Genomic DNA, 288358 nt, shown 5'->3' on the forward strand with positions numbered 1-288358 from the left:
GGAATTGAACCCGGGTCTCCGACGCTGTGAGGCAGCAGTGCTAACCACTGTGCCACCGTGCCGTCCACATTTCTGGTCGCCCTATTATAGGAAAGATGTGGATGCTTTGGAGAGGGTTCAGAGGCGGTTTACCAGGATGCTGCCTGAACTGGAGGGCTTATCTTATGAAGAGAGGTTGACTGAGCTCGGACTTTTTTCATTGAGAAAAGGAGGAGGAGAGGGGACCTAATTGAGGTATACAAGATAATGAGAGGCATAGATAGAGTCGATAGCCAGAGACTATTTCCCAGGGCAGAAATGACTAACACGAGGGATCATAGTTTTAAGCTGGTTGGAGGAAAGTATAGAGGGGATGTCAGAGGCGGGTTCTTTACACAGAGAGTTGTGAGAGCATGGAATGCGTTGCCAGCAGCAGTTGTGGAAGCAAGGTCATTGGGGACATTTAAGAGACTGCTGGACATGCATATGGTCACAGAAATTTGAGGGTGCATACATGAGGATCAATGGTCGGCACAACATCGTGGGCTGAAGGGCCTGTTCTGTGCTGTACTGTTCTATGTTCTATGTTCTGACCCACAATGTTGTGCTGAACATGATGTCAAATTAAACTAATCCCTTCTGCCTGCCCTTGATATATATCCCTCTATTCCTTGCATATTCATGTGCTTATCTAAAAGCCCCTTAAACACTCCCTCCTGTATCTGCCTCCACCATTACCCTTGACAATGCGTTTCAGATTTTTACCACTCTCTGTGTAAAAACTTGCCCCTCACATCTCCTTTGAACTTGCCCCTAAGTTAACCTAAATTATATTTTGGGGTATGTATTCATTTTGAATCCACGTATTCAACAATGTATTCAATTTGAAGCAAATGAGGACAGTTTTGTACAATTAAATAGGAATAGATGTGACTTGTCTTCCAGAACAAAGCAGCCTGCTCAACTGGGACCGTATCTAACACCTTCCGCGTTCACTCGCTCCACTAACACAGTCGCAGAGGGCTAAACCACCTACTAGAGGCACTACAGCAACTCTCTGAGGCTCCTTCCAAACCCATGATCACTGCAATCTTGAAGGACAAGAGCAGCAGATACGTGGGAGGACCACCACCTCCAAACCACTCACCATCCTGACTTGAAAATATATCACTGTTCCAGGAATTCCCTCCCCAACAGCTCTGTGGGTATCCTTATCCCACAAGGACTGTTATGATTCAAAAATGCTGCTCATCACCAGCTTCTCCTGGGCAATCAGCGATGAGCAATAAATGTTAGCCCAACTAGCAACATGAACAACCCATGAAGAAATAAAACAAACACTTCCTTATTTACTGTCTCTGTCTTTTCCAAGTTTGTTAAACCTGCAATGTTTAATTTCCAGCCCTGACATTATGTGTTGCCTTGTTAAAGGGATTTTCAGAACAGCTTCAAAGCTATGTAGCATGGTGGCTCAGTGGTTAGCACTACTGCCTCACAGCACCAGGGACCCAGGTTCATATTCCAGCCTTGGGTGACTGTATGGAGTACATTCTCCTCATGTCTGTGTGGGTTTTCTTCCACAGTCCAAAGGTTTGCAGGTTAGATAGACTGGCCATGGGAAATTGCCCCATGATGTCCAGGGGAATGGGGTGGGTCTGGGTTGGATACTTCTTGGAGGGTCAGCGTGGACATGATGGGTCAAAAGGCTGCTTCCACATGTAAGGGATTCTATCTCCACTAAATCTCTTGCCCCTTACCTTAAATCAATGCGCTCCCCAGTCATCAATCCTTCCATCTGAATGGCCTGTTTCCACACTGTGGGGAATTTATGATCAAGGGGAAACATTTCTTCCTATCAATGCCCCCACTACGTTTATACATCTCAATCTCCAATGCTATAAGGAAAACAGTCCCATCCTGCTCAGTCTCTCTTCATCATGAAACTCTCCAGCCCAGGCAACATCCTGGGAAATCTTCTCTACACCCTCTCCAATATAATTACATCCCTCCAGGTAAACACATTCCAGATCCTTGGCTGTGTGTTTGTCAGACAACTTTATTTGTTGCAATGACATCTATCTGATCAATTACGAGAATAAGTGTGTGTGAGAATGAATACGATACTACAGGCTGTAAGGACATGGGACTGCTTGTGTGCGGGAGACCAGCATTGCTGAAGTACATGACCTCCTGGAATAAAAATGATCAGCCTTCATTCCCAGCTGAGTCGTCCAAGGTTGCAAGTTGGGAAGGGGAGCTGACAAGCTGCAGGAAGATAACTCAGCAACTGACAGTAAGGAGGTACCCGGTGTGTTGAAAACTGCGTTTGTGTAAAGGGGAGGGATGTAATGATGTAAAGATAAGAATTGAGGGTGTGGTTAAGGAAGAAGCAGGAGAGAAATGGAAAAATAGTGAATTAAATTGAGAATTCTGAGGACAGATGTGTAGTGACTGAATGAATCACAGCCGATGCTGGAGCTGAGGAAATTTTTTTTTTATATTTCAAAAATATACTGTATTCATAAAATAATTTGATGGTCTGTACAGTTGGTCATGCCATACATATGAAAACATGTACATACAGAGATCAGAATTTATCATTTTTATACAGGTCAGTACATTTTTCAATCATATGCCCATATAATTAGCTGAGGCGTCAGCAGAGCCCAAATGATTGCATGGGCCCCCTGTTCTTCATTAGGCAGGCAGACTTTACACAGTGGTCTTTCCCCACCGCGCCTTGGCGGCAGCTGCCCCAAGCTTCAGCGCATTCCGCAACACGTAGTCCTGGACCTTGGAATGTGCCAGTCTGCAGCACTCAGTCGGGGTCAACTCTTTTAGCTGGAAGATCAACAGGTTTCGGACCACCCAGAGAGCGTCCTTCACCGAGTTGATGATCCTCCAGACACAGTTGATGTTTGTCTCGGTGTGCGTCCCGGAGTCTCGCGACACGGCGCTGCTTGGGACGAACCTCGACAAACACCACTGCATTCCTCTCCAGACTTCTTCTGCGTAGGCACATTCCAGAAGGAGGTGTGTGACAGTCTCGTCCCCCCCGCAGCCACTTCGAGGGCAGCGTGCGGTGCGGCAGAGAGTCCGGGCATGCATAAAGGATCTCACAGGCAGAGCCCTTCTCACCACCAGCCAAGCCATGTCTTGGTGCTTGTTGGAAAGTTCTGGCGATGAGGCATTCTGCCAAATGGCTTTGACAGTCTGCTCAGGGAACCGCTCGATAGGATCTCCGTCCTCTCCTTTTCCCGAAGGGTCTCAAGGACACTACGTGCTGACCACTTCCTGATGGACTTGTGGTCAAAGGTGTTTTTCTTCATAAACTTCTCCACGAAGGACAGGTGATACAGAACGGTCCAACTACTCGGAGCGTTCCGCGGCAGCGAGGCCAGGCCCATCCTTCACAACACCGGGGACAGGTAGAACCTCAGTACGTAGTGACACTTGGTGTTTGCGTACCGGGGATCCACGCACAGCTTGATGCAGCTACACACAAAGGTGGCCATCAGGGTGAGGGTGGCATTGGGTGTATTTTTTCCCCGGTTGCCCAGATCTTTGTACAGCGAGTCCCTTCGGACCCGGTCCATCTTTGACCTCCATATAAACTGGAAGATGGCCCGGGTGACTGCAGCGGCACAGATTCTGGGAAATTAGGACAAAAGATTACATGCAGGTTTGAGGACAGAAGATTAGCTGCAGTTATATAATGCAGGAGACAATCAGTAGGCTGAGGTACAATCAGGTCAGCATGAGATTTGTAAAAAAGGGACACTGAGAAACAGCTAGTGTATCAATATCTACACTGATACTGCTGAGTATTCAACTTCAGAAATAGTTGTTCTTCCCAGCTGTTGTTTGCAGAGTAAGGAAGCCAGCAGACAGCCCTGTTTAATTCAGTGTTATGCTAATAAGCTTAAAATGTAATGTGTTTCATCAATAGAAATCTGAGCTCTATAGGCCATTACCAGGGATTCTTCAATATTTGTTATACAGTTCAATTTGGGAAATTTGTTTCCCAAATTTGTAAAACTCGCCTTTTTGTTCTGAAGATGTTGGAGTCTATTGTCATGATCCCACAACATTATAAATGAGACCCTTAGATTGTGCAGCACTAACCAGGTTCTTATAACTGCACACTATCTTTGATTTATATTGAGAAAAAAAACAGTATGACCTTTCAAGTAGTTTGTCAAGGAGTTAATTAAATCTTCAATGCGTATGGATTCAGTTTAACTCATGAGAGCCAAGTGACATAATGGCATTAATTCTACAACACTAGATTTTACAAATATAAACCAAAGGAATTCTAATTCAATCAATTACAAAACATAAAGCAAAGGAATTAGTATAGAATTGGAGAGTTTCTGAACATTGAAGCAAAATTATTTGAACATGATTTATATGAAAGATTAACCTGGATTATTAGTTTGTTGTTATGGAATATGGGCAATTAAAATCAAAGTTGATTTTGTCTCTTCATAGCACAATGACAGATAGTGTCCAAGATGGAATTAGCATCCACTCAGTGTCATGGGTACAAACCTGGATGAACCATGAAAGAAGAGCTCTGTCTGTACAGAAATTAATATCCTTACAATCCCTGCTAAAGTCACTCAAAGCCACAACATACCATTTGGAACCATATTTGATTGGTTAGCCTGCTATTCTAGATAGTGGGCAAACTACACTAGAAACCCACCTCAGATGAGTCTCCGAGCAATGTATATCATCTGATCAGCTCACAGTACTTTTTAAACTGTCCAGAACTGACATCTTAAATTCATTCAGTCCTGCGACTGCTTCATGATGACAAGATTTCCACTGTTTTGAATGGGAGACTTTAAACAAAAGCCTTCAAGATCCAGACTAGTATTAAGCAAGGCTGTGTGCTAACCCCCATATTACACCCAAACTCATTGACAGTGTCAATTCATCTCATTAATGAATTCAGTATTAGACAGCAACTAGATGGAGTATTCTTTCACCTTGGTTGTCACTGTACCATAATTAAATTAGTCCCCGTTGACACACAAGTTTGACATTTTGCTGATGATTGGAATGTTGTTGAATACTCTGCACCAGATTTTCACACCTTTCTTGATCTCTTCAATTTTCCATATAAGAGAATTGCCCGGTTTTCAAATGTTGCCAAAACGAAGCCGATATATAAACCTGTACCTGCTCAGTCAAATATTCTACCTCTGGTGTGTAGTGAGAAAGGAACTCTGGAATATTTTGAGCACTTCCCATACCTTGGCAATGAAGGGCTTTTGCCTGAAACGTCGATTTAGAAGCTCCTTGGATGCTGCCTGAACTGCTGTGCTCTTCCAGCACCACTAATCCAGAATCTGGTTTCCAGCATCTGCAGTCATTGTTTTTAACTCTCTCAAAAGACAATCATGGATGGGGAAGGCCAACACCAGATCAGCTGGGTCAGCTTCACTTTCCATAAACCACAGAGGTGATTGCTCAACAACAAAAAACCGACTACCTCTGCTAGTCAACAACATTCCTGGTTGTGATTATCACACTCCTGTACTGCACTGAGGCTGCAGAAGGATTCCTGAAGAAGGGCTTATGCCCGAAACGTCGATTCTCCTGTTCCTTGGATGTGGCCTGACCTGCTGCGCTTTTCCAGCAACACATTTTCAGCTCTGATCTCCAGCATCTGCAGTCCTCACTTTCTTCTCGAAGGATTTGGACAGGCCAGGAGAGCGGGCAGAGAAGTGTCAGGTGGAATACAACATGGGAAAGTGTGAAGTTATACAGTTTGGTCAGAATCTTCTAGATGGGGATAAGCTTTGGGAATCTGAATCACAAAGGGAATTGGGAGTCCTGGTTCAGGATTCTCTTCAGGTTAACATGCAGGCTTAGTAGGCAGTTAGGAAGACAAATGCAATGTTTGCATTCATTTCCAGAGGGTTACAGTACAAGAGCGGAGATGTACTACTGAGGTTGTATAAATGTCTAGTCAGATCATATTTGGAATATTGTGAGCAGTTTTAGGCTCCATGTCAATGAAATGATGTGCTGGCATTGGAGGGGTTCCAGAGGATGTTTACAGGAATGATCCCAGGGATGAAATCCCAGGGATTGTCATAGAATAGTGATTGAGCACTCCGGGTCTGTACTCGATGGAATTAATAAGGATTAGGGGGATTTGATTGAAAGTTACAGAATACTAAGAAGCCTGGAGAGAGTGGATGAGGAGAATATGTTTCCACCAGTACGAGAGACTAGGACCAGAGGGCAGAGCCTCAGGGTGAAGGGATGACCCTTTAGAACTGAGATGAGGAGGAATTTCTTCAGCCAGAGGGTGGTTAATCTGTGGAACTCAGAGGGGTTCGGAGGCCAAGTCATTGAGTGTTTTTAAGATAGAAATAGATAGGTTCTTGATTAGTAAGAGGATCAAGGATTACAGAAAAAAGGTAGGAGAATGGGGCCAAGAAACATATCAACCATGATAGAATGGTGGAGTAGAGTTGGTGGGCTAAATGGCCTAATGCTGCTCCTGTATCTTTTGGACAGAGTTAATGTTTTGCAGGTGTGGGCTGGTTATGTAGAGTCTGTACTTGTCCTGTTGTTAATAATTGAACGAACATGCTATTTGATTTGATCAGCCAATCACAAGGATATACAGCATATATACCAGGCAGCTCACTGAAGTTCATCCACAACATTGCTCTAAAGGGTAGAATGTCTCTTTGGATTTAAGAACAAAAAGATCATCACATAAGATGGGGTTTGAAACAGTGATCCTAGAGTTAAACGTCTACCAACATAGCTATGGATCACAGCCTGAAGTCCCCGCTCTAGCCAATATGTTCATGTCCTAAATGGCCCTGCTTAAATGTTGCTGTGGAGTGGGAGTGATAGTGAGGTTTGTATGGATTGCCGGATAGGCAAGCCTCAATGGTAATCGGTGCAACTCCTCAAGCTAACCAGACACACATCAGGAACAGTTGTGTTTGCAGACACCAGCAGCCACAGTAGAATATCCTCCTTACTTAGCTGTTGCATAGTGAAAAATCACACAACACCAGGTTATAGTCCAACAAGTTTATCTGGACGTACTAGCGTTTGGAGCGCTGCTCCTTCATCAGGTGATTGCATAGTAGCAGAGTGAAATGACTTGCTAAACCTGTTGAAATACTTTGCCGGTCCAGGGTAATTTGTGTCATTTTGGGAAATTTTCATGCATAAAAGTGGGGAACTTTGGCCTTCAGCAAAAAGCCCTTTGGTAACATGTCAGAGTTTGGAAAGGGCAGTCCTTTAAACATCGTTCTAAGCTTTCCCACACTTAGGGCAGGGCAATCCCATTTGACAATCTCATTTGTCTCTGCTTGGCAAATATGTATTGTTAGTGTCTCCTGTAAAATAATTTAACATGACAGGCTTGTTGTTGCACAATGGTGGTGTCCCTCATTCCGAGACAGAAGGCCTGGATGAAAGGTTCCACCTGCTTGAGAGATGTGTCATAACTGAAAATGTGTTGCTGGAAAAGCACAGCAGGTCAGGCAGCATCCAAGGAACAGGAGAATCGACATTTCGGGCATGAGCCCTTCTTCAGGAATGAGGAAAGTGTGTCCAGCAGGCATAACATCTAGGAACAGGTCAATTAAAAATATCTAGGAACATGAAGATGAATGTTTTCTTCATAATGTGTTCCAAGATGTACACTTCATAAAACTGACTTTGCCAGTTTTTTTATTTCTTAGTCACTGAACTCGATATAAATTATTTTGAAGTTCAACGTTGCTTCTTTTACATATGACATCATTCAACCAGCCAATGATAAATTACTTTTCTCCCTCTGTATGTAAGAACAAATTTGCTGAAATGTTTTTTGGCCTGAAGCAGTGCCCTATAAAGAGGGAAGGTCTAATAGCCCTTCACCCTGTGGCTGCACTTACGCAGTCATTTCTAGACTCTACAAGCCAGATTGTTATTGGATTCAAATTCCACCATTTGTCACAGCAGGATTTGAACCCAGAAGATTACCAGGGATCTCTGGATTAGTAGTCTAGTAACAATACCACTAGGCCATCACCCCTACTTCATCCAACACTGCTTGTGCAGTCCCACCAATCACACCAACCCGTGTGACTGGAGTAGAACCACTCTGAGTCACAGAGATGAATAGCCCAGAAACAGACCCTTCAATCCGACTCCTCTATGCCAATCAGATATCCTAAACTAATCTACCCAAAGTGTGGTATCTAGTCCTATTTGACAGCATTTGGCGCATATCCCTCCAAACCCTTCCTATACATTATCCATCCAGATGCCTTTTAAACGTTGTAATTGTACCAGCCTCCACCACTTCCTCTGGCAGTTCATTCCATACACACATCACCCTCTGCATGAAGACATTGCCCCTCAGGTCCCTTTTAAATCTTTCCCCTCTCACCTTAACCTATGGCCTCTAGTTCTGAACTCCACAACCCCAGAGAAAAGACCTTGTCTATTTACCCTATCCATGCCCCTCATGATTTTATAAAACTCTATAAGGTCACCCATAGCCTCCAACGCTCCAGGAAAATAGCACCAGCCTATTCAACCTCTCCCTACAGCTCAAACCCTCCAATCCTGGCAACATACTTGTGAATATTTTCTGAAACCTATCAAGTTTAACAACATTTTCCTGCAGCAGGGAGTCCAGAACTGAACACAGTGTTCTAAGTGTGGCCTAACCAGTGTCTAGTACAACCGCCACATGACCTCCCAACTCCCATACTCAATGCACTGGCCAATGAAGGCAAGCATACCAAATGCCTTCTTCACTACCCTGTCTCCCTGTATCTCCACTTTCAAGAAACTATGAATCTGCACTCCAAGGACTCTTTGTTCAGCAACACTCCCCAGGACCTTACCATTAACTGTATAAGGCGAAAGTGAGGACTGCAGATGCTGGAGATTAGAGTCAAGGTTAGAGTGGTGCTGGAAATGCACAGCAGGTCAGGCAGCATCTGAGGAACAGGAAAATCGACATTTCACGTATTCCTGATGAAGGGCTCCTGCCTGAAATGTCAATTTTCCTGCTCCTCGGATGCTGCCTGACCTGCTGTGCACAACTCTAATCTTGACACTATTAACTATATAAGTCCCTTGATTTACCTTACCAAAATGGAACACTTCACATTTATCTAAATTAGATTCTATCTTCCACTCCTCAGCCCATTGGCCCATCTGATCAATGTACTCTGAGATGACCTTTTTGCTTTCCACCATCCCACAAATTTTGGTGTCATCTATAAACTTACTAACCATCTCTCCTACATTCACATCTTCGTTAACTTTATTGCCTGCTTCTTATAGGGAATTGCTTCACTATTTTACTGTACGCCTGCTTCATTCTGATGCTTTACACTGAAACAAGTTGAGGTATTAGAGGTATTAGAGATCCTTCTAAAGCCTTGGCAATTTGGGTTCAAACCCTGCCTTGGTAGATGGTGGAATTTGAATTCAATGAAAAATAATTGGAAATTAAGATTCCAAGAGGTGACCATGAAACAATTGTCAGGGAAACCCATCTGGGTCACTCATGTCCTTTTGGGAAGGAAACTGCCTCCCTTACCTGTTCTGGACAACATGTGACTCCAGACCCATAGCAACGTTGTTGACACCTGAATGTCCTCTGAGCAATTAGGGATGGGTAGCAAATGTTGGCCGAGCCAGTGACACCCACATGCTGTGCATTAATGAAAATAAACAAGTTTCTGTTGTAATGAGATTAAGTGAATCTTGGCAGCGTTGGAGAGTTGTCTGTCACCTGGTATCAGAAGTTGCTCATTAACACCCTGTCAAAAAGAGGAAAAAGTTCCAATCTATTATATGGCAGTGATTCCGATTCGGGGAATTTGTAAGGTCACAGAGCTTGGGAAAGCTAACCTATGTGGCTATTGATTTTCACAGGAAACAGTGGCTCAAGAGGCAGATGAACAGCCAGGGCATCCCCAACCTATACCCGAGGAAGGACATTCCTGCTGCACAGGGAGTACAGCAAAGGGAAGGAAAGAACAAACACAATATTTACATTTTTATAGCACCTGTCATGGCCACCAGACATTTTAAAGCACCTTACGGCCAGTGAAATACTCTTTAGTCACCGTTGTAAGCTGAAATCACAGCAGCAGATCTGCATATAGCAAACCTCCACAATCGGCAACAAGATAGTGATGAGATAACGTAGTTTATTTCTCGTGTTTTAATTGAGAGGTGCATATTTGCCAGGAGGAACACCAGGAAGAACTCCTCTGCTTTTCCTTGAGATAATGCCATGGGATCATTGAGCTGGGCGGGCAGACACATCCTATGATGAGCAGAATCTCTGATGGTGCAATGCTTTTCCTGTATGACACCGGATTGTCAGGTGTGGCTACTTGTTGGTAATTGAACTTATTTTTTCTGTTATTTCTGTGCAGTTTGTGGACTGAAATGATGATACTCAGAGCTACCGTGACCCCCCTCCACAGGAACAGCAAGATTTTCTTTCTCAGTTTCCCTCCAAAGGCACCGAGTCATCTCACCCTCAGCTTTGCTCCATTTTCACCAGGAGTGTCTATAGATTGGAACCTAGCAAAAATGTGGACACTTCTGCCTCCTTTCAATGCCCCTCAGCGAAGGTATTCTTTGTAAGTAGCGATTATTTTCCTCAGCCTTAGCTGTCAATTCTAGTTATGTAAGAATGAGCTGAATCTGGCCAAGGTTAGAATCGATGAAGGGCATTAAATAGACCGAAACTAAGATTGATCAGCTTTCCATGCTGATAAATCTCAAAATGACCCTCTCCCTATATCCATCAATACCCTAAACCTGCCCTCTCTCCATATCCATCAATACCTTATATCCACCCTCTCCCCATATCCATCAATAACCTATACGCACCCTCTCCCCATATCCATCAATACCCTAAACCCACCCTCTCCCCATACCCATCAATACCCTATACCCACCCTCTCCCTATATCCATCAATACCGTAAACCTGCCCTCTCTCCATATCCATCAATACCTTATACACACCCTCTCCCCATATCCACCAATACCCTAAACCCACCCTCTCCCCATATCCATCAATACCCTACACCCACCTTCTCCCCACATTCATCAATACCCTAAACCCACCCTCTCTCCCTATATCCATCAATACCCTAAACCTGCCCTCTCTCCATATCCATCAATACCTTATACCCACTCTCTCCACATATCCAGCAATAACCTATACGCACCCTCTTCCCATATCCATCAATACCCTAAACCCACCATCTCCCCATATCCACCAATACCCTGAATCCACACTCTCCCCATACCCATCAATACCCTATACCCACCCTCTCCCTATATCCATCAATACCATAAACCTGCCCTCTCTCCATATCCATCAATACCTTATACCCACCCTCTCCCCATATCCATCAATAACCTATACGCACCCTCTCCCCATATCCATCAATACCCTATACCCACCCTCTCCCCATATCCACCAATACCCTAAACCCGCCCTCTCCCCATATCCATCAATATCCTATACCCACCCTCTCCCCATATCCACCAATACCTTAAACCCGCCCTCTCCCCATATCCATCAATACCCTATGCCCGCCCTCTCCCCATATCCATCAATACCCTACACCCACCCTCTCCCCATATCCATCAATAACCTATACGCATCTTCTCTCCACATCCATCAATACCCTAAAACCACCCTCTCCCCATATCCATCAATACCCTATACCCACCCTTTCCCCATATCCACCAATACCCTAAACCCACACTCTCCCCATACCCATCAATACCCTATACCCACCCTCTCCCTGTATCCATCAATACCGTAAACCCGCCCTCTCTCCATATCCATCAATACCTTATACCCACCCTCTCCCCATATCCATCAATAACCTATACGCAACCTCTCCCCATATCCACCAATACCCTAAACCCGCCCTCTCCCCATATCCATCAATATCCTATACCCACCCTCTCCCCATATCCACCAATACCTTATACCCACCGTCTCCCCATATCCATCAATAACCTATACGCACCCTCTCCCCATATCCATCAATACCCTATACCCACCCTCTCCCCATATCCACCAATACCCTAAACCCACCCTCTCCCCATACCCATCAATACCCTATACCCACCCTCTCCCTATATCCATCAATACCGTAAACCTGCCCTCTCTCCATATCCATCAATATCTTATACCCACCCTCTCCCCATATCCATCAATAACCTATACGCATCTTCTCTCCACATCCATCAATACCCTAAAACCACCCTCTCCCCATATCCATCAATACCCTATACCCACCCTTTCCCTATATCCATCAATACCCTAAACCCACCCTCTCCCCATATCAATCAATACCCTACACCCACCCTCTCCCCATATCCATCAATACCCTAAACCCACCTTCTCCCCATATCCATCAATACCCTATACCCACCCTCTCCCCATATCCATCAATAACCTATACGCACCCTCTCCCCATATCCATCAATACCCTATACCCACCATCTCCCCATATCCACCAATACCCTAAACCCACCCTCTCCCCATACCCATCAATACCCTATACCCACCCTCTCCCTATATCCATCAATACCGTAAACCCGCCCTCTCTCCATATCCATCAATACCTTATACCCACCCTCTCCCCATATCCATCAATAACCTATACGCACCCTCTCCCTATATCTATCAATACCCTACACCCACCCTCTCCCCATATCCATCAATACCCTATACCCACCCTCTCCCCATATCCATCAATACCCTTTACCCACCCACTCCCCATATCCATCAATACCCTATACCCACCATCTCCCCATATCCACCAATACCCTAAACCCACCCTCTCTCCATACCCATCAATACCCTATACCCACCCTCTCCCTATATCCATCAATACCCTACACCCACCCTCTCCCCATATCCATCAATACCCTAAACCCAACCTCTCCCCATATCCATCAATACCCTATACCCACCCTCTCCCCATATCCATCAATAACCTATACGCACCCTCTCCCCATATCCATCAATATCCTAAACTCTCCCTCTCCCCATATCCATCAATATCCTATACCCACCCTCTCCCCATATCCATCAATTCCCTAAACCCGCCCTCTCCCCATATCCATCAATACCTTATACCCACCCTCTCCCCATATCCATCAATAACCTATACGCACCCTCTCCCTATATCTATCAATACCCTACACCCACCCTCTCCCCATATCCATCAATACCCTAAACCCACCCTCTCTCCATACCCATCAATACCCTATACCTGCCCCTCCCCATATCCATTGCTCCTTTGAGCCACAAGAGTGGTATCAACCACCATCTTAAAAATGCTGATTGATTTTTTTTGCCTCAGCCATTTTCTGTGGTGGTGAAATTTACAGGCTCAACATTCCCTGGGTGAAGAAACTTCTCCTCATCTTAGTCCTATAAGGTTTACCCTTTATTCTTAAACTACAACCCCGGTTCAGGGCTCCCTCACCACTTTCCCCCATCTAACCTGTCTAGTACTGTTAGAATTTTATAGGTTTCTATGAAATTTCATCACCTTCTTCTGAACTTCAGTGAACACAAGCCTAATTGACTCAATCTCTCCTGCCACGTCAGTCCTGCCATCCCAAGTATCAATCTGGTGAACCTTCGCTGCACTTCCTCTGTAGAAGACATCTCCACACGACCATCATATGCATGTGCCACCTCCTCCAGCCAGATCAGCAGCTGTTCACCTTGGGAGGCAGCACTACACCACTGACGCTGAAAGCCTTGGGACTGGCTCCTTTCAAACCTCAAGTGTGCCATTTACCAGTTGCTGACTCATCAGTGCATTTTCCTGATACATTGGATAGGGTGAATGCATTCAGTCTTGGGGAATCAAGGACAAGAGGGCATTTGTTTAAAGTTAGAGGGAAAAGAATAAAAGGAAACCTGAGGGGCAATGTTTTTACACAGAGGGTGTTATGCATATGGAATGAGCTACCAGTGGAAGTGGTTGAGGTGGGTACATTAACAATATTTAAAAGGCATTTGGACAAATACATGGATAGGAAATGATTAGAAGGATATGGGCCAAGTGCAGGGAAATAGGGTTAGCATGGATGGACACTTTGGTCGGCATGGACCAGTTTGGGCCAAAGGGCCTGTCTCTGTGCTGAGAACGTTATGACTCTATTTTATAGGAAATAATAATTTGTCCAGTTCACCTTGGGCCAGAGAACAAAGATGCCCTGGCTGTCAAATTTACAGCCATCACTGATTCCCTTAGCAACAAGGAACCATTGACTGTGCACATTGTGGCCCTGAGTACTCCCAGGCATCATCCAGCCAGGTTCCTGATCAACAAGGGATTTCACTCCTTCACTGTCCAGCTCCTTTGTAACCATGGGCAACAATTCCATCACCTGTGTGCCCATAGCCCAGGGAACTGTCATGATGCTTACATTCTGCAGCATTCTCAGGTTACTTAAATATTTGTCCAACAGCATCATCTCCACGGCTAGTGTGATGGAAACCCCATAAGACATAGCTAATGACCCCAGTCAAAACTGATGGCGAATAGTGCTACAAAGTTGCCCAGGCATCCACCCAGGCCTCCATTAATTATAAAGTTAGAGGATCCCTTCAGTGTGAAAAGGGGCCATTTTGGCTCATCCAGTCTGCACTGACCCTCTGTGCTGATGGACAGTGAACAGACAGACCTTGACTGTGCGTTCTGTGAGGCTCATACCTGCTCATGACGAGGGCCTGATAAAGATGAGCCTGGGTGGGGTTTAGAGCTCTTGATATTTCTGTCATGTCCAGAGACAGGAATGTGAATGCTGCTTCATGAACAAACAGAAAGACCTGTCAGTGTCAGGAGCTGATACCCTTACCCAGGGTTTGATTGAGAAGCTGGTACTTGAAGAGTAGCTGTGATTGGACTCTCTCTCAGTTGGTGACTGTGGGTATCCAATCTCCCCTCCAGCACATTCCCTTCCCTGTCTAGACACCTTGGAAGTCTGCTCCTCAAAGACTGTCAGGAACTTTATGTCGAGCATTCTCCCTGCCGATCCCTGTCCCTCCACCTATGTGAATTCTTGCTTATTGTTCTCACACTTGTCCTGATGGATTGTCACTTTTTAACGTTAGGACTGAGCTCTGTATTTCTCACTGACTCTTCAATTCCTGGCTCATGAAACATACATGAATCTAACAGTGCAGGAGAATTGGGGAAAGTCAAACCATGCCTCCCTTTCTTTTTGGCAGGGGATCCCTTCCCCTACAACCGCAGGAGGTGCAAGACTTGCGCCCACACCTCCCCCCTCACCTCCCTCCAAGGCCCCAAAGGAAACTTCCACATCCGCCACAGATTCACCTGCACCTCCACACACATCATCTATTGCATTCTCTGCACCCGATGTGGCCTCCTTTATATTGGGGAGACAGGCCGCCTACTTGTGGAGCGTTTCAGAGAACACCTCTGGGACACCCGGACCAACCAACCCAACCACCCTGTGGCTCAACACTTCAACTCCCCCTTCCACTCCACCAATGATATGCAGGTCTTTGGACTCCTCCATCGCCAGACCACAACAACACGACGGTTGGACGAAGAGCGCCTCATCTTCCGCCTAGGAACCCTCCAACCACAAGGGATGAACTGGGATTTCATCAGTTTCCTCATTTCCCCTCCCCCCACCTTGTCTCAGTCAAATCCATCGAACTCAGCACCACCTTCCTAACCTGCAATCTTCTTCCTGACCTCTCTGCCCCCACCCCAGTCTGACCTATCACCCTCACCTTGACCTCTTTCCACCTATCGCATTTCCGACGTCCCGCCCCCAAGTCCCTCCTCCCTACCTTTTATCTTAGCCTGCTGGACACACTTTCCTCATTCCTGAAGAAGGGCTTATGCCCGAAACGTCGATTCTCCTGTTCCCTGGATGCTGCCTGACCTGCTGCGCTTTTCCAGCAACACATTTTCAGCTCTGATCTCCAGCATCTGCAGACCTCACTTTCTCCTCAAAGATGTCATATTCTGCAAAGTTTAAAAATGCCAAGGCTGCCAACTGGCAATTATTCAATCGCTCACATTTCTTAGCTTAGTATAACCAACCTCCTCAACCCCTGTGGTCACTCATCCCTTTGATCCCTGACTGTGATCACTCACCTCTCTGATCCCTCAATGGTCACTCAACCCTCTGACTGTGAACAAATTCCCACATCATACCCCATCCTATCAGTGATTACTTACCTTTAGGTTACCTTCTTCAGTCTTAGCTTCTGGCTGCATTGTGACATAAAAAAGGAACATCTCCCTGAACCTCGACATTCTATCAGAGACTTGGCTTTCATATACATGATGTAGGTGAATCCTAGTGTAGATTTCTGAGCCCCACTATTTTAATATACTTTGCTTAACTTTCTCATGGACTGTCTGTAGTTACGAACTATTTAATTTGGAACAGAAACAAGGTCCAGATATTTTGGTTTGGTTGAGTGATCAATATTAACATCCATTTCTCTCCTTCGAAATAATGCCATGGGATTTGTGTTTGTGTACCCGAGAGGGACGACAGGGCCTTGGTTTTGATGTCACATCCAGATGACAGCACAGCATCTTTGATAGTGAATTGGTCTCGCAATGCTGCACCAGAGGGTAAATTTGGTTCTCACGTTGCTGGAGTGGGAGATGAACCCACCAACTCCTGATATTTAATACAAGTGTCAATAATTATGAAGGATGAGACATAGTAGATAAGAACAGAGAAGCAGGGAGGCTCGTTTAGTGGAACAGAATCTAACACTTGCAGAGGCAGAAGTCAATGCATATGGCAACCCTAGGAGTAAGTGTTCAGTATGAACTGCAGCAGAATCGACTCTGTTGGGTACTCTCCGAAACCCACTTGCAGTGTCCCTTAAAATAGAATTTATTGCCAGGTCCCAATTAGATTATTAATGTGCTGCGGAAATTGACTGAAAAATGGTGGTGGAGCCGCTTAGAGCCAGAAGGTGGTGCCCTGTGAAAACAAATACTGCTCTTAATCTTTGAATCTTCCCGTTCCCTTTCGTGTCCAACTTATTTTGATGCCATTTGTTTGATTTCAGTTGCCTGTGTTTTTCTTTACTGAGTTAGTGATCACCTGTTTCTCTCTCCTCCGATTGTCCCATTGTTTCGAAAGTCTCTACCTCACGGTTCCAGAGGAATTGGCAGCTTGTACCCAGGAGCTATTCTTTCAGCATGAGTCCTAGGCAGTGAGTTGCAGCAATCTATTAACTGCAGGGTATCACAGCCAAGCCTAATCCTGTTTTCAGGTCATGTTCATGAAGCAGTATCCAGCAGGGGTCACTAGACAGCAGCCTGAAGTGGGACTCATCATTGTTAAAATGTTTTGCAGCTGAAGCACACACAGGACAGGTATTACCCATTATGAAGTTAGCGAGTGAAAACAGACCAAGGATCAAACTTAATGCTGTTTGAAATGAAACTTCTTTGCCAGTGGCACCAACGTAGTTAGAGTGTTGGTGAGAGAGGTACCTCAGCACCTGCGCTGTCCACAGCAAAGCCCAAGGTTTCCCAGAGACCGGGCCAAAGCGGAGGAGACTGAGTCCCCGCACACCTAGGAAAGACAGCTGAACTTTATTTTTCCATTTAATACTAGGAAGCACTGAAATGTTAACATCTAACATTATTTCTTTATTTTTCAACTTATACTAAGAGCAATGGTAATGCTTTACTTTTGACTTTGTCTCTCTATGTTAATGTGGTGCTGGAAAAGCACAGCAGGTCAGGCAGCATCCGAGGAGCAGGAGAATCAACATTTCGGGCATAAGACCTTCATCAGGAATCCTAATGAAGGGCTTATGCCAGAAACGTCAATTCTCCTGCTCCTCGGATAACGCCTGACCTGCTGTGCTTTTCCAGCAACACACTCCTGACTTTGAGCTCTAGCATCTGCAGTCTTCATTTACTTCTCTATATTACGACTTGTACCAGAGTTTTGGACCCAGGTACCTTCATACATAGGATGGCACTGTGTATGGCGACATTAGCCAATTTTCACTGTACTCCTGCACTTGAGTACAGGTTACAATAAAACTCAATTAAATCAAGTACTTAAAATGTCAAATTTGTCTGTATACCTGTACTCTTAGAAAGTGATATATGCAGAATGCCATTTTCCCTCAAATGAATTGACTGGAGCACTATTTAAAAATAATTTGATAGTCTTACATTTAATATATTTTAACATTAATCCAGATCTAGAAGCGAGTAAAGTTCTGTTATGAAATTCAATCATGAAGTTCTGAAGAAGTGTCACTGGACCCAAAATGTTCTCTCTGCTTTCCCTGCATAAATGCTGCCAGACCTGTTGTGTTTTTCCAGCAATTTCTATTTTTGGTTCTGATTTCCAGCATCCGCAGTTCTTTGGTTTTTATGAGGTCACATAATATTATTAAAGAAGGTCAATTGGCTGGATTGTTGATGCAGAGTGATGCTTACAGTGTGGGTTCATTTCCTGCAGAAGCTGAGGTTATCATTGAAGGACTCTCCCTCTCAACCTTCACCTGATATGTAGTGATTCTCGGGTTAAACACCATCTCTATAATGAGAGAGCGGCCCAGTGCTGGGGTGCCCTCTCAACACAGAAAATAGATGCAGGGGTAGGTCGTGCAGCCCTATGAGTCTACACCACCATTTCATATGATCATAGCTCATCATGCAATTTCAAGATCCCACTCCTGCTTTCTCTCCATACCCCTTGATCTGTTTAGCTGCAACCTTTCCTGAAAAGCTGGTCTGTCCCTTTTTCAATTATGGAATATCTTCAGCTTTAGAAGCCTACCTGCCAACTTCAACTGATTTGATTTATTATTGTCACATGTGAGCTGAAAAATGTGTTGCTAGAAAAGCACAGCAGGTCAGGCAGCATCCAAGGAGCAGGAGAATCGACGTTTCGGGCATAAGCCCTTCTTCACATGTACCAAGGTACAGTGAAAATGATTGTTTTGCAAGCTAGAGTTTAAAAATGTGTTGCTGTAAAAGCGCAGCAGGTCAGGCAGCATCGAAGGAGCAGAAGAATCAACATTTCGGGCATAAGCCCTTCTTCAGGAATAAAGGGCTTATGCCCAAAACGTCGATTCTCCTGCTCCTTTGATGCTGCCTGACCTGCTGTGCTTTTCCAGCAACACATTTTTAAACTCTGATCTCCAGCATCTGCAGTCCTCACTTTCTCCCTGTTTTGCAAGCTATCCTGACAAATCATACCTTACATAATACATCAGAGTGATTGAATGCAGAATATAGTGTCAGAGCTACAGAGGAGGTGCAGGGAAAGATCAACTCTAATATATGAGAGGTCTAATCAAAAGTCTGATAACAGCTAGGAAGACACTGTTCTAAAATTTGCTGGTATGTGTTTTCAAGTTTTTGTATCTTCTGCCCAATGGAAGAGGATGTAAGAGGGTATACTGGGATGTGAGGTGTCTTTGCTTATGTTGGCTGCTTTCCTGAGGCAATGGGAAGTATACATTTAGATTTTATTGCCACATGTACTCAAGGACAGAGTACAGTAGTACAATGAAAGGTGTATAATGTCACCTCACAAGGCACCATCATAGGTACCACGGTATCTAGGTACAAAAAATGGAGTCAATGGAAGGAAGGCTGGTTTGTGTGATGGGCTGGGCTGCGTTCACAACTCTGTAATTTGTTGTGGCCTTGGGCAGAATAGTTGCGGGATCAAGCTGTGATACATCCAGGTAGGATGTTTTCTATGGTACATCGATAAAAATAGGTAGGTCACGTGGGCATGTTGAATTTCCTTAGACTCCAGCAGAAGTCGAGGCGTTGATGTGGGATAGTGAGTCTACCCTCATACCATAGGAGAAAGTGAGGACTGCAGATGCTGGAGATCAGAGCTGAAAATGTGTTGCTGGAAAAGCGCAGCAGGTCCGGCAGCATCCAAGGGACAGGTGAATCGATGTTTCAGGCATAAGCCCTTCTTCAGGATTCCTGAAGAAGGGCTTATGCCCAAAACGTAGATTCTCCTGTTCCTTGGATGCTGCCGGACCTGCTACCCTCATACCATTAACTGGCTAACTCAGAAGAGGTAACTGTCATGTGACTATGTGAATTTTTGACCTCTGTCTAACTCTGAACTTCAGGGTCCTCATATATAGAGAAATATCCTGCCGCTGGTTTCTGGTTGAGAAGAGAATTCTACCTAGAATACTAGATTAACAGGATGGCGATGATTGTACATTTAAGCTGTGTGTATGCCATGTAAAGGTCACTGAGATAACCATCATTAGACATCATAATCAATTAGAATAAGGAGTCTATCGATTTACACTAAATGCAGTTTTCCAGCATTTACAAAAAACTGTTCACATTCTGCATGTGATCTTGATGAGTCCAATAAATGTGCTGCTATTTCTCTCAGGGAGAAAAATCACTAAGGATTTAGATCAAGATAGTTCACACAAATTCAATTTGAATCCCATTACTTTGTGGTTGCTATCAACTCAGTCTTAAATGTGGGCCTTATTATTCGCTTATGTTGCTAACTTATTGTTTTGCACTATTGTCTGAAACAATCTTGGTGGAAGTCTATCAAAAACACCGCAGCGTGGACAGATAAACCTAGATCTGGTCCTGCTCTTTCCATTGAGGGAGAAATCACATCAGGAGACATAGTTGTACAGCAGTAAATAGGCACCATATTAATGTTCAATAACATATTTAGAATTGATAATGAAATCAATACAAGAATCACACTCTACCACCAACACTTTGCTCAGAAGATGGCGAACATTTGAGGAAAGACATTCTGGCTATTGAGGGAGTGCAGCGTAGGTTCACGAGGTCAATTCCTGGAATGGCGGGATTACCTTACACTGAAAGACTGAAGCGACTGGGCTTATATACCCTTGAGTTTAGAAGACTGAGAGGGGATCTGATTGAGACATATAAGATTACGAAAGGATTGGACACTCTGACAGCAGGAAACATGTTTCCGCTGATGGGTGAGTCCTGAACCAGAGGACACAGCTTAAAAATACGGGGTAGACCATTTAGGACAGAGATGAGGAGAAACTTCTTCACCCAGAGAGTGGTGGCTGTGTGGAATGCTCTGCCCCAGAGGGCAGTGGAGGCCCAGTCTCTGGATTCATTTAAGAAAGAGTTGGATAGAGCTCTCAAAGATAGTGGAATCAAGGGTTATGGAGATAAGGCAGGAAGAGGATACTGATTAGGAATGATTAGCCATGATCATATTGAATGGCGGTGCAGGCTCGAAGGGCTGAATGGCCTACTCCTGCACCTGTTGTCTATATGTTGTTTAACCCCTGACTAAATGATGAGACAATTTGAAGCTGGCAATCTGTCTGCAGCTTCAATGGACTTTGCCAAGCCATGTCATTAGCATCCTCCCTCCGGTTTCCCCTACCAATCAGAGTTGGGCCAATGGGCTGAAGATTGCCAGGTGGAGTATAATTTGGAGAAATGCGAGGTATTGTATCTTGGTAAAACTAACAAAGGCAGGACTTATACAGTTAATGGTAAGGCCCTGCGTAGTGTTGTTGAACAGAGAGACCTCGGCGTTCAGGTACATAGTTCTTTGAAAGTGGCATCGCAGATAAACAGAACATAGAACAATACAGCACAATACAGGCCCTCAATGTTGCATTGACCTATGAAACCGATCTGAAGCCAATCTAACCTATACTACGGAACAAAGAACAAGGTGGTATTTCTTTGAGGAGGACGTTTTCGCACAGACATTGGGAGATTCAACTTGTGTTTGCCTTAACGGGGGTCCTTAGCTTCAATGTGCTGGCTATTCCTCATAATTTCCCAGTAGTGGCCCTTGAGCCACTACCAGCAGCATGGCTGAGTGGTCTAAGGTGCCAGATTAAGGCTCTAGTTTCTTTGAGGGTGTGGGTTCAAATCTCATGGCTGCCAAACTTCAATCTTAGGGTGGCACAGCAGTTGGCAATGCCACCTCAGCGCCAGGAACCCAGGTTTGATTCTGGCCTCGGGCAACTGTCTGTGTGGAGGTTGCACATTCTCTGTGGGTTTCCTCCTACAATCCAAAGATGTGGATTGGCCACGGGAAATGGAGGGTTATGGGACAGGATGGGGTTGGGTGTGGACTCGATGGGTTGAATGGCCTGCTTCCACACCGTAGGGATTCTATGAAGCTATTCTATTCTACTGTGCTGCTCTTTGGCCAGAGAACAAGAAGCAGTGTGAGGTTATTGGCTCTGCTGCCCAGAGTCATACCTACCAGGTTTTGTATGGAACTAACTCTCTTCTTCAACTTGGCTTTGCCTTGGCATCTTTTAACTTTATTTCTTTTTTACACTATACTAAGAGTGACTGTAATATTTAATTTTTAACTTTGTTCTTTATTTCAAAGTCTGCAGTTGTTAGGGTCAGTTCCCAGTCAGGGTGATACCAAGGTTATTTTGGCATTAGACTATGGATGAGCGATCTGGAAGTTCTTCCCTGGCTGTTGAGCTGTTCAGATGGAAGGCTGAAATATCTTGGTTGAAGTCTTTGCTTTCTGAAGTAGTCTCCCAGAGAATGTTTTCTCAATGCCTGGGAAGTTCAGGAAATCCAGGGACAAGTCATCAGCTTATGTATCCTAGGAGCACAGACACTGGGAATATGTCAAAGAAATCCTGTATGAAGACTGATCCCAGGATGACTTATTGTTGGTTTTGGAAGGGAGGTTGATTTGATTTAGAGAGTGCACCTGGAAGGCTGGTTGCTGATCTTGGAGCCGATTCCTTGTCGGGTTTTGTTATTGATAATGATTTTGTAAAGTCTCAGGAGCATGCACGTGAGCCACACCCATGGTATCAGCACAGGATACGTCAAAAAAGGCAGTTTGTGTCTTCAGGCATTTCTGTGAACCAGATGTGAGGTTCGTGTATGGGGCTTGGAGAAGTTGTAGTTTGTGTATAAACTACCTGCTGAGGACTGGGGGAGCTGGGGACTGGAGGAAGACATCACTTCATCCAGATGGACTCAGTTTGTTTAGCAGAAGGCTTTCCAAGACCTTACGCATTATTGAGGGCAGGCTGATGGCCTTGGGTTATTGAGTGGCTCACCTGGTTTGCCAATGCCCATGATCTTAGACTGGCACCAGATGATTGGAATGGGACTTGTACTGTGGATGTTGCAGTTTTTTTGTAGCCACTTCCTTTCCCGGAATCCAGGGTTCTTCAGGAATGCTAAGTAAATCTCACTGCTGCTTTTTCTGACCTGGTGGCCATCAGGGTTTGTCCATTGCGTCTAAGCGCTCGGTCTGTCTGCTCTGAGACAGTGTTGAGAGACTGCATCAGGGCTATTTTTTTTTATATCCACTTATTGTTGCTGCTGGCCAGCATCTTTGAGTATCTTAGTAGCTGTAAAGCAACAGCATCTTTTAACTTTATTTCTTTTTACACCATACTAAGAGTGACTAATATTTAATTTTTAACTTTGTTCTTCATTTCTTTCTACTTTGTTCTTAAGTTTTTGTACCTAGGTACCTGTATCTAAGGTGGTCCTGTGTTTGGTGATATTTATTCACTCTACTACTGTACTTTTGTACTTGACAATAATGTGGCAATAAAGTCTAAATCTAAAAATAATCAGAAAATAGCTTCCAATGGACCAGATCAAAAGCTTTCCAGTTTGTACGTTTTATTGAAGAAACTCTTCACACTTTGGACTTGTCTTAGTGACTCTGGTGAGTTCGGAAATATTCTCCCTATGGTGTTAAAAGCAGAGTTAATGTTTAAAGACCTATCTGAATATATTAATTACTTCTGCAGCATAGGAACATAGCCACATAGAGAGGGTTCCTCATTTGCCAGCTTTTAGTCATGTCTGGGCAGGGTAATGTTAGATAATAACCTAGTTTTGGGAATTTAACATCCCATGCACCATACAACACTCAACTCACCTTATCTGTAAAAGTGTCTTGAAGAGTTCTGAACCACACAAAGTTGTTGCCTGTGCCTAAACAATTGCTGCAGGTATATGTATTAGTGCTTACTGAAATGTCCATGTTAGAATGTCAGTTTGATGTTGGCAAATCTCTGGAAATTTTCAGTTGATCAAATTAATCAGTGGCATAGTTTATACAGTGTTTATGTCCTTAAGGGAGCCAGGATTAAATCCAATCCAGGCATGGGTGACAAAGCAGATCTTTCTCTGTAAGTCATGTTTGAAAATAAATTATGACAAGCTCGCTCTAATCCCCAGTGGTCATGTGTTTGAGGAATAAAACTTATGTCAAATTGACGTCTTGGCTGAGGGCCTTCATTGAAAGTGTTGAATGTGAAATATCACAGCAGGTGGAAGAATGATCGAGGCAGCCCACATACACACACACAAACAGGCACACACACACAGGCGGAATGACCTGAAAGACCTATCTGAATATATTAATTACTTCTGCAGGTCTTTAAGGAGATTCACTTTACAAACTAATTGAGAGACTATGTACACTGCCTGACATTATTGATATTTTGAAAGGTAGTCCTTTTTGTCACTACATTCAAGCAAGTGTGGCTTTCCAACTTTTAATACATAGAAAACAAAAGAGATCCCTGTTTTGTAATCTATTTGAACTGTTTGTCGTCAGTAGAATTTGGAATCACTATCCTTTGTACCTAGTGAAAAGGATATTTCTACCTAGTTTCAATAACACATCAAGGTATTTCACAAAGTGTCATCGGAAATAAACAGCTGCTAAGCCAGTAAACGGGCATCAAAACCTTGGGCAGAGGTAGTTTTAAGGAAGGACTCAAGGCAGAAGAGGAAAGTGGAGAGACAGGTGGACTCAGGCAGTGAATTGCAGAGTGCGAGGTGGTACTGGCCGAAGGCACTGCTACCAATGGAGGGTTGAAGGAACAGACAATTCCAGGAATTGGAAGGGTTTTGGCCGACATGTTGACTTTTCTGCTCCTTGAATGCTGTTTGACCTGCTGTGGATTTCCAAACTGCACATCCATTGACTTTGGCTTCCAGCATTTGCAGTTCTTACTGTCTCCTGGTAAACCTTTGTTGCATTCCCTCCATAGTCAGGACATCTTTTCTCAGATAAGGAAATGAAAACTGCACACTGTATTCCATGTCTGGTCTCACCAAGGCCCTGTATAATTGCAGCAAGACGTCCTTGCTCTTGTACTAGAATCCTCTCGCTATGAAGTCCAACATACCATTTGTCTTTTTACCAACTGCTGCATCAGCATAATTACCTTCAACAAGTGGTGCTAAAGATGCCCAGGTCATGGTGCATTTTCCCCTCTTTCAATCTATCATCATCCATTTAATAAGCTGCCTCCTGTTTCTGCTACCAAACTGAGTAATCTCACACTATATTTCATCTGCCATGCATTTACCCACTCACTCAGCCTATTCAAACCACATGAAACATCTCTGCTTCCTCCTCACAGCTCACCCTCCTACCCAGCTCTGTGTCATCTGCAAATTCAGAAATATTACATTCAGTTCCCTCATCTAAAATACTATAAGTATTTTAATAGTTGGCATCCAACCACTGATCCCCACAGTACTGCACTAGTTACTGTCCATTTTGGAAAAGACTCATTTATTCCTTCGCTTTGTTTCATTCTGCCAACCAGTTCTCTATCCATGACAGTATAATACCCTCAATCCCACATAAACTAATATTACCTGCTAATGTCTTTTGCGGGATTTTGTTAAAAACTTCCTTTTGAAAGTCGAAATAAACTACACCTACTGCTCCCTGCTCGTCAACTCTACTTTTGACATTCTCAAAGAATTCCTGTAGATTTGTCAGGTACGATTTCCTTTTATAAATCCATGCTGCCCAATCCTGCTGCTGTTTTCCAAGTGGTCATCTTTTATAACAGACTCTAGCATCTTCCCTACTACCGACATCAGGCTAACAGGCCTATAATGGTTTTTTAATAGGTTTGCTGTCTGCCTCCTTTCTTCAATAGAGGGGGTTACATTAGCTACCCTTCAATCTGTAGGAACTGTTTCAGAGTCTAAAAAACTTTGGAAATTGACCACCAATGCATCCAGAATTTCTGTGGCCAGATCCTTAAATACTCGACGATATCGATTATTAGGGCCTGGGGATTTATCAGCCTTTAATCCCATTAATTTGTCCCATACCATTTCTCTATTATTGATTTCCTTCAGTTCCTCCCTCACTCCCATGTTCCCCAACATTTCTGGTATGTCATTTGCATCCTCCTTTGTGAACACAGAAGCTACGCATTAATTAGATGGTCAGCCATTCCTATGTTCCACATTGTAAATCCACCCGTTTTCCACTGTAACTTCAATCTTTATCTCTTCACTTTAGAAACTTTTACGGTCAGTTTTACTGTTCCCATAAGCTTGCTCCAATACTTTATTTTCACTTTCTTAATCAATTCATTTGTTCTCCTTTGCTGAATTCTAAACTGCTCCCACTCCTCAGGTCTGTTTTTTTTCAGGCCACTTTGTATGCCGCTTCCTTGGATCTAATACTATTATGACTTTCCCTTGTAAGCCATGGTTTGGCCACCTTTCCCGTTTTTATTTTTTCACTAGACTGGAATAAACAATTGTTGCAGTTCACCCATGCACTCTTTGGATTTCTGCCATTGTCTACCCACTGCCCTCCTTTCACCCAACCATTCACAGCCAACTTACACCTAAACAATTTGATGTGTGAATGACAATGGAAGTTTATATTCTTGCAGGAGAGAGAAAAACCCCATAACGCAAGAAAAGGATTGAGAATTAAATGCACTCCCATCATTAATGCAGAAAAACTCTTGAAGTACTAAGCTTCTTGCTCACTGTGAAAGTAGCAATGATAGAGGCATAATTTTAAATGCTACACAAAGCCCCCAATTTCACAAACAATACTTGAGTCAGAAATGGTAATCTAAACTAATTTGATATACCTGACTCCAGCTTTTTGGCTGATGATAACCCAGAAGATGAGGCTTGACTAAGAAACCTGACTTTGTGCAGTGCAAGGGACTTTCAAGGTAAGCATGAATGGGCTGAAGGATTGGCTAGTTACAGAAAGAATATTTTTGGCATTTCATTACTACTATTGGTTACATGTGGACCATCAGTGAACTATCATATCATTGCTGGTTACCAGGGCAACTCGGGTGTCAATGTGGATCCAAGGCAAATGGTGAGACAGAAAACAAGAATGCGGCTATTATATCTAAAGGACTAGAATATTAGGTTGCACAAGATATGCTGCAGTTATACAAAACCCTGGTTAGACCCCACTTGGAGTACTGCGAGCAAATCTGGGAACCACACCTTCGGAAGGATAAAATGGCTCCAGAGGCAGTACAATGTAGATTTATAAGAATGATACCTGGACTTCAGGGATTGTGAAGAGAGATTACACAAAGGGCCTGTTTTGTCTAGAATTTAAAAGGTTAAGGGGTGATCTGATCGAAGTCTTCAAAATATTAACAGGAAAAGGCAGAGTAGATAAAGATAAACTATTTCCAGTCATTGGGGATTCTAGAACTAGGGGCGTTGTCTGTGAATCAGAGCCAGACAATTCAGGAGAGATGTTAGAAAGCACTTCTACACACAAAGGGTGGTAGATTCGGAACTCTCCTCCACAAATGACAGTGGATGTTAGAATAGTTGTTAATGTTAAAACGGGGATAGATATGTTTTTGTGAAGAAAGGTATTAAGGGATATGGACCAGAGGCAGGAATATGGAATTCAGATCAACTACGATCTCATTGAATGGTGGAACAGACTTGAGAGGCTGAATGGCCTACTCCTGTCCCTATGTTCCTATGTCACATTTCCTTGTGAACAGAGGTTATTAACTGCTCATTCTTACAGCTCCGTCCATTGCCAGCCTTTCTGTTACCTTCTAGAATGTGCCAATTAATTAATCAATCAATCATCTCCAATGGCATTCTTAACTACTTACCATGTTAATGCCTAATGTTATCAGTGTTGTTGAATTATTACAGTAGGGTGGCGGAATCAAAATTCCTTTCACCTCAGGTTTCCCACTGTGAACCCTGCTCCTTCCTTTGATTTCCCTGCTTGCTTGGCTTCAATAATCCTTCTTTATCTTCTCACAGAAGAGCTGCTAGAACAAAACTAGATAAGAGTCTATGTCACACAGGAAAATAAGAATACAGAACAATGATGTTGAATCCACAGTTTCATCCCTTTGGTGTTCATGAAAATGTGCTGAAGTCAGCAATTTGGTGCAAGTGGAAATTCAGTGCAAAGAGGGAAAGAGAAGTTGATTTTGTAGTTGGTGAATGTTTCACTTTTGTCTTTAAACTAGAAGATTGTAACTGGCTATTGCTTTATTACAATGATGGGGATGTCATAGAAACCTATAAAATTCTAACAGGACTACACAGGACAAACTCAAGAAGGATGTTTCTGATGACCAGGGAGTCCAGGATCAGGGGTCACAGTCTAAGGTTATGGGGTGGGCTATTCAGGACTGAGATAAGAGAAATTTCTTCACCCAGAGAGCGATGAGCTTGTGGATTTGTCTGCCACAGAAAGTGGTTGAGGCCAAAACATTGAATGTTTTCAAAAAGATGATAGATATACAGTACTTATTAGAGTTTAAAGATCAAAGGTATGGGGAAAAAGTGGGAACAGGGATGATCGGCTATGGTCATATTGAATGGTGAGCAGGCTTGAAGGGCTGAATGGCCTCTCCTGATCCTATTTCCTATGTTTCTATGTTAATCTTCACAGGAGATTGAATTTAAGTTATCCCAAATTCAAATAATCTTAGTGGGTCATGATGTCTGCTAGCTGGAGCAAGATACAATCCCAGAAAGAAGGTACAGTGTGCAGAATCCTTATTGAGCTGCAGCATCACAGATGAGATAATTGTTTCACCGTCACATCAATTCTTTCATTCACCTTGATGTAAAGGGTTGGGTGCTGAATATTTAACAGTAAAATTATCAAAAACCATGCTGCCAGCATGGCCCGCTTTCTATTTATGGTTTAGGTTTCACATTTAGGTGACGAAACATCTGGAAATGAACCTTCCAGCTCAGTGAGCAAACCTAAATCCAGAACCTCAACCTGAACTACAAATCTTCTCAAAACCCAGTAGGTAATATTACTGTGAGTAAATTACAGAGGAATCTCGATTATCCGAATTACACAGGCGGGGAGTATTTGAATGTTTGGATAATCGAATGCCAGATAACACAGTTTAACCAAGCATCAGGACCTTGCAATCTTGTTCGGATAATCCGAAATTCGGATAATTGGATGCCGGGATAACCAAGGTTCCTCTGTATACTAAATCCGATAAGTTTGGTTAGTCAATCACTGGATGTATTCACGAGGCTGCCAATCTAACAAAAGAACATGAAAGAATTTTTAAAAAGCTATCGGTAGAATAATTTTGGAAAATCTTATCATGAAAAGTAAAAAGATTCAAATTTTTTTTCCCAGCAATATCCTTTCAATCCCAGTGAAGTATAACTCCTAGTTTAAACTCTTTAATTTCTTACTGTACTGACGAGGTTGCAACCTTTTCCTTTTGGACTTTCTGTGCATTTCCCAGATGCAATTCTTTTGGTCTCTCCCAAAGACACAAAAAAATGCACATTAACATATTCATGTTTTTCACTGATCCTTAAGAGAAACTGGGGGTCTTTGCCAGCCCTTCTCCTTGGATTGTTGAAAAAAGGTTACTTCCAGGCAATAGACTTCCACAATCTCCCCACTTTTCTGTTGATGTCAACTTTTTTTCCTTCTAAACTAAACCTGCTATTGACCAGCTATTCTTCTGCTAAACGCAATTTAGCAAACATTTACAGAGGACCCTCGATTATCCGAAAATCAATTATCCGAATTTCAGATTATCTGAAGAAGACCTCTACATTCCGCAAAAATGTTACATCAAAGCAGTAAGTGTATTCAGATTACCTGAACTGAAGAAGATGTGAAAACGCTGGCAAAAACAAAGAAACACAAGCACCTCAAGCATCAGCGACTGGATATTTTTTAACTAACGGTTAGTTACACAGTCTTTTTGCAAAAGTAAGTGTTTTACAGTATTCCCGATACTTTACTGGGCCGTTCATGAAAAGAATGGCTGAGAACGTAAGCGCATGCATGAGGCAACACTTCTGCCTTTCTATTGTGACACTGAGCTCCCGGAAACGGACAAATGCTCTTGCAATTGTAGAAGCTGTTCAGGACCTTGCTTAATGCTGGAATTTCATATACAGCATTTATGTGATGGTAAGGGTTTAGTCCTTCTAAGTTTAACCTGTCATTTGCAGAATGCAAAGATTAGTTTGTTTAAATAACAGACTCAAAATTATAGATTTAAACAAATTCTTTGGTAGAGCACAGCATTAGATCAGTATGGTTTCCCTTGTTTAAGCGAATAATCAATTATCTGAACGAAATAGTACCCGCCCATCTCGTTCGGATAATCAAGGTTCCTCTGTAGTCAGTTAACTTATCAAGTAACTTGCTAGTCATTTTGAAAATGCTTTCTTGAAAATGATGTTTGAGCTCACTGTTTAAAAAATGATTTTCTGCCCTCTTAAACAAAAATGAAACCCCTTCACAGAACTAACATCAAAAACCCATTTACCTCTATTTCAGAATCCAAATCTCCACATTACAATAACACATTATAAACCTTTAACACACTGCACAGGGACTGATCTATCAAACCATGGAATGAAAATGTCATATCTTGTTGCCTTATGAAATAATTGCTAGCAGTTTAAGATACGCCCCTTTAAAGGTTCAAGCACTTCAGACCACAACAATCTGAAGCAAAACATTTGAGAGACGTGTTATTAGGGATGTGGTAACAGGGTACTTAGCATATCATAACGGTCCAGAGAGTTACTGAAGCAATGTATCACAACCATGTGGAATCCCTGACGCAACTGACTCCATGAGAATTGCGTGGGATATTGAATTTTATGTTGGATAATTCCACTCCACTGTGTCTGCTTTTCCCTGAAAAAGTCCTTTAAATTTGGAGAATACAGAGAGTTCCGAATCACTCAAGCTTAATATTTACCTAGAAAATTTTAGATGATTAGAAATCTATCCTGTAGTATAGTAATTTACTGTTACATGCAGTTATGAAAATATTGTAAATTGTGTATAGCTCACCGTAATTAACCTGGCACCATATTAATTACGTAAATTATTTTAAAATGTGTACAAAGTTATACAAATTTCATTTGTTGTTCCAACCATGACTTCTTGATTCCACAAGTGCCTTACTCCACCAAAGCTAATTCCAGGGCAAATTATTTAATTAAATCCCGACTCACTACTGATAAACCCTCCCAAAAAAAAATTATACTTGCCCAATCAGTGACACCTCCTGGATCAGATAGTCAAAGACCTGACCCTGATACCATATTCCCCCACCCAACTCTGCCAGACCCAACACCTACCCATGGTTGACCAGACACAACCCGTGGGAATTAACACACTTCACCAGAGACAGTTTCCTGAACCAACATCCTCCCCTGGCCTAATCGAACAAACCCACCTTCTGAACCAAACTAACATACCTCCCTGCTGGCCTGAACTTCACCCCCCACCTCCACAGGCAAGCTCTCCCCACTCCCACTAGTTTGTTGGACCATGAACACAACAATTCCCATCACCCTCTTCTGTTTACATCTGACACCCTTGACTAAAGCTCAACTTTATATACTTACCTTTTCACAGGAGCTCTCAAAGCGGCTGCCAGAGACGCATCAATTCTCTTCACTCCGGGACTTGTGGATTCCTGGACAGGTTGCTAACAGGATACACCTTCCAGGCATCTCAGCCGATATCACGTTGAGGTAAATGATTAATTTTTAATTAATCAAGGTTGAAAATGGGGTCTCCAACCTGACTGGAATATTTGGGCCAATATGATTTGTTGAGTCGACATAGAATTAAGGAAATTATGTTTGACAAATTTATTGTTTTTTTCATTTGTTCATAAGACATGGGCATAGTTGGCAAGGCCATCATTTATTACTCATCCTTAATTATTCTTGAGGAGATGATGCTTACTTACCTTCCTAATCCACTTCAGGTACACCCATAATGCTGTTCAGGATAGAGTGTGAGGACTTTAATCCAGCAACAATGAAGGAGCAGTGATATAGTTCCAACACAAGATGTTGTGTGATTTGCAGTGGAACCTGCAAGAGATGGTGTTCACATGTATCTGCCATTGTCCTTCTGGATGGTACAGCTCACTGGTTTAAAAGGGCCTTGTTGAGTTCCTTGCAAATTGTAAGGATGGCATTTTGAGGGCATAACAAGTGTTATAAAGATGTTTAACACATTAATATCAAATGGAATTTGAATTTAAAATAGATGTAGTTTCAGTTCTGTGAGGTGTTTCAAAAGAAGGTCAGAAATCATTTTGAACAATGAACTAAAAATGTAACTTTCTAGAAGACATATGACTTATATAACTAACACAATGCTGTGGAGTTAATTGATGAAGTGTTTATGAAGGTGAATTTTTATGACACAGAGAAAACAGCTCAGTAGTTTACTTCAGTTCAGAATCAGGTTTTAGTTCTGGTCCAAAAACAGAAATTGCTGGAGAAATGCAGCAGGTCTGGTAGTGTCTGTGGAGAGAGTAACAGAGTTAACATCAAGTCCAGTGTTCCTTCTTCAGAACAGCTATTTCACCCAAGCAAAAGTTAAGTTTAATTTTGTGAAGACTTCAGGCTGTAAGAATTTGTGTAGAAATTTTCAAGCCTTCAGAACTGAAAAACATGTTTAGGCCAATGGAACTAGAAAAAGTTTTCTGGGCCATCATAATTGAAAAGAAATCCAGACCCTCAAAACTGGAAAGAAATCTCTAGACCATCAAAACTGAGAAGAGTATGTTAAGGAAGAAATCAAAGAGTTAAGACAGAAGTATCTATATACAATATTTATAGGAAACAAGTTGAAACTTTATTTTGCCTTTATGTAAATATTTTTGTAAATGATCTTAACTATCTTATATTCTATTATACCTTCTGCATAAAATGTTTTGTAAGAGTTAATTTCCACAAATGTGACAATACTAAAATGGCACCAATACTGAGGGCAGATAGAGTACAACAGCATTTTATTTGAACCAGCTGTTCAGAAGGATGTTACACAAGGCACATGCAACAGCCCCTAATTCCATAAGCTTTTGTTATTGAAAAATAGGAAGAGGAGTAGCCCATTCAGCCAGTCAAGTTTGCTGTGCCATTCATCTGGATCATGGCTGATTATCTACTGTAACACTGCTTTCCCATGCCATCTCCCATGCCTCTTGACATCATTTATCTCCAGAAATCTATTGATTTCTGACTTGAACATGCGTAAGACTGAGCTTCTTCTGGTGCACAGAATTCCAAACATTCACCACTCTGGGTGAAGAAATTCCATGTCAGTCCTAAATGGCCAACTTCTTATTCTGACCGGTGTCCTCTGGTGATAGGCTCATCAGCTCGGGGAAACATCCCTTATAATCCATCTGATTTATCCTGTAATTGTAAGTTTCAATGAGACTGCCTGTCCTTCTTTTAAACACGAGAGAATACAAACCCTGTTTCTTTAAACTTCCTCATAACAAAATCCCACCATCCAATGCATTAGCCTGTTGAATCTGTGTTCTACCATCCCACAGGAAGTATATTCTTCAATAAGGAGACTGAAATTAAATACAATGCTCTAGATGTGGTCTCGCCATGACTCAACTCAAGACAATTTATTCCTCTAATCAAATCCCCTTGTGATGAGACAACTTGCCTTTCTGATTGTTTGCTGCACTCATATAGTGACTCATGATCAAAGACACTCAGATTCCTTTGTATCCCCTCATTTCCAAACCTCTCATTGTTTAGGAAGTTTTTAGTCTTCCGGAGATCTTTTTTGACCGAAGTGGATAACTTCATACTTATTCAAATTATATTCCATCTGCCACCTTCTTGCCCATTTGCAATGCTTGTCCAAACCTTCTTGTGCCTCCTCACAACTTACATTGCCACCTGGTTTGGCATTAGCAGCAAATTTGGAAAGATTACATTTTGTCCCTAAAACCAAATCACTCAGAGATTGTGATCAGCCATGCCTCTAGCACTATTGTCCACAATTGATTTGTGATGGTATCTACCCATGAAAATGACATTGTTCCTGAGCCATTTGTTACAATTAGACTGAAAGAGAGCCTATATATTGTTACTATGTTAGAAAAAAGGCTAATTTTGTCTTACCTTGATGACTTTGATGACTTAAGAAAGGTTCTGGTGCCATAAATATCCTTTATCTGAATATTTTTTCTTGATTTCATTTCACCATGAGGTTAACTTCCATAGTCAGGATAATCTTTCATCAGAAACTTTACACTTTCACACAACTGTTTCTCTGAGGAATATAAATCAGCCAAAAATGGAAAATTTGTTGCAATATTTTCATGTCAAATGCATTTTCAGCGAATCATCATAGCAAAAAAGGATTTCATTCAAAACCTGGGGGAAGAAAACGCTTCCTCAGTATTACATGCAACATCAAAACTGACCTTTCTTTTCTCTTTTACTCTTTCTTTTATTTTTACTCAGTCTACATCACTATAATAAAACAAACAACTGTGGATGCTGGAGATCTAAAACAAACAAAAACAGAAATTGCTGGAGAAACTCAGCAGGTCTGGCAGCATCTGTGGAGAGAGAAACAGAGTTAACACTTCAAGTCTAATCCAGTGACCCCTGTAGTCTACACCTGGACTACACCTCCTCCCACCCTGCCTCCTGTAAAAACACCACCATTATTCCCAATTCCTCCGCCTCTGCCACATCTGTTTCCATGACGACCAATTCCATCATAGAAAATCCCAGATGGCCTCCTTCTTCAAAGACCGCAATTTCCCCTCCCATGTGGTCGACAATGCTTACCAGCATATTTCCTCCACTTCCTGCACTTCCTCCCTTGAATTCCAGCCCCCCCAGCGCAACAAGAACAAATACCCCGGTCCTCATCTTCCACTCTGCCAACCTTCGTATACATTCCATCCTCCTCCGCCACTTCCACCACCTACAAACAGACCCCACCACCAGAGATATATTTTTCCCTCCCCACCCCTATCAGTGTTCCGAGAGACCATTTCCCCCCACGACTCCCTTGTCAGATCCACACTCTCTACCTGCCGCCGCCCCACTCCAGACACTTTCCCCAGCCAATGCAGGAAGTGCAAAACCTGCGCCCACACCTCCCCCGTCACCTCCATCCAAGGCCCCAAAGGATCCTTTCGCATCTGACAGAAATTTACCTGTACTTTACAAATGTCATCTACTGTATCTGTTGCACCCGATGTGATCTCCTGTACATTGGGGAGACAGGACGCCAACTTGCAGATCGTTTTAGAGAACATCACTTGGACACTCACACCAACCAACCCCACCACCCCATGGCTGAACACTTCAACTCCTCCTCCCACTCTACCAAGGACATGCAGGTCCTGGGCCTCATCCATCGCCAAACCCTAACCACCCTATGTCTGGAGAAAGAATGTCTCATCTTCCACCTTGGACCCCTACAACCACATGGGATTAATGTGGATTTCACCAGTTTCCCCATTCCCCTTCCCCCCATTATATTCCAGTCCCAAGCCTCCAACTCGGCACCACTCTCTTGACCTGTCCATCACACTTCCCCTATATCCACTCCACCCTCCTCTCCAACCTATCATCTTCTCTCCCACCTTAGTCGTCCTACTGCATTCTCAGCTCCCTTCACTCCCCCCCCCAGCCCCTCCCCTCTCCCATTTATCTCTCAGTCCCCCGGCCCACAAGCCTCATTCCTGATGAAAAGCTTATGACTGAAACATCATAGCAGGTCAGGCAGCATCTGAAGAGCAGGAGAATAGGCGTTTCATGCATAAGCCCTTCATCAGGAATGTGTGCTCGAAATGTTGACTCTTCTGCTCCTCGGATGCTGTCTGACTGGCTGTGCTTTTCCAGCACCACACTCTTGACTCTGATCTCCAGCAACTGTGGTCCTCCTTTACAGTTACTGCCTGGATAATCCAGTACCATGACAACCACACTTTCACTGCCATGCTTTTTGAATTCATGGAAAGTTAGAAAGTGTCATACAGGAAAGCCATCATTGGGTGACATGCATCCTTGAATATCAATTAGTTGGTCAATGTGTGAAAGACCTGTTGTTGAGTCAACAGGCAAGCTAAAATGTCCTGCCCTTTTCAAAATCGATCCTCTTACTTTTTCAATCATAAACCGGATGAGCACATTTTTTTAAACATCTTGTGTCAGGCTTTCCAGATCCACTGCTTCCATCATGTTTCACACAGCTGGCTTCATTAGCTACATGTCTGCATGAAAATAGTCAGAAGTCACACAACACCAGGCTATAGTTCAACAGGTTTATTTGATGTAACTACAAAAAAATCAAAAATAAAATGACGTTAGAAACAAACCAAATGGCTGGAATAACATGATAGGTATCAGAGTCGAATGATGAAGGTCTAACCAACGTAACAAGTAACTTACTTGATTATTTATAACTATCTCTATGCCTTAATTAATGGGTTCATGGGTCATCCCTTCACTTGCTATTCAGCTGTTGACACTTTACTCAGACCGTTTGACACTTCTGATCACCTGTCAACACTCCACTTACTGTATTTGTACTTATCTATTGACACTCCTAATTACCTGGAATTATCTTGCTATTATCTCTCTTGCTATTATTCTGTGTCTGTGCGTTTCCTTCCATTTCACTTGATGATGAAGGAGCAGTGCTCCAAAAACTTGTGATTTCAAATAAACCTATTGGTGTCATGTGACTTCTGTCTTGGATATAGATGATTTGGAGTTGGGGACCACGTGTAGTATGACAAAGTTTGCAGGTGATACAAAATCAAAGTGTGCAGAGGACTGTGAAACTTTGCAGGGGAACATAGATACTTTAAATGAGTGGACAAAGGTCTGGGCAATAGAATACAATGTTAATAAATGTGAAGTCATCCAATTTGGTAGGGGTAACAGTAAAAAGGACTATTAATTGAATGGTAAAAGGTTGCAGCATGCTGCTATGTAGAGACATCTGGGTGTCCTTGTGCATGAAACACAGAAGGTTGGTCTGCAGGTACAACAGGTAATTAGGAAGGCAAATGGAATTTTGTCCTTCATTGCTAAAGGGATTGAGTTTAAAAACAGGGAGGTTATGTTGCAGCGTACAGGGTGCTGGTGAAGCAGCACCTGGAGTACCACATTCAGTTTTGGTCTTCCTACTTAAGAAAGGATATCCTGGCACTGGAGGGGATGCAGAGGAGGCTGAGGGGTTTGGTTTATGAGGAGAAACTGAGTAGGTTAGGATTATATCCATTGGAATTTAGAAGAATGAGAGTGGATCTTATAAAAACACATCAAATCATGAAGGGAATAAATAAGATAGAAGCAGGGAGGATGTTTCCATTGGCAGATGAAACTAGGACAAGAGGGAAGAGCATCAAAATTAGAGGGAGTAGATTTAGGACTGAACTGAGAGGAACTTCTTCACTCAGAGGGTTATAAATCTATAGAATTCCCTGGTCAGTGAAGCAGTTGATGCTACTTCAGTTAACGTTTTCAAAGCTAAGATTGATTTTTTTTGAATAATGAAGCAATTAAGGGTGACGGTGAGAAAGTGGGTAATTGGAGCAGGGTCCACCAAAAGATCAGCCATGATCTTATTGAATGGTGGAGCAGGCTCGAAGGGCCAGATGGCCTACTCCTGCTCCTAGTTCTTATGTTCTTACGTTCTAATGACTTTGTCCACCCAGTCCAACACTGGCACCTCCACAACCTGCATGAAAATAGAGATAGGTCTTAAAGATTAGTTAGCAATTCCATTCCATAAACAATTTTGGTCCCATCCCTGTTTTTTAAAAACTGGGGCAGTAAGTACACAAAAATTGCCACCAACATGTCAAAATAAACCTGCAAAGCATGTGCCAAAAGTACATTTAAGGATAACAGGTTGACTTAATCATGAGAAGAGAAAACTAAGGCTCGTGACTCAAACTAGGTGCAGGCCTGTGATCCTATGCTGACTTTCTGACCATTCGAAACTAAAAAAGCAAAATAAACTACGTTGTCAGTCTGGGTTTCAGGGAAGAGGGACAGTGAATCTACTATATTCAGCATTAAAAATTGAAAATGTTAACTTTCAAATTTTATCTTTTAAATTTAGAATTATGTACAGATTTTGTTAACTCCACTTTAATAGCTCTAAAATCATACAATAGTCTTAATTTTAGTCACAGATGTAATATGTCACAGCATTTTGTTCAATTAAAGAATATGAATGCAAAATGTATTTTATCAAATTCACTTTGTTTTAAACCTAAAGGAAATCCAGATAGTTATTACTTTAAGGGAACTTTTATTCTTGGCTGCTTCAAACTGATCCAGATTCATGTTATGTACTTTCCCTTGTACTAAAAACAATAGGAAAACCAATGTTAGAATCCTTTTTTTTAAAAAAAATGACCATTTGAACAAATGTACAGGAAAATGTTACATGACCAAATATGTTATCCAGATGGGCTGGAGGAGTAAGAATGTCTACTAGCTATCAGTGGTTGAAATATTATACGACTTCTCAGTCTCATTGGTTTCCAGGTAGACTGGTGACAAATGTTTTATTAATTCTCTCCTAGGTTTTATGATTGGAAGGCCAATCAAATACTCGCTTGAACAAAATAGGGAATACAATCCCACTGACCTGTTTACCTGTGCACCGAGGTCTGAGAGCAGCTGCAGTATCTTCACCACAGGTAGACTCTATACTGACAATGTAGCTTAACTCATTAATTTGGTATTCTATAGCCCTTGTTATAACCGAGGTCTGAGAGCAGCTGCTGTATCTTCACCACAGGTAGACTCTATACTGACAATGTAGCTTAACTCATTAATTTGGTATTCTATAGCCCTTGTTCACAGATCGATGTATGACAGTATTACAAATATAATGTCTGTGTGTAGCTGGAAGATGACACATCATTTAACTAGCTGTTAGTTACAGCTGACTGTGTGGGAGAGTTTGGTTACATCAGCTGGACTGAAGGATGTTTTTAATGTGTAAAGTTCAATTTGGCAACTCAAGTTTACAGATCTAGTGAGCTTTCCCTTGAAATGAAATGTGTGAGAACTTATTTTGTGACTATTGCATGTAGTAATGTTTTCAAACAGATATGATGCTAAAATGGAACAAATTTCAAATACTTTCCTACATCTTTACCTAATCATTGCACCATCTTTGACACAGAATTGCAATGACGAAGTGAATATGCTTTTCATGAGTTGGTTCTTTGATTGAACATTTCCACGTTTTTAAGGATTACATTAGTTCCTTTAATAGCCACAGGTAATTGCATAAGCTCCTATTTGTAAAGACAATTTTATTTCCACCTGCTGACAGAGTAAACAGTAGAAATACAAACACGTAATGTAATACTACAGATCTGTTCCAAGGTGAACTGCTGTTTCATGTGACAAAGTCGTAGGTCACTTACCTCCAACTTTTTTTAATGGACTCCACCTTCTATTTATGATCATGGTACTTTAATTTTAGTTTGTTGAAAGCCCTAATTTAAATTTATGTCTTTTGGGGTTTGTTCTTCCTGCTTAATTTCCCTACATTTAGAACCCTTAGGGTTTCACAAGATCAATTTGATGTGTTATTCAAGTTTCTTTTTTTTTGAGTAAATACCTTTCATTATTTGATAGCTGCTTATTTGCTGAAATAAGGTGCTTTGGTAATCAGTTCAGTCCGTCTTCTGGGTGGAGTTTTGAGGAAGGGTCACTCGACCTGAAAAGTTAACTCTGCATTCTCTGCACAGATGCTGTCAGACCTGCTGAGCTTTTCCAGCAATTTCTGTTGTGCGTTTTTTGGGTGGACTGCATGAATTACATCAACCAGCATTGTTGGATGAAATCACATGAGATTTTTGAATGTGAGCTATACATTTTGTCATGATTTCAAAATATAAATTCTGATGAGAAAAAAGGAAGGGTTTTTAAAATAGACGCATCATTCTGATAAATAAACAGGGGTCCCCAGTTTATGGACGTCTGACCTACAAATGTAGGAATACAGTCCCATACATGATTTCAATTTTTAAAAGACCTGACATATGAACATTTCCTGTACTTACAAATGGCTGCTTTCCATTATCTGCATTCTGTTCCAACTTGCGTACAAATTAACTTGCAGAGTCCAGAACAGAACTTGTTTGCAACCCTGTAGTTAATGGAAGTATTAAATAGAAAGAATCACTGTATAAATCTGCAAAGATCAGAGAAATGGACAGACTTTAAGAACCTGGATAATTGAGAGCCGGAAAGCAGAACACGAGAGAAAGCTAGCTAGTGATAAAGAAACAGATAGGAAGAATTGCTATAAGTATTTGAATAGAAAAGATGTGACTAAAGGTAGTATTGGTCCTCTAGGGTGAATCTGGGGATCTAAAAATGGGAAACAGTGACATGATGAAAGCTTTGATCACATACTTTGTGGCGAAACTTCCCAAAGATAATTGAAGATCAAGAGTGATGGGAAGAGTTGAGCAAACACTATCACCAATGTAAAGGAGCTAGGAAAACCATTAGACCTAAAGGGTGACAGGTCGCCAGGACCAGATGACTTGCATTCTCGGGTCTTAAAAGTTGGAGATGGATTGGTTGCAATATTCCAAAAATCCTATGATTCTGTGAGGGCTGCAGAATATTGGAAATTATCAAATGGAATACATTTATTCAAGAAGGGAGGGATTCAGAAAGCAAGAAACTACAGGTCAATTAGTCTAACATCTGTCACAGGGAATGTGCTGGAATCGATTTTTAAGGAAGTTGTGGCAGGATATCTAGAAGATCATGATATATGCTACATGGTCACCTGCGCAGTCATTAATGGATTGATTTTCATCCTTGAGGTAGTAGTAGGAGTTGGGAAATTTCTTAGCTTGGTGTGCCCATCTTAGAAGAAAGTACCCACCAAGACGGAAGTTTCATTGTAAGGAATAAGGTTTGTGGAGGGGAGACACTGGCTTTTGGTCTTCCCAATGTTTAGTTGGAGGCACTCTCTTGTCATCCAGGATTGGATATTAGAAAGTAGTATGTAAAGTCAGGTACAATGAAGAACAAGAGACCTGGTGGTTCAATGTAACAGTGTGTCATCAGTGTTCATATGGAAACTATGAGAGTCAGAGGACCCAAGCCATTCAGAAAGTAACTGTAGAAAAACACACCCATGTCACAATATGCTTTCTGTAAACTCAATCTCAATCAAAACCCTGCTGCCTGTATCTCCATACATACCATTCCCTGCATTACAAGTACTTGCTGACCTACGCTGGTTCCAGCTTATGAAAAATCTCACCTTTACAATTCTCATTCTTGTTTCCAAATGCTTCCAGGACCTCATCCTCCTGTTTTTACAAACTCTTCCAGTCAGCAATCCCCCATACTCCTCTAATTCATCTCTTCAGAATCTCCCCATTTTATCATTCCACCACTGGGGGCTATGCCATCAGCTGCCAAAACCTTAAGATTTGGAATTTCCTCTCTTTACTTCTTTTTCTTCTTTCAAGAAGCTCTCTAAAACCTTTCTTTGACCAAGATTTGGGTCATCTGCCCTAATGACCTAGCTGAGTGTCAAACTTGTTTAAGATTACTCTTGTGAAATGCCTTGGGATATCTTATTGTGCTAAAGGTGCTATATACATACACAATTTGTTGGTGTAGTAAAAGAAGCCATTTATATAACTTTTTAAAATTTAACCACAAGGATTGGTGCTAGGTCCTCTACTTTTCATCATTTATATTATTGATTTGGATGTGAGCATAAGAGGTATAGTTAGTAAGTTTGAAGATAACACCAAAATTGGAGGTGTAGTGGACAGCGAAGACGGTTACCTCAGATTACAACAGGATCTTGATCAGATGGGCCAATGGGCTAAGCAGTGGCAGATGGAGTTTAATTCAGATAAATGAGAGGTGCTGCATTTTGGGGAAGCAAATCTTAGCAGGACTTATACATATAATGGTAAGGTCCTAGGGAGTGTTGCTCAACAAAGAAACCTTGGAGTGCAGGTTCATAGCTCCTTGAAAGTGGAGTCGCAGGTAGATAGGATAGTGAAGAAGGCGTTTGGTATGCTTTTCTTTATCAGTCAGAGTATTGAGTACAGGAGTTGGGAGGTCATGTTGCGGCTGTACAGGACATTGGTTAGGCCACTGTTGGAATATTGCGTGCAATTCTGGTCTCCTTCCTATCGGAAAGATGTTGTGAAACTTGAAAGGGTTCAGAAAAGATTTACAAGGATGTTGCCAGGGTTGGAGGATTTGAGCTACAGGGAGAGGCTGAACAGGTTGGGGCTGTTTTCCCTAGAGTCAGAGGCTGAGGCGTGACCTTATAGAGGTTTACAAAATTATGAGGGGCATGGATAGGGTAAATAGAGTCTTTTCCCTGGGTTGTGAACACAGCCCAGTCCATCACTTATGTCAACCTTCTATCCATTGATTCCATCTTCCATGCCTTATTAAATGTTGCAATTGTACCAGCCTCCACCACTTCCTCTGGCAGCTCATTCCATACATGTACCACCCACTATGTGAAAAAGTTGCCCGTTATGTCTCTTTTATATCTCTCCCCTCTCACCCGAAATCTATGCCTTCTAGTTCTGGACTCCAATGAAAGACGCAAAACAACATGTGGAAAACAAATCATGTAGTGAGTGGTCATGGGCTGGAATACAATGCCTGAGAGTATCATGGAGACAGATACAATTGAAAAATAAAGTGGATTGTTATTTGAAGAGGAATATTGTGCAGGGTTACAAAGAATGAGTGAGAAAATTGCATTAGAACATAGAACATTAAAGCGCAGTACACGCCCTTTGGCCCTCGATGTTGCGCCGTCCTGTCATACCAATCTGAAGCCCATCTAACCTACACTATTCAATGTACGTCCACATGCTTGTCCAATGATGACTTAAATGTACTTAAAGTTGGCGAATCTACTACTGTTGCAGGCAAAGCATCCCATATCCTTACTACCCTCTGAATAAAGAAACTACCTCTGACATCTGTCCTATATCTATTACCCCTCAATTTAAAGCTATGCCCCCTCGTGCTCACCGTCACCATACTTGGAAAAAGGCTCTCCCTGTCCACCCTATCTAACCCTCTGATTATCTTATATGTCTCTATTAAGTCACCTCTCAACCTTCTTCTCTCTAACGAAAACAGCCTCAAGTCCCTCAGCCTTTCCTCGAAGACCTTCCCTCCATTCCAGGCAACATCTTAGTAAATCTCCTCTGCACCCTTTCCAAAGCTTCCACATCCTTCTTATAATGCAGTGACCAGAACTGTACACAATACTCCAAGTGCGGCCGCACCATTAATTAGTCATAACTAAAACCAGTCCAGATATGGTGGCTGAATTGCCTCCTTCTATGCTGTAAAAATTCATAGATTCTATGAATGAAAATATCTTATCAATGAGACTAGCATCTTGAAATTCAGTTCAATATTTCTGTCACTATCACTGCTTACTACTTTCTTCAGCTGGTTCCAGACAAAAATCCATCTTCCTGAAATACAAGCTGATTTATGTACTTCTATAAAAGCAAAATACTGCGGATGCCGGAAATCTGAAACAAATACAAAGAATGCTGGAGAGACTCACAAGATGTTTTCTGAGTCATACCAGATTCGAAATATTAACCTTTCTCTCTACAGATGGTGCCAGACCTGAGTTTCTCCAGCATTCTCTGTGCTTGTTATGTATTTCTGTGAGTGAGTTTACTGTTTTCTAGTTTGATAACTGGAAATGATGGCTTTTATCTCCAATATATGAAATTTATCAAACGTGTGTAAATCAAAGTAGGAGACAAGGAATTCTTTATAAAAACCAAAGGACTGCAGATGCAGAGACAAAAATAGAAATTACCAGAAAAGCTCAGCAGGTCTGGCAACATCCATGGACAGAAATCAGAGTTAACATTTTGGGCCACGTTACCCTTCTTCAGAACTGACCTACAACATTAAATCTAATTTCTCTCTTCAGATGCTGCCAGCCCGGCTAAGTTTTTCCAGCAATTTCTCTTTTTGTCAAGGATTTCTTTATACCTGAGAAGGTTGACTGGTTTCAGTGCCTTTTGTCAATTTCAGGCTGCCTTCCTTTCTCATGTTGGTTTCACAGCTTGCTAACCTGTGACTGTTGTGACTATTTAAGTCAGTTTTTGTTTACTTTTTTTCAAACATTTTCATCTATGGACGTTCCAGCTATTTGACGCCATACGATATAGGAGCAGAATTAGGCCAGTCAAATCACACAGCCATACTCCTCAACCCCATTTTCCTGGCCTCTTCCCATAACGCTCAATCCCCTTCATGATCATTAAGCTATCTCTCACTGTCTTAAATATGCGCAATGATTTGGTTTCAAAAAAGTCCTGTGGCAATGGGTTCCAAAGATTCAACACCCTTGGGTGACCATATGGTGGTTTATAAAATCATGAGGGGCATGGAAAGGATGAATACCTAAGGAGTTTTTCCAGAGTAGGGGAGTCCAAAATGAGAGGGCATTGGTTTAAGGTGAGAGAGAAAAGATATAAAAAGTGGCCTAACAGGCAACCTTTTCACACAGACAGTAGTGCATGTATGGAATAAGCTACCAATGGAAGTGGTGGAGGCTGGCACAATTACAACATTTAAAAGGCATCTGGATGAGTATATGAATAGGAAGGAGTTAGAGGAAAATGGGCTAAATGCTGGCAAATGGGACTAGATTAATTGAAGATATCTGGTCGACATGGACGAGTTGGACCGAAGGGTCTGTTTCCATGCTGTACAACTCTTATGACTCTGGCTGAAGAAATTCCTCCTCATCTCAGTTATGAAGGGTCATCCCTTCCCTTGAGTCTGTGCTGTCAGGTCCTAGTCTCTCCTCCTAGTGGAAATACCTTCTCCATGTCCACCATATCCAAGTCTCTCAGTATTCTGCAAATTTCAATGAAATTCCACCCCTCCCTCCCATTCTTACCAATTCCAAGTACAGACCCAGGGTCCTTAACTGGTCCTTATAATGATAGCTGGGCAAAAAACCCAAAGAACTGTGGATGCTGGAAATCTGAAACAAAAACAGAAATTGCTGGAAAATCTCAGCAGGTCTGGCAGCATCTGAAGAGAGAAATCAGTTATTTTTTTCAGGTCTAGTGACCCTTCTCTTATTTTATTTCTGTTATTTTATTGGTGGGATGATCAAGATGCCACAGTTAAATGAGCATGGATTTCCTCGATTCTTCATTCATGGAAGATGGTTGTCACTGGCAAGTGTAGCATTTATTGCCCATCCCTATGCCTTTGAACTGTGTGGCTTGTTCAGAGGGTGTGAACAGGCCCTGAAGTCACATGTAGGCCAGACCAGGTAAGCATAGATTTGATTTGTTGAAAAGGCATCCAGTGAACCAGATAGGTTTTTACAACAATCAAGAAAAGTTTTTGCAATTTCCATTTTATTCCAGCATTAATCAAGCATTGTATTCCAGATTTAAATCAAATTTAAATTCCACCACGTGTTGCAGGGTTTAAAACCCATGTCCCTAGAACACTAGCTTGCACTCCTGAATTACTAGTCCAATGGCATGACTGTCTCTCCTCCTTGGAGGTTTGTGGAACTGGAGCAGATTAAAGAGAGAAGGAGGAATAAGGCTGCACATGGATTTGAATTCAACGATAAGAACTTTATTAATGAAAACTGTTGCTTGGCCTAGAGCCAAAAAGCACAAAGTCATAAGTGACAGGAGTTTCCAATAACCTCATGTTTAGAGGGTGGAATGTGGTTAGAAAAAGGAGGTAACAATGGATTTCAGCACAGATTGGAAGAGACGCAGAGAGGTAATATTACAGCAATCAAAATAAGTGATCTCAGTGATGCCTTAGTGATCAATAGATAGCAATGATTTGAACCACTCAGACAAAATAAGATATGCACTTTTTCATGCGTCAAAGAGATTTGAAGTGTCAGCCAACAGATTGAAAGTGTGACACACACAGAATTTCTAAGATCTTTCGTGACAAAGATTGATGCGTTCTTTCTGTTACAAAATGATGGTTGACCCAGATAAATAAATTAATGCACAAGACTGAATTTAATGAAAAAAATCTCGATCTTTCCAGTATATTGTTTGATTTCACAGATAAAACACAGGATTGTATTATTTTCATGTTTAAAAATACAATACCTAATTCATGATGGTTGTATGTCAAGTAATACATACATTTATTGTTTGAGCAATCTTGGCTCATAATTGAAATTGAGTTGAGACCTCTTGTGGCGCAATAATATCTCTGAACAGGTTGATTAGAAAATGAACTAATGGTTCTTGTGGCACAACAGCACAACCTTTGAGCCAGGAATCCTGGGTTCGATTTCCACCCTGCTCCAGAGTGGAACAACATTTCTGAACACATTCATTTGAAAATATTTACCCAGAGGAACTAAAGGCACTTTTGGCACATTGACTGTGTCTGTAGTTCCAGGTTCAAGTTCCTCGCTGGACTGATACGAAAGTATCTTAAAATTCAGTTGAGTTGGGGGGTGGGGGTGAGTTGAGGGGAGTGAGCGGAGGCGCAAATAGGGGTCAGTTAAATTGTTAGTGTGATGAATTGATGGGGGGAGTAGGAAGAGTTGAGAGTTATGGAGGTGGGGAGATGAGTTAAATTGTTAGTGGGGTGAGTTGGGGTGATGAGGCAACGGAGTAGGGAGATTTGGGGTTCAGGAGATGGATTTGTGGGGTCTTAGCGGGGGAGAAGAGTTTTCGGGGTGAGTGGGGGTTGTGGAAGGTGAGTCAATTGGGGGGGGGGGGTGGGGAGAGTTCAGGTTTGGAGGTTGGGGGTGAGTTATGGGGTGTGGGAGGAGAGTCAAGTTGTGGGGTTGTGGGGAGTGAGTTGTGGCTGTGAGTTGGGAGTGGGGAGGGAACCGAGATGGCGGGAGAAAGCAAAAGGATTTTGGTGGTGCTTGGACAGCAAATTGCGACGGAAAGAATGAGTTGGGGTGGGGAGAGTGAGTTAGGGGTGGGGGGGATGGAGCAGTGAGTTGGGATGGGGGAAATGGGGCAGTGAGGTGGGGGTTGGGTAATGGGGAGTGTGTGTTATAGAACATAGAACATAGAAGAATACAGCGCAGTACAGGCCCTTCGGCCCTCGATGTTGCACCGATCCAAGCCCATCTAACCTACACTAGCCCACTATCCTCCATATGCCTATCCAATGCCCGCTTAAATGCCCATAATGAGGGAGAGTCCACCACTGCTACTGGCAGGGCATTCCACAAACTCACGACTCGCTGAGTAAAGAACCTACCCCTAACATCTGTCCTATACCTACCCCCCCTTAATTTAAAGCTATGCCCCCTTGTAATAGCTGACTCCATACGTGGCAAAAGATTCTCACTGTCGACCCTATCTAAACCCCTAATCATCTTGTATACCTCTATCAAGTCACCCCTAAACCTTCTTTTCTCCAATGAAAACAACCCCAAGTGCCTCAGCCTTTCCTCATACAATCTTTCTACCATACCAGGCAACATCCTGGTAAACCGCCTCTGCACCCGTTCCAGTGCCTCCACATCCTTCCTATAGTATGGCGACCAAAACTGCACACAATACTCCAGATGCGGCCGCACCAGAGTCTTATACAACTGCAACATGACCTCAGGACTCCGGAACTCAATTCCTCTACCAATAAAAGCCAGTACGCCATATGCCTTCTTCACCGCACTATTTACCTGGGTGGCAACTTTCAAAGATCTGTGTACATGGACACCAAGATCCCTCTGCTCATCCACACTACCAAGTATCCGACCATTAGCCCAGTACCCCATCTTTTTGTTACTCTTACCAAAGTGAATCACCTCACACTTAGCTACATTGAACTCCATTTGCCACCTTTCTGCCCAGTTCTGCAGCTTATCTATATCCCGCTGTAACCTGCCACGTCCTTCCTCACTGTCTACAACTCCTCCGACTTTCGTATCATCTGCAAACTTGCTCGCCCAACCTTCTAACCCCTCCTCCAGGTCATTTATAAAAATGACAAACAGCAATGGTCCCAAAACAGATCCTTGCGGAACACCGCTAGTGACGGCACTCCAAGATGAACCTTTGCCATCAACTACTACCCTCTGTCTTCTTCCAGCCAGCCAACTCCTAATCCAAACCTCCAACTCACCCTCAATGCCATACCTCCGTATTTTTTGAAGTAGCCTACCATGGGGAACCTTATCAAACGCCTTACTAAAATCCATATACACCACATCTACCGCTTTCCCCTCGTCCACCTCCTTAGTCACCTTCTCAAAGAATTCAATAAGGTTTGTGAGGCACGACCTGCCCTTCACAAAACCATGCTGACTATCCTTGATCACATTATTCCTATCCAGATGTTCATAAATCCTATCCCTTACAATTCTCTCTAAGACTTTGCCCACAACAGAAGTGAGACTCACCGGCCTATAGTTACTAGGGTTATCCCTACTCCCCTTTTTGAACAAGGGAACCACATTTGCTAGCCTCCAATCTTCCGGCACTACTCCTGTAGACAACGAGGACATAAAAATCAAGGCCAATGGCTCTGCAATCTCCTCCCTTGCTTCCCAGAAAATCCTAGGATAAATGCCATCAGGCCCAGGTGACTTATCTATTTTCACCCTTTCCAGAATTTCCAACACCTCTTCTCTACATACCTCAAAGCCATCCATTCTACTTAATTGTGACTCAGTATTCACATTGACAATAATGTCCTGTTCCTGAGTGAATACTGACGAAAAGTATTCATTCAGTGTCTCCCCAATCTCTTCAGCCTCCACACACAACTTCCCACTACTATCCTTGACTGGACCTATTCCTACCCTAGTCATTCTTTTATTCCTGGCATACCTATAGAAAGCCTTAGGATTTTCCCTAATCCTACCAACTAAGGACCTTTCATGTCCCCTCCTTGCTGCTCTTAGCTCTCTCTTCAGGTCCTTCCTGGCTTCCTTATAACTCTCAATAGCCCCAATTGAACCTTCACGCCTCATCTTTACATAGGCCGCCCTCTTCCATTTAACAAGGGATTCCAATTCCTTATTAAACCACGGCTCCCTCACACGACCCTTTCCTCCCTGCCTGACGGGTACATACTTATCAAGGACACTCAATAGTTGCTCCTTGAACAAGGTCCACATATCAATTACGCCCTTGCCTTGAAGCTTACTTTTCCAAGCCACACATCCTAAGTCATGCCTCACTGCATCATAATTTCCCTGCCCCCAGCTATAACTCTTGCCCTGTAGTGCACACTTATCCCTCTCCATCACTAGAGTAAAAGTCACCGAATTGTGGTCACTGTCCCCAAAATGCTCACCTACCTCTAATTCTAGCACCTGGCCTGGTTCATTACCCAGAACCAAATCCAGTATGGCCTCACCTCTTGTTGGCCTATCTACATATTGTGTCAGGAAACCCTCCTGCACACATTGGACAAACACTGACCCATCTAACGAACTTGAGCTATAGCTTTCCCAATCAATATCAGGAAAGTTAAAGTCCCCCATAACAACCACCCTATTACTTTCACTCTTCTCTTGAATCATCCTCGCAATCCTTTCTTCTACGTTTCTAGGACTATTAGGAGGCCTGTAAAAAACTCCTAACAGGGTGAGCTCACCTTTCCTATTCCTAACCTCAGCCCAAACTACCTCAGATGGCGAGTCTTCATCCATCGTCCTTTCCACAGCTGTAATACTATCTTTGACAAGCAATGCCACTCCTCCCCCTCTTTTACCCCCACCTCTGACCCTACTAAAACATTTAAACCCTGGGACCTGCAACAGCCAATCCTGTCCCTGTTCTACCCATGTCTCCATAATAGCCACAACATCGAAGTCCCAGGTACCAACCCACGCTGCAAGTTCACCTACCTTATTTTGTATACTTCTTGCATTGAAGTATACACACTTCAAGCCACTTTCCTGTTTATAGGCATCCTCCTTTGAAATTGATGCCATGTTCCTAACCTCCCTACACTCCAGGTCCTGCACCCTAAAGCTACAGTCTGGGTTCCCATGCCCCTGCAGAGTTAGTTTAAACCCCCCCCAAGAGCACTAGCAAACCTCCCACCAAGGATACTGGTGCCCCTCAGGTTCAGGTGCAGACCATCCTGTTTATAGAGGTCCCACCTTCCCCAGAAAGAACCCCAGTTATCCAAATACTGGAATCCCTCCCTCCTGCACCATCCCTGTAGCCACGCATTTAACTGTTCTCTCTCCCTATTCCTCGACTCTCTATCACGTGGCACGGGTAACAAACCAGAGACAACAACTCTGTTCGTTCTAACTTTGAGCTTCCAACCTAGCTCCCTGAAAGCCTGCCTAACATCCTCAGCGCTCCTCCTACCTATGTCATTGGTGCCAATGTGGACCACGACTTCGGGCTGCTCCCCCTCCCCCTTAAGGACCCGGAAAACACGATCAGAGACATCACGTACCCTTGCACCTGGGAGGCAACATACCAAACGTGAGTCTCTCTCGTTCCCACAAAACCGCCTGGGGGTGGGGGCATGGGTAGAGTGAATTGGGAGTGGGGGGAATGGGGAGAGTGAGTCGGGGTGAGGGGAATGGGGAGAGTGAGTAGGGGTGGGTGGGGGAAATGGGGCAGTGAGTCGGGGTGGGTGGGGGGAATGGGGCAGTGAGTCGGGGTGGGTGGGGGGGAATGGGGCAGTGAGTCGGGGTGGGTGGGGGGGAATGGGGCAGTGAGTCGGGGTGGGTGGGGGGGGAATGGGGCAGTGAGTCGGGGTGGGTGGGGGGGGAATGGGGCAGTGAGTCGGGGTGGGTGGGGGGGGAATGGGGCAGTGAGTCGCAGTGAGTCGGGGTGGGTAGGGGGGAATGGGGCAGAGAGTCGGGGTGGGTGGGGGGGAATGGGGCAGAGAGTCGGGGTGGGTGGGGGGGAATGGGGCAGAGAGTCGGGGTGGGTGGGGGGGAATGGGGCAGAGAGTCGGGGTGGGTGGGGGGGAATGGGGCAGAGAGTCGGGGTGGGTGGGGGGGAATGGGGCAGTGAGTCAGGGTTTGTGGAGGGGAATGGGGCAGTGAGTTGGGGGTGGGGGTGTTGTTGGGTTGGGGGATTGGGGCAGTGAGTTGGGGGTGGGGGGAATGGGGCAGTGAATTGGGGGTGGGGGTTGGGGCAGTGAGTCAGGGTGGGGGGAATGGGGCAGAGTCTGGGTGGGGGGAATGGGGCAGTGAGTTGTGGGCGGGGGAATGAGGCAGTGAGTCGGGGGTGGGGGGGAATGAGGCAATGAGTCGGGGGTGGGGGGGAATGGGGCAGTGAGTTGTGGGTGGGGGAATGGGGCAGTGAGTTGTGGGTGGGGGGAATGGGGCAGTGAGTTGTGGGTGGGGGGAATGGGGCAGTGAGTTGTGGGTGGGGGGAATGGGGCAGTGTCGGGCTGGGGGGAATGGGGCAGTGAGTTGTGGGTGGGGGGAATGGGGCAGTGAGTTGTGGGTGGGGGGAATGGGGCAGTGAGTTGTGGGTGGGGGGAATGGGGCAGTGAGTTGTTGGTGGGGGGAATGGGGCAGTGAGTTGTGGGTGGGGGGAATGGGGCAGTGTCGGGCTGGGGGGAATGGGGCAGTGAGTTGTGGGTGGGGGGAATGGGGCAGTGAGTTGTGGGTGGGGGGAATGGGGCAGTGTCGGGCTGGGGGGAATGGGGCAGTGAGTTGTGGGTGGGCGGAATGGGGCAGTGAGTTGTTGGTGGGGGGAATGGGGCAGTGAGTTGTGGGTGGGGGGAATGGGGCAGTGTCGGGCTGGGGGGAATGGGGCAGTGAGTTGTGGGTGGGGGTGTTGTTGGGGTGGGGGGTTTGGGGGTGAGAAGTGTTGGGGTGGGGGGTGAGTTATGGAGTCGGGATCACGGGTGAATTGAGTTTTGGGGGTGGGCACTTCCACCTTCTTCCTCGCCCCGGGCCCTGCAGCGGGTCTCACCCTCCGTCCCCTCACCGCAGGCTCAGGGGGTTTGGGGCCTACATTTTCTGGAGCCCTCGCTCCCCCTCCCCCCGGGGAGCCTGGGGCCGGGCCGGCGGGAAGTCCCAGGGGCCGGAGCCTCCTCCCGCCCACACACACAGGGTCTCTCCCGGCTCCTGTCAATGACAGTAATGAAAACATTTGTCTTTTTAACGATTTATTTACCTCAGGGTGTTGAGGAATTCCAGGCGGACACTGTCTTTCTCTGTCTCTGGGCCGTTTGAAGGGGATGTCCACCGCGCGCTCTGGTTAAAGGGGACAGTTTCCATCCAGAACATTCCTACCCCCCAGGGCCTAGTAACTACTGCTTCATCCTTCACAAACATTAAAAAAAACAAACATATTAACTTTAACAAGCTCTGTACTTATGGGTGTTCATATTTTGTGGGAACCAATCTGCTAATTGAGGTCATGTTTACAATTCACAGTGACATAATTCTGTTAAACTGATATGTGAAAACTTCCCACTTGTCATTATTGCAGCCAGACAAGTATTGGATCTGTTGGTATCTTTGTTTAAACTGTTAAATACATCGTTCTGTTTTATTTCTGTCAGATCACAGTTCCATGGAATTGGCCTCACGAATTTAATTATTGTTTTTCAGAATTCTGGTAAAGGCAGACTTAAATTAAAATGGCTGAACAAAGACAACGTGCACTTTCTACATCTGGGGAAGCACTTTATCAAATTCTAGGCCTCGAGAAAGGAGCTTCGCATGAAGAGATAAAAAAATCTTATAGGTATGTAGAGCGGTTCACCAAATTCCTCATCCAAGTCTTGTATACAGGGAACTAAGGTTTGGGTCAATGGTATCTTTCATCAGATATAATATAAATAGATTAAAATAAAACCTCTTTTATAGGTGTACAAGATGTATCAGATCAGATGGATGAAAAAACAATAAATAGTGGTTATGTGTTCAATTGCATGATCAGAAAACTACTTGGAGCAGTAGCATATTGCATATAAAGTTTATGATGTGGAGGTGCAAGAGTTGAACTGGGGTTGACAAGATCAGACTTCACATGATACCTGGTTATGGTCCAACATTCATTTGAAAGCTTGTGATTTCATATAACCTATTGGACCATAACCTGGTGTCATGTGACTTCTGACTTTGCAGTTTGGAGTTTTGGTTAGGGTCAGTATATGCTGGCAAAAATCAACATAAACATCACTTTCCTGCTTCTCAATGCTATGCTCTTGTCCAGTGATGCTTGTATCTAGGTCTAGCTGAAACACCGACCACTCACTGTTGCTAGTATTTGTCTCTAGGGAACTATAGCGTACAAAGACAACTCCTCATCTTTGGTGCTAACAGCAATTTGGACGGGGACTCTGGTCTGATGTGTTAATAGTCAGATTCAGTTACAAGAGCATAAGAACTAGGAGCAGGAGTTGATGACGAATCTGGGTGGAAGGGTGACCTGTGAGGAGGATGCAGAGATGTTGCAGGCTGATTTGGATAGGAGTGGGCAAATGCATGGCAGCTACAGTGTAATATGGATAAATGTAAGATTGTCCACTTTGGCAGCAAAAATAGGAAGACAGATTATTATCTAACCAGATGTAAGTTGAGAGAGAAGAATGTTCAACGAAACCTGGGCATGTTCATGCACCTGTCGCTGAAAGTAAGTATGCAGGTGCAGCAAGCTGTGAAGAAGGTGAACTCTATGTTGGCTTTCGTAGCAAGAGAATTCAAGTACAGGAATAAGAATGGTTATACAGGGCATTGGTGAGATTGCACCTGGAGTATTGTGTGCAGTTTTGTGTGAAAAATAGTCTTGCTGTAGAGGGAGTGCACCAAAGGTTTACCAAATCGATTCTTGGGATGGCAGCATTGACATATGAAGAGAGATTGAGTCAGTTAGGATTACATTCACTGGAGTTTAAAAGAATGAGAGGATCTCATAGAAATGTATGAAATTCTAACAGGACTAGATAAGTTAGAGGCAGGATGGATGCTTCCAATGGTGGGGAGTCCAAAACGAGGGGTCATAGTTTAACAATGAGGGGTAAATCGTTTGGATCTGAGATGAGGAAAAATCTCTTCACCTAGAGACACCATAAACTCAATTTCCTACCCACACTGCCCTATCAATTTCCTCATTCTCACCTACTACTAAGTTAATAACAACATTTCTTCCTCTCTCCGTCAATTCAACTAGACATCTTCCCCTCCAAATCAGCTAAGCACTTCATACATTCGTCCAATTCAATTCGACATTACCTCTTCACATCAGAGTTCATGCTAACACTGCCACCTTCCTCAGTTCATTCTTAAACTTGCCCACTTTGAGGATCTGAAATCTGAATACAGACTGAAGTAACTAGTTGTGGTCAGAAACAACCATCTAATACATGCTCTTGCTAACATAGGCAGCAATAAAATGGCTTTTTGATGCAAATAACATAACAAAGTGGCTTCTTGGCTGCGAATTGACAATTCTGCTTAAAGCTGTTTTCCTGAACTAACCATAGTGTGCCTCAATAAAGATTAGCGGACAATGCTTCCCTTATAGTATAGAACTAACTAGACTAGATAAGATTCGGAGATGCCAGTGTTGGACTGGGGTGTTACAAAGTTAAAAATCACACAACACCAGGTTATAGTCCAACAGGTTTAATTGGAAGCACACTAGCTTTCGGAGCAACGCTCCTTCATCAGGTGACTCAATCACCTGATGAAGGAGCGTCGCTCCGAAAGCTAGTGTGCTTCCAATTAAACCTGTTGGACTATAACCTGGTGTTGTGTGATTTTAGACTAGATAAGACATTACTAGCCATTCTAACTGACCTTGCAAGAGCAGGTGCAAAGAATAGTTTCACAGATAGGGGTATTTCAATGTGGAAAGTAAGGTTGGATCCCAGGAAATAACTTTGGGCTGTCAATAAAGTCATTTTAGTAAAATTGATTGGTAATTGTCTAAATGTGCTCTGGAATGATGCCCTTTACTTCCCTCAAAAGGTGTATAAAAATGTCTTTGTCTTAAGCCATTTGTCTTAAGCAGTTTCTCCTAGGACACAGAAGTGATTCACCTCTGTGTTATTGGACAACCTGTGCCCAGCTGAGATTGAATGAAGTGTGAAATCTTCTAGAACCAGACCGAATTGCTAGTGTTTATGACCCATTGCAGGAAAGAGAGAGACCATTCCCCCCCCACCGGGGGTCCAGATCGTCAACTTCATTCTGTTAATGTTGACATTTCCCTTTCTCCCTTTGCCAAAATGCTACTCCAAGTTTCTCTCACCTGTGCATCTTTCCTGTTCTCTTCATTACCATTAATGTTTTTTCTTTATTTGATTTTTTTACATCCAGCAGTGCTCTTACACACAACTGAACATTATTCCCCCATCACCAATTCACCCATAGCATTTTTTTCATCTATTACCCATCACCAGTAAATCACCCGTGCTTCACAACTGATTAATTCACATGCACAGCCCATTAAAGGCAATGCCTTATGACCGTTAATTTATCTCATCTTCACTTCCGTGTCATTGCCCTCTACTTTTCCATTTTAATAACCAGTTAAGATCCTCAATGAGTGGCAAGTTGAGAAGGCAGTCCATTGTCTTTAGATTTTAGATTACATGTGTGGAAACAGGCCCTTCGGCCCAACAAGTCCACACCGACCCGCCGAAGCGCAACCCACCCATACCCCTACATTTACCCCTTACCTAACACTGCAGGCAATTTAGCATGGCCAGTTCACCTGACCTGCACATCTTTGTGACTGTGGGAGGAAACTGGAGCACCCGGAGGAAACCCACACAGACACGGGGAGAATGTGCAAACTCCACACAGTCAGTCGCCTGAAGCGGGAATTGACCCCGGGTCTCTGGCGCTGTGAGGCAGCAGTGCTAACCACTGTGCCACTGTGCCGCCCTTTACGGGAGTCCTCCTACTTTCCATCGGGGACTTGGGGTAGAGGATGCTGTACGCAAGAGAATCATGTAACTGCAGATTGCGGCATTTCACGGGCTCCCAAGCCAACTGTTTACTTTAGGGTGCCGTGGAGTCCGTGGGTCATGTTTATGTTGGTTGTGAGCATTTGCCCAACCTTTTTGGTTCTTTGAGAAACCTTTTGTTGTCTTTCTGATTGCACTTCCGTCCTGTCCTCCTGACCTTCCGGCATGTGGTACAGGGGGGTGTGGGCAAATCGAAGGACCTCCTTATGGGTCTGCTCCTGGGTTTGGCCAGCTGGCTATAACCAGGTCCAGGTAGCGGGCTGTGGAGGGGGGTCATAACTTGCTGACTGCCTGCACATTTTCCGCAGTCATGTTTGAGCTTGGGTATCATTGGAGAGGGAACACAGGATGTCCATCAATGTTCTTGATGCCTTTAAAGAGTGATCACCACAGGGGATACTGCTTTATTTCCTCCTCCAAGTCCATTTTTATTTAGCCCCTTCCTGCACTCCCTACCCCTCCCTCATGTCTGATGCTTCATATTGTCTTTAGTGCGTTTCACGTCTCAAATCCAACATCAGACTGAAGCTCTTTATCGCCAGAACTATACTTCTGCACCCTCTCTAATGCCTTCACAACCTTCCTAAAAGTGTGTATCCAGAACTGGATGGAGTATTCTGGTCGAACTGGTATTTTATGTAACTTCATAAACATCTTGCTCTTGAACTCGATGCCTGTACCCTTTATTTTGTATTGTGTCTCTCATGGTGTTACTCCTTCTCTGCTTTGAACTTCCTTTGTCACCTATCCAGCAATTAGTCTATTCCTGATAAAGTTCACCACTTAGTTTATAATGCTTACAAATTTTAAATCATCCACAAATCAATGTTCTCTGTTAGATCAACAAAAATTCAAGTAAGATTATTAAGATTCTCAAGGATTAGAGGACATCAGTTTAAGATTAGCTGAGAAAGAATCAAAGGGAACCTGAGGGACAATGTTTTTACACAGAGGGTGGTACGCATGTGGAATGAGCTGCCAACGGAAGTGGTTGAGGCGGGTACATTAACAACATTTAAAAGGCATTTGGACAAATACATGGATAGGAACGGTTTAGAAGGATATGGACCAAGTGCAAGGAAATGGGGTTGGTGTTGATGGACATTTTTGTTGGTATGGACCAGTTTGGGCCAAAGGGCCTGTCTCCGTGCTATAGGACTCTATGACTCTCTGACTTTCCTTTGCAAAATCCATGCTGGCTTTCCACAATAAATCCACTTTTGCTGATGTGACTATTAGCTTTGTCTCGAATTACTAATTTTCTTGAAGTTGCCCAATTAACAATGTTAACTGCTGAAAATGTGTTGCTGGAAAAGCGCAGCAGGTCAGGCAGCATCCAAGGAACAGGAGAATCGACGTTTCGGGCATAAGCCCTTCTTCAGGGCGATTCTCCTGTTCCTTGGATGCTTCCTGACCTGCTGCGCTTTTCCAGCAACACATTTTCAGCTCTGATCTCCAGCATCTGCAGTCCTCACTTTCTCCTCCAATTAACAATGTTAAGCTGACTGGTACATAATTGCTTGGCCTAACCTTATATACTGTTTTCTGATCAAAGGTTTCAAAGTTTACATTTCTCCAATCCTCTCAACTTGGAGTGGAAAATTAATGCCAGTGTCTCTGCAATTTTCTTCCTTTTTGTTTTACAAGACCTGTGAATGCATCACATCCAGCCCTGTACATTATCAACTTTAAGTACAGACAACCATCCAGTTTAAACCCTTCCAGTGACAGCATTTCCTTCTCTTTTACCATGGCCTTCTTGATAAAGACAGATGCAAAGTATTTAATTAATACTTCAGTCATGGCTTCAGGTTTCAGGTGTAAATCTCCTTTTTGGTCCCTATTCAGTCCCACTCCTCCTTTAACTATTCTTGTATTATTTAAATGCCTATGGAAGACTTTATAATTATCTTTTATGTTCAATGCCATATGTTCACTTCTCTTTTCATATTCACTGGTAGAATATTACAAAAGGGTATAGGGACCGGCAGACACTATGATATCCTATAAGTCCATTGAACACTGAATTGATAAAGTCCCACCTTCTCAATACCTCTATTAGAGAGAAGTCCTCGGAGAATATGGTGACTTTACCTCTAAGGATCACCACACTTTAGGTAAGGGGAGAGGTTAAGAAGGAGAATCCTTCATGGTAATCTCAGTCAGTGTAGGAATTGAACCCATACTGTTGATGTTACCCTACATTGCGAAGCAGCCATTCAGTCAAAAGAGCTAACCAAACCCCCAGCATCAGTTTACACTTGCATAGCTAGTAATGCTGTTAAAACAGGTTTGGTTCGCTAATGCCTCTTAGAGAAGGAAATCTGCTATCCTTACCTGGTCTGGTCTACGTGTGACTCCAGACCCACTGTGTGGTTGATTCCTAGCAATTTAGGATGGGCAATAAAGGTTGGCCTAGACAGCGATGCCCACATCGCATGGACAAACTTTTAATAATGACCTTGTCTAAACGCTGCAATGAAAGCTTTTGGGTGATTGATGATTGTGTTGAAATCAACGCTTCAATATCACCCATTATGGTTGGGTCTACAGGTGAAGCAAATGAGTTGCCTAAGCTATAAGCCAAGTTCTATGCAAAGCTCGTGCCAGATTGGTACTGAACCTGTTCATGCTCCTGGACATTAACTACTGTTTTCTGGCAGGCTTCCCAATGTACAGCTTCTCATTGTACAGGCACATGAGCCCTCCCATGAATGCTTCCTATTCACCATCTCATGTGACTCCTCTGCAGTGGGCCATCTGGCAAGGTGACACTTGGACTATCCCTGTCCTCTGCCTTGTTATACCCCTCATGCCCTAAGTCCCACCACACAGAAATCCCCAGCTTAATCTATCCCCTAAGATTAGTGTCAGTGTCATTTGGTGGCTGTGAATGTGAAATCACGTGATTGTGGTGTCTACATCATCACTGGCTTCCATGTGTTCCCCCAATGCCTGGCCAGAATGAATCGTTCAGATAGCAGACACAATGGCAGCGTTCAAGAAGCACCTGGGAATAGAGGGATAGGGATCCTGTAAGTGACAACAGTTTTAATTTGGAAGGGCAAAATATATTGGTACAGGCTTGGAGGGCTAAAGGGCCTGTTCCTGTGCTGTTTTGTTATTTGTTTTTGCTCTTTGTTCTTGATCTGAAAGTGCAAAGACACAAGGGTGATAATTATATATTAAATGGGTGTTTGTGTATTTAGGTCACAGGTCATCATTGGTGGATTTCGTCGTTCTCATATACAAGTGCAGGTTGTAAGAGGGGTTGGAGGAGAAGGGGAAGGTTTGATAGTTGAATGACCACAAAACACACATGTCCCTTTAAATAAGTGAATAAAGACTAGACTCCAGCATTCTGCCTTTCCAAGTTCTAAAAATTGGCAAAGTTGTGGTGTGGGAAGAAGTGTATACATTCCTGCTTATACCATCTTCATCTTGCGAATCAGAAGGGGCTGGGCTGGGAGGATAATTAGGTTTGGAGTTTCCATCATTTTCAATGGTTTCAGTCCTGCCTGTGCCCAAGGCCTCAGCAATGACTTCCCCAATATTATCCAGCAGCTTGTCCTCCATCCTGACATTAGCTTAAAAATGTGTTGCTGGAAAAGCGCAGCAAGTCAGGCAGCATCCAAGGAGCAGGAGAATCGACGTTTTGGGTATAAGCCCTTCTTCAGGAATGAGGAGGGTGTGCCAACCAGGCTAAGATAAAAGGTAGGGAGGAGGGATTTGGGGGAGGGGCGTTGGGAATACGATAGGTGGAAGGAGGTTAAGATGAGGTGACAGGCCAGAGAGGGGGTGGGGGCAAAGAGGTCAGGAAGAAGATTGCAAGTCAAGAAGGCAGTGCTGAATCTGAGGATTGGGACTGAGAAAAGGTGAATTGCTCCAGCTTTCTCATTTCCCCTCCCCCCATCTTTTCTCAGTCCTAACCCTCAGACTCAGCACCGCCTTCTTGACTTGCAATCTTCTTCCCGACCTCTCCGCCCCCTCCCCCTCTTCGGCCTGTCACCTCACCTTAACCTCCTTCCACCTATCGTATTCCCAACGCCCCTCCCCCAAGTCCCTCCTCCCTACCTTTTATCTTAGCCTGCTTGGCACACCCTCCTCATTCCTGAAGAAGGGCTTATGCCCGAAACGTCGATTCTCCTGTTCCTTTGATGCTGCCTGACCTGCTGCGCTTTTCCAGCAACACATTTTTAATTTCTGATCTCCAGCATCTGCAGTCCTCACTTTCTCCATCCTGACATGCCTGCCCCACTTTGGCTAGCTCCTTGTATGTTATCTTGTCCTGCAATCCACTGGAGTACAAGGATTATAAGGAATACAAATCAGAAAGCAAAATAAACCAATTAAGTGTACTGTGCAAATACTGTGCAAAGATTACCCTGACAATTATTGCAATTGACACAGTAACTAAGAGGCAGAAAGGCAAAAGAAATCGCAGAGATGCCAAGGATCAGGCAAGAGAAGACATCAGAATAAATGCAAATTACTGCGGATGCTGGATTCTGAAACCAAAAGAGAAAATGCTGGAAAATCTCAGCAGGTCTGGCAGCATCTGTAAGGAGAGAAAAGAGCTGACGTTTCGAGTCTAACTGACCCTTTGTCAAAGCTTTGTCAAAGACATCAGAATTGTCAATCTTCTAAGTTAAACATCACACAACACCAGGTTATAGTCCAACAAGTTTATTTGGAAGCACTATCTTCTGGAGCACTGCTCCTTCATCAGGTAACTGTGGAGCAGGATCATAAGACAGAATTTAGAGCAAAAGATCAAAGTGTCATGCATGCAACCGATATAATATATTGAACAAACCTAGAGCGCTGTTAAGTCTTTCATCTTTTAGAATGGGTAGCAGGTTTCGGTTCATTAATACATAAATCCCAGGACTTCTTTCAAGTCACATTTTCAAGATAACTTAAAGTTTCATTAAAAAAGGTGACATCTCAGCTCAGACAATGCATTAAAGGTTTGGGGTTAGAGTCTGTCTGTATTCCAATCTTGAGTCAGACTAGTTCCATTTCCAAAACAGGAATTTATAAAAATGTTACATGGATTGACTGCCTGTGGATTGTGTGCTTTTTGAGCAAAATAGAATGTATCTGCAAATACAATTCTACAAATGCAAATTCACCTTATAGATTTATATGTGTGTGTGGGTGCATGTGAGGGAGGGGGAGAGAGAGAGTGTGTGTGTGCGCACCTTTCAGGGGTGTATGTGTGTGTGTCTGAGAGAGAGCGTCTTTATGAAAGAGGGTCTGCATGAGTGTGTGAGTATGTAAGTGTGTGTGTGTGTGTAGTGTAGTGGGGTCATCTGTAGTGTGACATGAACTACTCAACTCCTGGTTGAGGCCGTTCTCATGGATACCAAACTTGGCTATCAGCCTCTGCTTGGTCACTTTGCATCCTGAAGAAGGGCCTATGCCCGAAACGTTGATTCTCCTGTTCCCTGGATGCTGCCTGACCTGCTGCGCTTTTCCAGCAACACATTTCCAGCTCTGATCTCCAGCATCTGCAGACCTCACTTTCTCCACTTTGCATTGTTGCCTGTCCTGAAATCCGTGGTGGAGGATGGTCACCCGAAAATCCGAGGCTGATTGTCCCTGACTGCTGAAGTGCTCCCCGACTGGGAGGGAACATCCCTGTCTGGCAATTGTTGCGCAGTGTCCATTCATCCGTTGTCGTAGCATGGTCTCGCCAATATACTTTGCCTACAGCATATGAGTTAGACAATGTTGGGCAATTCCACAATCTTCTTAGTGGCAAGGTATGAAATGAAATAGCCTCCTGGACATAGAAATTTGACAGATGCAGTAGCAACAATGTAGTAGCAAACGACTGCTATTTAATGAAAGACATGCTGCAAATCAGTGAAAATATCCCGCAAAAACAATCCACGGAAATAGTTTTCATGGAGAAAGGCATGCTTTCTAAAACTTAATGTGCTTAGAATCTCCTGTAGTTCTTAATACTGTTAAAACCTAGCAACAACATAGTTCCATAAATATTAAGATGTTAAATGTAAATAAAACTTAACAGTGTTAATAAATCTTATTATCTTTCAGATGCTTCTAATCAACATCCTGCATCAAATCCCTTAAAAGTGTCTGAGTTATCAAGTGAGATTAACTGATTTCAGAGTTTTTTGTCGAAACATGGGAAATATGCCTCGAATTGTAAAATGGCATTTGCTTAACTAATTAATGCAATGAATTACTAATATGACACAGCTTTCAAGTGACATGGGGATTGGTACAAGCAGTGGAATGCATGATTATCCACGCATGTGAAATTGATCATACTGGGTGCATCAGAAACAAGATCTATTATAGATAATAATTTTCTTTTCTCTTTTATTGAGTTTTTTGTCACTGCCAGTTGCTTTCAACTTGATCATGATTTAGTTCAATTATATTTATCTTTATACTTTAGTTTTCCATTTTTCCAGACACATTCCGTCACACACTGCATTAACTTCTCCTCATTCTTCAACATTCCTATTAGTCCTGAATTGGAGGAAAGATACACTGGCACTGGAGGCAATCTAAAGAAGGTTGTCTAGGCTGAATCTCACAACTATGTCACCTCTCACTCTTTTATATTCCACAAATACAAGCCCAATCTAGTTGACCTATCTTTATAAGACAGTCCGTCGATACCTTCAAAACACATTAAGGTCACTCAGTTAAGACTTCTCCCTTACAAATTTATGTTGTCTCTGTTTGATTTGTTCATGCTTATTCAAATGCTCAGTGATGATAGATTCCTTCTGCACAAACTGCATCAAACAACAGAAACCATAGTTTCACGATTCTCCCTTTCTTCTTTGTTAAATAATGGTGTGGCTTTTCCAATTTGCCAATCCAAAGGCAAACTTGCTGAACTTTAGAAATTAGGAGGTTGCCCATCGAAGAAAAAATTGAGGAGAAGATTGTTTTCCTCATGGAAGCTTGTGAGCCTTTGGAACTCAAGCAAAATCTGTGAATATTTTTCAGATTGGGGTAGGTAGATCCTTATCCAGTAAGGGCATGAAGACTTATTGTGGGTTGGTAGGAATGTGGTGTAAGCAGATTAGTCAAGGTCTAATTGAACGATGGAGCAAGCTGAATGACTGAATGGCCTACTTCCACCATGAAGCATAATTTCCTCAATTTAGAATTTCAGCTCCCTAAGCCATTAATATTACGTTCGCCTTTTTGAATTTTTTATGTACCTAAACACTAGCTTTTACATATTTTTGACACCAATAATTTTTCTTCTTCATATCTCCCAGTATTTCACCATTTAAAGCGATTTGATCTGGCCATCTTGGATCCAAAATGGATTACCTCACACTTCCCAACATTGAATTCCATTTGCCAAAGAACTTACTCTCTTACTTTGCCACTTAATCTTTCAATATGTTCCTTGTAACTTCATGCTCCCATCTCAATAGCTGAGTGTTCCTAAGTGTCTTATGCAGAGTTTGATAGATAGCTCTTTCTTCTAATTCATAAATTATAAAATCATGGATTTAGTGATGCTAGTCAACAGAATCCCCAAGGGAATTCTTGGCAATGGATTCACAGTTATGATTTTGTCTAATGTTGAGTCATAGAGATCTACACCACAGAAAAAAGTCCTTTGACCTATTGAATCTGTGCTGGTCAAAATCAACCACCCAACTGTTCTATTCCCACTTTCCAGCATTTAGCCTAAAATGTTGCATGTCTTGGTATCACAGGTCCATATTGTACCTAAGATGGCACCGTAAGAGGCGACTTGTAAACCTTTCACGGTACTCATGTGAGTACGTGATAATAAAGCTAATTCTAATTATAAATACTTCTTAAATGTTATAAGGATTTCTGCCTTTACCACCCTTACAGCCAGTGAGTTCCATATTCCCACCGTCCTCTAGGTGAAAAGGTTTTTCCTCAGATCTCCTCTAAACCTTCTGCCCCTTACCTTAAATTTATGCCCCTATCAACGATCCCTCCAGTAAAAGGAAATGTTTCTTCCTGTCTACCCTAACTATGCCCCTTACAATTTTGTGCATCTCCATCATGTCTCCTGTCAATCTTCTCTGCTGTAAGGAAATCTTTCTTCATAACTGAAACTGTCCAGCCCAGGCAATATCCTGGTAAATCTCCTCTGCACCCTCTCCAGTGCTATCACATAACTTTTATAATGTACATTCTAAAATTGCATATAAGACTGTAACTGTGGCCTAACTAATGTTTTATGCAGTTCACGCATAACCTCCCTCCTCTTCGACTCAATGCCTCAGCTAATAAATACCATATGTCTTCTTAACAGCTTTATCCACCTGTGCTGATACTTTAAGCAACCAGTGGACATGTATACCAAGGTCCCGCTTATCCTCGATGCTTCCCAAGGCCCTACTGTTTCATCATATATTTTATTGCCTTGTTTGTCCTGCCCAAGAGCATCACCCTCACATTTATCTGGATTGAATTCCATTTGCCACTGATCAGCCCATCAGACTAACCCGTCTATACCCTCCTGTAATCTAAAGCTTTTCTCCTCACTTGGTCTTCTAGTCCTTCATTCCTATGAAGGGATCACCTGGAATTTCTCCAGAAACAGCAAAGGAAATATTACCTTTAAGTTCTTTTCAATTTGGATCTGCCCTAAGAATGGCCAACTTGACAGAAATCTTTGAACAGGTTGTAATCCTCTTATAGCATGCTGCATTGGGAAAATGTGAAAAGTTGCAATAAAAATTTTTAGTATGCTTGAATAGTTTACACTATTAAGATATGCACTGTTCAGCAGTCTTGAGACAAATTCAAATCTCTTTGTTATCACATTCCACAGAAAACTTGCTTTGAAACACCATCCAGACAAAAATCTTGATAATCCAGATGCGAGTGATAAATTCAAAGAGATCAACAATGCTCATTCAATACTGTCAGATATAACCAAACGAAACATTTATGATAAATACGGTTCACTGGGACTGTACATCGCTGAACAATTTGGTGAAGAGAATGTGAACACATACTTCATGTTGTCTAGCTGGTGGGCAAAGGTAAATTTGATTTCTGTTTTATTCATTTTCACGTGCAGTAACATTTTGTGGTGCTGTAAGTTGCAGTTTGAAAAAGTGAGAATCCAGAAAATTGAAAACTGAAATTTTCATAGTAAAAATGTAAGCAATGTGTTAGAAAGGTTCATTATTCTGCATATGTGTTATAAAAGTCTCTTGCCTATTCTGAATGTATCACTTGACTCAATCCTTTTTTTCATGTAAAACAATACAATTTTACATTAAAGATTTAAAAGACTCTAGGTGATTTTCTAATGCATGTATCACAGGATCTCTCCTAATCTCTTGCCACAATTCTAACAGGAGACCAATGGAACCTTTGGAGAAAGTGAGTTGGGGGGGGGGGGGGAGGTTCCATTATGAACTGGTACCTGGCGGTTAGTGAGCTAATTGATCAAGTGGCAGGGTTGGGTAACCTCAGCAGAGGCCTCAGCCATTTTCAAAGTCAGTCTCTTCCGCATTTGAATTGGAAAGAGCAAATCCAAACAAACACTGCAAGGTTGGCTCACAATCCGGGTTTGGGAGGTGCAGGAATTTCACCAGATCTCCCGTGAACCAGAGTCAGACATTATCTCACTTCCCAAACTCTAATCATGGAAGGTAGATGGGAAGATATTTTAGGGGCCAAGAAGATTATTCATGCTGCTCCTGACAAAATGCCTGCCTTAAACCAGTGTGATCTGTATGCCTGTTCGCATGACCAATTGGTAGTGGTGACCAATTTGTGAAGTGGGTGGAGCTTCAGGTTCGTTTAATATCTCAGTAAGTTGGGTAGTAACGACATATAATGAATGTAGGCCTTTTGCTACTGTGCAGCAGATTTGACTGTCCATTAAGCTCTTAAGAAATGAGTGACACATGCCATCGAATTTCTTGGATCTAATCTTTCTACTTGCATTAGCTCGTGCTCACTAAGGAGACCATATTATCCTTCCTACAAAAAAAAGTGTATGTTTTGAAAAGTGTACTTTTTGATTGTGAAACCATTGAAGAGTTATTTCATTCTGTCAAAAGTGATAGAAGAGCATTGTACTATTGTGTCATTGTCCAGTCTTCTTGGTAAAGGGACTACAACTTGACCAGTACAATGACAACCACTCACTGTTTTCACTATAAAACTGTCAACACTTTTTTAGTACAATGTCACTAACAAAATTGCAAAGAGAAATGGTCTTTGAATGTGGACCTCTGCAATCCATCTATTATACCATCTCAAACCTCTCTTTTCTCTTGATGTATCAGTTCTGTGCCCATCTCTCCAATTCAATTTCACTGTATATACCAGCAGCAGCACTAAGACTGCTTTGGCCAAAGTTGCAACCTACACCCTTTGTGAATGTGGTTTTGAGTCATTATCTTCCTTGATCTCACACAGCATATGATTTGTTTACTGGATGATTCTTCAATGACTGCCAACTCTCTCTGCTTTGTTGCACAGTTGTGCTAAACTGATCTTGTATGTTTCCACTTCTACTCATCCAAATCATTCAGCATATCATCTGCAATAGTTATTCTCACTTTTCTTCACCTCTGGGCACCATCTTTTAGGTCCCACATACTTCTTCATCTGTGTGCTACCCTTCTCTGCTATTATCCACAAGCATGTATTTGACTTTCATGTATATGCTGTTAACATTCTGCCCAATTTTCCACCACATCTTTCAACCAAACGGCTACCTCATTGCTTTCTATCTGATACCTATCTGAGCTCAAGTCATGGATGATTCATAATTTCCTTTGGTTATTCATCAGAAGAACTGGAGGCATCATTCTCTGTGCTCATTACAAAACCTTACTACAGTGTGCAAGATTGAGACTAATCTGAGGGATCTAAACAGTAACAGATAGTAGTTTTATAATTTTTATCATAACAGCTGACCTGGGAATTTTAATATTTGTAAATAGTGTAATAGTATATTAGCATTTTCTACATTTTTATGAGCTGATTGCATGCAAATCTTGTCCACTTTGTACAAAGATCAAACTTTTTGATTGTGACCATTGAAGAGTTATTTCATTCTGTCAAAAGTGATAGAAGAGCATTGTACTATTGTGTCATTGTCCAGTCTTCTTGGTAAAGGGACTACAACTTGACCAGTACAATGACAACCACTCACCGTTTTCACTATAAAACTGTCAACACTTTTTTAGTAAAAGACAGAAATTAATTCTCTCAAGGTTATTGATTGTCAGTAATGCAGTAAATTATTACATTATTTTAATTCTGTCTGAGTGCACAGTGACGTATATTTAGTAGCAGGCTGGCTTCCATTAAAAGGAACAGGAAATTTTGAGAAACTGAAGGAAAAGAGGGGTCCAATTTTTCATATTGACAACCCGCCCTCCACCCTGGGTCAATTTAAGCTACAGCCTTGAGCCTGAAAAACTTGCGTAAACAAAATATACTCTTTTAAAGAGACTTAAATAACCTGTGAAATAGTAAACTAGACATTTGCACAGGAAGAGCAATATGCAGGACAGATCATCACAAAGTCTGCTGTGGACCCTTCCAATTGCTAGAGTTCAACCAATGGAAAGTCCATAACTCTCAAAATCAACAGCCTAGAAGGACCATGCAAATTCTACCTTCACTTCTAGGTAATTGTTTTTGTCTGTTCTCTGTATTTTACTCAGGGCCTTTTTGTGTTCTGTGGGTTGATCACTGGCTGCTACTTCTGCTGCTGCCTCTGTTGCTGCTGTAACTGTTGCTTTGGTAAATGCAAGCCCAAGTCCCCAGAGGGTGAAGAATATGAGTACTATGTCTCACCAGAGGACCTGGAGGAACAAATCCGCACAGACATGGAGAATGGTAAGTGCTAAATTCAAGGTTGAGCTTTTCACAAAGAAAAGGCTTTTGGGTTGTTCCCACGTCCGTGGTTGGCGTGCAAATGCATATAATTTTGGCCCTGCTATTTGTCATCTTAGTGCCCGGGGAATGCAACTGGAGAAGTCATTGATTTCAGTTGCAAAATACAACACTCATCACATCCTGCCAGACAAAGTCCCATTTATGCATACTCTCTGTTTGCTGCGTGCCAGCCAATCTTCTATCTATGCTAATATGTTATCCTATACACCATGAGCTTTTATTTTCAAAATAACCTTTGATACATAGAAACACAGAAGATAGGAGCAGGAGGAGGCCATTTGGCCCTTCGAGCCTACTCTGCTATTCATCATGGTCATGGCTGATCATCCAACTCAATAGCCAAATCCTGCTTTCTCCCCATAACCTATGGGGCACATGTCCCAAGTGCTATATCTAGCCATTCCTTGAATACATTCAATGCTTTGGCATCAATTACTTCCTATGGTAATGAATTCCACAGGCTCACCCCTCTTTGGGTGAAGCAATGTCTCCTTATCTCCATCCTAAATGGTCTACCCCGAATCCTCAGACAGTGACCCCGGTTCTGGACACACCCACCATCGGGAACATCGTCCCTGCATCTACCCTGTCTAGTCCTGTTAGGATTTTATAAGTCTCTATGAGATCCTCCCTCATTTTTCTGAACTCCAGTTAAAACAATCCTAACCTAGTCAATCTCTTCTCATATGTCAGTCCTGCCATCTGGCACCTCATCAAATGTCTTCTGAAAATCCGAGTTTTCTGTATCTACGGCTGACCTTTATCCACCTTGCATGGAAAGAACTCCAGTAAATTGTTTAAATATGATTGTCCTTTGATAAAACCATTCCAACTCTTCCAATTATCTCAAGTTTTTTTAAGTCTGCAGCTATAATCTCTTTAATGATAATTCTACATCTTTCTCCACAATAGATGTCCAATTAACTGGCCAGCCTGTAGTTTCCACTTTTCTGCCTCCCTTCTTGAATAAAGAGGTTGAATTTGCTACGTTCCTATCCAATGGAATCTAAGGAATTTTGGAAAATTAATACCAATACATCTAGTACCTCGTGAGCAACCTCTTTTAACACTTTAGAATGAAATCTGTCTGGGCTCAGAGACTTGGTACTCCACAGTACCATCATCAATTTGCTTTGTACCTGTTTCTTTGTGGTTGTAGTTTTGTTAAGTACCACTAGCCTTTACACTTCCCAATTTACTGCTATTACTGGAATGTTTTTTGCATCCTTAGTAGTAAAGACATAAGCAAAATATTTTATTTTATCCACCATTTCCTTACTATCTACTACCAATTCCTCATTCTCATTCTCCAGAGGACCAATACTTGCTTTACTTATTCTTTTCCTTTGTAAATACCTGTAGGAACTCTTGCTATCCATTTTTACATTGCTAGCTAGCTTCTTGTCACATTCTAAATTTTTCCACCTGATGAGTCATTCTCAGCTGTTCTTTACATTCTGACCAGTCATCTGACCTGCCACACATCTTTGTGCAGTTATATGGTTTTTCCCTAAAGTATGGTACTTTCCCTAACTTTTTTTTTAATTAACCAAGGATGGTAGGTCCTCCCTGTAGAATCTTTCTTTACTGCAAGCATCAACTTATTCTGAGTATTCTGAAATATCCCCTTTAATGTCTGCCATTGCTTCTCTATTGATCTATCTCTGAGCATAATATATCTGTTCATTTAAGCTAGTTCAGCTTTCATGCCTACACAGTTGTCTTTAGTTAGGTTTAAAGTGTTAGGGCTTAGAACCAAACCTCTCGCTTTCAAAGTGGAAGTCAAATTCAATGATATTGTGGCCACTTCATCAATTAATCCTGTCACATTGCACAATACCAAGTCGAACATAACCTGCCTTCTTGCCAAGTTTGCGAACAATATAGCCTAGAAATGTGGAGAGAATGGAATGAATTTTGTGTCTAAAAGAATGGGCCCAAGCCCATTTTGATCCCAATTTTGACCCCAAGCCTCATCATCGTTGAGCTTGTGTACAATGAATCTCAAGCTGCTTGCCAAGAAGTAGCCTTGCAAAGTTGGCAATAGCCTTTGAGTGAGTTTTTAAAGAGGAGAGATCATAAAGGGTAAGAAGGTGAATAACAGTGACCACAATTTTAAAGTTAAAAAATCACACAACACCAGGTTATAGTCCAACAGGTTTAATTGGAAGCAATTCCAATTAAACCTGTTGGACTATAACCTAGTGTTGTGTGATTTTTAACTTTGTACACCCCAGTCCAACACCAGCATCTCCAAAGCACAATTTTAAAGGATGGGTGATAGTATTGTGGGTCTTTAGCATTGGGAAAGGCAGTGACAGGAATGGGGAATGCACAAAGCAATCAGATTTAGGGGGGAGCGATGGATAGGTGATGTAGTGATTAGTGGTGGCCTTTTTTGGCAATGATGTAGAAATTGTGTTAAAGGCTATACAAAGGTTGAATGAGTTACCTTCATTTTGAAGCAGACAGGAAAACCCATCCAGGATCCATAGCAGAAACACGACTTACTTGAATATGGAAAAACCTGATGCTGTTTCAAATGAGATAACTATTGATTTTTTTTTGTCTAGTTATGATGTCAGATGTCCAACATCTATCTCCCTCTGATCTCTTTCTCTCTCTCTCTACCTTTATGCTGTTAGATTGTTTGTCCAACACCAAGGCATGGATAATCTGTAATTTCTACCAGGTGAACATCAGAAGATGAGGGGTTATAAACTGGATAAGACACTGAAACCCACGGCACTAACAAGCCATCCCTTTATTCATGAGGTGTTACCTTCAGGTCCCACCATAAAACCTGTACCTGAGCTACCAGTTACATCAAACTCCAGTATCATAGTCTGGTTCAGCCTGAAACAGTTCATATTTTCTGTATCGTATTCATTTCTGAGCAGAGTTTCGGGGCCCATATCTGCTCCACCAAACAGACTGTCTCTTTTTTTTTTTGCCTCTGTGCTCATCTCCACCTTACCACAGACAATCGACTGATAGAGGCTTTACTTATGTTTTGTCACCTCTGGGCTCAACTATTCCACCCTGTCATTTAGCCTTTGTAAACAGCAAACCAGGGAGTCTGTATGCTATCCTGCACTAAGTCCCCTTCATCCTTGTCCTTGTTGACTTACATTGACTCCAAATCCATCGATCTGAAATATCATTCTCACATTTAAATGATCATCCTCATATTTAAATGTCTTTAATGGTGTACTTTCCCGGATCTCTGAAACTACATTCCCATCTTCAAAAGACTGCCTTCCTCTCACTCCGGCTTATTCTGTATTCACCCTCACTTTACTGAGACATTGGTGGACATAAAAGGTCTCACATTCTCTAAACTAGCCCCCGTCCCGACATCCTTCTTCACCTTTAAAACTATCTTTTTGACCAAGTTTTTAGTTGGTCCTCCTATTGTCTATTTTGTCTCGGTGCCAATTCTTGTTAGATTTTGCTTCTGTGAAATGCCATGAGAAGTTTTTGACAATAAAGGTGCTAACTTCAGGTTGTTGTTAAAGATAATGGAATGCTGCAGTGAATATGATGAGCTAGATTTTGAAGTCTCACCCATCAATCAGAGAACACCCCCATTGGTTATAAGGGAGACTAGCAGATGCCATTAACGTTGCCACTTTTCAGCCTCATTGTAGTTGAGATTGTTGGCAGCGGAAGTCCTGCCCACTGAGTTGCTAGCCAGTCAGAGGTCAGCAATTGCTTGTTGCCACTAGTGAGAATAGTGGCTGCGGGTACCACTAACCCACCAGAGACCAGGGACGATGAGGGAGTCCAAACCACAGGTTGGTGAGTGCAAAACGAGGCTCACTGGGAAAGGGGCTCAAAGGCGAGTACATGGGTGGCTTTCAGCACAACCCAGTCATGACTGTCTGATAATAATGGAGTTTTCACCATCCCCCCAGACCTCCCCCTCACCGAGGACGAACGATCAGTCCTCCACTCCCTCTGCTCCAATCCCGACCTCACCATCAAACCAGCAGATAAAGGGGGTGCAGTGGTAGTTTGGCACACTGACCTCTACACTGCTGAAGCCAGACGCCAATTCAAAGACACCTCCTCCTACTGCCCCCTCGACCATGACCCCACCCCACATCACCAAACCATCATCTCCCAGACCATACAGAACCTCATCACCTCAGGAGATCTCCCACCCACAGCTTCCAACCTCATAGTCCGGGAACCCCGCACCGCCCAATTCTACCTCCTTCCCAAGATCCACAAGCCTGACCACCCTGGCCGACCCATAGTCTCAACATGCTCCTGCCCCACCAAACTCATCTCCACCTACCTCGACACTGTCCTATTCCCCCCTAGTCCAGGAACTCCCCACATACATTCGAGACACCACCTACGTCCTCCACCTCTTCCGAGACTTCTGTTTCCCCGGCCCCCAATGCCTCATCTTCACCATGGATATCCAATCCCTCTACACCTCCATCTGCCATGACCAGTGCCTCCAAGCCCTCCGTTTCTTCCTCTCCCGACGTCCCCAACAGTACCCTTCCACTGACACTCTTGTTCGTTTGGATGAACTGGCCCTCACCCTTAACAATTTATCCTTCGAATCCTCCCACTTCCTCCAGATGAAAGGGGTAGCCATGGGCACCCGTATGGGCCCCAGCTATGCCTGTCTCTGTTGGCTACGTAGAACAGTCCATCTTCCATAGTTACACCGGCACCAGTCCCCACCTCTTCCTCCGCGACATTGATGACTGCATCGGCGCCACCTCGTGCTCCCGCGAGGAGGTTGAGCAGTTCATCAACTTCACCAACACATTCCACCCCGACCTTAAGTTCACCTGGACCATCTCTGACACCTCCCTCCCCTTCCTGGACCTCTCCATCTCCATCAATGACAACCGACTTGACACTGACATTTTTTACAAGCCCATCAACTCCCACAACTACCTGGATTACACCTCTTACCACCCTATCTCCTGCAAAAATGCTATCCTGTATTCCCAATACCTCCGCTTCCGGTGTATCTGCTCCCAGGAGGACCCATTCCATCACAGAACACACCAGATGGCCTCCTTTAAAGACCACAATTTCCCTTCCCACGTGGTTGAATATGCCCTCCAACGCATCTCATCCACGTCCCGCACCTCCACCCTCAAGCCCCACCCCTCCAACCGCAACAAGGACAGAACCCCCCCCAGCCCCCCGGTCCTCACCTTCCACCCTACCAACCTCCGCATAAACTGCATCATCCGCCGACATTTCCGCCACCTCAAAATGGACCCACCACCAGGGATATATTTCCCTCCCCATTCCTTTCCGCTTTATGCAAAAACCGTTCCCTCCTTGACTACCTGCTCAGGTCCACGCCCAACAACCCACCCTCCCATCCTGGCACCCTCCCCTGCCACCTCAGGAATTGCAAAACCTGAGCCCACACCTCCTCCCTCACCTCCATCCAAGGCCCCAAAGGAGCCTTCCACATCCATCAAAGTTTCACCTGCACATCTATCAATATCATTTATTGTATCCGTTGCTCCCAATGCGATCTTCTTTACACTGGGGAGACTGGACGCCTCCTAGCAGAGCGCTTTAGGGAACATCTCCGGGACACCCGCACCAATCAATCCCACTGCCCATGGCCCAACATTTCAACTCCCCCTCCCACTCTGCCAAGGACATGCAGGCCCTGGGCCTCCTTCACCGCCACTCCCTCATCACCTGATGCCTGGAGGAAGAACGCCTCATCTTCCGCCTTGGAACACTTCAACCCCAGGGCATCAATGTGGACTTCACCAGTTTCCTCATTTCCCCTCCCCCACCTTACCCCAGTTCCAACCTTCCAGCTCAGCACTGTCCCCATGACCTGTCCTACCTGCCAATCACCCTTCCCACCTATCCGCTCCACCCTCCTCTCTGACCTATCACCTTCATCCCCACCCCCATCCACCTATTGTACTTCTCCCTAGCCCCACCCCCCTCCCAGTTATCTCTCCACCCTGGAGGCTCCCTGCCTTCATTCCTGATGAAGGGCTTTTGCCCGAAACATCGATTTTCCTGCTCTGCAGATGCTGCCTGACCTGCTGTGCTTTTCCAGCACCATTCTAATCTAGACTCTGATCTCCAGCATCTGGCTGTCCTCACTTTTGCCTAGTTGATAATAATGGAGCCCCAGCCCATCCCTGGACTCACCAAATTGTAATGGGATCAGGGATAATGGGTGCCAGTGTGCTGATTTAGTGAGGCCCATTGACATACCAGCTGGGAGACCTCTGACAGTCCCATACCCGGGGGGACGGGGGGGGTTCTCCCTTTACTGGCAGACTAAAGGAGGGCCTCTCTCATGACAAGTGGCTCCAGTCATCGTGGTTCTTGTTGCAATGAGTAGCATTGTATGTGAGAATTCAAAACATTTGGAACCTTTTCACTAGTGAGAGCCTCATGATAAACCTACTCTCCTGTTTCCAATCAGTCATACCTATGAAGCAATTACATTTGATTCAGATTCCATTTATAATCGCTTTCTTTGAATTCTCTTTCTGTTCTGAAATCCAAGTCACACCCTGAACTGTAAATGAAAAGGTCTGACTTCATGGCATGTATAAAAGACTGGTCGGATTTTTGAAATTTTTGAAAAAAACTCCTAGCAGTAATCAACCAACATAAATTAAACACACTGGGAAGAGTTAGTTCACTGAAACACACTCAACCCCACTAACTGAAAGGGAACAAAGTTCTCACAGTGGTTTGGATAGAAAAGTACATCACCCAGTATCGACTCCTGCGATAAATGTACTGTCACAATGTCTATGAACCCAAGACATCTGTACAGTTCGGGATGTGCTGCTGCTTTGCTGAAAGATTTGAAATATCTTCGGCAGCTTGCCACAGTGCCTTTCTATTTTTAAATGTTGGAAGGTTAACTATCGCAGCACTGACATCTTAAAATCATCCTGGATTTCAAAGGCATTCAGAGGTCAGTGGGCAGAGCTCCATCTACAAGCTTGAGTAAGCATGCACAGATATCCATTGACTGAATAGGATGAGAAACTGTGGTGTGACTATACCCGTATAAACTCGTGCTGCTTCTATGGATGTCTGATTTTGCTATCTAAAATGCATAAATTTTATGATGAATGTGGCTAATGAGAGTATCTTTTGATCACTCTTTCAGAATGACATTTGTGCCAATTGCTTACCATTTTTGAGAGTAATTTTTTTTCTACACCCCCAACCCCCAGTACTATTTCACACTGAGTCTGGGAAAATGTCTTCACTGAATTCCAATTTCACAGCAGCTGGCAATTCCCTGCCCCCAGTATTTGTTCAGCACACGTGAACCTAGACAGTGTATATCAGCAAACCCTTCTAATATGAGGACATCCCTGGAAAACTTAATCCTGTCCTGATCAAACATACATTCAGAGTTTCCAACAGGGATAATGAAATGGGGGTTTCTTCCAAGAACAGACTAAACTTTGAACTTGGGAATTTGGTGGCTGGAATTTAATCAAATGGTGAATACACTTGACAAATCACATAAAGAAGCAAAGTAATGTATTTTTAAAGAGGCACCATCTAAAGATAGCAACCATGGAGTGCAGCTTATCATATTCCTTCCACTGGAGACCTATATCATCATGTTTAGCTGATCACATTTCAGTATTCCGAAAATCCATTTGAATTTAAATTCTGTTTTCCTAATACACTTATTGTTGAAACACTTTAACAACTGCACATTTGTTGATGCTGATCCAGCATAGTCCTACTAGTAATTTTCATATATTTCAAATTATGTGAGCATTTCCAAAATAGGAAATAATATTCCATTCTATAATATGCATTTCACTCAGCAGCTGATACTAGAGAATGTTTCTCCAGCTGCCTCCCTCTGCCAAAATAAATTCTATCAATGGTTCAGCAGTGGATGACCACTTGAAAACTTGGAGAACTGTTTGCACTGTGTATTGTTTATTTGCACAGTGAAAGCATAATGTTTTTCTGACAAATTAAATGCACATTTATCACATACATAATTATTGCTAGTTTCTGGTTTCCAGGAGGTGAACTGAATTAATTATAGATCAAATAATGCCCATTTTTGGGGAACAAAAGGACATACATGCCATCAAACAGAGCAACAGTAACCAACTTGCTAATTGATCAGAAGGACTGAAATTTTCAGAAATATATGTTCAGTGCATAGTTCATTAAAAATGGTGCCAAATGCTCTTCTGTAAAGTTTTGGTTTGTGTTTTCATTGAGTTGGGTTAAATCAGGATGGTTTTAAAAATAAAAAAAAAATAACTGTGGATGCTGGAAATCAGAAACAATATCAGAAATTGCTGGAAAAGTTCAGCAGGTTTGGCTGTATCTGTGGAGAGAAAAGTCAAGATTAGAGTGTTGCTGGAAAAGCACAGCAGGTCAGGCAGCATCCAAGGAGCAGGAAAATCTACGTTTCAGGCAAAAGCCCTTCATCAGGAATCCCGCACCGTCCACACATCAATTAATTCAATATGCGCCGTGACGTAAATTCCTTCTCTTTGGATGCTGCCTGAACTGCTGTGCTTTTCCAGCACCACTCTAATCTTGACTCTAATCTCCAGCATCTGCAGTACCCACTTCTGACCTCTGTAGAGAGAAATGAGAGTTAGCATTTTGGATCCAGGGACCCTTCCTCAGAATAGCCTTCAGAAATGCTGGGCAGGTCCTAATTCTCACCACTATTCCACTTCCCTGGAATTTTCTTTCTGGGATGAGATAAAGGTGTGGTATTGAGCATGTACATAGCCCTCCTGCTGTTGCATACTCCATTGTGAGTGTGGGCATTGTAGAACCCCAGCATGTTTGATGGAGTTGGGCCTGTTTTGTTTATAGATGTGGTAAATGCAAACTCAAAGGAGTCATTAAGCATGAGGAAACCCTACTTCTGAATTGGGAATAATGAAAAGAAACTGCCATTCACTATTTTCTCAAATTATATTGTTGCTCTTACCTTCCCAAAAAGCTGTCAATTCTGCACACCCCCACCCCACCCCAACCCAGGCACTGCCCAGGATGAAAATATGGCAGGCAAGGACCTTTTCGATGGAAATGTGTCGGCAAAATTGGGAACTCACCCACTTGCTCTTCTCCCACCTCCTTCGCCTTACAGTCATGGAATCATACAGTTTAGAGGAGGCCCTTCAGCCCATCAAGTCTGTGCCACCAAAAATATAATACTATCTACACTAGTCCCACATTCGCTCACTAGGCTCATGGCCTTGAATGTTATGATATTTCAAGTGCTAGTCCTCATACTTTTTAAAGGTTGTGAGGTTTACCACCTCCAATGCATTCCCTCTGGGTGAAAATATATTTTCCTCAAATCTCCTCTAAACCTCCTTTCCTTCACTTTAAAATTATGTCCCCATGCTATTGACCCTTCAAGAAAGGGGAACGGCTACTTTGTATTCCCCCTATCCATGGCCTTCATAATCTCATACATCTCAATCAGGAGTCCCCTCCACCTATACTGTTGTAAACAACCTGAGCTTATCCAGCCTCTTTTCGAACCAGATAATGTATTTTTGCTTCAGAACTTCAGGCCAAGACAAATCGAGACAGTATTTTAATGCATTGATTCAGACTTTGATTCAGACTTCCTGTTGCTTTGTTGTTGCAGATGGGGAGATTCCAGTTGTGCTGCAGCCTACAAATGCAAATGAGAAAACTCAGCTCATTGGCGATGGCCGACGTAGCTACAACACAGATGGGTAGAATTTAAGAGAACAAGTTGTGCTGAAATTCTCAGCAACTGTTACGATGTGGACATGCCATGGAACGTGGTTGTATTTTCTGTTTGGTAAATAACATTATCAGCTATGGTCTTGATATTACACAAACAACCACCATCACTAGTTACCACAGTGGTAAAAAGCAATTTGAAAACCCTATCTTCAAGCAAAGCCCAGTATTGTTGTAAAAGCTTTAAATTATATTCATTTTTTTTTCTCAGTTTACTTTATAACATCATCTGGAATCAAACACTTCATTATTTGAAAAACTGCTGATTCTCTTTAATATGTTTTCTCCGTCAAATATGTCATATTTTGTATACCATGTAACCAGATTTCACCTTGGATAAGCAGATGTATTTTATTCAATAAACTCCATCTAAGATACGAGGGTGGAGATGAAAATTAACTCTCATTTCCACTTTACTAGCAATTCATTGCCTCAACAATAAAAAAATTAGAAATAATATTTTACTACAAAATTTTGCAGTAATTCTGATACTTGCTCCTGAATTGTTTGTGGTTGGAATATTTTCATGGCACCTCTGAAAGTAATAGACTCACTGATCTCGTAACCACTGTGACAAAGTCTGGGTGACAGCAAGGAGTAAGGCAAGGACTTTTATCAGTTATAGCTTAGAAACTCTTTGTGGAGTACAAGTGAACTGTGCTAGAGATTTTAGCAAAGTGTCTTAGGTCAAAAAAATCATTAAAAGTACTTGAATAGATACTGTATGAGAATTAGACAATAGACAATAGGTGCAGGAGTAGGCCATTCTGCCCTTCGAGCCTGCACCACCATTCAATATGATCATGGCTGATCATCCTTAATCAGTATCCTGTTCCTGCCTTATCTCCATAACCCTTGATTCCACAATCCTTGAGAGCTCTATCCAACTCTTTCTTAAATGAATCCAGAGACTGGGCCTCCACTGCCCTCTGGGGCAGAGCATTCCACACAGCCACCACTCTCTGGGTGAAGAGGTTTCTCCTCATCTCTGTCCTAAATGGTCTACCCCGTATTTTTAAGCTGTGTCCTCTGGTTCGGCACTCACCCATCAGCGGAAACATGTTTCCTGCCTCCAGAGTGTCCAATCCTTTCATAATCTTGTATATCTCAATCAGATCCCCTCTCAGTCTTCTAAACTCAAGGGTATACAAACCCAGAAGCTCCAGTCTTTCAGTGTAAGGTAATCCCGCCATTCCAGGAATTGACCTTGTGAACCCTCCAATCCGCAGGAACTGATTCCGAATCTATCGAACTCTGGAAAATAATCACCAACGCATCCACGATTTCTCGAGCCACCTCCTTCAGTACCCTGGGATGTAGACCATCAGGCCCCGGGAACTTATCAACCTTCAGACCTAACAGTCTCTCCAACACCAATTCCTGGCAAATATAAATTCCCTTCAGTTCAGGTCCTTCAGCCACTGTTACCTCAGGGAGATTGCTTGTGTCTTCCCCAGTGAACACAGATCTGAAGTACCAATTCAATTCTTCTGCCATTTCTTTGTTCCCCGTAATATATTCCCCTGTTTCTGTCTTCAAGGGCCCAATTATAGTCTTAACCATTTTTTTTGCCTTTCACATACCTAAAAAAACTTTTACCATCCTCCTTTATATTATTGGCCAGTTTACCTTCGTACCTCATTTTTTCTCTGCGTATTTCCTTCTTAGTAATCCTCTGCTGTTCTTTAAAAGCTTCCCAGTCCTCCGTTTTCCCACTTATCTTTGCTATGTTATACTTTTTCTCTTTTAACTTTATATGTTTCTTAACTTCCCTCGTCAGCCATGGCCGCCCATGCCTCCTCCTAGGATCTTTCTTCCTTTTTGGAATGAACTGATCCTGCAACTTCTGCATTAGACATAGAAATATCCGCCATTGTTCCTCCATTGTCATCCTTGCTAAAGTATTGCACCATTGAACTTTAGCCAGCTCCTCCCTCATAGCTCCATAGTTCCCTTTATTCAACAGAAATATTGTCACTTCCGATTGTACCCTCTCCCTCTCAAATTGCAGAGTGAAGCTTATTGTATTATGGTCACTTCTTCCCAATGGCTTGTTCACTTCGAGGTCCCTGACCAATTCTGGTTCGTTGCACAATACCTGGTTGGCTCCAGCACCAGCTGTTCTAAGAATCCATCTCTGAGGCACTCCACAAAGTCTCTTTCTTGAGGTCCAATACCATCCTGATTCTCCCAGTCTTCCTGAAGGGCTCATGCCCGAAACGTCGATTCTCCTGCTCCTTGGATGCTGCCTGACCTGCTGCGCTTTTCCAGCAACACATTTTCAACTCTGATCTCCAGCATCTGCAGTCCTCACTTTCTCCTCTCCCAGTCTACCTGCATGTTGAAATCCCCCATAACAACTGTAGTAACATCTTTGCGACAGGCCAATTTCAGCTCCTGATTTAACTTGCATCCGACATCCAGACTACTGTTTGGGGACCTGTAGATAACTCCCAAGAGGGTCTTTTTACCCTTAGAATTTCTCAGCTCTATCCACACTGACTCTACATCCCTTGATTCTAAGTCCCCCTGCGTAAGGGACTGAATATCATCCCTTACCAACAAGGCCACCCCACCCCCTCTGCCCGTCAGTCTGTCCTTACGATAGCACGTATAGCCTTGAATATTCATTTCCCAGGCCCTGTCCACTTGAAGCCACGTCTCCGTTATCCCCACAATATCGTAACTGCCAATTTCTAAAAGAGCCTCAAGCTCATCCATCTTATTTCTAATGCTTCATGTATAGTACTTTTAATTTGTTACTGCCCTCACCCTTCCCATCAACTCCTTTTTCACTCAACCTTACAGCATGATCCCTTTCTGAGTTTTCTGCTTCATTGATACAGTTGTCTTTCTTGACTTCCCTTGTTCTAACTTTCCCTCCAATTTCCTTCTTAAACATCCAGTTTGTCCCCTCCCCCCCCGCTACTTCGTTTAAACGTAGCTGTGTTGCAGTAGCAAACCTGCCTGCCAGAATGCTGGTCCCTAACCTATTAAGGTGCAGACCGTCTCTCTTGTAGAATTTATGCTGACCACAAAACATACCCGAGTGATCCAAGAATTTAAATCCTTGCTTCCTACACCAGTTCCCCAGCCACGCGTTCAAGTCCATTATCTCCCTGTTTCTGGCCTCACCAGCCCGAGGTGGGAAGCAAACCAGAAATAACCACCTTGGACGTCCTGCTTTTCAGCCTTCTTCCTAGTTCTCCGAAGTCCCATTGTAGTATGTTCCTCCTCTTCTTCCCGACATCATTTGTGCCGACATGTACCACCACCTCTGGCTCTTCACCCTCGTCCTTGAGGATTTCCTGCACTCTGTCTGTGATGTCTTTAACACTGGCACCAGGAAGGCAACACACCATCCTTAAGTCCCGCCTGCTGCCACAAAAACCCCGGTCAGTTCCTCTCACTATGGAGTCCCCTATTACCACGGCTCTGTGCGATGTCCGACTCTTCCGCTCTGTCTCCATGCCAACGTTTGATTGACCGACCTGGCCGCCTTGTGGACTAGCAGTGTCATCTGTCTCTACTGTTTCCAAAAGATTCAACTTGTTCCTGACAGGTACTTCCCCCAGGGTCTCTTGCACCTGTCTCCTCTCTGCCTTCCTCATCGTCTGCTCTCTTCTGCTCTCTTCTGGTACGATTGGTGTAATAACCTCGCTGAAGGTCTTGTCCAGAAAGATCTCGTTCTCTCAGATGAGCCTAAGGTCCTCGAGTTCTTTCATCAGTGCTGCAATATGCTCTGTCAGTAGCTGAACATGCACACACTTTCCATACTTATACGAGCTAGACACACCAGAGTTGTTGACCTCCCACATCAAGCACATAGTGCACTGAACCAGCTTGGCAGTCATGTCTTCACCCTCTTCAACTGTGGCGTAATCACTTCACTCAACCCCCTTGTCAAAGACTCCTGAGCTAAAGCCTCACTCTTCAATCCACAGGAAATTCCTTGGACCCTCTTTTTGGGGCAAGTCTGTGAACTTTTAATTTAGGTTAGAGGAGGCCCTACTTTGTAGGACCTGGGGTCTAGAACACACCCACTCAAATAACAATCACTTACCTTCCCGACTGGCTTTGCACTCTGCCTTCACTTCCGCCCAGCTCCCGCCGCTAAATATTTAATATTTAACAATATTAAATTGTTTAATATTGAATAGAGAGTGTAATATATTTCCAATTTATCTGAATCATAACTTCAGATTAGTCATCTCCATTTTAGCTTTCTGATTACTGGGTGTGCTTTCATAACTTGAATAAGATATGTATTTCTCAAATAAACACCACCTCATTAACCAAATGTCTATTTTAGTAAGCAACAGAATTACAGAAATCTATAAAACTATAGCACTCTTGGAAGTAAAAATATAGTTTTGTTAGTTTATAGTGGTACTGCTTTCCACTTGCTAATGGACCAGATGTAGATATATAATAAAACTGTACTGAATTGTCATACAATCCTCAATTTCTTTCCTCACACCCACTGACATCAAAAGCACTGATAACTAGATTGCACTGTAGGATATTTTACAACCCACTTCGAGCACAAACTTGTAAAAAAATCCCTTTTGTACAAGTTTCCCAGCCTTTGAATTTTTTCAGTTTGTACCCTACATGAAAACTGTAATTCTAAATGTAATTCATCATTCATGATGTTGCTGGTACAGAAATTATGTCACAATGAAAGTTTACAATTTTAATGTGCCCCAATCAGCAGAAAATCTTGATGTCCATGAACACATATTAGACTTATACTGGGGGTAAGATTCCCCACTTCAAGCATTCAGATAATCTAGCTACTTTTGTCTCCTCACACGAAACAGAGTAACCATGTTTGTGTATATCTCACATGTATATAACATTTTGGATTCATGGACAATTTAATTACTTCCTACTTAAGAAAAGACAAACAAATATTATAAATTAGATCTTCAACCCTTGAGTGGTAAAGGTTACTAAATAGCAACATGACGTTTTTAGGAAATAAATTACAGGAAGTTTTTCTCAAGACAAATAAGCAATCTTAATGTATATTTCAGTTTAGAAGATGATCTGTTTAAAAATAAATGGTTTAGAAATGAGCAATTGATCTATTTAGTTTTCACTTGCAAGTTGTAGTTAATGCATTAAGATATAATAGCTGTCTGTGTGTTATGCTACTTAAATTTTGCACAAACATTTTATTTGGTAAAGACAAAAGCCTTGCATGGTTAACCATTTTCCTTTGTTAAGTCCTCTGTGACAATATTGTTTGCACGCTGCATTTAAATCAATTGTGAAGAAAGTGTAATTTTAAGGTTTGTTTGTTTTGATATCAGCCTGGTTCATATTTCAGATAGTTTCAGGTGTTCTTTGTTCTAAGTTACTACCTTTGGCAACTGTACTTGCGTGGAACAAATATATATGGCATTCAGGTTATCTAATTTCTTCTTACTTACCTAAATGTACTGAAGTGAAACTCTTGAATGTATATGCAAACTCACAGCCTGCACTATTCTTGACCATTTCCTTGGCATAATTTCAAGGTTCCAATAATCAGGAACTGTTGTATTTGGTACAGGTTAACATCACCTTCATTTTTGCAGGCCCCCTAAGATTCCCCTACTTGTTTGTAACCAGATACAAAGTGCCCTACCAATATCTGTCACTGTTAAGGGAATGTTAGCTGACTACTTGATTTCGTTATTGTTTGCCCATCACAGTAGGATACAATGTGTAGGTGGTGCGAATGAGAAATGCATGGGAATATAAGAAAACATTATTGTGAACTATAATGTTACCATTTTCTCCACCTCTTGCTGTGAAACCACAATATTAACAATGTTCTTTAAGAACAACCTAAACTCTGTTCATTACTCAGAATGATAAAAGGAAAATCAACAGTCCTTTTACCTTTTGTATTTTATGATTTCCTCATTTTTCTTTGTTATTTTTGACAATGTATATGAGCCCAAATATGCTTAAAGAAAAAATACAATAATTGATTGAGAAAACCTCTGAAAACTGTATCTTTGCACTGTAGCTAAACAAAATGAAAACAAGCAAAAGTGTTAGCAGAATGTCTGCAATCAGAAAAGCATTTAATATTTGTTTTGTGTATACACTTGTTGATGTAAAAGAAACAGTATGTTATTAAAAAAATGTACTGTTCTAAAAAAATGTACTGTTCTAAAAAAATGCTTGCAATTGATGAATGGTGGCTTGATGTCTGATTTTCCAACATCTATATCTCTGTTTTGGGGTTATAGAGTCATAGAGATGTACAGGACCGAAACCCTTCAGTCCAACTCATCCATGCCGACCAAATATCCTAAATAAATCTAGTCCTATTTGCCAGCATTTGACACATACCCTTCCTATACCCTTCCTATTCATATGCCCATCCAGATGCCTTTTAAATGTTGTAATTGTACCAGCCTCCACCACTTTGTTTTGATTATGGTATAGAGTAAATTTTATGAATTTGCTTTCTCAAGTCTCAGCTCCAAGTAGAAATACGTATTGGGATTTAGAACTGAAGATTTGTTTTCTCATCCACTTGTGGGACTGACTGGGCCAGCATTGTTGCCCATCCCTAGTTGCCCTTGAGAAGGTGGTAGTGAGCTGCCTTCATGAACTGCTGAAATTCACATTGATATAGGAGTAGGAGTAAGCCACCTGGTCAGCGTTTAATAAGGGGAAAGTGAGGACTGCAGATGTTATTTAAGGGGGGAGGTTAGACGCAAGTTTTGCATTTCTTGCGGTTGCAGGGGAAGGTGCCGGGAGTGGAGGTTGGGTTGGTGGGGGGTTTCCTGAAGAAGGGCTCATGCCCGAACGTCAATTCTCCTGCTCCTTGGATACTGCCTGACCTGCTGCGCTTTTCCAGCAACACATTTTCAGCCTTTAATAAGGTCAAGATTGCTCCACCTTCCCATCTACCCCATATAACCTTTCATGCCTTAACAAGAATCTATGCGTCTCTGGCTTAAACATAGTCAAGGTCTTTTATTCCATCTCCATTTGAGGAAGCAGTTCAAATGACTCACATTCCTCAGTGGGAAATAAAACTCTCCTTATTCTTTTAAATGAACGACTCCTCATTTGTTGACTGTGACCCCTAGCTCTAGATTCTCCCACAGAGGAGATATGCATTTCACATGCACCCTGTCAAGACTCCTCAGGATTTTAAATGGTTCAATCTAATTACCTCTTACAAAGCCCAAGGATAACTTGTCTTTTGCTGACCCTAAACATGAGTAGATGGAAAAATTGTATGAATCCTCCGACTTTAGCCTGCATTCCTAATGCCTAGTGCAAATTTCTGAAACTTGTTTTCATGTCTTTTTTTTGTTATTTTTCACCAAAAAAACTGAGAAAATGTTCCAGACAAAAACAGAAGTTGCTGGAAGAGCTCAGCAGGTCTAGCAGCATCTGTGGAGAGAAATCAGAGCTAACGTTTCAGGTGAAGTGACCTTTCCTCAGAACGAGAAAATGTTCCATTCAGCGTGAGCACTGTACCATTGTGAAATGGATGAATGTGGCTAAGCATTTGATTAGAGGTTCATTTTGCAGGACCATCCCTTGTATTTGTTTTTCTGAACAAAATGTAGAAGCTTGCACAATTTGCAGAAGCACAATCCCAATTTTCTTCCAGGAAATTCCGAGCTCAGATCATCCGTATGAAATTTGTTAGCCTGATTCAGCACTGGTGGGAAGCAGCTTTCTCCAGGAGCACCAGTTATATTCTTCCCAGGATTACATCCTCAAAGCAGATGTTAAAGAGCAGGCTTGGCAATGAATATACGAAAGTGACAGGCAGGAAAAGACTTGCTGGTCAATCACGACCAATATGCACATTGAGCCTGCCATTGACGAGAATACAAATATTTTTACAGGCTATATTTGGCTGTTTTACCATTTGTTGTGGGCCAGTTTCCAACATTTTATTCTACAAATTAGTACTGTATCTATGAATTCCTAAGGTGGAATTCATTTTGTTATTTAGAAGGTACAAAGAGGTGAGAGGACCGATGGGAGGTGGACTGTTCACAAGTATTAGTAAACTCAGACGTCCTTATCTGAAAATATCTGAGGAACACTGACTCATTTCTATTTCATCATCGAGAGAGTGGTGTCATCAATTAGAATCCACAGATAACCATCAGAGAATAGCATTGTCAGTGAAATTCAAGGAAATCACAGCTCTGAACCTGTACAGTGTAAACTCACTAAAAGTTACAAAAACAAATGTCAATGAACACACCAATGCAACAAACAGTTCACTGAAGCATTGTTCTTTCATCAGTTCCCCAGAGCTTATCACGATATATCCTGAGCATTTAATTCCACAGGGAGTCAGCTAAAAATGACCATATCTGTGATTCTTCTTTTTTGATATATAGAATTTATGAAGATAGCTGGAGGTTTCTTGCACTCAGCTCCAGGTGATATTTTTGACTCGAGTCTCAGGGTCTATGGAGATTAACAGGCTGCTGTGAAAGAAGATTCTTGCAGGCATTTCTAACTTTAACGAGTTTGCGTGTACACTTGGTGAATCATTTCCTGAAAGATTTTGCTTTCTCTGTGTTAGGTTACACTATTTTACTGAAGATGTGGAGATACCAGTGTTGGACTGGGGTGGACAAAGTTAAAAATCACACAACACTAGGTTATAGTCCAACAGGTTTATTTGGAAGCACAGGTAAGCTACCTGACGAAGGAGCAGCGCTCTGAAAGCTCATATTTCCAAATAAACCTGTTGGACTATAACCTGGTGTTGTGTGATTTTTAACTTTATCTTACTGAATGCATTCCTCTCTGATGAATGAAGAAAAATTGCACTGAAAATGGTAACTAATTTATTTGAACAATTTGATTTGTTGGCTTTCTGAGACTTAATGGTCATTTAATATTTGCTTTGAACAACATCTAAAGGATTTTATTGTTTTGATTTCGGCTAATTATTGTTCCTCATTAATATATTCGGTTTACTCTCATTCATTTTCAGATAATTAATATATAATTTAACTCATGGAAACCAATCACTCAATTTCTGCTTCATAGATTGCACAGAATTGCACAGAAACAGGTCTTCTGGTGTAAACATTTAGATTTGGTGCCATACAAATAAGTATTTTTTACATCTTCTCCAATTTCTCTACATACTTTTAGTAATATAGACACAAAGAAGGTAAACACTGGACAAGACCCATTTAGCAAACATGAAGCTTAGAATGCATGATTACCTCATGTTGCTAATCCTCCTGTACAGCAGCATCATGTTGCAGGAGAAAAACACTCAGGAGCACTCCATCCAAAGCAATGATAGTCTGGATGCCTCCTTCAGCCTGCTACTCCTCCGCTACTACAGTGGTCACTGAAGGCCGTGTGGTATGGGCCAAGGCTTTAGGATTAAAAGAAAAATACTGCGATTGCCGTAAATCTGAAACAAACACAGAGAATGCTGGTCTAGCAGCATCCAAAGAGAGAGTTTGAGTTAACATTTTGAGTCTGGTACGAGTCTTCTGCTGGATTGTGTACAGCCCACATCACAAGACTTGTTCCAGTGGGTGTTGAGGCTCGGTAAGCCTTTGGAAACGTCCTTTTGAGGACACTAATAGTTTGCAACAGAATTCTCCTATCTGCAGCAAGGGGGACATTATAGTGGTGTTAGACACTTGTTGGAGTCAATGTAACCTCGTGCATGTGAGCATGTATTCCTTGTTAGCAATCTTCTGATTCAACATTAAAATGGTCAACAAAAAACAGAGGGTAGTGGAAATCTGAACTAAAATCAGAAATTGCGAAGAAAATCAGCAGGTGAAGAGAAAGAAACAGAGTCAACATTTGGAATCCAGTGACATTAACAGAAATTGTTGAAAAAGCTCAGCATGTCTGTGGAGAGATCCACCTGATTCCCTATCCCTGCATCCCAAGCTATCTTCTGAGTAATCATGTTTTGGAGATGCTGGTGTTGGACTGGGGTGGTCAAAATTAAAGATCACACAACACCAGGTTATAGTCCAATAGGTTTAATTGGAAGCACTAGCTTTCGAAGTCCTGCTCCTTCATCAGGTGGTTGTGGAGTATAAGATTGCAAGACACAGAATTTATAGCAAAATTTATAGCTTTTTTTGTTAATTGCTATTTATAACTATATATTCTGTGTGCTTCCAATTAGACCTGTTGGACTTTAACCTGGTGTTGTGTGATTTTTAACTTTGTACACCCCAGTCTGACACCGGCATCTCCAAATCATAACATTTCCCTAGCTACTGTCAGTTCTGAGGAAGGGTCACTGGACCCAAAAATTAACTCTGATTTCTCTGCACAGATGACCTGCTGCGTTTTTCCAGCAATTTCTGTTTTTGTTTCAGATTTCCTGCATTTCTTATCGTTTTTATTCGGAGTTCAGTGACCCTTTTTTCTGATTCAACATGGTGGCTCAAGAATGGGGTTGATAAATGTAATTTATTCCCGGGGAGTTAAAAAAAAAAGAGATAAGAAGAAAATAAAACAGGAGCTGAAGACCTGAAACAAAAGCAGACGTTGCTAGAGAAACTCAGCAGGTCTGCCAGAAAAATTAAACAAAAGCACGAGTCAGGCAGGAGTCGAACCTACAATCTTCTGATCCGTAGTCAGACGCGTTATCCATTGCGCCACTGACCCATGTATCAAATATATTATTGTAACAGAAGATTGCAACAAATTGAGCTACTTTGACGTTGCATTTCCTACAAGTTGTTGCATTTCTTACCCTTTTACTATATCCTCAGAAGTCCCACCGCTGGAAGGCTGCTTAATCTGGAAATGCAAGTTCACGGACCAGAATCCGCAATTAACGCACAAAAAGCCCAACAAAAGAGCTGCGGATGCTGAAAACCTGATATACAAATAAAAAGAAACCACAGAAATTGTTGGGAGAATTGCAGATATAAATTCAAACAGAGTCTGGCAGCATCCGAGGAGTGAGAAAACACGGTAGATCCTGAAGAAGGGCCACTGGACTAGAATTATTTTCTCAAACGCAGACCTGCCGAGTCTCTGCAGTAATTTGTGCTTGCAATTTAAAAAAAATATAGCTAGTGAGCGCCTGGACACCAACTTATTGGCAGCTTAGCCCGGACAGAGAGTCTGCCGTGAGTCACAGACTGTACTTTGTTGTTTTTTTTTTGGCAAATTAATGCCGGATGACTGATAAGTGCAATTCTTTTGACATGATTATTTGGAGACAGAGGAATAGTCTGGCTTTGCAGGAACACTTTCTGTTTGACTTGGGTAGGGATCTGAATCTAAAGTGAGGGAGTCCGCTGGAGTGTTCAGTGTAGGATCCAGCAAGAAAACAAAACCGAAAACAAAACACCGGCATCTCCAAATCATGAAAACGAAACAAACATTCTAACTCACCCTCCCACAGCCTTCTCATTTGTTACTGGGTCCAGTAGGATCGAGTTTCCAACGCCTTCGATAGCTCAGCTGGTAGAGCGGAGGACTGTAGAGGCTACAACTGCAGGATATCCTTAGGTCGCTGGTTCGATTCCGGCTCGAAGGACAGTTCGTTTTACTTTCGGTTTCTCGATATTTTCTGCTAAAAATAAAGCCAGTCTTTTTTTAAAAAAAATTTGCAGGCGATAATTTACACTTTTGCAACAGCAGCTGTCTTTACAAGATCTTTACACAGGGGAGGGATATGGACAAATAGATTTAACCCAGAAGGGATCTCTTGTATAACACAGGGACTCGGCACACACTCTCATCATGGTGGTAAAAACAATGACTGCAGATGCTGGAAACCATATTCTGGATTAGTGGTGCTAAGTTCAGGCAGCATTCAAGGAGCTTCAAAATCGACCTTTCGGGCAAAAGCCACTCTCATCATGTTTACATGCCCAAACATCAAAACCCTGTTCTCTGTCTGGCCGCTGGGTCTGTGACATGGAAAGGCCAAGTCCAGATCAAGTCGGAGGCTCAAAGCTCAAGAATTGCCAGCTCCAGCTGGGATCTAAGCCTGAACAAGAATCATGAGGCTCAGAGGAGGCTATTCAGCCCATCTCTCTCTTTGACCAATTTAATTGCAAACCCAACTTCTTTGCTCATAGCCTTGAAAATTATACCCATATATGTACATGAAAAACTGACCACCAGATTTTAAGGCATATTCCAGATCTTAAGAACCCAGCTGCACGTAAATTTATTTCCCTTCAGTTCCTTTAACTCTGATCACTGACTCACAAGCCAGAAGAAATAGATGTCCCTTTACTTATTTGATCAAACTCCTCAGAATTTTAAATATTTGCATCAGATCTCTTAAGGTTCCTTGGTCTAAGGAAATCAATCTCAGTTTCTCTAACACAAAAACATGAAGTGCTGGAGAAACTCAAGAAGTCCAGCAGCATTTGTGCAGAGAGATACAGAGTTAACTATTGAGTCCAGTGATGAAGGACTTTGCTTTATCTCTATAGATGCTGCCAGACCTGTCGAGTTTCTCCAGCACTTTATGTTTTTGTTTCTGATTTCCAGCATCTGCAGTTCTTGTTATTATCCCTCATTTCTCAAATCTCTCCACACAACTGAACTGTCTTCTCCCTGGCATAATTCTGGTAAATCTCCCTGTCTGTTCACCAAGGTGTTAATATTCTTTCAATGCGGTGATGCCCAGAATTGAACACAATGCTCCACCTGAAGCCTAATTGGAAACTTTATAAAGTTTTGTGATTGGCTTTTATATTAAGTAATACTACTTACAAAGTCAAATATCCAGTGCGCTTAATCTCAATTAGCATTGTCACCTTCAAAGATTTGGGGTTGAAGTTTCCCTTTTCTCAACCCTTCCTTACTAGTACCAATTAGATTATACCACTCTGACTGACCATGTTATTTTACTCAAAAATGTGTCACTTTACACTTACATGTATATATATATATATATATAGTTCTATGTCACTTGCCTGCCAATTCCATCAGTCTGTAAGGACCTCTCCCGAAGTCTGCTACTATCATAATCTTGATTTTGTATCATCTGCCTGTTGTATTTCCTATACTCAAGTTCAGGTCACTCAGAAGGAGAGCAATGGTCCTAGTACATTGTTCTTTACAGTCAGTAAAACATGTAATGGCAATTCCAGATCTCACATGATTAAGAATCACATGACCCCACATGATCAAGCTTCCAGGGATGCATCCAACACCACTGGGAAATACTAATCATTACATAGAAATATAGAAGCTAACAGCAGAAGTAGGCCACTCACTCCCTCAAACCTGCTCTTCTACTCAATGTGATCGTGGCTGATCATTGAACTCAATACCCTAATCCCACCCTCCCCTCATATCCTGACCCCTCATATCCTGCCTCCTTCTCAAAAGCATATGATGTTTTGATTTCAACCACTTTCTGTGCTGGAGAATTCCACAGGCTCACCACTCTCTGGGTGAAGAAATCTCTCATCTCAGTGATAGAGTCATAGAGTCACAGAGATAGATGTACAGCATGGAAACAGACCCTTTGGTCCAACTCATCAATGCTGACCAGATATCCTAAATTAATCTAGTCCCATTTGCCAGCACTTGGCCCATATCCCTCTAACCCCTCCCTATTCATATACCCATCCAAATACTTTTTAAATGCTGTAATTGTACCAGCCTCCCCACTCCATCTGGCAGCTCATTCCATGCACACACCATGCATGAAAACGTTGTCTCTTAAGTGCCTTTCAAATCTTTCCCCTCTCACCCTCAATCTCTGCCCTCTAGTTCTGGACTTCCCCAGTTCAGGGAAATTTACCCTATCCATGACCCTCTGGTTTACCCCTTATCCTTAAACTATGACCCCTGGTTCTGGACTCCTGCACCACTGGGAATGTCCTTCCCCCATCTATCCTGTCTAGTTCCGTTAGAATTTAATAGGCTTCTATGACATACCCCTTCATTCTGAACATCAGTGAACACAATCCTAATTGAGTCAATCTCTCCTCATATGTCAGTCCTGCCAAACCAGAAATCAATTGGGTGAATCTTCGCTGCACCCCCTTCAGGTTTTCATAGACCTTGTCAACATAATTGTCTTGCTTTAGTAATAATACTATCCAGATCATACAGTCATAGAGTCATATAGCACGGAAACAGACCCTTTGGTCCAAACAGTCCGTGCCAAACATAATCCCAAACTAAACTAGTCCCACCTGCCTGCTCCTGGCCCATGTCCCTCCAAACCTTTTCTATTCATGTACTTATCCAAATGTCTTTTCAATATTGTAATTGTACCCATATCCACGACTTGATGCTGCTCCACTGTGATGCTCCTGAACTAAACCGATTTTAATTCTGTTATCTTACCTACAACATCATTCCAAACATTGCTTATTGTATGTATAGGTGCTTCCTGACATTCACGCTGAGTTAATATTTTATTAATATATTAACAGATTAGACTCTGTTACTAGTGTATCCCTATGAGAGGCTTATCAGTTTTCAAATAATTTTTACTTTTGATCCAATAGCTGTGAGCAATGGTAAGGCACTTCAGTGATAATGAAACTTGGAAAATTATCCACACAGTTTTTTCAAAATCACCCGCTACTCCAATCAAGTCCAATGAGAGGTCACTGTTCGCGATACTGTGCAGTGCACTGCTAGCATTCTGCCAAAACTCTTCAGGATACATTGCAGAGCACACATTAACCTGATAATGTTTTTGCCAATTTACTATTGTCATACTCCTAATGTCTACTGAAATGCATTGCATATTATTTTGTCTCTCAAAATGTCTTCCTGAATGTGTCACATTGCACTGATTATCTGCATGGTAATAACAATTCTGCCGATCCATGATTGGATCTGCAATAGGACCACATTCTCCTCATTGAGAATGTTATGATGTGTAATTCAGAATGAACTGCAGTGACGCAAGAAATTTGTGTTTCAGACAGGTTTGAGGGCCACAACAAATCTAATTTAAAATTCACTAATGAGCTGCTAAATGAACAACACTAATTAGCTACCAATGCCAAATGAACACAAAACTAGAGGGCATTGGTTTAGGGTGAGAGGGGAAAGATTTAAGAAGGACCTAAGGGGCAACTTTTTCACGCAGAGGATGGTGCGTGTATGGAATGAGGAAGTGGAGGAAGCTGGTACAATTACAACATTTAAAAGGCATCTGGATGGGTATATGAATGAGAATGATTTAGAGGAATATGGGCAAAGTGCTGGCAAATGGGATTAGATTAATTTCGAAGATCTGGTTGGCTGGCCCGAAACATCGATTTTCCTGCTTCTCGGATGCTCCCTGACCTGCTGTGCTTTTCCAGCACCACTCTAATCTAGAGTCGACTGAAGGTCTGTTTCTGTGTTGGAAGGCTCTGTGACTATGACCACTGCAATAGTTTGCTGGTTAGGAGATTGGAAACATGACCAGATCCTATGCTGACTAAGATGTGGAGGTGCCAGTGTAGACTGGGGTAGACAAAGTTGAAAATCACACAATGCTAGTTTATAGTCCAACAGACTTATTTGAATGCTGCTCCTCTGTTAAGTAGCTAGTGGGGCAGGATCATATTTGGAAGCTACTGCTTCCAAATAAACCTGTTGGATCATAACCTGGTGTGTGTGATCTGTGCTGACTAAGCCAGTCAAGGAGACTTGTCGATGTGGGTTTCTAATAGAAACTTTATTGCTGGAACAGCACAGCAGGTCAGGCAGCATCCAGGGAACAGGAGATTCGACGTTTCGGGCACAGGCCCTTCTTCAGGAATGAGCAGAGAGTGTTCAGCAGGAGAAGATAAAAGGTAGGGAGGAGGGACTTGGAGGAGGGGAGTTGGAAATGTGATAGGTGGAAAGAGGTCAAGGTGAGGGTGATAGGTCGGAGTAGGATGGAGGCGGAGAGGTAAAGAAGAAGACTGCAGGTCAGGAAGGCGGTGCCGGGCTGGAGGGATCCGGCTGAGACAAGGTGGGGGGAGGGGGGATGAAGAAACTGGTGAAGTCCAAGTTCATCCCCTGCGGTTGGAGGGTTCCCAGTCGGAAGATAAGACGCTCCTCCTCCGACCGTCGGGTTGTTGTGGTTTGGCGGTGGATGAGTCCAATGACCTGCATATCCTCGGTGGAGTGGGAGGGGGAGTTGAAATGCTGTGCCACAGGTTGGTTGGGTTGGTTCGTCCGGGTGGCCCAGAGGTGCTCTCTGAATCGCTCCGCAAGTAGGCGGCCTGTCTCCCCAATATAGAGGAGGCCACACCGGCTGCAGCGGATGCAGTAGATGATGTGGGTGGAGGTGCAGGTGAATCTGTGGCGGATATGGAAGTTTCCCTTGGGGCCTTGGAGAGAAGTGAGGGGGGAGGTGTGGGCGCAAGTGTTGCACCTCCTGCGGTTGCAAGGGAAGGTGCCGGGAGTGGAGGTTGGGTCGGTGGGGGGTGTGGATCTGACAAGGGAGTCGCGGAGGGAGTGGTCTCTACGGAAAGCTGATAGGGGAGGGGAGGGAAATATATCCTTGGTGCTGGGGTCTGTTTGGAGGTGGCGGAAGTGACGGCGGATGATGCGCTGTACATGGAGATTGGTGGGGTGGTAGGTGAGGACCAGTGGGGTTCTGTCCTGGTGGCGGTTGGAGGGGCAGGGCTCAAGGGCGGAGGAGCGGGAAGTGGAGGAGATGCGGTGGAGGGCACCGTCGACCACGTCGGGGGGGAAATTGCGGTCCTTGAAGAAGGAGGCCATCTGTGTTGTACGTATTTTGAACTGGTCCTCCTGGGAGCAGATGCGGCGGAGACGAAGGAATTGGGAGAATGGGATGGCGTTTTTACAGGGGGCAGGATGGGAGGAGGTGTAGTCCAGGTAGCTGTGGGAGTCGGTTGGTTTGTAGTAGATGTCCGTGTTGATTCGGTCGCCTGAGATAGAAACAGAAAGGTCTAGGAAGGGGAGGGAGGAGTCCGAGACTGTCCAGGTGAATTTGAGGTCGGGGTGGAAGGTGTTAGTGTAGTGGATGAACTGTTCAACCTCCTCGTGGGAGCACGAGGTAGCGCCGATACAGTCATCAATGTAGCGAAGAAAAAGATGGGGGGTGGGGCCAGTGTAGTTGCGGAAGATGGATTGTTCCACATACCCTACGAAGAGGCAGGCATTAGTCCAAGAACTCCCCACCTACGTTCGTGACACCACCCACGCCCTCCACCTCCTCCAGGATTTCCGCTTCCCCGGTCCCCAACGCCTCATCTTCACCATGGACATCCAGTCCCTGTACACCTCCATCCCCCATCACGAAGGACTCAAAGCACTCCGCTTCTTCCTTTCCCGCCGTACCACCCAGTACCCTTCCACCGACACCCTCCTTCGACTGACCGAACTGGTCCTCACCCTGAACAACTTTTCTTTCCAATCCTCCCACTTTCTCCAAACAAAAGGAGTAGCCATGGGCACCCGCATGGGCCCCAGCTATGCCTGCCTCTTCGTAGGGTATGTGGAACAATCCATCTTCCGCAACTACACTGGCCCCACCCCCCATCTTTTTCTTCGCTACATTGATGACTGTATCGGCGCTACCTCGTGCTCCCACGAGGAGGTTGAACAGTTCATCCACTACACTAACACCTTCCACCCCGACCTCAAATTCACCTGGACAGTCTCGGACTCCTCCCTCCCCTTCCTAGACCTTTCTGTTTCTATCTCAGGCGACCGAATCAACACGGACATCTACTACAAACCAACCGACTCCCACAGCTACCTGGACTACACCTCCTCCCATCCTGCCCCCTGTAAAAACGCCATCCCATTCTCCCAATTCCTTCGTCTCCGCCGCATCTGCTCCCAGGAGGACCAGTTCAAAATACGTACAACACAGATGGCCTCCTTCTTCAAGGACCGCAATTTCCCCCCCGACGTGGTCGACGGTGCCCTCCACCGCATCTCCTCCACTTCCCGCTCCTCCGCCCTTGAGCCCCGCCCCTCCAACCGCCACCAGGACAGAACCCCACTGGTCCTCACCTACCACCCCACCAATCTCCATGTACAGCGCATCATCCGCCGTCACTTCCGCCACCTCCAAACAGACCCCAGCACCAAGGATATATTTCCCTCCCCTCCCCTATCAGCTTTCCGTAGAGACCACTCCCTCCGCGACTCCCTTGTCAGATCCACACCCCCCACCGACCCAACCTCCACTCCCGGCACCTTCCCTTGCAACCGCAGGAGGTGCAACACTTGCGCCCACACCTCCCCCCTCACTTCTCTCCAAGGCCCCAAGGGAAACTTCCATATCCGCCACAGATTCACCTGCACCTCCACCCACATCATCTACTGCATCCGCTGCAGCCGGTGTGGCCTCCTCTATATTGGGGAGACAGGCCGCCTACTTGCGGAGCGATTCAGAGAGCACCTCTGGGCCACCCGGACGAACCAACCCAACCAACCTGTGGCACAGCATTTCAACTCCCCCTCCCACTCCACCGAGGATATGCAGGTCATTGGACTCATCCACCGCCAAACCACAACAACCCGACGGTCGGAGGAGGAGCGTCTTATCTTCCGACTGGGAACCCTCCAACCGCAGGGGATGAACTTGGACTTCACCAGTTTCTTCATCCCCCCTCCCCCCACCTTGTCTCAGCCGGATCCCTCCAGCCCGGCACCGCCTTCCTGACCTGCAGTCTTCTTCTTTACCTCTCCGCCTCCATCCTACTCCGACCTATCACCCTCACCTTGACCTCTTTCCACCTATCACATTTCCAACTCCCCTCCTCCAAGTCCCTCCTCCCTACCTTTTATCTTCTCCTGCTGAACACTCTCTGCTCATTCCTGAAGAAGGGCCTGTGCCCGAAACGTCGAATCTCCTGTTCCCTGGATGCTGCCTGACCTGCTATGCTGTTCCAGCAATAAAGTTTCAACTTTGATCTCCAGCATCTGCAGACCTCACTTTCTCCTCGTGGGTTTCTAATACCACTGGAAATGGAATTGTTCCCTCTATTAATGCTCAACTATTCCAATTTCTTTCTGCCCAACATCCACCCCACATCAACCTCTGCAAAGATCAGTTCATCCACACCTGGACTGCTTATACCCTATCCTACTGCAAATCCTACTCAATCAACACTTCTTGTTGGATTACATTTAGCTGTCAGTTTCTCAGATCTTGCAATTCTGATGTTTCCTGTTTAAATTCCCTAAAGGTCTTGGCCCTCCCTGTGTTGACAACTCGATGTTTTCTGTGTTACGTCTCCCTGCAACCCACTAATCGCTGCTGTGTTTTCAAGCTCAATGCTCCAGAATGCTTTCTCACTCGGTGAGTTGATGGGGAATGGAATGCACTGCTTGGGAAGATGGTTGCAATCAGTCCAATTACTGCATTCAATGGGGCATTGGATGTTTTTAATTGGATAGTAATGGTATGTAGGGACATGGAGAAAAGGCAGCAGATTGACACTTGGCAATGGAGTCGGACTAAATCTTAGAAGTGGGGCAGGGACAGTGGACTGAATGACCTCCCTCTGCGCCATAATGATTCTGTGAATTCTATTCCTAACCCTGACCACCTCCTTCATCAGCCTGCAATGTACACCTTACTGCTTTCATTTTACCATATTCTAGTCACTCTTTCTAATATCTCTGGCTCAGAGTCAGGATAGCACATTTCCTAACATATTTTTAGGCAAAGATAGATTTATACAGTAAATGAATTAAGGGTAATGGTGGGAGGGCGGGTACGGGGAGCTGGATCCACAAGAAAGATCAGCCATGATCTTACTGAATGGTGGATCAGGCTGGGAGGGTCAGATTACCTATTCCTGCTCCTATTTCTTATAGCGTCGTAGAGATGTACAGCACGGAAACAGACCCTTCGGTCCAACCTGTCCATGCCGACCAGATATCCTAACCCAATCTAGTCCCACCTGCCAGCACCCGGCCCATATGTTCTTATATTTCTTAAATACAAGTTGCTGTAACATTTCTCAGGTCATGAATAGGCATTTTCAGAACCTGAGCACTGAGGGAGTAGAATGCTTTTACAAGCAAGGAAATCCATGAGTTTGGTACAAAAACTTCATCAGTAGCACTTGTACTTTGGGGAATCTAGTTTCGGAGAGAGTCAGGACTACAGATGCTGGAGAGTCAGAGTCGAAGAGTGTGGCACTACAAAATCAGAGCAGGTCAGGCAGCATCCGAGGAGCAGGAGAATCAATGTTTCGAGCATAAGCTCTTCATCAGGAATGTCTGATGAAGACAGAAGAATACCCCCTATGTCTCATTAAAATTGAAATACTTATTCATTTTATCTCAAACCAACAAGTAAGTTATACCAGATCATGGATGCCCAGTTTGTGGTTTAACCTGAGACCCACCGTGTCTCCAGGTGATGGGAGAGTTTGAGAAAAAGAGTCCTTCACAGTTACCTCAGCCAACGCAGGAATTGAACCCACACTGCTGGTATCACTCTGCAATGCAAGCCAACTAACTCATCCCTACCACTCCCACATGCACAGAGTATGGAAAAGGAACAAAAACAGCAATTGCTAAAGAAACTCAGCATGTCTGACAAACTCAGTGGACAGAAAGCAAAGTTTACGTTTCAGAAAACTGCAGATGCTGTAAATCAGAAACAAAAACCAAAATTGCTCCAAAATTGCTTGCAAGGGTCACTCGACCCGAAACGTTAACTCTGCTTTCTCTCCACAGATGCTGCCAGACCTGCAGAGCTTTTCCAGCAATTTCGTTTTTTTGTTTGTGAGCCTTCTTCAGAACTGTTCTGGAATGCTGAAGCGTTAACTCTGATTTCTCTCCACAAATACTGCCAGACATGCTGAGTTTCTCCAGCAATTTCTTCTTTAGTTTCAGATATTCAGCATCCACAGTCCTTTGTTTTATTCAAATGACATTATGAGCCATTTCCTCTCTTTATCTGTAAAATAAAAAGTGTGTTCTGTTTCATCGTGGAGATAAGTACAAGCTACATCCAGCATTTCTTTTCTATTTTAAACTTTGGCTGGGGTTGTAGTTTGAGTGAGTTTGGACAGAGCTGTCAATGTTGTCAGCAGTCATTGTCATGATCCTGAGCTATTTTAATAAAACACCATTTACATATTACGGCATTACTACTTTGGGAGCTGTGAATTTGGCAAAAGACATTCTATTTGATGTTGTTTGTTTCAGCGTGGTTAAGGAACATTTCTTGCTGAATGCCAGTGTCCAGAGAAGCAGCTGTTTTGAGCGTGAGTGCTGACAGGTGTTAAGTTTGGAGATAAAGAGAGAGACAGGCAGCGGCTTTGGCAGTCAGTGTCATTTAGTGTCAGTTTCATATAAGGCCATAGCTGTGCACAGCAAACATAGCAACAGCTGACATACTGCTGCTAAAAGCAACATTGAACCCACCAATCCAATCCCAGACAATGTCAGCCACGCAGAAACAGTAGGATGTGTTCCAATCAATCGGGTCAAAATCTCAGACCAAGCTCGGCAAAAAAAACGAGAGAAGAAGCTGGGAGGTAGCTTCATTTCTGAACGTAACTTTAATAGTTAGGCCTGATCTTGTAAGCTTTCTGTCATGACCACTTCCATGGACTACAACCTTTTGGCCAAAGATCGGCAAACCATGGACAACTTGGAAAAGCAACTGATTTGCCCGATCTGTTTAGAAATGTTTTCCAAACCCGTTGTTATTCTCCCATGCCAGCATAACTTGTGCCGGAAGTGTGCGAGTGACATGTTTCAGGTAAGTTAAGAGCCATGTACGGGTCATGTATGAGAGTGAGAAAGCACGAAGTGAACTGATTTGTTGAGCTGTGACCAGAAAGTGAGTTTTGTACTCCTGACCCAAAGGAGAGAATGGCCTCCCCCATCAGAAAACAACTCATGAGCATTTACCCCAGCAATGGGCTGGAATGGTATATGGTTTTAACTGACGTGCTGTGTAACATTCTTCTCATTATACAACATTTTTGCAGGAATTTCATGGGAAAATGCCTTTCTTGGTAACGTGGTTTAAGGAGGTTTGTTCAGGGGAATAGATTGATAAGCATCACACTTGAGCAACTTAGGCCTTTGGAGAGACATAGCTACAGGAGAAGGCCATTCAGCCCATCGAGCCTCAATGAGGTCATAACTGATTTATTGTCTAACTCCATATCCCTGCCTTTGGTCCCTATCCTTAAATTCCTCTGCTTAACAAAAATTTATTTATGGATTCTGGATCAGCCAGTGTTCCTGATGAAGGGCTTTTGCCCGAAACATCGATTTTACTGCTCCTCGGATGCTGCCTGAACTGCTGTGCACTTCCAGCACCAATAATCCAGAATCTGGTTTCCAGCATCTGCAGTCATTGTTTTTACCTAAAAATTTATTTATGTCAGATTTAAATTAACAACTGATCCATCATCCACTGCCACTTGCGGAAGAGAGTTCCAAACACTTACCACCCTTTGTGTGTAATAATGCTTCCTAATATCTCTCCTGAATGATTTGACCCTAATTCTCAGACAATGCCCCCAAGTGCTAGATTCCCCTGTCAATGGAAATGGTCTATCCTGTCATTTCCTGTTAATATCTAAAGACTTCAATTAGATCATCCCTTAATCTACTAAATTCTCGAGAAAGCAGGTATAATTCATACACTCTTTCCTGAAGTCCAGCTTTCATTCTTATAAACTTACGTTGCACTCTCTCCAAGGTTCAATGTATCTTTCCTGAGGAATGACGCCCAGATCTGTTCATTGTACGACAAGTGAGCTCTTGGGGATCAGTGCTTCAGTCACCCCAAGGTTTGATTACTCAGTATTCCTGGATAGTGTCACATCTTCTACCTTTCATAAATTTCAGGTCATCCAAATCTCCACTGTCCATATTCTAAAACAGACTGCTCACCCATTATCCCGTATATGCTGGGGACTCTCAGTTAAGATTTAAAATTTCTCAGCTTCCTATACAAATCACTCCACTCCTTAACTCTCGCTCGCTCCACAATCTGGGAAAACAACCATCTGATTCACTAATTTCTGGTTCAGGGAAGGAAGCTGCCATCCTTACCTGGTCTGGCCTATATGTGAATTCACACTTACCATAACGTGATTGAGTCTGAAACGCCCTCTGGGCAATTAGAGATTGACAATAAATATGGTGGCCTATCCAGTGACACCCAATTTCAGTGAATGAATGCAAAGTTGCCCAGGCTACAAATTCTGGCATTCTTGCCCTATGTATCTCTAGCCCACTCCTGTCCATTGAAGATGCTTTGTAAAACCCATGTCACCTGCTCTGATGTTCCTTTATGTGGTTCAGTGGCAAGTTTTGTTTCATAATGCACCTTTGAAGGGTCTTAGAATATTTAGCATGAACACACCAGGGACCTGGGATCGATTCCAGCCTCGGGTCACTGTCTGTGTGGAATTTGCACATTCTCCCCACATTCTGTCTCCGCGGGGGTTTCCTCTGAGTGCTCCGGTTTTCTCCAAGTGCTCCGGTTTTCTCCGAGTGCTCCAGTTTCCTCCCACAATCCAAACATGTGCATGTTGGTGTGGATTGCCCATACTAAATTGCCAATAAGTGTCCAGGAATTTGTAGGTTAGATGCATTAATCAGGGGACATGGAGAGTAATAGGCCAAGGGAATGAGTCTAGGTGGGATGCTCTTCGGAAGGTCAGTGTGGAATTGTTGGGCCAAGTGGCCTGTTTCCACACTGTAGGGGATTGTATGATTCTATGAAATATGACACAGTATTAATGCAAGCTGTTTATGGTTTTGAAAATGTTTGTCCTTTTTCTTGTGGCTTGATACCATGTACTGTATTTTATATTACTGGACACGGCATTCCAAATGCTGATCCAAACACTCCTCAGGACATGACCCGAACATTTTGACTGTGATTGAATTTCCTGCCAGAATTCCAGGCTCAGTAGAAAGACAGACTTCATTACTCATTAACCCCTGATACTGTCGACCCCCAGCCAGTGGGTCAGCAGACTGATGACCACTCTAGATCAGCCTCATGTGTGACAGCACATGGTCACTTCTCCTGGTGCGGGAGAAGTGGGGTCAGATCTTTGTCTTGGAGGCCACCCACTGGAAGCCATTTCCAATCCGGTGGAGACTAATAAAATTTGACTCTCTGCAGTTACTAACTGCCAAGATGTCTGAATTCCAAAAGAGCTGATGGGAAGAGTACTCTTGGTGTGGGATTTCTCTGCCTTGCCTCTTTAGCTCAATACCATTTGTTGTAAAAGCAATTTCATCTGTCGTGAAATCCATTGAAAGGGGCTGGTCCAATTGGCTCTTCACCATTTCATGTTCTAGACTGTAACGCTGGAAACGCACAGCAGGTCAGGCAGCATCCGAGGAGCAGGAGAATCGGCGTTTCGGGCATAAGCTCTTCATCAGGGATCCAGATTCACTCATGCCTGAAACATCGATTCTCCTGCTCCTCGGATGTTGCCTGACCTGCAGTGCTTTTCCAGCACCACATTCCAGCATCTGCAGTCCTTACTTTCTCCCATTTCATGTACGTCAATTGCCATAACCATGATCAGAAAACAATGAAGCCTCTGAGAAATTTTGTTACTGCCGGATCTTAAGGAGTTTCTCACATGCAGCCCATGGCACATTTCACTTTTCCCCTGAGTTTACTGTGAAACCTATTTCCATCATTAAACCATGCACTGACCCTTTCACTTAACCCCATGCACACCATCGCCATAAAACTCACTTATCCCCAACAATGGAATAAGCTGCCAGAGGAAGTGGTGGAGGCTGGTACAACTGCAACATTTATGAGGCATCTGGATGGGTATATGAATAGGAAGGGTTTGGAGGGATATGGGCAGGGTGCTGGCAGGTGGGACTAGATTGGGTTGGGATATCTGGTCGGCATGGACGGGTTGGACTGAAGGGTCTGTTTTCATGCTGTGCATCTCTATAACTCTATGACCCTAATACAATCACCCATACAACTCACTTACCCCCATGCACACCATCGCCCATGCAATTCACTCATCCCCAACAATACCATCCTTGTTACAGTTCCCACTCCCCCAGACATACATCATTGTTACAGCTTACAATCCTGCCATTAAACAAACACAAATATTACATGAAGAATGCAGAGCAGATGTTTAAATCAACATTATTCCTATAATTCTCAATATAATTAATATATACATGTTTTTGTATCAAGTTTGCTCTGTATCTATTTGTATTTCGTTTTACTGTTATGTACTAATGTATCATATTACAACTATTCTAAATAACATGCTTTTCTCTTCTGCCTCCTGCTCCAGCTAACCATTTTTGAAGTGAATATAACTTTTCAAAATTATACTAATTGTTTGTCCACAATCTGCCTCCAAAACCTATTTCCTCAGCCAGTTAAAAAGTAAACAAGTTGACAGAGTCATAACATAAATATTATCCCAAGTCATCTTGCTAATCCTAGAAATGGACAAACGCCAGACCTTGTCTATGAACCTTGCAGGAATAATAAATGGTGCCTTATTATATCAATAATGTTGTTGGCAGTGTTACTAACATGAATGCTGAAGTGCTTGTATCAGATTTATAGAATCATAGAATCCCTACAGTACAGAATCAAGTCTTTCAGCCCAACGATTCTTGCACCCACTCCCCAAAGAGCATCCCATCCACACCCATCCCTGTACCCTATCCTTGTAACCCTGCATTTCCTATGACCAATCCACCTAACCTGCACATCATTGGAGTGTGAGAGGAAACCGGAGCACTGGGAGGAAACCCACACAGACACGGGGAGAAAGTGCAAATTTTTTCTCTCCATTTTTTTACTAGAGGTATTAAACAGTTAAAATAAATGGCTTGAAGCATTGTTACATGATTAAACAAATGACTTTAAGTAAGCATAGCAAGTGCTTGTATACTTACCTTACCAACAGCTCCATAATGCCTTTATATTAAATGTGCAAAATAGCCTTTAATTTCTTCTATATAAGAATCATATAAACTAATCTAACAAAGGAGAAATTATTCACAGTAGTAACCGAAATGTTATTCATTCTCCTGCTGTTCATGTGTACAGTATCATGATTATTTATTTTCTTTCTGTGCAAGATGTTTTAAATTGAAGGAGGATTCTGATATGGATTCATTTTAAAGATGGTGTTAGAACTTTAAAATGAGCCAATTCACATAGCTACAGTCGGACATTTCTACTCCCTGATCTGAAGTGCTCCAATACTCGATTTGATTGATTTGATTTCATTTGATTTATTATTGTCACATGTACTGAGATACAGTGAAGAGTATTGTTTTGCTTGCTATCCAGATAAATCACACCTTAGATAAGGACATCAGGGTAATAGAAGAGAATGCAGAATATAGTGTTACAGCTACAGAGAAGGTGCAGAGAAAGATTAACTCTAATACATGAGAGGTCTGTTCAAAAGTTGGATAACATAGAGTCATAGTCATAGAGATGTACAGCATGGAAATGAACACTTTGGTCCAACTCGTCCATGCCAATCAGATATCCCAACCCAATCTAATCCCACTGGCCCATATTCTATCCCATCCCTTCCTATTCATATACCCATCCAGATGCCTTTTAAATGTTGCAATTATACCAGCTTCCACCATGTCCTCTGGCAGCTCATTCCATACCTGTACCACCCTCTGTGTGAAAAGGTTGCTCCACAGGCCTCTTTTATATCTTTCCCCTCTCACCCTAAACCTATGCCCTCTAGGTCTGGACTCCCCGACCCCAGGGAAAAGACTTTGTCTATTTATCCTATCCATGCCCCTCATGATTTTATAAACTTCTATAAGGTAACCTCTCAGCCTCCAACGCACCAGGGAAAACAGCCCCAGCCTATTCAACCTCTCCCTATAGCTCAAATCTTCCAACCCTGGCAACGTCCTTGTAAATCTTTTCTGAATCGTTTCAAGTTTCACAACATCTTTCCGATAGGAAGGAGAACAGAATTGCACACAATATTCCAACAGTGGCCTAACCAATGTCCTGTACAGCCGCAACATGACCTCCCAATTCCTGTACTCAATACTCTGACCGATAAAGGAAAGCATACCAAACGCTGCCTTCACTATCCTATCTACCTGCGACTCCACTAGTGGGGAAGAAGCTATTCTTGAATCTGTTAGTATATATTTTCAAACTTTTATATCTTTTGCCTGATGGGAGAGGGTGGGAGGGGTCTTTGATGATGTTGGTTGTTTTCCTGAGCAACGGGAAGTGTAGATGGAGTCAATGGATGGAAGGTTGGTTTTGGTGGTGGACTGAGTTGTGTTAACAACTCTCTGTAATTTCGTGCAGTCCTGGGCAGAGCAGTTGCCATACCAAGCTGTGATGCATCTGGATAGGATGCTTTCTATGATGCATCTATAAAAATTAGTGAGAGCCACTGTGGACATGCTGAATTTCCTTAGCCTCCTGAGGAAGTAGAGGTGTTGCTGTGGTTTCATGACAGTAGCATCTATGTGGATGGACAGGGACAGATTTTTGCTGAGATTTATTCCTTGGAACGTGATGCTCTCAACTACCTCCACCTCAGCACCACTGATACAGACAGGGGAGTGTCCTCCACTCCTCTTCCTGAAGTCGATGACCAGCTCCTTCGCTTTGCCAACATTGGGTGAGAGATTGTTGTCTTTACACAATGTCTATCTTCTTCTTGTGCTCTGTCTCATCATTGTTTAAGATCCGACCCATATCAGTGGTATTGTAAATGGAGTTAGAGCTGAATGTGACCACGCAGTCGTGAGTGTATAAGGAGTACAGGAAGGGTGTGAGTACGCAGCCCAGTGAAGCCCTGGTGTTGAGTATTATTGTGGAGAACGTGTTGTTGCTTACCCTCACTAATTGTGGTCTGAGGTCTCATAATTTAGAGATACTTTTGGTTGGAATTATGATGTTGAAGGTGAAAGTAAAGTCAATAAGTTGTTATCCAGATGTTCCAGGGATGACCATAGGGCTAGGGGTTTTGGCACCTGCCGTGGACCTGTTGCGACAGTAGGTGTTTATGGTGGATCTAGTCAATCTGGGAGTTGATGTGTGCCATGATTAACCTCTTGCTTCATAATGATGGATGTCAGAGCCACTGGGCAATAATCATTAAGGCATGTGGCCTGGTTTTACTTTGGCACTGAGGTGATGGTGGTCTTCTTGAAGTAGATGGGAACCTCAAATGGGGGTAAGGAGAGGTTTAAGAAGTCAGTGAATACTCCCGCTGGCCAGTCTGTGCAGGATCTGAGTGCATGGCCAGGAACTCCATCCAGGCCTGTCACTTTCCGTGGGTTCACCCTCGAGAAGGTTGACCTGGCCCCTATGGCAGCGACTGTGGGTACCCTAACTTTGTTATGAGAGGAATTTACCCGCGATGTTATGTTCAGTTATACAGTGCACTGGAGAGACTACATCTCAAGTACTGTGTGCAATTCTGGTCACGTTATTGTAGACAGGATGTAAATGCATTGGAAATGGTGCACAGGAGGTCTACTAGATTGATCCATGGAATGAATGGGTTGATTTCTGAGGATGGGTTGCTCAGAGGCTGAGCTTGGAGTTTGGAAGAGTGAGGGGTGACTTTATTGAGGTGTCTAAGACCCTGAGTGATCTTGACAAGGTGAATGTAGGAAGGCTGTTTCCTCTTATGGGTCATTCCAGAACAAAGGGGCACTATTTTAAAATTGGGGGTAGCCCTTTCAGGACCGAGATGAGAGGATTTTTTTTCTCTTTCAGACATCTGTGCAACTTTGGAACCATCTCAGAATGCAGTGTCGATAGGGTCAGTGAATGCTTTCAAGAGAGAGATGAACCTATTCTTGTTACCCAGCGGGACCAAGGGTTATTGAAGATAGACGGGAATGTGCAATTCAAATCAGAAACAGATCAGCCATGATCTTATTGAAAGGTGAAGCAGGATGGAGAGGCTTCATTGTCTACTGCTGTTCATATTTCATATGCTTGTGTGCACACCCTCTTCATAAACCTGTCAAAAAAATGACATTCAAAAGGTCACATAGAGCAGCTCTTAAGTGAACGGAAGACAATTTAGTTTATTTTGGTGTTTATTGTCCCATTTATCTGTTTAATTTGGAGCTGGAAGATGGTGAGTTGAAGTCTCATTCAGTGGAGTATAGCTGAAACAGAATTCACATTGGCAGAACGCTGCATTATCAGTTCGTTAATCATCAGCACAGCCAGCTACTCCCTTCCTGTTCAGTTGTCGGGAAAAGATTTGGATGCTGTGATTTTCAGGGCAGAGAGTTTTATTCTGTTCGCTTGATCAATGTTCCTCCCTCAGCCACTAAAATTGATTAACTGCTCATTCATCTACTTTGTGGGATTTTGCTGTGTGCTACTGAGGGTTTCCTGAACGTGTTAACATACTGAAGGTGATAGTTGGGATTTGTTGCACTTTGGAATGAGATGACACAACATCTAAACTTAAAGCCTTTCTTTACACCTTTTTAAGTCAAAACTAGGTTTATCAATTTTCTTGCACCTATTTAAATGTGGGACAGAGAATTGCTCTTGGCATTTAGTCTCCTGTTCAGAGATCAGAATACAATGATTTCATGGCCTTCAGCATTTACATGGCCCAGGGGTGTTCAGGAGCAGGTACAACTCTTGCCTGGGTCAGGATTAAATGAAACTGTAAGTGCAGTTTTGGGCCTGCAGCTGTAAATCGAGCCTCCAAGATCAAAGTCTCCTGGCTCCTGCCTTCTGTGGTGTCTCATACAGCAAACAAAACCTTACTGGAAACAACCACAGGAAGCCCTGGAGAAACTCAGCAGATCTGACAATGTCTGTGGAGAGAGAAACAGACTCAATGTTTATGAGTCAATCAATGATAGGACCAGGAGAAAGTGAGGACTGCAGATGCTGGAGACCAGAGTTGAGAGCGTGGTGCTGGACAAGCACAGCAGGTCAGGCAGCATCCAAGAAGCATTTTGCTTATGCCCGAAACGTCGACTCTCCTGCTCCTTGGATGCTGCCTGATCTGCTGTGCTTGTCCAGCACCACACTTTCGAATCATTAAGAGTGTTGGCAAAGACAGGTTAAGGAGGGCAGCTGGGATTTACTGCTTTCATTGGCAGTTAGCTGATGTTGAGGGGGCGGATCAGGGACAGGCGCTGACTGAAGGATCTGGGTGCCAACATTTTTTAATACTCATTCATGAAATGTGGGCATCCCTGGCTAAGCCAGCAATTAATGCCCAGACAGCAGTAAGAGTCAGCAACATTTCTTACATGTAGGCCAGACCAGGTAAGGATGGCAGTTTCCTTCCCTAAAGGATGTTAGTGAACCAGGTGGAGTTTCCTGACAATCAACAATGGATTTATGGTCATCATTAGACTCTTAATTCCAGTTTTTATTGAATTTAAATTCCACCATCTGCCATGGCAGGATTTGAACCAGGATTCCCAGTACATTACCTGGGTCTCTGGATTCAAGGTCCGGTGATAATACCACAAGGTCACCATCTTCTCTTCTGCTCTGGGCAGTCCCTGATGTTGGCAATATTTGCCTGGGTGGAGATACAACTAAAGCTGAAAATGTGTTGCTGGAAAAGCACAGCAGATCAGGCAGCATCCAGGGAACAGGAGAATCGACGTTTCGGGCATAAGCCCTTCTTCAGGAATGAGGAAAGTTTGTCCAGCAGGCTAAGATAAAAGGTAGGGAGGAGGGACTAGGGGGAGGGGCGTCGGAAATGTGATAGGTGGAAAGAGGTCAAGGTGAAGGTGATAGGTCAGACTGGGGTGGGGGCGGAGAGGTCAGGAAGAAGATTGCAGGTTAGGAAGGCGGTGCTGAATTCGATGGATTTGACTGAGACAAGGTGGGGGGAGGGGAAATGAGGAAACTGGTGAAATCCGAGTTCATCCCTTGTGGTTGGAGGGTTCCTAGGCGGAACCCATAACCTTAGTGGGCGGCACGGTGGCACAGTGGTTAGCACTGCTGCCTCGCAGCGCCAGAGACCCGGGTTCAATTCCCGACTCAGGCGACTGACTGTGTGGAGTTTGCACGTTCTCCCCGTGTCTGCGTGGGTTTCCTCCGGGTGCTCCGGTTTCCTCCCACAGTCCAAAGATGTGCAGGTTAGGTGAATTGGCCATGCTAAATTGCCCGTAGTGTTAGGTAAGGGGTAATTGTAGGGGTATGGGTGGGTTTCGCTTCGGCGGGTCGGTGTGGACTTGTTGGGCCGAAGGGCCTGTTTCCACACTGTAATCTAATCTAATCTAATCTAAGATGAGGCGCTCTTCCTCCAACCGTCGTTTTGTTGTGGTCTGGCGATGGAGGAGTCCAAAGACCTGCATATCCTTGGTGGAGTGGGAGGGGGAGTTGAAATGTTGAGCCACAGGGTGGTTGGGTTGGTTGGTCCGGGTGTCCCAGAGGTGTTCTCTGAAAAGACAACCCTGCAGAAGGTGTTCACTCTCTCTTTGCATCCACAGGGGCTGATCACTCTTCTTTCATTGAGATTTTTAAAAAGCTGGATGGGATGGACCCAGCTGGTTGACCCTGCTTGGTTACATATCTTAAGACCTAGCAACAGGAATAGGCCATTCGGCCACTTGAGCCTATCCCACCATTCAAAAGGATCATGGCTGACCTCATCTCAGCTTCAATTCCACTTTCCTGCTCTCCATAACCTTTCAACCTGTTACTAATTAAAAATCTGTGTATCCCCTCCATAAATTTACTGAATGTTCTAGTATCCACCGCACTCTGGGGGAATGAATTCCACAGATTCATGACCCTCTGAGTGGAGTAATTTCTCCTCATCTCTGTTTTAAATCTGCTGTTTATCCTAAAACTGTAACCTCCCATTCTAGATTGTCCGACATGAGGAAACATCCTCCCTGCACTACTTTCCGATTACTTTTAGTAGCTTGTACGTCTCAATGAGCTTTCCTCTCATTCTGCTTAACTCCAGAGAGCACAGGCCTAAACTGTTCAACCTCTCTTCATAAGACAAACCCCTCATCTCTAGAATCGAACCAGCGAACCTCCTCTGAACTGTTTCCAGTACAACTACATTCCTCCCCAAGTAAGGGGACCGAAACTGTAGGCAGTACTCCGGGTGTGGTCTCACTAATGCCTTGTACAGTTGCAGCAACCCTTCCCTACTTTTAGACTCTGTTCCTTTAGCAATAAAGGACACAATTCCATTCACCTTCCTTATTACCTGCTGTTCCTGCCTACTTCATGCTCCAGGTGGCTGATCCTCTGAAACTCAATGGTCTCTGCTTGGTTCACCAGCTTTGAGAACCCACCCCCCTCCCTTACTTGTCTCGATGTCAATTAAGGGGCACACTTGGTCAAAACTCTGAATGACTGGGCATGGGTCTGAGACCTAGGTACGTAGTTCTGACTCCTATTTCCCACCCCCAGTGTGGCAAATCAGCCCAGTGGCTCTGATATTTTATTATAGACACCCTGTTATAGACAAATTGTTGATGCTTGGAATTTCTCTAAGATGCAAAACAAGGACTGAAACACGAGTTAGTGCACGCTGATTAGCAGAAAGACAAACTCACGTTGATATGTAGCACCTCCAACATCCCATTGTGCTTTACAAACAGTGAATTACGTTGGAGATGATATCAGTGTGAATCTGTCAACAGATATAGTCACCAAATTTGCTATATATATACACTTGGATGTTTTGCGTAACCTGTAACTTACCCTGATGAGGGGGAGGTGATGGCTTGGTGGTATGATTGCTGGGAAGTTAATCCAGAGACCCCGGAATGTCCTTTGTTCAAATCCTGCCACAGCAGACGGCACAATCTGAATTCAATAAATATCTGGAATCAGACTCTAATATGACCACATGTTAATTGTTGGGAAAAGCCCATCTGGTTCACTAACGTCCTTTAGGGAAGGAAACTGCCATCCTTACCTAGTCTGGCCTACATGTGGCTCCAGACCCACAGCGATTGTGGTTGACTCTTCACTGCCCTCTGGGCAATTAGGGATGGGCAATAAATACTGGTCTGGCCAGCCTCATCCTGTGAATGAATTTTTTGGAAATGCTTCCACCAGCAGCAAAAATCGACTAATAATCTGTTTTGAATGCTACAGCTGAAATATTCAAGTGTGGCCTTCCAGCTAATGCTTTCCTGACCTTCAATTTCTGGGAATGTGTCTGATTTACCAGGAATGCTGAATTGTAGAATCAGTCCATTATATAAACAGTGGCCTTGAATTTCCTTGAGTCTTTTGCAGCTGTAACTTTGCAGAAAATTGAGCAAGAATCATGCTTCACCAAAATTTCCAATGGCCTTCAAAACAATTCTATGCCAAAAATTCCAAGGAAATTCAGAACCTTTGAAGTTATTCTGCTTTTACCCATCCATCTTGAAGGTTACTGTTGCTTCATGAGACTTTTTAAAAAGCCTACATTAACATTCAGAAAACATAAACGCCACAAGTTTAAATAATAATTTGATACATATTTATTTTAAACGAAGTAGCCTGGAGTATCCTTGGACGAATGCTGTTGTGCTGTGCATGAAGCGGAGACACTGCTGAGGGACTGTAGGAAATCCTAACAAATCCAAGGCCAATTCCTTCAGTAGTAAATGTGACAGCTGGCATGTTCATTCACAAATATATTTCTTTTGCGTCTTCTGCCACATTTTCACACTTTGATGAGTCAGGATTTGTTATAGATGATACAATACTTGCAAAATTCCAAATCGCACACCATTGGGCAATATTTGAGAAGTTTTATATACGCATGAGCGCAGTTGGATTTGTTCCTTGGATAGAGGCTTACCTCATGCAGGGCTGAATAAGCAACCCCATAATTTTCTGTGTCTACTGCACATTGTATATTCATAGAATTCCTACAGTGTGGAAGCAGGCCATTCACCACATCGATTCCATTCCAACCCTCCAAAGAGCCATCCCATCCAATCCCTGGGCCCCTTGCATTTCCCATGGCTAATCCACCCTAACCTGCACATCTTTGGACTATGGGAGGAAATCAGATCATCCCGCTCCGACACAGGGAGTATGTCTGCATAGACAGTCATCCGGGGATGGAATTGAACCCAAGACCCTGGTACTGTGAAGTAGCAGTGCTAGCCACTGAGCCATCCCATATTGAACATGTGCAGAGCTGACTCAGACAGAGTTTTGCTGGACAAGGGAGACAACGATTAAGGAAAATGATTCTAGGCCATTGGAGCTGGGAGAGGATGGTGTCTTCCATTCCATCTCACAGAACATTCCGGATCCAGCACTTCCTCACCAAGAAGATGAAGCAGAACTGGCTGATCCCACAGTGGATCTGCATGAAAACTGGGATCAGGTACAACTCTAAGAGGAGATCCTGGAGAAAAGCCAAGCTGACCCTGTAGAAAGATTCACCATTTCCAGTCACCTTCCCTGGTCCGTCTCTCCTGCAGGAAGGAGTCATGGAAATGTAGAAGGTTGACTTTTATACAGTTGCATTTTTTTAATTGTGGAAAATAAATATCGAGATTGATTTTTTAAAAAAAGTGATATTAAGGCCACAATCAGATCGGCTGCTTACCAAATGGCAGAATAGGTTCAATGGGCCAAATGGCCAAAACCTGCTCCCATTCCTAATGTTCTTTATAAAAGCAGATAGGAAGAGGTTATGATTTTTAACTTTATTAGCTGCCTCTCCTCTGATTGAAAACTCCCTGTGTCCCCTCTAGTGTCCAATTAGATACATTACACCCTTCCCTTCCCTCCACCAAGGACAAATTCATTTTTAATAAAGCAGACTTTCCAAAACATAAGATACAAACATTTAGACAATATAGTCATAGAGATCTACAGCACAGAAAAAGGCCCTTTAGCCCATAGTGTCCACACCCAGTCAAAAACAACCCTCTAACTATTCTAATCCCATTCCTCAGCACTTGGCCCATAGTCTTGTATACCTTGGTATCACAAGTGCACATATGAACACTTCTTCAGCGTTCTGAGGGTTTCTGCCTCTGTGACCTTGACAGGCAATGAGTTCCGGGTTCCCACCATCACTGAGTGAAAACATTTTTCCTCGTATCCCCGCTAAACCTCCTGTCCCTTACATTAAACATAATTGTTCAGGTACAATGAGGGTCTTCAAAAGGAGTGTCATACAGTCACACAGCACGGAAACAGACCCTTCGGCCCAACTCATCCATGCTGTCCAGGCTTCCTAAAATGAACTAGCCCCATTTGCCATATCCCTCTAGATCTTTCCCATCCATGCATCTGTCCAATTGTCCTTTGGCAGCTCATTCCATATGCGCACTCCCTCCCCTCAGGTCCCTTCTAAATCTTTTCCCTCTCACCTTAAATCTATGCCCTCCAGTTTTGGACCTCCCGACCCTGGGGAAAAGACCTTGGTTATTTACCTTATCGCTGTTCCTCATGATTTTATAAACCTCCATAAGGTCATCTCTAAGTCTCTGACGCTGCAGGGAAAGAAGTCCCAGACTATCCAGCCTCTCCTTATAACTCAAACCTCCCAGTCTTGGTAACATGCTTCTAAATCTTTTTTTGCACCTTTTCCAGTTTAATAACATCCTTCTTACAACAGGGTAACCAGAATTGTATGTATTACTCCAAAAGTGTTATCACCGTGTGAATAGGAGCCAGTTAATTTCTCATTATCACCACCTGGTATGGCAACTGTACTATTCAAGATCGGAGATGGTTACAGAGAGTGGTGAACTCGGCCCAGACAATCACAAAGGCCAACCTCCCATCTATAGAATCCATCTACCAGGCCCGCTGTCAAGGAAAGGCTGCCAGCATTCTCAAAGATCCATCCTACCCTGGCAATGTTTTTCTACAACCTCTACCATCGGGGAGAAGGTACAGAAGCCTGAACACATGCACCAGCCGGTTTCGAAACAGTTTCTATCCTACTGTTGTTAGAATACTGAATGTACTCACAAACTCTTAACATTCCCCTGTACCTGTGTTTTTGTTTTTGCCGCTCTTTACCTATTATTTACTATCTGTGTTACTTAACTCTGTGATCTGCCTGTATTGCTCACAAGACAGAGCTCTTCACTGTGCCTTGGTACACATGACAATAAATTCAATTCAATTCAATTTAATTCAATTCAATTCATTAAGCATAGCATCACTGACTCAGAGGCAGTAAAATCAATGTTGTATTTAAACAATGTGGTACATTAGGATCTTAGTATTGCTAATATTTCAATAAGAAAAGATGCAATGCTGGTCATTTAATGGTCACCCTTTTTGGGTAGTTCTGTCATAACTACAAGCCTTTCTTACATCCTTATAAATTGCAAACCATTGGCCTGAACTTCTGTCTCAATCTAATCGTTGGTTATTTAAGAATCTGGAAATTTTCATTTGTAAGTGAAGGGATTCGTTGGTTGTTCTTTGAATTTCCCCCCTGTACCAAACCTCCCTGTATTTGGTGGCTTCCTTTATTTGCCAAAGTTGCTGCTGCTGCACACCTGGAGATCGCCTTGACCAGGCTGCTGTTTGCTGTTGTCACATGTCATTGGTAGGTTAAGTAGAAGAGGCTGACATTGTGACTGCAGCAACTGATGGTAGCCCCACGGTAAATGAACCTGAGAAGAGAAACATTGAAGAGTGATACAATGGAAGACAGACTGAGCTCCAAGGTCTTCAGGTGACCAGTGGAGGTGGTGCAGATGTCCTGTTACTGGACTGGGCTTGGGCATCCTCTAGACATATGCTCAGGTGCTAGCCCAAGCAGTTAGCAAGGAAGGTTACTGCCAAAACTTCTCACAAGAAATTAATTACCTTAAATGACCTGCAATGGCATTATGAACCCAATTTGCCCTTTGCCCTCACCTTGAAGGTACTGATGTAAGCCCATGGCCGGAGTGAATGGACACTAAATTAGGTAATCACTGGACCACATTGCTTGTGGAACAGTCTTGATGCTCAGGTGGTTACAGATACATTGAATTTATTATTCATTGACTCACTCTGTAACACACATAGGGCTGAACAATGTCTGTGGAAAGTGTAGGAGAAAAATTAAGCTATTAATATGCCCTGGATTTAGCCTAACCTTTCTTCAAATTATTTTAAAGTTCTTTCCAACTCACTTGAACACGTTCTAACAATGCCAGCACCATTTTTGTTTCAATATAAAACTTTCAGGTCAAAATGTGTTTCTCTGTTAAAATGAATACACTATCATGTTCATAGCTATAACCATCATAAAAAAATTCACAGGGTAAAAAATGTTGTAGGCCTGTTTTTGAAAAATGCCTGAGGTCCATATTACAAACAAAATGGCAAATTGTAGTCACAAAAACCTTCTGCAAGCATTAAGTATATCATATCAATAGAAATTGTATTTGAATATGTGTTTTCAATTATTATCAGGCATCCAATCCATACCGGTCAACTCGTGGGTGTTCCACAGTTGGATCAGGAGGTCGTTTCCACTGTCCTTCTTGTCGACATGAGGTGATTCTGGACAGACATGGTGTTTATGGGTTACAAAGAAATCTTCTCGTTGAAAACATCATTGATTTGTACAAGCAGGAGTCAATCAGGTAAGCCTCCCGTTTGGATGTCAGCTTGTCCTGTCAATCATCATTAAAACCTGATACTTGGAGTTGAATATAATGTAATTATAAACTTGAGTTACCATTTCTATTTGGGTGTTTTAGATTAACAAAACTTTCAGTGAAATGCACAAGAGCTTTGTTCAATGGTATCTCCAACTATCTTTTGTGCATATGACTTGGAGGTGCCAGTGTTGGACTGGGGTGGACAAAATTAAAAATCACACAACACCAGGTTATAGTCCAACAGGTTTATTTGGAAGCTCTAACCTTTGGAGCGCTGCTCCTTCATCAGGTGGTTGATAAAGGAGCAGCGCTTCAAAAGCTAGTGCTTCCAAATAAACTGTTGGACTATAATCTGGTGTTGTGTGATTTTTAACTTCGTGCATCTAGTGTGACTCCACATAAAGCAACTTAATTAATAATCATAGATTGAATAAGACAGATGACAGGAATTCTCAGGTTAATGACAAAGTCTAGGAGAAAGTGAGGACTGCAGATGCTGGAGATTGGAGCTTAAAAATGTGTTGCTGGAAAAGCGCAGCAGGTCAGGCAGCATCAAAGGAACAGGAGAATCGACGTTTCGGGCATAAGCCCTTCTTCAGGAATGAGGAAAGTGTGACGAGCAGGCTAAGATAAAAGGTAGGGAGGAGGGATTTGGGGGAAGGGCATTGGGAATACGATAGGTGGAAGGAGGGTTAAGGTGAGGGTGATAGGCCGGAGAGGGGGTGGGGGTGGAGAGGTCGGGAAGAAGATTGCAGGTCAAGAAGGCGGTGCTGAGTCTGAGGGTTGGGACTGAGAAAAGGTGGAGGAAGAGGAAATGAGAAAGCTGGAGAAATCTGCATTCATCCCTTGTGGTTCGAGGGTTTCTAGGTGGAAGATGAGGCGCTCTTCCTCCAGGCGTCGTGTTGCCATGGTCTGGCGATGGAGGAGGCTAAGGACCTGCATGTCCTTGGCGGAGTGGGAGGGGGAGTTAAAGTGTTCAGCCACGGTGCGGTTGGATTGGTTGGTGCGGGTGTCCCAGAGGTGTTCTCTGAAACGTTCCGCAAGTCGGCGGCCTGTCTCCCCAACATAGAGGAGGCCACATCGGGTGCAGAGGATGCAGTAAATGATGTGACAAGCAACAATATTTTTAAAATCGAGAAAAGCCAAAATGTTAATAGTAGTCATATCTTTCCCAACATTTTCTTTTGTATTCAAGGACCCCTACAGTGTGGAAGCAGGCTATTCGACCACATCGAGTCCACACTGACCCTCCAAAGAGCATCCCATCCAGAATAAACCCCTACCCTATTTTTCCCATGTCTAACCCACCTAGCCTGCACATCCCTGAACACTATGGGCAATTTAGCTTGGCCAATCCACCCTAACCTGCACATCTTTGGACTGTGGGAGGAACCAGAGCAAACCCAAGCACAGTTGGGGAGAATGTGCAACCTCCACACAGACAGTCACCTGAGGGTGGAATCAAACCCAGATCCCTGGTGCAATGAGGCAGCAGTGCCAACCACTGAGCCACCATGCCAACCCAAATGTATGGAGTATGACAGTGAGATGCTTGATCTTTAGAGAATATGAGATTTCTGATATAATCATAGCAAAGCTGTTGTGCCGAGTTCGGTAAACCAACATAAGAAGTATCTGAGCCAGTCAGAGCTGATGTATGGTGTGTGCTGATTACTAATCCCAACTGAAGTGTGACAATGGTGTTTACTTAAGTGTAAATGAAGGAAAAATAGTTGAAGGTTCTGACCCCTGATATCTGCTGGAAAATACAGGAACCTCAGGAATTACAAACTAGATTTGGCTGTGATGTCTTCCATGGTAGAAAGCCTGTTAAAATTTACCATCAAGGCTTATAAATGAATAATGGTGGCTTAGCCAAAGACTAATTGGGACTGGATCTTGTTGCCTAAGGTTAATGTTTATGATACAAGTGGCTCCACCTATTCTGTTGATGTGACACTCAATCTGTCGTTGGAGACAAGGTGTTCTATTTTAGCTTTTGAAAGTAGCATCTGTACCAACTCTGTCAGGTCATTGTAGCTATGTCTGACCAACTATATGTATTGCAATAATGCAATAAACCTTCTTGTTATCTAAGAACAGTATCTCTTCTGTAGATACTTTACAATGGTATATCCTTTACCACTAATCAGTAGATACGACTGAGACAAAAAGACAGTGAACAGCCTCAAAATCTCTTACTCAGTGCACCATCTGGTCAGCTGGAAAAATGTCACAGATCCCAATTAAAAGACAAGGGAGGAAGGAAGCGTAGACAAATGATAGAAAATCAATACTTGTAGTGTACAATATAATATCCAGTGATTAAAATGATCCTGTCGATTGAGGATGATATGTTACAACCATAAAGGATAAACTGACGAAATATAACTGGTTTTTCTTTAAAGTATTAAACTTATTGTAATGCATTATTGTTCTTTTACCAGCTAACATGTCTCTCATTCCCATCCCTCTCCATCCCTGTCAAAATTTATTGACATTTGATACCCCAGTAATACTTATTTCCTCCCTGGGTCTTACACATCCCATGTAGAAAACTATTTACAGTTTAAGTTCCAGCTTGCAAGTTTCCTTTTCCTCCATTACACCACTGAAACCCAATATTCCATCAACAATGCCAAGCTTCCAAAATCATTTTGCCTCATTTTTTCTTTCTCTGCTTTCAGAAACTGTTTAGAAATCTGTGTCTTTGATGTGTTTATAGCTCTACGGAACAAAATCTCTTCATTTTCTGACATAGTGCCCAATTGAAACAGTTAAGAGACCGTTAGATGATGATTTGAAGAGAGATAACGTGCAAGGATATGGGGACAAAGGAAGCAATTAGCACTAGGTCGTGGTGCCCATTTGAAGAGCTGGTGCAGTCATGATGGGCCAAATGGCCTCCTTCTGCTCTGTGACATTTCAGTAATTCTGTATCGGGATAATAGAGAAGATCCATCTTCCTCCCTGCACGAGTGTGATGATGCTACTCCTTTAGCAAGGTTATGTTGTCCTTGGGTATTTTTTCACAGACTCTGAAAAGTCCAAGTTGAAAGGGCCAATTTGATTATGGATACTGCCTCAGGCTTTCAAGATTTTGAAAATAAAACTTATAAAATGAAAGGGGAGTGGTCAGTTCTCCCAGCTGAGTTCTTCTCTGGTTTGGTTTGTTTAGCAAGCAGTAGTGTTTTAAAGCTGCTGGACCCAAAGAAGCAGGTCCATGCTGGTACTCTTTCTCTCTCTCTCTGACATCTCTCCTGTAAGACCCTGTGTTTGATTTTACCTTTTGTGCCAAGGGGCATTTATGGGGATTGTTGCAAGTGTTTGGAACAGCATCATTAAGTTAGAGCTTGGAGGTCTCACAACCTTCTGCTAGGTGACTTGTTCCCCTGAACTGTAAACATGAACTGCCAGGAGGAGGCTGGTCTCCCTTGTCAGAGGACCAAAAGAAATAGGAACAGGAGTAGGCCATTCAGCCTCTCAAGCCTGTTCTATCATCCAATAGGATCATGACTGATCTGAACTGAGCGTTACAAAGTCTGACACTTCTTTGGCTCAATCAGTCAATAGAACTTGCCAATATTATTTTAGTAAGTCAATTTTTGTGTCAAACAGTGCTTGTTCGATCACCTCACTGCAACCCTCCAATCGTGGAATAGATATGAACCTGCTTTTGTTCCTGCGTGGACTTTGTAAGAATCATTGCAGAGTCTTTCTATTTTCAGTACCATTATTGCAGTTGAACTCCAACTGCTATAACACAGTTGTATCATTGTCCAACATGACCTTCATCTTTTCCCTCACTTGAGCTAATTTCTCTGGATTGAATCTGCAATGATGTTGCTTTTTGGATGACACATCCCATTCATTAACATAGAAGCAAATAAAATCAGAGCATGCTGGAGAATCTCACCTGATCTAGCAGCATCTGTGGAGAGAGAATAAAATAAATATTTTGTGGTTGATTTGACTCTTCAAGTTCATTAAGATCATTTATAGCTTAAAGATGTTTTCTGGTCTAATCATTCAAATTAATTCACGAGTCTATGATAACCTTTATCTCTTCAATAGTTTTCTGGAAAATAGCATAACTTTTGAAGCAACTCTGCAATATCCAATCTGATTGTGGGAGGGTCAACTTTTAGAAATTGAAATTTCTGTTAATTTCCAATTGTTCAGATATTTTTGTTTTACTCCCTATTCCTTTCACTACCATGAGTACAAGGACGAAATGCTGACAAACGGGACTAGATTAATTTAGGATATTTGGTCGGCATGGACAAGTTGTGCTGAAGGGTTCTGTTTCTGGGCTGTACATCTCTACGACTCTATGTTTATTTTGATTTCTCAGTAATCGATTGTTTTCCAAATGGGCACGCAGAATGCTGGGGGAACTCTGCAGCATCCGAAAATTTCTGAAGAAGGGTCACACCAGAGTTGAAACATAAACTTTGTCTTTGTGTCTCTCTCTGTCTATCCACAGATCCTGTAAGACCTGCTGATTTTCTCCAGCACTTTCTGTGTCTGTTTCAGATTTCCAGCCTCCGTGGTTTATCACCTTTATCCAAGTGGTTTCTCAATGTTGTGGTTCAACTGGGTACTGACTTTTGTGGTTGGAGGAGAGATGGGCAGGGAGAGTATCTTTCAGTTTTTAGTCGCAGAAACATTTTTCTCCTTGTCTCTGTTCTGCTGCTCAGATGTTGTTGATAAATGTCCATTTATTTGTTCCTGTGTCTGCTCATTGTTTTCCCCAGCTGAATGCTTTGCAAACCACCTTTTATCTTACTGTGCAACTTCCAGAACATAGAACATTACAGCACAGTACAGACCCTTCGCACCTCGCTGTTGCGCCGACCTGTGGAACCAATCTGAAGCCCATCTATCCTACACTATTCCATTTTTAGTCACTGAATGTAATTAAGACAGAGATAGTTAGGTTCTTGATTAGTAAAGGGATCAAGGGTCACAGGATGATGGAGGGAGAATGGAGTTGAGAAACATATCAGCCATGATTGAATGGCGGGGTAAACTCAATTGGCCAAATAGCCTATTTCTGCACCTTTATCTTATGATCTATACAGCAAGAAATGTTTTAACGATAATCATCTAATTTAGGTCAATAGGCACAATAGAATAGTGATGATTGATTTTTTAAAAAATAAAATTACAACAAACTTTACAAGCTATGAATCAACTGGGGGATACAGATCTGAGTTGTGCTCTCTCTTCATAATGATATTAATTTCAGCTTAGACTCAGAATGACAATCTAATCAGCAGTTATTTTAGGTCAGAATTTGACCATGTTAAAATCAGTTTTACACCATGGAAGATTTCAGGTGTTAAAAGTAAATAAAATAAGTTGAATATCAATGCTTGGTGTCTATGACCAATGTAATACTTTCTCACCATGAAGAACACACATGCATGAGAGTCCTCCCCATTATTAATGGTGATTGTTCCATTACAAGGTCCATGTGAAGGTCCAATACAAAACTTGGCATAAGCCACACAGTCATTTCTCAATCACATGCTTTGTCCTAACCTGGGCTTGAAATCAGCTTAGAACTATCAGTGGAACTTGTTTGCTCAGCTGTGTCACATTCGCCTCATGGCATTATCGCTGGATTGTTAATCCAGAGACAAAGGAATGTTCTGGGAACCCAGATTCAAATGCTGTCATGGCAGATGGAATTTGAACTCAAGGAAAAGTCTGGAATTAAGAGTCTAATGATGACCATGTCTCAATTGTCAGGACAAAATGCATCTGGGTCACTAATGCCCTTTAGGAAAGGAAACTTCCATCCTTACCTGGTCTGCCCTACATGTGACTCCAGACCCACAGCGATGTGTTTGACTTTTATTCAGGATGGGCAATAAATGCTGGCCTGGCCAGTGATGTCCTTATCCAGTGAATGAATGAAACAAAAGTCTTAACTTTTCACAGTTCAGTTCTTTTACCCATATCCTGGGTTCTGGTTTTTCCCAGTTTGACCTCTAGAAGGCTGTTGGGTGGCATTCTGAGGTATGTCTTGTCAGGTGTCTGGACTTGAATCCACTCCCAGTTAACTTTACATCAACCTGATTTGACTGGTTGAGTTCTGGGACTTGATTCTGTTCCTTAGATCTCCCAGTATTTAGCCCATGCTCATTCTCTTTGTTGGTCATGGATATAGAGTAACATCTAACTGCAAATGTCACTATACACATTTTTTTTAGCAAGAGGGTATTGTTTGGAGAAATGCATTTGTACATTGTACACTCAAGGTTTACCATAGTCATGTGACCTCTGATGTAACTTGTTTTCATGTTAGAAGTGGTGGCCATTAAAACACATTTCATGGAACAGAGGGTTTCTATGCACAGCAGTACAGTACCAGCACAGTAGGATATGCACATCCATCGGGGTTATTTGGAGATGCAGGTAGAAGGACCTTGTACCACATGTACCTTGGCATTGAGCTTTTTAGTCATTTGCCAGCCAATCAATTTTAAAAGTGCCGCGTTAGCTCCTATGAATAGCAATGTGGTAATGACAGGATATTCTGGTTTTGATGTTAATTCAGGATTAAATATTGGGCAGGATGCCAGGAAATGGGAGGTAATGCCCCAGTGGTATTGTCACTGGGTTATTACTCCTGGAAGACCCAGGTCATGTTCTGGAGATCTGAGTTCACATCCTTCCATGGTGGACTTTGAATCCAACAAAAATATCTGGAATTAAGACCCTGTTAATGATTGTGAAACGATTGTCATAAAAACCCATCTGGTTCACTAATGTCCTTTAGGGAAGGAAATCTGCCCATCTGACATATGTGTGACTTCAGACCCACAGCAATGTGGTTGACTCTTAACTACTGTCTGGGCAATTAATGCTGGTCAAGCCACTGATGTTAGACAAATAAAAAAAACTCCCATGTTCTTCCCTCCACTGAATGTCAGCCTTTTGTGTTCATGACTCCAATGTGAGCATAAAGTCATAAAGTTCTGACTCAGTGGCAAGAATGTTACCAACTGAGCAATAGCATTATCACTGCACAGATTGCACTGGCATTAAAGTTGGTGGGGTGTTAACACTCAGACACAGCCCCTCTGGTGAGTTACAAGCACTTTCTGTTTGTTCATTGCGATGGACGGACACTGTAACAGTTATGAGTTGAGTCCCTTTGAAGCCTCCTCCTCATTTTAATCCTCCGTTTGGTTTGCTCTGTTCTGTTCATAAAGTGTCCATAATGGGCATCAGGCTCTCTCTTCCAACAATGGACTGAATTTTACTAGCACCTCAGGAACAGTGAGTGTGGAGTTCCTGTTGTGTTCCTGACATCATTCTATTTTACCTAGGTCCAACAGAGCTGAAGTAGCCTCTTAAGGACCTCTTCCAGCTGCCACGTATGTTTTCCCACCAGCTTTTCACATGTTCTTTGCCACACAAGGGGGTCTCCTGTAGCAATATGCTCCATGGCAACCCGCCCTCATCAGCCCCAATTGTACACCACTCTGGCACCACCAGAACCCAGCGACCTGGTTGGGGTGATGCTGTCCTTGCTTTGTGTTCAGTTTGCCCATTGATAGCAGTTTTCTGTACCCTGAGTGAAGGTGAACAGGCTGCTGAAGCTCTGACCACTGGTTTACCTTCGGATCAGTCAGTATCTTTAATCAGGACATCTGCTCTGTCCCGCACACCACTGAATTGGAGTTCTCTCAGCCAGCAAGCTTTTCCCACTGGGGAAGGAAAACACATTTGGCCGAACGTCCTGATTTCACATCACAATCTTTGATTCCTCAATGGTTGAACTTTGCGTTGACCCACTCAGTTTGTCGAGGCGCTGTGTTACCAGAAAGTGTGAAGCTATTTGTTTTGTCAGGAGTTTGACTCTGTTTGCAGCACTGTTTTAGTTTTTACTGCCTTGGTTGAGTAGGAGAAAGTGAGGACTGCAGATGCTGGAGATCAGAGTCGAAAAGTGTGGCGCTGGAAAAACACAGCAGGTCAGGCAGCATCCGAGGAGCAGGAGAGTCGATGTTTCGAGGACTGCCTCACAGTGCCAGGGACCCAGGTTCAATTCCACTCTTGGACAACTGTCTGTGTGGAGTTTGTACATTCTCCCTGTGTCTGCATGAGTTCCCTCCAGGTACTCCAGTTTTGACCCACACTCCAAAGGTGTGCAGGTTAGGTGGATTGGCCATGGGAAATGCAAGGTTACAGGGATAGAGTAGGGGGCATGATCTGGGTGGGATGTTCTTTGGAGAGCCAGTGTGGAAATGATGGACTTGCTTCGCATTGTAGGGATTCTGAGCACAGATCTTTATTTATTATTAATATTATGTTGCAGTAAAGGTGCAAGTGTACACTCCAACATTTCTCAACAAATTATTTTGTACTGTAGAGTTATGTAGATTCAGACCACAATGTTATGGGGTAAATAAAAGTCTTTTTCATAAATTTGAATATCATTTTGTAGGAGATAACTCCAAAGGTACCTTCATGTAGATGGTCCATATGTTTAAAGTTGATGTGCTGGACTGCTTGAGGAACAGTGGAAACAGCAACGTGGTTCGCTTCTCACTCCCACCAACCAAGTGCAGCTCAGCCAGAATGAGTTCTATGTTGTAATGGTATCAGAGCATGAATTAGGGACAGTTTATTTAAGACCAACTTACCTCAGAAACGTTTGCTACAGGTTGGAATGAGCTCAGTTTATGCTACTGACATTTTAATGTGTGACAAATTTACTAAAAATAATCAGTTTGCTTCCAGTTTTATTAAGGATCTATTTTTACATGTTGCTGTTAGCATCTCCCGTCAGCACGTACATGTGTATGACGTACTGAAGTAAACCAGACAAGGTGTTAATTTGGGCATCTGTCATACTGTTTAAGCTCTCTTGCATTTCCATTTTTGAACCTCATTGCTTCTGAATTGCTAGTCTCTCAAAAAATAATTTGTTGAAGTCAGTCTATTAAATCTTCAAAATAACGATGGCTTCTCACTCATTCATAGCCAGGTTCCTTAGCTGCCAAGATGCCGAAATATTCAGAGTACCCTGCTGCACTTGTGATTAAAATGCACTAACTGCAGTGGATGCTCTTACCACAATACCTGCAGCATGTTTTTGAGTGAAAACAATGAAATCTTAAACTAGTTATGGTATATTTTCAAGCTTTAGTAAATATAAGTTTGAAACCTTAGATTACTTACAGTGTGGAAACAGGTCCTTCGGGCCAACAAGTCCACACCGAGCCACCGAAGACCCATTCCCCTACATTTACCCCTTCACCTGACACTACGTGCAATTTAGCATGGCCAATTCACCTAACCTGCACATTTTTGGATTGTGGGAAGAAACCGGAGCAAACCCACGCATACACGGGGAGAATGTGCAAACTCCACACAGTCAGTTGCCTGAGGTGAGAATTGAACCCGGGTCTCTGGCGCTGTGAGGCAGCAGTGCTAACCACCGTGCCGCCCACAAAATAGAAAGCAGGAATCATGCACACTTCTTCACCTGGAGGCCCACTGAAGATAATATAACCTCTGGAGATAATATAAGGTTGACTTATCATTAGCAGGGTGCGAAGACACCCTTTAGCTGGAATGGCTGAGCAGTGAGCTGTTTGATAGAATGAGGTAAAATCTCACAATATTTTCGGAGGACTTGTATACTGTGTGCTGGTGATACATAATTCACTGTTCTAACCTTTTGAGAATTTGCATCTCAAATAAATGTTTCCACTGTCTGGGTGGTACTGATTCTTAATGCAATGAGATTTGAACACACAAACAGTGCAAATATCATGAAGCAGTGATTCTTTATTCAACTGGCATCAGGTACTTACAAACATGAAAGGAGGTTTGAAAGAGAATATGCAATAATTAGAAGGAATCAAACTTGTGGTTTACTTCTGCTTGAGGAAGTCCATTCTCTGTCTGATCCTCCTCCCAATGAGCTGTCCTCTCCTCTCCTCAAGTAACCCTTTCTGTCAGAGATTGCCCCTACTGCAGTTCCTGGGACCTCCTCTCATCATCTAGTACACTGGAGGTGCTAGCACAATTGCTCAAGTTGCCCCTGTGACGATATTATGGCTTTAAGAGGTCTCTTTAGTTTTGGTTGTTTTTGAGGAGAGATTTTGAGATGGGGTATTGAGTTGTCTACCAAGCTAATACAGTAAACAGCTTGTGAGGCCCTGGATTCTTTTAAAAGTTAAAACAATAGAAACAGCGGGAACAGGTGGACTCAGGCTCTACAGAATCAGGGTTTTACTTTAACTCTTTGTAGTTGTTGGGGTTTTGAGGTTGGCTGTGGAAGATGGTATACATCTCTCTCAGCCACAGCAAAAAGTTGGAGTACTCTCCCTCTGCTGGAATTTTCTCGTGGTGTTCTTTTCTCCTCGACTGGAGAAACATTGCATGTGAGACAATCTATTTTACTGAATTTGCCTTTGTCAAGGGTGTGTTTATGGGACATTGTTTTTTGGAACAGTTGCTATTTAATAGTTAAATAATCTATTATTATGTTAAGTGTTCCAATAGAGTTATACCAATTCCTCTTTCTCTTGTTTGTATTTAACTGAGTGTAAAAATAAAGTGTGTTTTACTTAAAGCTATACGTGTGACCAATCAAATTACATCAGGATCTCAGCAGCTTACACTTGCCTTTAAATAAGATAAAAGTTAGGGTCTAGGCTCTCTCTTTGATATATTTGCAGGGATTTGGTTTGATCCATAACACCCTGTTAGATGCACTCACTCACTATTGCCACCTGCTGCTGGAGTTTCTGTTATAACAATTTTTCGCAATAACTTTCTGCCTGATCCTTAACTAAATTACTTCCTGCTATTTTAGCAACGGGGTTAATTGGAAATTACTGTTCTCCAATTCTATTCCCACAGCAATGCTGATAGCTGCTGTTGTGCAAAGGAAACAAATTGCTCAGCATGGGTTTCATTTTGATAAGCCTCTGGGACTGATGGACTTGAAGCAGGAAAGGATATTAATGTTTCTTTACTGGACCACAGTACAATTTTTATCAAATTAATCAAGTTCCAGTTCTAGAAGCCTTTTTACCAGGTGTGGGTAGATCCACAATGCCCTTAGGGAAGGAATTCCAGAATTTTGACCCAGCAACAGTGAAGAAACAGTGATATATTTCCAAGTCAGGATGGTGAGTGGCTCAAAGGGGAACTTGAAGGTAGTGGTGTTCCCATTTATCCGCTGCCCTTGTCCTTCTAGATGGAAGTGGTCCTGGATTTGGAAGGTACTGTCCGGTGATCTTTGCTGAACTTCTGCAGTGCATCTTGTAGGTAGTACACACTGCTGCTACAGAGCGTGGTGGTGGAGGGGGTGGGTGCTTATGGATTTGGTGCCAATCAAGTGGACTGCTTTGTCCTGGATGGTGTCAAGCTTCTTGAGTGTTGTTGGACCTACACCCATCCAGGGCAAGTGGGGAGTATTCCATCACATTCCTGACTTGTGCCTTGTAGATGGTAGATAGGTTTTGGGGAGTCAGGAGGTGAGTTACTTGCTGCAGTATTCCTACCCTCGGATTTGCTCTTATAGTCATTGTGTTGGTCTGGTGCATCAAGTTGAGTTCCTGGTCAATGATAAGTCCCAGGATGTTGATAGTGGGGGATTCAATGATGGTGACACCACTGACTGTCAAGGGGCAGTGGTTACATTGTCTCTTATTGGTGTTGGTCATAGTCTGGTATTAGTGTAGCATGAATGTTACTTGCCACCTGTCAGCCCAGCCTGGATGTTGTCCCCTGCAAAGAGGCAGCAGCAGGAAAAGGCAGACCCTTGTCTCCAGGTGGAAGGTTTTCAAAGACCCTGGAGCCAGAATGTTGTTACCAGCCAGACATCTCATTTACTCATTCACAGGATGTGGGTGCTGTGCACTCATTGCCCAGAGGGCAGTTAGGAGTCAGCCACATTACTCTGAGGGTCTAGGGTCACAGTTAGGTCAGGCCAGGACAATGCATTCCTTCCCTTTAGTGAACATGATAGGCTTCTCCATGACATTCATCAATGGTTTCATTCCAGATCTTCGTGGCTTTCAGCATAGCAGGATTCAAACCCAGGTCTCTGGATCATTATTTGGGTCTCTGGATTAAAAATGGGTGACACAGTGTCTCAGTGGTTCGCACTGCTGTGTCATAGCGCCAGGGACCCAAGTTCAATTCCAGCCTCGGGCATAGATTTAAAATAGTGATGGAAAAAGATAGACCAGATCTAAAAGTTGAATCTAAATTGGAGAAAGGCCAAGGACTTTTGAAAGCTGACTCGGGGGCAGATGTTCACAGGTAAAGGGACGGCTGGAAAATGGGAAACCTTCAAAAATGAGATAACAAGAATCCAGAGAAAGTATATTCCTGTCAGGGTGAAAGAAAAGACTGGTAGGGGCAGGGAATGCTGGATTACTAAACAAATTGAGGGTTTGGTTAAGAAAAAGAAGGAAGCATATGTCAGGCATAGACAGGATAGATCGAGTGAATCCTTAGAAGTGTATAAAAGCAGTAGGAGTATACTTAATAGGGAAATCAGGAGGGGACATAAGATAGCTTTGGAAAATAAAATTAAGGAGAATCCAAAGGGTTTTTACAAATACATTAAGGACAAAAGAGTAACTAGGGACCCCTCAAAGATCAGCAAGGCAACCTATGTGTGGAGCTGCTGGAGATGGGGGAGGTACTAAACAAGTATTTTTCATCAGTGTTTACTGTGGAAAAGGATATGGAAGATATAGACTGTAGGGAAATAGATGGTGATATCTTGAAAAATGTCCATATTACAGAGGAGGAAGTGCTGAATGCCTTGAAATGCATAAAAGTCGATAAATCCCCAGGACCTGATCAGGTGTGCCCTAGAATTCTGTGGGAAGCTAGAGAAGTGATTGCTGGGCCTCTTTCTGAGATATTTGTATCATCGATAGTCACAGGTGAGGTGCCGGAAGACTGGAGGTTGGCTAATGTGGTGCCACTGTTTAAGAAGGGCGGTAAGGACAAGCTAGGGAGCTATAGACCAGTGAGCCTGACCTCGGTGGTGGGCAAGTTGTTGGAGGGAATCCTGAGGGACAGGATGTACATGTATTTGGAAAGGCAAGGACTGATTAGGGATAGTCAACATAGCTTTGTGTGTGGAAAATCATGTCTCACAAGCTTGATTGAGTTTTTTGAATAAGTAACAAAGAGGATTGATGAGGGCAGGGTGGTAGATGTGATCTATATGGATTTCAGTAAGGCATTCAACAAGGTTGCCCATGGGAGACTGGTGAGCAAGGTTAGGTCTCACGGAATATAGGGAGAACTAGCCATTTGGATACAGAACTGGCTCAAAGGTAGAAGACAGAGAGTGGTGGTGGAGGGTTGTTTTTCAGACTGGAGGCCTGTGACCAGTGGAGTGCCGCAAGGATCAGTGCTGGGTCTTCTACTTTTCATCATTTATATAAATGATTTGGATGTGAACATAGGAGGTATAGAGAATAAGTTTGCAGATGTCACCAAAATTGGAGGTGTAGTTGACATCCAAGAAGGTTACCTCAGATTATAACAGGATCTTGATCAGATGGGCCAATGGGCTGAGAAGTGGTAGATGGAGTTTAATACAGATAAATGCAAGGTGCTGCATTTTGGGAAAGCAAATCTTAGCAGGACTTATACACTTAATGGTAAGGTCCTGGGCAGTCTTGCTAAACAAAGAAACCTTGGAGTGCAGGTTCATAGCTCCTTAAAAGTGGAGTCACAGGTAGTTAGGATAGTGAAGAAGGCGTTTGGTATGCTTTCCTTTATTGGTCAGAGTATTGAGTACAGGGGTTGGGAGGTCATGTTGCAGCTGTACAGGACATTGGCTAGGCCACTGTTGGAATATTGCATGCAATTCTGGTCTCCTTCCTATCGGAAAGATGTCGTGAAACTTGAAAGGGTTCAGAAAACATTTACAAGAGATGTTGCCTGGGTTGGAGGATTTGAGCTATAGGGAGAGGCTGAATAGGCTGGCACTGTTTTCTCTGGAGCTTTAGAGGCTGAGGTGTGACCTTATAGAGGTTTACAAAATCAAATCATGAGGGGCATGGATAGGGTAAATAGACAAAGTCTTTTCCCTGGGGTTGGGGAGTCAAGAACCAGAGGGCATAAATTTAGGGTGAGAGGTGAAAGATATAAAAGAGACCTAAGGGGCAACTTTTTCACGCAGAGGGTGGTAAATGTATGGAATGAGCTGCCAGAGGATGTGATGGAGGCTGGTACAATTGCAACATTTAAAAGGTATTTAGATGGTTATGTGAATAGGAAGGGTTTGGAGGGATATGGGCCAGGTGCTGGCAATTGGGACTAGATTTTGTTGGAATATCTGGTTGGCATGGACAGGTTGGACTGAAGGGTCTGTTTCAGTGCTGTACATCTCAATGATTCTATGACTCTAGAAGTCTCTGTTGCACATTCTCCCTGTGTCTGTGTGGGTTTCCTGTGGGTGCTCCAGTTTCCTCCCATTGTCCAAAGATGTGAAGGTTAGGGTGGATTGGCTGTCATAAATTGCCCTTAGTGTTCAGGGATGTGTAGGTTAGGTGGGAAATGCAGTGTTACTGGGAGGATGGGTGGATTTGGGTGCGATGTCCTCAGAGGGTCACTGTGGACTCAGTGGGCTGAATATCCTGCTCCCACACTGTAGGGATTCTATGATAAGCCATCAGCTCTCCCAATGTCCTAATAGGAAGTGAATGTCACTTCTGCTTTCTGTCTTCTTGCCTGTTCCCACTCAATTGTAATTAAAATTCTAAAAAAAATGTGTCGGGGCATATGTATGAACCATGTGATTCAGCAATGAGGTGGTTTCTTGTTGTTCAGCTGGTAATGCATTGTCTAGAAGGCAATCTGTTCAAAAGCATTAGGTAAAGGTGATGTAATTGATAGTTACTCTGACATCAACAGAAAGGGCAGAAGAAGTGAATTGAATTGATTGGAAAGAGCTTTATTGTTACATGTACTCACATGAGTCGAGTGAAAAGCTTATAAGTTGTCACTTACAGTGCCATCATAAATACAAGTTATCTTGGTACAGATTCTTCAGTACAGGTTCTTCACGAACAAAATGTGGGAAAATAAAGAAATAAACAGTTCAGCCTTGCAGATCATGGCAATAAATTACAAAATAAAGAAATTTAAAAGGTTGAGAACAAAGGCCTTACTAACTCAGTCCATACAGGCACCTCGACTCCAGTCCATGCTAGTCCTTGACTCTAGACTGTGTCAGGCTTCACCTTGAGGATCTCAAGCCTGGAGACTGCTCCAGGATCACCTTGAGGCCAGAAGTCCATGCCGAGGCCACGCCAGGCTGAAAGACAGCACCAGCTGCCAAACGTCCACCACACTGCACCAGGAGACCATCACACCAGGCTAGCAGACCACCACGCTGGGCCAGATCACAACACTGGGCCAGGAGACCACCGCAATGGGCCAGGAGACCACCGCACCGAGCCAGGAGACCATCACACTGGGCTAGCAGACTATCACACCGGGCCAGGAGACCACCGCACTGGGCTAGCAGACTATCACACCGGGCCAGGAGACCACCGCACTGGGCCAGGAGACCACCGCACCGGGCTAGGAGACCACCGCACCGGGCTAGGAGACCACCGCACCGGGCTAGGAGACCACCACACTGGGCTAGCAGACTATCACACCGGGCCAGGAGACCACCGCACTGGGCCAGGAGACCACCGCACTGGGACAGGAGACCACCACACTGGGCCAGGAGACCACCACACCGGGCCAGGAGGCCACCGCACTGGGCTAGCAGACCACCGCATCGGGCCAGGAGACCACCGCACCGGGCCAGGAGACCACCGCATCGGGCCAGGAGACCACCGCACCGGGCCAGGAGATCATCACACTGGGCCAGGAGACCACCGCACCGGGCCAGGAGACCACCGCACCGGGCCAGGAGATCATCACACTGGGCCAGGAGACCACCGCACCGGGCCAGGAGACCACCGCACTGGGCTAGCAGACCACCGCACCGGGCCAGGAGACCACCGCACTGGGCTAGCAGACCACCACACTGGGCCAGGAGACCACCACACTGGGCCAGGAGACCACCGCACCGGGCCAGGAGACCACCGCACTGGGCCAGGAGACCACCGCACCGGGCCAGGAGACCACCACACTGGGCCAGGAGACCACCGCACCGGGCCAGGAGACCACCGCACTGGGCCAGGACACCACCGCACTGGGCCAGGAGACCACCGCACTGGGCCAGGAGACCACCACACCAGGCCAGGAGACCACCGCACTGGGCCAGGAGACCACCACACTGGGCCAGGAGACCACCGCACCGGGCCAGGAGACCATCACACTGGGCCAGGAGACCACCGCACTGGGCCAGGAGACCACCACACTGGGCCAGGAGACCACCGCACTGGGCCAGGAGACCACCGCACCGGGCCAGGAGACCATCACACTGGGCCAGGAGACCACCACACCAGGCCAGGAGACCACCATACTGGGCCAGGAGACCACCGCACTGGGCCAGGAGACCACCACACCGGGCCAGGAGACCATCACACCGGGCCAGGAGACCACCGCACCGGGCCAGGAGACCACCATACTGGGCCAGGAGACCACCGCACTGGGCCAGGAGACCACCACACCAGGCCAGGAGACCACCATACTGGGCCAGGAGACCACCGCACTGGGCCAGGAGACCACCGCACTGGGCCAGGAGACCACCGCACTGGGCCAGGAGACCACCGCACCAGGCCAGGAGACCACCGCACTGGGCCAGGAGACCACCGCACCGGGCCAGGAGACCACCACACCGGGCCAGGAGACTATCACACCGGGCCAGGAGACCACCGCACTGGGCCAGGAGACCACCACCCCAGGCCAGGAGACCACCACACTTGGCCAGGAGACCACCACACCGGGCTAGCAGACCACCACCCCAGGCCAGGAGACCACCGCACCGGGCCAGGAGACCACCATACTTGGCCAGGAGACCACCACACCGGGCTAGCAGACCACCACACTTGGCCAGGAGACCACCACACCAGGCTAGCAGACCACCGCACCGGGCCAGGAGACCACCATACTTGGCCAGGAGACCACCACACCAGGCTAGCAGACCACCGCACTGGGCCAGGAGACCACCACACCAGGCTAGCAGACCACCGCACTGGGCAGTCAAGAGATTTCGAAGCCAGGATGCAAGATTGCCAAGCAGGGCTGGCAATCCAAGTCCGAGAAGAAAGAAGAAAAGAAACACAAAAGAGGGAAAAAAAGTCAGAAAAAGAAATGGATGGAGCGGCCAGGCTCTGGCTGAAGTGTCCTGCTCTGCTGCCATCCTTGAAGCGAGTGGAAGTGATTGGAATAGAGAGAGGTGAGAAAAAAACACAAGAGGAGGGAGGTCTTTGACATGACACTAGGGAGCTCTATTCAGTCACCCGCAATGTTGTGAAGAGAGGTTGGACAGACTGGGGCTGTTTTCGTACAAAAGTTCCAGGGACCTATGATCTATCAACATGAGCAGGGTGGTTTGAGAGAGAACATGAGTGACATGTTCAAATTATGAGCAGTCCTGACAGAATGGACAGGGAGAAAACGCTCGCCCTGCTGGAGGGAGCAATGGCAGAGATCGATGGTAAAGGGCGGAAGGTTGAGAGGAGATGTGAGGAAAATCCTTTTCACCCAGAATGCAGTGGGAATCCAGAATTCAATGCCTGTAATGGTAGAACTTTGGTAACATTTAAGAATTGTTCAGTGTTGAGATGGCAAGACATACAAGGCTAAAGAGCAAGTGCTGGAAAATGGGTTCAAATAGTTCGATGATTATTTTTGACCGGTGCGGACTCAATGGGATGAAGGGCCATAGACCTCTCTGACTCTAATGTATAAATGTAAATAAAGAGTGTTATAGTACTGAAGACAAGAGAGCAATACTCTGGGATAAGGGAGGTCAAATGGAAGCAAATGGTAGGACCCAAAGGATCATTCATATACCGAGGGATCTTGGAGTGCAGGTGCATAGTTCCCTGAAGTGGTAACTTTAGAAATAAAGTTAGAAGTTATAGTGGGCATCGAACTAGTGAGCTCCCCTGTTCCAAGGTTAATTTCAAGTGCTCATCCAATTACTTTTTAACGTTTGTGTGAAGTTTCCCGTCTTAGCTATCTTCCAAGAGCTCCAACACCCTCTGGGTGAAAACGGTTCCCCCCTAAACCTCCTGCTTTTCACTTTAAAATGATGCTCGCTTTCACCCTCACAGCTGGGAGATGGTGTGATAGTTGATGGGAGGAGTGCTGGCGATCAGGCCTTTGCTAAACCCCATGCTACTGGTCAATGTGATGGGAAACCTGCTGGACATTCTGCAGAGGCAATGTGGAAATATGGGGAGCATGCTGCGGGCTATATGCGCAGCTTTCCGTGGGCTATGGAGGAGTCTATCCGCACTATGAGGTCTGCTGTACGTAACAAAACCAAACACAGGACCTCCTCCATGTATAGCCAGATACAGCAATCTGCATTTTCTTGCTCCCCAGCCATGGGTTCCAGTGGCTAGTCAAGAGGATTTGAGGCATCTAGAACCCTTCCAGAGCTCGACCTGGCGCAGGAAGACAACACAATGCATTGGCACAGCCTGAGGAAGAGCATGTGCTAACTTTCCTTTCAGCACCCCTCCTCCCCACCCCACAGGGTAGTGATGGCTCCTTTTCCCCTCCGCTGTAGACCTGTCGAGCTCCAGTAGGTGAGAGAGGGGAATCACGGAGCCAGTGCAGGAGACAGTGAGCTGGAGCTCTCGAGATGATTATCCAGCACCTACCACAGACATCAAAGGCATTGGAGTGTGACACTGAACAGACGGGCACTACCTCAGCTGCTGGTGACAGGATTACACTGAGACACAGTGGACCAAAGAGGAAACTTCCAAGAGGAAACAAAGAGCACAAGTTCATGCAGCTGATTTTTCCTTAGGGCTTTCCCTTGTAAATATATGCCCAATGTAAATATATCTCTGCAATTGTTTGTGGTCATTGAGATTTGTTGATTGCATTATGAGGACTCTGTGCAGCTTGGGCCTCCTAGTCTGAGGAAGGGCATTCTTGTTATTGAGCAAGTCCAGTGAAGGTTCACCAGACTGATTCCCGGGATGGCAGGATTGATATATGAGGAAAGACTGGATCGACTGGGCTTGTACTCACTGGAAAGTAGAAGAATGAGAGGGAGAATCTCATGGAAACATATAAAATCCTGATGGGACTCGACAGGTTCTGAATGTTTCCCGATGTTGGGGAAGTCCAGAACTCGGGATCACAGTCTAAGAATAAGGGGTAAGGCACTCAGGACTGAGATGAGGAAGAGTTTCTTCCCTCAGAGAGTTGTGAACCTGTGGAATTCTCTCCCACAGGAAGCTGTTGGGGCCAGTCCATTAGATAGATTCAGAAGGGAGCTGGACATGGCCATTGCAGCTAAAAGGATCAAGGGGGTTGGAGAGAGAGAGAGGGAATGGGATACTGAGATTGCATGATCAGCCATGATCATATTGAATGATGGTGCAGACTCGAAGGGCTGAATGGCCTACTCCTGCTCCTATTTTCTATGTTTCTATGTTTCTATTACATAAGGATGCATATACAATGTTTGGGACAGGGACTGAACAGTCACATTCGTGTTGTATTTAGCGTAAAACATCCAAGAACTGAAATTCAATCTGTGTTGTTTGCAGACCAGAAAAGAAGAGGGAGCAACCCATGTGTGAGGAACACAATGATGAACGTATCAACATTTACTGCCTGACGTGTGAAGTGCCGACATGCTCCTTGTGTAAAGTATTTGGAGCTCACAAAGACTGTGAAGTAGCTCCACTCAACAATATTTATAAAAGGCAAAAGGTAGGTCTTAGTTTCTTTTTGCCACAGTTTCATCTTGTTTTGAGAAAAGCTCCGTCTGTCGTTCTCATTTAAGGGATAGAAGAATAATCCATTTCCGGGCCTATTCTCCTAACCCCCAATGGAGCAGCCTAGACTTACTTTCATCAGTTTTCAATTTAAGACTTCATAAGACGATAATCCTATCACACATTTGTTGGTTTTTTTTAAAGGGAACAAGCAACAGGATTAAGAATGTTAGAAATGCTTCAATTTGGGCTGCAGCTTAAAACGTTTTAGTTTTAAGTCTGAGATTAATAAAGTCTTGTTAAGCAAAGATATTAAAGGGTATAGGCCAAAGGCAGCTATATGGAGTTAGGCCACAGAGCAGCCATAATCTCATTTAATGGTGGAACAAGAACAAAGGCTAAATGGCCGAAACCTGTTCCAATATTCTTCGATATGGTAATACATTGCTCCCTGTTATCTACATCAATTACAATAGCGACTTTTGAGAAGATTTGTAGCTCAAGTTGAGGTTCTGGTGGTAGGTTTGCTTGCTGAGCTGGAAGGTTCATTTTCAGACATTTCATCATCATGCTGGGTAACATCTTCAACGAGCCTTCAGATGAAGCACTGGTTGTGTAGCCCACTTTCAATTTATGTGTTTGGGTTTCCTTGGGTTGGTGATGTCATTTCGTCTGGTGAGATCATTTTATTTTCTTTTTCTCAGGGAGTGGTAAATGAGATCCAAGTCAATGTGTTTTTTGATAGAGTTCTGGTTGGAATGCCATGCTTTTAGGAATTCTCATGCGAGTCTCTGTTTGGCTTGACTGAGGATGGATGTATTGTCCCAGTCAAAGTGGTGTCCTTCCTCATCTGTATGTAAGGGTACTAGCAAGGGTGGGTCTTTTTCTTTTGTGGCTAGTTGATGTTCATGTATCCTGGTGGCTATTTTCTGCCTGTTTGTCCAATGTAGTGTTTGTTACAGTCCTTGCAAGGTATTTTGTAAATGACATCAGTTTTGCTTGTTGTCTGTATCGGGTCTTTCAAGTTCATTAGCTGCTGTTTTAGTGTGTTGGTGGGTTTGTGGGCTACCATGATGCCAAGGGGTCTGAGTAGTCTGGCAGTCATTTCCAAGATGTCTTTGATGTAGGGGAGAGCGGCTAGGGTTTCTGGACATGTTTTGTCTGCTTGTTTGGGTTTGTTTCTACAGGAAAACAACACATATGGACCAAATGTTGAACTACAGAAGCAATCCCACAAACAAAGCTGCATCAGAACATTATTTCAACAAGCCACCACACACTGCAGCCCAGGGGAACTGTGAAGAGCAGAGGAAAATCACCTATACCGTGTATTCAAAAAGATTGGGTACCCAATGAGAACAGTCCGCCGATTTCTCAGCAACAAACCCCAACAAGCAGACAAAAAATGTCCAGAAACCCTAGCCACTCTCCCCTACGTCAAAGACATCTCGGAAATGACTGCCAGACTACTCAGACCCCTTGGCACCATGGTAGCCCATGCACGAGAGTTCCTAGAAGCTTGGCATTCCAACCAGAACTCTATCAACAAACACATTGACTTAGATCTCATTTACCACCCCCTGAGAAAAAGAACAGGAAATGACACCATCATAGGGAATGACATCACCAGAGGAAATAACATCAGGAAACCCAAGCATATAAATAGAAAGCGGGCTACACCACCGATACTTCATCCAGAGGCTCACTGAAGATGGTACCTAGTATGGTGACAAAACATCTGAGAACGAACCTTCCAGCTCCGCGAGCAAACCAACATCCTATAATACAATTATTGCTTTATGTTACTTCCTAAAAATAAATAATTACTTTTGCTGCCATAATACACAAAATATAAATTACAAATGCATGAATAATTTTATCAAAACTATCAGTGCTCACTGTTGTTACAATTGTGTCCATTTGTGTAATTAAATATAGATCCAAACGTTACTGTCAGTGATTCCCTACCTATCCAGAGGACGTTCCTCAGGATAGGTGAAGTTCTCAGAGATAGAAATCTTGAAAATCTTGACAAATTTCCATTTTGCATGTTAATAATTTCATTTTTGAAATCTTGTAAAAGCTACATCTTGTTGAAGAAACTATAAAGAGGGCTGCAACAATGTACTGAGTTACAATTATTGACCAATTCATTGGCTCTAAAAAATCTAGCTACGTACCTGTGAGATGTCAATTTTTTTCAGATTTTAAAAATGTTTAAAGCTTATTTCATTTATTTTTAGAGTTTCTCTAAGACATTTCATCTTCTACCTTAATCTCATTTTACTATCATAAGCTTGATGCTCCTTTAAAATGTTAATAAGTGAAAGACAATTAAGTCCTTTTTACTTCTGGTGTGCTGTTCGTAAGAATTCTTCATACAAATATCTGCTTTAGACTACTCAATGTCAGTATCTGCTTTAGACTGCTCAATGTCAGTATCTGCTTTAGACTGCTCAATGTCAGTATCTGCTTTAGACTGCTCAATGTCAGTATCCGATATTGCAGGCACCAGAATGTAATTAATATCAGGAAAGTGAAATCTACACCATGGCCTTTGCTAGATCATTATGTACAACTTCCTTTGAGCTTTGCAGGGTTCAATTGGCAGTTAGGAAAGCAATGTTAGCATTCATTTCAAGAGGGTTAGAAGACAAGAGCAAAGATGCATCACTGAGGCTGTATAAGGCGCTGAGCAAGCCACACTTGGAATATTGTGAGCGGTTTTGGGCCCCATATCTAACAAAGGATGTGTTGGCAGCGGAGAGGGTCCAGAGAAGGTTTTCAAGAATTATCCCAGGAATGAAGGGCTTGTCATGTGAGGAGCTGTTGAGGACTCTGCATCTGCATTGTTTCATATAACTTAAATATCTTCTGTTTAACATCATGTAGTTTTTAGTCAGGAACTCTCAAATTTAATATCACTGTGGATACATGTTTATTGGCAGTCTGTAGTTATTTATCTGTCTGTTTCAAATCATTACATGTACAAACGACTGAATGAAACTGTGAATCAAAAACAGAAATTGCTGGAAAAACTCAGCAGGTTGGGGAGCACCTGTGGAGAGTTACCATTTCAGGTCCAGTGACCCTTCTTAAGATTTCCAGCATCTGCAGTTCTTTTACTGTTTTTAAGTTAAAACAGTGTGTCATTTTAATCCTGGCTTTGCTGTTACGCAGTATGAGAGAAACCTTATTTGCGATCCTGATATCTGATTCTGTGATTCAGGCTATTTCTGCCAATTCTAGCTGGGCCCTGAAATCTTGTCCCTTACAACATCATTCAAAATAGCATTAAAATCGGACACTGATGGATCCTCTCATTCTCATTTAACTAATTTAAAGTTATGTGTTTTGTTTTGTGCGCAGTCCGAGTTCGGTGATGGAATCACAATGCTAGTAGCAAGCAATGACCGTGTTCAAACAATAATCACTCAGATGGAAGAGACATGCAAAAGTATTGAGGTATTTCCAATATTTGTGAATGCAAACAATTAGCATGCAAGTATTCCAGATATAATTTGATGTGACATTATTCCATTTTTAACAAACATATTTGTATCTTAGGAGCTGTACTTTTATATCTTATTCTGTTCTCTTAGGCCACAGTTCAGTTGTTCTGCTTACTAGCCCTCCAAAAATGCTGCTCTGAACTATTGGGACATCCAAAAGTTATGCAAATATGGAAAGTTCATAAATAGTTTTTCAATCGTTAAGAAGGCAGAAAAACAACATCATTGCTCAGTATCAGTGTGGAGGCAGATACAATAGGGGTGTTTAAGAGACTTTTAGATAAGCTCATGAATATGCACAGAATGGAGGGACACAGACCTAGAGCAGGCAGAGATGGATAGAGCTCTTAAAGATAGTGGAATCAAGGGCTATGGGGATAAGGCAGGAACAGGATACTGATTTTGGATGATCAACTATGATCATAATGAATGGTGGTGCTGTCTCAAAGGACTGAATGGCCTATTCCTGCACCTATTGTCTATTGTCAGAAGGGATTAGTTTCATTGGTGTCATGTTCATCACAACATTGAGGGCCGAAGGGCCCGTTCCTGTGTTATACTGTTCTATGTTCTATGTCCTACGTTTTATCTCCCTACAACATCAGAAGTCACATGATGACAGTTTATAGTCCAACAGGTTTATTTGAAATCACAAGCTTTTGGAGCACTACTCTTTCATCAGGTGAAGTCCCTACAACATAGAACATAGAAAAATACAGCGCAGTACAGGCCCTTTGGCCCTCGATGTAACTGATTAAAACTCAGTTTGTGGCCAGTCAAACCTGCACCCATCACATCACAGCATGCCTGAGGATGCAGGTTTCAAATAAACCTGTTGGGCTATAAGCTGGCATTGTGTGACCTCTGATGTTGTAGGGAGATAAAACATAGAACATAGGACATAGAACAGTACAGCACAGGAACGGGCCCTTCGGCCCTCAATGAGATGCCAAGAAAAGTAACTCTTTATCCCTTTCTTTATCATGGTGACCGATGTAGTGCATTGATACACAGCAGAAACAAAGATTCAGTGCTTGAAGTCATCCCTTACAAATTTTTTTCTTAATCCATCATGGGACGTGGGTGTCATTAGCTGGATCAATATTTATTGCCCCAACTCCATTGTTCTTGTGAAGGTGGGGGGGAGCTGCCTTCTTAAACCGCTGCAGTCCATGTGCTGTAGGTTGACCCACAATGCCCTTAGGGAGGGAATTCCAGGATTTTGACCCAGTGACACTGAAGGAACGGCAATATATTTGCAAACCAGGATGATGAGTTGTTTGGAGGGGAAGTTGTAGTAGTGATGTTCCCATGCATCTGCTGCGTTTGTCCTTCTAGATGAAAGTGATTGTGGGTTTAGAAGGTGCTGTCTGAGGATCTTTGGTGAAATTCTGCAGTGCATCTTGTAAATAGTACACACTGCTGCTACTGAGCATCGGTGGTGGATGGAGTGGATGGTTGTGGATGTAGTGCCAATCAAATGCTTTGTCCTGGATGGTGTCAAGCTTCTTGAGTGTTGGTGGGACAAATATTAGCTAGCACTCTCTTAAGCTTTTGTTTGAATGAAATTTGTTTGCCCACTTAATATTTTCGATAGAAAACATTATAATATTCCTGTTAACATTGTAGATGAAGGGTTAATATTCACGGGACCCGGTGCTAAAAGCCAGAAATCCTTTGTCGACGCTTTGTTTGTTTGTGGATGAAGGTGGATGGGATTTGAAAACTTCAACCAAAGTAATGAACGCTTCAATGTTGCAGGAGAACAGTCGCAGGCAGAAGGAACACATGTGTGAGAAGTTTGATGGTCTATACGCACTGTTGGAGGAAAAGAAAAAGGAAATGATGCAATATATCACAATGGAGCAAGAGGAAAAGATGCATCATATTCGCTCATTGATTCGGAAATACGCTGAACATCTTGAGGAGATATCCAAGGTCATTCAGTCCGGATTGCAGTGTATGGAGGAGCCTGAAATAGCAGTCTTCTTACAGGTACTGAGTTAAACAATGTGACTTCAACAAAAGTGCATAAGGATTTGCACATATCACCACATTGATACCACCCCCCTACTTTATCTTGGCAAAAAGTAATAAGGACTGACCTTCCATTTATTATTTGTCATAATAGTTAAACCTGTGGTAGAATATTTTGTCACATTTGGGATTGCTACCAAAAACAGTAATGTGGGTATTTTAACTGTTTATCTTCTTGACCCAGTGATGACTTTGGATCTCCACAATGTTGTAAATAAAGTAAAAGGAAGGTTCTGCTTTAAACCGTTAAGAAAGAGCAGCTCTGAGGAGATATTATTCATGTATCGTCAAGTAAGAGTTTATATGTAACTGAACATAACTGTAGATAATAACAGTTTGGTTTCTGTGGGATTGGATTCATTTAATAATAGAATGGCTGCAATACAGAAGTCAATCAGTCCATTTTTCCACATCACCTGTCTGCAAGTGCAACTCAACCACTGCTCGATTTGTGCCCTTTCCCCGTGGCCGTGGAAAGTTTCCTCTTGAGAGATTTCTCCAATTTTGGTTAGCACTGCCGCCTCACAGTGCCGGGGTCCCAGGTTCAACTCCAGCATCAGGTGACTGTCTGTGTGGAGTTTGCACATTCTCCCTGTGTCTGCATGGGTTTCCTCCAACGACCCAAAGATGTGCAAGTTAGGTGAACTGGCCATGCTAAATTGCCCATAGTGGATAGGGATGTGTAGGTTAAGTGCATTAGTCAGGGGAAAACGTCGAGTAATAGGGGAATGGGGCAGGTGGGTTGCTCTTCGGAGGGTCAGTCTGGACTTGCTGGGCCGAAAGGCTGATTTCCACACTGTAGGGATTCTAATTCTAATTCCTTTTGAAATCCATAATCGAATTTGTCTCAATTAAATTTTTAGGCAACATATTCCAAGTCCTGGCCACTTACTCATGTTTCTCCTCATGTCACTGTCATTTCAATCACATGAAATAGTCATCCTCTGGTTTTCAAACCCGATAGGAACAGATTCTCTCTGTCCAGACCAATGGTGATGTTGAGCATCACTATAGCATTTTCTCAAAACCTCCAGTCTATGGCCTTTTAGAATCAATCCCTATCCTTCTCACAGATTATTTGCAAAGTTTAATCTCGTGCCCTGTACAATCAAATCCACATCTTTAATATATGTCATGAAAAGCAGTGGACCCAATACCAACCCATGGAAATCGTACTATGCCCCTACTTCAAGTCTAAGAAATACCATCAACTGTTTTTGTTCTTTCATGTCATTCTGATAGCCTTGTATCTATGACATCTCTTGTCCTTTCATTTAGCAGGTTTCAAATCTCATGTCACCATTCTTATGTAGCTTTCTATCAAGTGTCCATTGGAAGTCCCTTTATAGCAAATCAACCTCATTAAACTCACCAGTACTCCCTCCTCAATCAATTTAGTTAAACACGTTTTGCCTTTAGTAAATCTGCCTTTCCTTAATTAATTTATAATTACCTAAGTTGCAGTTTTTTCTTGATTATCAATTGTAAAACCTTTCCCACCACTGAGGTTACACAGATTGGAATGTTTTTGATGGATTTACTTTTGAAAAAGTTTCAAATAAGGGTAACATCTGTAATTATCTACTCCTCCACATCAATCCCGTATCTAAGGCCAAGTAGAAGATTATAACAAGTACCTCTGCAACTTCTTCCCTTACTTCGCAGAGTTTAATTGCGTGCATTTCATCCAGTTCTGCTAACTTATCAATTTTGAGCTTACTTAAATTTTTTTGTTGAGAAGTTTTTAGCCTATTCAATTTCTTAACTATCTCTATTAGACATTAACAATATCCTCATTCTTGGTAAAGAGAAATGCAAATATTTAACAACTGAGCCGTGGATTTGTCTCCATGATCAATGAGGGAACTGTTTTTGTTCCCTAAGTGGCCACGCTCCTTGCACATTGTTACTAACATTTTACTGTTTATTTGTTTATCGAAACTTTGGGATTTCCTTTTGTGTTAGCTGCCAGTCTCTTCTCATACTTTCCTTTTGCCTTTCTTGTTTTTTTTTACACTTCCCTTCTGGACTTTTTATAGTCAGCGTGATTTTCAATTCGATTGTCATCTGCACCTGTTTTCTGCTGTTTTCTGCTTCATCTTACTGTCTATATCAATCACACTTTATCTCCTTTTTAAAGGCAACCCATTGTTCTGTTACAGTTCTATTTACCAAACTTTGCATCCAATTTAAATGGGTCACATCCATTCTTACCCCACTAAAATCAGCACTCTTCCAGTTAAATACTTTTGCTACGTACTGCTTTTTCTCTTTTCCCATAGACAAGCTAAACTCATGACACGATAATCACTATTCTGCAAATATCCCACCATTAACACTTCAATTAATTCACCTCATTCTTTCCCTTTGAGTCAGAGACACTCAGATAAAAAGGTCATAGGGTCATATAGATGTACAGCACAAAAACAGACCCTTCAGTCTAACTCGTTCATGCCGACCAGATACCCCAACCTAATCTAATCCCATTTGCCAGCACCCGGCCCATATTCCTCCAAATCCTTCTTATTCATGTTCCTATCTAGATGCCTTTTAAATGTTGCGATTGTACCAGCTTCCACCACTTCCTCTGGCAGCTCATCCCATGCATATAACACCCTCTGCGTGAAAAAATTATCCCTTAGGTCTCTTTTATAATATTCCCCTCTCAACCTAAACCTATGCTGTCCAGTTCTGGACTCCCCAACTCCAGGGAAAAGACTTTGTCTATTTATCCTATCCATGCCCCTCATAGTTTTGTAAACCTCTATAAGGTCACCTCTCAGACTCTGATGCTCCAGGGAAAACAGCCCCAGCCTATTCAGCCTCTCCTTATAGCCTAAACCCTCCAACCCTGGCAACATCCTTGTAAGTCTTTGCTGAACCCTTTCAAGTTTCACAACATCCTTCCGACTCCTGTACTCAATACTCTGACCAATAAAGGAAAGAAGACCAAACACCGCCTTCACTATCCTTTCTACCTGTGACTCTACTTTCAAGGAGCTATGAACCTGCACTCCAAGGTCTCTGTTCAGCAACACTCCCTAGGATCTTACCATTAAGTGTATAAGCCCTGCTAAGATTTGCTTTCCCAAAATGCAGCACCTTGCATTTATCTGAATTAAACTCCATCTGCCACTCCTCAGCCCATTGGCCCATCTGGTCCAGATCCTGTTGTAATCTGAAATAACCTTCTTCACTGTCTACTACACCTCCAATTTTGGTGTCATCTGCAAACTTACTAACTGTACCTCTTATGTTCATATCCAAAGGTCACCTGAACAGACTTCAAAAACTCTTCGTACTCTCCATCTTGTAAACTATTACTGTCCCATAATTTTTAAAGAACACTCTGATCACTACTGTATTGTTTTTGAATTTTTCTGTGATTTACCTGTAAATCTGTTCCACTAGATCTTTGTGACTGTTTGTTGGCTATAATACAGGGTAAATCTAGAATACATTGCAATTATAAATATGAGCTATAAGCCTAATTTAGGTCATGTTGCATTCCCTCTTATTCTGACCCATCTAACACCCATCCTGATACTTGCTCATGAGTGCTGTTTGTCTCTCTCAAACCTTCATGCACCCAGCTACCGCTGCATCCTGGTTTCCAAGGCCTGCCAAGTTAGCTTCAACATACCCCAGCAGGAGGAGTAAGTCACCTTGTGAAGACATTGCTCTTGGCTCTGTTGAGGTGCGAGTGCGTATACAGGGCTCACTTCCCCAAAAACAGGTGTCCCCCGTATCCTGGCAATCTCAAGCACCATTCCACCATCTCTGCGTCCATCTGCTCTATCCTCCAGTCTCTATACTCAACAGCCCAAGAATTTAGAGAAAATTTAGTAAAATAGAGAAAAGAAACAAACTTCAGGAGTAATTTTATCGTTTTAAGGGCCTCGTGTCATCTCCACCATACCGGAGGAGCCTTCAATCAATTGGACTGCAGTATTAATTAACTCTGTTCCTGTCAATTAATCACATTCCAAAACGTCAACCGTTATGGTTAATGAGACCAGCGTCAACAATTATCTCTGTGAGCTCATTCTGCAAAGAGATGGCTACAGTAGTTACATTTTACAAAAACAGAGGACAGTATTTTCCCAGATCCTGAATGACACAGGCTCTTAGGAAAATTGGGTGAGAAGCCCAGTCAGGATATCCTTGACATTGGGACAAAAAAGGTTGCATTTTCCAAACTGGATATTGATCGTCGAGAATTGCAGAACTGTGTGATATCCAGCTCACCCTGAGGGAGCTCCCGGGGTAGGGGGGGGGGGGGGGGGGGTACAGGACTGTGTGGATATCCAGCTCACCCTGAGGGAGTTCCCGGGGGGTACAGGACTGTGTGGATATCCAGCTCACCCTGAGGGAGTTCCCGGGGGGTACAGGACTGTGTGGATATCCAGCTCACCCTGAGGGAGCTCCCAGGAGGGTACTGGACTGTGTGGATATCCAGCTCACCCTGAGGGAGCTCCCGGGGGGGGGGGGGTACAGGACTGTGTGGATATCCAGCTCACCCTGAGGGAGCTCCCGGGGGGGGGGGGTACAGGACTGTGTGGATATCCAGCTCACCCTGAGGGAGCTCCCAGGAGGGTACAGGACTGTGTGGTTATCCAGTTCACCCTGCGGGAGCTCCCGGGGGGGGGGGGGTACAGGACTGTGTGGTTATCCAGCTCACCCTGAGGGAGCTCCCATGGGAGTACAGGACTGTGTGGTTATCCAGCTCACCCTGAGGGAGCTCCCAAGGGGGGGTACAGGACTGTGTGGATATCCAGCTCACCCTGAGGGAGCTCCCATGGGAGTACAGGACTGTGTGGTTATCCAGCTCACCCTGAGGGAGCTCCCAAGGGGGGGTACAGGACTGTGTGGATATCCAGCTCACCCTGAGGGAGCTCCCAGGAGGGTACAGGACTGTGTGGATATCCAGCTCATCCTGAGGGAGCTCCCGGGGGGGTGGGGGGGGGTGTACAGGACTGTGTGGATATCCAGCTCACCCTGAGGGAGCTCCCAGGGGGGTACAGGACTGTGTGGTTATCCAGCTCACCCTGAGGGAGCTCCCAGGGGTGGGGAGTACAGGACTGTGTGGTTTTCCAGCTCACCCTGAGGGCCCTGCAGCTGCCCCTCCAAAGGCAGTCACCAACCTGTCCATGGAGACAGCCCGATGGTCACATGCCAGAGGGAGCCAGGTTCCCACAACATCGCTCCAGTCCCTGCAACGTTTTTGTTTGGTTCCATCATGGCCCTGACAAACCCACCTGCTGCTCTGGGAACTTCCTGTGCGTGGCAATGGAGTCAGGAATCGCCAACAGCACGGCCCCCTCTCCTGCCTGAGGTTAATCAGGTGCCCCATCTCCATCAACCCTCCGAGTGCCAGCGACCTGGGGCGTGACTTCCTCAACCAGCTGCAGAGACGTGTCAGTGAGGTCCACCCCCCTGACTGTACCCATCGAGGTGTCAGTGTCTGAGATGGGAGCAGGAGCTAGTCTTGCTGCTCCCTCCCTCCGAGGTAGAGGAGGGGATGTTTAGTGAGGCAGGCCTTTTCACTGAAGACACCATGAACATCCTACTTGTACCTGCAGGAGACAGAGAAGGTGTTATTAACCAAGAACTGATAATAATATCAGATTGATTGTGGGCTAGCCGGGAGAGTAGCAGAACAAAGCACAATGCTTCTTTATTGCTTGCTGGGACTTGGAGATTTTAGTGTCTCTCAATGAACTGTCCCGGGCTTTGCTGGCAAGGTCAAACTCCGTCCCCTGGTCAAGAGTGAGGAGCTGAATTTCAGACTGTCCCTTTGTCCCTGTTACATTATGTCCCAGTCTTCTGGAATGAGTCAAAGGGAAAGTTTGAGTGAGGTGAAACCAGCTGGCACAGTCTTTGGCACTGGCACAAGTGAGGGAAAGGTGCTGAGGCGTCTTGAGTGAGTGACTAGGCAATGCCGAGGACAGGTAGGGTTCAAAAAGGTAAAGGGGAGGGGTTATTTAAAGGGGTGAGAACGAGTGAGGGAAGCTGCTGCATGCAATAGTGAGAGTGGTAGAGCATGGGGCTCAGTGGAAGGTAGGTGTTGTAGCAGAGAAAGAGTGAGTGTGACATAACAGAGAGAAGGTAGTGGTACCTACCACAGTGGGGTGGAGCAGGTGATTGACCTTCTTTGGCACCCATGGGCATTTCACCAAACTGGACTGACCCAGATGACCACCTCAGACTGGACTTGCAGGGTCTGGTGGGTTGCCTCCTTCTCTGCCAGTCACAGAGTCATAGAGATGTACAGCACAGAAACAGACCCTTCGGTCCAACTCATCCATGCTGACCAGATATCCCAACCTAATCTGGTCCCATTTGCCAGCACTTGGCCCATATCGCTCTAATCTCGACCTATTCATACCCCCATCCCTCTCACCCTAAACCTATGCCCTGGACCTTATCTATTTACCCTAACCATGTCCCTCATGATTTTATAAATCTCTATAAGTCTACTCCTCAGCTTGGAGTCTAGAAGACGAGGGCATCCATCTGTGTGTCACCCCATCCCTAACCCTCCGGTCCCTGTCCACAACATGTGGTGCCAACTTCCCCTTATGTGCCGTGCCCATGTTTAATATCTCCACCCTGCAGAGCAGCTCTGGAGTGTCCGCACTTGACAGAGTGCACTCCAGCTTTTTAAAGATGGTTTAAGGATATTGGAATCAGTTCATTTCCTCTTGCGTTGTTTTAACTGAGCTTAAACAACCACGAAGGAGAGAGGAAGTAACATTTGATAAATGTTAGTCAGTCATCCTGTAGTATTCCACAGTGGCATTGCAAAATCAAACTTCAAAATTATGAACTTAATCTTTGTTTTGAAGAGTACTTTGAGTATTTAATAAAGTTGCATTTTCTTTTTACAGAATACAAAACCACTGATTAAAAAGTAAGTACCCCATCTACACAAGCTTGATAGTTAACGACGTTCTTCTGAAAATATGGACTGTTGTCTCACAACCAATTCTCAATGAATTTTTTCTAGGATTTCCGAAATATCTGAAATATCACAGATGGAAAAAATAGAACGTGGCTTTGAGAATATGGATCACTTTTCAGTCGAATTTAAGGAAGAAGAAAAGCTTCTCAGGGAGATTGACTTCCAAAAATGTGAGGACATGTTCCAGAACAAAGTTAGATTCTTTACTTTTCATCATAAACAATAGGTGAAAGCTTGGGCAGCGTAAGCGTATTTTATGGCTCAGTAAGATATTGGTAACAGGGAGTGCTGTTAATCAATACCATTCTAATTTAGGACATGATAGGAAGTAAAACTAGAAAAAAGCTTTTTGATCAGATCGTAACAAGCTCATCCGTATCTAACTCCCCAACTAACCACTGCCTGGATAGGATTTCACCACGACAGCGGTAACCTGGCAGAGAAAATCCTCAACCTGGTATTGAATTCTCACCCACCTCCTTCTTCCAGTTCATTCCATTGGAACGATATCAGGTGAATTCTGTAAAGTGTGTGTAATTTGCTCCAACAGATTATTGATCAGGAAAATTAAGATATTCCCTTCTTTTAAATGTTCGCTGACTTGGTGGGGGTCAGTTTTGTTCAGTTGGATGAAAGGCTCTTTGCAGCAGCTTGGGTTCAATTCTGCAGTGGCTGGAGGAGGAGGAGTTTCCTTCTCACCCCTTGCCTGAGATCTGGTGACCCTCAGGTTAAGCTCCGAGCAGTTGTCTCTGTTTAATGGGAAGGCAGCGCCATGGTCTGGGAAAACTATGGTACGTTTATCATGATTGACTTGTACATTTTATGTTTCTGTCACCGATTTTCAATACAGGGGGAATGCATTGACATGTTCACTTCACGGTGAACCAAGTATAAGGGGAAAGTGAATTGGCAACAGTTCTACAATCTTCCAAACCTGGTCCTCCAACATTCATTCTCTTCATGGCCAGTTCTCTGTTTGGAGTAATTGAAGTGCAAGATTCATATTGTGTGCATTTATAGAGTCATACAGCACAGAAACAGGCCCTTTGGCCCATCGTCCATGCTGACCAAGTTTCCTAAACTGAACAAGTCCCATGGATCTGCATTTGACCCATATTCCTCTAAACCCTTCCTATCCATGTGCCTGTCGAAATGCCTTTTAAATGTTGGAATTGTACCAGCCTCGACCACCTCCTCTGGCATCACATTCCATACACACACCACCCTCTGCATGAAAAAGTTGTCCTTCATGTCCCTTTTAAATATTTCCCCACACAACTTAATTCTATGGCTTGTGGTTTTGTACTCCCTATGCTGAGGAAAAGACCTTGGCTATTCACCCTATCCATGACCCTCATGATTTTTAAGCCTCTGGAAGGTTACCCCTCAGCGTCCTGCACTTCAGGGAAAGAAATCCCAGCCTAACCAGTCTCTCCTTATAACTGAAATATTCCAGTCTTGGTAACATCTGTATGAATATTGTTTGCACCTTTTCCAGTTTAATAACATCCTTCCTATAACAGAGACCAGAATAGTATGCAGTACTCCAAATGTAGCCTTACTGATGTCTAGTATACACATGACATGACCTCCCAACTCCTGTACTCAATGCTCTGATCAATGAAGTTCCAAATGCCTTCTTCACCACCCTGTCTAACTGTGCCACCACATTCAAGAACCAATGTACCTGCATCCCTAGATCTCTCTGATCGATAACACTACCATCAATTGTAAGTCCTGACTTGGTTTTTCTTGCCAAAATGCAACACCTCACATTTATCTAAATCTGACATTCCTCAGCCCACTGGTTCAGTTGATCAAGATCCCATTGTACTCTTACATAACTTTCTTCACTGCCTGTTATATCACCAAATTTGGTGTCATCCACAAACTTACTAACTATACCTCCTCTATTCTCATCCAAATCAATTACATAAATGATGAATAACAGTGGACCCAGCACTGATCCTTGTGTCACAGGCCTGAACAACAACCCTCCACCACCACCCTCTGCCTCCTACTGTCAAGCCAATTTTGTATCCAGTTGACTAGCTCTCCTTGCTAACCTTGCTAAGCAGTTGACCATGTGAAACTTTGTCGCAGGCCTAGCAAATGCCCATGTCTTCATCAACCTCTAAGTTACCCCTTCCAAAAACTCACTCAGATTTGTGAACCATGATTTCCCATGCACAAAGCCATGCTGACCAGCCTGAACCGGTACTTGTCTTTCCAAATATATGAGTGTCCCTTCCAACAACTTACCCACCATTGACATTAAGCTCACTGGACTCGAGTTCCCTGACTTCTTTCTTCTTTTTATGGCAAAGGTCTTTTCATTGTTTTATTTTTGGTTATGATAAATTTGTAGAAGGTATCAATGTTAGCGAAAGAGTGTAGGTAATGATAACACTAATTGTTTAAATTTACACACAATATGGATGAATATAACTTTCATGTTTGATTAGAGTGGTGCTGAAAAAGCACCACTGATGAAGGGCTTTTGACCGAACTGTCGATTTTCCTGCTCCTCGGATGCTGCTTGACCTGCTGTGCTTTTCCAGCACCACTCTGATCTAAACTCTGGTTTCCAGCATCTGCAGTCCTCACTTTCACCTATAACTTTCATGTTAGTCCAATGAGACATCTTAATTCCATCTCATTACAGGGCATTGATGAGGAATACTGCGTGTAGTTTGGTCTTCTTATCTGTCTGTAGTGAGAGTGTGGCAAAGTTTTACCAAACTGATTCTTGGGATGGCAGATCTAACCTATGAGGAAAGATTGAGTTGGTTAGGATTGTATTCTCTGGAGTTTAGAAGAATGAGGAGGGATCTCATAGAAGTTTATAAAATTTTAACAGGACTAGGCAGGTTAGATACAGGAAGGGTGTTCCTGATGGTGGGGGAGCCCTGAACCAGGGGTCATAGTTCAAGCATAAGAGATAAACCTTTTGGGACTGAGAAGAATTTTGTTCACCTGGAGATGGTGAGCTTATGGAATTCAGCACCACAGGAAGTGGCTGAGGTCAAAACGTTATGTTTTCAAAATGGAGGTCATTTTGGTCTTGTGGCTAAAGGGATCAAGGGATATTGGTGGGATGGATAGGATTAGAGTATCGAGCTAAATGATAAGTCATGATCAAAATGAATGGGAGGGCAGGCTCAGGGGGCCGAATGGACTTCTCCTGCTCCTATTTTCTATGTTGCTGTTTAATTCTCCATTTCCCAGACACTTCATTTTTGTAGACTTTTAAGGTGAAGTTGCAAATTTAGTGCAAAATTAATGCTAGGTATTGTTGTCCTCTGGAAATAACTCAGAAAAAAACAATTGCTAAAATCATTTCATGGTAGGCTCCTATAGCTTTAAGGTCTTGTCAGATAGTGCTGACTTGAAGCCCAGGTCGTAGTGTTGAATGGACAATGGATGAAAAATTATATTACTTAGATTGCAATTAGTGAAGCTGGAATAAAGTTAGGTGGTGTTGTAGACAGTGTATATGACGGCGTAAATTTACAATATTGAATAACTAGGTGAATGGGAAAAACTGTGGCAGATAGAGGTCAATGTAAGCAAGTTATCCATTTTGGACTGAGAAAGGATAGATCAGGGTACTTTCTAGATGGCATAAAGTTAAATAAGGGGATGTCCAAAAAGACTTGGGGTTCAGGTGTATAGATCCTTAAAATGCCACAAACAGGTACAGAAAATAACCAAGAAGACTAATGGAAGACTGGCCTTTATACCTAGTAGACTGGAGTTATGTTGCAATCATTCAATCCCATGGTTCAATTCCACTCAGAGTACAGTGAGCAAATCTAGACACCACACCTTAGGGAAGATACATTGGCCTTGGAGGGAGTACAGCATAGGTTCATAAGAATGATACCTGGATTTCAGGGATTAAGTTTTAAGGAGAAGTTGTTTAAGTTATCTCTGCTTTCTCCAGAATTTAGAAGTTTAAGGGATCCTCAAGATATTAACTGAGAGACAGAATAGATAAGGATAAGCTATTTCCACTGGTTGGTGATTCTAAGTCTAAAGGGGTATTAGGACTGGACCATCAGGAGATTTGTCAGGAAGCACTTTTACACACAACAATACAAGACAGTACAATGGGCCTGACCTCTCAATGATTCTTACTGTCAGCAGGTATGGATCTTATTAGGGTTTGAACACTCCAGAACTTGGCAGAATTCCCAGGACATGAGATATTTCCCAAAACATCTCCACTTGTTAAATGGAATAAACCCTAAGAAGTGGGGGAAATGCAGGGGATGGAACCCAATAGATCTAGATTTGAATTGTTGGCATTCTAGAATTGTTCTGATTAAATACTCTCGCTGTCATTTAGAATGTTGGGCCCAAAGATTTGAAGGGAAAGTGAGGTCTGCAGATGCTGGAGATCAGAGCTGAAAATGTGTTGCTGGAAAAGCGCAGCAGGTCAGGCAGCATCCAGGGAACAGGAGAATCGACGTTTCGGGCATAAGCCCTTCTTCAGGAAGGGCCTGAAGAAGGGCTTATGCCCGAAACGTTGATTCTCCTGTTCCCTGGATGCTGCCTGACTTGCTGCGCTTTTCCAGCAACACATTTTCAGCCCAAAGATTTGAAGGTTAGGCTCCTTGAAAGTGGAGTCACAGGTAGATAGGATAGTGAAGGCAGCGTTTGGTATGCTTTCCTTTACTGGTCAGAGCATTGAGTACGGGAGTTGGGAGGTCATGTTGCAGCTGTACAGGACATTGGTTAGGCCACTGTTGGAATATTGCGTGCAATTCTGGTCTCCTTCCTATCGGAAAGATGTTGTGAAACTTGAAAGGGTTCAGAAAAGATTTACAAGGATGTTGCCAGGATTGGAGGATCTGAGCTACAGGGAGTGGCTGAACAGGCTGGGGCTGTTTTCCCTGGAGCATCAGAGGCTGAGGGGTGACCTTATAGAAGTTTACAAAATCATGAGGGGCATGGATAGGATAAATAGACAAAGTCTTTTCCCTGGGGTCAGGGAGTCCAGAACTAGGGGGCATAGGTTTAGGGTGAGAGGGGAAAGATATAAAAGAGATCTAAGGGGCAACTTTTTCATGCAGAAGGTGGTATGTGTATGGAATGAGCTGCCAGAGGATGTGGTGGGGGCTGGTACAATTGCAACATTTAAGAGGCATTTGGATGGGTATATGAATAGGAAGGGTTTGGAGGGATATGGGCCGGGTGCTGGCAGGTGGGACTAGCTTGGGTTGGGATATCTGGTCGGCATGGACAGGTTGGACTGAAGGGTCTGTTTCCATGCTGTACATCTCTATGACTCTAAAGGGCTGAATGGCCTATTCCTGTTACGATGTTCCAATTAGGCAAAGTCCCTCTTTTTTAATGTGGGAAACAAAATGATAAATCCCTTGTAAGAAACATGCCTATGATCCTTGCTGAGCATAGCAAACTTTTGGAGGCTGAGGGGTGCCTTTGTAGTGGTTTATAAAATTATGAGGGACATGGATAGAACAAATATCAAGGTCTTTTCCCTGGGGTGGGGGGATTCCAAAACTAGAGGGTCAGAGATTTAAGGTGAGAGGGGAAAGATTTAAAAGGGACCTAAGGGGCAACTTTTTCATGCAGAGGATGGTACGTGTGACAAGCTACCAGACAAAGTGGTGGAGGCTGTTACAATTACAACATTTAAAAGACATCTGGATTGGTACATGGATAAGGAGGGTTTGGAGAGAGAGATATGGGCCAAATGCTGGCAAATGGGACTAGATTAATTTAGGATATCTGGTTGGCATGGATGGGTTGGACCGAAGGGTCTGTTTCTGTGCTGTACAACTCTATAACAATCTACCAATGATTTTTGCTGAGCATAGCATACTGTGATGATTACTCTGTTGCAATCTGATTTTATTTGACATTGGGTGCTATGTTAGTGCCACCTGCTCCTGGCATGTGAGTCTGGTAACAACATAATTCTAGGATGTGGCCAGTGCCAGGAAGACTTTTGCCCTGGTTTTGCTGCCAGCTGATTAATATTCATGTATCAGAAGATGACAGCACTTGTGCAGGATTAACATAGACTAAAATATCTCCAGCATGAGAACGTGTACTCTTTAAACCCACAGTTGAAGAGGAGACAACTGAACTGGAAGAAGGGGAAGAAGTGGAAGAAGAGCAAACTGAGGAGATTCACGCTGAGGTGGAGCAGTCCCAGCAGGAGGGTGCTTCTACTGGAGCTATTTCACCAGCTATCCATCCAACAGAGCCAACACCCATAAACACAACTGCTTTAGCATCAGAAGAGGGAAGCGTCTGTTTGCAAACAGCTATTGGACAGCAGGTACCACCATTCTTCAAGTATTAATGTTAATAACTAGTGACAAGCACCATAAATCAGAAACTAGTGCATTTTTATTTTTCTTAAAGCTGAGTTGATTGCTTTCTTTAACTGACAAATATTTGATAGCTTTTGGTGAAATCAATCGTCTTTCTTGCCAAAAGTAAAAGGATAAGCTGTTACCAAAGACAACATTCAGCCTTGCATTCTAAGCCAAGTTAATCTCTAATCCTTGCAATATTGTCCTAGGCACTTCAGAGCAATAATATGCTCCTAAAGATGGATGATGTCTGTATTTCAATTAACTGCAGTTCAATAGAATTGGTATGCAAGTAATTGTTTAATTTGGTTAAACAAATATGAAAATGAGATTTAGTCTCACTTTCACAAAATAATAGTAAATAATTCAGAATTAGGGACTATTAGTTCTAGCTACAATTTTCATCACTTTTGTTTTACCACAGTAGGAAACCTCACAATCACAGTGATTCAGTCATTTAATGACCATCCAAACCAGAAGGATCCTCGGGCACTCCTATATCCTGTATCTCAGTGCAGTTAGCTGATCTCAAATGGGATAGCCATCAGAGAATCAGTGTCACTCAGTTAGGTGGTGGAAACAGCGATAGAGTCTGCCTTCCTAATGGCAGTGATCATGCTCAATTATTTGACATTGCATGAGTGTTGGATGGATTTTAACATTGGTTGTTATACCTCCTGCTGCAGAATGAAATGGCTTCTGACACCATAGCCCATCAGAGCAGAAGTGGGCTATTCAGCCCATCGAGTCTGCTTGATGGCGTGATCTAATCATTCTCAATTCCACATGCCTGACTTATCATCATAACTCTTCCTTCAATGATTGAGTAAAAAATCTGTCTCTCACAGTCTTGAATATACTTAATCACCCAGCCTTGACAGCATTTGGTAAATAACTCAACATATGCACTCCATTCTGAGAGAAAAGAGTCCTCCTCGTCTCTGTCTTATGTGAGTGACGCCTTACTCTGGAATGATGCCCTTTGGTCCCAGACTCTCCCACAGGAGATATAACTTGTCTGTCAAGCCTCCTAAGGATGTTGTTTCAGTAAGCTCTCCAAGGAGTATAAGCCAAATCTACTCAACCTCTCCTCAAATGTAAGTCCCTCCATTTCCAGTATCAAACTAGTGAACCTCTTCTGGATTGTGTTCAATGCCTGTTTACCCTTCTTCAGATAAGGAGCCGAAAACTGTTCACAGTATTCCAGCTGTAGTCTGATTAGGGTCTGTTTCCATGCTGTACAACTCTATGACTAGTGTCTTGTATAGTTTTAGCAAGGTTTCCTATTTTTACACAATATTCCCTTTGGAATGAATGCTAACATTCTATTTGCCTTCCCTATTACCTGCTAAACTTGGATTCTAGTTTTTGTATGATTCATAGTCAAGGATTCCCAAACCCTCTGTTTTGTGCAGTCTATGCCCATTTAAATAATATTCAGCTCCTCCATTCTTCCTACCAAAGTACATAACTCCATATTTTCCCACATTGTATGCCACCTGCCAAGTTTCTGTTCTATCGCTTAACATGACCATACCCCTCTGTACACCTCTTCAGGCTGAATCATTTGGTGTATTTGGCTAGGTTCATTGGAGGGATTCTCTCTGAGAAGCCAAATGAGTTTTCTCACTGAATCTTACCAAACTCACCACAATAATTACTGTTCCCGCCCCTATGGCATGTATCAGGTTCGATTCCTGTCCTATCTTAGAACAGCATTCCCAGAGCAACTTACCACTGTTTAGTTAGTCCAGAATTGACCAGCAACCTAGAGCTGGCATCATATTTAAAAGGTGATGGTGCATAGACAAACACTGTCAATCCACAGTTCCTGAGATTTGCCCCAGGTGTGGCAGACGGGAGGGAAATTGGCGCCGTGCGGGGAACTGGAGGTTGGGAGGGTGAGATGGGATTTCCTCCCCCACCCCCCCACCACAGAGTAGCAGATGAGGCCATGCCCCCAGACCATGCCTAGCCCACTCTGAGGTTTCCACCCAGGATAACGTGGTCTCAGCTGCCCAGAGCACTGTGGGAAAATGGCCATTGATTTACTCCACTCTATCTTCTCTCTGACACCTCACACTTGTTCTATCTCTGCTACTGTACCCAACTCCCACTAAGGATCATGCTCCACCACTCTCACTGATGCCTGCAACTTCTTCCACACTCGCTCTGACTCACTCCAACTCCCAACACCATTAACCAGCTGTGCTGCCTGTTCACTCACTCGGGACACACCCCATCACCTATACCAATAGTAACAGCTGTGACACCCAACCCCCTCTCTCTCATCCCTGGAGGAAAACCACCCCATAAGAGGGTAGAAAGAGTCAGCCGGGTGGTGGGCTTCCTGACGTCTGACTCCCTGGTCACTACCTTATCCTGACCCTGTTAGCTGTGAACAGGGTCTGGACTGATATCAGAAGATGAGGAGAAAGTGAGGTCTGCAGATGCTGGAGATCAGAGATGGAAATGTGTTGCTGGAAAAGCGCAGCAGGTCAGGCAGCATCTAGGGAACAGGAGAATCAACGTTTCGGGCATTAGCCCTTCTTCAGGAAGAAGGGCTAATGCCCGAAACGTCGATTCTCCTGTTCCCTAGATGCTGCCTGACCTGCTGCGCTTTTCCAGCAACACATTTCCATCTCTGATATCAGAAGATGCCCTTGCCCCCTTTGTCTGAGCCATGAGCAGATTATCATAGGTTAAGCAGCACAAGAATGCTAAATATCTAAGAGACTCAAATGAGAGAAATGAGTTTTATTTTATAGGACACAGACACCAAGAGTCGGGTAAGAGAGAGATGTACTGCTGCAAAACCTGAGCCACCCTGGGGCAGGTGACTTGGCAAAATGTATAATCAGGGTCATGTAGAGGGCTTTAAACTAAATAGAAAGATAGAAAATAGGAGCTGGTCAGCCATTCAGCCCTTCAACCCTGCTGCACCATTCATCTTGTTAATGGCTAACCATCCACTCTATTGCACTGTTGCTGCTTTCTCCCCATTCCTTTTGATCCTTTTAGCCCAAAGATCTACATCTATCGTCTTCTTGAAATCATTCAATGTTTTGGACTCAACCACTTCCTGTGATGGAAAATTCCACAGGTCCCCCACTCTCTGGATGAAGAAATCTCTTATCTCAGTACGAAATGGGCCTACTCCATATACTTAGAGCACGAGCCCTGGGTCTGAACTCTCCAATCATCAGGAAGATCCTTCTTGAAATTACCCTGTCCAGTCCTGTCAGAATTTGACATCTTTCTGTGAGATTACCTCTCCCCCCTCAATCTTGTTAACCCCAGTGAATATACTCCTAATCAGGTTAAAGACAAATAAAACTGCATGTGTCAGAATCAAAAGTAGGCAGCAGGAGGCTTGCTGTGTCTCCCATCGACCAACTAGGTCGTACCCACTACCTGCATTCACCTACCACTACCTCACCATTCCGCCCCTCTCCCCCCCACCTTTATCTGCAGTTCCTCCTATCCATAGCTTCAATGTCTCCACCTCCTGATGCTGCCTGGGCTTGCTGTGTTCTTCCAGCCTCCTGCTTGTCTACTTTATGGTCCTAACTAAAGCAGTCCCGTCTTCATACACCTGTCCCGTCTTTCCAGGAATCAGTCTGGTAAACCTTTGTTGCACGCTCTCCATAATCAGATTATCCAACCTCAAATAAGGAGACCAAAACTGCACACAATACTTGTGTGGCATTGCCAAAGCCCTGTACAATTGCAACAAGATATCCTGGCTCCTGTACTCAGATCCTCTCGATATGGAGGCCAGCATGCCACACGCTTTCCTCACCACCTGCTGCACGGCATGCTGATTTTTGGTACTTCATTCTTCCTTGTAAAGGCATTAGCAGGCAGGCACCGCGTGTAATTAGGAAGGCAAATAAAATGTTGGACTTATTTGTAAGGAGTGGGGATGTAGGGAGTATGAAAATCAGGACACCTTGCTAAGGCTGTACAGGGCAATCTGATTAGTCATAGAATTACATTGCCATACAATCCCTACAGTGTGGAAACAGGCCCTTCGGCCCAACAAGTTCACACCAACCCTCCAAAGAGTTATCCACCCAGACCCATTTCCCTCTGTCTAATGCACCGACCACTATCAGCAATTTAGTCTGACAAATTCACCTGAACTGCATATCTTCAGATTATGGGAGAAAACTGGAGCACCCAGAGGAAACCCAGGCAGTTACGGGCAGAATGTGCAAACTCCAGTCAGCTTTCTGTGAGATTACCCATCCCTCCCCTCACCCCTCAATCTTGTTAACCCCAGTGACTATGCTCCTAATCAGATTAAAGACAAATAAAACTGCATGTGCTAGGATCAAAGCTAGACAAGCAGGAGGCTTGCTGTGTCCCCTGAGGCTGGAATTGAACCCAGGTCCCTGGCGCTGTGAGGCAGCGAGCTAACCACTGAGCCACCATGTCACCTGTCAAAGCCTTGTTGAATGATGGAACAGGCCTGAAGGCACGAATGGCCTACTCCAGTTCATGTTTCCCATGATCTCGTCATCCATTTATACTTTAGGTCTTGATGGACCAAGTGGACTGAGAATGATCAGACGCCTTAAAATTAAATTGTGTCAGCTTCGAGGAGATTGAACATTCCCTTTTATGACTTGGTACTGCTGGTTACAATTGGGAAGGTGTCAAAAGTGAGAGAGTCTTTTTCTCCTGGGTTGGGCGATAGACCCGTTGAAGAAATCACACACAATCTTTGGAGGAAAATAAAACATGCCAGAAATACTCAGTATGTCTGCCACGATCTGTGGAAAGAGAAAAACAGAGGGCTACATTTTTAATCCAGGTCAGGGGCCAGACAGAAGCAAGGGAGGGGCATACAATTTGTCAGGCTCAGCGTTTCTGCTGGGTACTCGGGCAACATGGTGGCTCAGTGGTTAGCACTGCTGCCTCATAGCACCATAGTCTCAGGTTTGATTCCAGCCTTGGGGCGGGCCCAGAGGTACTGCAGGGTACTGTCATAACCCTGACTCGGAAAAGGGTCAGGTTGGGGCAGGATAAGCTGACTGACAGCAAATGGTGGGTAGATGATGGAAGCTAATTATGATGAATCAAGAAGCTATTGAGGCCATGTAAATTCCAGTCAGCAACATCAAGGCTAAGGTAGTGGGTTCAGACTGGATAAGTGTGGGGTGGAGTGGAATGATGGGTCAACTGAAACTCTCGTGACCTACAAGATCACAGCAGTAGCCATTGGCTGCCCTCTAGAGGGATGGCTGCTCCAGGATTGTGACCAGTCAGCTGTAACTAAATTAACTTCTCAGTTCCCTTGCTGTTTGCATCCTCACCCCAGTACCTCCATCCTCAATCAATTGGGGGGTTCCTAATTCCTGAATGCTAGAGGGCTTCCCATTGGCCTTCCAGAATTAGCAGCTCACTAGCTGTTTCTGATTGGACGAGCAAGCCTGCTCTCTGGTCCTTAATTGACCAGAGCTTTGGAAATTGAGATGTGGGTGTCAGAAGTTGGAACCTGGAGCTGAGCCCTGATTAAATGTTCATCTGAATGTTAATGATCTGTGATCTTCCATCAGACACGTTGGAACAGCAAAACATTCTGCCACGCAATGACCTACAGTCAGAACCTAATTCCTTTTAAATTCACCCACCCACACACTGTCAATGTTCAGCTGGCTGTCTCAAGTTGTCGATGGAAAATATAGCAAATTGGCAAGCAATGCATCAGTCACCTGCTTTTTTGCATCTGCATAGAATGGATTGGATAATGGAACAGATGCTTTGGTACCACCTGATGAGTAAGTTCATAGATAGTGTGAAAATTGGCGGGGTGGCAAATAGTCAGGAGGAAAGCCTTAGATTACAGGATGACATAGACAGGCTAGTCAGATGGGCTGCTAGTGGCAAGTGGAATTCAGTTGGGATAAGGGGATGTCATAAGATGTACTTGGCCAGACAAATATAGCAGGGGAATGCATGTGGGACCCTAGGAAGTACAGAGGATCGGGGGACCTTGGTGTGCATGTACATTGGTCCCTGAAGGTAGCAGGACTGGTGGATAAAATGTTAAAAAGGCATATGGTTTACTTACTTTTATTGATCAAAGCATAGAGTTTAGGAGCAGGGACATCATGCTGGAATTGTATAAAAAGTTGGTTTGACCACAGCTAGAGTATTGTATGCAGTTCTGGAATCCATCTTACAGGAAGGATGTGATAACACTGGAGAGGCTGCAGAGGAGATTTACAAGGATATTGCCTGGGCTCGAGGGTTATGTCAGTTATGAAGAAAGATTGGACTCAGGTTATTTTCCTTAGAGCAGAGGAGATTGAAATGCATAAAATTATAAGGAGCATAGATATGGGAGACAGGAAGGAAATCTTCCCTTTGGGGGGCATGTATTGAAGGGGCAGGAGGTTTAATGGAGATGTGAGGAAAAGTAACCAAGGTTTTGTCCAGTTCCAGCATAACCTCCTTGTTCACAGATGCCTAATCTGGAGTTGCTAAACGTTGCTGAAAATCTATCCCATTCAGCATGGTGTTAGTGTTAGTGAACATAGTCCTTTCAAAGACCAAGTCCCATGAGGGGGTTACTCTCTCTCTAATCCTGTCAAACTGATGCGTTTACCAGAGGTACATTGGATGAGGTGAAGTAAGTTTTGCCTTCTTGTTGGTTTCCTCATAATCTGCCAGAGGCCACTCAAACAGCTATGACCGTTAGGACTCAGTTACCATGATCAGTAGCAGTGTATTGAACAATAGGATCCAGAGTCAATGATGAGGGAAACTCCCTCCTGACTGTGTAACCTCTGTGCTGCCTCTCTGCCTCCGTCCTGCCAGCAGAGCAGAACACATGCAGTAATGGCAACGTTGGCGTCCGGGGTCATATCTGCTAGAGTGTGGTGAGTATGACTATATCAAGATACTATTGGATGAGCCTGTTTTCCCCATCTTGGTTCAAGGCCCAGTTGTCAGCAGGGAGTGTTTTACATGGTTGGCAGAGCTGGGTGCATACTGCTCCTGTTGCCGGTTCCTTACTCAATGCTAAGTGGGTTTGCCCAACTGCAATCCATTTTTTACATTTTTAGCCATTTAATAAAGCTGAGTGGCCTGTTAGGCAGGTTAAACCATCAAGGGTAAATGTAAAAAGCAGCAACAAGACTGGACCATGTGATCCCTGAAGTGTGCTGCCACAAACAACACGACCATGACTGACCTGTCTCAGCCTTTTGCATTAGTTCATCATAGTCCTCAACTCCCCAACATTTCAGAAACCTATTTAACTCCTCTTTAAATGTTATCTATCCCCCACAAGCCTCTGGGATGGATACTTCCAAATATTCACTATCCTCAAGGAGAAGAAATTCCTTCACATTTCTGTTTTAAATGAGTGTCCTCTCGTTCTGTTACCATGTCCCCATTTCAAGATTCCGTCATTATCAATATTTATCTACTCAGCATCTCCCATGTCAAGCCCCTCAGAATCTTGTATGTTGTGATAAGGTCACCCCTCATTCTTCTAAACCCCAATGAATTCAGGTCTAACCTGTTTAGCAGTTCTTGATAAGTCAACGTCTTTATCTCAGGAATTGGCCAAATGAATCCCTTTCAAACTGCCTCTAATACCAATAGATCCTTTCTTAAAAATGGACACCAAAGTAGTTTGTAGTATTCACTAGCTACCTGTACAGTTGTGATAAGATGTCTCTACTTTTAAACTCCAAACCCCTAGCAATAAATGCCAAAATTCTATTTACCTTCTCAATAACTTACTGCATCTGCATACTAACCTATCGTGCTTTATGCACAGAAAACCCAGATCCCTTTGTGTTGCACTTTTTTGGAGTCTCTCTCCATTTAAATAACTGTATGCCTTTTGATTTTTCCAACCAAAGTGTATGTCCTCACAATTTCCTACATTAAGCTTCATCTGCCAAGTGTTTGTTCACTCACTCAACCCGTTTCCATCCATTTACACATTCCTTATGTCATCATCACAGCATTCCCACTCACCTGTTTTTATCATCACAAAATTTGGATATGTTACAATCCAGCCCATCCATTAAGTCATTATTGGAGAGATTTCACCGATGGTAATGTCACTGAAGACAAATGATAATTCTCTCTTTGTTAGAAATGGTGATTGCTTACCAGTTGTGTGGTGTGAATGTGTCTTTCCACTTGTCATGGAGAGAGTGAGGATGACAGGTGCTGGAGAGTCAAAGTCAAAACGTGTGGCGCTGGAAAAGCACAGCAGGTCCGGCAGCATCCGAGGAGCAGGAGAGTCGACGTTTCAGGCATAAGCCCTTCATCAGGAGTGTGGAGGGGGAAAGGAGGCTGAGAGATAAATGGGAGGGGTGGGGATAGGGCTGGGGGGGATCATAGCTGGGAAGGCGATAGGTGGATAGTGGGGGGTAATTGGGATAGGTCGGTGGGGAGGGTGGAGTGGATAGATGGGAAGGAAGACGGACAGGTGGGACAGGTCATGAGGGCGGTGCCGAGTTGGAGGGTTGGATCTGGGATAGTGTGGGGGGATGGGAGATTTGGAAACTGGTGAAGTCGATGTTGATGCTGTGTGGTTGGAAGGTCTCAAGGCAGAAGGTGAGATGTTTTTCCTCCAGGCGTTGGGTGGCTTTGACTCCGCTGTGGAGGAGGCCCAGGGCTTGCATGTCCTTGGCAGAGTGGGAGGGGGAGTTGAAGTGTTCGGCCACAGGGCAGTGGGGTCGTTTGGTATGAGTGACCTAGAAATGTCCCTGAACCTCCACAAGTTGGCATCCTGTCTCCCCAGTGTAGAGGAGTCCACATCGAGAGCAATGGACACATAGATGAAGCATTTGGATGTGCAGGAAAATCTCTGCCGGATGCGGAAAGATCCTTTGGGGTCTTGGACAGAGGTGAGGGGGAGTATGGGTGCAGGGTTTATACCTCATGCATGATCAACAATGCCCTCCAGCACATCAGCTCCACTTCTCACTCTCAAACCCCACCCCTCCAACTGCACCAAGGACAGAACTCCCCTGGCCCTCACCTTCCACCCCACCAACCATTGCATTATCTTCCGCCATTTCCGCTACCTACAAATGGACCCCACAACCAGAGGTATATTTCTTCCCCACCCCTTTTTGCATTCTGCAGAGACCATCCCCTATGTGACTCCCCTGTCAGGTCCATGCCTGCCCACCCTCCCCTCCCGGCATCTTCCCTTGCCACTGCAGGAGTGTAAAACTTCACCCACACCTCCCTGCTCACCTCCATCTAAGACGACAAAGGATCCTTCCACACCGGCAGAGATTTTCCTGCACATCCAAATATCTCATCAACATTGTCATTTGCTCTCAATGTGGTTGCCTCTACATTGGGGAGACAGGACGCCAACCCACGAGTGTTTCAGGGAACATCTCTGGGACAACGCACCAAACAACCCCACTGCCCTGTGGCAGAACACTTGAACTCCCCTCCCACTCCCCTAAGGATATGCAAGTCCTGGGCCTCCTTCACCACCAAATCAAAGCCACCCAATGCCTGGAGAAAGAAAGCCTCATCTTCTGCCATGGGACCCTCCAACCACACAGCATCAACATTGACTTCACCAATTTCCAAAACTCCCCTGCTCCCAACTCATCCCAGATCCAATCCTCCACTTAGCACCACTCTCTTGAACTGTCCTACCTGTCCATCTTCCTTCCCAACTTCCCGCTCTACCCTCTGCTATGACCTATCACCATCACCCCACCACGTGCATCTACCTATCACCTTCCTACCTGACTACCTTCCCCCCAGCCCCACTGCCACCCTCTATTTTTCTCTCAGCTCTCTTCCTCCTCCACATTCCTGATAAAGGGCTTATGCCTGCGATGTCGACTCTCCTGCTCCTCGGATGCTGCCTGACCTGCTATGCTTTCCAGCGCCACACTTTTCGATGCTGCGTTTGGACACGGAGTGCTTCAGTTCCCTACCATCAACTATCCTGGGGGTTACCATTGACCACAAAACTGAACTGAACTCTCTATGTAAATACTACGGCTATCAGAGCGGGTCAGAGGCTAGGAATATAGCACCATAACTCACTGCCTCACTCCCAAAGCATGATCTACAAAACACATCAGAACTCCCCACTTATTTGGACAAGTGGAGCAGCAACAACATTGAAAACACCATCCAGGGCAAAGCAACCCACCTCACTAGCATCATATTCACAAACATCCACTCCTTCCACCACTGACACTTAGTAGCAGCAGTGTGTACCATCTTCAAGATGCACTACAGAGATCCATCAAGTTTCCTGAGATAGCACTTTCCAAACCCATAGCCATTTCCATCTCGAAGGACAAGGGCAGCAGATAAATGGGAACACCACCTCCTAGTTCCCCTTCAAGCCACTCACCATCCTGACTTGGAAATATATCTCCGTTCCTTCAATGCCGCTGGGTCAAAATCCTGGAATTCCCTCCATAACAATAATGTGGGCCAAACTACAGCACATGGACTGCAGGGCTCAAGAAGGCAGCTCCCAAATTCCTCCCAATGGCAACTAGGGATGGGCAGTCAATGGCCAGTCCAGTGACATACACATTACATGAAAGAAAAGGAATACTAAATGAACTGTTTGAAATGATACTTTTTAAGGAATGATGCCCTGAAACCCAGTTAATTAGTGAATGACCGCATCAGCCAAAGCACTTCTCCTCCTGGGAAAATCATTGTTGTTACTTTGATCCAATTTACAGGAATTAACAATGGACCCACATTTCAAATGACTACTAAACCTTACATCAAAATGTTGTAAAATACCTCAAATGAACTATTTTAAGGAAATGTTTCTGGTTAAAAATTCCCCAAGTTCCAAAGTGTATAATGTATCAATTTCTGAAATCGGAAGTGAGACAATACCTATGTAATTATCTTTAAGGAGAGAAGAGGGAAAACAATGTGGAAACAATCTATCATTTCTAAAAGTAAAGGTAATAATGGAGGATGGTGCGGTGGCTCAGTGTTTACCACTGCTGCCTCACAGCACCACGACCCGAGTTCAATTCCAGCCTCAGGCAACTGTCTGTGTCCAACGGTGAGCAGGTTAGGTGGATTGGCCATGCTTATTTGCGCACAGTGTCCAGGATATGCAGGCTAGCTGCATTAGCCATGGAAAATGCAGGGTGGTGAGGTAGACAGGTGTATCTGGGTGGGCTGCCCTTTAGAGGGTCAGTGTGGACTTAGTGGGCCAAATGGCTACTTGCACACTGTGATTCTCTTCTATAAGGCAGGAGTCATAAATTCTGAGCATCTCATGGTAAAGAACTGATTGCACCATACGTTTGTTTTGTTTGAATTGAAGAGTCACAAGTATGTTATAACCATTCACAAGAACTAATAATCGATTTATAAAGTAAATTTCTAGAACCTTGCATGAGTTCTATATTAGCAGTGAGACAGTGGTACAGTTAGAATAGAATCTCTACAGTGTGGAAACAGGCCCTTCAGCCCAACAAGTCCAGACCGACCCTCTGAAGAGTATCCCACCCAGACCAATTCTCCTACATTTATCTCTGACTAATGCACCTAACCTACACATCCTTGAACACTATGGACAATTTAGCATGGCCACTTCACCTAACCTGCACATCTTTGGGACTGTGGGAGGAAACTAGAGCACCCAGAAGAAACCCATGCAGATACAGGAGAATGTGCAAATGCCACACAGGCAGTCACCCAAGGCTGGAATCGAGCCCAGGTCCTTAGCGCTGTGAGACAGCTGTGCTAACCACTGAGCCACCATGCCACCCTGTCAGCTGTGACCTCGACAATGATATATTCACTTCAGATCATGGATGTTATTTTGTCGATCACAAGCATTTTTATTCACTGAGGATTTAGATGATACTTCAACTGAGACTGGTGCAGAAACATAAGTATTTTCCAAAAGGGTCCTTTTGGTAGGACAGAACTCAATAAGGAAAAGGTATTTGCCAATATGTTCCCTTCAAAATAACACATTTATTATTAATTAAGTATGAACGATGAACCACAATTCACATGGCTAAAAGGATACTGAAAATTCTGTTTTGCTCTATCTATCCTTATCAAGCCTAGGGTTAATTTTAATGAGGCCTCTGAGCTCCTGGACTCTGAACCTCAGTTGCTGTCATCAGCAACAACTGCAGATCCTGCCTTTTACCCAGATCGGCACAAAGCTCACACCTTGGACGAGATCAGCCCCAGTTTGAACCTATTAAGCAACAGTTCGGACGATAGGAACAGTCAGATTGGATCAGCAGTTTCCATTGCGAAAGATGCAAAGAAAACAGCAGCAGACCGGAGTTCAGCTAAATTGGAAGTGGATGGTAATGAAGATAGTTCAGCTACAGGTTTGTCACAGGTCAGTGAAGATTTAAATGTTTGCAAAAGAATTCTGTGGTAGACCAGCTGAACAACAGTATTCCTGCACCACATGGCCTTGCTCAGCCCTGCAGCCAAATCAGTTTTGTGCATGGAGGCAGCAGCCTGCAATATTTTTTGCTTATTACTAATTAAAAATGTCTTAATGAGGCTGTTGGAAAAGTGTTTCCTGATAGATCATAATAAATCGTCATTGCAGGAGAAAGTGATGCAAGCAAATTAAGGAGAGCATAAATATATTCCCTAGTTTGTTCAACCAGCTGATTTCAACCCAGGGCAGTAATGGTGAGAGTATTAAAAGTCACTGCTTCTTTCCCTTTATATAATTATGTATGGTTCCATTTGAAAGGTATACATAGATAGTTCTGATGTGTGGATGAGGTTTAGTTTAGTTTATAATGACCTGCATAGTTAAACAGTCTGATCATGATTCAGTCTTGGTTTTTTGGTTATCAAGCAGATGTAAATGAGTTGACACTATTTTTTAAATAATTGTGGCCACAAAGTCTAGACTTTGCTATCTAGGCTTGCAAAAAAAGGAAAACAATACGCTGGGCATGAACGTAACTATTGAGCTTCATGAATCACTGTCCATAGGGAATGCTGAGCAGCAGGGGCTCTGAAAAACATACCGTTACTGTTCCTTTGATATCACTCTGAAGGATAGTAATTTAAATAGATCAGTAAACAGAAAGACTGTTTTACCTCTGAATGAACAATTGCTGCCTGCTACTGTGTGCTGTCTTCACGTACTCGTGCTGAATGCTTCACTTTTCATTATTTAATGTCATTCCCTTCTCACCCCCACTCTGCGTTAACTAAAGAATTTAAACGATCAGTTGTGGACAAAAGTGCAGACCCGGTGTATCTTATTTTCTGACAGGGTCTAGCGTTCTTCATTTCAGTTTTGGTTTTGATGATCATGCTTCGCCAGCTTTGGAATCAGATTCAATCCATGATCTTTTCTTTTCTGGGTAGGAAGAATATTTTTCAATACGGTATCTTAAAGACATAAAGTAGTTTCTCTTACTCTCAGCTAAAACTGTAACCTGTAGATTATTTTTCAACTAAAACTTGGAGTAAATGAAGTTCCTTCACCTATTTACCTCTGGAACACATCAAGAATCGGACTCCCACTCTATTCCCCTGTACGTTTACCGCTTTCATTGCTCCCCTTCATTTGACTAACAGAAAATCAACATCACAGATTCTGATTGGTGATGTCAGTTTTTCCTTTATATCCTTGAAGTTATGAAATAATGAGAGGAAATGTGAATGAAATTACAGATTGGGAATCTATTTTGTCATTACTCAGGCCATCTAGTCATTGCACAGTCTGGTGCAGAATATTATTTAATTACAAAGATTCAGGGTTTAAGTTTTCTCAAGCTGACCTTTTAAATTCTCGCTAAATACCCTTTTCCTTCCATATTTGCCAAGCCATTGCAAAGAGACTTGGGAAATCTTTGCATGCTGATTGATAATCTCACTGCTGGTTTCATTAACTTGAGCCGCTTGGATTCTGTTGCTGAGCTTAAACCCTGTTGATCAATCCTCATTCAAAGTTGTTTTTGTGAGAGTGAGAGACTACTTTAATGTGGCATATAAAGCAATCCCAAATTTAATGAGTGAGTGGTGGATTAAAGTCCTAAAGATCTCCTCTGGATGAATAAAGTGTTTTCCTTTCTGAAAATGATGCATTTTATAATCAGTGTTGCTCATGAGATTCACATGCATTTGGAACTTGACTCATATGAGTATGAGTCACTGATTTGTCCATTAATTTTGATAAATATAGAGCATATCAAAAATTATATTTATAAATCGTATAAACATTGGTTACCAAAAAAAACCACACTGATAGCACAGCTGGATGAAGGCAAACTCACTGCCTCCTTCTTGGAGTTAAGTAGGGATGGCCAATAAATGTTGCCCCAGTCAGTAATGCTCATGTCCCACGAGTGAATAACAGAAAAGGAACTGCAACTTTTATTGCTATGCCTCATGCCTGAAAACTTATAAAGGTAGACCCCTTTTCTGAACATTTTTTTTCTTTCTATCTTTCTTCTTACCTTCTGCTGTTCATGCAGCTGATGTGTCAACGTGGACAGGGACTCAAGTTCCTGCCCATCAGTGCTGCTTCAAACTTATTCCAAGAACAGGTAGAACTCTGCAAGAGCAGACAACGAAAGGTACTCCCAGGTTACATTTATATCACAAGATTAGTACAGATATGATCCATTTACGTCTCTGCATTTGTTTAAAAACTGGGGATCTCGTGGCTCTGTGGTAGTGTCCCTATCTCTGAGCTAGGAGACCTGGGTTCAAGTCCCACCTGCTTCAGAGGTATATAATAATATCTCTGAAAAGATTAATAAGAATATGTGTGTGTATATATATATATATATATATATAAAATAGGGGGAGGGTTAATAGCAGCACCATTTCATGCTTGTATGAACTAAGTAAAACAGGGAATAGTGCCAGAGGACTAATGGAGAGTCAATGTTGTTCCTAATTTTAGGAAGGAGGGTGGTATAATTTCAGGCAACAATAGACTAGTTAGCATTGCATCAAGGAGAGGAAAGATTCTATTTCATTTAGTGAATGAAAATTTCCATAGCCAAGCAATAGCCTCACTTATAGAGTCATAGAGTCTTAGAGATGTACAGCACAGACACAGACCCTTCGGTCAACCCGTCCATGCTGACCAGATATCGCAACCCAATCTAGTCCCACCTCTGTGCACCTGGTCCATATCCTTCCAAACCCTTCCTATTCATATGCCCATCCAAATGCCTTTTAAATGTTGTATTTGTACCAGCCTCCACCACTTCCTCTGGCAGCTCATTCCATACACACACCAACCTCTGCGTGAAAAGGTTGCCCCTTAGGTCCCTTTTATATCTTTCCCCTCTCACCCTAAACCTATGCCCTCTAGATCTGGACTCCCCCAACCCAGGGAAAAGACTTTGTCTCTTTATCCTATCCATGCCTGTCATGATTTTCTAAACCTCGATAAGGTCACCCCTCAGTCTCCGACACTCCAGAGAAAACAGCCCCAGCCTGTTCAGCCTCTTCCTACAGCTCAAACCCTCCAACCCTGGCAACATTCTTGTCAATCTTTTCTGAACCCTTTCAAGTTTCACAACATCTTTCCAATAGGAAAGAGACCAGAATTGCACGCAATATTCCAACAGTGGCCTAACCAATATCCTGTACAGCCATAACATGACCTCCCAATTCCTGTAGGAGAAAGTGAGGACTGCAGATGCTGGAGATCAGAGCCGAAAAATGTGTAGCTGGAAAAGCGCAGCAGGTCAGGCAGCATCAAAGGAGCGGGAGAATCGACATTTCGGGCATAAGCCCTTCTTCAGGAATCAGCCTTCTCCCAATTCCTGTACTCAATACTCTGACCGATAAAGGAAAGCATACCAAATGCCTTCTTCACTATCCTATCTACCTGTGACTCCACTTTCAAGGAGCTATGAACCTGCCCTCCAAGGTCTCTTTGTTCAGCAGCACTGCCCAGAACCTTACCATTAAGTGTATAAGTCTTGCTAAGATTTGCTTTCCCAAAATGCAGCAACTGAATTAAACTCCATCTGCCACTTCTCAGCCCATTGGCCCATCTGCTCAAGACCCTGTTGTAATCTGCAGTAACCTTCTTAGCTGTCCACTGCATCTCCAATTTTGGTGACATCTGCAAACATACTAACTGTACCTCTTATGCTTGCATCCAAATCATTTATGTAATGACAAAAAGTAGAGGACCCAGCACCGATCCTTGTGGCACTCCACTGGTCACAGGCCTCCAGTCTGAAAAACAACCCTCCACCACCACCCTCTGTCTTCTACCTTTGAACCAGTTCTGTATCCAGTTGGCTAGTTCTCCCTGTATTCCGTGAGATCTAACCTTGCTAACCAATCTCCCATGGGGAACCTTGTCGAACACCTTACTGAAGTCCATATAGATCACATCTACCACCCTGCACTCATCAATTCTCTTTGTTACTTCTTCAAAAAACTCAATCAAGTTTGTGAGACATGATTTCCCACGCACAAAGCCATGTTAACTATCCCTAATCAATCCTTGCCTTTCCAAATACATGTACATCCTGTCCCTCAGGATTCCCTCCAACAACTTGCCCACCACCAACGTCAGGCTCACCGGTCTATAGTTCCCTGGTTTGTCTTTACCGCCCTTCTTAAACAGTGGCTCCACGTTAGCCAACCTCCAGTCTTCCTGCACCTCACCTGTGACTATCAATGATGCAAATATCTCAGCAAGAGGCTCAGCAATCACTTCTCTAGCTTCCCACAGAGTTCTCGGGTACACCTGATTAGGTCCTGGGGATTATCCACCTTTAACCGTTTCAAGACATCCAGCACTTCCTCCTCTGTCATATGGACGTTTTTCAAAGTGTCACCATCTATTTCCCTACAGTCTATATCTTCCATATCCTTTTCCACAGTAAATACTGATGCAAAATACTCATTTAGTATCTCCCCCATTTTCTGCGGCTCCACACAAAGGTCGCCTTGCTGATCTTTGAGAGGCCCTAGTCTCTCCCTAGTTACCCTTTTGTCCTTAATATATTTGTAAAAGCCCTTTGGATTCTCCTTAATTCTATTTGCCAAAGATATCTCATGTCCCCTTTTTGACCTCCTGATTTTCCTCTTTAGTATACTCCTACTTCCTTTATACTCTTCTAAGGAATTCACTCGATCTATTCTGTCTATACTTGACATATGCTTCCTTTTTTTTCTTAACCACACCCTCAATTTCCTTAGTCATCCAGCATTTCCTATACCTACCAGCCTTCCCTTTCACCCTGACAGGAATATACTTTCTCTGGATTCTTGTTATCTCATTTCTGAAGGCTTCCCATTTTCCAGCTGTCCCTTTACCTGCGAACACCTGCCTCCAATCAGCTTTCAAAAGTTCTTGCCTAATACCGTCAAAATTGGCCTTTCTCCAATTTAGAACTTCAACTTTTAGATCTGGTCTATCCTTTTCCATCACTATTTTAAAACAAATAGAATTATGGTCTCTGGCCCCAAGTGCTCCCCCACTGACGCCTCAGTCACCTGCCCTGCCTTATTTCCCAACAGTAGGTCAAGTTTTGCACCTTCTCTAGTAGGTACATCCACATACTGAATCAGAAAATTGTCTTGTACACACTTAACAAATTCCTCTCCATCTAAACCCTTAACACTATGGCAGTTCCAGTCTATGTTTGGAAAATTAAAATCCCCTCCCATAACCACCCTATTATTCTTACAAATAGCTGAGATCTCCTTACAAATTTGTTTCTCAATTTTCCTCTGACTATTGGAGGGTCTATAATACAATCCCAATAACGTGATCATCCCTTTCTTATTTCTCAGTTCCACCCAAATAACTTCTCTGGATGTATTTCCAGGAATATCCTCCCTCAGCACAGCTATAATGCTATCCCTTATCAAAAATGCCACTCCCCCTCCTCTCTTGCCTCCCTTTCTATCCTTCCTGTAGCATTTGTATCCTGGAACATTAAGCTGCCAGTCCTGTCCATCCCTGAGCCATGTTTCTGTAATTGCTATGATATCCCAGTCCCATGTTCCTAACCATGCCCTGAGTTCATCTGCCTTTCTGTTAGCCCCCTTGCATTGAAATAAATGCAGTTTAATTTATCAGTCCTACCTTGTTCTCTGATTTGTCCCTGCCTGCCCTTGACTCGCTTCTGTTGTCAACTGTACCAGTCTCAGATTGATCTCTTTCCTCACTATCTCCCTGAGTCCCACCCCCCCACCTTACTAGTTTAAATCCTCCCAAACAGTTCTAGCAAATTTCTCTTCCAATTTAAGTGCAATCCGTCCTTTTTGTACAGGTCACTTCAACCCCAAAAGAGATTTCAATGATCCAAAAATGTGAATCCTTCTCCCATACACCAGCACCTCAGCCATGCATTCATCTGCTCTATCCTCCTAATCCTGCTCTCACTAGCTCGTAGCACCGGGAGTAATCCAGATATTACTACTTTCAAGGACTTCTTTTTTAAATTCCTGCCTAACTCTCTGTAATCTTCCTTCAGAATCTCAACTTTTTCCCTTCCTATGTCTTTGGTTCCAATGTGGACAATGACCTCTTGCTGACCCCTCTCCCTCTTGAGAACATTCTGCACCCTCTCCGAGACATCCTTGATCCTGGCACCAGGGAAACAACACACCATTCCGAGTTTTCACTTCTGGCCACAGAAATGTCTGTCTATACCTTGGACTAGAGAGTCCTCTAACACAATTGATCTCTTGGAACCTGACGTACCCCACATTGCATTAGAGCCAGTCTCAATACCAGAAACTTGGCTATTCGTGCTATGTTCCCCTGAGAATCCATCACCCCATACATTTTCCAAAACTGCATACTTGGTTGAAATGGGAATAGCCACAGAAGACTCTTGCACTAACTGCCTACCTCTCTTACCTTTCCTGGAGTTAACCCATCTATGTGACAGTATCTGCAACTTTTCTCCCTTCCTATAACTGCCATCCACCACACACCATTGCTGTTGCAAGTTCCTCATTGCTTCTAACTGTCTCTCCAACCGATCCATTTAATCTGATAGGATTCGCAACCAACAGCATTTATTGCAGATATAATCCTCAGTAACCCTAAACTCTCCTTAAACTCTCACATCTGACAAGAAGTGCATATCACTGCAAAGGCCATTTTTGCTCCTTCACAATGTACAGACCCAGAAAATAACACCTTCTTATTCCTCTACAAAATACTGCTCCAGGTTAAATTAATAGTTATGGCTTATATTTTAAGTTTAATCAAGAGACATATCTCAAAAAATATATAATCAAGAAAGGACGCACACTACTCACTACTGCAGACTTTCTTTAGGCTACACTTAAACGGTTCACTTTTCTGATTCTGTGCTGTGACTTCACCCAGTTCCTCCAAAATCAGTTGTGAATTTCTCTGTTTGTTAATTTTCCCAGACGCTCTCCAATGTTCAGCAATACATGAATTCAAACAGCGTCCTCTGAACTGTCCAAATACTTTCCAATCTTTGGATTTTTCTGTGTTCAATTCAATCCTTCATTATTTTCAACCTAGAAACAAGCTCACATCTTTCAGTGTTTTCTGTCTCCTGTCATAAAACCCACAATTTAACCAAGTTTCCATGAGCACTCCAGATGGTCTTGTAACCCTGTCTTCTGACAGGTATTAATGTGAAATCACAGTTTCAGAAAGACTAACCCAATTATTTTTAAACCCCCTTTGTAGAAATTAACCAACATCCATATGCCACTCGTTTAAAATCTAAAATTTACAAAATTTATTCATAAACATTTATCACACTTCTCATCACAAAGCTTACCAATTCAGTTCAGACTTACTTCAAGATCCAAAGCAAGCAGAAATGTTTTACAAAAGTTAGAGTTCTGGCAGTAGGCCTAAATAATAATAAATTTAATAAAACCCAAAAGAACTGTGGATGCTGTAAATCAGAAACGAAAACAGAAGTTGCTGGAAAAGCTCAGCAGGTCTGGTAGCATCTGTGGAGAGAAATCAGAGTTAACGTTTCGGGTCCAGTGACTCTTTCTCAGAACACTGAGGAGCAGCCACTGGGCACGAAACATTAACTCTGATTTCTCTCCACAGATGCTGCCAGCCCTGCTGAGCTTTTCCAGCAATTTCTGTTTTTGTTTTTGACATTAATAATCTTGTTGGCTGATAATGTAATTGGCAAATGTATTTTGGGTGTAGATATGTGTGATTTGACACAATTTATTGGAAGAATGTGGAGGCAATTAATTATTTGGATAATAAGAGACTAAATAGGGAAGAAGAAAGAGGAATCTAGAGTATAGACAGACAAAGTTCTGAATGTAGCAAAGCAAGTTAATTCAGTCATAAAATAAAACAAGCATCACCATTCATTTGTAGACAAGTGATGTTCAACTTGTACAGAAAATTGTTAGACCACACCTTATTGTGCACTGCTCTAGTCTCCATATTATTTAAATAATATAATGACACTGAAAAATTTGCAAAAGGATAATACCAGTATTGAGATGACGCACTTAACAAGAAAGACTGACTAACTGAGATTCTTTTCAGTGGGACATAGGCTATTGAGGAATGACCAGTTGGATGTATTTTAGATTATGTTAAGATTTGATAGACACAGAGAAAATCTGTACAGTTGTGGTAATTCCAAAGTTGAAGTTTTGGAAAGATAATCACTGGCAAACCAGTAGAGTATTAAAGATATTTCTTTACCCAAAATATGTTATAATTGTGGAGCTCTGGCTGTAAGCAGCTGTTGAGGTCAATGGAAGGTACATTTAAGGGGAAATTAGGTAAGCATATGAGGAACAAAAGAAATAGAAGATTCTGATAAGGTGAGATCAAGAGTGCAAGGAGGCTCTTGTGAAATGTAAGCACTCTGTGGACCAGTTGGGCTATGAAACCGCTTTCTATGCAATAAGCACAATGATATAACTCTAATAGAATGGTAAATAGTGCAGTGTGCATTACGTATTAATATCCAAACTGACTCCAGAGCAAAATGAAGTGAGATTCATTTTCCATGGAGTCTAGCTAGACATTATTCACCTGATTTCACTGCCAAAGGAGCAGCGCTCTGAAAGCTTGTGATTTCAACTAAACCTGTTGGACTATAACCAGGTGTCGTGTGACTTCTGACTTTGTCCACCTTAATCCATCATCGGCACTTCCACATCATGTGCTTGTTTCACCTCTGAGTTTGAGTTCTGACTGTTGATGCAGCTTGCATTTACACTGTAAGTGTAGGTTCATTGCAAAGTGAAACAATTTGAAACCAAAGTGCTGTTCTCGTGTAAACATATCCTTAGATTGGTTCTCATGGAAGCATACCCTGAGATTGTTTCTTCACTTTCTGCTGGATAGTGCTTGTCCTCAACTTTATTTTTTTCATGGGAATCACCTCTCTTCATTGGTAGATTAGTATTCCAAAATGTTCCTCCAGTATGTTATCTTCCATCCTGGGAATAATGCATTGGAAAAACTTTATTTGAAGATATGAGGTAGTGCAAGAAATTAAACAATGCTTTGCTCATCTCCAGTCACAACTTTCAGTAAAGAACACTACCACTGAAGAAAACCCTTTTCTCGATCCATAACATCTTTAGGACTTTGCTTTACTTTTTTCCTGCTCTGATACAATAGCCGTTATGTGTTTCTGAGATTGGTTGCTCAGTTCAAAAGCTGTTGTGCTTTTTCTTTTTCTAAAGTATAACTTTATCTGAATATAAATATGTCAAGATAATTACTAGAAATTGCATTTTATTCTTGTTTCATATGACAAAGTTTTCTATCAAAGTATGCTGACAAACATTAACTTATTCTTTCTTGTAAAGTCTCTAACACATGGGACTTAAAAAAACCAGCAGTATGTTGATGCTGAGTAAATGAATTCATGACAAAACAATGAAACAGCTAAAATGCTGCTCTGTTTAGTCTATTGAAGGAGAATGCCATAACAGTCAATTATCCAACAATTATATAACAATGTTTGTCTTAAATTATACTTTGACAGAGGCAGTGTTTATAGAAACAGAATTGACTGGTTCAGCATGTTTGCTTCACTGAAATATTGCAGGAGAATTCTAAATTGAGAATATTTCAATTAACAGAAATATCTATGATTATATGACGTCATGATAAATTTGCTTTTTTCCATTATACCTTAATCAATATCTTTAATTTCATATATCAATCCATCTTCATGACCTGAGCTTTAAACTTTGGAATCCAGTACGAATGATTCCATTTTTTGTTCCATTATTATACCCCCTGCAATGACTTTTGTTGTTCCCAAAATACTTGTTACACTGAAAACAGCAGAAATATTCAGAGACTCAAGTCAGGCTGAGAACTAAATTTCATTGTTCCACAGATAGATGTCCATTGCCAAGGCTGCATCATGAGGATGTGTTACAGGAAAAGCAATAGGATGTGCTAATGTGACACAGATGGGGAATTGACACAGAAAAAATATACCTCAGAAAATCCAGTATCAATCAAAGAAAACATAACCACTTGATTTGAGAAGTACAAACTGCCCGGTTAAGGTGCAACTAAATTTCAGCAGTGCTATAATTTCTTTTGTTACATCTTTTCAATACAGTATCTGAAATTGAAGTTACAACAGACCTGTTATCTCCCAGTGGAAAGATCAAAGTCCACAAGTTGGACATAGCTGAGTTTATATTTCATGTTGTTCATTGGATTATCTGACGGGCAGGCATGTTTCACCATTGATTCAGCAAGAGATTTTCTGTCCTTGGCATCAGTACAGGTTGACACTTCTCCTGTTTAATGTTTGCTGTAATGTTCTCGGACTGTTTTGTTTCCATCCTTTCCTGTCCCAAAGATGGTGATTTGTTCTCTATTACCTTGGAAATTAATGATACTCCTCAGCAACTCACTCTAAAAAAATTCTCCATAATTTAAATCCTTTATTAGCTATTGCTGCATCAATGGGAGTAATCCCAGCATTTCATGTTAGCCCATAAAATATGGAGGCAGAAGTAGTCCATTCAGCCCATTGTGTCTCCTCTGCCATCCAATGAGACCATGGTAAATCTTCATCTCCATGAAGATTAGTGAATCTCTTCATTTTCTGCCTTTTCCCCAGAAGCATGGGTACCCTTACGGATCAAAAATCTGTCCATTTCAGCACTGAATATACTTCATGACACGGCCTCTACTGTCCTCTGCGCTACAGAATTCTTTAGATTCATTACCCTCTGTTGAAAAAGAAAGCCTCCTTGTCTCTGTCTTAAATGGGTGACACCTTACTCTGAGATTATACCCTCTGGTCCTAGACTCTCTCACAAGGGGAAACAATCACTCCATATCTACTTTATCAAGACCCTGCTCTCATTTTTCTAAATTCCAAAGTCCATAATCTCACATCTTCCCATATTATATTCCATCTGCTAAGATTTTTTTCCCACTCACTTAACCTGTCTGTATCCCAATGTAGACTCTTTTAGTGCCATTCTCCCCACTTACCTTTCCCATGTTTTTGTGTCATCTGCAAACCTGGTAATAATATGTTTACTTCTGTAATCAAATTGTTTATATGTGTATTGTAAAAGTATTGTGGCCCGAGCACTAATTCAACACTCCACTAATGACAGACTGCCATTCTGGTAATACCTCCTTTCCCTCAATTCTCTGTCTTCTATCATCTTTGTCTTCTATAACCAATCCTCAATCCATGTTCTAACCAATACTGTGGGCTCTTCTCTTATTAAGTAGCCTATGTGTGATACTTTATCAAAAGCCATGTTTTGCTCCTAACTTTATTCATCTATCCAAGGCATCATTCTTTTTAATCAATGGTATAAATTTATGTCACTTTCATGTCCTTGATTATTTATCCACTAACGATCTGCTCCCATCCCTGTGCTTTTCTTTCTGAATATATTACCTCGCACTTACTCATATTAAGTTATATCTGCTGCCTCCTGCCCTTTCCGCTAACATCTCTGCATCATCCTTAACGTGTGTCAACGTTTCTATATTCAGCAGAATTTCAGATTGTGTTTACTGTGCTCAAATCCAAATAATCTATATTAACCAAGAACAAAGATGAACCCAAAGCTGAGCCCTGGAGTAGATCATCTGCAACCCCCCTTTCCATTCGGAGTGACCAACACTAATTTACATTCATCCTGACATTCATCAATTACTTACAGATTAGTTGCTGGTCCTTTCTTTTTTTTTCTTGCAGTTGCTTTGATTGGCTGAGTGTTTGTTGCTGTCTATAGTTGTTTAATGTCTACACAGCAGTGTGCCTGGTGGTGAAGGTGGTTTTGTTAACTTCAGGACTTCTGTACAAGCAACTGTTTGGGTCATGTGGGTGCACTTCGATTCCTCCAGTTTACACAACCTCACCTCATGAGAGGAAGGGATGAAGAGGGTCAGTCAGTACAATCTGGCTGATGTAATGGCTGAATGGTTGGCAGTGTGAACAAGCTGTGAGCTGTTGTTGTCAGACTTGACAAGCTGAAGGTGCAGTGGAAAGTTTGAGTCTCAGCTTTGTGTCCTGACTGACAGGGAACGTTGATAGGTGAGTGGTGGGGGTGTAGCACTTGGCAGGGTATGACATTTAAGGATGAATTCAATTATCCTGGCCACTCACATAAGCTTGTTGAAATTCACAGTGCAGCATGTTTGTCTTTGAACTTATCCTCTGGAATAACCCTCCACAGGTGTGAGCCTTCTCAGTAAGTGGGTGCTGGTTGTTCAGTTCACTTGAGGAATATAAGACATGCTGGTTCCTTTCTGCCTTTCACGAACAGGTCCCCATTGCAGCTTCCAACAACGTTTGGAGCTCACTTTCTGCCCTGCTGTGCCATTCTGCAGTATTTCCATAGTGACTGCCACAAACAGATGAGGCACTAAGTGTGTGTACACACCAGGAGGAGAGTGTCACAACGAGCTGCTGTTACTGGTCAAGTCCGGGTACACTGGAGGTGAATCTGGGCAAGGGTGGAGTTGTGGGTGGGGGTATGGGGGGGGCAGAGAAAGAAACAGCAGCAGCAACTGCCCCAGCCCCCGCCCCTAACTCTGGGAAGGACCATCCCCATGCAGCACAATGACTGGAGAGGGATAGGCAGGGAGTGAGTTTGGCAAAGCAGATTGTCAGCAGGTCTGTCAGCATCTGTGGGGAGTGAAGGCTGAGGAAGGGTCACTGGGCTCGAAAAGTTAACTCTGAGTTTCTCCAACAATTTCTGTTTTTCTTTCACCCCCTTCCCAGGGCAGCTTTTTTTAAACAGTCAGTCCTTAAACTGAGGAGAATCTAAATCTCCTGGTTATATTTTTTCTTTTTTCCCCACTGTTAGGCGGTAGTGCTTATATTTTTCCCAGCACTCATTCTGTGCGTACGGGTGTGAGACACAGTGAAAGACAACAGGTGTATAAATCTTTATTAATTTCACCACCAGCAGGAAGAAAGGAAACACCCAAGTGGCCAGTGACTAGCAGTGCCCTTCACATCAAAGGGCAATGCTGTGTGATCAAACAGTGAAGGGGAGGGCACCTAGGGCAGCTTTACTCCCTGCCTGACTGTCAGACCCACTTCAACCACTACACACCTCCCCTCTAAGAGGTATACGGTACCTTTCATCAGCGCTGAGTAAGCAACACGTTGCTAATGAATCAATAGCATTATTAGCCCAAGGTGCATGTTAAACAGGATGAGCTGGATGTTAAATGGTTGGGACTGCATGATGTGCAATCCCTGCAGTGCTCTGGATACTTGTGCATCACTTGTTTTTAGGCACTATTAACCCCATTGAGTACAAAAGACAGGAAGTTAGATAAATTATTTCCATTGGTTGGGGATTCTAGAACTAGAGGTCATTGTCTGAGAATTAGGGCCAGACCTATCAGGAGAGATGTCAGGAAGCACATCTACACACAAAGGGTGGCAGAGCTTTGGAACTCTCTACAACAGCATTTGATGCATGATCAGATGATAATTTTAAATCTGAGATAGATATTCTTTAAGAAATGTATTAAGTGATACGGTCAAAGGCGGGCATATGAGATTGAACCATAGATCAACCACATTTCATTGAATGGTGAAACAGGCTTGAGGGGCTGAATGGCCTCCTCCTGTTCCCGCGGTGCCATCTTATATGAACTAGCTCAGTCCCAGCTGGAGTACGGTGTCCGATTGGGGATCCCACATTGTGGAAAGGATGGGAAAACTTTGGCTAAGGTTTAGCGTAGAGGAAAATCATTGCATTCATTCTGGGAATGCGGGATAGATTGGAGAAAGTGGGCCTGCCTCCCAAGACCAGGAAAAAGAGATTGGATGGAAGTGATTTGGTACGGTGAAGGCTTCGGGAAGGTTCAAAGGAGATAATGGACCGTTTCAATGATGGAGCCAAGCTTAAGGCGTTTAGTGTTTCCACGTGGACTGTACTGGCTGAGTAAGTCATAGCCCTGAGAAAGGGGGAATGGAATACAGGGACATGAGATAAGCGGAGGAATGAGATTGATTGAATGAAGAGAGATGAAGGACACCATGTGGCCGAGTGGCCTCTTCCTGTGCTGCACTATTTCCTAATTCTATGACGAGCTGAACATTCTAGCAAATAATACTCCAGCTGGTCTCTGTAATTCCAGTCTTCAAGGTCATCGCCCACTTTGTTGTTACATTTAGCTTCGCTCAGTCAGAACGTTCCGCGGGAAAACAAAACTACCCGGGCGCTTTAGAAATGCAACTTTATTCCACGGGCGGGTCCTACAGACTGGGCGCAGACGCTCCCTGTAACGGGAAGGGGTGGACAGCTGGAGAAATGGGAGGAGGAATGTCTTAAGTCTGGTGTTTCGAAGGAAGTCGAGGCGGGGAATGAGCTGTCGGATTATTGGAGTGAATGTTGCGGCCTCCCACCCACGCGAGGGGGTTTTGTCCACTTTAGGACAGACACAGAGAAATGTCGGAAACAAACACAGAAAGTGCTGGAGAAACTCAGCGGGTCTGGCAACCTCTGTACAGAGAGAGAGGAGAGTTAATTCTGCTTCCTCTCCAGACCTGTTGAGTTTCTCCAGCAATTTCTGCGCCTGTTTGCGATTTCCAGCATCCGCAGTTTGTCAAATTGTTGTTTTAACGTTGTTACAAAGGCACAGGAGCTGTGAGATAAACGAGACGGCATTGTTTCAGCTCCAGAGCAGGTACATGGATACAGCAGCCCCCAAACCCCTCTGTTAGCCCGATCCTCCGGTGGGTCTGGCCCCGAGGGATAGGGCACTGCCCGCTCAGATGCCAAGGCGCTGGGGATGGTGTGGCTGGGGGGATTGGGGGGGGGGGGGGGGCGGAATGGCAGATCAAACTGTCAGGCTCCAGGGGAGCTGTTAATGGCCACTGAAGTAACCGAATGTCTTTGTGTCTCCCTGTTGCAGACTGGTTCTGATGACTGTGCCACAGGCCAAAGCGAAGATACAAGCGGCGGGGGGCAGAAAGTAGGAGAAGGAAGTCGCCACGTGTTCTCCTTTTCCTGGTTAAACTCGCTGGCTAAATAGACAGAGAGGGAGAGAGAGAGAGAAAACACCACATCCAGGCAAACAGCCGAACCCTCCCAAAACAACAGCGGGAACTCATTGCGAAGCTGACCCCTGGGTCTCCTGCTCCAAGTTGGATAACTGTTGGGTCTTTGTGCTTTGGTGACCGAGGGCTTGTTTAATTCTGATGGGGAGTACCTGCCCAAACTCTCTGGTGGGACAGTCTCCGATATCATTCCCCCTCGGGCTCGGCAAATACTAACCCTTTCAATCGTCCCCTTGAGCCGGAGCTAGAGAGCGCCAGAAGTGAGGCAGAGGGGTTGGGAGTGGGGGGGCTGGGGGAGGGAAGGGGAGGTGGGAGAGTGGGGGTGGGGAGATGGGGGGTGGAAGAGTGGGGGTGGGGCAAGAGGGTTGGGAAAGGGGGCTGGGGGGAAAGGAGAGGTGGGAGAGTGGGGGTAGGGGCAAGGGGGGTGGGAGAGTGGGGGTTGGGAGAGTGGGGGTGGGGAGCTGGGGGAGATGGGAGGGGTGGTCGCCTTCGGACAAAACGTGGGACGTGCGATTGGCTGGATCGCCTTCCCAGGGGTTGCCTGAGGGTTGCCTGAGGGTTGAGTGCACTGAGTAAATGCTTCCTTGTGGCTACAAGCCTCGGAAAATGCAAGAAAGAACCAAAGGGCGATCTTTATTCAGGGTTTCCGCGCCCGGTGATCCGCGGGCACCTCCCTCTGCTATGTCAGGCTGAATTGAACAGGACATTGGCTCCACAATAAAGCATAAAGCAGCTTTTATTAAAAAATATAAATATCAGACATTCTCTTACACATTGATTGAGCACCGATACGTTTATTCACTACAATTCTACACTGGACTGTCAGCTACAGGATTGGGTTGGTTGAACTGCACACTGTAACAGTTTAGCGCTATAAAAATAAACACTAGTGTCAGAGCAGCGCTATGATTGATGTTCTTGTGGTGGGGCCACCTCCCTCCCTCTCTCTCAGCCGATGAGCTCCATTATTTTGCGGTTGGTGTGAGCCTGTTGTTCCATTTGCTCAGCCCTGGCCATTTCCAGCACTTCCCGGAGAAGGTGGAATGTTAGATCCAAGGAAATCGGAGGGTCGTCTAACCTCTTCCCTCTGTCTAACATCCCACCCCTCTCGGCCTGGTATCTGCTGCTAACTTGCTCCAAGTCTCCAACTGGGTCTCGCAGAATGTGCTTCGGGAAAGTTGGATCAGAAAGGACCATCTGCCAGCGGGCGGGAGAGACCCCAGCGCTGTCCTTGGAATCTTTGGCCGGGAGCATGAGGTATTCCTCCCCATCGCGGATCCAGAATGGACCAAGGGACTGTTGGAGTGCTGCCTGGGGATCCGGGCGGGTCCTGCTGGGCGTGGAGCTATCCAGGGCTCGGCAATGCCCACTGCGGAAGAAGAGAACAAGCAGGATAACCGTGTAGGACAGCAGCGGAGTCTTCATGACAGGGGCTGCCAATCTGCAAGACAGAACCAGATATAAACTGTCACCAAATCCTAAACTGACACCAAATCCTAAACTGGCACCAAATCCTAAACTGCCAACAAATCCTAAATTGTCACCAAATCCTAAACTGACACCAAATCCTAAATTGTCACCAAATCCTAAACTGACACCAAATCCTAAACTTGGCACCAAATCCTGAACGGCACCAAATCCTCAGCTCCTGTCACATTCATCCAACCACGGGCCAGAATTAGGCAGCATTTCGTTTGTCTTTTAGTGAGTGGGTAACGGATCATTGAGGGGATCACTTCACTTACTGGAACTTAACGTGAGCTCAAAGCCCTGCCACAGGAACTGCACCCGGCGCCTCTCAGAACCTTTGCCTCCTTGCTTTCCAGTTGACTTTGACCCATCATTTCAGGTGAAATCATTGACAGCAAATTAAACAGGGTAAATTGGCGAGCCATTTCCGCGTGATAAATGCGGAAATGTAAACGTTGCCATGAGCAAGAAATTACACATAAACGCGCACACACACATCCTGCATGGCCAAGTCTTTACATCTTAAAATAAAAGCTCCATGTTTCAAATTAATTATCTGAACCAGTTTGTAAACTTTTTTTTTGTTTTATTTTCCTTCTCAAAAGCCCAGCCGCCTCTGTAACCCAGTGTTAACGAGAATAAATCACACAGAGCAGTCTCAATCATGTTGACACGACACGAATCGAGTTAACAGACACCAAAATAATCCGGAAATCTTGGAGTTTATATTGGAGACATGCTGTGTTTCGAATAGAAAATGCCAGTCAAAAATTCTGTCGAGATTTTCCTCGCGTTCTTTTCTTTTGAAAAGCAAGTCCCTAATCGACTCCAGTAACCGCCTCATTTTGAGGCAGGATAAGAATCAACTTCAGATTGCATTTTGTTTTTAAGTAACAAATGGATGGAGAATGATTAAGAAATACATACCGTGTAACTTCTTAACGGCAGAGGATGGTCTGGCCAGTGCTGCAGTTCGCTCCCTGCAGATGAGATTGCAAGCTGGTAGGAAGTTATTTGGGGGGACAGACTGATTCCTGGACTTTTATACTTGCTTCTCAGCTTTGGGTATCACGTCTGTAGCCTGCTTAATGACGCAGAACATGGGAGCATGGTGCCGGCACATTTATGAATGAAAAGGGAGGGGGAGGAGACCACTCTCTGTCTCTCTCTCTCTTTCTCTAATATACACATATATACACACTTTCACACAGGCACACACACACTCTCTCACACACATACACACTCTCTCACACACACACACTTTCACACAGGCACACATATACACTCTCTCACACACATACACACACACATTCACACAGGCACACACACACTCTCTCACACACACATACACACACACTCATTTTCTCACAGGCACACATACACACTATCACTTTCACACACACACACTTACACACAGACACACACACTCTCTCATACACTCTCATACACACACTCTCTCACACACGCTCTCACACACTCTCACAGTCTCTCTCACACTCTCTCTCACACTCATACACACATTCTCTCTCACACACACTCTCTCACACAGACACACTCTCTCACACACTGTCTCTCTCTCTCACACACACACTCTTTCTCATACACACACTCTCTCTCACACACACCCACTCTCTTTCTCTCTCTCTAACCGCGGGAGGACTCCACTCCCCAGCAATCGGTAATTTGTGAAACCCACAGGTTCATATAGAGAACCAGCCCCCTCCCCACCCCACCCCGATTGAAACCAGGTTAACAGCAGACTGACGGCGAGAATGAAGCCCAGATTATCCAGTTCTGAGGAAGGGTCACCGAACCCGATACGTTAACTCTGATTTCTCTGCATAGCTGCAGCCAGACCTGCTGAGCTTCTCCAGTAATTTCTGTTGGTGTTTCTGCCCAGATTATCGTCCATTTCAAAACCTTCGGGGTTCGTTTTGAGGAGTGTTACAGGGAGCCCGAGCCACTGAAATTGGAGATTCAGAGGGGAAATTTCGAGTTGTAAGGGAATTGGAGCTTGCTCGAGGCTATTAGTGCTAAGGGTGGGTTTGGGCATTTCCCGTATTCACAGTTGGGGGGCTCTGACTGGGGCTGAGTGAGTTTGGCAGAGAGACAGAGCGGTTTGAAGTAGAGAGAACTGTCCGAGGTGCTGAAATCTCCAGCCCGGCCAATTCTCCCTGAGCCAACTGGGTTTCTCTCGTTTCCGCTGCTGCCGAGGCTGCTTCCCCTTTCTGGTTTTCAGGAAAACATTTGCAAAGAGACAACTACTTCACAGGAAAAGGTTTTGTGCGGAAGGAAATGTACATTCTGAATGAAATGTGCACCCTAACGAATTTCGCGGCACGTTGCTGCGCGGCCAGTCCAGCAACAAATAAACAAAAACAGAAAACTTTGATGAATGGTTTTCTCACGCATTTTGAGGTGATAGTGATTTGAACCATTTTGCTGGGCATACCTTGGAAGATCTCTCACAGCGTTACTTCAACACTGCCCGACTGTAAGAGTCAGATTCCCTCCTGTACGTTTTGAATCATTTCTTATAGAGCCGAACAAAACAGACCCCTCTCCGTTCGGATGAGTCGGTCTGTGAATCAGGGTCACTCTCAATTCCACTGGGTTGATTTTTGAGAAGGAAATCTACGCTGACAACCAATCTTTAGGAACCTAGTGCTGCGAATCACTTTTAAAGTTTAATTGTGGGGCAACTATTTTAACATAAAATGTAATCTCCAACACCCGGACGAATGCTTGAATACCATGCGAATAGAGGGATATGAATCCTGTAAGTGAAGATAGTTTTAGTATGGAATGGGAAAACATATCGGCGCAGACTTGAGGGCCGAAGCGTCTGTCCCTGTGTTATTTTGTTCAATTGTTCATTGTGATCGTTGAAGCTCCAGAGTTTATAACGCGTGGATGATATGCATTTTCTCGTTTATTATTTCCAATGTACAGTTTCATGTTGAGAGTGTGGTGCTGGAAAAGTACAGCAGGTCAGGCAGCATCCAAGGAGCAGGAGAATCGACGTTTCGGGCAAAAGCCCTTCTTCAGGAATTTTATGCCCGAAACGTCGACTCTCCTGCTCCTCGGATGCTGCCTGACCTGCTGTGCTTTTCCAGCACCACACTCTCGACTCTGATCTCCAGCATCTGCAGTCCCCACTTTCTCCTAATATATAGTTTTATACCGAACATTTGCATCTTGCCCAGTAATGATTACCAAGTTGTTGCCACCCTGCCATCCTGCATCTCCCTCTGACACACTTTTTAATGAATCCCAGGAAAAGCATGCGGTTTCCTCTTTCTTACTCATTGAGGGGGGTACTTTGGATCATTGGAATCACAGAATGGCTGCACCATTGTTATTTAAAGGTTCACCATGACTTTGTGATTTTAAACTCTATGCCCCTATTGATAAAGCCGTGTTCCATATATCTTATCAACCAGAGAAATTGCTAGAGAAACTCGGCAGGTCTGGCAGCATCTGTGAAGAGAGAAATAGTGGAACATTGGGACGGAGTTCTGAAGAAGATTCCCGGACTCGAAAGGTTGACTCTGTTTCTCGCTCTCTACGGAGACTGCCAGACCTGCTGAGTTTCTCCAGCAATTTCTGTTTTCGTGTCTGATATCCAGTATAGGCAGTTCTTTGTTTTATTCTATTGTCTGGTTGGTTATTTTCTTGACCTAGCTTACCAAAACATAATTAAACTTTGGAATCACAGAATGGTTACAAAGCAGGAGGTCACTGACAGACCCTGTCCCTGCCTGCTCCCTAACACTAACTTACCCTTCCTCTTATAGGCTGACATCAGTCTCCACCAGTTATTATATAATTTCTCCCTGACAACAGCACTGGAAGCTGCTTCAGCACCTTTCAGACAGGCTTCTCCAGACCCAAAGCACTGGCTGCATTAAAAATTACCCTCATGTCACATTTTGTCAGGGAGCTTCAATCAGTGCCTTCTCAATTCTTTATTTAAAGCAATGTCTTCATGCCTACTCTCTCTCTCTCCTGATTTTGCAGATCACTATTCAATCTCCTCTCAATATTTTCTTAGAACCCCTACAGTTTGGAATTAGGCCATACAGCCCATCGAGTCCACACCAACCCTCTGAAGAGTATCCCACCCAGACTCACCCCACTACCCTATAATCCAGCATTGCCCATGGCTAACCTACCTAGTCTGCACATCCCTAGACACTATGAGCAATTTAGTATGGCTAATCCATCTAACCTGCATATCTTTGTGCTGTGGGAGGAAAGCTGGGCATCCAGAGGAAAACCATGCAGACATGGGGAGAACGTGCAAACGCCACAGAGACAGTCGGCCAAGGATGGAATTGAACCCAGGTCTCTGGCATTGTGAGGCAGCAGTGCTAACCACTGAGCCACTGTGCTGCTGAGAGGAGTCCCAGAACCTACATCATATCTTGGCAACTAAAGTCTCTCATCTCCAGACCATTCTTGTTTTTACACACACTTCCTAATGTCTTCACATTCTCCCTAAGGAATGGTGTTTAAGAACTGGACAAAATTATCCAGTTGTGACTGTACCAATGTTATTTAATGCTTCACTATTATTTTGTGTTTTTGAACTCTGTCATTATTGATAAAGCTCATGTCCTATACATCGTATTAATCACTTTCTTAAGCTTCCTGAAACAACTGAAACATAATTTGTACAGATATGCACCCAATGATCTTACAACCCTTTTAGACTTGTATTCTTTGCTGTATATCACACTCCTGGTTTAGCTCAAATTACCCTGGAAAGGTAAAGAATTTTATACATTTGAACAGCAAGTTAAATAAACCATTTCATGCTGCTAATATGCAATGGCTTCACAAGTAATACTTTCCACTAGCAGGATACTAACATCTGCCCAAAATGGACCTACATCACAATTAAATGAGCTCATGTATGAATTTCAGTGAAAGTATGATGCCAGGCATGTAGGCAGTAATTCTCAATCACTGATGGATAGAATCAAACAGCGTGTTCCCTGACAGGCAGAGCACATCCCAGGCTCACAAAACTCAAAACAAATATCTTTGGTTGGGTATGATTGGACAACACTTACAGAACAACCTTCAGTGTCTTCATGGATATATTACCAATTCAAGATAATCAGCCAAATTCTCAACATAGCTCAGTGGTGCTTGCTAGAAGTGACTTGCATTCATGCACAGGAACCAATTCCCTGCAAACAAAATAAAATGTTCAAGCCACTGAGCTTATTTTGAACTATCTGATAGGCTAAGATAAAAGGTAGGGAGGAGGGACTTGGAGGAGGGGCATTGGAAATGCGATAGGTGGAAAGAGGTCAAGTTGAGGGTGATAGGTCAGACTGGGGTGGGGGCGGAGAGGTCAGGAAGAAGATTGCAGGTTAGGAAGGCGGTGCTGAGTTCGAGGGATTTGACTGAGACAAGGTGGGGGGAGCGGTAATGAGGAAACTGGTGAAATCCGAGTTCATCCCTTGTGGTTGGAGGGTTCCTAGGCGGAAGATGAGGCACTCTTCCTCCAACCGTCGAGTTGTTGTGGTCTGGAGATGGAGACCTGCATATCCTTGGTGGAGTGGGAGGGGGAGTTGAAGTGTTGAGCCACAGGGTGGTTGGGTTGGTTGGTCCGGGTGTCCCAGAGGTGTTCTCTGAAACGCTCCGCAAGTAGGCGGCCTGTCTCCCCGGAGTACTCTTCAACGGAGTACAAAAAAAAAGAAACCTAGGAAAGGGGGGGATCAAAACAAAAGCTAACAAACCTGATATCTCCCGCCACATTGCAGCATGAGTTGAGTTCCAGGTGTTCTAGTGGAAACCCAATACCAGTGACCCTGAAAGTCACTGTGCCTCAAATTATATGTCAGTGGCTCTTTCAGGGATCCACTGGAGGTATGTGTGGGACTTCCCAATCTGCACCCCATTGGTGAATCAAGGATGTGACCAATACCATATTCATGTGGGCTAGCGATGTGTGATTCTACAATCATCTTCTTCATCAGGGGGAGAGATCAATCAGATTTAGAGCCATCTCAGGACTTCCCCAGGTGCAGGGTGTCATTGATTGTGTGTATGTGGCCATCAAGTCTTCAACAGATGAGCCAGCATCCTACTCAACGTGAAGGGCTTCCACCCTGTCGGTGTACAAATCACATCTTTCGGATGTTTGCACAGTTCCCAGGAAGCAGTTTGCAACATAATCATCTAAATCTCAGGAGGTTTGTGTTTCAAGCTATTTGGAGGATGAAGCCAACATTGTGGTACAGCACTAGCAAACATTACAGTGTCAGAAACATTGCCTTTCTGATGAGATATTAGACTGAGACCTGACCTATTAAGCAATTGGCAAAATGGTTCCATGGCACAGTTGGAAGAGCAGAGAAAGCAATGTTCTGACCAACATTTCTATCTCACCCACTCCCACTGAAAGCCGTTTATCTAATTATTTATTCATGTGCTGTTTCTAAGACCTATTGCACAAGCCTGGCTAATAGCCAGTCTGTATTTCTAAAGTAATTTGATAGTTATAATTTGTTCATTTTGTATTTTTTTGAGAATGTGGGCAAAGCTATCAAGGCCATCTTTTACCACCATCCCTTTATAAAATGAGCCAGTTCTGGAGAATCTTGTTGAAGCATTGCCATGTGTGTGGTATAGATAAAAACAAGGACTGCAGATGCTGGAAACCAGAGGCTAGATTAGAGTGGTGCTGGAAAAGCACAGCAGGTCAGGCAGCATCCGAGGAGCAGGAAAATCGACGTTTCGGGCAAAAGCCCTTCATCAGGATTCCTGATGTGTGGTATAGGTACATCTATAAATCTAAATAAAAACCACAAGATCTGTGGATGCTCTAAATTAGAAACAAAAACCCAATACTGAGGAGGTGTCAATCAACCTGAAACATTAACTCTGACTTCTCTGCATAGATGCTGCCAGACCTGCAAAGCTTTTCTAGCAATTTTTGTTTTTCCATACAGTTAGGTAGGGAGTTCCAGGATATTGATCCAGCAATAGTGAAAAAATGACAACGCAGATCGATGGCAGGATGGATGGTCATGTTCCCATTTGTCTCCTGCTCACCTTCTTTCAGATGAGACCCCAGCAGTTTGAAACATGCTGATGAAGGAACTTTGCTGTAAATGCATTTTTTGATGGTACACATTGTGACCACTGTGGAGCAATTGTGGAGGGAGGGATTGTTTAATGTGACAGGCGAGGTGTCAATCAAACAGGCTGACTTGTCTTTGATAGTACAAAACTTCTGGAGTGTTGCTATGACTGCACTCATCCAGGCGATGCAGAGTAATTCCATCACACTCATGACATATGCCTTGTGAATAGTGAACAGGGAGTCAGGAGTTGAGTTGCTCACCTTTGAATTTCTAGCCTCTGACCTGCCCTTATGGTCTTAGTATTTATATGGCCAGTTAAGTTTTCGGCCACGGTAACTTCCAGGATGTTGATAATAGGGATTCAACAATGTCAAAACCATTGAATGTTAAGGGAACTTGGTTAGTTTGTTTTTATTGGACATGGTTATTATCTGGCACAATGATTGTTATTTCTCCAGTCAAAGCTGAATATTGTGCCATCCTGGAGACATGAGGATGCCATAGAATGCTATTTTCTTTTCTATAAATTGCTGGAAAAGTGAAGTGCAGTCAAGGCAATAATTAGTTTTAAAAGGCTGACCATATTCTTCCTTAATTCAGATTTTATCACATTAAAGAATGCATACAACAAAGATTAAAGACGACTGTCATATTTTAATGAGTGAGCAATTTATATATTACAAAAATTATTCATTTGTATAGCTTGGTTGATATTTAGGTACAATCAGACATGAAGTATAATTGTTTAATTAACATTTGCCTCACACATGTTCCTTTGTAAAATATTATTTCTGCTCAAGGAAAGTTGAAGATTTATTCCAGACTTTGCCCCCACTCTACATTCAGCCACAGGGAGGTGGCTAAAAGCTATCTGGGTGAATGAGTGCACATGTGTGGCTCATATGTTATTACAAAGAATTCTGAATGTAAACCTTCAGTAAATCTGCAAGTGGGTCATTCAGTAGCATGTCTTACAGTGTTGGCAAGTGAAATGCTATGCATTTGTGCTTGAGTAGTTCCAGGTTGCTCTGTGGATGGATGATCTGAGTAACTGTTTTTAATAAAACATTGAAGACCTACAAATTGTGTTATGCGAATGTTGTGAAAGAGGTTAGGAAGCAAAACTAGGTAATTAGATATGAAATTACAAATACAGTTCTTAGCTTGTAGAAGACCTTTGCTCAGCTGTACAGGGTACCGCGAATATTGTGCCTGAATATAATATCCTTATACAGAAGCTGTCATGTCCTTCTGAAAGGTTCACAGGAAATCAATTTGCTTGACACCCTTACTTATCATGATAGACTTAGAGCAATGATCTTTTTCACTTTGGAAGAATACAGCCTTCAGTGAAGTATGACTGCATACTTTAAAGTGGGTGTAGTTTCCCCAAAGTCCACCCTGATATTTGTACTTGAACTAATGTCAACGAAACTGATTATCTGTTTATAATTGCATTGAGGTTTCTGGGACCATACTGTGTATAAATTGCATTTTCCATTCTGTTCATTGAATAGATTTCTAAAATCCTTGGTTGTGAGGCAGTGGAGGGTATCCAAAAATCTAATAAAGGATATGTGGTGCTTTTATCCCTTTTCAATATAGAGGGATTAGATTCTGGTAGATTATTTTAGCAAGATAGTTAGAAAAACATAGACTGAGTCATCAGTGCTCATCATTAAAGCATAGAGTTAGTGTAGAGAAAATATTTATTTATTGCAAACAACTGGTAGCTGTTGAAATGGGTTGCATATTTCAGCAGGAATTAATTCATTGGTGGCTTTCAGAAGGAATTTGAATTAGTGATACCAGTAACAGTGACATATCAGGACGTATTCGATTTCCTTTGAGTTTCAACAAAAATTTCCAAGACCAGCCTAATATTTCAGTCTAACTTCTTGTCTCTTCAAGAATGTAATTGTGGCAATGCAAACTGTCCCTCCTTAGGCTTTTTGATCTGTCTAAGATGTCTCTGCACTGTCATAGAACACAGAACATAGAACATAGAACAGTGCATCACAAGAATGGGCCCTTCGGCCCACAATGCTGACCCAAACATGACCCCAAATTAAACCAATCCCTTCTGCCTGCCCTTGCTTCTTTTCCCTGCATTATTTGAATTTATCTAAAAGTTTCTTAAACGCCCCTATTGTATCTTTATCCACCACCATCCCTGGCAGGGTGTTCCACCCTCCTACCACTTTCTGTGTAAAATGCTCATCCCTCACATCTCCTTTGAACATACCCCCTCTCACCTTAAATGCATGTCCCCTAGTTTTAGACATTTCAACTCTGGGAAAAGATTCTGACCAGTCAACTTTATCTATGCATCGCATAATTTCAAAGATTTCTATCAAGTCTCCCCTCAGTCTCCGCCACTCCAGAGAAAACAACCCAAGTTTTTCCAGCCTCTCTTTATAGCTCATACGCTCTAATCCAGGCAGTATCCTGGTAAACCTCTTCAGCACCATCTCCATAGCCATCACAACCTTCCTGGAATGCATGTAAATCCTATCCCAAAGAATTCTGTCCAATCGCTTCCCAACCACTGTTAAGAGTCTCACCAGCTTATAGTTTCCTGGATTATCCCTACTTGCCTTCTTGAAGAGAGCAACAACATTTGCTACTCCCCAGTCCTGCAGGACCTCTCTAATGGCTAGTGAGGATACAAAGATCTTGGTCAAGGCCACAACTATCTCCTCCCTTGCCTCGCTCAGTGACCTGGGGTAGATACCATTGGGCCCTGGGGACCTATCCACCTTAATGCTCTTCAAGAGATGAAACACCATTTCTTTCTTGATCTCAAAGTAGCCTAGTATATTGGCATGCTCCACACTATCTCACTATTCTCCATATCCTTCTCCTGGGTGTTTACTGATACAAAGTACTCATTTTGGATCTCACCCACATCTTCTGCCTCCAAGTACAGGTTCCCTCCTTCATCCTTGAGAGGTCCTATCCTCTATTAAAAACAATGACTGCAGATGCTGGAAACCAGATTCTGGATTAGTGGTGCTGGAAGAGCACAGCATCCAAGGAGCTTCGAAATCGACGTTTCGGGCAAAAGCCCTTCATCAGGAATAAAGAGCTTTTGCCCGAAATGTCGATTTCGAAGCTCCTTGGATGCTGCCTGAACTGCTGTGCTCTTCCAGCACCACTAATTCAGGTCCTATCCTCTCCCTAGTTATCCGCTTGTTTTTAATGTATCTATAGAATGCCTTGGGATTCTCTTTAACCCTATGTACCAAGGTCATTACATGGCCCCTTGTTACCCTCCTAATTCCCTGGTTGAGTTCTTTCCTGCTTTCTTTATATTCATCATGGACCCTGTCTGAGTTAACTTTCAAACCTTCCTAACCCAGCTGTCCTGCAGCTGTGGGGCACTACACTTGCCTAGTTACATTTTTAAGCATCTAATCAGGGCCAGAGGATTATCTGCAATGACTTCCCTTCTTGTTCTTGCTCTGATATTCCCCAAGCACCTGACCTTCACCCTTTGCTGTTTCCCATCTCTGTTCTTCCCCTTAATGACATCATCTAAAAGGGTGACATTGGCTTTCCATGTATACTGACAATACCCAGCTCTACCTCGTCATCAATTCCATTGACCACCTCCACTGTCGCTAACTTGTCAGGCTTTAATACAGGATCAGCAGATATTTAATTCAATTAAATATTCTGACAGCATAAGCTATTATTTTAGGTTCCCGCAATAAACTCTAGAACATAGAACATTACAGCGCAGTACAGGCCCTTCAGCCCTCGATGTTGCAACGACCTGTGGAACCAAGCTGACACCCATCTATCCTACACTATTCCATTCTCGTCCATATGCCTATCCAATGACCACTTATGTGCCCTTAAAGTTGGCAAGTCTATTACTGTTACAGGCAGTGTGTTCCATGCCCCTACTACTCTCTGAGTAAAGAAACTACCACTTACATCTGTCCTATATCTATCACCCCTCAATTTAAAGCTATGTTCCCATGTGCTAGCCATCACCATCCAAGGAAAAAGGCTCTCACTGTCCAATCTATCTAACCCTCTGATTATCTTATATGTCTCAATTAAGTCATCTCTCAACCTTCTTCTCTCTAACGAAAACAGCCTCAAGTCCCTCAGCCTTTCCTCATTAGACCTTCCCTCCATACCAGGCAACTTCCTCGTAAATCTCTTCTGAACTCTTTTCAAAGTTTCCACATCCTTCCTATAATGTGGTGACCAGAACTGTACACAAATACTCCAAATGTGGCCACACCAGAGTTTTGTCCAGCTGCAGCACGATCCCTCGTTTCTGATTCCAGCCCCACCTCCCTGGCAACAGCCTGACACTGTTTGCAATCTTGGTGTCATTTTTGATCATATTTGAACTAAGCTGCTGACCACATATCAGCACGTTCCCAATGCTGCTCATTCCAACTTCGAGAACGTGACCCGTTCCACCTGGGTCAGCCCATACATGTCCCACATTCAAAATGCTGTTTGAGGCCATCCATAACTCTGTCACACATGTCCCTCTAATTCCATGTTGGATTTAACCATCTCCCCCATGCTTGCTCAGCCTAAGTTTAAAAGTGTCTTTCTTGTTTTCAAGATCTTCCACAGCATCATCCTATCCGAGCTCTGCAACTTCCTCCAAACCCCCAACGCTAAGAGATCCCTGCACTCATCTGATTCTAGTCCCTTGGGAATTCCTGATATTAATTTCTCCACCAGCGATCACTGTGTCTTCAGCTGTCTGGCCCCTAAATTTTGAAATCCCTTCTGCAAACAGCTCAGCCTGCCTTTTCTCCATTACGACACCCCTTAAAACAAACACAATGTGGGAGCAAATTACTACAGCTGCTGGAACCTGTACTGAAAACAGCAAATGGAGAGTGAGCAAGCAAACATTTTGAATTTAGATGACTGTTCATCAGAGCTGCAACCTTTTACCATCTGCCATAATATTGGTTTATATCGAACTAACATTCAGAAGAATTTACCATATTACAGGTGCTGTATAAAGCCAGCTGTTTCTTTTAGGCTGCATTATTCACGAGTGCAATCTTCAGGAAGGGATAGGCATGATAGGTAAATTGACTTTTCTTTACCCTTTCATATTCATCTATAATTAGTTTTCATCTTTCCAAAATTTTCAGATCAGATTCCGATTCCCTACAGTGCGGAAACAGGCCCTTCGGCCCAACAAGTCCACACCGACCCTCCGAAGAGTAACCCACTCAGACCTACTTCCCTCTGACTAATGCAGTTAACACTATGGGGCAATTTAGCATGACCAATTCATCTAACCTGCACATCTTTGGAGTGTGGGAGGAAACCAGAGCACCCCGAGGAAACCCGTGTAGACACGGGCAGAATGTGCAATCTCCACACAGACAGTCACCCGAGGCTGGAGCTGAACCTGGGACCCGGTGCTGTGAAGCAGCAGTGCTAACCACTGAGCCACCGTGCAACGGGGTAATTAATAAGTAGAAGTCTGTTATTGCTGTCGATGTTGTGACTGCTCCACATATTTATTCATTGGTCATTTATAAATTATGGACTACTATCTGCTCCTACTGACCTTGACTGGGAAATTTAAAGACGCATTCCCTCCAATTGAAGTGATAATTCAGTATTAAGCACCTGTGGCATTCTTTCTTAATGCAATTTCTGTAATGATTCCTTTGAATTTAACACATCTTTTAAATCTATTTAAAAGCATCACGCACAATGGAGCACTGCTACATGATTCATGAATTTAACTGTGCATTTATGTGAACTGTCAATCCCCTGGGAAGTAAGCCTTTAAGTAATGTATGCAAATGAATAGAATAAAGATATTGATGTTCTCGTTGCCTTGTGGTAAATACAATGTTCAATATGAAACTTAGTCATACAGAGAGAATCAACTGGACTCTATAATTAAAAGGTGATGGGTAAAGTTGTCATAGTTCACTGGACCATAGTGCTGCTGTCTCTTTAGAGACAGAGAGAAAAAAAAGAGAGGTAACTGGCACTAAAGGCATAAGAAAAGGGATGGGGATTTAAGGCAGAAATTCAGAGAGCTAGAATGGAAGCTTAGAGCTAGAACCAACAGAACTGTTATCTCTGGTTTGCTACCTGTCCAAGTATTAGCGAGGTGAGGAATAGGGAGAGAGAGGAGTTGAACACGTGGCTACAGTGATGGTGCAGGAAGGAGGGATTCTGATATCTGGATAATTGTGGCTCATTCTGGGATAGGTGGGACCTCTATAAATAGGATGGTCCACACCTGAACCAGAGGGGTACCAATACCTGGGGGGGAAATTTGCTAATGCTATAAGGGTGGATTTAAACTAATTGAGCAGGGGGATGGGAATCTAAATTGTAGTTCCACTGTCCAGGAAGTTGAGAGTAGTGAGGTCAGAAATAAAGTTTCAAGGTCGCAAGCATGCACCGACAAGCAGGAAGGTGGTTTGAAATATATCTACTTCAAAGCCAGGAGCATCCAAAATAAGGTGGGTGAACTTGCAGCAAGATGATACCTGTGACTTTGATGTTGTGGCCATTTTGGAGAAAAGGATAGAGCAGGGACAGGAATTGTTGTTGCAGGTTCCAGGATTGAGATGTTTGAGTAAGAACAGAGACGATGGTAAACGTATATATAATGTGGCACTATTAATCAAGGACAGTATTATGGTGGCAGAAAGGACATTTGAGGACTCATGTACTGAGATAGTATGGGATGAGGTTAGAAGCAGAAAAGGAGAGGTCACACTGTTGGGAGTTTTCTATCGGCCTCCAAGTAGTTCCAGAAGAATTGAGGAAAGGATAGCAAAGGTAATTCTGGATAGAAGCGAGAGTAACATGGTAGATGTTATGGGAGACTTTAACTTTCCAAATATTGTCTGGAAATACAATAGTTTGAGTACTTTAGATGGGTCCAATGTGCGCAGGAGGGTTTCCTGACACAGTATGCAGATAGGCCAACAAGGGACGAGGCCACATTGGATTTGGTACTGGGTAATGAACCCGACCAGGTGTTAGATGTGGAGGTAAGTGAGCACTTTGGTGATCATGACCACAATTTGATTATTTTTACTTTAGTGATGGAAAGGGATAATTATATACCGCGGGGCAAGAATTATAACTGTGGGAAAGGCAATTATGATACAATTAGGCAAGATTTAGGATGCATAGGATGGGGAAGGAAACTGCAAGGGATGGGCACAATTGAAATATGGAGCTTATTCAAAGAACAGCTACTGCGTGTCCTTGATAAGTGTACATCTGTCAGACAGGGAAGAAGTGGTGGAGTGAGGGAGCCGTGGTTTACGAAAGAGGTTGAATCTATTGTCAAGAGGTAGGATGAGACATGAAGGCTGAATCAGGGCGCTTGAGGGTTACAAGTTAGCTAGGAAAGACCAAATGAAAGAGCTAAGAAGAGCCAGGAGTGGATAGAAGAAGTTGTTGGTAGATAGGATCAAGGAAAACCCTAATGCCTTCTATAGATGTATCAGGAATAAAACAATGACTACAGTAAGATTAGGGCCAATCAAGAACAGTAGTGGGAAGCTGTGCATGGAGTCCAAGGAGATAGGGGAAACGCTAAATGAATAGTTTTCAACAGTATTCACACTGGAAAAAGACAATGTTGTTTTTGTGATTGAGGTTCACAAGGAGGAGGTGTTAGCAATTCGGGAAAGTGTGAAAGTAGATACGTCCCCAGGACTGGATGGGATTTATCCTAGGATTCTCTGGGAAGCCAGGGAGGAGATTACAGAGCCTTTGGCTTTGATCTTTATGTTGACATTGTCTACAGGAATAGTGCCAGAAGATTGAGGGATAATAAATGTTGTCACCTTGTTCAAGAAGGGGAGCACAGATAACCCTGGTAACTATCGACCAGTGAGCCTTACTTCATTATGGGTAAAGTGTTGGAAAAGGTCATAAGAGCTAGGAATAATAATCACCTAGAAAGGGTAATGTTGATTAGGGATAGTCAACATTGTTTTGTGAAGGGTAGGTTGAGCCTTACAAACCTTAGGAAGTTCTTTGAGAAGGTGACCAAACAGATGGATGAGGGTAAAGCTGTTGATGTGCTGTATTTGGATTTCAGTAAGGCATTTGATAAGGTTCCCCATGGTAGGCTATTGCTCAAAATATGGAGGCATGGGATTGAGGTTGATTTAAAAGCTTGGATCAGAAATTGGCTAGCTGAAAGAAGACAGAGGGTGGTGGTTGATGGGAAATGTTCATCCTGGAGTTCAGTTACTAGTGATGTACCACAAGGATCTGTTTTGGGGCCACTGCTGTTTGTCATTTTTATAAATGACCTGGATGGGGGCATAGAAGGATAGATTAGTAAATTTGCAGATGACATTAAGTAGGTGGAGATGTAGATAGTGCAGTTTAGATTAGAGTACATTGCCTACAGTATGGAAACAGGCCATTTGGCCCAACAAGTCCACACTGACATTTTGAGGAGTAACCCACCCAGACCCTATATTTTTCCCTGACTAATGCACCTAATACTATGGGCAATTTAGCATGGCCAATTCACCTGACCTGCACATCCTTGGATTGTGGGAGGAAACCAGAGCACCCGGAGGACACCCATGTAGACATGGGGAGAACGTGCAAACTCCACAGACAGTCACCCGAGGTGGGAATTGAACCTGGGTCCCTGGCACTGTAAGGCAGCAGTGAGCCACTGTGCTGTCCATTACAGAGGAGCATAGATAAGCTGCAGAGCTGGGCTGAGAGGTGGCAAATGGAGTTTAATGTGGAAAATGTGAGGTGATTCACTTTGGAAGGAGTAACAGGAATGCAGCATACTGGGCTAATGGTAAGATACTTGGTAGTGTAGATGAGCAGAGAGATCTTGGTGTCCAGGTACATAGATCCCTGAAAATTGCCACCCAGGTTGATAGGTTGGTTAAGAAGGCATATGGTATGTGAGCTTTTATTAGTAGAGGGATTGAGTTTCGGAACCATGAGGTCATGTTGCAGCTGTACAAAACTCTGATGTGGCTGCACTTGGAGTATTGCGTACATATCTGGTCACCACATTACAGGAAGGATGTGGAAGCTTTGGAAAGGGTTCAAAGGAAATTTATGATGATGTTGCCTGGTATGGAGGGAAGGTCTTATGAAGAAAGGCTGAGGGACTAGAGGTTGTTTTCATTAAAGAGAAGAGGGTTGAGAGGTGAATTAATTGAGACACATAAAATAATCAGAGGGTTAGATAGGGTGGACAGTGAGAGCCTTTTTCCTTGGATGGTGATGGCTAGCACGAGGGAACATGCCTTTAAATTGAAGGGTGATAGATATCGGACAGATGTCAAAGGTAGTGTCTTTACTCAGAGAGTAGTAGGGGCATGGAACGGCCTGCCTGCAACAGTAGTAGACTTGCCAACTTTAAGGGCATTTAAATGGTTATTGGATAAACATATGGATGAAAATGGAAAAGTGTAGGTTAGATGGGTTTCAGATTAGTTCCACAGGTCAGCGCAACATCGTGGGGCAAAAAGCCTGAACTGTGCTGTCATGTTCTATGTTCTATGTGGTTGTGGTTTAATCTCAGGGTCATCATGCCTCAGGCAAGTGGAGAGGTTGAAAAGGCGAGGAGGACCATCAACACAGTAAAAGATGCTCTTTGTCTGCCCGATACTTGTTGCTCTTTCAGAGCAAGTAGTTGACCTTGATTGAGTGTTCCAGACTGGCTCATTCTAAAGCTCAGGACTCCGTGCTGAGAGACGTAGTAAAGCTTGGGGCAGCTGGTGCCAAGGTGCAATGAAGAAAGACCACAGTCTAATGTCTTTCTGCCACAGTTAAATGGGAGTCCTTCAGTTATCAGAACCCCTTTCGCCTCAACTATATGTAAATACAATATTAAACAAGTAAGAGATGCTCTTGGTTTGTTTGTTAGATAGAGTCAAACTCCACTGGTTGTTTGTTCCTTCATATGCCATTGTTAAGAACTGAACTGCTATGTATGTGTATAAAAATATTTTTATGAATTAATAAATAAAAGTCCTTCATGATAATCTGATCCAGTGCAGGAATTGAACCCTCTCTGTTGGAATTACATTCTACTGGGGTTAGAATAGATGGATGTTTGATAAGCATTATGGACACAATTGGCCGAAGGATCCTTTCCATATCTCTCTGACTGTATTTGACCTGATAAAAGCTCAGCGCTCTGAAATATTGGGGCAAATCTACTGTTTGTTTGATTTGGTGCAGGGCAGAATGTGCTGACTCGTGCCTCTGCCCTGTGCAGACAACAGTTCAAACCTGTTACAGCCGCTGGTGAGAATCTCCCCCACAATGAGAGCTACAGAGTAAACATACTTCCCAAAACACAGCACCTTCCCTGTGCTCCCTTCCTAGCTTGCAGTGAGCAGCAAGACCAGTTTTGCATGCTTGCTTTTAAATGTCATACCATCATCAGCTCTTGTTACTTGAGTTAGGTCATTTTGGCATAATGCGTGTTTCGTTAACATGAATTGGCTATAATGCAATTGATGAATTGTGGACGATGTTTGGATAACACAAGTTCTCTACTGAATGGGTAAAGCGATTTTCAATGGCGATCTTGTACAGTGCAATTTTCCATAGCGGTTTTCCATAGCTTGATTTTCCAAAGTGCAGGGTTACAGAGGAAAACAACTGTCTCATTATAGCAGAACGACCTGCAGGTACTACTGTATAATGGTGAATTTTTATTGCAGCAATTCAACTTGTAACATGAATAACATTTTGGTCATGCAGAGAATTTTAAATACTCCCTGCATATGCAATTAGTGTTTATTACTAATTTTGAAAACACAAAATACATATTTTTAAATTAAAAATCAGATAGACATTGCCAGCTTTCCCAGGTGAATCTGCGAGTACATTTACCCAAGGTCCAGATGGCTGGCATTACCTTTAGCTCTGTGCCATCTCACTTTAGCTGGCATGGAGGACTCCTTTTCTTAGATCCAATGCTCACAAAATCTAGAGGGTCACAGAAAATTACTGGGGTTTGAGTTATTATTCTTTTAAAAATGGCAGGCGCTAAAATCACTCTGACTTCTCTGTTCTCAGGGATTGGTCTAATGAGAAGCAGCTCTGGGAACCATACTTTAGGAACGACACATTAACTTTGGAGGGAGTCATGTCATGAAGAGAAATTACACAAATTAGGCCTGTTTTCTCTAGAATGTAGAAGGTTAAGGGGTGAGCTGATTGAAATCAACAAGCTATTAATAGGAAAAGACAGGGTAACTAAAGATAAACACCGTGGGGCGGCACAGTGGCACTGTGGTTAGCACTGCTGCCTCACAGCGCCAGTAGACCCGGGTTCAATTCCTGCCTCAGGCAACTGACTGTATGGAGTTTGCACATTCTCCCCGTGTCTGCGTGGGTTTCCTCCGGGTGCTCCGGTTTCCTCCCACAGTCCAAAGATGTGCAGGTCAGGTGAATTGGCCATGCTAAATTGCCCGTAGTGTTAGGTAAGGGGTAAATGTAGGGATATGGGTGGGTTGCGCTTCGGCGGGTCGGTGTGGACTCGTTGGGCCGAAGGGCCTGTTTCCACACTGTAATGTAATGTAATCTAATCTAATCGATTCCCACTGACTGGGGATCCTAGAGCTAGGGGGGATAGTCTGAGAATTAGGGTCAGACTGTTCAGTCGAGATATTAGGGAAGGACTTTTACACACAAGGGTGGGAAATGTTTGGAACTCTCTTCCACAAATGGCAGTTGATGCTGAATCAGTTGTTAAGTTTAAACCTGAGAGTGATAATTTTTTGTTAATCAAAGGTATGAAGGGATTTGGGTCAAAGGTCACAGGTTAGTCCTGGTTTTTATTAAATGATAGGACAGCTTGAAGAACGAAACGGCCTTCTCCTACATCAATGTTCCTATAAGTAATGGTCAGAGATTTTTATTCCCTGTCTGCACTGAATTAGGTGATTGTAACAGGACTAACAGTGAAGGTAAAATCACTATAGTCTTATATAGACCATGGGACTGCTTGTCTTGAGGGGGAGAGAGCGAGAGAGAGACAACTGGTGGTTCAACCTGAGGGTCACCATGCCTCAGGCAAGGAGAGAGCGACTGAGAATGACAATCCTTCATGGTAACCTCAGCTGATGCAGGAATTGAACCCACACTGTTGGCATCACTCTGCATCTCAAATCAGCTGTCCAGCCAACTAAGCTAACTAGTTTCCAGTAGCAGTAGAACACTATAACTGATCAGGGAATGGAACAAACTCATTACAGAATACCATTGCTTTTTTAAAAATTATTCACAGGATGTGAGCATCAATGTGTAGGCCAGAATTTATTGCCCATTCCTAATTGCCCAGAGGACAGTTAAGAGTCAATCACATTGCTGTGGGTTTGGAGTCATATGTAGGCCAGACCAGGTAAGGATCGCAATTCCCTTCCCTAAAATACATCATTAGACTCTTAATTCTTGGGATGTATGGAACACAAGGACAAGGTGAAATGTGGTTTTGTGTTTTCCCCACTGTGATGGCTTGCTCATTTTGGCTCCCACTTGCTGAACATTATAAACAGTAAACAATTGGAGAGACATGAGTTTCTTCATGCTGACTACATTCAACATTAATGTAAGGTTATCTTCAAAATCAATGAACATTTTTTGTTGAAAAGGTGTCATATTCTGTTTAAACCCTTTGTATTTTCTCATAATCTGAATTAAAATAAAATCCTTTAATGTAAATTGTGGAAGAGACTGGAGAGACAGGTAATTCACTTTTCTATTTTCATCTGAATAATCCATTCACTGAAATACCATCATTAAACTTCATTAACCTCACTTCATAGTGAACCAAAGACTGATATTATCCCTCTCAGGACAGTTGGCTGTACCAACATCAAGTGACACAGCCATATGTTAGCTTCAGGTTAACCAACACATTGCTGGGTGAGCTAAAATGGATTGGGGGGTGGGTGGAGGTGGGGGGAAGTTCACTTAAAATGCAAATGATTAAATAGACAAGCTGTCTTTTCTATGTCGTAGATTTAATCTCAATCCGTGTAATTACAATTTTTGCCCCATTCGCTATCTTCTTAATAACATGTTGCATGATTTATTTAAAAAGATCAACAAAGTATATGAATTGGGATTTCATGCTGAGTGTGTGCAAGACATTGTTGAGGCTTGTACTGGAATACTGTGTCCAGTTCTGGTTGCCCAGTTGTAGGAAGGTTATTACTAGACGGGAGAGGGTTCAGAAGAGATTTGCCAAGATGCTGCTGAATATGGAAGGTTTGAGTTATAAAGAAAGGTTGGATAGGCTGAAACCTGTTCACTGGAGTGTAGGCAATAGAGTTAATGGTAATTGTCTTTTTCTTAGGATAGGGGATTTCAAGACTAGGGGGCACATTTTTAAGGTGAGAGGAGAGAGATTCAAAAAAGACACGAGGGACAAATTTGTTACACAGAGTGTGGTTTGTGTGTGAAAAGAACTTCCTGAGGAATTGATCAATGTAGGGACAATTACGATGTTTAAAACACATTTGGACAAGTTCATGAATAGGAAAGGTTTGGAGGAATATGGGCCAGGAGGGGTATGGGCCAGGAGGGGTATGGGCCAGGAGAAGGTTTGGAGGGGTGTGGGCCAGGAGGGGTATGGGCCAGGAGTGGTATGGGCCAGGAGAAGGTTTGGAGGGGTGTGGGCCAGGAGGGGTATAGGCCAGGAGGGGTATGGGCCAGGAGAAGGTTTGGAGGGGTATGGGCCAGGAGGGGTATGGGCCAGGAGAAGGTTTGGAGGGGTATGGGCCAGGAGGGGTATGGGCCAGGAGAAGGTTTGGAGGGGTATGGGCCAGGAGAAGGTTTGGAGGGGTATGGGCCAGGAGGGGTATGGGCCAGGAGAAGGTTTGGAGGGGTATGGGCCAGGAGGGGAATGGGCCAGGAGAAGGTTTGGAGGGGTATGGGCCAGGAGGCGTATGGGCCAGGAGAAGGTTTGGAGGGGTATGGGCCAGGAGAAGGTTTGGAAGTGTATGGGCCAGGAGAAGGTTTGGAGGGGTATGGGCCTGGAGGGGTATGGGCCAGGAGAAGGTTTGGAGGGGTATGGGCCAGGTGAAGGTTTGGAGGGGTATGGGCCAGGAGCAGGCAAGTGGGACTAGTTTGGTTTGGGATTATGGTCGACATGGACTGGTTAGACCGAAGGATCTGTTTCCATGCTGTATGACTCTATGTCTCTAAGACTCTAAGTCATGCATACAGAAATAGTAATTAGATGTGAAATGATTCACATTTCAGATGAGGTTTTAAATATGTACGAAATTCTTTAATGGGGTATTTTATTATTTCACCAACATCTTTCACGCTTGAAACCTAATAAATGAAGAAATCTAGAAGCAAATTGATCATGTCACAGCAACTAAAGGGATGGTTTTGTAACTGAAATAAGAAAAACAAAATGCTGGAGAATCTCAGCAAGTGGCAATGTCGAGAGAAACAGAGAGTTTCTGGTTGACACCCTCTCATCAGAACTTTCAGATTTCCAACGTACGTCTGTAGTAAGTTGCTTTCATGATTTCACAGTCTGGTGGTTTCAGCTGAGAATGGGGCTCAGGCAGAGCAAACCCCAGGACATCACAAATGCACTGTCAGTGATTTTTCTTTCATTAATACTCAATGAGGGCAGCTTCCTTATGGCAAAAAAATGACATTTCATAGAATGTTGAATATGTGTTACAGCTACAGAGAAAGCACAGAGAAAGACCAACTCTAATACATGAGAGGTCCACTCATAAGTCTGATAACAGCAGGGAAGAAGCTGTTCTTGAATCTGTTAGTACGTGTTTTAAATCTTTTGTATCTTCTGCCCGATGGGAGAGGATGGAAGAGAATAGAATCTGTTTGGAGGGATCGTTGATTATATTATATTACTTTTAGATTAGATTACTTACTTACAGTATGGAATTTGGCTGCATTCCCGAGGCAACATGAAGTGTAGATGGAGTCAGTGGATGGAAGGCTGGTTTGAGTGATGGACTGGGCTGCTTTAACAACTCTCTGTAATCTTTCCCCCACCCCCCACCCACTCACCAATGCATTTTAGCTCACCCAGCAATGTGTTGGTTAACCTGAAGCTAACATTTGGCTGTGTCACTTCATGTTGGTACAGCCAACAAGAAGTAGCTAGTTAACTGTCCTCTCAGGGATAATATCAGTCTTTGGTTCACTATGAAGTGAGGTTGATGAAGTTTAATGATGGTATTTCAGTGAATGGATTATTCAGATGAAAATACAAAGGGTTTAAACAGAATATGACACCTTTTCAACAAAAAATGTTCATTGATTTTGAAGATAACCTTACATTAATGTTGAATTGTAATCTTGGATAGAACAGTTGCCAAACCAAGCTGTGATGGATCTGGACTGGATGCTTTCTATGGTGCCTCTATAAAAATTGAATAAGAGTCATTATAGACACACTGAATTTCTTTAGCCTTTCGAGGAAGTAGAGGTGTAGAGGTGTTGACATGGATGGACCAGGACAGATTATTGGTGATACTTATTCCTAGAAATTTGAAGGTCATGACCATCTCCACCTCAGCACTATCAATACGGCATGTCCTCCACTCTGCATCGTGAAGTTGATGACCAGCTCCTTTGTTTAGTCGACATGAGGGAGAGATTATTGTCTTTACATACTTGTAAACCCGATGCTCATTAATGGCCTTGGGTAGGTGCTGATAAGTATACTGCTTAACTACTGTAGTCCATGAACTAATAGAATTTCCAGAGAGCTGGTAAGGAGGGAGTTCCAAGATATAACCCAGCAACAATATTATATTTTCAAATTAGAATGATTTATAACATAGAGAGGAAATTGGTGATGTTGGTGCCTACATGTATCTGGTACACTTCCCCTTCTAGGTAATAGAGGTGGCAAGTCTTAAAGGTATTGTCAAAGAAGTATTGTTGAGTTACTGGATTGCACTTTGTAGATCATAGGCACTGCTCCCATCATGCACCAGTGATGGAGGGAGTGAATGTTTAAGGTAGTTGATTCAATGCCAATCAAGATAGCTGCTTTTATTTTCAGAATCTGTTGGAACTGCACTCATCCCAGCAAGTGCAAGGAAGGATATTATTAAATTAGAGACAGTGTAAAAAAGATTTACAAGAATGTTACCAGGACTAGAGGCTTTGAGTTATAAGGAGAGACTGGATAAGCTGGAAGTTGTTTTCCCTGGAGTGTAAGAGGTTGGGGAGTGATCTTATAGATGTTTATAAAATCATGAGAGACATGGATAATAGCAAGGGTCTTTTCCCTAGGATAGAGGAATTCAAAACTAAAGGGCAAAGTTGAGGAGAAAGATTTAAAAGGACCTGAGGGGCAACTTTTTCACACAGCGGGTGGTTTGTATTTGGAATGAAATGCCAGAGGAAGTGGTGGATGCAGGTACAGTTATAACATTTATAAGACATTTGGATTACTACATGAATAGGAAACATTTAGAGAGGTATGGGCTGAATGCAGGCAAATTGGATGAGTTTAGTTTGGGAAACCTGGTCAGTGTGCAAGAGTTGGAGCAAAGGGCCTGTATCTGTGCTAAATGACTCCATGACAATGCTGACAGGTGCCCTGTAGATGGTGGACAGGCTTTGGAGAGTCAGGAGATGGATGACTTTCCATGGAATTCCCATCCTCTGACATGCTTTTGTAGCCTCAGTATTTATATGCCTGGTCCAACTCAGTTTCAGTTTAATGGTAAGCCCCAGGATGTTAACTGTGGGTGTACAGCAATGGTAACACCTTTGAATGTCAATGGGGACGGTTAGGTATGTCCTTGTTGGAGATGGTCACTGCCTGGCACTTTTGTGGCACAAACGTTATTTATCACTTTGCAGCTCAATCCTGAGTATTGTGTCCAGGTCCTATTGCTAACTGGCATAGACTGCATCAGTATCTGAAGAGCATTCAATACTGTATAGTCTTCAACAAGCATTTCCACTACTGACCCCATAGGAGAAAGAAGATCATTGATAAAGCAGATGAAGGAGTTGATTAGATTAGATTAGATTAGATTCCCTACAGTGTGGAAACAGGCCATTCGGCCCTGAATCTAGGCCATTCCCCTGAGGAACTCCTGCAGTGATTCCCTGGGTCTGACCTGATTAGTCTTAAAGAACTGTAGCTATCTTTCTTTTTCCAAAACTATAACACTGACTATAATTTCCAGTGACTTTAATTTCACCAGTGAACCTTGATGCTACTTTTGTAAATTGCTGCTTCAAAGTCAAGGATAGTTTCTCAAACCCAATGGGCTAAGTTGATAGTCACTGGTGACCCCTAGGATGTTGGAGACTCAGCCATGGTACTGACCTTAAATACCAAGGAGAGATCATTAGATTGCCCCTTGTTGGGAGATAGCCATTGCTTGGCATTTGTGTAGCACAAATATTACTTTATTCAGTCCAAGCCCAAATATTATCCAGGTCTTGATGCATGTGGGCACAGACCACTTCATGAACAATAACTTTAACTGGGCAAAAACGACAACTAATCCAAATTTCTCAGTACTCAAATATTTTCAGGTCATGAATTTCAAAAGTTGTAAGCTCTCCTGTAAGTTTCTCTTTACTAAACCACTAACAGAACGACAAAAATGATCAGAAGTGATTTTTGTGTTTTCTGGTTGCTTCAGTTTGCCATTCTGCTTTGTATTAATTTAGATTAGGAGTCTGTCTTGAGTTGAACAAATAGTATAAAACTATTCTGAACTTAGAAATCTTACAGGTTCTATAATGCAAACGAGAACAAATGGTGCAAATTATGTTATATTTTTCATCTCCTTCAGGTTCCTTTATCTTAGCTGAGAAGACAAGTTGACTAAATACTGTCAAAGTTAATCAGTTCCCAATTGTGGCCACTAAGAGGTGCATAAGAGCAGCTGGAGTCACTCACCTGGCTTCCTCCTTCTCTGGGAATGTACATTCCCTTGATTACTCCCAAGTGGGAGCTTGTCATGTGAAATAGTGGATGTGAAACTGAATCCTAGCACTGCTAGAGGAAAGGAATATCAGTTTATATTTCAGGAATGTTCCAACTCTAACACAGACCCAATAAGAAAAATGGAAGGAACTAGTTTGTGCAAAGTTCTTGAAAAGAAACTGCAGATGTTGTAAAGCTTGAGAAATTCTCTATTTTGCTGAGCTCCCATAATATATAAAATTATAACAATTACAATAGTCCTTTACATTGCCAACAAACTTCAACCTAGCCTTTGTTTACTTCCTTAGCTCTTTACTATGTAAAAAGATACTTTTTTAAACTGTTGACAAATTGGAATAACTTATTCTAGCTTCTGATACACCGCAGTATAATGTTTTAAAAGTGGAAACATTTCTGATATAAATAAAAAATTGTTCGATTTTCTTGCAATCTGTTAATCTTTTACAGCAGACATGCAAAAATGTAACTAAATGTTAAATGGAAACTCATGGAACCTTGGGAGCCTGGATGGTTGCAACTACACACCGAGAGGCTTGACTTTGGCAACAGCTCATGGGGTATATATGAGAAGGTAGATTTTGTAAAATATACGTCCCAAATGTTGATCATTTCTGAGAGAGCAAACTACGGAAGTACGGAAGTGCAGTGGGTGAGTATTGATTGAGAAAGGAAGCTAAGAGAGAAATGACAGACCCAGAAACCCCTCTGAGTCTAGCATTGTCTAACAGGGGTGGAATGGCAGGAAGCTGCAATACGGATAAGATTGATGTCATATCAAAGACTTGGATGTCCTTGTCATTCAAGGGTTATACCTGAAACATTGACTTCTCCACGCTGCCAGGCTTGCTGTGATTTTCCAGCCTCCTGGAAGTCACTAAAGGTTAACATGCAGATGCAGCAAACTGTTAGGAAGGCTAAAAATATTAAAAATGCTAATGGAATGTGATGGGATGCTCTTCAGGGCAGTGCAGATTCAATGGGCTGAAGGGCCTCTCTCTGCACTTCAGGGATTCTATGAATCTATTTATTGCAAATGGATTTGTGTACAGGAGTAGTGAAAACTTGTTTCTCTTGTATAGGGAGGTGATTAGACAATGCCTGGAACGCTGTTTTAGTCTCCTCAACTCTGGAAAGATGTTATTTCCACAGAGCCACTGCAATACAGGCTCACCAGATTTGGTTCTGGCATGGCAACCTTGTCCTATGAAGACAAATTTGGCAAATCTGGGCCTGTAGTCTCGGGTATTGAAAACTGAGCAGTGATCTCATTGAAATCTATAAATTACTACAAAGGGGTGGACAGGTTAGATGCAGATAATATCTTTCCCCTGTTGGGGGAGTCTGGAACCAGGGAGAACGTGGTGAAATAAAGGGAGATAAGATGAAGAGAAATGGTTTTTCTCAGAAGCTGGTAAATCTTTGGAAGTCTCTACCAGATAGGGCTGCGGAAGTTCAATCTCTGAGTGCTTTAAAGTCTAGGTTGTTTTTTTTTGATTATCAATAGAGTAAAAGGCTATGGGATAGATGGATTAAAAGGCAATGGTGTGTTTGAAAAACCATGATCATGTTAAAGTTCAGAACAGGCTTGATGGGCTGAATGGTCAGCTCCTGTTGCTGTGTTTCTATCAGTTTGTCTTTAAGATTAATGCTAATGATATCACCTTTGCATGTGATCTGAGAGCGTAAAGGTCACATACTCCATCTTGTCCAAGGGTCACTTGAAGCATGACATGCTATGAAAGATGAATCTCTGCTGTAATCTAATTACTTAATATTCACAAAGTCTGTTATGTGGTCTGTGAATGTAATGTTTGTGCATAATATCAAACTGGAATAAATGTCTTTTGGAGTTTTCAATACCTCAGTATCCAGACCCAGTTTTGAGTGTTACAGGAAATACATAAACATTGCTGTATCAGGTAACAGCAAACTGTTGAAGCAAACTCATACCAAATGAAGCAAAGGATATTAGCCATGAGTCAACAGTTTATTGACCATGGAAAAGGAAGTAAGCACATTCTGAGATTTTTATAAGCAGCAATTATGAGCCAGATAGGAAGAGAATATCTGTTTTTGGACCCTGAGAGAGAGAGAGTGTGTTGTCTTGCCTCCTAGTCAAGGGGAATACATATAGAAATTGTTGGAAAAGCTCAGCAGGTCTGGCAGCATCTATGGAGAGAAATCAGAGTTAACATCTTGCCTCAAGTTACCATTCCTCAGAACTGTTCAGAGGAAGGGTCACTCGCCCCGAAACATTAACTCTGCTTTCTCTCCACAGATACTGCTAGACCTGCTGAGCTTTTCCAACAATTTCTATTTTAGTCTCTGATTTACAGCATCCACAGGCCTTTCAGCTTTTATTATAGGATAAGGGGAAAGTGGAAATATTTGAAATATTTCTGGAAAGGAAGCTTTAACGTGCAGAAATCATTGACCCATCAATGAGGTAGTAAACCATAGGTTAAGACTCTTGTAGTGACAATTTGAGGAGTTGCAGAGAATTACGTAGAATGTACGCTCATCAACAGGCCATTTTCCTGGAATAACTTTTTTGCCAGTGTTAGAGATCATATGCACCTCTTCTAACCTTACCAGACTACATGGGAAATAGCTATAAGCCAGTGTAAAACTAGCACTTATTTTTAACTTGTGTTTTTCTTGAACATAACAATTGGATTAGATTTTTTTTAGATTACATTAGATTACATTACAGTGTGAAAACAGGCCCTTCGGCCCAACAAGTCCATACCGACCCGCTGAAGCGCAACCCACCCATACCCCTACATTTACCCCTTACCTAACACTACGGGCAATTTAGCATGGCCAATTCACCTGACCTGCACATCTTTGGACTGTGGGAGGAAACCAGAGCACTCGGAGGAAACCCACGCAGACACAGGGAGAATGGGCAAACTCCAAACAGTTAGTCACCTGAGGCGGGAATTGAGCCCAGGTCTCTGCACTGTGAGGCAGCAGTGCTAACCACTGTGCCACTGTGCCACTCACAATTAAAGCCTTTGAAGCCTTGGGAAACATTACAGAGATGTGCACACTTAGAATATGAAATACACTATGCACCCACTAACTCTGTAGCTGTTAATTTTAAAAGTGAAATACTGGAACTTTAAAATCAAAACAGAACACGCTGGACATATTTATCAGATCTGGCAGCATCTGTTTAGAGAGAAGCAAAGTTAATGTTTCAGGTCATGATTTTTCCTCTGGAGAAAGGTCACAACTTGGAATGATTAGATTCCCTATAGATTAGGTAAAAACAATGACTGCAGATGCTGGAAACCAGATTCTGGATTAGTGGTGCTGGAAGAGCACAGCAGTTCAGGCAGCATCCAAGGAGCTTCGAAATCGACGTTTCGGGCAAAAGCCCTCCATCAGGAATAAATTTATTCCTGATGAAGGGTTTTTGCCCGAAACGTCGATTTCGAAGCTCCTTGGATGCTTCCTGAACTGCTGTGCTCTTCCAGCACCACTAATCCGGAATCCCTACAGATTAGATTAGATTCTCTACAGTGTGGAAACAGGCCCTTCAGCCCAACAAGTCCACACCGACCCTCTGAAGAGTAACACACCCAGACCCATTCCCCTACATTCACCCCTGACCAAAGCACCTGACACAACGGGTAATGTAGCATGGCCAATTCACCTAACCTGCACATCTTTGGACTGTGGGAGGAAACCAGAGTAACCCACGCAGACACGGGGAGAATGTGCAAGCTCCACAGACAGTTGCCCGAGACAGGGTTGCCCACGGCAGGTATTGAACCCGGGTCCTTGGTGCTGTGAGGCAGCAGTGCTAACCACTGAGCCACCGTGCCACCCCACACTGAGCCACCGTTAACTCTGTTTCTCTTTTCTATCGGTGCTACCTGACATACTGAGTATTTCCAGCACTTTTGTTTTCACAGAATCACAAACCTTTTAGCCTATCATATCCTTACTGGCTCTCCGAAAGTGAAGGTCACAAAGTGTCATTTCCCTGCTTTCCCCCTGTGCCTTCTCCAAAAACCCATGGGTGCAGCTCGTCAGTCAGAATCATAGAACCCCTACAGTACATTTAACCCATCAAGTCCACACTGATCCTCCAAAGAGCATCTCACCCTATCCCTGTAACCCTACATTTCCCATGGCTGAACTACCTAGCCTACACATCCCTGGACATTACAGGGCAATTTAGCATGGCTAATCCACCCAACCTGCACATCTTTGGACTGTGAGAGGAAACTGGAGCACCCAGAGGAAATCCACACAGACACAGGGAGAAAACGTACAAACTCCACACAGACAGTCACCCGAGGCTGGAACTGAACCCTGGTCCCTGGTGCTGTAAGGTAGCAGTGCAAACCACTGAGCCACCATACAGTCCAGGAAACTTTAGGAAATCTGAAATTGCATAGCTCCATTACTTACTCCAGTTGTACTTATTTAACTAGACTGATTCCTTTAAGTTTTTCATTCTCACTTGGGCCTTGGTTTCCCATGATTTGTTTTATTTTCTTCTACTATGAAGACAGATTGTTATTCTCCATTATACCTCCACCTATCCCTGTCTCTAATGGGCCGGCATTTACTTTCACTAATCTTCTTCCTGTTTCCTTACCTATGGAAAGCTTACAATCTAGTTCTGTGAGTCTACACTCATAGTTTCTTCCCTCGTCAATTTCTTGGTCCATCTTTGCTGAATTCTAAAAATCTTCCTATTCCTTAAGCTTATGAGGCTTTTAAACATTAGCATAAGACTCCTCTTTTGATCTAACTCTAACTTTAACTCCTTTTATTACCTATGGCTGGACTAATTTTATATTGTGGTTTAGTTCCTCTAAAGAATTTACGTTTGCTGCAAATTGTTTTTGGTGTACTGACTACTACTTTATTAGAATCATTCAGTCATACAGCACAGAAACAGACCTTTCAGTCCAACCAGTTCATGCTGAACATAATTGCAAACTAAACTAACACTACCTGCCTGCTCCTGGCCCATATCCCTCCAAACCTTTCCTATTCATGTACTTAACCAAATATCTTTTAAACGTTGTAATCGTACCCACATTCACCACTTCCACAGCAAGTTCATTCCGCACATGAACCACCTTCTGTGTAAAAAATTTGCCCCTTATGTCTTTATTAAATCTCTCTCTTCTCACCTTAAAAATGTGCCCCCTAGTTTTGAAATTTTCCATCCTAGGGAAAAGACAAACTATTATCAATACCCCTCATTATTTTATAAACTTCCATAAGATTGCCTTCCAACCTCTTACGCTCCAAAGGAAAATAGTCCCAGCCTTCCTTTAAAACTCAAACCTTCCAAACCCGGCAACATCTGGTTAAATCTCTTCTGAACCCTCTCCAGCTTAATAACATCCTTCCTATAACAGGGCGACCAGAACTGGACACAGTGTTCCAGAAAAGGCCTCACTAATGCCTTGTACAGCCTCAACATGACTTCCCAACTCCTATACTCAATAATGTAGTATTTTTTTAATGTGGTTTCTCAATCTTCCTTATCCCTCATGCCTACATTATTTACTTTGCTTATATTAAAACTGATATCGCAGATTTCACAATGTCACTCTCAAATTCAATGTTAATTTTATCATATTAGCATCCTTTACTGCAAGTTATTCAATATATCTTCTGATTAAATCTTAAATAGCCAATATGCTGTAGTTAGCTCCTTGGCTTACTGATCTACAAAAATATCTTACATACATTTCACAAGATTCTATTCAATGTTGTAGAACAAAGCTATTTATACATTTCATGACTTGTTATTTGGTGATTTCAGTTTCAGTGAAGTATATGGCCTTTTCCTATTTATTTCTATCTTTTGAAAATGCATTTGTTCAAATCAGGTGCAAGTAGAGCTCAAACATAAATGTAGAAAGAACTACTATTAAAGGAGATACTGAAAGATACCTGAGATACAGAGTTCAGATTTATAGCTTATATTATTATTGAGATTGGTAGATGTATGGATCTTTGTCTATATTGTTGAATGAAATTAAATATTTTACACAGACAGCATTTCTACTATAATTATAGGAGTCATAGAATATTTATTTCATAAGTTGCCGGCAAAAAAAATTAAGAACATGTATTTTTGCAAAATGTTTGATTTTGACACTGAATTACTTCTGCTAACCTCAAAGCGACCTTCTATGCTGATTAAAACAAGTGGGTGATTAATCTAAGTGACAGACTCTGAAATTCCAACCCAATGGCTGTATCAGACTGTCATTATGACTTTCTTTCTATAGATTGCTTTACGTATGTTGCTAACCGTCATCTGTTTTAGCAGTGATCATGGGCAGCTTTAATAGAAATAAAAATCCGGTTTAAAGTTAGAGATAACAAGCTAATCATGAAATAAAAGAAACTTATTTTGGTCAAATGTGGTGAAATTTAATCATGAAAATATGTGTCGGTAAACTCAAAATAATTTGATTTATTTATTGTTACGTGTATTTCATTACAAAATACAGTGGAAAGTGTTGTATGGTGATCATGATATCTCAGCAAATCTATAAGAAGCAGAATATCTATATTGTTTCAAATCGGATTGAAGATTATCTCTTCACTGCTGCAATGATACTTCTTGTTTAGCAAGACTGCATTTCCTGTTATCTTGAAGCTAATTTATTTCTTGTTCCAACATTTCAGTGTTTTAGTTTAGAACCAGTTTGTAGCAGTTCTCAGACTAGCTGTATAAGTGATTTTGGTTTGTTTTCCTTGCCTGTTTTCTCTTCCTTCTTTATCCAGGAACATTGCATTCCTAATAATGTACAGCTCGACTGGTGATGGGGATGCATACGTTCCCTGTACAAATGGTCATCACTGATTGACAATTAGTACAGTGTACAACAGGGACATCACAGTCCTAAACAACATTGCCTCCATCCAACATCTACACTTTGGGACAGTAACTATGAATGGAAACTATGTCTAATTTACATAATCCCCAGAGCTGAGGCAATAAGGAGAATTTGAACATTACTCCTTCCACCTCAGTTCAGATCAGTTCATGCAGCTGTGGATCGAGTCAATGACCTTCGTGGTTTCTATACTTTAGATTAACTGCTCACTGGATAAATTTAATGAGTAATGTGGCCTTTTAAACTCCATCTGCAGTGAACAGTGTATTTATCATGATGCTCTACTTGCTCTCAGTTGAAGTCAAATTGTAGCTAAATTGAGATGGGTCTTGGGGATGATGACTGTGTACAAAATATTTTCATGTAACTCTCGAAGGAAGAGTGATATGTGACTAAATGTAACATTTTCACATCCATTTAGTGCAACAAATGTAATAACCAGTATCCAATAATTTAGCAGGATTGGAATTAAACCATTGCTAAAGTGGCCAATGTCTTTATTTTCAGGCAGACTCCATCAACTGCCTTAGTAAGAACAGTTCTCATTTTAACATTGGAGTGAGCTTCCTGAGTCCATTCTGACCAGAATAATTAAATTTGTTCGCACTGGTCACAACCTGTGATTAGTCCTTCTAGGTAGGATCTATGTGCACCATCAGGCCCTGTCTGGAGGTGGTTGAAACAATCCTAAACCTATAGGAGATTAGTTTAGGAAGTCTGGAAAAAGTTGGAGTGGTTTTTGTCGAGGTTCATCCCGAGCAGCTCTGTGCTCTAATGTCTGTTCCCCAGGACACTCTCTGAGACAAACGTCAACTGTGCCTGGAGGGCCATCCATCACGATCAGTGAAAGGCGCTCTCTGGTCTGCCCGAAACATGTTGCTCTTCCAGAACAAGGAGTTGACCCTGATTGAGTGTTACAGACTGGCACATTCCAAGGTCCAGGACTACGTGCTGAGGAGCACGCTAAAGCTTGGGGCAGCTGCCACCAAGGCAGAGTGGGGAAAGACCACTGTCTGAGGTCTTCCTGTTGGAGGTAAATAGGAGCCCATTCAATTATCCTTAAATATATGCAAATATTAGTATTGTATGTGTAAGAGAGGTCTTTGGTTTTTTGGGATAGAGTGAAAATCCAATATTTTGTTGGTTTCTTGATGTGAAACTGTACAAAACCAAACCACATTTGTGACTATGTACATAGAGTCCCTACAGTGTGGAAATAGGCCATTCAGCCCAACAAGCCCACACTGACCCTCCAAAGAGCAACCCAACCCCCCTAACCTATTACTCTACACTTACCCTTGACTAATGCACCTAACCCACATACCTCTATGGGCAATTTAGCATGGCCAATCCACCTAACGTGCACATTTTTCGGACTGTGGGAGGAAGCTGGAGCACCTGGAGGAAACCCACACAGACATAGGGAGAAAGTGCAAACTCCACACAGACAGTCACCTGAGGCTGGAATCGAACTCAGGTCCCTGGCATTGTGAAGCAGTAGCACTACCAACTGAGCCACCATGCCATCCTACATGTACAAAGAGTTTTTTTTATGAATGAAGTATACTTTTGAAATAAAAAAAGATTAGCTTCTTTCCATACTGATAAGAGATGGAACTCTTCGTTTGGCTCCATAGACTACTATGGGCCATTTTTGACATCTTCTTGTTTCTCCCCTTCTGACCTCCCGCAACCCATTTAACACTTACCTGTGGACCTCAGTGTAGGATATTGAGAGCCTCCATTTCTTAATTCCAGGATTAAGAAGATGTCTCTCTTTGAGCTTGAATGCCACCTATGGTTCAGTTGGCAACAATTGCACTTTGGAATACTACAGTTCAAAGTTCAATCCTCACTCCAGGGAACGTACACAATCAGCACTAATACAGTGAGGGAAGGATTTACCTTGATAAAAGCACTCGTAATAAAGCATTTTGATATATCCAATGATTTTATAAGTGCAAGTCATTCTTTATGAGTTGATCATAATTAAAAAAGATATAAAGTTTTATAACACAGAAGCCCATGTACGTCAACAGAATTTTGCCAATTACTCATCCCAAAAATCTCCCTTATGTGCCTGTCTAAACTTCTCATTAAACGCTTTCACCTGTGCTATTCATCTCAACTTCTCCTTTTGGTGGTACATTCTACAATCCAGCCATTCAATACTTATACAATTTCCTCCTAAATTCCCAAGTGGATCCATTTGTGACCATTGATTCATGTCTTGATTTGATTTGATTTATTATTGTCACATGTACCAAGATACAGTGAAAAGTGTTGTTTTGAGTGCTAACCTGACAAATCAGACCGAACACAAGTACGTCAGGGTAATGGAATAGAATGCAGAATATAGCGTTAAATCTGCAGAGAAGGGGTAGAGAAAGATAAACTCTAATATATGAGAGATCTGTTCATAAGTCTGATAACAGCGGGGAAGAAGCTGTACTGGAATCTGCCGGTAGGTGTTTTCAAATTGTGTACTTTCTGCCCAACTGAAGAGAGCTGAAGAGAATATAACCAGGGTGGGAGGGGTCTTTGATTGCATTGACTGCTTTCCTGAGGCAGTGAGAAGTACAGATGGAGTCAATGGAAGTAAGGTTGGTTTGTATGAAGGACCATATCTTGGTGATAGTGTAGTGATAATGTCACTAAGCTAGCAGGTTCAAGGAAGCTTACATGTGACTCCCAACCCACAGTAATGTATTAACCCTCAACTGCCGTCTTACACTCTTTTCAAGGGCAACTCAGGAACCTCAGCAATAATGATTACCTTCCATCAAAGAAAAAACAAGTCTTTTTGTATCTTTGCCTTTTTATAATTTGGATGCCAAAACTGTTGAGAGTACTTGAAGTTGTGTCTAACAAAAGATCGATACACATTTAATATATTTTTCTTTTTCAATTCCTTCCCAGCCTGTTTTATGCAAACATCAGTTGGGTTATCCCTTTTCCTTCTAAACTTCAGTGAACGCAACCCCAGATTCTGTAATCCCCCTTCATACCTTAACCCTTGGAGTTCATGTACCATTCATGTCCAATATCTCATTCCCAAGATATGGTTGCTGGGACTGCTCACAGTGCCTCACATGGATCTAACCAAGGCTTTGTATAGCTGGAGAATATTGTCTCCCTCTTCTCTAGGTAGAAAGCCAAGATTTTACTAACCTTTCTATAATTTCCTGTACCTGTTTGTGACATTTTAATATATATAGCTAGGCAACACGTGGGTGGCACGGTGGCACAGTGGTTAGCACTGCTGCCTCACAGCGCCTGAGACCTGGGTTCAATTCCTGCCTCAGGCGACTGACTGTGTGGAGTTTGCACGTTCTCCCCGTGTCTGCGTGGGTTTCCTCCGGGTGCTCCGGTTTCCTCCCACAGTCCAAAGATGTGCAGGGTCAGGTGAATTGGCCATACTAAATTGCCCGTAGTGTTAGGTAAGGGGTAAATATAGGGGTATGGGTGGGTTTCGCTTCGGCGGGTCGGTGTGGACTTGTTGGGCCGAAGGGCCTGTTTCCACACTGTAATCTAATCTAATCTAATCTAATCTAATCTAATCTAAACATCTCAATGGACTTCCACTATTTCTAACATCTCACTATTTAGGAGGTATCCTGTTCTGGACAGCTAACCTCGCATTTGCTTACATTGAAATCCACTTGCTCCAGTTTTTCCTATTCACTGAATCTATTGAGAAAACTTTGTAATTTTACACTTCCATCTGCACTGCTTATATTGCCATCTAATGTGTCATCGGCAATCTTGAATATGTAGTTTTCTATCCCTTTGATCCGTGTTGATTTTTTTACAAAAAGCTGAAAATTTTCAAAACGTTCAGTAATTTTGTGGAGTTTTCCCCTTCCTAGTATACCATGGGCAGTAACGAGAACGTTGGAAAACCACAGCAAGAAGGAAAAATTGGGATCTCAGTGTTAAAAAAGGAAGTCTAATTTCCCCCTTAAACTTTAAATGGGAACTTCAGAATCTCACTATTGAGTAGTGACCACTTCAGTTCCATGCTTTGGCATCTCATTAATAGCTCAACTCACCTCATGCGTAAGTCACTGCCAATTCTCCTCCCCTTCTACGTGGCACATTTCTTGTCAGGTATGTCTAAGAGGATACCTGGCAGTTGCAACTCATCAATTGGTTGTTCCAATGATCATCCAATGGAGTCCTCAGGTCAATGCTCTATAGCCACCATCTTCCTTGGCCCTTTGTCCACACAAGGAGGTGCCACCAGCCTCACCACAATATCATTGGACCAATTCTCACACCATTTCATCCCTTCAACATTGAAGTGGAACCTTTTGATTAAGCAATCCTGCCAGCCTTTCTTTATAATCTCAGGCATCAGCTCCTTTTTCTAGTTGTCACTAAATACTCAACTGTCCTCTCATAAGCTTCCAAGCAATTCTGCGGACTGCTCTCTGCCACAAGTCTCCAGGAGAGCTATAGTACATCTCTTCCTCCAGCTTCAAACTAGACAAATCCTCTAGTTTCATTCCCTTCACGAATCCCAAACTGTGCGCCAGTCCCGAATCTCTTTATTCAGGAACTGCGTATGCAATTCAAAACTTATACTGAAATAACATAACACCTTCTGGCTCTACCAAAACCCCAGTGATGGGTCATGCATGATTCTAGTGTTTCCACTGTCAACTCCAGCCTTATTACATAAGCACCGACTGCCCTCCAAGTGCCATAAATGCAGACTTGTGAGGAATCATGCAGAGCAGAGGTGTGTTTCCTAGTTTCTTAGCTCGTCTTTTTTTTCCCAGGGTTGGGGAATCAAGGACTACAGGGCATCATTTTAAAGTTCGAGGAGAAAAAATAAATGGAAATCTGGGGGGCAACTTTTTTACATAGAGGGTGGTATGCATTTGGAACGCCAGTGAAAGTGGTTGAGGCTAACAACCTTTAATAGGCATTTGGACAAATATATGGATAGGAAAGGTTTAGAAGGATATGGGCCAAGTGCAGGGAAATGGGGTTAGTTTGGATGGACATTTTGGTCGACATTGACCAGTTTGGGTCAAAGGGCCTGTGTCCGTGCTGTAGGTCTCTATGAGTCTATGACTCTAACTAGGCGTTTCCATTTATCTAATATTTAACACTCTAATTCCCAAAACTATAAGTTATATTTTAGATTATCTCAATAGCAACAAATGTTAGGCTAACATGATTATAATTCACCCATTTCCATTTGTTACTTTTGAAGCTGAACTTTAAGTGTTTAAGTAATTTTTAATGCTGTCATGTACCAAGAATGTTCCTCAAATTATTATAAATTAGTCTCATTTTCATAAAAAATGATTATTAGAAACACATTGGCATAAATCATGTTGAAATATATTATTCTATCATGTGTGTGTAATGCTATCGTAAATATTCAGCTGTCCTGCATCAATCATGGATACTGGAATTGATTTTCACTTTGCCTATTTTAAGAGCTACCGAATTGAAACTCAAAGATCGCAAACGTGTGCATACGCTTATCCTAACAAAATGACATTTGTCTTCACATTCTGTAACCTGCAATTCTGCAGCTACACAAACTGATTTAATGTTCAGAAAGAACAAAATTCATGCTGCATTTCTTCACAATAGAGCCCACAATTTAAATTAAATTGTTATTAAGTGGGATGGCAGATTGCACATCTGCAAAATTAAGTTTGGTTTCCTCTTGGAGAAACATTAAAATGCTTTTCTGATATAATTTTTAATTTCGGGATCAGTGGACAATTACAATAAAGCTTAAAGTGCTATGATACTCTTCCAATTATTCAGTTATGTCACTAATGAAGGGGTTTCTAAAAAGGATGCTGAACTTTGCTGAGCAGAAGTACTCTGCTAATTATCTAACACCATGCATTACTTGACATAATTGTAAATTCTGTTGTGAGAACAATAATCGATAACCTTGCATTCGCACTGAGAAAAAGTTTGAGAATTTATTCGGTAAAGGTGAAATTAGGATATTAAATAAAATCATTTAGGTCATTCTCATGAATATGTTTTTTCAAACATAATTGCTATTGTTAGTAAGAATAATAATCGTTTCAAAGACATAATAATGAAGACATTTACTTAAAAAAGCAGCAGACATTGGTGACCAGACTGATTTAGGAAAACAACAGGCAATAAAACGTGACCACAGTAATATGGACAAGTGTACACTTAACAGATACATCAGGAGAAATGTTTCGACAGAGTAATTGTAAATTAAACTAAAGTGCAGCAACTTAATTGTGTAACTGTGGTTAAAAAGAAATCAAATTATTTTCAAGAACTATCGTTACAGCTCTATAGAGCTTGAGAAAGTGGCATGGTGTGTGTAGGTTTAGTGATGTCACTGATGTGAAAGGTTTCCAACTTAAAAGACTTGCTAATGGAAATCAGTTAGATGAGTCATACTCGCTCCATCATAAATAATTCTGCACAACTTCAATTATCTATTTTCATTTTTTAAATACTATGGACTGTTTGCATCTTTAAAAATGAAATTACATTTTGCAAGTATATCTTTGAAAGAATGGTCGTCATCTTCTTCGAAATGAGGGATTGTGAATAGACAGCTCAAGGCACGAAAATGCTCGAGATGTGAGGAGCATTAATCATTGCAATTCGCACATTGTTCGTTCAAGACAGACATCAGAGACCATCCAATAAATATAATGGTAAAACGCTTACAGTATTCGTGTGTAACAGCAGCATATATTTGGAGTCATAGAGATCCATAGCACAGAAAAAGGCTCTTTGGCCCATCTCATCCATGGCGGTCAAACGTAACCCCCTAACTATTTTAATCCTATTTCCCAGCACTCGGCCCATCAAAGGGCATGTCTGAATGCTTCTGCAATGTTCTGAGGGTTTCTACCCCTATCATTTTTACAGGCAGTGAGTTCCAGGTTCCCAACACCCTCGAGGTGAAAACATTTCTCACGTTCCTCACAGCTTCTTGAAACTTTCTGTCCCTTCCCTTAAATCCATGCCCCCCCCCCCCCTCCCGGTCATTGATCCCTCCATCAAGGGGAAGAGTTCCTTGCAGTCGACCCTACGTACACCCCTTATCATTTTATACATCTGAGTCATATCTGCTCTCAATCTCCTCTGCTCTAAGGAAAACAACCCCAGTCTGTCCAATCTCTCTTCATCACTGAAACTCTCCAGCCCAGGCAATATCCTGTTAGATCTCCTCTATAGCCTCTCCAGTGCTATCACAACCCTCCTGTAATGTGAGTTCCAAAACTGCATTCAATACTCTAGCTGTGGCCTAACCGACAGTTTATACATTTCCAGCAGCACTTCCCTCTTAATCTCCATGCCTTGGCTAATAAGATTAGATTCCACACTGTAAGTAATCTAATCTAAATTACTTAGTGTGGAAACAGGCCCTTCGACCCAACAAGTCCACACCAACCTTCCGAAGAGCAAGCCACCCAGATCCATTCCCCTACACCTTACACTAGGGGTAATTTAGCATGGCCAATTTACCTGACCTGCACATCCTTGGACTGTGGGCGGAAACCAGAGCACCCGGAGGAAACCCACACAGACACGGGGAGAATGTGCAAACTCCACATAGACAGTTGCCTGAGGCAGGAGTTGAACCCGGGTCTCTGGCACCGTGAGGCAGCAATGCTGACCACTGCGCCACCATGCCACCCACGACAAGGCAACTCTTTACCACTTTATCCATCTGTCCTCATACATTAAGGGACTGATGGACACGTACAATACTGTCCCTTTGATCTTTGGTGTTTCCCAGGGTCCTACTATTCACAATTCCTTTGCCTTTTTTGCCTCGGTAGATCAACTCATTATTTCTGAATTGAATTTCATTTGCCCCTGGTCAACTCATTTGTCCAGCCCATCTATACTCTCCTATATGCTAATGCTTGCCACCCATCAATTTTTGTACCAATTTGCCCTGAGATCTGACTTTAATATTTCATATCTCAAATGTCTGTAGGTACGATTTGTGCATGGAAAAGCAAGACATTGATTAGGCCACTTTTGGAATATTGCATTCAGTTCCAGTCTCCTTGCTATAGGAAAGATGTTGTTAAACATGAAAGGGTTCTTAAAAGATTTACAAGAATGTTGCCAGGGTTGGAGAGTTTGAGCTATAGGGAAAGGCTGAATAGGCTGGGGCTGTTTTCCCCGGAGTGTTGGAGGCTGAGGGGTGAGAAGTTTATAAAATCATAAGGGGCATGGATAGGATAAATAGTCAAGGTCTTTTCCCAAGAGTAAGGGAGTCCAAAGCGAGAGGGCATAGTTTTAAGATTTAAAGAGAGGGGAATGATTTAAAAGGGAACTAAGGAGTAACTTTTTCATGCAGAGGATGGTGTGTGTATGGCTTAAGCTGCCAGAGGGACTGGTGGAGGCTGGTACAATTACGGCATTTAAAAGGCATCTGGATGGGTATATGAATAAGAAGGGTATAGAGGGATTTGGGCCAAGTGCTGGCAAATGGGACGAGATTGATTTAGGATGTCTGGTCAGCATGGACGAGTTGGACCAATGGGTCCATTCCGTGCTGTACAACCCTATGGCTCTCTAACTGCAGTTGCTGGGAGTCTGAAACAAAAACAGAAATCGCAGGAGAAACTCAGCAGGTCTGGCAGCAACTGTTGGGACAGAAGCAGAGTGAATACTCTGAGTCTACCACAACGCTTCTTCAAAACTATCACTGCTACCTTTTCTCTGGGAAGCAACTGAAACATTCAGCTCTATCCCTCATTTATGTCCCTTTAAATATAATCCACCTGATATTATTGATGTAAAAAGCTTCAAATTGCATAAATAAAACCCATAACAGTATAGTGTACACCACAAGTCTGGAGAGACATCCATTGGTGCATGATCCCTGAATTGGAGGGTTTGTTTTATGAGCAAAGTTAAACAGATTGGGACTGTAATCATGGGAGTTTAGAAGAATTAGAGGTGATCTCACTGAAACATATGCGATTCTTCAGGGGCTTGACAGGGTCAATGTTGAGAATGGCAGAGTCTAGGACCAGAGGCACAGTCTCAGAATAAAGGGGCACCAATTTAAAACTGAGATGAGGAGGAATTTCTTCTCTCAGATGATTGTGAGTATTTGGCCACTGACGGCTGTGTAAATTTAAGACTGAAATAGATAAATTCTTGATCAGTCTGGAATTCAAGTTTTATGGGAAAAGGGCAAGAAAGTGGACATGAGGAATGTCGGATCAGCCATAATCCTATTGGATGATGGGGCAGGATCGAGGGGCTGAACGGCCTCCTTCTGTTCCTACTTCACACGGTCTTATGATTTACTGTGGCGTTGCTTGTAAAATCTCGTGTAGTCAGTATAAACTTTCCTAAATAATAATGTGATAGACTTAAGTGTCAGAACAAATTTATGAAAGGAAGAAGCCAAAATGTACATAAGTTTGTGATTGATGAATCATGTCCAACACAGTTCTAGCCCTTAAAGTGTACCAACAGAAAGACAGATGACCTTTAGATTTGTCTGATAGGAATAATGTAATTCCAGTTCTGTGATTCTTTTTCAAACTAGGTGTGATCTAGATGTGGAGGAGAGATAGCTTCCAGCAAACGACTTCACAATTAGCAAACTCATGGTAAATGAAGTTTACCTCTGGGCTAAAGGAATTGAAGCTGCCTGAGACACATTTTGACATACTTGATTTGAAGTGAAAAAAGCATAACTAAGCAAAAAAAGAGATAAATGCCACATCGTTACATGCTATAGATGAAGATGGTGGTCACTAAATGGAGATAGCAAATTTTAAAGACTCAACTCGTAAGTGTTGAACAAGATAGTGAACTCAATGGGAACCACTCTCGTGGTGATTGATGGAGTTAATAAACTCAATGGAAAGATTTACTCTGGTCAGCACACAGATGTTAAACACAATAGTGGAGTCTCTTTGGTCACTGTAGATAGGTAACACATGGCAAAAAAATTGCAAATGATTGAACCATGTTCCCAAATGGCCTTTAGTTGCTTACTTTGGTCTCCTCCCCTTTTTTGATCAGAATTGGCACCTGAGCAGTTTTCCAATCCACCGGAACCTCTCCAGAACCTAAGGATTTTCAGGAGATTTATACAATGTACGCAGCATCTCTATAGCTCTTTCCTTTCCTATCCAAGCATCGAGTCCAGGAATCTCTCACCCCAATAACTTCCCAACGCTTCTCTAATAACAGTATTGTATTTCTTTCCCCTGGTCTTGCGTCGCCCTGTTTTATAAATCTCTGTGTAACACAGGCACTGATGGTTATCCTTCCCAGAGGACTCAACATGGAGTTAATTCCAAATAACCTCCCTCCTCATCCCCCAACTCCCTTCCCAGCCCCTCCCCCTCCCTCCCACTGCTCCCTGCCACCACCGGATTCATTCCCCCCATTGACCAAACAAGTCAATAGACAATAAACAATAGACAATAGACAATAGACAATAGGTGCAGGAATAGGCCATTCAGCCCTTCGAGCCTGCACCGCCATTCAATATGATCATGGCTGATCAGTCCTAATCAGTATCCTCTTCCTGCCTTACCTCCATAACCCTTGATTCCACTATCTTTGAGAACTCTATCCAACTCTTTCTTAAATGAATCCAGAGAGTGGGCCTCCACTGCCCTCTGGGGCAGAACATTCCACACAGCCACCACTCTCTGGGTGAAGAAGTTTCTCCTCATCTCTGTCCTAAATGGTCTACTCCGTATTTTTAAGCTGTGTCCTCTGGTTCGGCACTCACCCATCAGCGGAAACATGTTTCCTGCTGCCAGAGTGTCCAATCCTTTCATAATCTTATATGTCTCAATCAGATCCCCTCTCAGTCTTCGAAACTCAAGGGTATACAAGCCCAGTCGCTTCAGTCTTTCAGTGTAAGGTAATCCTGCCATTCCAGGAATTGACCTCGTGAACCTACACTGCACTCCCTCAATAGCCAGCATCTCTTTCCTCAAATTTGGAGACCAGAACTGCACACAGTACTCCAGGTGTGGTCTCACCAGGGCTCTGTACAGCTGCAGAAGCACCTCTTTGCTTCTATACTCAATTCCTCTTGTTATGAAGGCCAGCATGCTATTAGCCTTCTTTACTACCTGCTGTACCTGCATGCTTACCTTCATTGACTGGTGTACAAGAACACCCAGATCTCTCTGTACTGCCCCTTTACCTAAATTGATTCCACTGAGGTAGTAATCTGCCTTCCTGTTCTTGCCACCAAAGTGGATAACCATACATTTATCCACATTAAACTGCATCTGCCATGCATCTGCCCACTCACCTAACTTGTCCAGGTCACTCTGTAATCTCCTAACATCCTCCTCACATTTCACCCTGCCACCCAGCTTTGTATCATCAGCAAATTTGCTAATGTTATTGCTGATACCATCTTCTATATCATTAACATATATTGTAAAAAGCTGCGGTCCCAGCACGGATCCCTGCGGTACCCCACTGGTCACTGCCTGCCATTCTGAAATGGAGCCCTTTATCACTACCCTTTGTTTCCTATCAGCCAACCAATTTTCAATCCAATCTAGTACTTTGCCCCCAATACCATGCGCCCTAATTTTACTCACTAACCTCCTGTGTGGGACTTTATCAAAAGCTTTCTGAAAGTCCAGGTACACTACATCTACTGGATCTCTCTCATCCATCTTCAGAGTTACATCCTCAAAAAATTCAAGAAGATTAGTCAAGCATGATTTCCCCTTCATAAATCCATGCTGACTCTGTCCTATCCTGTTACTACTTTCCAGATGTGCCGTAATTTCATCCTTTATAATAGACTTTACATCTTTCCCACCACTGAGGTCAGACTAACTGGTCTATAATTTCCTGCTTTCTCTCTCCCACCTTTCTTAAAAAGTGGTATAACATTAGCCACCATCCAATCCTCAGGAACCGACCCCGAATCTATCGAACTCTGGAAAATAATCACCAACGCATCCACGATTTTCCGAGCCACCTCCTTCAGTACCCTGGGATGTAGACATCAGGCCCCGGAGACTTATCAACCTTCAGACCTAACAGTCTCTCCAACACCAAATCCTGGCAAATATAAATTCCCTTAAGTTCAGGTCCTTCAGCCACTGTTACCTCAGGGAGATTGCTTGTGTCTTCCCCAGTGAACACAGATCTGAAGTACCCATTTAATTCTTCTGCCATTTCTTTGTTCCCCGTAATATATTCCCCTGTTTCTGTCCTCAAGGGCCCAATTTTAGTCCTAACCATTTTTTTGCCTTGCACATACTTAAAAAAGCTTTTACTATCCTCCTTTATATTATTGGCCAGTTTACCTTCGTACTTCATTTTTCTTCTGCGTATTTCCTTCTTAGTAATCCTCTGTTGCTCTTTAAAAGCTTCCCAGTCCTCAGTTTTCCCACTTATCTTAGCTATGTTATACTTTTTCTCTTTTGACTTTATATGTTTCTTAATTTCCCTCGTCAGCCACGGCTGCCCATGCCTCCTCCTGGGATCTTTCTTCCTTTTAGGAATGAACTGATCCTGCAACTTCTGCAATATACACAGAAATATCCGCCATTGTTCCTCCACAGTCATCCCTGCTAAGGTATTGCACCATTGAACTTTGGCCAGCTCCTCCCTCATAGCTCCATAGTTCCCTTTATTCAACAGAAGTACTGTCACTTCCGACTGTACCCTCTCCCTCTCAAATTGCAGATTGAAGCTTAATGTATTATGGTCACTACTTCCCAATGGCTCCTTCACTTCGAAGTCTCTGACCAATTCTGGTTCGTTGCACAATACCAGATCCAGAATTGCCTTCTCCCTGGTCGGCTCCAGCACCAGCTGCTCGGAGAATCCATCTCTGAGGAACTCCACAAAGTCTCTTTCTTGAGGTCCAATACCATCCTGATTCTCCCAGTCTACGTGCATGTTAAAATCCCCCATAACAACTGTAGTAACATCTTTGCGACAGACCAATTTCAGCTCCTGATTCAACTTACATCCGAGCCCCCTCTACCTGTCTTCAGCTAACCCAACTTTGCCACCCCCTTTATCTGCAGCTCCCCCCACACCAACCTCGAGTCCTGAAGAAGGGTTCCACCCAATACGTCGTCTTCTCCACTTCCTGATGCTGCCGGGTTCTTCCAGCCTCCTGTTTGTCATCCTTCCCTCTAGCCAATCTGATTGACCATCCCACTTCCTATGTTTACTCATACATGGCTACTTCCCATCAAACTGCACTTGTGGTCATGGCGTTGACAGAAGTGGAGTCAGAACCAGGAAATGGTGTCCATGTAAATGTCAAGTGGAGAAAATCCCCACCAAAGAATTTGTGAACGAATATAGATTTGGTCAAGTGAGTGAATACGATATGGCAAATGGAAAAAAAAAGAATTATTTTCTTTGATAAGGGTAGGTAAATATTGTATTTTCTAAATGGTGATTAAATGTATTGATAGTCAGAGGAATTTTGATATCCTTAAACAAGAAACATAAACTTAACAGGTAGAGCTAACAAGTAGTAAGGGAAATAGTAATATTGACCTTTATTGCAAAAGGGCAAGAGAATATGAGTAAGGAAATCTAGCTGTAATTATATAGGACATCGGTGAGAGTGTATTTGGTGTAATCAGTACAGAATATTTCCAGTCACAAGGAAGGCTACATTTACCTCAGAGAGGGTACATAAAGTTTCTTTAGTTTGGTTTCTCAGCTGAACGTTATCCTTCGAAGAGAGATTGAGTAGAATAGACATATAATCTCTGGAGAAAGTGAGGACTGCAGATGCTGGAGATCAGAGTCCAAGAGTGTGGTGCTGGAGAAGCGCAGCAGGCCAGGCAACATCCAAGGAGCAGGAGAATTGATGTTTCAAGCAAAAGTCTTTCATCAGGAAAGAGGCTTGTGGCCCAAGGGGGCTGAGAAATAAATAGGAGGGGGGTGGGGCTGGGGGGGGGGGGGGGGGGGGGGGGGAGGCGGGAAGGTAGCTGGGAATTTGATAGGTAGATGGAGGTGGGGGTGAAGGTGATAGGTCAGAGAGGAGGGTGGAGCAGATAGGTGGGAAGGGAGATGGACAGGTAGGACAAGAATGGGGTAAAAACAATGACTGCAGATGCTGGAAACCAGATTCTGGATCAGTGGTGCTGGAAGAGCACAGCAATTCAGGCAGCATCCGAAGACAGGCAAAATCGACGTTTCGGGCAAAAGCCCTTCATCAGGAATACAACCCTCCAACCACACGGGATCAATGTGGATTTCACCAGTTTTCTCATTCCCCTCCTCCCATCTTATCCCAAATCCAATCTTCCAACTCAACACTGACGTTTTGAACTGTCCTACCTGTCCATCTTCCTTCCCACCTATCCACTCCACCCTCCTCTCTGACCTATCACCTTTACCCCCACCTCCATCTACCTATCACATTCCCAGCTACCTTCCCCCCCCCCCCCACCCCCCTCCTGTTTATCTCACAGCCCCCTTGGGCCACAAGCCTCATTCCTGATGAAAGGCTTATGCTCAAAACATCGATTCTCTTTCTTCTCAGATGCAGCCTGACTGCCCGTGCTTTTCTAGCACCACACTCTTCGACTATAATCTCTGAAGTAGAAAATTAAAATAACTTCGCCATAGTCCTACTGCTCACTCCTCAGAGAGAGATAGTTGAAAGTGGCTTAACCTAAGGGTCACCAAGCTTCAAGTGATGGAGAGAGTTTGAGGAGGATAGTCCTTCATGATAAATTAAGATGAATGAGCAGTGAGCTTCTTTGCAAACTTATAGACTCTGAATAAACTTCAAAAGGTGGATTTCCCTGATTGGGAGTATATAACTGCGAGAGATAGTCTCAAGATAAGGGACTGCCAATTCAGACTGTGATAGGTAGAGATTTTTTCACCTAGAGAGTTATGAAGCTAGCACAGAAGCCTTTAGAATATTAGATTGCTGAATATATTCAAGTCAGATTGATGAAGTTTGGACTCTTAGGGAATCAAGGGATATGGGGATAAGTTGGAAAAGCGAATTTGAGATCAAGGATCAACTACAACTGTATTAAATTGCGGAATTGTCTTCTATTGCACATGCTCTCTGGTCCTTAAATGGGGTGCATGAAAAATTGAAAAATAAGCAGCAAACCTAATTCTGTTACAAAAACAGAAATTGCTGGAAAGGCTCAGGAGGTCTGGCAGCATCTGTGGAGAAAAATCAAAGTTAATGTCTCAGTTTGAATGACCCTTCCTCAGAACTGATAGTATCTAGGAAAATGTTGGTTTATATGGAAAAGATAGAGCGGGGGAAAGGGGTAAGGAGTAAATGGTAGGCAGGAATAGAGCCCAGGAAAAGAAGAGAACAGTTGGACAGACAAAGGAGTGGATAACAATCTGGCTGAGAGGGTGAATAGCTTTAATAGGAACTATTAGTGGCTAATAATGGGCTGTGAGTGATCATTGACTATGTGATAACGAGGAGAAAGTGAGGTCTGCAGATGCTGGAGATCAGAGCTGAAAATGTGTTGCTGGAAAAGCGCAGCAGGTCAGGCAGCATCCAGGGAACAGGAGAATCGACGTTTCGGGCATAAGCCCTTCTTCAGGAACCTGAAGAAGGGCTTATGCCCGAAACGTTGATTCTCCTGTTCCCTGGATGCTGCCTGACCTGCTGCGCTTTTCCAACAACACATTTTCAGTATGTGATAACGAGGCCTGGTGTGTGGGGGTTGAGGTAAGGACATGGGAGAGCTCAAACCCTAAAGTTACTGAATTCAATATTGATTCCAGAAGGCTGCAGGATCCCCAAGTGGAAAATGAGGTGCTGTTCTTCCAGCTTGCCCTGTAGCAAGCCCGAGACTGAGATGTTGGCCAGGGAACAGGGTGGGGTGTTAAAGTGGCAGGCAACTGGAAGCTCAGGGTCATTTTTGTGGACAAAGCGTAGGTGTTCTGTGAAGCAGTCACCCAGTCTACACTTCATTTCCCCCAGTGTAGAGGAGATCACATTGTGAGCAGGGAATGCAGTAGACTAGATTGTGGGAAGTGCAGGTAAAGCATTGCTTCACATTGATGGTGTGTTAGCCTAATTTGGTTAGCTGTCTAAGAGTTAATTACGTGTATTTCTGTTTAGTATATTCTTAAATGAAAATTAATTTTCTAAACCGAATATAGTCTGCAGTACTGATTAGTGTAGAACTTTAGTGATAATTTTGACTATAAATAAACAATTCTGTGAATATAAATAACCATGACAAATGAGTTTGCAATTTAATAGGAAATAGTACAGTTCTAACATTAGTTGAAATGATCCATTAAACTTATTAACTATGCATGAAGACTTGCAATTAACATATTATGTTATATCTAATCGTACTGTCACCACTGAAGTTATTAAGCAATGTAATTTAAACAGCTTTAAACATGAATTCCTCAATCACATTCAGTGCTGTACTTACATATCTTCCTCAGAAGACTGAATGAATTATCTATCATAGAATCATATCTAGTTATGGTTCCAGCTCCACCTTCCTGTCTGTGCCACATAACCCTTGACTCCCTTGTCCATTAAATCTATCTTAGCCTTGAATGAATGGGAAGTCCCATCCTCCACTGCCATCTGGAGCAGAGAATTCCATATTCCACTAACCCTTTGAGAGAAAACATTCTCCTAATTTCTATGTTGCAAGGGAGACCTTTTATTCTTCAACTATATCAGCTAGTTTCAGTGTCCTCCTCTAGAGATACCATTCTCCTGGCAGTTCTCTTCCCAGTCTGGTTAGGATCTCATAATTTTCAAAGAGATCACCTCTCATTCTTCTAAATTCCAATTGCTAAAAGCCGAACCTTTTCAACCTTTCTTCATAAATAACTGAGCATGTGGATGAGCCAGTTTGTCATGGTAATCTCAGAGCAATTGGAACTGGAGCCTGAATCTGTAGACGTCCTTTCTTAACATTGCTAGTAATGTTCAATAAAGCTTGTTAATATTCACTCACTTGTGTTTATTCAAGCATGGCCTTGCAGAAGGAGCCAGAGAAAATGTATCTGACCATAACTTCAAACAGGACAGTGATGTCATTGAAAACCTATTGAATGGTAGAAGGGAGGGGGTATAAAGAAAATACTTGATAAACAACTCTGCTGCAGCTGGCTAGTGCGATGTGGTCAGCTGCTTTGACATTGTTTCTGGAGATTGTGGATTGACCACCTGAGACAGACTCTGGGTGATGGAACTTCTAAGCAACCAGTGTCATTGTCAGTATGGACTTTTACTGAGTAACATAATAAAGGTGTATTACATTAACTGGAACTGTATCCAGGGTTTGTGCCATTGATATTTGAATCAATTGAATTGAATGCAATTCAATTTATTGCCACGTGTACCGAGGCACAGGGAAAAGCTTTGTCTTGCGAGTAATACAGGCAGATCACAGAGTTAAGTAGCATAGATAGTAAATAATAGCGGCAAAAACACAGATACAGGAAAATGTTAAGAGTTTGTAGTCCATTCAGTATTCCAGCAACAGTAGGGTAGAAACTGGTTAGTGCGTGTGTTCAGGCTTCTGTACCTTCTCTCCAATGGTAGACGTTGTAGAAAAACATTGCCAGGGTGGGATGGATCTTTGAGAATGCTGGTGGCCTTTCCTTCACAGCGGGCCTGGTAGATGGATTCCATTGATGGGAGGTTGGCCTTTGTGATTGTCCGGGCCGAGTTCACCACTCTCTATAACTGTCTCCGATCATGAATGGTACAGTAGCCATACCAGGTAGTGATACATCCAGACAGAATGCTCTCGATGGCGCACCTATAAAAGTTGGCAAGTGTATCCACCGTCATGGCAAATTTCAGTTTTGGCAGCAAATGAAGGCATATTTGAATTGAATGATCACATTCTTGTTTTGGGATTCCTTATTAAAGATGTTTCAGCAACTGTTAATTATTTTAGGATAAACAGAGTAATTAGAATACGGTTGGTTCTGCCACAATGCGGTAGTTCCATTCTCATGTAATCCCATGTTATAAGAAAATCCTGTAATTGCGTACATCATTTAAACTAACGGGGTCGGACCTGCGTTATAATCAATACATGCTTTAAAAGTTTGCACTTTAGAAAAACTGTGTCCCCAATTTGTCAATCACGTTATAGCAAATTCACATTAACAAAACACACGGTTCAGCAGAATGACCTGTATGCTTTAGTCGAGCATTGTTATTAGTTAGATACTTTTCACGAGTATTTCTGGGTTGTGGGTGTCTGCACTGTTATAAACCAGACCAAACCCCCTCAAAGCATTTCAAGGAGATAGCCTAGATTTTTCATCTTATTTCAAGGCAAGTGTAAGGTGCTGGCTTCCAGATGTGATTTGGTCATAACACTCAACTTTAAACAAAACACACTTTACTCTTGCACCACAGTTAAAAGAAACTAAGCATTGACATAACTTTAATTCTATTGAAATACTTAACAAAATAATCTATTATTTAATTACTACTCATCAATATTTTCAATATAGTTGCATCCCTTAAACACACCCTTGGCAAAGACAAATTCAGCATATCAGATTTCCCCATTTGCTATCTCTTCCAATCCAAGAGAAGGAACGCTGACAGAATGAATCAAGCGGCAGAGAGAGATCTGTATCTTGCAGCTTCAACTCCAAAAAGATCCAACTTCAACAACTAAAAGCAAATCTAACCCCTGGGTCTATATGTGCCTGACCCTATCCACTCATACGTCCTTTGTCTACTTTAAAAAAAACCAAACCAAAGCTATTTACTCAGCTTTCCCTGGAGTAGACACCTCAGCATCAGATTTACAACACCTCTCCTCAGGAGAAACAGGACAGAGCAAATCCCTCTTAAATGCACATATCTTCTCGACATATACGCTCTACCTGAGGCTTGAGTAATACTTCCATTTAGGATGTACAGTAATATTTTTATTCACGCTTATACATTACAGGTTACTAATCTCAGTATTTTATTGTTTCATGACTTCTCTCTCCAGATATTTCTTCCAGTCTGGTGTTTTCTCCTGATTTCTCTTACTGATATCAGAGTCACATCATCATTGATGTAGGTTCTGGTAGTGCCCGCATGAACTATCTGAGACACTATTGGAATTATAATGCTGACTTTAGTTAACTAACATATACCCTCAAGATAAGTTCACCATCAACAGACCTTCTTATTGGCTTTAGTGCACATTATTGAAATTAACTGGGAAAAAAACAATCAAATGAAGTCTTCAGTAGAAGATATGGCCACTCTCACTAAACAGTTTGGCTAATTCCATGTCACCAATAGCTTGTTACCTTACGTTTGAGATGCAGGAATTTTGGTAAGATTTCAGACAACACTTAAGATTAAGTTAATTCCTGCCACTGAAACAACCAGGAACACAGAAGAAGATGGGTCAACACACCATTGATTAGTGCTTCCCAGGAACAGCCCTTTATCCTGACAGTCACTGCTTATCTCCTGCTCTCAGCTAACCTTTCCGATATGCAAAGAGTATCAATCATCATTTGCATCTTTTATTATATGATTACATTGAGCTGATTGGTCAACATTTAGCAAGAAAAACAATAAGATCATATTTACAGACTAAGAATGAGTGTAAGTGGGCTGAATAATCCTACTCTCAAATACTCCCTCACCATTCATCACTGCAGATATTGGATGACTGCATTTTTTGTAGTATCTTTAGGTTTCCAGCATTTTCTCTATTTTTCTTTGAATTTGTGCTGTTGAATGTAACTTTCTAATGTTTACTAAATGAGTTGTGGAAGGAAAACTTTATATAGATTTTTCTCATCAGCAGAGATTAATATCCATAGTATTTTGATCTTTGGAAATATAATATACTTTATTATTTTAAATCACAGAAGGAAATAGCTGTCTTTATTGGATTGATAGAATTTCTTTTCACAGTTTCATGTGCCCTCATATAGTCCTGATGTTTAATTTTAATATAGGCACGAGATAAGATATCTTAATTGTAAAGCATTTAAATTCATATCAAAATTAATCATCTATCCAGTATCGATGGACTTTCAAACATAGTCTCTTTGTTTATTGTGGACAGGGATGAACAGATCTTGAGTTGATTCAGTGACTCGTTACATTGTTATTCTCAATCTGTTGAGTGAATTAACTGAGTTTAATTTAAAAACCTTTTAAACTGAGCATTTCTTCACTGTGGGGGTTAGGTCGATTAAGAATATTTCAATTTGTTCTTCTTTAAGTTATGCAAATACTACTTCTCCCTTTGGTCTGAATCTTGAGGTATGGGAAATGCAGTGACGTTACACCTTTGTGCTCATGCATTTAAAAGAGCAGCAATCAAAGAGAAAAGGATTGAGCTCAGTTCCAGAAGGATAAAAAGCTGAGCAAGTAAAGCTTGCTTGTTATCACTGATTGAGCAAAGCTATCAGGGAACAGTTTCTCATGTTTTAATGCACTACTGGAATTATAATGCTGACTTTAGTTGACCAACATATACCCTCAAGAACTCAACGTTCTGGCAACTGGAGCGAAATTTATATTTTATTATTAACGACATGATGTGGAAGTGCCGGTGTTGGACTGTGGCGGACAAAGTCAAAAATCACACAACACCGGGTTATAGCCTCGCTCCTTCTTTAGATAGCTAGTCTTTTCATATAAACCCGTTGCACTATAACACCATGTCATATAAATGATATGTTAAGCCAAGATGCACCTTGATTCTGTTCAATGTGCTGTTACATTGTTTAATTCAACTCTTAAAAATTCAAAAACCAAAAGAAAATGCTGGAAAATCTCAGCAGGTCTGGCAGCATCTGTAAGGAGAGAAAAGAGCTGACGTTTTGAATCTAACTGACCCTTTGTCAGCTCTTTTCTCTCCTTACAGATGCTGCCAGACCTGTTGAGATTTTCCAGCATTTTCTCTTTTGGTTTCAGATTCCAGCATCTACAGTAGTTTGCTTTTATCTTAAAAATTCAAAATTTACTCACAAATTCATAAGAATAGAAACTAATTAAATAGCTCAGTTTTTAATAACAATATAATTGTAAAGACTATATCTTTTTTACTTTTCTGTGTTTTTGATTGTGGACTGAAATGGAACAAGAACTGTTTTGGAAAAGCATGGATTCTGGAAAGGATTGCTGCATTTTCTTTGGAAATGATATTTATACAGCTATCTGTTCAAGCAGTGGTGGGGGGAGGGGGTGGGGGGGTGCGGGAGGTGGTGGTGGAGGAATGAGCTGGAGCCAGAGTATATGCACGGGGGAAATTTGGCCGGTAACAAGTAGCTGATTGGTCCATGGAGGGGTGATGAGTAGTTGGTGACAAAGGCCTTCTGCCTGCCAACAGCTCCATGATTGGCTCCCAGGTAATTGAACAGTTGGTAGGTGTGAGTGTTCGTTAAAAGCCATTAGACTTCTGAAAAGGAAGGGGCTCTCCTTTCTTCACAGGAAAATAAGTTCTCTAGCCTGGGGAAAGCCACTTTATTTTCCCTCATCAGTTACTGTAGGCTTTTAACCAATAGGTCAGAGACTTCCCAACCTGTGAACCAGTCACCCTGTATCTCCTGCAAATGGGTAAAGTACCTGGAGAAGGAAGACTGAGGGGCAACAAGTCTCGACAAACAAAAAGAATGATCGCAGCAAACCCCGTGGCCATTGAACTGACTTACTAAACTATCCCTTTACGCATATCCCCCGGGCCTCATGGATCAGGTAGTAAGATCTGCAAGAAACAAAACTCACATATTAATAAATTTCAGTCTGAGTCAAATTCTGAAGCAGTGAATTTTATTGATACGTACTTGCAAGAACGGGTACTTAATGAGTAAGCACCCCAATCTGAGGGTTACATTCTGATTTATGCTGCTCAGCTGCATCTCTCGGTCCTCCCCTTTCACCCCATTGGTTACTTTTACTGTAGCACGTAGCCTATCACAAGCTCTAGCTTCGCTCCACCTTTGTCTAGCTTCTCTCCGCCTCTGTTTACTTCTCCCATTACTCTAAGCCTGTCGCCCCTTACTCTTATTTATCTCATTCCTTATATGTGACTATCCTGACATAGTTTGCTGTCTTCATGCGATCATCCTGCCAAACTAAATTCCATCCGTTGGCCACATCCCTCCTGAGACTGGCACACTATTCTCCTGTTACTGGTACATCCCACTCCACGGTCACTCTGCCCTATTAGTCATAGATAATTCGGCCTGTTTTCGCTTCTCCTATTCTCCTATGCCTAGTACATCCTGCTCCATGATTGCTCTGCCCTTTTAGTCATAGATAATTCTATCTGTTTTCGCTTCTCACTGTTTAGTATTTGCATGCGCAGCCTAATTTTATAATGTAAGCTTGTGCAGAAACAACACCTGTTCCCTTATTCTGCACAATTTTAACCCTATATCTTACAATCACCCCTTTTTCTTCTTGGCTACTAAATGTTGTCTTCTGCATTTGTCTCACATGTTGCCTTCCAGTTTGCTAGCATCATCCCTGAGACTTCATTTATCGTGGCTAATTCCTTAAGGTCACCCATCCCTCATTGTTCAGGAGGTTGAGTCCCTCTGCCTGATTACCTTTTAGAGGCATTTGTTTTGCCAAGGCCATCTCAATTAGCTGCTGGGTTAACCCCCGTACACAAGGTATGTTACAACAGCCAATTGCTGTCAGTACCCCTGCTACCACTATCAGGGAGGTGAGGATGGAGACTACCACTCCCTTCCATTTCCCAAACCATGATTCTAGTCATCTCGTGAGTGATGTGTCCACTCCTGAATTCTCAGCCAATTCTTCCGCCAAGATGGTCAATCCTCGCAAGGCACGAGAGATTGACTCATCAGGTGCTGTGTTATTTGGAATAAAGGTAAAACAGCTACCTCCTGACATCACACATACACTCCCTTTTTCAGCTAGGATCATATCTAAGGCCAGTCTGTTTTCCCAGGCCATTCTGCTCGTTGCATCAAGTTGCTCGGAAATACCCTTGACCGCATCTCAAGTGTAATTGATTAATCTTTGCTGGTTGTAAAAAAAAATATAGTTTATCCAATCCACATTCTTGTTGACCGTTACCCACCAAAATAGGGCCAAATCAAAACCTGCTGTAATCTGGTTGCGGGCCTTGAACTCATCGGGGACCCCTCTAGGAACTCCTATAGAGTTGAGATAAATCCTATCATCAAAGAAAGTATCTAATAACGACCTTTTACTCCTCTCATTCTTTGTTACTACCACCTTCTCCTTCTCAAATGCCAAGGTGAATGGGATTGCCAATTGCACAATAGCACATATCCCTCTCCAGTCAGGAGGTCGCAATATCCTACCTCCACAGTATCACCAGGGATCCGCCCGGGGAACCCTGAGTGCTGAGTAGTTCCCTCCTTTGTCCGTTTCGGTGTCATTCTGAGTTTCTATACATAACCTCAGCTCCCCCAAGTCTCGACGTGTGATGCCCGACCGTGGTCAAAAACAGGGGGGGGAGCTTTCAAATCTGTCTTCTCCAAGGGAAGGAACATTAGAGATAGGGATATACAATTCCTATCATTCCATGCAGAGTTATCCTGATACAGGGCTATCATACATTCCATGCCATTCCTGTTTTCGTTCCACCCGAGTGGAAAGGGGACTATGTGGGCAACTGGTCTACCGGAGGCACGTGCATTCAACCCAGGCATTTGCGGCCCATATCCAGTTTCTATTTCAATGGTCTGCTTCAAGTCCTTCACCTCTATGATTTTTAACCACCTTTGGGTCATTGGGAGGGGCAAAAAGATGTATCTTACTATCAAGTTGTTTGGCTCGTTTTCTGTTTCGTATGGCTGTTTGGAAACAGCAGCCTGAAAACACTTCCCAGTGGCAGCCATTACTATCTTTAAATCGTTACTAAGGAGTCGAGACCCGTTTTTAACGGGGAAAGGAGTCTTCAGAGGAGTCGGTTTTGATGGTGAGATTTATCGGGTTGCACTTTTTGTCAGGACAGTTTAAGGCTGGGCGAAAGGGGGCTCTATGGATAGTGATGCCAGGTGGCGGTTTTTGCGAACCATACACTGTGTCCGGTCGGGTCTTAAGAAGGATTTTGGAGGAAATATACCCCCTCTGATACTTTACAACTGCGCATTCTACTAGACTGCAAGCATCGACCTCTATTACTTGTGGATATTCAGACTCAGGGACCGTTAATAACAAATATGGAGATGACTGCATCGTTTGACAAAATCCCAATACTAAGAAGGCTAATATGGTAACCCCAAGCATCCCCAGCTATCCTATAATAGTATAATAGTATTGAAGGACCGAGGGATTTAACATGCAATACAATATACAGATATCAAAAAGAAACTATCCCGCGTCCGCATAAAAATCAGTTACTTAAAGTCTTTTGAGTCTGAGTTTCAGTGGTTCTTCTGTCGATCCGGCCATCCAGGCTTCTTTCTAAACCAGGGATTCCACCGGTCCTTTAATCCTGGTGTAGTGAGTCCAGCCTTTCCCCGCCATGCGTATCGCCGTTTCAGTAGGCAAAAGAGCCTGGTACGGTCCCTTCCAATCCGGCTGCAATTTAGTTTCTGTCCATGACTTAATTAGGACCCAATCTCCCAGCCGGATGGGATGAACGGCGAATTCAAGGGGCAGAGTCTGTGCCAGTAATCCTTGTTTCCTAGGAAAAGACAAAGGAGGATAAGCCCAGTATATACTTTTTTTAAGAACAGACCTTTAGTCTCCAGGGTTGGCAGTTCCCCTTTCATTCCCATTTCATTTGGGCAGGCCAAACAATATCTCATAAGGGGACAGCCCCAAATCTTTCCTTGGGGCCGTTCGCACTCGCAAAAGGACTATAGGTAAACACTTAGTCCAAGGGAGTCTGGTTTGTACTACTAATTTAGATAACTGCTTCTTAAGTGTCTGGTTCATTCTCTCAACCTCTCCTGATGAAGGTGGGTGCCAAGGGATGTGGAACTCCCAGGAGACTCCTAACCCCTTCATCACTCCCTGGAGTACCCTGGAAGTAAAATTAGTCCCCTGATCCGAATCTATACATCCCACTATCCCGTATCTGGGAATTATGTGTTCAAGTATTATCTTGGACACCCCACTTGCAGTGGTAGTGGCTAAAGGGTACGCCTCCACCCATCCAGATCGGTGATCAACCATTACCAGCATATACCTCAGTCTTCCCACTCGGGGTAATTTGGTATAATCTACCTGAATGCTCTGACATGGTCTTAGCTGAAAATGTGTTGCTGGAAAAGCGCAGCAGGTCAGGCAGCATCCAAAGAGCAGGAGAATTCCTTAGGCTCATGCCCGAAACGTCGATTCTCCTGTTCCCTGGATGCTGCCTGACCTGCTGCGCTTTTCCAGCAACACATTTTCAGCTCTGATCTCCAGCATCTGCAGTCCTCACTTTCTCCTCCTGAAATGGTCTTAGCCCAGGTTCTCTCCCTCCTGGGACTTGATTCCTCAATACTTTCTTGTTGATTTTCTTGCATGTTATACAACCCTCACATATCTGTTTGGCTATCGTATAGATCCCTTTGCATCCATATTTCCTTAAGACCAAATCACACATTGCTTGCACTCCCCAGTGATTCCCCTGGTGTAAGACAGCCATACTTTCTCACATTATCATCTTATTTAGCCTCTCCCAGCCATTGGGTAGCATCCAGCGCCCCTCTACTGTCTGCATAGCTCTCAGTTCTTCTAACTCTTTCTCTTCCTTAGTGCTAAATATCGGTCTCCCCCCAGGTTCCTGCACCATCCTTACCAAAATATACATATTGTAGCAGGCTGAGGGTTCAGAGCTGCCTCCTTAGCGACTTCATCCGCCAATCTATTTCCCTTTGCTTTGGGACCATTTCCCTGCTGAAGTCCATTTATGTGGACTATTGCTATTTCCTTTGGCAACAAAAGGGATTCTAATACTTGCTTTACCAATTCCTCATGAGCCAGTCTTTACTTCTACTGTTTACCAGTCCCCTCTCCTGCCATATCTTCCCAAATGTGTGTGCCACCCCGAAGGCATACTTAGAATCCGTGTATACAGTTCCTTCTTTGCCTTCCAAGGTCTTAAAGGCCCTTCCTAGTGCATAAAGTTCGCAAGTATGAGCCGACCAATCATTGGGTAGTCTACTAGCCTCAATAACACTCCCCTCTATTCCATCCACTACCGCATATCCGTTGTGTCTTTTACCTTCAATCACTCTGGAGGACCCATCAATGAACAGCCTGGCCCCTGCATGTAGAGGGATATCTCTAAGGTCCATTCTTACTTTAATCTGATATTCTATAATGCCAAGGCAGTCATGTTCTGGGTCTGAGGGAGCTTCATCCTCCCCTTTCCAGAGAAAGGTAGCTGGATTCAGACAAACGTCTGTGAACAATGTGAGGTCATCCCTCTCTATTAAAATTGCTTCATATTTTAGAATTCTAGAGTCTGTAAGCCACCGCCCTGCTTTCTGATTTAATATGGTCCGTACCTGATGTGGGGTGCTGACCATTAAGGCTTCCCCAAAAGTAAGTTTCCAACTTTCTTCTACCAATAAGGCTGTTGCTGCCACTGCCTGCACACACTCCGGCCAGGAATGTAGCTTTCCATTCTTTAATTAACAATGAATTAATGCTGTCATGTTTTAAATTAGCTATGAATCAATATGACAGGTCACTGAGAATGTGTGAAGGAATCCTGTCAATTAGTATTGAGTCAGGCTAATACAATTGATTTATTATAAATATTAATTATTAGTTATATAAATAAAATAATCATTATCGGTAATTCAGGATGGAAAGGCAACACGTGACTAAAACATTTTAGAAACTGTAATTGCGCAGTTCTGTTTGTTTACCAGTCACGTGTGACTTCTCATTCTGTTTCTGTAATTGTTTTGCTCGAGCACATTCATTTTTAAAAACCTCAACAGATTCCATAGCACCATTTGCAGTTAATTCAATCCCCAATTTGATGGCAGTATCTTGCCACGAGCTCAAAACTGATTCTTCATGCCTCTCATCCCAAAACTGTCGCCACAGTCCAATTAACTCTTTCGTCCCTGCTCCCATGTTATGTTGCCAGATCAATTGCTGAGCCGATCTGACCAATTGAACAGCTTTAGGGCCACCTAATGACCATTCTTCATCATCCAAAGTTTTGTTTAAACCTTTTTTTTAAGAAATGTTGCAATATTCCTTGCTCCCTATAGCTTCAAATACCAATTTATCAATTTATGCTTGTCTAACTTTAAAGCCTGTTCCTAACTATACATTTTGGAATCTTACTTGTAAATATATATTAATATATTATAAATTCATTTATTCAGTATTTAATATTTAAAATGTAAAATGCATACAGTTCCGAACTTTGAAATCCACTATTATTACCCGGTTTTAGTCCCTTAATTTAAATCCAAAATTACTTTTCTTAAGTAGTCCTGACCAGTCATTGCTCAATTACAATGCTATAGGTCGTGAAATAACCAGAGCTGTCTTAAAAGGATTTGTCTATTCAAGTTAAAAAAAACTTATAATGCATGAATAATGGCCGAATCCAAGGTCACAGATATTAACCATAGGATTGATTTATTACAATCTAATGTCGAACTGAAACTTCAACTGTCATTGAGGGAGGGAACTTTCTGAATAAAGCTACGGCTTAAAATTAAGTGAAAACAAATGAGTCTGGAACACAAAAAAAGGTTATCATGTTGTTTTCCTCCGTATTAAGCTGATTTGAAATCGCTTTTATGTAAGGATAAAAAAGATTAGTTAGAAACTGATAAAATGGCAGTCATGACCTGTAAAAAGAACAGGAGTTAACATTTTATTTCGTAATCACTGTAAAATCCTTAACCTTAAAAGAAATCATGTTAAATTTCCATAATAGAAATCAGATTCAAAACAGTCCCGGATCTCAAGCTCCAGGGAACATTCAATCGCCAGCAAATAAATGTGCATTCAAACCAAATCACAAAGGGTTAAACTTTCTATTAGCTGCTACACACACACCGTATCTCACAGACACATTTTGAGCTTCCCGCAACAACAACTCTAGAGGCTTCTCGCTCCACCACTCTATCTTTTGAAATTTTTCTTTGGATGTAACACCCTGCTTGTTGGGGTCTCCACCTCTGTCCTTGTCCCTGTTGACTGGATCCTATGAAAGGTCCTCTTCGTCCTCTACCCCTTCCTCTATGTTCTACGTGCTGCCACCTCCACTCCGGTTGCTAGTCACTGATTTGATTCTTTTCTTGACTACTTCGTCAACCGTGGCTACCACCATTTTTGCCTTCTGTTTTTGCTTCTCATCCTCTCTCTTTACAAACACTTTCTGTGCCTCTCTTAATAATTCCTCAAGTGATTTCTCACTCCACCCATCTATTTTCTGAATTTTTTTTCTGGATGTCTGGCCATGATTTAGTTACAAAGTGTATCCTCAGTAGCTCTTCAGCTACTAGCCCTTCCAACACGAAGCATAATCTGATCCCTCCTGAATGAAAGGCTGTTTTCTGTTGACATATAAATTCAAATATTTATAAACACAGTCTTCGTCCGACCCGTAATTTGGCCAGAAGACGGCGGGATGAAGAATGGATTCCTTAGTCCATACAAAGCAACAAAATTTAATAACCTTTTTGCTATTTTTTTTCCCTTGTACAATTATTATTTTTCCAATTCCACAACATCCTGCCCAACGGACTTTCTGGAGGTATGTTGTCAGGGACCGCGCCTCCATTTCCATTTTTCTTTCGGAGGCTTATACTTTACCCTCGGCACAGCCCAGATTGAGTTCTTTCGTTAGACACTTATTAACTACTAGAACTCAATCCCAGCCACCAAGGCAGTACTTAAAAGTCAATTTCCCTACCTTGGTCCATGCACAGAGTTGCCTGGTTCCCTGTGCCTATTTACTTTCACCTGGTTCAAAGTTTGTGCGAAGATTTGTAGCTCGGGTGCTCGTTATTGTGGTTCTGTTCGCCGAGCTGGAAGTTTTTGTTGCAAACGTTTCGTCCCCTGGCTAGGCGACATCATCAGTGCTTGGGAGCCTCCTGCGAAGCGCTTCTTTGATGTTTCCTCCGGTGTTTATAGTGGTCTGTCCCTGCCGCTTCCGGTTGTCAGTTTCAGCTGTCCGCTGTAGTGGTTGGTATATTGGGTCCAGGTCGATGTGTTTGTTGATGGAGTTTGTGGATGAATGCCATGCCTCTAGGAATTCCCTGGCTGTTCTCTGTCTGGCTTGCCCTATGATAGTAGTGTTGTCCCAGTCGAATTCATGTTGCTTGTTGTCTGCGTGTGTGGCTACTAAGGATAGCTGGTCGTGTCGTTTTGTGGCTAGTTGATGTTCATGTATGTGGATTGTTAGCTGTCTTCCTGTTTGTCCTATATAGTGTTTTGTGCAGTCCTTGCATGGTATTTTGTACACTACGTTAGTTTTGCTCATGTTGGGTATCGGGTCCTTCACCTGGTTCAGTTAGATTCCCATCGGACCTCAATCAGTCAACCAGAAGGGGGAACCCACCGCCGAGGAACACAGGACCGTTCTAAAAGGTCTTCCCAGCCACCGACAGTGTCTACCCCACTGGTGATGATGGACATCCCGGCCGAGCCCCCAAATTGTGAGAAGCAAAACTCACATATTAATAAATTTCAGTCCGAGTCAAATTCTGAAGCAGCGAATTCTATTGATACATACTTGCAAGAACGGGTGCCTAATGAGTAAGCACCCCAATCTGAGGGTTACATTCTGATTTATGCTGTTCAGCTGCATCTCTCGGTCCTCCCCTTTCACCCCATTGGTTACTTTTACTGTAGCGCGTAGCCTATCACAAGCTCTAGCTTCGCTCCACCTTTGTCTAGCTTCTCTCCGCCTCTGTTTATTTCTCCCATTACTCTAAGCCTGTCGCCCCTTACTCTTATTTATCTCATTCCTTATATATGACTATCCTGGCATAGTTTGCTGTCTTCGTGCGATCATCCTGCCAAACTAAATTCCATCCGTTGGCCACATTCCTCCTGAGACTGGCACACTATTCTCCTGTTACTGGTACATCCCGCTACACGGTCGCTCTGCCCTATTAGTCATAGACAATTCGGCCTGTTTTCGCTTCTCCTATTCTCCTATGCCTAGTATATCCTGCTCCATGATTGCTCTGCCCTTTTAGTCATAGATAATTCTACCTGTTTTCGCTTCTCACTGTTTAGTATTTGCATGCGCAGCCTAATTTTATAATGTAAGCTTGTGCAGAAACAACACCTGTTCCCTTATTCTGCCCAATTTTAACCCCATACCTTACAGATCTCTTTAAAGCCTTACTGAGATCCTTTGCATCAATGCAAACTCTCAATGTTCCAACTCTTCTTGCAGCTGCCAGTTTGAAAAAGATGTCTATTTCTGGATGACTCCCTTCACTTCCAGCCCTTCTGTCTTGTTTGTCTGGGTACAGTTGAGGGCAGCGGTGTAGGACTCACAAACTCTTAGCCACTTTGGGATAAGATATCATAAAACATTTTAAATCTATTAAAAAATCTCTGTAATCCTGTAAGATCTGTTGGACGGTTAAAGGATTAATGATGTGTGAATCACTGCAAATTTCTTCTGGCCCATTTAATGTCACCAGTGCAAAGCTGGTTCAGTTGAGTGTATTTTGTTTAACAGCTACTATCTGGTACTTCAGAACTTCATCCTTCCTGCTTTGTCGGGCTTTCTGCTTCATTTTCACTCTTGAAATGAGCATCAGTCCATTGTGTAGCTTCAACTTTACTTTGAGGACTTCAATTCTGTGGCACAACCTTTAGTGACTTCACACTGATGTGTGAAAAGAATTGATGCACAAAGCACCAGTTTGTATTTGACACCTTCAGCTTTGACAAAGGGACAGTTAGACTCAAAACGTCAGCTCTTTTCTCTTCTCACAGATGCTGCCAGACCTGCTGAGATTTTCCAGCATTTTCTCTTTTGTATTTGACACCTCACATTTACCCGATGTTCCCTTTCTGGAGTTGTCACTCTAACAGGCATGGTGGCTCAGTGGTTAGCACTGCTGCCTCACAGCACCAGGGACCCAGGTTCGATTCCAGCCTCAGGTGACTGTCTGAATGGAGTTTGCACATTCTCCCTGTGTCTGTGTGAATTTCCTCCCACAGTCCAAAGGTGTGCAGGTTAGATGGATTGGCCATCTAATATTGTAGCATGCTGGGTGGGTTAAATACATTAGTCAGCAGTTAATGTAGGGGAATGGGTCTGGGTGGGTTACTCTTTGGAGGGTGGACTTGTTGGGCCAAATGGCCTGTTTCTATACTGTAGGGATTCCATGATTCGAAACCATTGATCACCTTCCAACCTGTCAATGGTAACCTGTTGTGTGATTAGATTAGATTACTTACAGTGTGGAAACAGGCCCTTCGGCCCAACAAGTCCACACCGACCCTCCAAAGACCGACCCATTCCCCTACATTTACCCCTTCACCTAACACTACGGGCAATTTAGCATGGCCAGTTCACCTGACCTGCACATCTTTGGACTGGGGGAGGAAACCGGAGCACCCGGAGGAAACCCACGCAGACACAGGGAGAATGTGCAAACTCCACACAGACAGTCACCTGAAGTTGGAATTGAACCCGGGTCCCTGGCACTTTGGGGCAGCAGTGATGTGTCACAATTACCATCAGTCTTGTTTTACTTGTTTTACTTCCTTCCAACTGAACACTTGTGTGTAAAGTGATTCAGGATTGTATAGTTAGAGCACTGCTTTCCACAGACTGAACATGCTTCTTTCATGTTCATATTGCTCCTGTGGCTCTATTGGCTGAAATTATCTTTTTTTTGTGGAGTTGAAGAACATGTTCTGTGATACCAGCATTTGCAATTGCCTTTTGTTTGCGATTAGTTTTGCTTTCAGCGCCTTTGATGTTTTTCATTTCCAGTGGGGGCTTCATGAGCTCCAGTCTCTTAATAAGTGGCCCGTTGCGATTCTCATCATGGTTTCAAAGGTATTATCACTTCAGTTATCTATTTGGGAATACAGGAAGTGTGTCGACTGTTTGATTTCCTTTCATAATTTCAATGCAAAATTGTTGGCAGTATTTTTCAGGTGTTTGTTAAAATAAAGGTGGGCTGACAATATACCAGGATCTCAAAAAAGTACTTCCAACAAAGGCAAAGCAGACATAACAAATAAGCAAAAGTGAGGACTGCAGATGCTGGAAACCAGAGTGTAGATCAGAGTGGTGCTGGAAAAACACAGCAGGTCAGGCAGCATCCGAGGAGCAGGAAAATCAAAGGGCTTTTGCCCGGAACGTCTATTTTCCTGCTCCTCGGATGCTGCCTGACCTGCTGTGCTTTTCCAGCACCACTCAGACGTAACAAATAACCCAGTACTCTTCATAAGAGGAAATTGAGGAGTGAGGGGAGAGTAGGTTGGGCCTTTTAATGAATGAGCAGGTTAAAGAAGTGAGTTTTCAATATATTGCGAAGAAATCTGAAAATGTGGAAAAGAAAGAAAAAGAGAATTTTGGAGTACAGAATTTAATCAGCTGAATCCTTGTAATTGATGCAGATTAAGAATGTGATGGGCAATTTTTCTGGATATAGCATCTGAAAAATAAATAGTCAACATTGGATAAATTTCACACTTAACCATTTTTATTCTGAATGGCACTGCCTCTGAATTTCCTGCGTGTTTTATCAGGCGATTCCATTTGACTGCTCCTGAAGACTATGCCTAAAACCTCCCATTCGAACACCAGGTACGATACCGAAGCAAACTGTTCTACTGAATAAATGGGCTCTTTTCCCAGTTAAACCTCTATTTATCGAGACACAGAGCTGGATGTTAACAGTAGCATGCTGATACACAATGAATTTTGAGTGGGGAATCAAAAGAAGTGGTTGTGGTAGGATGTAATGGGTGAGAAGAGATGGAATTTCTTCCGTCAGAGGGTTGTGAGTCTTTGAAACTCGGTGCCATTGAGAGAAGTGGGGACAGAGTCCTTGTGTATATTTAACACTGAGATAGATTCCTGATCATCTGGGAATAAAGAGTTATAGGCAAAGGACAGGAAAGTGGACATGAGAAATGTAGAAGGAGCCATGATCCTACTGAATGGTGGAGCAGGTTGGAGGGGCGGAATGGCCTATTCCAGTTCCTATTTCCGATGGTGTTATGGTGACACATACTCTCCCTGGTGGTTGCCAATGATGAAGCATGCCTTTCAGTTGGGGGGGTGGGGCGGGAGCGGGCGGCAATGGGCAGCCCAATGTGGACAATGCCCAACCAGCTGCAGGGATTTCGACAGTGCCTTCAGCAGGAGGAAGCGGACTGCCTTTGAAACAAGGAAAGCATTAGCGGAGACATCAGTTACCAGGACGTGTCCGAAAGGACTTGGTGATTGATCCCCTTTGTGAATTACTGCTGGCAAATTAAATTTGAATCCTCCAATAAGTCACAGCTTTGACCTCCCATCTTCAATCCATGTCTGACCTCCTGACACAGTAGGATGTCAGGAGGTTCCAGATGGCTCTCTTTCAGCGCGGAAAAACTGACTTACTTTTTCACTACGTCTTTTATTGACAATTAACATCTTATGGACCTTCAGATGCTTTCTGTTTTTCCTGCACCTCTGTGTCCTTTGAAAATCTTATGTTGTCTCATCTTCACATAATGTGTTGATATATCATTCTGCAGGAGAAAAAAAAATTCTGTACCTTCTCATCTAAACATTCAGGGATTTGACTCTGTTTTTCCTATTAATCTCACTAAGTTCCCTGAGGATTTGCCTCTACCCCTCATTTCTAAATCTGGAAAACAAACCAATTTGGAAACTTGTGATGTTTTTGCTGATGTTGTAATGGTCAACAGGTGTCAACAGGAAAATGAAGCTCAGATTGTAATTATGCTGTCAATCTAATATGCTGTGTTTATCAATAAAAAGGATAAGTGTATCAAAAGCCAATATAGTAGAGCCTTATTAAAATATTCATAAATAAAACTTGATTAATTGATTATCCTTTTCATAATCCTGCATTGTTATTTTGTGATTATCATCTTTTATCTAATTTTGATTTTAAAGTTAAAGCCATAGACAGTTAATCACATCTGCTAAAGGGGAGATGCAATTAATTCAAAATATGCTCAATAATTTCTCCTTGACCTCCTTAGTGTTTGCTGTTCAGATTTTCTCAGATTTTCTTTTGGAAGTGGGAAAGGTGCAGTGGATGATTAGCAGCTGCCGCAACTTTTAAAACAGTAGATGCATTATCCCATTAGTTGTCCGCAATATTTCCAAGATACTCTTCATACAGCCACAGCAGTTCAGGTAGCATCCATGGAGCAGGAAAGTTGACGTTTCTGCACATTCCTGATGAAGGGCTTATGCCCAAAATATTGACTGTCCTGCTCCTCGGATGCTGTCTGACCTGCTGTGCTTTTCTCAGTGCCACACTTTTTGACTCTGACTCTCCAGCATCTGCAGTCCTCACTTTCCCCTGCATTTGAGAAGACTCAAAATCACATTACCTAAGGTACCATCAATTATATCGTCATGTGATTTACTGTAGAAACAGCATCCCAATTCGTCAATCGTGTTACAGCGAATTTGTGTTGATGAAGCACATGTTACAGCAGAACAGCCGAAAGATGTTGTGAAACTTGAAATGGTTCAGATGAGATTTATAAGAATGTTGCCAGGATTAGAAGATTTGAGATATTGGGAGAGACTGAATAGCTTGGGGCGTTGGAGGCTATGGGGTGACCTTATCGAGGTTCATAGAATCATGAGGGGCATGGATAGGGTAAATAGTTAAGGCTTTTTCCCTGCGGTGGGGGAGTCCAGAACTAAAGGGCATAAGTTTAGAGTGAGAGGGAAAAGATATAAAAGAGACCTAAGGGGCAACTTTTTCACATAGAGTGTGGTACACGTATGGAATGAGTGTGGTACACGTATGGCCGGGTGCTGGCAGGTGGGACTAGATTGGGTTGGGATATCTGGTCGGCATGGACAGGTTGGACCGAAGGGTCTGTTTCCGTGCTGTACATCTCTATGACTCTGCGACCTGTACTCAGTAGCATTATATTGTATTATTATGTGATTAAGTTAACTGATTGAATCAATATCCAAGTAAATTGGGATTCAAGTTACTGCTTTAATTATAATCAGAATTAAAATACAATTCTCCTTCACTGTCAGATAATAAATTACCCCAACTTCGTTTATTTCTCTGGTTCCCAAGATGGCAGTGCAATAACACGCTACATCTGAGCTCCTGGTCCAGAACTTGTCTGCTTCCATCTGCTCTCTTTGGTTCTTTTCCTTTCTTGTTATTTTTACTTGTCTCTTTTGCTCTCTTTCTTTTTTTTCCCTTGAAAAGGCTTTTCAGCATTTTCAGCAGGATGGGAGGAGCTTCCCAAGCCTGTGTGTCAGCGGTGGCCAGAGTTGGCTCCTCAGGGGGTGAATGAGCGACGGCAGAGACTGGGTGTGGGCCCAGCGGAGAGGTGGTGCCGGAGCGCGGGGGGACATCCACGTTGGTGAGTCCAGTGCGGGACTCGAGGCAATGGTTTTCAAGATGGAGTCGACAACAAGGCAGCCTCTGCAGCTGGCACAGGTCAGCTGTGGTGATGTGGTAGGCCTGAATGGGTACTCCTGGCATATCGACGGGAGTGGTGGTTACATTGGCCGCAGTGTGACAGGCCCGGGGTAGTACTACTGCAATACAGTAACGGTGATGGTGGTGCCAGAATGGGACTCCCAATGGGGTGTGGTGCAGGGCAATGGAGGGCATGGAGCCCATTGTGGAGACATCACATTCTACCCCCGATGTCAAGTGGAGCACAAGAAAGAAGGGAGGAAGAACTCTGTTTGTATTTATTTTTTCATTATCATCTTAATATCTTCTGTAACTCAAAATAGCACCAGAGCATGGTGACATCTTCCATTTTTAATGCATTTATTTGTAAAATGCAAATGACAATAAATCATTCCATTCAATTCAATTCAATTACAGTCCATTAGCCCTATTAAGGTGGAGGCGTGGTGGCTCAGTGGTTAGCCCTGCTGCCTCACAGCGCCAGGGACCCAGATTCAATTCGGACTTGGGTGATTGTCTGTGTGGAGTTTACACATTCTCCCCATGTCCACAATCCAAAAATGTACAGGTTAAGTGAATTGGCCATGCTAAATTGCCCATAGTATCCAGGGAAATGTGTGATGGGGGTGTAGTTGAGTCTGGGTGAGATGCTCTTCGGAGAGTTAGTGTGGACTTGTTGGGCTGAATGGCCTGTTTCCACTCTAGGGATTCTATGAGCCAAGATGTGATTCTCTGAATAGAGATGTATTAATGGAATAATTATATTCCATTCAGACCATAAATATTATTTCAAATGATTAAGACAGAAAATAGCAGAATAACATTCATATCTTGTGATTCAACTCTCTTCAACCCCTTCGACTCTCAGAAATTGGTTAGCTCAGTTGGCTGGACAGCTAGTTTCTGTGACAAAGTGACACTGACAGTGCAAGTTTGGTTCCTGTATTATCTGAGGTTACCTTGAAGGTCCTGTCTTCTCAACGCTGCCTGATGCCTGGTCACCTTCTCTGTGAGGTTTCTCTCTCTGTCACGAGAGAGCAGCCTTTGGGATAATGGTGACTTTCACTCCTCAGAAGGGTCTTTTTTTGGTACTGCATTTTTTGAAGATTATTAAGAACTTTAAGTGAAATTTACCATACATTTTTCAAACAGTGGATTCAATGCTGCATAAACATAAGTTTGCAGGATATCGTGTCCTGAATTTAACATTTTAACAAGCAGCAGAAGATCACTTGTTACAAAAAAAAAGTTTGTATAAAAGAACTGAAACTGGCATTCGCAAAGATGAAAGACTTAATAATCTAGGTTTGTTCAATGTATCACTGTAATCTTTTGCTATAAATTCTGTGTCTTACGATTCTGCTCCATAACTACCTGAAGAAGCAGTGCTCCGAAAGCTAGTGCTTCCAATTAAACATGTTGGACTATAACCTGGTGTTGTGTGATTTTTAACTTTGTACACCCCAGTCCAACACTGGCTCCTCCAAACCAGTGTTTGAGAAGTTAGTGCCTGACAATATTTGACACTATCCCAAGCAATTTATGGGCTATTCAGACCCTTTTAAGGCGTTAGGTGCAGGTTCAATCTAGGATCAGTTCTGCAAGACAGTGATGGGGAAGCTATACCTGTTTCCACATGAAGAACTACATCCCCAACCATGTGCGTTGACAGTTCTGCCTGTGGCTATGTGAGTGACACTATATTCTTTCGTCTTCTGTGTATATGACTCCCAGGTAAACAGAGTGATGTCTCATTTCATGCCCTAGACAATAATAGACGGTATTCTTTAATCTCATTGTGGTTTCATTAATGAATGGGGCAGTATTTTCTGGAAATGCTTTACCAACTGTAAAGCCCTTTTGCTACACTTCATCAGTGATTAGCATTTGTTTTAATCTGTTATTGATTCAATCAAGTAAAAATCAATTTCCAGTTCCAATGTGTAAGAGCCAAGCTGTTCCATCTGACACATAAAAATTAAACTTTCATACAGCAGGTCAATCTTATAGATCTGAACATCTGAATAAATGTCTGTGATTTAACTACCATTCAGTAAGTAGAAGCAATGTCTAGTCATGTTAACAGGATACAGAACTTTCATGTGGAAAGCATGACAACAGAAATTAATTTTAATGCTTTCAGGCTCATCATCTTCTATGACCACCTAACTCATGTCGCCATTAATTAAATTATCCAAAGGGCTCTGTGGAAATTGCATGATTGTAAATGTCATAAAGTACAATACAGGGCACTGTTTCAACAAGTGAAATCAAACTTGGATTATCAGTGTGACAAAATTCTTGGTAATGAATATTTTTTTCTGGCTAGTTTGATTTACGTAACACTTGAGTTCCCGGAAGACAATGAAGTAATTACAAGTGAAGAATATGAAGCCCAATTCAGTGTTACAGAAGTCACTCATCAAAGACACTAAATACAATAGAACTATAACAATAAAGGGTCACTAATACACAAATAATAGAGTCCTTTCCATCAATACACCCTGTGTGTAGTCTTTATATTAATTTAAAAAGTACAAAATGTGGCTGGGAAGAATCTCTAGCAAGGTCCAGATTTCTGAAATATCTTCACAGATTCTAAGTCAGAAATCACTCATCACCAGGTTATTACCAACCAGGTTGCTTCTCTCAATTTCATCTGACAAAGGAACAGCTCTCCAAAAGCTTGTGATTTCAAAGAAACACTCTCACCTGGTGTTGTGTGACTTCTGACTTTGTCCCCCTGCCATTCCAACACCAGCACCTCCATATCACAGATTCATAGAGTTATTATGGTGTAAGAGGAAGCCATTCAGTCCATCATGTCTGCACTGGCTCCCTGAGCATTTCAACTGAGTGCCATCCTCCTGCCTTTTCAACATAAGTCTGCACGATCTTATAGGAGCCAGCTCGCTCTTTGCTATGGCGAGAATTGTGGTCAAATCATGTGAGAAGTGTGACAAGGCCAATCTCAACATCGGGAGCAATCCACTGCATGGTTTATACATTTACCAAATGGTAAGGTGTGTTTCTCACTAGACAACAAAGAGCTGCCAATTAAGGGGGATCGCTGCTTCTTATTAACATTTTATTAACGGCACAACTCACCTCATTAATATCCAGCTTCCTTTCTTGCAATCCGATGGGACAAGTTAGAGAATTCTTGATATGGACATCAGACAGGATACCTGGTGACATCAGCTCACTGCATGCTCCAGGACACCTCCATAGAAAATGCTCCATAGTCATTGAACACATGTACCCTCATCCACAGACATTGGCATCTGATGTGTTCCAGCCTCTAAGAACCCTCATGGTACATCTCAGAACCACTTACAGGTCATTTCTGCCCTTCAATGCTGTATCTGAGGTTACCTTGGTAACTCTCATTGTAACACTGCAACAAGGACACACTGTGTGTTCAGGGATACACTCGCAGCTCACTGACTGTACTAGGCTGCACCTCTAATAACGGTGCTTTAGAAAACGAGATGAGAATTGAATGAGATGGACGCAGACCTCCGAGGCTGATCATTATGCACTCCTTCGTCTGTCCAAGTGTTCTCCTCTCTCTTTGGGCTCTATCCCCACCTGCCATTTACTCCTTACCCCCTCCCCTCACCCTATCTTCTGCATATAAACCGACATTTTCCTCGCTACCATCAGTTCTGTGGAAGGGTCAGGATACACAAAACATTAACTCTGATTTCTGTTCACAGATGCTGCCAGACCTGCTGAGCTTTTCCAGTAATTTCTGTTTTTGTTTCTGATTTAGAGTCATAGAGATGTACAGCACAGAAACAGACCCTTCGGTCCAACTTGTCCATACCGACCAGATATCCTAAATTAATCTAAGCCCATTTGCCAGCACTTGGCCCACATCCCTCTAAACCCTTTCTATTCATATACCTATCCAGATGCCTTTTAAATGTTGTAATTGTACCAGCCTCCACCACTTCCTCTGGCAGCTCATTCCATACATACACCACCCTCTGCGTGAAAAAGTTGCCCCTTAGGTCTCTCTTAAATTTGGACCTTGGAGTGCAAGTTCAGAGTTCTTTGAAAGTGGAGTCACAGGCAGATAGGATAGTGAAGAAGGTGTGTGGTATTGGTCAGTGCATTGACCATAGGAGTTGGGATGTCAAGTTGCGTTTGTGCAGGACATTTGGTTAGGCCACTATTGGAATATTGCGTGCAGTTCTGGTCTCTTTCCTATCGGAAGGATGTTGTGAAACTTGAAAGGGTTCAGAAAAGATTTACAAGGATGTTGCCAGGGTTGGAGGATCTGAGCTACAGGGAGAGGCTGAACAGGCTGGGGCTGTTTTCCCTGGAGCGTCGGAGATTGAGGGGTGACCTTATAGAGGTTTACAAAATTATGAGGGGCATGGATAGGGTAAATAGGCAAAGTCTTTTCCCTGGGATTGGAGAGTCCAGAACTAGAGGGCATAGGTTTAGGGTGAGAGGGGAAAGATATAAAAGAGACCTAAGGGGCAACGTTTTCACACTGAGGGTGGTACGGGTATGGAATGAACTGCCAGAGGATGTGGTGAGGCTGGTACAATTGCAACATTTAAGAGGTATTTGGATGGGTATATGAATAGGAAGGGTTTGGAGGGATATGGGCCGGGTGCTGGCAAGTGGGACTAGATTGGGTTGGGATATCTGATCAGCATGGACGGGTTGGACCGAAGAGTCTGTGTCTGTGCTGTACATCTCTATGACTCTATGACCTGCTAAGATCTTCTAGCAATTTCCATTTTTATTGAAACTGAGCTGCCAACCTTATTTATGGTGCTACATGCATTCTCCTGCATACATTGCGAGATAAGTCTATCAAACTCTGAATACAGCACATGTACCTCCCTGAAATGATTCCTTCCCCCGTTCTCAGCCCTGACGGCAATCTGCCATAACTGGCATGGCAGATGTTAAAGAGCACTTACCTGAGAAACTTTCTTAATCCACACCATCATGAATGGAGGAACTTTGGACAAGCTGATCCCAAATGGTATGTTAGCCTTCATTGCAAGATCTTCGAGTACAGGAGCGGGGATGTGTTGTTGCAATTATACAGGACCATGGTGAGGCCACACCTAGAATATTGTGGGCAGTCTTGGTCTCCTTTTCTGAGGAAGGATGCTCTTGCTCTCTCTCTCGAGAGTGCAGCGAAGGTTTCTCAGGCTGATCCCAGGGATGGCGGGACTGACGTATGAGGAGAGATTGACCAGGTTAGGATTGTTTTAGCTGGAGTTCAGATGAGTGAGGCGGGGGAATCTCATAGAGACTTATAAAATTCTAACAGGACTAGACAGGTTAGATGCAGGGAGGATGTACTCAATGACGGGTGTGTCCAGAACCAGGGGTCACAGTCTGAGGATGCAGGGTGGACCATTTAGGATGGAGATGAGGAGACATTGCTTCATCCAAACAGTGGTGAGCCTGTGGGATTCATTACCACAGGATGGAGTTGATGCCGAAGCATTGAATGCATTCAAGAGGTGGCTAGATATAGCACTTGGGATGAATGGGATCAGAGGTTATGGGGAGAAAACAGGATTAGGCTATTAAGTTGGATGGTTAACCATGATCGTGATGAGTGATGTAGACTGGAAGGGCTGAATGGCCTCCTCCTGCTCCTATCTTCTATTTAAATGAGAAACTCTGCAAATTGTGGCATTGATAAAGCTGTCAGATCCCTCAGCTCAAGAAAAGCTCCATGTTCAGAGCCTCTGCAGCTTCCTACTCAACTCAGACAATTATTTCCCAGAAGGTGGGATCAACAAATCATTCCTCAGGATGCTATGATTGTTCTCATGTACATCCTCATGAACAGAATTAAAATCTGTGTGTGCCAACCATTCAGGAATCTTGCTGTTTTTTGATATCAGGTGAGATGCCAGCAACAGTTCCACTCCGCAGATTGGGAAGCTGCATAGCTAGATTTACATCACCAGAAAGTCACCATGGCTTTCAAAGAGATAGAGCTATGAGGGACATGATCTTCACTCTTTAGCAAATACAAGAGAGCTGGTATAAATAACAGATGAGACTCTACTGTCCCTTTGTTCACCTGACAATGTCTTTGAAATGGAGGAAAATTATAACCGAGAGATCCAAGATGGCGGCGATCCAGTAGCTCTGCACCATAACCCAGGCAAGGTGGTGCACTTACCCTCCTGTTTTTAGCTACTGTGGTAAAAATCGGCAGTCTTAGGTCCCCAGAATTGCTGTGTATTAGTTTTGCTGATCAGGGAAGATGACTCAAAGGAAAAGGACAGCAAGGATTGCAACAAGCAAGGCAGTCCGCTGCAGCTACGGACACACCCGAGGCCACAGCATCAGCCTCTGTGAACATCCCAGGGGACTTACCTGTGGAGCAGAGCCTGGTCTCGGAGTTTGTGAAACTCCAAGAGAAGATCGATTCAGCGATGGAGAAGACCCGGACCAAGCTGGAACCGATCTCGGCCATGCTGCCGAAGCATGACCGGGAGATCCAGCGTCTCAGGCAGCACGTGGTGGATGTGGAGCCGCAGATCGCGGCTTCCAAAACTGTGGCCGAATCCTTAGTGGGTCGGGTCCAGGCCCTGGAAAGGCAGGTACAGGCCTTAGTGGAGCAGGTCGACCACCTCGAAAATCAAGGCTGTTGGAAGAACATTCACTTGATCTGGATGCCAGAACAGCAGGAGGAAGGCCAGCTAGTCAGTTGGCTCCCGCAGTGTTTGAAGCTGGAAGTCAGGGCGGGCCGGGTGCGGGTCGAGTGGGCCCACTGGGTCGCAGTGCGCAGGCCCGGATCAGACCAGCACCACCACCTGGTCCTAGTGCGACTCCAGTGCTACAGAGATAAGCAAATGGGGCTGGAAGCCTTTAGAACACTGGGGAAGGCTCCACAGGCCCTCATATACAAGGGATCAAGAATTACATTTTTCCAAGATGTTTCTGTGGCTGTGATCCGCAAGAGGAAGGCCTTTGATGAGGTAAAGAGGAGGGTGACGGACTTAAATATTGAGCACTCTGTAAGATATCTGGCAGTGTTACGTTTCAGCCACAGAGGGTCCATGTATAATTTTGACTATTCAGAAAAGGCAAAGGACTTCCTAGATACCTTACAGTAGACTGGCTGGCTCAAATAATACGGACAATCGTGTTTCCTTTGTTTTCTCTGTTGTTTACCTTGTTTACCTGGTTTGCTCTTTTTTCTCTTCTTTTCCCTTCTTTCTCCACTCCCATTGCCTGTTTTATTATTCCCTTTTATTTCTCTTTCTTGGTCTGGCGTGGAGGCGGTTTGGGGTTTTTTTAGATCAGTACCGATGGGGTCAAAGTACAGTGGAGCGGTTTGAGTGCCCACTTCTAATTTTCTTGTTATAAGATGCATGTTTTTGTTTACTTTGTTTTGCCTGGGTTTGGGGAGCGGCTTCAGCTAGAAGGAGCCATGGAGGGGTTAGTGGGTAGTGTGAGTGCCCCCTGTGGGCAAGGGGGCAAGTCTCCTCTTATTTGTTTCATGTGTTGGTTCATTGAGAACTCATATCTCTATGCACATGGGCAATCGTTCTCTCCCCCTCCAGGACCTAGAAGAATTGTACATGTTCAACCTTGGCCTGGCCAACATGTTTATAAACTCTTATAAAACTCGCTCTGGAATCCATCTGGCCCAGGTGCTTTACCGCTCTGGAGCTGCCTCACCGTCTCCTATATCTCTTGGATTGTCAAAGGGGCATTCAAAAGGGACATCTGCTCTGAAAAGTTACATCCAGTGAGAATGTGTATCAGGTATAAGCAGGCAGGGAAAGAGTTAAGTTCTGATCTTAACTTCTGACGTGATCTGAGTCATGCTCAGCTGAACCACTTGTTTCACAAAACTCAGATTCCGGGCTTGGGTGTAGTCTCCCTGGATGCAGACAAAGCATTTGACCGGGTGGAGTGGCCGTACCTCTTCTATGTCCTGGAATGGTTTGGTCTTGTAGGGTCTTTATCAGATGGGTGGTAGTGTTATATAGTGACCCTAAGGCAGCAGTTCTCACTAATGCATATGGTCTGACAATTTTAATATTGGTAGAGGCAGCCGACAAGGGTGTCCCTTTCACCATTGCTGTTCACATTAGTGATTGAGCAGGTGGCAGAGGCTATCTGGAGGAACCCCGATATAATTGCCCTGGAATTGGGATCGGGGGGCATAAGATCACCCTTTATGCAGATGACGTTCTTCTTTTCCTAACTAACCCGACGATATCTGTGCCCCATTTAATACAGGTGATTCATGTATTTGGTTCATTCTCGGGGTATAAAATCAATTTTATGAAGTCGGAGGCCATGCCTGTGGGAGGTCTTGTTAGAGTATCCAATCTTGGGGGTGGAATCCTATCCTCTTTCAGGTGCTCACAGGGAGGTTTCCTGTATTTAGGCATTTTTATCACCCCGGCCTTCAATCAATTTTATAAAGCTAACTTTGTGTAGTTGCTAGAGAAGATGAGACAGGACTTTAGGCGCTGAGAGGATCTTCCGATATTCTGGTTGGATAGAATAGCTCTGGTTAAAATTACTGTTGTTCCTGGTTTATTATATCCCGTGTGAATGCTCTCTTTGACACTGCCTGGGCAGGCGCTACAAAGGCTTAATAGTTGGCTTGATTCTTTTACCTGGCATCATAGGCAGCCTCTTATTAAGCTGGCCAGATTGAAGCTGCCGCAGGGGATGGGGGGTGTGGACTTTCCAGGTTTTAAGAAAGATCATAAGTTCCCTATTATCCTACGGGACTCTTGCCAGGGCCGGAGGTCAATTTGGAGGGGTATCACGGCCTCCCAGGCAAAATACCCCCTCATTAATTTGGTGTTTATGGACAAGCTGAGAATTGTTATGGACCGCTGCAGAAACCTGATTGTCATTAACACGGTTAAAGCATAGAGAATGATGCGACAAGGTGGGGGCAATTCACAAAAAACATCCCCTTTTACTCCCATAGTAGGATTGCCAGGATTCCCGCCGGGATTGATGGATTCTGGCTTTAGGCTTTAGGAATCTAGAGGAGTTTCCTATCTAGGAGATTTATTTGATTGGGAGGTCTTGATGTCTTTTGAGTAGTTGAGCCAGAAATAAGAGGAGGGAGCTCTTTCATTGTTTTCAGATTAGCGACTTTATATGGAAAAAGACTACATTACTGGTTAGTCCCTGTAAGTCTGGAGAGAAGAGTACTTCAGTCCACAGGTACTCTCTCAATCAGTACCCTCTATCATTGAGGTAAAGTCTCAAAGTACATTGAGCGTCTGTGCAGGATTTAGACTCAGAAATTGAGGATGGAGATCTCGTCAGAGGCATGGGAGGATATTTGGGAGATTTCGATTCCCAATAGGACACAGGCTATGCGACTGAAGGTACTAAACAGGGCTTATTTGGCACCGGAGCAGCTTGCGAAATTTAAGACAGGAGCATCTCCAATGTGCCCCAAATGTAAAATGGGTATTGGTATCTTACTCATTGCTTGTGGTCATGCCACAAGCTTCACTGGTATTGGGGTGCAATAGCAAGTGTTTTGGAGTGGGTCTTGGAAACCGAGGTCAAGGTTGCTCCAGTGTCCCTCCTCTTGGGTCTGCCGAGTCTCCCCTCTTTGGATGTGCATGGGAAGGAATGTTTAATATCCTTTCACATTGTGCGAGGAAGAACATTCTGATGAGCTGGGTGTCGGAGAATCGCCCCAGGGCTCTCGGGGTGGCATATGTTAGTTATGGAGGACATCCCCCTGGACTTCCTTACCAGTATGGTGCACCAGAAAACGGAACTCTTTTATAGGATGTGGCAGCCCTTTTTGAACTATATAGATGCAGACTTGTCGGCCATATTGGTCAGGGCCTTTGTGTATCCATGAGGGCTGTGTCTGGCAGGCCGGGGAGGAGGAATCCCGAATAAATATGGGTATGTCAACTGATGCTCTCGGTGATTGGTGGGGTAGCGCTGAGTGTTGTAACTTAACTTATTTTCATTTAATTTGCCTTGGTTCAATCCGATCTAATTTAGTTTTTTTTTGTTTAATTATTTGTTGAATTGTAGTATGGCTGGTTTGTTTTTAATCTTTTTTTTTAAATTGTTTGTGGAGTAAAGTGGTAGTTCGATTATTTCTATTGTGGTTATATCATAAGCTTTTTGTGGTAATGTTATAATTTTGTAAAAAACTTTAAAATCTTTTTGCAATAAAAATATTTTTAAAGAAGTTATAACCAAACTTGGGGGATATCCTCATAAAAGTGTAAACCTGACAGAGTAATTCAGCCATGAAATGAAAACCAGAGTAGCTGCCAATAGTGACTACACTGACCCCTGTGACTTACATCTGTCATGACGTCTGTCCATTCTTTTCTGAGGAATTTGATGGAAACCTTGATGGAATGTGCATTCAATTCAGAGCAGAAAGCAACAGTCTCAACTTCAAACAACTAATATCCTCAACAAACGCTGCAGAGACGTGGAAGCTGTTTTCTGATCACTGGCAGTCACTGTGTTTGAAAACCGACAATGAGTTAACCATCTGATTAAAGAAGACAAATATAATCCGCTGACATCACCGGATTCAGACTATACCCCACCTTTTATAACTGTCAATGACATAAGCCTGAAGGCTGCAGATAACTTGTCTCAGAAACGCAATCTCCAGATTGCTTTTTGGGTGAGGTGACAAATCAAATGGTCAGAACAAGCTTCAATCACCAATTCATGGAAGAGACTGTGGAGGAAACCAGTATCAACCTTACAACAAAGCTTGCCGTTTACAAAGCTGTGATAATATCCACCAATGAGACATGGACTATCTACTCAAAAATATTATGCAGTTGGACAGGTTCCTGCATGAGATAAAGTTGAAACATCATGGGCATGAAATGGGGTGACTAAGTGGTCAACACTGATGTACTTCAAAGAGCAGAAATGTCTGGAATTAAAGCACTTCTCCAGCAAGCGCAGCTCTGATGCAGAGGCACGTGCTATGTGTGAATGATCAGAAGATGCCTAAGATAGCCATGGATTCACGACTTCAATTCAGAAACTGTCTGTGAGATTAAGATTCGAGGACTCCTTTAGGGCAAACGTCAGGAAATGTTTGTGATTGACTGGGAGAAAAATATCCAACAAAGTCCCAGGTTCAATTCCAGCCTTGGGCGACTGTCTGTGTGGAGTTTGCACATTCTCCCCGTGTCTGCGTGGGGTTTCCTCCGGGTGCTCCGGTTTCCTCCCACAGTCCAAAAATGTGCAGGCCAGGTGAATTGGCCATGCTAAATTTCCCCATGGTGTTGGGTGCATTAGTCAGAGGGAAATGGGACTGGGTGGGTTACTCTTCGGAGGGTCGGTGTGGACTTGTTGGGCCAAAGGGTTTGTTTCCACACTGTAGGGAATCCAGGGAATCTAATCTAAATATTCTCAAGTAGTGGTGTCTCTTTTAAACAGCAGAGAACATTAGCAGCAAAGGGCTAAAGTTAAACTGGGCAGTCCCAACAAAATCAGTTCACATTGTGGAAAACCATGCAGCTTCATAGTCAGAATATAGAATAGTACAGCACAGACACAGACCCTATGGCCCACCATGTTGAGCCAAACATGATGTCCAATTATATTAATCCCTCTGCCTGCCTTTGGTTCATATCCCTCCATTACTTGCATATTCATGTGCTTATCTAAAAGTCCCTTAAATGCCTCTATAATATTTTCCTTCACTACCACCCGTGGGAGTGCATCCAGACTCCTATCACCCTCTCTGTAAAAAACTCTCACATCTCCTTTGAACTTTCCCTCTCTCAACTTAAATGCATGTCCCCTAGTTTTAGACGATTCAAATCTAGGAAAAAGATTCTAACTGTCAACCCTATCTATGCATCTCGTAATTTTATAGACTTCTATCAAGTCTCCCCTCAGCTTCCTCTGCTCCAGAGAAAACAATCTGAGTTTCTCCAGCCTTTCCTTACATTAAAACACACAACAAATGACTCTACACACACAGGAAACTGCCATCTTCAAAAACAAAGGAAAACCGGTTACAATGATGTCTTTAAATATGTTTTAGACTATTCATGTTTACCAACTGTCTGAAACCCCCGTTTCCTGAACCATATATTATTTATTCTAATGCTACACATCACTCTTGTCATCTATACATTTAATTTCTCATTTCAGGTCTTTTTGTCATGCCAATTGTTCCCTTGCCAAAGCAATCTAAACCTGCCTCCACAGTACGAGTTAGCAATCCCTCGAGTACTCAGTCCCAATCCATACATGTTGAATAGTTTTTCCTGCCCTAGAATTGACCCCATCCAATTGGCGACAGAGACGTGACAGATACACCATTTCTTGATAATTTACTATTCTTATGCTCACCAGTCCCGGGTATTGGGTCTAAATCAGAGATTCCCACCTTTGATGTCCTTTGTTTAACTGACAGCTCTAGCTCTTGAAACCGTGACTGTGGGACCTCAGCTCACTTCCCTGCTTGTCCATACTTCCCACATGGATTCCTATTTAATACAATTTTGGACCTTTCTAGTGTTGGCACTTTAATTCTCATTAATTCATTGTACTTTCTATTCATCCAGACAATAGAAAGCTGCTTAATAATATAATTGAAATGACATTCATTAACAATGCACTGAATCAAGTGTAACATCTTTAGAGTAGTCAAGTGCAATGATCTTTATGGTGCAGGAACCTACTTTTAAAATAGCAAAATGTCATCAAGGATGACAGGTGTGTACTCACAGGTTATGTCAAAGAACGAGGTCAGTTAGATTGAAAAAAAACTGCTTAAAACACAAGTTTCTTGAATTTTTAAAAATTCTAATTGAAGGCAAACTTTACTCTTTTGGGTTTTAGATAACATTGCAGTAATTTCACATCTTGCCTTAAGGTGAAGGGATGTGTAACTTTGCTCTGCTGTTCTAACAAAATCACCTATTGTAAATTTGAAAGACAATACAGAGAGCTTTAGCATGTATTATCAACGCATCTATCAGTAAACGGTGTTTGTAATGTTCGGGATTCATGGAATTATGTCAATTCAGGGAGACAGTTGGGAAAGATTGCACCTTTTGAAGTTTGTTACCGTTGGATACTTCTAAAATGTTTTCTATAAAGATTACAGATGATTTCAGAAATAAATAAAGGTAATTTATCAAACTCAGTGAAGCTGAAATCTAGCAACTGCCTTGCAATCCTTGCATTTGATTATACTAATGGACCTCACTTGATACAAACACAGGGAATGCTCAAGAAACTCAGCAGGTCTGGCAGCATCTGTTGAGAGAGAGAGAAAAACAGAGTTAACATTACAGGTTATAAACACAGAAAGTGCTGGAGAAACTCAGCAGATCTGGCAGCATCTGTTGAGAGAATTTCTTCTTAGTTCTGAAGAAGTCACACCATTGAAGTTGAAGCTTTGAAATTCCAGTGTATATACATGGAAAAGCAAAATGCAGATGGAAACTGCAGTAATGTAACAAGTCCCTTTGATGCACATTTCCCTTGTGATGCTCCTGTACTTCCCTGCGTGTGGCTAGTTTCTGCATCATGGTGGATGCATCAACTATGAAATACCCACCTCTGGTCATCAATCTGAGGCCAAATTGTCTAGAATTACTCCATTTGGAACTTTTGGCACAACTATGGACCAAGGGCAGATCAGATACCCAACATGTGGCCTGCTTTCTGAAGTTGTCTATTTCTACTCTCTCCTGCTCCTCTGATGCTGCCTGACCTGCTGTGTTACTTTCCAGCTCCACTCTGACCCGTCAGCATCTGCAATAGTATCATGGCTGAATGTCAAAAGGCAATGCTTGGATTGTCTCTTGTTGGAGATGGTCATTGCTTGGCATTTGTATGGTGTGGAAGTTACTTGCCACTTTTCAGCAGAAGTTTGGATATTGTCCAGATCTTACTGTCTTTAAACATGGACTGCTTCATTATCTGATGAGTCTGAATTGTGCAATCATCAGTGAACATCTCCACTTCTGACCTTATGATGGAGGGAAGGTCATTGATGGAGCAGCTGAAGATGGTCAGGCCTAAATCACTACCCTGAGGGACTCCTGCAGAGATGTCCTGGAGCTGAGATGACTGACCTCCAACAACCACAACCACCTTTGTATGTGCCAGGTATGATTCCAACCAGCAGAGAGATTTCTCCCAGATTCCCATTGACTCCAGTTTTGCTGGGAGTTAATTCCTTTGAACTTGCATTTTTTCAGCATCTGGCATCAGTCTGAGCCTATTCATGACTCATTCACCATGCTGTGTTCCAATCTGAATGACTTCCAGTTACAATTCTTCAATGAGCTCAAATGGGGCCTGCTGTGCATTAGCTCTCTCATCAGCTTTGTTTCCTCACAAATTGGCCAAATCTTGCAGCCTGAACTATCTTCAGTGTTTATTGGAGCGGAAAACATTTGCGCAACCCCCTGTAATCACGTGATCAGTATGAAACAATTCTCTGCTGACAACACAGTTCATCTCAATGGATTCTGCCTACTGTTTGAGTTCTGTTTATGTCGAGGGAGCCCTACGAAATCCTTTAATGGTTGTCCCTTAATCAAAATTTCTTTGACTTTTTGGTGCAAATCGGATGTCATCTCAAAAACCCTGAAGCCCTCAGCAGGCTCAGTGTCAGAGGTCATCAATCAGCACTTCTTAATAGTTAAACTGGGATGTCAACTTTTTGCATTTTCACACAGAAGTATAAGATGATAAATCCTTGCTCCTAATTCATATGTTTCTATGGGCTTACACTCATTGGAGATCCTGGCACTGCTAGCACATCAGAGTAACCATGGGAATCGAGTGGCTGTTGTTGGCTAATTCTAGAAACAGGGTCAGCGAGAATTTTGTGCACACAGGGCCTGAGTCCATTGCAGTGCTTTAAAACCTTCTCACCTCCATTTGTCCCTATTCTGTAGGTTCAAAGATACTGATTTACCTCTGCAATAAGGGTCTGCAACTCCAGGGAGTTTCAGCTTGAGTTAGAAGGATGAAGTGACACTTCTTGTTCTGTAAATGGAACTGGGTCCTGTAATTCTTTGCAAAACAAACTGGGATCAACTTGTATTTATTTTTCAGTAAATGGAGCAGGGATTGAGTATCTGCTGATCAGTAATAGGCACCTAGCAATGTCACTTTATAAGTTCCAGATCAGGTGATGTGACAACAGAAAACATGTGTACGCGGTCTTCCAAACTAATGCCAGGAAGTCCAAAAGCAGGGACAATCCAAAATCCAGCACGGTCTTAGTCCCAACGATGCCCACTTTCAGTGTGTCAAAAATATTATTCTCAACGAGGGTGCCAGGATTCACCAAATGTCTTGGAAAATAAGATGAATTTTGTTATTTTTGGTTATAACAAACCATCTACTGTTTGGATGGAAAGTTGAATAAGTTAACAATTAATTGTAATCTGCAAGTGCACAAATCACTTATTACCTTGGAGTAGGTTGTAGACCCATGACTATAAAGCAGATCAGGCTGCTGCATTTTCTTTAATTACATTTACTTACCAAGCAGAAAAGATGCAATAGTAAGCCTATTCTAAAATGATTGGCGTATTGGGAAAAGTTGCTAATAATATCAATATTCTGATGAGGTTCTTCAGACCTTTACAAATAATTTGGGCTTATAATTAATCTTATTCAAAAATGTTCAATAATTACTACAGTCAATGAAGTAATTGTTACTATAAATATATTTGCGTCAATAAATTGCACATTCCTGCAATCATATTTTAGTGTCTTAAATAAGGTAACTAAAAGCAGAGTTTAAGGTAGCATTCACCTCACACACTATATAGTTAAACATTGTTTTTTTAAATGGAAATAAAAGCACAATGTAAGCTGCTGAATAGTTTCCTTCATTTGAAAACACAAAATATGTCCATTTGCATTTTCTAGATAATGCATAAATTTGAATAATTTGCAAGTTGACATAGTGGGGCATTATTGAGAAATATCTGTACACCTGACTGTATCACTCAATGTTCTGGGAATACCACTCTGGGTACTAATTTAGAAAATCAGCAGAATTTTCAGCAAAATACAAAATGAAATCTTCTTCAGCATCATTGATATACTACCAGTAAAAAATGCAATCTAACCCAAATGAACCATATACTTTTTCACTTCAGTATTTGAGACAAAAAGGTTTTTTTTAACTAACAGGATTTAAAGGGCTTTCATTACTTCCCTTTCTGTCTTAAGCAGACATATCTCTTTGCCTTGTCCCTAGGAGTGGAAGGTAATGGCAAACCACCATTTAAAAATAGTTAGGAAACAGCCCAAGATGAAACATCAGTTAACAATGAGCAAAGATCCTGCCTTCAAGCAGAGCACACATGAATGAATGAATGAATGAATGATCTATTGTGATAACACTATGGCATTAAGAGATGTGTTTTGGAGTCATAGAATCATGGAGATATACAGCATAGAAACAGACCCTTCGCTCCAACTCATCCATGGCGACCAGATATCCTAACCTAATCTAGTCCCATTTGATAGCATTTGGCCCATACCCCTCTAAACTCTTCCTATTCATATACCCATCCATATACCTTTTAGATGTTCTAATTGTATCAGCCTCCACCACTTCCTCGGACAGCTCGTTCCATACACACACCACCCTTTGTGTGAAAAAGTTGCTCCTTAGGTCCCTTTTAAATTTTTCCCTTTTCACCCTAAACCTATGCCCTCTCGTTTCTGGACTCCCTGACCCCAGGGAAAAGACTTTGCCTATTTACCCTATCCATGCCCCTCATGATTTTATAAACCTCTATAAAGTCACCCCTCAGCCTCTGACGCTCCAGGGAAAACAGCCCCAGCCTATTCAGCCTCTCCCTATAGCTCAAACCCTCCAACCCTGACAACATCCTTGTCAATCTTTTCTGAACTCTTTCAAGTTTAAGAACATTTTCTTATAGCAGGGAGACCATAATTGAATGCAGTATTCCAGAAGTGGCCTAACCAATGTCCTGTACAGCTTTGACCTGTTTTTGTTGATTGACATTGGTAGAAGCCAATCATGTCAGCTCCAGGGTATTGTTCCAAGGGTTGCTCAGGCCAGTATCCCAGGCCCAAACATCTTCAGCTGCTTCATCACTAGCTTTTCTTTAATAAGGTCAGAGGTAGGAATGTCAGCTCATGATTACTATGTGTATGTTTATAACTTTTCAGCTGCTCAGCTGTCCTCACAATATTCAGCAAAATAAAGTCAAGATAAGGAGAGGGTTGAAAAGTGGCAAGTAACATTTTCACCGTACAACTGCCAGACGTTGACCATCTTCAACAAGAGAGCAATCTAACTATTGCCTCTTAACGTTCGCTGGCATTAGCAATGCTGAATTCATCACAATCAACATCTGGGAGTTACCATTGACAAGAAATAGAGCTGGACCAGTCATAGTAAATTCTGTGGCTACAAGAGCAGATCAGAGGCTAGGAATTCATTAGCGAGTAACCTAATTCCTGACTTTCCAAAACCTGTTCACCATCTGTAAAACACAGTCAGAATTCTGGTGGAATAATCCCTTTTTACTAAAATAAATACAGCTGAATAATCTTTCTGAAGCTTAACACCATTCAGGACAAAACAGCCTATTGGATTGACACACTATCCATTACATTAAATAGTCACTCAGCCAGTGCCAGCAGTGGCTACTGTCTACAGCAGTACCTCACCAAGGCTCCTCCAACTGCATCTTCTAAACCCATGACTTCTAACATCTCAATGGACAAGGGCAGAAAATGCATGGGAACACCACCACCTGGCAGTTCTCCACTAAATCAAACCGCAACCTGAAATGGAGCTATATCACTGTTCTTTCACTGTCACTGGCTCAAAGAATCTGCACCACCCTTCCACCAGCACTGTGGGTGTGCACCATCACCACGTGGACTGCAATTGGTCAAAAAAATAAATTTAAAAATAATTTCAAAATGAATTTAAAAATAAACACAGGCCCCCAACACTAAAACTTCTTAACAAGCTGCAATGACTCAGAACTGCATCAGAGCTGTGCTTTACTTTGATTGTAACTTTGAAGTATTAGATTCCCTACACTGTAGAAACAGGCCATTTGGCCCAACAAGTCCACATCGACCCTCTGAACTGTAACCCACCTTCTACATTTACCCCTGACTTATGCACCTAACACTGTGGGTAATTCGGCATGGCCAATTTAACCTAACCTGAAAGTCTTTGGATTGTGGGAGAAAGCCGGAGCAAACCCACGCAGACACGGAGAGAATGTGCAAACTCCACACAGACAGTCACCTGAGGTGGGAATCAAACCCAGGTCCCTGGTGCTGTGAGGCAGCAGTGCTAACCACTGAGCCACCATGGTGCTCATTTCACTGGAGTTGTGGCATAAACCAATCCACTTCTGGTAAAGTTCTAGCAGCAGAAAAGGAGCAAATTGGAGAAATTCCAGGCTAATACCTTTTCTCGAGTCAGCAAGCCCTCCCAGCATTCCCCATTGCAAGCATCCACTCACACTTAGCCATTAAAACATTCAGCCTTGTTTTTCATTCCACATTGTGAAGACAAAAGCTGTTTCAAGATCACTTCTAATGAAATTGAAATAGAAATCAATGTGCAAATGAAATTGGGAAAGGAATGCAGCTATGACAGGCTTATAGGATCTATGAAAAATTGAAGAAGTGATTCATGATTGTAACATGTTTTGTGAAACTCACATTTAAGTGACATTTGGAGGCTGTGTGAATAGGAAAGGTTTAGAAAGATATTGGCCAAAAGAGACTAATTAAGAGTTTTGGAAAAGATTTGTAGCTTGGATTGTGAGAGAGGCCGTAGTTTCGTTAGCCAAGCTGATGTGTTTTTCTGCAGATGTTTTGTCACCTTGCCAGGTGACACTGTCAGAGCACCTCCAGTGAAATGTTGCTTCTCTGTCTCACCTAATATTGGTGGGTCTCTGTTTTCTGGTACTTCTGCTGTTGTATCGGAGTGATTTGTATATGGGATCCAGTTCAATGTGCTTATTGGTTGAGCTCTGATTGGAGTGCCAGGCTTCAAGGAATTCTCTTGCGTGTTTCTGTTTTGCCTGTGCTAGGATGGTTACATTTAGTTTGGGAAACTTGGTCAACATGGACAAGATGACTCTAAGGCCCCATGCCATATGACTCTAAGACTCTACGAACGCCTTGGAAGAATCTAAGAGCCCAATATTACATTCACATTACACCAGCAACACATACGAGGAGGAAGACTTTCCATAAAGCTTGGCAGAAATGCACCACAGTGCCCACCATGACATGGCACATGAGAGTCATCTACTGATTGAAATATTGTAACATTGTTGACAGCCATGGAACAAAGCAGGCATTACAGTCCTCAAGAGAAGGACGAAAATTGGAAAACAATACAACATAAGAAATTAACAAAGAAAGCAAACTCATGATTCAATCAGCTCAAAAACAACCTGAAATTTGTTTTACAGTCAACTTTTAAAAGTATTTACCCATCCCTACAGTGTGGAAACAGGCCCTTCAGCCCAACAAGTCCACACTGACCCTCTGAAGAGTAACCCACCCAGACCCATTCCCCTACCCTATTGTCCCACATTTACCCCTGACTAATGCCACCTAACCTACATACCCTTGAACACTAAGGGCAATTTCACATGGCCAATCCACCTAACCTGCACATCTTTGGACTGTAGGAGGGAACTGAAACACCCAGAGGAAACCCACACTGACAGCAACCCGTCCCTGACGCTGTGAGGCAGCAGTGCTAACCACTGAGCCACCATGCCACCCCCAAGTCTTTGCACAACTTTGAAATGAAAATGTGTTGCTGGAAAAGCGCAGCAGGTCAGGCAGCATCCAGGGAACAGGAGAATCGACGTTTCGGGCATAAGCCCTTCTTCAGGACTTATGCCCGAAACGGCGATTCTCCAGTTCCCTGGATGCTGCCTGACCTGCTGCGCTTTTCCAGCAACACATTTTCAGCTCTGATCTCCAGCATCTGCAGACCTCACTTTCTCCACAACTTTGAAATGCAAATTAAATATTTAGGTTCATTCGATAATTGATTGCACCGTGTTCTATTTGAAAAATTAGCGATAAATCTGATTAGTTTCATACTGAAACACAATATTAACAAATTGGTCTACTTTTTATTGTGTAGAATCGTAGAAGATACTGGGATGTATCATAGATTTCTCAAATTGTTTGGTCACAGAGTCACAGAGTCATAGAGATGTACAGACACGGAAACAGACCCTTCGGTCAAGGCCGAGATGTTACTGCTGGTATAAAGCATTACTCTAGCAGGCATTTAGCAATAATAAGCTGAAGCATTCAGATTGTAGAGGAACACATACATACTTCACATTTTTGATATAAACTTCCCTTCAGAGGGTGGAGAGCAACTGAATGCTACTGTTCTCATGTTATGAGATCAAAGAACCAAATTGGGAATTTAGGAGAAAGTGAGGACTGCAGATGCTGGAGCCCAGAGTTGAAAAGTGTGGTGCTGGAAAAGCGCAGCAGGCCAGGCAGCATCCAAGGAGCAGGAGAATCGACGTTTCGGGCATAAGCCCTTCTTCAGGAATGGGATTGGGAATTTACCCCATTTTGCTGTTGGAATGAAATACTCACACAGTTTTGTTTTATGTGTTTATTTCCAATAACCATTGATTCATTAGACCATAGGGAATAGGAAGAGGAGTAGGCCATTTGGTCCCTCGTGTCTGCTCCACCATTCAATCGGATCCTGGCTGATCTGACATTCCTCACGTCCACTTTCCTGCCGTTTTCTAGAACCTTTAATTCCTTGACTGATCAAGAATCCATTTCAGCCTTAGCCAAACACAAGGTCTCTGCACTCACAGCTCTCTGTGACAAAGGGTTCCAAAGACTCACAACTTTCTGACAGGAGATGGAATATAAATTGAGAAAGGGTATTGCATTATTAATTTAAATGTAAGTAGACTGATTGCTTTTTCATAGTTTTGGATTTCTGCAGCAAAGACTCAAGATAGAAACCCTACAGGGTGGAAGCAGGCCATTCTGCCCAACAAGTCCACACTGACCCTCCAAACAGCATCCCAGCCAGACTCACCCCCCTGTTCCCCTACATCTCCCAGTCTAACCCAAACATCCCTGAACACTATGGGCAATTTTGCATGGCCAATCCACTCTAACCTGCACATCTTTGGATTGTGGAAACCCACACGGACACAGAGAGAGTGCACAAACTTTACATAGACAGTTGCCCAAGGGTGGGATTGAACCCAGGTCCCTGGCATTGAGCCACTGTGCCACCACTCCAATAGACAAGTAATATTACCTCTTGGAATCAATCTCCTCTAGCAACAGCCACTTAGTAAACGCAATGTAATATGCTTAAAAAGGCTGATGTTTAGCAGGGAACAATTAGCAAAGCTCCTTCATACATATATCTGCACACAACATGACATCGATTAGATTAGATTAGATTACAGTGTGGAAACAGGCCCTTCGGCCCAACAAGTCCACACTGACCCGCCGAAGCGAAACCCACCCATACCCCTACATTTACCCCTTACCTAACACTACGGGCAATTTAGTATGGCCAATTCACCTGACCCTGCATATCTTTGGACTGTGGGAGGAAACCGGAGCACCCGGAGGAAACCCACGCAGACACGGGGAGAACGTGCAAACTCCACACAGTCAGTCGCCTGAGGCGGGAATTGAACCCGGGTCTCTGGCGCTGTGAGGCAGCAGTGCTAACCACTGTGCCACCGTGCCGCCCACTAATACAGCACTGAAAGAGTCATCAAATTCAACATGGTGTTCCATATTAATGAATCCTGCTCTGTCATAGATAGTATGGGGAACATGTGCAGCTCCAGTCAGTCTGTCACCCACAGATAAATCAAGGGCATCAGAGAGGCATTACTCAACAGAATAATGACTACATTTCTTCCACCTCTGACCAACAACATCCAATGCACACAGAATGTTGGCTTTTCCAGGAATAGGGAGGGTTATCATGTGGATTCTTATCATTTGGTTGCTGGAAGTTTACTGGAGAGTCTAGTATCTCTATGCATTGCCACAGGGTAATCTCTTCAATGCTTGCATCATTCACAACACCTTCATTTTAGACATTCATCTGTGTGCAGTATATTTTAAGAGGAAGGAAAATAGGAGGTTTGGCACCAGGAGGATGAAAGAAATCTATTGCAGCCATAAGTCAGAATGACTACATGTTAATGATGGATTGACATGGTCTATATGTACAACAAATCTCATAGCCACCATGATGATCAAATACACATTGCCACAGCCACTCCTATGTCTGAGTAATCAAGAGATGAGGAGAGACTTCTCTCAGAGGATAGTGAATCTGTGCGATTTTTTACCACAGAAGGCTGGGTTGCTAAGTATATTCAAGACTGAGATAGACACATTTTTAATCAGTGAGAAAATCAAAGGTTATGGGGAAGAAGCAGGAAAGTGGAGTGAGTTATATCAGTTGAGGTTATTCCTGATGAAGGACTTTTGCCCAAAACACCGATTTCCCTGGTCCTCACATGCGGCCTGATCTGCTGTGCTTTTCCAGCAATACTCTAATTTCCAACATCTGCAGTCCCCACTTCCGCCTTGAGGTATATCAGATCAGCCATGAACTCATTAAATGGTAGCGCAGACTCTTTGGGCTGCATGGCCCACTCTTTTGCTTCTGGCTCTGATGATTTTATGGTCCAACATCGCAGAAGAAATTACTTCTATTAAATGCTTCATATCTACTGAAAAGAAGCATCATTTGCAGAATACCAAGGCATAGCAGAGGTCAAGAGTGACAATGCTAACGAGAAATTGAGAACAGGACCAGAAATGCACCAGGACCATTGGGGTACTATCAGACAGCTTCCACAGACTGCAGAAGACATTGGTTAAGGGAAGCAAACTTTTATCTGGTATTTTACTGTGGTCAAATAAATTTCTCCTTCACTTTAATAATCAGTTCTTCAAATATCAGCAATGAACATCTTCTGCTAGGTTCTGTGTATTTGAAATAAATGATAAAACACAGCAAATCCTGAAGTCAATTTTAAGGTATTCAATTATTTTTTTCCATAATGTGTAAATAGATGTTGACAACTTGTGGATTGGTGTGTCTATTTTAATTGATGCATATACACTGCAAGTTGTGTGACACATAAGTTGTGAATGATTACCTTTGTGTAAATAATGAAGCATCCTGCTGCAATGCTGGTGATATTCACCATCCAGACTTGGAAATATACCTCCGTTCACTCAGTGTCGCTGGGTCAAAATCCTGGAACCCCATCCCGATGAGTATTGTGGGTGTACCTACTGGACTGAAGCTGTACAATTGGACAGCTCACCACCACCTTCTCTAGGTAAGCTAGGAATGAGCAATACATATTGGTCCAGCAATAGATATTGGTACATACTGATGCACATCCCATGAATGAACAAATAAAACATAACCTTCATTATTCATATATATCAAGGGTGAACAACCACATACAAGACTCTAGTTCTAACTGGGGGTATTTCCTGCATGAAGCCTTTTTTGTCTAGTGCAGTGAACTGCTTCTCCTGCTCCCCCCATCCCATGATCAATACTTGGAGAATTTGTACAACTGGGTGGGCATCAGTCTATCATTCCCTCTCCAGCTTGATGAGGAAAAGCTTCTTGCGCTATATGTCATCTTCACTTTTCTCAGCCAATATTGCAAAAAGCTGCAGTGATTTGCTACATAATCAATAGTGCTGACTTCTCAATGCTACTCAGATATTTAATTGACCCCTCAGTGTTTTAGATGATTGCTGCTAATCCCCTTTTGCAGTTAGTACTCTCTGTGGAAAAAGAACGTCGACAGTTTTGCCTATGGGCTGAATCTGACAGTTTTGTGGGTAAGGTTCGATTCTTCCATATAAATAGTACAATAACAACCAAATTCTACATCAAAACTGTGGAATAAACAGTTATACAACAGAAGGTTTTCCAAGTCTACCAGCTGTTTTATTTACCTTCCCTGCTGATCATGGAATAGTCATTTTAAAAATACTATTCACTTGATGGCTTTCCTTTTAATTGGTGTGAGAAATACTCAGTTGAACCAATAATGGATTATCTGGATTATCAATTGTCACTGGATCATGGAAATCTGAAAAATGAACCTTTAAGCTAAGTCTTCTCAGCATTTTATGACTCAAAATTACAAAGAAGTCATTTCTGATCAATATTTTCGCTAATAGGATAAGTTAAAGTGTATTTGCATGTTTAGAATATATGTGGTAAAGATAATATACAACTATCAACAATGTAATTACAATATGGTGGACAATAGAGTTTCAAGAAAATTTTTCAATATGTCATAGTTTTAGGGGTTGGTTGGAGTAGTTTGTTTGGAGGCAAAGAGACCTCTGGCAAGTGGGAGACCTTTAAAAGTGAGATAGCTATAGTTCAAGGTCTATATGTTCCTGTGAGTGTGAAAGGCAAGGTTGGCGGGAATAGAGAGCCCTGGGCGACCAGAGACATTGATCAAAAGGAAAGAGGTGTGGCTCAGGTACAGGCAGCTGGGATCAAGGGAATCACTGGAGGTAGACAGGGGATACAGGAGTTTACTGAAGAAGGAAATCAGGAGGGCGAAAAGGGGGCATGAGATAGCCTTGGCTGAGAAGACGAGGGTGAATCCAAAGAGGTTCTTTAACTTTACTAAAGGAAAAAAAGAATAACTAGAGAGAGAATAGGACCTCCTCAAGGAAAAAAGTGGATATCTATGTGTAGAACCACAGGAGATGGGCGAGGTCCTCCATGAATATAGCTTTGGGACAGTCTACATCACAGTGGATGAGGTGTTTTATGTATTAGAATGTATGAAGGTGGATAAATCTCCTGGTCCTGACCACATATAGCCAAGAACACTGCAAGAGGCTAGAGAAGAAATTGTTGGGGGTTGAGGAATATAAAGAAAGCAGGAAGGAACTCAAACAGGACATTAGGACAGCAAGAAGGAGCCATGAGATAACCTTGGCAAGTAGGGTTAAAGATATCCATATATTAAAGACAAGAGGATAACTAGGGAGAGGGTAGGACCTCTCAAGGATAAAGGAGGGAACTTGTGCTTGGAGGCAGAGGATGTGGGTGAGATCCTAAATGAGTACATTGCTTCAGTATTCACCCAGGAGAAGGATTGGAGGATAGTGAGATAGTGTAGAGCATGCCATAATGCTAGGGCATTTTGAGATCAAGAAAGAAATGGTGTTGCATCTCTTGAAGAGCATTAAGGTGGATAGGTCCCCAGGGCCCAACGGTATCTACCCCAGGTCACTGAGCAAGGCAAGGGAGGAGATAGCTGGGGCCTTGACCAAGATCTTTGTATCCTCACTAGCCATTGGAGAGGTCCTAGAGGACTGGGGAGTAGCAAATGTTGTTGCTCTCTTCAAGAAGGCAAGTAGGGATAATCCAGGAAACTATAGACCAGTGAGTTTCACATCGGTGTTTGGGAAGTTATTTGGAAGGCTACTTAGGGATAGGATTTATACACATTTGGAAAAGCATGACTTAATTAGGGACAGTCAGCATGAGTTTGTGCAGGGCAGATCATGTCTTACTAACTTGATTGGATTTTTTGAGGAATTAGTGAAGGTGATCAATGAGAGTAGAGCAGTGGATGTTGTCTACATGGATTTTAGTAAGGCTTTAGTAAGGTCCCTCATGGTAGGTGCATCTAGAAGATTATGATGCATGGGATCCACAGTGACTTGGCTGTGTGGGGGATTCAGAATTGGCTTGCTCAAGGAAGGTAGAGGGTAATGGTGGAAGGGCATTTTTCTGGCTGGAGGTCCTTGACTATTGGTGTTCTGCAGGGATCTGTACTGGGACCTTTTGTGATATATATATATAAATGACTTGGATGAAAATGTAGTTGGGTGGGTTAGTAAAGATCAGTGCAGTTGTGGATAGTGTAGAAAATTGTCAAAGGATATAGCACGATATAGATCAGTTGCAGACTTGGACGGAGAAATGGCAGATGGAGTTTAATCGGGTAAGTGTGAGGTGCTACATTTGGGGAGATCAAATGTTAAGGAAAATTACACAGTTAACGGCAGGGCCCTGTACGGCATTGATGCACAGAGGGATCTTGGGGTTCAAGTCCATAGCTCCCAGAAAGAAGCAATAGATATAGATTGGGTGGTGAAGAAGGCATATGGTGTGCTTACCTGTATTAGTCGGGGAATTGAGTACAAGAGTCAGGATGTCATGTTGCAGCTTTATAAGGTTGTGGTTAGGCCACGCTTAGAGTACAATTCTGGTCACCACATTACAGGAAGGATGTGGAGGCTTTGGAGAGAGTGCAGAAGAGGTTTACCAGGATGCTGCCTGGATTTGAGTATGAGGTATAAGGAGGGGCTAGAAAAACTCACATTGTTTTCTCTGGAATGTGGAGGCTGGGGAGAGACCTGATAGAAGTTTATTAAGTTACGAGAGGCATAAATAAGTTTGACGGTCAGACTCTTTTCCCAGAGTTGAAATGTCTAATACTGGGGAGCATGCACTTAAGGTGAGAGGGGGAAAGTTCAAAGGAAATGTGAGGGGCAGGCTTTTTACACAGAGAGTGGTTGGAGTCTGGAGCTCGCTGTCAGGGGTGGGGGGTGAAGGCGGATGCGATGAGGCATTTAAGGGACTTTTAGATAATCTCATGAATATGCATGGAGTGGTGGAATATGAACCAAAAGCAGAAAGAAGGCATTGGCTCAACATCGTGGGCCGAAGGGCCCATTCCTGTACTGTACTGTTCCATGTTCTATGTTCATTACACCATCACCTCACTGTTAATGTCACTGGATTAGGGGTGTGGGTTCAAATCCCACCAATAATGAATAAAATTTGAATTTCAAATTTGATCCCAGCGATGACTGACGGTGAAACTATCGTTCAGGGTTATTAAATGCCCACTTTATCCAGTCTGACCCATATAGTGACTCCAGGCCCACAGCACTTGAACTTAACTACTCCAATTAGTGATGGAAAACAAACACATGCCTTGCCAATCCCATGAAAGAATAAAAGAAAATTTATAACCTCATTCAGTTTTTTGCAGCATCCTTTCTGATATCGCCTTGTTGGTCTTTATGACTGGTTGGAGGTGCCTGGGAATTTATAATGACGATTTCCCTGGTAGTTACATGATTCAAGTAAGCACGGTTGCTGTTTTGAAATTGTCATCAAGGTTCAGTATTACTAAAGTGAAGAAATGTTCTAACGTGCTGAAGCTGGAAGTAATTGGATTCCAGTTAGAAAGTAGCAACATTTCCCTTTTCTCTCGGTTGCTGAGATGATCCTGCCTCTCAATAGCATTAGTGGTGCTGGAAGAGCACAGCAATTCAGGCAGCATCCGAGGTCAGGCAAAATCGACATTTCGGGCAAAAGCCCTTCATCAGGAATAAAGGCAGAGAGCCTGAAGCGTGGAGAGATAAGCTAGAGGAGGGTGGGGGTGGGGAGAGAGTGGCATAGAGTACAATAGGTCAGTGGGGGAGGAGACAGCTCCTTTTCCACCTATCCACTCCACCCTCTCCTCCCTGACCTATCACCTTCATCTCCTTCCCCACTGACCTATTGTACTCTATGCTACTCTATCCCCACCCCCACCCTCCTCTAGCTTATCTCTCCAAGCTTCAGGCTCTCTGCCTTTATTCCTGATGAAGGGCTTTTGCCCGAAATGTCGATTTTGCCTGTCCTCGGATGCTGCCTGAATTGCTGTGCTCTTCCAGCACCACTGATCCAGAAGAAGGTTTCCAGCATCTGCAGTCATTGTTTTTACCTCTGTTTTTACCTCTCAATAGCATTAGCCCACTTCCTGTTGCAATAGGTAAGGAGAAAGAGTAAACATCTTTCAATTTAACTTCTCGCTGGATAGGCTGGGACTTTTCTCACTGGAATGTAGGAAGTTGAGGGGTGACCTTATAGGGGTTTATAAAATCATGAGGGGCATAGGTAAAGTGAATAGCAAAGGATGGGGGAGTTCAAAATTACTGGGCATATTTTTTAAGGTGAGAGGAGAAAGATTTAAAAAGGATACGAAGGGCAATGTTTTTGCACAGAGAGTGGTTGGTGTGTGGACTGAATTGCCAGAGGAACATAGAACATAGAACATAATAGCGCAGTACAGGCCCTTCAGCCCTCAATGTTGCGCCGCCCTGTCATACTAATCTGAAGCCAATTACTATTCCATGTACATCCATATGCCTGTCCAATGACGACTTAAATGCACTTCAACTTGGCAAATCTACTACTGAAGTGGTGGATGCAGGTATTTAAAAGACATTTGGATAAATAGATGAATAGGAAAGGTTTGGAGGGATATGGGGCAAATCGAGGCAGGTGGGACTGGTCTAACTTGGAAACATGGTTGGTGTGGATGAGTTGAACCAAAGGGTATGTCTCTCTGTTGGTATGATGCTATGAATCTATGAATCCAGCCCTATTGTGGGACCATCCATTAATGGAGATCCAAAGTCACATGAGAGAAACCTCCAAAGGTGGGCACTGCCAACTCCGAATGGCACTCACATAGAGTAACAGCTCAGGAAGTTACACATTCACATTGGCTGACTGTGAATGCCACCATGTAAAAACAAAACCCATTGGGGAGATATCAGTAACTGTGAAGTAGCTGAAATTGGGAGACCTGGGCAGTCCAAGATATCCTTGTGGAATCTTACAGGCATTCCTGCTTTTCCTGGCTCACATAACAATGATTTTTCCCAAATTTTTGGTCACTCCACAGATTTCAGCCATAATTCAGGGTTAACTGTGCATCAGTATCTCAAATGGGATCACTGTGCTATGGCTTTATGATTGAAAGTGAAACATAGATCGAAATGGTTTGGTAGGAAGAGGGTAAACTCAGAGAGTTTACTCCCTTCTGAGCTCTGTCCCTATTGGATGGGTGAACCCCAGACTTTGGAGAATAAGTGGCTAGTAACTTCTGCATTACTGTTACAACTCACTAAAATGACCTTGGCAACTAATCCAAAATTATTACAATCTTGAACCAGACCTTCAAATTTATGTTGTGAACTGGTTAGGCATTTTATTTTGAAAATAGTGCGAGATCCAGGAACTTACTTAGAGAATAACCATAAATTTCAAAGTTTTGAGCTAACAACTCCAGGCTTTAAAATTGGATCAGTAAGCTTAGCACGCTCAGGAAGGAGAGATCACATCACAGAGGGAGACATAACCCAAGTGAGGAGATAGTTTCGGGAATTTGGAGGCAGTGAGGGATTTCACCACAGAGAGGAGGAGGTGCTTTTTGCTGACTTCTTATGTTGGTGTCTGTAAGGCTTTTTTTAAACAGGATGAACTGAAGCCCAGGCTCAGGGGCCCAGCTCAAAACAGTGATGTCACAGATAAACCATAAGCTTATTGGGTGGTGATAGCTATTAATTTGGCAATTATAGGTTACTTCAGATTGAAGGCAAAAATAGGGGAAATATTCCAGTCAATTTTGGTAAATATGCTGGTCCAACAGAACAGAACAAAACGTTTAAGAAAATGAATTAAGAAGTAAGTAAATTGGGATGCATGGCCAGATGATGTGTTGTACCCGCATGATGTGGGAGTTGGTGGACCCTACTGTGGTTCAGAGTGACCACATCTGTAGCAAGGTTATTTGAGGAACTCTGGTTCAGAGTTGATGAGGTGGAATCTGAACTTCGAACAATGTGATACATCAGGGAGGGGGAGAATTACCTGGATACTGTGTTTCAGGAGGCGGTCACATCCCTCAGACTAACTAACTCGAATTCAATCAGTGGTCAGGGATGTAAGGGTGTGACTGTGTGTGAGGCAGGTAGAGGGATCTAGGCTGTAGTGCTGATGGAGCGTCAGCCCTTAAACTTGTCTAACAGGTTTGAGATTCTTGCTCCCTGTGTGGATGAGAGTGTGGCTGTAGAATGGATGAGAAAACTAACTAAAGCACAGTGGTATAGGGAGCAATCCAATAAGGTAAGAAAAGAGAAATGTGATTGTAATCAGGGATAGTATAGTTGGGGGAATAGACACTGTATGGCATGAGCTGCCAGAGGAAGTAGTGGAGGTTAGTACAATTGCCTGGCGGGGAAGACAATGGAGCAGAAATGGCAGGAGTTTCTGGGGGCAATTCGGGAGGCACAGCAGAAATTCATCCCGAGGAGGAAGAAACATAGTAAATGGAGGATTAGACAACCATGGCTGACAAAGAAAGTCAGGGACAGCATAAAAACAAAAGAAAAGGCAAGTGATGTGGTGAAGATTAAAGCCTTTAAAAACCAGTAGAGGACAACTGAAAAAATAATAAGAGTGGAGAGAAGATGAAATATGAGAGTAAGTTAGCTGGTAATGTAAAAGAAGATTTCAGATATTGGTAAGGTAAGAATGAGGCAAGAGTGGACATTGGACCGCTGGAAAATAAAGCTGCAGAAGTAGCAATAGGAAACAAAGAAATAGCAGAGGAACTAAACAGATATTTTGCATCAGTTTTCACAGTGGGAGACACCAGCAGCATACCACAACTGCATGAGAGTCAGGGGCAGAGGTGAGTGCAGTGGCCATCACTGAGGAGAATGTGCTGGGGAAGGTGGATAAATCACTCAGACCAGATGGACAACATCCAGGATTCTGAAGGAGAAAGCTGTAGAGGCTTTGGTGATATTTCAGGAATCACTGCAGTCAGGGATGATCTCAGAGCAGTGGAAAATGTTTTGTTTCTCAATCCTGATATGTTTCTCAATCCTATTCTTCCACCTTGTACCCATAACTTTTGACCCTCCTTACTAATCAATAACCTATCTACCTCTGCCTTAAATACACTCAACCAAAGCTTCCCCAGCCCTCTGTGGCAATGAGTTCCACAGATTCCCCACCCTCTGGCTGAAGAAATTCCTCCTCATCTCTGTTCTAAAGGGTCATCCCTTCACTCTGAGGCTGTGCCTTTGGGTCCTAGTTTAAGGGAGAGGACAGAAAGCCCTTTATACGAGAGACTTCAGTTGTTGGTCATTTTTAGAGTCCATTATTAAGGATGAGATTAGATACCTGAAAGTGTAATATAAAACGGAGTCAGCACTGTTTCATTTGTTAGGAACAAGTTAGATAAAGGAGAGCCAGTCGCTGTCCATTCATTCTGAGAACATCATAATTACTAACAGCACAGAGCTATCCAGCTACGCTTGACTCCTCACTCAGTTCCCTGCGTGGAAGCTGTCTTGTTAAGCTGCCTTCCCACCAACACAGCCCCCAACTTCAGCACGCCTGAAATGGAGGTCGTTTCTCCTGAAATGGAGTCAGGATCTCTTGTGCTTTGTTTTTTCATCCTTCACCTTCCAGATTTGTCTTTATGTTTCAGCCTTCAGCTTTGGGATGCTGCTTTCTTGACTCGCAACCTTGAGTAATCCTACTCGGAAAACAGTTTCCTGTTTTCTTTCCAGGAGGTCACATACTTGAACATCATCTTTGATGCCAATTTGGTCAAACCGAATGGTTCAGCTCCAGGAGTCCAATATGATGAAGTCTATATTATCTCACTGTTCCAGAGTTGAGTTGAACTTCTCTGTTTAGCACAATTGCATCATCTCTCTGATCTCAGAATGAATCCACCTTCTGAACTATGATGACCTGGATCTTCATATTCACATTGTCAGCATTGTGCAGCTTCACCATCTGAAATATAACCTTCATATCACTGAAGCTGCTAATTCTCATCAGGCATTTTTATTTCTAAATATTGCTTCTCTTCCTGTTCATCTTTTTTTAAATTCACTCCTGGGGTATGGCTGGGCCAACATTTATTACTCATCCCTAGATGCCCTTGAGAAGGTGGGGGGGAGCTGTCTTCTAGAACGCTGCAGTCCATGTGCTCTGGGTAGACCCACAACACTGTTAGCGAGAGGATTCCAGGTTTTTGACTTAGCGACACAGAAGGAACTGCGCTATATTTCCAAGTCGAGATGGTGAGTGGCTTGGAGGCGAACTACAAATCACTGCCATTACTACTCCATACTTATGGAATATTGATGTAGGAGGGCAACAGTGCATATTGTGTCTGTTTGTCACTGATGACTTTAATTTACAATTAGCAACAGAATCAAAGGTCAGTGTAGCCAACTTGATGGGAACCGTAGACTGATTGTGGTGTGAAATTATCCAAACTGCCATTAATGTAAAATTAACCTTCACATGCTTTAATTAAAGCTGAAAATGTGTTGCTGGAAAAGCGCAGCAGGTCAGGCAGCATCCAAGGAGCAGGAAAATCGATGTTTCGGGCAAGAGCCCTTCTTCAGGCTCGTGCCCGAAACGTCGATTCTCCTGCTCCTTGGATGCTGCCTGACCTGCTGCACCTTTCCAGCAACACATTTTCAGCTCTGATCTCCAGCATCTGCAGACCTCACTTTCTCCTAGATGCTTTAATTAAAGGATTGCTAAATTGTACAATTACTTGACTATTGCTTTTGATTGTGATTTCGATAGTCGCTTGCATAACACAAATTCTTAAAGGGACAGTGAGGTAAACCACACTTGCACCATGCCAATTGGAACTAATGATAGACTGAGACCTCCACACCCTGATTTTTAAGGTGGAAGGTCATGTGTTCAGGTTGTGTAACTTTAATCACGTAAGTCTAGGTTGACAACATTGATGAAATACTCCATGAATGGGTGTACAGCCTTTTCGGGTGAGATATTAATCAAGGACGTGTCTCCTTTTTTGTGAAGATGAAACATCCCATATAGCAGAGGAATTATCAGGTTGTTTGAATCGACCAGCTCAAATATGTTATGATAAACCTCTGGGGAATGTGGGACATGAAAGCAGACAATCTGGTTGGGATACAACACCCCAGCCTTGATGCTCTCCATATTTCCATCATCTTGTTCAGACATGTTATGCCACCTCTCTCGAGTGTAAGGAACCTGATCCCGGGCCTTGCAGCCCAGGAAGGGACACTACCACTGAAAAACAAGAGAGCTTTTTAAAAACAAATGGCAAGGTAGACCCTGGAACAGGTTATGTTTCATCTCTGGAGCACATCTCTGTACCTGGGCCTCCTGATCCAGAGGCAGGGATATTACCACTGACCCAAAACAGCCCCCTCTGGTCATTGATATCATTGCTGTTTGTACAATGTGCCTGTTGTGTTTCCTTGTTGCACTTTAATAAGAAACTATTTGGTGGGAAAGTGCTTTGCAGCATCATGGAGGTGTGCAAAAGGTTTTATTGAGTTCCAGTTCTTTCTTTTATCATTTCCACAGACCTGGAAGGCATGTCAATTTGTGCTGATGATTTAAATATGATTGACTGTTTCAACTTGGATGAGACCTATAAACCAGTTAAATTCTTAGTCATAGAGATCTAGTATTAAAAGAATTGAAAGCATACTGTCTGGTGCAGCAACTGCTCTGCCCAGGCCCGTAAGTAACTATAGAAGATGGTGTGCACAGCCAACCTCCCATCCATGGACTCCATTTACACTTTTTGTTCCCACAGGACATCATCAAAGATCCCTCCCACCCTGGTAATGATCTCCTACAACTTCCTCCATCAGGTAGAAAATACAAAAGCCTGAATACACCCGCTCTCACCAGCAGGTTCAGGAACAGCTTCTTCCCAGCCATTATTAGATGATGGATGGGCTCTCTCGCCTCAAATAATTGTTAATCTTGTTAATGCTGCTCTTGCCCTGTGCAATGTAACCTGTCTGCCTCTGTCTAAGTCTTTTTGATCTTTGCTTACTACGATCTGCCTGTATTGCTTGTAGGTAAAAACAATGACTGCAGATGCTGGAAACCAGATTCTGGATTAGTGGTGCTGGAAGAGCACAGCAGTTCAGGCAGCATCCAACGAGCAGCGAAATCGACGTTTCGGGCAAAAGCCAAATATTCCTGATGAAGGGCTTTTGCCCGAAATGTCGATTTCGCTGCTTGTTGGATGCTGCCTGTATTGCTTGTACTTCGGTACACGTGACAATACACCAACCGATCAATCAAACCAGGTCAGGGACAAGCCTTAAAAGAGTTGAAAGGAATTCAAATTGGCATGGTCTGGAAGTCTTAAATAGTTTATGTCTTTTATTTCAAAAATTAATTCCAGTGAAGAGATCTACATGTGCAATTCAACTCAAAGATGATTAATGTTGTGTACATAAAACTGATGGATTGGTTCTGTGATGGGAGCCGGAATGGAACAGAGAGATAAATAATGACAACCTTGAGTAATTGATCATTTTTTAAATGTCAGGCACCATGTAATAAACTATTCTAATGACGCCTTGCATGTACTGTTTATTAAAATTGCATATTAAGGAAAACAACTAAACCTATCAGCTTTTTGTACCTTTAGCCCAGTAAAGAAAAGCAAAGGAAACATTCAATAGCATCTCCACAGACACTGTCAGAACTGCAGAGTATTTTCAGCCTTTTCTGTTTTTATAACTACAGTTGAACATTGGTTTTAGGGAAATTATTTAACTGAACCAAGTCTAGTGGGCTGACAGTGGGTGGATTTTTCACACGGAAATAGTGGACAAATTAATATGGTCACCTGGTGTGCCCATACTGTCGTTGACAAGATTTATCTGGGCAGGGAGAGGATGGTTTCGTGAGCCCACTTGATGCATCGGTGATGCAAATTGGAAAGGTTAAAGAGTTCACCAAGGGGCATATTCTCATTTTTGCAAATGCACATGAGCTGCAGATACTATTTTTGGCAAACCAGTTGAATAAAGGAACCCTTTATCTAAGAAAAGATGCACTGGTGTTAGAGGTAATTCAGAGAAGGTTCACTGGGTTGATATTAAAATTGTTAAAAAGGTAGGACTAAAATTGTGCCCTTGAAGACAGAAATGGGTGAATTTATTATGGGGAACAAGGAAATGGCTGAAGAGTTGAATAGGTACTTTGGATCTGTCTTCACTGGGGAAGACACAAGTAATCTCCCAGATGTAATAGTGGCTGAAGGGCCTAGGGTAATGGATGAACTGAAGGGAATTTATATTAGGCAGGAAATAATGTTGGATAGACTGTTAGGTCTGAAGGCTGATAAGCCCAAGGACTTATGACCTGATGGTCTGCATCCCAGGATACTTAAGGAGGTGGCTCTAGAGATTGTGGATGCATTGGTAATCATTTTCCAATGTTCTATTGATTCAAGATCAGTTTCTGCGTGAAGAGTGACTAATATTGTCCCACTTTCCAAGAAAGGAGGGAGAGAGAAAACAGATAATTATAGACCAGTTAGCCATCAGTGGTGGGAAAGATGCTGGAGTCAGTTATAAAAGATTAAATTATGACTCATTCGGATAGCAGTAAAAGGATAGGTCAGAGTCAGCATGGATTCACGAAGGGGAAATTGTGCTTGACTAATTTTCTGGAATTTTTTGAGAATGTGACTATGAAGATGAACAAGGGAGAGCCAGTGGATGTAGTGTACCTGGACTTTCAGAAAGCCTTTGATAAACATGAAAATGAACCTTCCAGCTCAGCGATCAAACCTACATCCAGAACCTCAACCTGAGCTACAAATCTTCTCAAAACTCGCTAGCCTATGATAAAGTCCCACAAAGGAGATTAATGAGTAAAATTAGTGCACATGGTATTGGGGGCAAAATACTGACTTGGATTGAAAACTGGCTGGCTGACAGGAAGCAAAGAGTAGTGATAAACAGCTCCCTTTCGGAATGGCAGGCGGTGACCAGTGGGGTACCACAAGGTTCGGTGCTGGCACAGCAGCTGTTTTCAATATACATTAATGATAAAGATGAAGGTATTAAAAGTAATATTAGCAGATTTGCTGATGACACAAAGCTAGGTGGCAGGGTGAAATGTGAGGAAGATGTTAGGAGAATACAGGGTGACTTGGACAGGTTAGTGAGTGGATGGATGCATGGCAGATGCAGTTTAATGTGGATACATGTGTGGTTATCCACTTTGGTGGCAAGAACAGGAAAGCAGATTACTACCTAAATGGAGTCAAGTTAAGTAAAGGGGCAGTACAACGAGATATAGGTGTTCTTGTACATCAGTCAATGAAAGCAAGCATGCAGGTACAGCAGGTAGTGAGGAAAGGTCACAGCATGCTGGCCTTCATAACAAGAGGAATTGAGTATAGAAGCAAAGAGGTCCTTCTGCAGCTGTACAGGGCCCTGGTGAGACCACACCTGGAATATTGTGTGCAGTTCTGGTCTCCAAATTTGAGGAAGGACATTCTGGCTATTGAGGGAGTGTAGCTTAGGTTCACAAGGTCAATTCTCAGAATGGCAGGACTATCATATATTGAAAGATTGGAGTGACTGGGCTTGTATACACTTGAATTTAGAAGGATGAGAGGGGATCAGATTGAGATGTTTAAGACACTCGGGAGGCAAGAGTCTTGTTTCTGCTGATGGGTGAGTCCCGAACCAGAGGACACAGCTTAAAAATAAGGGGTAGGCCATTTAGAACAGAGTTGAGGAGAAACTTCTTCATCCAGAGAGTGGTGGGTGTGTGGAATGCTCTGCCCCAGGAGGCTGTGGAGGCTTAGTCTCTGGATACTTTCAAGAAAGAGTTGGATAGAGCTCTTAAGGATAGTGGAATCAAGGGTTATGGGGATAAGGCAGGAACAGGATACTGATTGAGGATGATCAGCCATGATCATAATGAATGGTGGTGCTGGCTCGAAGGGCAGAATGGCCTACTCCTGCACCTATTGTCCATTGTCGATTATCCCCCACACACACCCCACTGTCCAGCACACTCCCCCACACACTCCCCCACACACTCCCCCACTCACTGTCCCACTCACTGTCCCACACACTCCCCCACTCACTCCCCCACTCTCCCACTGTCCCACTCACTCCCCCACTCACTGTCCCCCACACCCCCCCACTCCCCCACTCCCTCACTCTCCCACTCACTGTCCCACTCTCCCACTCACACTCCCCCACTGTCCCACACACTCCCCCACTGCCCCACACACTCCCCCACTGTGCCACACACTCCCCCACTGCCCCACACACTCCCCCACGCTCCCACTCACTGTCCCACACTTACCCACTACCCCACACACTCCCCCACTGTCCCACACACTCCCCCACTGCCTCACACACTCCCCCACTGTCCCGCACACTCCCCCACTGCCCCACACACTCCCCACTGTCTCACACACTCCCCCCCCTGCCCCACACACTCCCCCACTGTCTCACACACTCCCCCCTGCCCCACACACTCCCCCACTGTCCCACTCACTCCCCCACTGCCCCACTCACTCCCCCACTCACTCCCCCACTGCCCCATTCACTCCCCCACTGTCCCACACACTCCCCCACTGCCCCACAAACTCCCCCCACTGTCCCACTCACTCCCCCACTGCCCCACTCACTCCCCCACTGTCCCACACACTTCCCGACCTCCCGACTCACTCCCCCACTGTCTCACACACTCCCCCACTCTCCCACTCACTGTCCCACTCTCCCACTCATTGTCCCACACACTCCCACTCACTGTCCCACTCACTCCCGTACTGCCCCACACACTCCCCCACTGTCCCACTCACTCCCCCACTGCCCCACCCACTCCCCCACTGTCCCACACACTCCCCCACTGTCCCACACTCCCCCACTGTCTCACACACTCCCTCACTGTCCCACACACTCCCCCACTGTCCCACACTCCCCCACTGTCCTACTCACTCCCCCACTGTCCCACACACTCCCCCACTGCCCCACAAACTCCCCCCACTGTCCCACTCACTCCCCCACTGCCCCACTCACTCCCCCACTGTCCCACACACTTCCCGACTGCCCGACTCACTCCCCCACTGTCTCACACACTCCCCCACTCTCCCACTCACTGTCCCACTCTCCCACTCATTGTCCCACACACTCCCACTCACTGTCCCACTCACTCCCGTACTGCCCCACACACTCCCCCACTGTCCCACTCA

At 43.1% G+C, this 288358-nt stretch overlaps 4 protein-coding genes, 1 long non-coding RNA gene and 2 other non-coding genes across 15 annotated transcripts; 4 read left to right on the top strand and 3 right to left on the bottom strand.

Moving 5' to 3' along the window:
* Window positions 1-16590: 16590 nt before the first annotated feature.
* LOC122549443 (uncharacterized) lies at window positions 16591-89291 on the bottom strand. Of its 3 annotated transcripts, XR_015756893.1 has the most exons (7): window positions 89143-89291; window positions 88493-88618; window positions 86982-87139; window positions 36271-36445; window positions 34267-34521; window positions 27960-28121; window positions 16591-17617 (listed from the first exon to the last, which is right to left on the bottom strand). It is a non-coding gene; the product is annotated as an uncharacterized LOC122549443 (long non-coding RNA). The 3 variants fall into 3 exon arrangements; XR_015756892.1 differs by lacking the exons at window positions 16591-17617; window positions 27960-28121 and adding an exon at window positions 32531-32640 and having other exon boundaries at window positions 88493-89291; XR_015756891.1 differs by lacking the exons at window positions 16591-17617; window positions 27960-28121 and adding an exon at window positions 33042-33537 and having other exon boundaries at window positions 88493-89291.
* Window positions 38799-78134, top strand: dnajc5b (DnaJ (Hsp40) homolog, subfamily C, member 5 beta). Of its 5 annotated transcripts, none has more exons than XM_087985939.1 (5): window positions 38799-38828; window positions 52709-52844; window positions 64898-65111; window positions 67764-67938; window positions 77636-78134. In XM_087985939.1, the coding sequence occupies exons 2-5, from the start codon at window positions 52738-52740 to the stop codon at window positions 77728-77730; spliced, it is 591 nt and encodes a 196-aa protein (XP_087842065.1). In that variant the 5' UTR covers window positions 38799-38828; window positions 52709-52737; the 3' UTR covers window positions 77731-78134. The 5 variants fall into 5 exon arrangements, with proteins under 5 accessions (XP_087842065.1, XP_087842064.1, XP_087842066.1 ...); XM_087985938.1 differs by having other exon boundaries at window positions 38809-38929; XM_087985940.1 differs by lacking the exon at window positions 38799-38828 and adding an exon at window positions 45344-45481.
* Window positions 88332-88404, bottom strand: trnar-acg (transfer RNA arginine (anticodon ACG)). The gene has a single exon. It is a non-coding gene; the product is annotated as a tRNA-Arg (tRNA).
* trnay-gua (transfer RNA tyrosine (anticodon GUA)) lies at window positions 89197-89287 on the top strand. Its single transcript is given in 2 exon segments — window positions 89197-89233; window positions 89252-89287. It is a non-coding gene; the product is annotated as a tRNA-Tyr (tRNA).
* A 9856-nt stretch (window positions 89292-99147) lies between the features above and the next one.
* Window positions 99148-181735, top strand: trim55a (tripartite motif containing 55a). 3 transcript variants are annotated; one of them, XM_087985809.1, is made up of 11 exons: window positions 99148-99418; window positions 115046-115218; window positions 134946-135111; window positions 138486-138581; window positions 140390-140623; window positions 147556-147578; window positions 147675-147799; window positions 153728-153942; window positions 166050-166340; window positions 167244-167334; window positions 181326-181735. In XM_087985809.1, exons 1-11 carry the CDS (start codon window positions 99251-99253, stop codon window positions 181334-181336), a joined length of 1593 nt encoding a protein of 530 aa, XP_087841935.1. In that variant the 5' UTR covers window positions 99148-99250; the 3' UTR covers window positions 181337-181735. The 3 variants fall into 3 exon arrangements, with proteins under 3 accessions (XP_087841935.1, XP_043545206.2, XP_043545207.2); XM_043689271.2 differs by lacking the exon at window positions 167244-167334; XM_043689272.2 differs by lacking the exons at window positions 166050-166340; window positions 167244-167334.
* Window positions 111883-112044, top strand: LOC122548753 (large ribosomal subunit protein eL39-like). Its single transcript, XM_043687520.1, has one exon. The coding sequence runs from the start codon at window positions 111883-111885 to the stop codon at window positions 112042-112044; it is 162 nt and encodes a 53-aa protein (XP_043543455.1).
* Window positions 181736-182043: 308 nt separating the features above from the next.
* Window positions 182044-184078, bottom strand: crha (corticotropin releasing hormone a). Its single transcript, XM_043689273.2, has 2 exons — window positions 183868-184078; window positions 182044-182911 (listed from the first exon to the last, which is right to left on the bottom strand). The coding sequence occupies exon 2, from the start codon at window positions 182893-182895 to the stop codon at window positions 182419-182421; it is 477 nt and encodes a 158-aa protein (XP_043545208.1). The 5' UTR covers window positions 182896-182911; window positions 183868-184078; the 3' UTR covers window positions 182044-182418.
* Between the last annotated feature and the right edge of the window lie 104280 nt (window positions 184079-288358).

Source organism: Chiloscyllium plagiosum, unplaced genomic scaffold, assembly GCF_037043375.1.
Source record: "Chiloscyllium plagiosum isolate Xiang-an unplaced genomic scaffold, Cpla_swu_hap1 HiC_scaffold_4, whole genome shotgun sequence".
NCBI classification, from domain to species: Eukaryota; Metazoa; Chordata; class Chondrichthyes; order Orectolobiformes; family Hemiscylliidae; genus Chiloscyllium; species Chiloscyllium plagiosum.

Coding starts and splice junctions, on each gene's coding strand:
- dnajc5b (XM_087985939.1), top strand. CDS start 52,738: ATGGCTGAACAAAGACAACGTGCACTTTCTACATCTGGGGAAGCACTT. Junction 52,845..64,897: donor GAGATAAAAAAATCTTATAG/GTATGTAGAGCG, acceptor CACATTCCACAG/AAAACTTGCTTTGAAACACC. Junction 65,112..67,763: donor TGTCTAGCTGGTGGGCAAAG/GTAAATTTGATT, acceptor TATTTTACTCAG/GGCCTTTTTGTGTTCTGTGG.
- trim55a (XM_043689271.2), top strand. CDS start 99,251: ATGACCACTTCCATGGACTACAACCTTTTGGCCAAAGATCGGCAAACC. Junction 153,943..166,049: donor AAACAGCTATTGGACAGCAG/GTACCACCATTC, acceptor ATCCTTATCAAG/CCTAGGGTTAATTTTAATGA. Junction 166,341..181,325: donor CAGCTACAGGTTTGTCACAG/GTCAGTGAAGAT, acceptor TCCCTGTTGCAG/ACTGGTTCTGATGACTGTGC.
- LOC122548753 (XM_043687520.1), top strand. CDS start 111,883: ATGGTGTCTTCCATTCCATCTCACAGAACATTCCGGATCCAGCACTTC.
- crha (XM_043689273.2), bottom strand. CDS start 182,895: ATGAAGACTCCGCTGCTGTCCTACACGGTTATCCTGCTTGTTCTCTTC.